The sequence below is a fragment of the Homalodisca vitripennis genome, chromosome 4 (assembly GCF_021130785.1).
Source record: "Homalodisca vitripennis isolate AUS2020 chromosome 4, UT_GWSS_2.1, whole genome shotgun sequence".
In the NCBI taxonomy this organism is placed as follows: domain Eukaryota; kingdom Metazoa; phylum Arthropoda; class Insecta; order Hemiptera; family Cicadellidae; genus Homalodisca; species Homalodisca vitripennis.
Genome location: NC_060210.1, coordinates 99,496,812 through 99,722,598, shown reverse-complemented (window position 1 = coordinate 99,722,598; position 225,787 = coordinate 99,496,812). Strand labels below are relative to the sequence as shown.

The window sequence follows — 225,787 nt, the reverse complement described above, 5'->3', positions numbered from 1 at the left end:
CACAAAGCAATGCACACAAAGTGTAATTTGGTTTTAGGCAGAAAACCACTGAGAGCTCAGCGGGTCTGTTTGCACTATCAGAAATATAATACTGATTCATAATAGATTGGTGTGTAATAGCTTAAATACATTATTTTTCAAAATTATATCTCGTAAGAGACCATACAAGTCTAATTGATATTCTCATACAATACATGTATGTGAGAATATGCATTGTAGTACAGGCCATAAATAAAACAATACTGCTGACAAAAAATTTAGAACAGACAATAAAGTGTCGTACTCGTTAACAGTTAGTGTTGTCAACAGTAACAAAATTATTTCTTTTCTCATTTTTAAAAACTTAATGTTCAAATTCATAATAATGATTTTATGCACACCGAAAAGATCTACTTGCATACCTTTCTCACTTAGCAGCAACTAGCTGAAATCTGAACTTACTTACAGTGTGTTTAGCAACCAAAGTTTTATCACTTTACACCAAAACACAATCATTATGTTGTAAAAACCTATAAATTTACATAAACAATACTGAGTTCTACATTTGTCAGCTGCAAGAAAATGGCACAGCTATACAGCAAAACATAAAAAAGGAAGAAAAAGAATACAAAATATTCATACATCGATAATTTTGAAGTTACTGAATATGGTGATACAGTTAGATGAACAGAATAATGTAGTACAGTATTAACATTATGGTAATAAATCTTCAACATATTCGGTGCTGGTAATTTATACCATATGGAAGTCAACACTATGGCACTCAATCTGTTAAATATTAAACATTTTACCATTGAACGCATCCCAATATTCATACGTTTTTGGATGAAAATTAATATCTTTTTAGGTGACTGGCAGTCTGTGGATGAATGTCTGACCCTCAGCCAACCTTTGTAAAGCAAGGTAAAGTCTTATTTTGCAAGAAGAATTAGGGCTAAGAAGCTCTCTCTAATACTTAAACAGGGGACCAACGGCTTATAGGCGACTTCCAAACCACCACCAATGGTCGGGCAGGTGGACTGCTTGCAAGCACAGGATCACTCAGCAGTCACCCGTCTAAGTAGCAACCATGCTCGACATTGCATGATTTGATTATCTCGTGATAACCACTGTATCCGCTACACTGCACCAATGTCAAATGTGGTCAGTTAATTCGAGGTTTGACAAAACCTTGTCACATTCTCTTAGGCTTCTTTGCAGCATAAATCAAGGGTTGCATTGTTACTTAGTACCAATAACCAAGGAAGAGGAGTGGGAGTCAGACTGCCACTTTCTGTCGTAATAATCCTGTTAAGTTAAAAGTCAACAATTCTAGTAAACAATCAGGAGCCAAGTTCTTTCTTTTGGACCACTACTTAAAAAGTCTGTCCATTTAGGCTGCCATTCCTTCTTACAGAGCTGTGATTGTCGCTTCCAGCTCTTCCAAAGTAGTGTCTGAAAACTATCAAGGAAATTCAGTGATTCCTCTTTAAGTTATAAAACTTGTAGCAAACAACTATTAATAACATGGAATTTTACTTTTTATACAGCAAAAATACACCTCGCTATTATAGCACCAGGTTTAAGTTGTGATGGTGCAGTTTTAGCAACAGGTTTACCCGTGGAAAGTTTCTGACTGTTGTGAGTGAGAGGATTTCCATGGCCCTCGACCAACACAACCATCGATTAACATTCATTGAGTAGGAACATGAAGTTATCTACCTTATTTCCTAGCACTCAAAGGATCTAAGAATAAACACTCAAAGGATTGTTCAACAAGCTTTTAATATCATGGTAACACATAGTACAGACATAATAATACAAGATTTCAGTATGACATTAAATACACAAACTATACACATAATCATGCTACAGTTGACTAGTCAATAGTTTATAACTACAGTCATATATCTTTCTTAAAACTATGAAATATGCTAACCTAGTAGATGTTCATGGCTTTCATCTTTATTTTGATACTTGATAACTACATCAATACATGAGTTGTTTGTGTTTAAAACTGTAGATGAAACAATTTGCCATGAAGAACTCTCATTTCTGCTTTTCTGCTTTATGCACTTAACAGAACTCTTGTGTTAAGAAACAAGGAGAAAACTCTGCTCATTTCATGAACCAATCTTATAAACAGTGAACTGCCAACTATCTGGAAAGATCAAATATATTCCATATTGACCAGATCTGATTGATTCCATATAACTACTTTGATCTCTATAAAATCAATAAAGAAAAAATATTCACAAAGAGTGTGAAAAACAACTCAAGAATATTTATTGAAATAATAAAAACTGGCATTCCACATTGTACTCTTTTATTTCACATATTCTCTTTTAATGTCAAATTTAGATTTCAACTACAAAATGATATTTTGAGGGACATGCTCAACTGCAATTAAAACTATGGGTTAATACATCATGGATCAGTACACAATTAAAATTATATGTTATTAATCTTTCCTAGTGCTTAAATGTTCCTGTGCCAGAAGGAACCAATCATATTGGTTGCTCATGTATTATAGAAGTGGTAAGAGTCAGATAAATTACTATCATACGCATTTGTGTGGAATGATATAAGTTGGATAAACAACAATAATGTCATATTGTATAACTCTAAAAAAATATTTTTCATGTTCCGACTTGTGATGTTTGATTTCTTCTCGCAAATTTGACATGCACAAAAATTACTAAAGCTGAAATTATCACTGTCCTGTCATGTCATTTCATCAAGATTACCAACCAATTCACATTAAAAGTCTACAATTCTTTTTTTATTTAAATTGTAATTTTTTTCTGATTTATATCATACACATGTAAAGCATAAACAATGCATAAAATTGACATGAGTGAACACAGTACACAAGAGGATAACTTACTTCAGCTGTCATGAATAAGGCTTGAATTGGGAAGGAAAGCTTTTTTATTGTGCATGCCATAGATATAACCGTCTATTCTGAGACATTAGTCACAAAACATTTTTAAATGTTGTACAACATACCTAAATTACTATAAAAATCTTATAAGTCTTGTAAGCTTGCATGTAAATGTAGTTTTATAGTAAATTTACCTAAGTTGTCTTCTGATGCACTTTATTTTTTGAAAAACAGCAATAAAGATTCATTGATAAGATATCAATATTTTTAGAAACCATTTTGAATATGATTACTCATACTTCATTATACACAATATTAAAGGACAAAGCTATACCCAGAAAGAAAAGTTTTACTGGACATGGCCAAATAATACACACTGATACTCAAGTAGATATCTAAATGGGCCAAGTATTGGTCAGAATCTAACAGCAATTTTGTCATTTTTCCTAATTTTGTGGGCAAGAATTCCCTACATTTTATGTGTATATAGTACAACGGGTCGATTAAAGCTATAGAATACCCAGTGAATAGTAACCTAAGGAGTATTATGGCTTAATACTGAAATATAGACATCCTAGGTATCTTAAAGGCTCATGATAAACCTTAAGATGCTCTAGGAGCTCAGAGTCCAACCTCAGCAGGTTTTAGAAATTCCCTGTTCAGTTATCCCACCTAATCAGGGGAAAACAATCGTTTGGAAGTCACAACACAAGAGGTATGACAGTCTCCTTGCACTCCCTGCAGAAGCAACATATATCTGACTCAAAAATACCTAGAGTGTGTTATAGTATTCAAATCGATAGAAACTTCAAGGTCAAGCTTAAATCATCATATGATTTTATATAAACATATGATATGGCATTGATGATCTTGAAGCTTCTACTGATCTGAAAACTACTTTAGTTAAGTGGGCAACATTCAGTCAATAATCTGATATCCAGTATACTGATTCCAAGAATAGCTAACTTGGCTCGGAACTGGGAAGCTTTTCCAGTAAAGATAAGTCTGGAGCCAAGCCGCAAAAGGATTCTGGCCCTACAAGTCATGAAATTAGCTCCAGCTCTCATGAACATGTACGCCACATTCATTTTCTACAATGCCCTCAAGCCCAGTGTGACTCTGTTACTAATACCCGTGGCTTAATAGTAGTAGACAGTTCCAGACCATCACGGACACAAAAGTGCAGGTGCTGAGAGACCTTAGTGCCTTCTCGCCGTCTTGATAGGATGTGTGTCTTAACCTCTTCAGTTTGCTTAATATATTTTTATCCAGGCACAAAGGTGTACTGCAAGCACTTCTACTTGAAAATGTGTGTAACTTTGTCATCTATGCTCGACATTGCATGATTTGATTATCTCGTGATAACCACTGTATCCGCTACACTGCACCAATGTCAAATGTGGTCAGTTAATTCGAGGTTTGACAAAACCTTGTCACATTCTCTTAGGCTTCTTTGCAGCATAAATCAAGGGTTGCATTGTTACTTAGTACCAATAACCAAGGAAGAGGAGTGGGAGTCAGACTGCCACTTTCTGTCGTAATAATCCTGTTAAGTTAAAAGTCAACAATTCTAGTAAACAATCAGGAGACAATAGACAATAGACAATGTACTTTATTTGCAACAATCATAGAGAATGGCATTAGCGTCAAAAATATAACATCACATTATAAGAACAAATTATAGTTTGTGTCAATATTATTACATGTTTATGTCAAAAGTTTCTCCAAGATAAAAATTCATTTATGGAATAGAATGGGTGTTCAACAGCCAGGTCTTAATGTTTTCTTTATGTTTTCTTGGGACTTGATGTCAAGCAGGCAGGCAGTTGAAACAACTTCGCTCCCATATAGGATGGGCTTTTCTTCAAATTGAGCAGAATGGTGTTGGGGAAGAGCGAAGTCTGCAGCATAGCGAGTGTTGTGTTGGTGTACGTCATGGCCACGGGTGAAGTTATTCTCATGGGCATAAGTTATTACACTGAGTATATAGAGTGATACTACAGTTAGAAATTGAAGTGATCAACAAAAGCAGCTCTACAACTGTCTCTAGACTGCAACCCAGCTAGTGTTCGATTGCACTTCTTTTGTAAGATTAGGGTTCTTTGTATATTTGACGAACTAGATATACCCCAAACTAAAATACCATACCGAAGATGTGTTTCAAAAGTGCATAATAAGCAGTTTTTGCCGTCTGCACATCACTAATTGTCTTTATTCTTCGGATTACATAAAGTCCAGAACTTAGCTTCCTGCAGAGACTGTCAACATGAGAGGTCCAATTAAGACTTGTGTCAATTATAACACCTAGATACTTGGCAGCTTCTACTCTATCTATGTTAGGTAGAGTTCCCGCTTCAAGCTTTCGTCTTCCCATTATTAAATGTTGCGATTTTTGTTTCATTTAGTACCAGGCTGTTCTGATGGCAGTACTGAGTGGCTACATTCAGTGCTATGTACGTTGACACTTTCAAGTGGCTCTGTTTCCTTGTTACTTAATAAAAGCACAGTATCATCCGCGTACATAATAGTGGTAGCAAATTCTTGCAGATACTTAGGCAGGTCATTTGTAAAAAGTACAAATAAAACAGGCCCCCAATACAGAGCCTTGAGGTACGCCTCTCGAGTTTTGTTAGCAGGCTAGATCTCACCGAACGAGTCATTACCATTGTCCGAATGAACCAGCTGAACCAGTTGTTGTCTATCAGTCAAATAGCTGTCAAACCAACTCGCTGAAATTCCAGAAATTCCAAGAGCTTTCAGTTTTTGTTAGGAGTTGTTTATGATCAAGGCTGTCAAATGCTTTACTAAAGTCTAATAAAACAGATGCACAGGTATTGCCATTTTCAAGTTGATCAATAATGTGTTCTATTAGACTAACTATAGCGGTTGATGTAGAACGTCCTTTGATAAAACCATGTTGCTGACTAGTTAGTAAATTATTTTCCAGGAGGTGAGTAATAAGACGAGTCAGGGCCACCTTTTCAAAAACTTTAGATATTGTTGATATCAGCGATATTGGTCGATAATTACTAGCATCAGAGGTGTAAACCCTGCTTGAAAAGGGGGAATAACCTTCGCCAATTTAAGCCTTGTTGGAAAACCTCCCTTCTGCGAATGATCGGTTTATCAGTAGAGTGTTATTGGGTCCGTCAGTTCCATTACACAAAATTTCAGCAGCTTCGAAGATACCAAGTCAATTCCATAAGAACATTTTGTTTTTTAAAGAAGATATGATCTTTATTACTTCGTCTGAAGTGGTAGGAAAGAGTGTTAAGGGTGGAACATTATTCTGAGCAGTTACAAGTAGGGGTGGTTTTGGATTAGCCTCTAGAGCCTTGTCTGCCGCTGTAACAAAACCTAGAATTTAGGTAATCAGCGATCTGGGTAGAGTCAGTAATTTTCCCTAATACCGGATCCATTAATTCCTTCGGACTATATGATATTTTTGTTTTCCTTTCATTATTTACTACTGCCCATAAGGCCTTTGACTTATTTTCTGCATGAAGAATTTTGTCTGTTATTTCTTTACGCCTTAACTCTTTAAGTCTTAAATCATAGGCTTTCTTTTTAGAGGCAGTGTCTTGCTTATGAATCAATTGACCAGTAGTGTTGTATACAATCTGTGCTTGTAAAAAAACTTTACGTAGTCTTTCAGCCTCAGCATCTGTTATTTTATTTCTCCTTTTTCCTTTTACTCTAGATTTTTTTAGTGGGCAAGCAGAATTTATTATCATTCCCCAAGGTGTTACTAAACAAATTGTAGGCTGTGTCTGCATCTATAGCAGTAATCAGATCTTCCCATGATTCTTGTTGTAGTTTTATTTTAATGTCCCTCATGTTCCTTTCAGAAAATTGTCGTTTTTCAGTTCATCTGGGCTGTTGGTTTTACCTGCTGGTGGTTGTAGCATACAGAGCTGTGCCGTATGGTCAGAGATTCCCCTCATCCAAAACTTCCACTGTTATTGTTTCATCTTCTACATTAGTACACACACAATCTATTGATGATTGTGAAAAAGGTGTTATGCGAGTGGATGGAAGAGAAATTCTGAAACATACCACAGCTTCTCATTATATCCTCCAACAGCATGTTGTCTCTGTTAACGTTTAGGCAGTCTATGTTGATGTCCCCCATAACAATTATCGGGACACCTCCATATCGGTACCACTTGTATGCATTGGGATATAATCTCAAGGGATTCCTCTAGGTTGCCTTGGTTTCTATAAAATACCTGCAATGTACAGGACACCGATCCTGAAGTTTTGATTCTTATAAGGGCCATTTCACAAACCATCTCTACACTCTTCACTTCAATAGAGATTGGATCAATTAGAGTTATTAGTGAGTTTTTGCAGAAAATACCCACACCTCCTTTTTTATGAAACTGCCGACAGAAATCAGCAATCAAAGTATAATCAGTCAGGTTAGTATTGTGCAGCTGGTCATTGCTCAGACCATGCTCAGTGAGGATTAGAATATCAGGCTCAAGTCGGTTGAAGAAGATGAGTTATTATGTCAATTTTGTTGCTGAGCCTGTCAACGTTTTGGTTGTAGAATTTTTAAGTGTTCCTTGTTCAATTGGGGATGGTAAAGCTGTTTTCATTTTGAGATTTGCTGAGGCCGGTCTTTTGTCTAAAACAATATTTGTGCTGTTCATCTTCTGCTCGTGGTGGGCTCCGCTGGCCTGATTCAGATGGAGATTGTTGGCTTATAGGAGGCCGGGAATTGAACGTGAATGAATTAGATTCAATGCAATCAGCATTCGGCAATTGATTGTTTGTCATGATCGAAATGTAGTAATCAATGTTTGTGGTGTAGAACTCTTCTATACTCTCATCTTTTTTAGTTCGTGATCTTGCATTCATCGGAGGCTTTATTACTGAGGCTTTAGCGACTCCGTGTGTGTCTAAAACGGACGTCACCTGTAAGGTGTTACCAATGTTCAGTCTGTGGATGCTTTAGCATTATTGTTACACATCTCAAATCCTTCTAAATTACCCATTGTTATGGTTTTTATATTTTTGAGCTTGGAGAGACACACTAAAGAGGTTCTTTCCCTTTTGCGTCCCGTCTAACTCCTGATTTCCTTTTGTTCCCTGAGGTAGACTTATTCAGGGTAGAATCTAGAGGATCATCTTTATGTTTGCATTGTTGAGTAGATTTAGATGCTATAAAGTTAGTAGGTAGGATTCTTCCAGACTCATTTAGATGAAGGTGAGTGTTGTCTAGAAGTGCTGACATTTGTTGCTCCAGTTGGTCTTGCCTCCTCTTAAGGATTTGCATCTCTGAGTTCACTGACAAGGATTGTGGTGCAGGTGGAGGGTGACTTCTATGGAGGTTTGGGTGGAGGTGTTTATTATTGCTTCCAGACTTTTAAACTTTTCTTCCATGGCATTATGGCTGTTTTTTAAGAGTCCGATTTCCAAGAGAACTGAGGGGAAGGTATTATTTGTTTGATAGTCAGGGGCCAATGTTTGAGTTCCCTGTAGTCCTGAGCCTCCTGTCAGTTTTTTCAGGTGTCTGTTGCTGCAGTGTCATAATTGTACTCTCTAATTCTTCAATCTTATTTTCATAGTCTTTAATAAGTTCGATCTGTTTCCCGTCATGGTCCTCAAAAATAGTTTGTGCTTCAAACCACATACAGTTTTTTCCTTGGTCAACTGTGCTTCGAGCTCGGATATCTTTTCTTGGAGCCTTTCCATATGTGCGACATACTTTCCTTCGCAGTTTTCTAACTCCTCTACTTTGGCTTCTAGACTATTCAGTTTGTCTTGGAGTCTACGATTTTCATTTTTTAAGTAGTTGTTTTCCTGGAGTTAAAGCGGATCCGATTTTGGCGGCTACTATCAAGCTTTCCTCGCTACACTCTGTGTGTCACATTCTGTCAGACTTTTTTCGAGTTCTTGGAGTGAGTTGCTTAAGGGGTTAAGTTCAGAGTTGCTGTTTATATGGGGTTTAGTTTTGAGGGAGGTCCTGTGAGACAGACTCCCGCCATTACTAGGGCTTCATTAAATTTTTTGTTTTTAAAATTGTTGGTTTTTTTGTTTCCCATGTATGTGCTTGTATTCTGTGTATAGGCATATGTCATTTTGTCTGATAATGGCGGTGGTGTCTTCCCCAAAAAATGTAACTGTGTATTTCATAGTTTTTGTTGTTTTCTGTAATTTCTTTTATTTGTGCTGGCCAGTAGGGTAACCTTTAATTTTGGCAAAGACTAAAGTGCCAACTTGATATAGAGAATTATTGTGTGTTGCCATCTTGATTTAGAGGTGGGGCAGATTGATTAAAATTCCAATAAATAAAGGTATTAAGGTCCTTCAGTAATTGGTGTGCTACTAGCAGTGAGCACATGTGCTGTTGTTGCGTCCACAACTTCAAGGCACTGCTTGATTCCAGTTCAAATACAGTTTTTTATGCCAGTATTGTTTGATTCCTATTTCAATTTGTAGAGTTTTAAATACAGTTTATTAAGCCTTTTTTAGCCTTAATTTATATAGATTGAAATACAGTTTTTTAGGCCAGGTTTGTCTGCTTCCTATTGTTAATTTTTAAACTTGAAATCATTAGCAACTACTCAATTCATCACCATGATACCAAGTTAAACCCTATCAATAAACTACTAAACATGTCCTGTCAAGTAATAATAATAATTATGCTATTAACTTTCACAAAAACTGTAGGATTAAAAGAAAAAATTAGATAATGTCAAAATGGAAAACTGTTTTTTATAACGAGGTTTGACAGATTCCTCGTGGTTAATGTTTTTAAAATGTCAAAATGGAAAAACTGTTTTTTATAACGAGGGTTTGACAGACTCCTCGTGGTTAATGTTTGTAAATGTCAAAATGGAAAAACTGTTTTTTTATAACGAGGTTTGACAGATTCCTCGTGGTTAATGGTTTTTAAATGTCAAAATGGAAAACTGTTTTTATAACGAGGTTTGACAGATTCCCTCGTGGTTAATGTTTTTTCATGCGTCAGGTTGTAAGAGAATCAAGGTCAGGTGGGAAGTCAGGTCTGTGATTGTTGTAGCTGTATAAGCTGCTGTCAGTAGGTCAGGTGTGGAATGTGACGCTGTCAGCACAGTCAGCACTGTTTCCAGTTGTCACCATATGGCTTGAGTTTATTCAGTGGTTTTAAGTAAAGTATTCTTGACTGTGTAAATACAATTTTTGACTTGTAGTGTTTATAAGCTTGTTATTATGGTTTCATTGGTGATAAAGTTCTTTTATTGAAAAAAAATGCTTGAGATTAGATTGCAGTTTAGTTCTTGTGTTACAGTTAGTTTCTTATAGTTATCTTGGATTCTTGAGTAGATTAATTTTCTTCAAAGTTTTATATGGTGAAAATGGACTTACAGTAGTTTCCAGGTAAATATCTGCACACGTGAGTAAATATTTGTTGTTGAAATACACACTTAAGTACACTTTTAACTGGGAGCCACTTCACCTTGACTGTAGTCAGTCAGCCATGTTGGTTTTCTCCAAGTTCTTTCTTTTGGACCACTACTTAAAAAGTCTGTCCATTTAGGCTGCCATTTCCTTCTTACAGAGCTGTGATTGTCGCTTCCAGCTCTTCCAAAGTAGTGTCTGAAAACTATCAAGGAAATTCAGTGATTCCTCTTTAAGTTATAAAACTTGTAGCAAACAACTATTAATAACATGGAATTTTTACTTTTTATACAGCAAAAATACACCTCGCTATTATAGCACCAGGTTTAAGTTGTGATGGTGCAGTTTTAGCAACAGGTTTACCCGTGGAAAGTTTCTGACTGTTGTGAGTGAGGAGGATTTCCATGGCCCTCGACCAACACAACCATCGATTAACATTCATTGAGTAGGAACATGAAGTTATCTACCTTATTTCCTAGCACTCAAAGGATCTAAGAATAAACACTCAAAAGGATTGTTCAACAAGCTTTTAATATCATGGTAACACAATAGTACAGACATTAATAATACAAGATTTCAGTATGACATTAAATACACAAACTATACACATAATCATGCTACAGTTGACTAGTCAATAGTTTATAACTACAGTCATATATCTTTCTTAAAACTATGAAATATGCTAACCTAGTAGATGTTCATGGCTTTCATCTTTATTTTGATACTTGATAACTACATCAATACATGAGTTGTTTGTGTTTAAAACTGTAGATGAAACAATTTGCCATGAAGAACTCTCATTTCTGCTTTTCTGCTTTATGCACTTAACAGAACTCTTGTGTTAAGAAAACAAGGAGAAAAACTCTGCTCATTTCATGAACCAATCTTATAAACAGTGAACTGCCAACTATCTGGAAAGATCAAATATATTCCATATTGACCAGATCTGATTGATTCCATATAACTACTTTGATCTCTATAAAATCAATAAAGAAAAAATATTCACAAAGAGTGTGAAAAACAACTCAAGAATATTTATTGAAATAATAAAAACTGGCATTCCACATTGTACTCTTTTATTTCACATATTCTCTTTTAATGTCAAATTTAGATTTCAACTACAAAATGATATTTTGAGGGACATGCTCAACTGCAATTAAAACTATGGGTTAATACATCATGGATCAGTACACAATTAAAATTATATGTTATTAATCTTTCCTAGTGCTTAAATGTTCCTGTGCCAGAAGGAACCAATCATATTGGTTGCTCATGTATTATAGAAGTGGTAAGAGTCAGATAAATTACTATCATACGCATTTGTGTGGAATGATATAAGTTGGATAAACAACAATAATGTCATATTGTATAACTCTAAAAAAATATTTTTCATGTTCCGACTTGTGATGTTTGATTTCTTCTCGCAAATTTGACATGCACAAAAATTACTAAAGCTGAAATTATCACTGTCCTGTCATGTCATTTCATCAAGATTACCAACCAATTCACATTAAAAGTCTACAATTCTTTTTTTATTTAAATTGTAATTTTTTTCTGATTTATATCATACACATGTAAAGCATAAACAATGCATAAAATTGACATGAGTGAACACAGTACACAAGAGGATAACTTACTTCAGCTGTCATGAATAAGGCTTGAATTGGGAAGGAAAGCTTTTTTATTGTGCATGCCATAGATATAACCGTCTATTCTGAGACATTAGTCACAAAACATTTTTAAATGTTGTACAATATACCTAAATTACTATAAAAATCTTATAAGTCTTGTAAGCTTGCATGTAAATGTAGTTTTATAGTAAATTTACCTAAGTTGTCTTCTGATGCACTTTATTTTTTGAAAAACAGCAATAAAGATTCATTGATAAGATATCAATATTTTTAGAAACCATTTTGAATATGATTACTCATACTTCATTATACACAATATTAAAGGACAAAGCTATACCCAGAAAGAAAAGTTTTACTGGACATGGCCAAATAATACACACTGATACTCAAGTAGATATCTAAATGGGCCAAGTATTGGTCAGAATCTAACAGCAATTTTGCCATTTTTCCTAATTTTGTGGGCAAGAATTCCCTACATTTTATGTGTATATAGTACAACGGGTCGATAAAGCTATAGAATACCCAGTGAATAGTAACCTAAGGAGTATTATGGCTTAATACTGAAATATAGACATCCTAGGTATCTTAAGGCTCATGATAAACCTTAAGATGCTCTAGGAGCTCAGAGTCCAACCTCAGCAGGTTTTAGAAATTCCCTGTTCAGTTATCCCACCTAATCAGGGGAAACAATCGTTTGGAAGTCACAAACAAGAGGTATGACAGTCTCCTTGCACTCCCTGCAGAAGCAACATATATCTGACTCAAAAATACCTAGAGTGTTATAGTATTCAAATCGATAGAAGCTTCAAGGTCAAGCTTAAATCATCATATGATTTTATATAAACATATGATATGGCATTGATGATCTTGAAGCTTCTACTGATCTGAAAACTACTTTAGTTAAGTGGGCAACATTCAGTCAATAATCTGATATCCAGTATACTGATTCCAAGAATAGCTAACTTGGCTCGGAACTGGGAAGCTTTTCCAGTAAAGATAAGTCTGGAGCCAAGCCGCAAAAGGATTCTGGCCCTACAAGTCATGAAATAGCTCCAGCTCTCATGAACATGTACGCCACATCATTTTCTACAATGCCCTCAAGCCCAGTGTGACTCTGTTACTAATACCCGTGGCTTAATAGTAGTAGACAGTTCCAGACCATCACGGACACAAAAGTGCAGGTGCTGAGAGACCTTAGTGCCTTCTCGCCGTCTTGATAGGATGTGTGTCTTAACCTCTTCAGTTTGCTTAATATATTTATCCAGGCACAAAGGTGTACTGCAAGCACTTCTACTTGAAAATGTGTGTAACTTTGTCATCTATGACAACCATCTTCCTATGAATTATCACTTCAAAGGTGTAAAAGAAGACATTTTTATCCCCTTCCTAGTTAAAGCTCAGCTTCTAGCCAGTTCAACGTAGGCACCTACAACTTTTCCTCAATGTCGACCATTAATGTACCATCAAAATGTACTCACAACAATCATCCCATTAACATTGTCTGTCCTAAACAATTCAGTCTCTATATGTTTATTGGGCTTTTTCCAGCATCTTGATCCACTACTTTGAATTTCTCAGAAGTGAAATGTGTCCACTGCTACCAAACTGACAACAGGGAAATCTTGGCTAGCCATGGAGGTTCACATGTCCATAATTTATTCACTGCCCATCTGTACCTCTAAAATGCAATTTTTATCCTTTTCGCTGTTTATATATAGTACTTCGGATCCATTCTACAACCATCCCATTTCTCATCATTTGTCTCAGTCAAATAGACATTCACCAGTTTAAAGGGTGATATACTCTTATCCATTTAGCTTACTGGGCAGTACATCTTAGGTTAAATTTTTTACTAAACCAACCAGTCCCACAAAATAACTTTATCACATATGTTGGTAATTTACTGAAAAATATTATATGATTACGCTTCACAGTATATTCTATTTAAGGGTCTTTTTCAGTCGCCTCAGCCCCACATCATGGAGTGGATTATAAAATGGCCAAATAAACAATGAAAAATTATAAGAAATCACCATAAAGGACATATATTTACAATCTATTACAAGATTTTAAAGTATTTTTATTAATAATTTGATTATTAATACCTACTGCTTATCTAAGAGAAACAGGTTGTCTTTAAAAGTATTATCAATAGTACTGTAATGTGCAGTTTTTTAATCTAAAATTATATCATAATTTAAAATAAAATAAACTATTATTTTCTGAAAAAAATGTATTAATGGTAGGTATGAAGCTCATTCTTAAAAAGTAAAACTATTACAAAATGAATATGTTATTGTGTAGTCATCAAATTAGATTGAAATAATTTTAATAGAAATGATAACTAGGCTTTAAGATTAATTACCAATTATTTATTGTATTGTGATATAGTCTGTAATACTTTCAAATGGAAAGTATTTCAAACATCTCATATATATTAAAGTATTTAGTTTCAGTTTGTCTAAAAGTCAAGTTTAATAAGGAGTTTTTTATTATTCATATCATGTTGGAAGAGGAAGTCCAAAAGCACTTAAGTGTAAACCTAAAAGACTTTTCACCTCTTATTTTTGATTGTAGAATTATGGGGAGGTGTCTCATTTTAAATATATTATTTATACATAACTGAATACTTTTTAGTTTTTTTAATTCATGTATACTTTTTTGAATATTTAATTGATACAGTTTAAAAACGTTTATTTTGTGGGCTGAGTATTACAGTTTTAATTTGGTTAGAAGCACAACCAAAGCTGTTAAACAAACTTAATACAGTTTTGATTCACGTAAAACCAATTGGTTTTTTTTTGCTGCTGGTAGGTTTGACTGCAATATGTCATGATATGTATATTTAAAAAAGTTTTGCTTATGGCATTAAAGACAAGGGACTGAAATTATTTCAATCTTCAAATAACAGGAAACAAACGGTCTAATTTGAATTAGAAAAAAGTAGAAACATCCATATTTTTATGAAAATAAAATTATTTACTACAAGGAAAAGGTCTGTACAGTTGGAAAAATTTAAATACTTATAGATATGTGATTAAAAATCATGTATTTAACTCGGTTGATACATTTTAAACCAGTGATAATGTTATATTTTATGGTTACATTTTAAATCTTAATTTAAAGTATTTGAATGTAAATAAATTAAATCTATTCTTTTTCCAACTCAGTTACAAATGATATTTTAAGTAATAAATCATTCCCCACAAGCAAGGTAAGATGATAGAAACATACAGACTGGCACTAACTGCATCTGATATTTCATTGGGTATATAGTAGCATAAGATATATTTATTAACATTTTTTAGTTTTTTCCATGTTATTATGAGTTATTTAGAACACGATCTTAAATTTGTTTATACTCCCACATTTACATATTAAAAAATTATACAATTTACAAAATAAAAACTGAAAAGCATCTTAAACATTAGATATTTTCCGAAACGGTACAATAAAAAATAAGGCATATAAGTGCATGAGGTTTGAAACTGTTGTTATGGGGATAAACAAAAGGTGTTTCACAACAGCAAGCTTTTAACTACTCTATTAAAGTAGCCTCTTTGGTCGTAATTGGCCGGAATGGACGAAGACCATGTTTTAACTTACTCTACGACTCATATGGACCTGTTGCAATGTGAATACTTTTGTTTTATTCCTGTACAGTCTTGAATTATTATTGTGGGGTGAGTTCATACATAGTTTTATGTATAAAGCATATAACATAATTGTTACCATTATTATTATTTACTACTGTAACAAACTTTAACATAAAATATGAAACAGGTAATATCTTATTTTTACTTTTAGTTCATAAAAATTTTGCGTTCAATAAACTGTAATATAAAGAGTTTTAGAGCACATCAGTTTACCCAGATAAATCAAATGGTCATGCTTCCAGTACTGAGTTGGCTGGAAAAGAGGGGGGTTACTGTTATTAACATTTTTGATGATTTTGTCACAGCCGACATTTAATGGAGAAATGTTAGGTACGCTCCTGATTGTTATGCCATTATAATTGTAATTGAGAATTTTAATTAGGAAACTTGATACTTTTATATTACCAGCAACAGCCCAGATCTTATCAGCCAGCTTGAAGGAGCATCTAAGTGTAACATTAAAGTTATTGATTTATACTAAATATAATTTAATCACTAAATAAACAAACACAAGGGCTAATAGAGTTAGCAATAGTTTATTCTATTCTAGCAATTCTGTAAATGCAAATTTTGTAATTTAGTTAATACTTCAAAAACTCTGATATCTCTGTTGTCAGCAATGTCCGACGCCGACTGCTGATTATAAAGCACTAAAGCCACATTTTCAGATAATTTCCAGTGCAGCTTTTAGGGAACCTTTTACAGTTTTCATAACAGTAATCAGTTTGAAAATTTAACCACTTATTGGTAGCGTTACAGGAAAAATACTTTTTTTATCACTTATTTATATACTCGTCCTTGGACAAGTCCAAGTACTAGTATAGAAAAACTGGCAATATGATTAAGAAATTACTGATAAAATTTATTAAGAGAGAATAAAAGCTTGTGTAATGGAGTGCTGTACCATTAAGTGTATTTATAAATTAATTATTGTTTAATCTCAATTTTCACAGTCTAAATAAAGACAATGCTTGACTGGATTGTAAATTTAATTTCTATAAAATACTAATTAAATTTGGTAATGACGTCAATAAAAACATCTACTAAAGCAGAAACGATGAAATAAAGCAGTCGGTAATTTACAATAATAGAATGAATGGTTAATAAAGAGAATGGATCAACCGCTCCTGTGACAAAACAAAGAATCTCCTAAATTGAAGTGAAATTACAATATTAGTTCTGGAGCATAATGAAAGCACTGACTGAGCAGGAGGGGGTATGACGTCATCTTCCGCGTAAATAGAGAGCAGAGTGCAATTGTCAGCTGATCGCAAGTCACACTTCAATGTTGTTGCTGGTCCAAGATATTGTCATATAGATATCAAGAAGCAGCAAATTCTTTCGTGCTGGTAGCCGAGGTGAGGTTCAACATATGGTTCTACCTCACCACAAATCAGCTGTTAATATAAGCAAAGTATTGCAAAGTATTACAAAATATAGGAAAATTTTGAGCATAGATCTTGAATTGTTCTGATATTTGCTTTCATACAAATAACATGTTTAGAACATTTGTGCACAAATCTGAGATTATAAATGTATTTATCAATAATTACTACAATAAATATGTAAATATTTTGTTTTGTGCAAATTTGTTTCCTTTTTTTGCTGAATGTCCTCTACTGAAATGGTATAGAGAATTTTGTTTGGTACAGCAGTATATTTCAAAATTGATTACAACAGGAACTTGCATTAATTAGAGGATGGGGGGATTGGTGGCTGTTAAGAAACTATTTGAGAGATTTTGAAAAAGTACAGATACACTGGTATAAGAGTATAATTTTTGAAATTATAAAAGTAAAGATCAAAAAGAAGTTGTCTTATTATAGTAAATAATATTGTGAATTTGTTTGAAGTGATAACAAATTGTGTCTATGTTTCTAAAATATTACACAAATTTATCTTCTACTTTGACATTTTGAGTTATTAATTTTATTTTATTAATTTACATGTAACTTAGTTTTTTGTCAACTAATTACAGAATTTTAAAATTCATTTTTCCAGTTCATTTGTCTGTTCCATATCTAAGAAGTAATTTTTTTCTTTTTAAGAAAAGTGTTCTATTTTTTTGTATAAATCAAATAAGTTATAAGTAATGAACATTAAGTTTATATGCTAAAGTCAAACATTTTAACCCTAAACCAACCCAGTAGATGACCTGTCATATCATTGAAGTAAGTGTTTATGTTAAGTTGTTTACATGGTATCTATTGGCTGATATTATCTAATAAACAGTTTTCTTACTTTCCTTTTCCCTCTTCTCCCTGAGATGTTTCTCACCTTCCATTTTACTATAAAGTGAACAATCAAATTAGTTTTGCCTTATATAAAATTAAAATAAGCAAAAATAGTTTACTTTTATGTTGTTTTTTGTATGTGAAATCTGCTTTATCTGACTTCACAGCTTACGTACAAAGAGGAGAAGAAGAGTGAAGGACAAAGAAAGGAGATAAATAAGTGACAATAAAACATGTAACGTGATCCTTCCTAGGCTTGTGATTTTTGACACAAAGTATATCTCCTTAGGTTGGCAATTTAAGATTTAATAATAACCCAGAATTAACCCCTTAATAGCTGTAGACCTGTTAACACCTATAGTAGCTTTGAGCTATTACCGCGGCTAAGTGGGAGAGTCGAGGCACAGACAGCACTTAGAGTTCGATATTAGATTGTGGATATCGTGAACTGAGTTCTCCAATTAATATTGGTCATAATTAATCACCTCACACTCTAAAAAAATAAATCATACAACCCTTCACGCATTCATACAAACGGAACATACACAGTGTTATTAAATTGTGGTTAGACCCAAACTAATATTGTAAAGCAAAACTGCTCTCTACATATAGTAGAAAATTTTGTAAGTAAAACCAGGCTGAGACACTTGTTACTTCAATCATCGTAGTGCTGACAATACCCATCAGAGAGCAGTCAATGCTTCACATGTGGGAAGAAATAAACAATAAACAGCCGTGTCTAAAAATGTTTTAATACGAGAGTAGCAGTGAGGGCACGACGTGTCTGAACTTGTCAATACAAGAGCAGTGCTGGAGATACTCGGCTCACTGTATTGCTCAGCAATTAAGGGATTAAAATTTTTTTTTAAACAGTTCTTTTATAAAACAACAATTTTAGGAAACGATTAGTTACAACATGATGTGGAACACCAACAAATTTGAACATCAATGTTCATTACTCCAAGGTCTATATTTGGACAACAGTTCCATTTAATATTTTTCAGAACTTCTACTAGTTAATTTTTACATCAAAACTACAGAAAAGATTTGTGACTAAATAAAAGTAAAAAGATTATAACAAAAGGACTCATTTATTTATGATGATACCATTATTGAATTTGAACTAAAATTAATCAATTTAAAATGAATTTGTCTTATAGGTCTATTCGATGAGAAATATGACGGTAATTTGACGAGAAATTTATTTTAATAAAATATTTATTTATTGTTTAGTTTTTTTAAGACCAGCCGATGATATACCACACATGATTATGTTGTCAAAATAATCATGCCAACAGTAAATCATTGATAGCAGTTGCTGATTATTGCTGACAAGGATGTTGTAAAAAACATTACTTTTGCATGATTTATTCTGTATGTTTTTAAGTATTTTACCATCAGGTTGGTCTGTAAGCTATCAACTACTACAATTTTCTTCTCTGAGTGATTATTTAGAAAAATATGTTTCCAATAACAAAAACATTTTCTTTCAAATTATAACTTGTCACTGAAATTATAAGAAACGTTCATAAAAAATTTTTTCTTGCTGAGTGTGTACAAAATGTTCTTTTTTGCAAGTAGAAATATTCAAGAAATACATGTTTTTTTATCTTTTGTAACGTTTACAATAAAATTAGCAATGAATACAAAACTCACACAGTAACACAATAAATACTTTAATACAAAACATAACAAAAATTCTGTATAAATTTATGTATTAATTTGGTACATAAAGGCTTGAGCAAATTGTAGATAAAAGACAAAATAACATTTGTCTTGAAATAAACAAACCAAAAACATATAACATAGAAAACTAAAAAAACCTTTGACTGATTTCTTACTAGTTTCCACAACTAATTTGCACAATTTACAGCATAATAATGCATACAAAATAGGCCAGTGAGAGTATGTCTTAACTAAACAATTTAATAAAGTGATAAGCTTCATAGAAACTACTAATATACAGAGAAAATGTAAGTCAAAATGTTTAACATTTTTTATTGAACTCATAAAATTAGAAAATATAGGCATTGATTTTTCCAAGCCTCTAAATAGTAGAAAATTGTGCAGATTTTTGTTTTGTGTGTAAATGTACAAAAATATATCGAAACCTATAATTTTATTGTTGGTTGCTACTGTCACAATTTATTACATTGATTTCAATATTTCTCTTACTAGCCCATTTTTGACAACTAGAAAAATTACATAAGTAATAAATATTATAAAGCAACACATTTGCAGTTACTACAATAAAATCCTAAAACATCTACAGGAAAATTATAACTAATACTTGATGACTAGAGATTCTGTTTTAATAATGTACCTTCAGTGATAGGGATGAGTTTCTTCTTACTCTGTTGATTTAAAATATTCTGGATCCTGTAAAAGATTTTAATATGATATATATTTTTATCAATATTACTTTTAAAATATTTCTTTAAGTATTTTAGCATTTTGTTAAGATTAAATATGTATTTATACATGTTTATAGGTATCTGATAACTATTGCATTGAATGAGCTAAAGGTTTTCTTAGACTTTACTTTGCATATCCCATTAAGAGGGTAATCTTTTAAAGTAACTGAAATAGTGAAACTCTCTATTTATGAACATAAATTGTATCAGAAACTAAAATTAGAAAATTTTTTCACTTTTCAAAACAGTAACAATAATTAATAAACAATTTATAACATCCACCAACTCACTAAACCTTGCTCCCTATGACTTTCTTCCTGTAAGTGAAATCTACGATGTAAGAAACAATATTTGAGTTAGTTGAGAAAGAAAAAGTAAAATCAAAGAATGTTACAGTACTAATCTGATCATTTTCTAACCAGACCTTGTTTATTGATTTACATATATTATAGACAATTATTAATGAATACTGACCGGTTTGAAGTGGTGAAACCTGCTGTGCTTGGTTAGTTCTTCCTTGCGGTGAAAGGACGTGGGACACTCAGGGCAGACAAAAGGCCGATCTGTCATGTGGACTCGTTCATGGCGAGACAGCTTGTCCTTACGGTTGAAGGCCAGGGAGCAAATGAGGCAGGCATAAGGCTTTTCCCCTGTATGTATGACAGCGTGACGCACCAGATCTCCTCGGGACGAGAACATCTTGTCACAGTGTTCACACGGATACGGCCGTCTTCCCGAGTGTACTCTTGCGTGTTTGTTCAAGTTTGTACTTCTAGTGAAAGTCTTGCTGCATACTGGACATTTGAATGGCCGAGCACCTAAGCAAAACAGTCATAGTACTAAAATGTTAGATCTTCTCTGCTTAACTACGAAATGTGTTAAATTAACAGTACATTTCTGGAAATTAGTCAATATAATCAATTATATCTTATGAGAAAAATGTTATTATTGATATTCATAATTATCTCTCTTTAATCCCACCCAACAATTCAAATATTGCCTCCACAATTGGAAAAATTCCTGGTAATGCTCCAAATTTTATCTTGCCAACACGGTTACAGCTTTGTTGGCCTCCTTTACGCCACCCTGATAAGTGCAGTTTAATCTTGGGAGGATAAAATAGACACAAAGAGATAACTCTTAAGGGATAAGAGTTTGTTAAAAACTCTTACACAATAAACAAGGAATGGACTGGCACATTGTAGTGCAGGATCCAACCGGTCTCTGCAAGTTTGGGGTATACATGGAAAACACGTGCCGCAAGCTGCTCCAGGAAGTAAAAATAAAACTTTTGAAGTCACTGTCTGGCCAGCAGAAAAATATTCATGATTAAAGATACAACGGATATTGACCTATCAACATTGCCTTCAGTCACGACAGACATTCTCACTTTCATTGGTAGCTCTCCATCTTTTATCAACTGCAGAATTGTTTACGGGTCTTGAAAATATTCAGTGATTACCCAACTCATCCACATCCTGCCTCGCTCTATATCCTCGCAGACTGTTTTTCCAAATTGTTTTATTAGATTTTAGTGTTACATTTAATTAACTTTTCAGACTATTAGTTGATCTAATATCTTTTTAAAATATCTTTTTATGTATATATATATATATATATATATATATATATACACACACACACACATATATATATATATATATATATATATATACAGGGTGATTCATGAAGTTCTCCCCCCACTTCTACAGCACATTGTACTAGTAAAAATAATGAAAAAATGTTATATAAACATAGGTCCGAAAACGCTTCGTTAGCGAGTTACAGCTAGCGAAAGATAACAGCTGAATTCCTGGGTAAAGAGTAAAATAAAGCCATACTGAACTTTTGGAAAGGTTAATTAAGTAAGAAATATCGTGGATGCTTATGTATTTTTACCTGATAAAGCTAATAAAATAGGTTTCAGAACTGTACCTAGCTGTAACTCGCTAACGAAGCGTTTTCGGACCTATGTTTATATAACATTTTTTCATTATTTTTACTAGTACAATGTGCTGTAGAAGTGGGGGGAGAACTTCATGAATCACCCTGTATATACATAATAATATATACATAATATATATAGTGTGTGTATATATATATATATATCAATAAACATTGAATCACAAAAAGTACTTGCTCCGCCGGGAGTCGAACTCGGATCTCTCACTTGCCGGGTGAATGTGCTACCATTACATCACAGAGCGCTTACTTTTTCCGATTCAATTATTTTGTATTTGGCCGTTTCTGTCACATATGCGTTTAACCCTTTTACTACCAGACAATTTTGTTACTACATGCGCCCAACCTGCCAGGCTGTTCATCATGGGCATGTACCCAAACTGCCAGGCCAATTTTGGACATTTTGCAATGTTTCACATAAAAATTCATAGCTTTGCTATTTATAGTCATTGAAAGCTAAATAATGCTTTGTTTTTTTCCTCAAGAAATGTAGTATTTAATACAATATCTAAATGTACAATTCAGGAACTTATAATATTTTTGAAACACAATATGTACTTACCTTTTATATAAAAAAATTTTTTTTTTTTAGTTTGACTTGAGATTATATTTTGTAAACTTCATTCAATATAAATTAAAGTGTTTTATTTTGAAGCTCAATACTATTTTAAGCAAATTAAAAAAGAAATTATGTAAATATCTTTAAAATTATAGTTTTTATGAGTGTTTTTATGACTTATTACAAACTCACAAAATTTAAAGGCAATCTGAAAAACCACACTGTAACAACTGCTTCACCAAGTTATTGTCTTATTCAACTATTCTAAACTGTTTTATTATTCTTTTCAACTTAAAAATAGTTCTTAGAATATTTTCTTAGGCTATTTACAATCATTCTTGTCATATTTACAAAAGAATCCATGTTAGCAAATTTAGCACGAGTGAAATGGGAAGCACTTAGTGTGCAATCCCTTCTTGCACTTTGTACACTGGTACGTAGACTTTTTCCTCTTACCACCCGCCTTTGTACTGGCAGCACTACACACACAGCAGTTTTTTTCTTTATTGTCTTCAATTTTTTCAAAAAACTTGCTTGAATCTGCATCACCACCACCTCGGTTGGTTGGAGTACCTCTCGGATTAGGGCCGAGTCTGGGTCCATGTCTGCTTTCCTGATCTTGTATCCACTCCCTGCCCATTTCCTCTACAACTGATGCTATAAAATCTAAATGGCTTAAAGGCTTTGTCGTGTTTACTTTATACAGTAAGTATGCATTGAGCATCATTCTACCAAACAAGTTGAGGGCTACTTTCTTCCAGAACTTCATATTTTTTCGGTCATCCTGGTACTGGTACAGCATCTGGTCTGCACCATCAACTCCTCCCATAAATGAGTTATATGCTCTTATAATGGAAGGCTTTGTAGAAATATGTACTTTGTTACCTCTTCTCTTGAATTTTGTTACGGACTCAGCTTTGCCACTGGTTGATAGTAGTAATACCTGCTTTTTTTGGCTCTTTTTTTCACGGTAACCCAGTAGAATCAGAGGATTTCTCCTCATGTACTTAGTTTCACCAACTGAAAATTTTGTCTTCATTTGTTCAGGAATGCCTTTTCGGTTGTGACGTAGTGTACCTGTTACATATGTACCTTTCTTGTATAAATATTTTGCCAGTTTAGTAGACGAAAAAAAGTTATCTATATAAATGTGGTAACCTTTTTCATAAAGATTAGCTTTTTTCATGAGAGTGTCTACAACTGAAAACCCCAAACCTCTCCTGGTTATCAAACTCTTGTATTCACCTTCAGCTCTCTGGTAAACAAATAAACTAACACAGTAGTGTGATGCTGCTTCGCACAGCATCCACAACTTCACACCCCAGCGATGGTGTTTCTTGGGCATGTATTGTAAAAGTTGTGAATGGGATTTTGTGCCAATCATACTCTCATCCACTGATATATTTTGACCAGGTGTGAAGTGAAGTTTTGAAACACGACTCATGTGATTGACTAAAGGTTTGAACCTAGTACAGGGATCATATCCATTTTCATTTGGTTTTGGCAGGTTTCTTGTGTCAACAAGGTGGAAAAATTGCAAAATTGCCTGAAAGCGGTTTCTGGTGAACATACGGGAGAACCAGGGAATGATTTGACTTTGAGAGGTCCACCAATAGGACTCAATACTAGGCATGTTTTTAATTCCCATATTTATCAAAACGATAATAAAGGCATATATTTCTGACGGAGTGACTAATCTCCAGACTTGTGCTCGGCTGTGCCTTTTTAGCTTGTCACGGTTAGCTTCAATAAATTCTCTGGCATACTTATTAGTGTACTGAACTATTATGTCAATTAGAGAAGCCGTGAAAAACAGTTTGAAATAAGAGCATGGGGGTGAGTCTTTTTCAGAGCAATGTTTTGGGCCTGGAAGTTCATGAAAACTAAAAATTTGGTCTGGTCTATGCAAATGATCATTAGCTTCCGTAACCTCAATCCATCCCATTTCATCCTCTGATTCACTAGAAGTGTTTATTTCTTCATTAGGGGGCATTTCTGACTCATTTAGGCCAATAGGATGAGCGGGTAGCCTAGGCCTAGATTGCATATGTTGCCTATTTCTAATTGGGACGTCATTGTCACTGCCATCAGAATCGGAATCAGAAATATACCGACTGAAATTATGGGTTAGCCCTAGTCCACGATTACCTGATGATGTTCCAGCTTCATTGGGATCGAAATCGGGGTCTACATCCGTATCATCAACATCAGAACTGCTGTCTGAAGAATGGCCGAGGTTGGAAATGTCACTGACAAAACTGTCACTCAAATAGTCTTCTTCAATAATATTTCTGATAGTTCCCTCACTTACGGGAGATCGAGACCTCTTCATATTCAATATATTATCACATTACACTCGTAAACAACAAATAAACCACATTAATTACTCTGATTCAAATGTATACAAACACGATAACCAAAGCTCACTCCGGTGACCATGCTGATGTTTGCACTCAGCGCTACTAGCGGCACAAATGCCAACTATACCAGCTGATGTAAATCATCTGTTAATAGAATATTACTTTACAACATGTGTTACGTATTCTGTGCTTCATTCTGAACACAGTAAACACAAATAAAAGACAATTATGTGAACTTCTATATTATTAATTAATTATTTTACGAACGTCCGGAAAAAAGGACGCTGGCAGTTTAGGCGTAGATTACCGACGTCCGGTTTTAAGGTCGTTGGCAGTTTAGGTATAGTTTTACAACGTCCTTAAAACAGGATGTTGGCAGTGAAAGGGTTAAATAAGCAAACTAACATATGATCGGAAGACCAAATACCTGTCAAACGACTTTTTATTTACATTAAATTGTATAATGGCAATAGCCTTATTTAATTTCAATAAACATTGAATCACAAATATATATATATATATATATATATATATATATATATATATATATATATATATATATTGGTTCACAATGCTAAAATCAAACTTTAGATAGCTGTAGACTTGCAATGTTAGTCTGCTTAGAGTGTTTCATAACGGCTGATCAATATCTCAGAAATTGGTTCTAGGAAACATCTAATATGTTTGAAAATGCTTTGCTCTCCATTGTATGTTTAAGTATGTGTTTTATAGAAAAACTTCTAATACATTTCCTGCTCAGGATTAAAATTTTGATAGATTTATATTGAGAGTATCATCAAAATCTGCTTAGTGGTGAAAAATAAAAATGTTAAGCTATGTCAATTTAAAAATGATGACAGTTTTCAAATTTTAACACCACACAATAAAAATTTAAAGTTTTTACTAATACATAATGAATAAATTAATGATGTAACATTTCATTGAAAGAGCATAATACCAACTTTTTTCCAAATCTGCTCAGGATCAAATGAGTTTAATGTAGATGGTAATAATAAAAATATTACGATTTCTTAAGTAATCTTATACAAGTTCTTTTAAACTACATACAGTGTACTTACAGCTACAGTTACTTTCCATTATTACAAAAAGTAAATCACGTCATAATTAATTTAAAAACTTTACTACTTTTTTTTGTTCTCTTAGGACATGAAGCTTATAAATTGCACGTAGTCCTGTAAGAACCTTTGCGTTGCTTCCGAAGTGACAGGATATTCAGGATGGGTAAGGTTAGGGAGTAGGGGCCGCCTCCTATCGAGATCCACGAGGAAGAATTAGGGAACTACATCTCAAAGTCATGTCTCCCAGGAAGAAGGGGAGGCCAGCTCTGAACCAGCCTCTCCAGTCAAAGCAGACAGGGGTGGCATACCCTTGTTGAGGTTAGCAAGAACCTCCGATAGTTAGGGAATAAACTACACCAAGTCATCTCCCACAGTAGACTAGACCTATCGAATTGCCCATGCACCCCAGAACCTCAACATTTGCGGTTAGTGATGTGCTGCTCCTGGACATCCATAAGATTGCCCAGATTTAAGTGACACATCGGTCTTTGCTGTGCCCAGTGATGGGTTTTACTGGAAGATATAAACCAGCCAGAAGTGATCCCTGCTGGGTGAACTTTACTACTTAGTAATATATAAAATTATTAAATTATAGTTACAATTTCTTTTTATACGTAGTGGAAATGTAACGTTTCCTTCCCTCCTTCAAGATAATATTTGCCTCGCCTCACTCAAATAGAATACGGAGATGTCATCTCATCAGCTCTGTCTCGCTTTACTTTATACACATTATACTGTTATTCAGTAAGTATTCTTTACAATGTTCTAAAAATTAAACAATTTAACACGTAATAGAATACTTTAAACTAAATATTATTTTTATTTATTATCATTTGTATAGGGGTTCATGTGCTCACGTGCCCCTATGGACGAGTTGCCACTAAGGCTATTTACAATATTTAGAGCAGTATAAGCATGAGACATTGAAAAGGGGATCTAAAAAGACGCACAGTAAACAGCAACAAAGTTGAAAGTGAGACTTTCATCATGAGTTAATATAAACATCTGTTTAAATAGAGTTTATAAGCTGTTCTAATAAAAATAAAACTCTTATATGAGTAGGTGTTATTTCAAAAATCTACTGTGTAATTAATTTGTTAGCAAAACTAAGGACAGTTGTTTTTTCTTGGATTATAGGATTAGAATCTGTAAAATTTAGGTCTGATTTCAACAATTCATAGACCAAGATCTATAATTTTTATGTAACAATCTCAATCGATAAAATTAAATTTTGACACTGATGCTAACCGATAAATTCTATGACAAGTAACATGTCAGTGGACAGTTTTACACTTCATGAATTTTGTCGTCAAGATGTCGACAAGCAACAGTGTAACAATGAATTACAAAGTATTGTATATTTTGACTTATGACTAAAAGATATAAGGTTCTGTCATATAATAACTCTCAGTAATGTTTTATACATGAAAGTAAAAGCTTGGAATCTCACCTATCAAATGGTATACAGATTATTTTGGTTTGAGACAGTTTGATCGTGCAATCTTAATTAACATGATGTACTTAATCAACTGGTAAAATTTGTCAGTTGCATCTTCTTTTCAACTAACGAATTTTGTCAGTTATGCTTTTAGAGTTAAATGTAATCTACGACACTAACCAGTGTGAATGATGGCGTGTTTCCTAAGATCAGATTTATAGGCAAATGCTTTACCGCAGCCAGGGCAATGATAAGGCTTTATCACATCATGAACAGCAAAGTGTTTGACCAGATCTGTACGTTCCAGATATGCTTCTCCACAAGTGAGACACATATGAGGCTTGTTTTTGGCGTGTATTCTCCAGTGAGCTTTCAAAAGAGTTTTTTCTTCAAATTCTTGATCACAGTAGTCACATGGGTAAGGAGGCTCCTATCAACATAAAGAGTAATTCAAATTGATTCAAGATGTTTATATGTTGTTAGGCATCAAACAATTATGCTAATAAACATTTCCCCAAAGCACAATTTTTAGTGGGAAACTTACACGGTAGTACACACATTTTTCAGAACCATTTTGTTTTTAGCATAATTTAACTTACACGAACTAGAGTAATGCCTACAAATTAAAAATGGAAGTTAAAAAACATTTTATTTAAATGGATTTATGTATGGTATATTTAAAATAAAGACATTCAGATAGCACAACTATGCATTTTCCACAATAAGTAAAAATAATTTAAGTTCTAAAATAGAACTGATGAGTAAAGTGTAACAAATTTTACATTTTAGAAAATTACAAAGTTAATTATTTATATTATAATTTATTTATGAACATATCAATTTATAATAATAACGTTCATGTAACATGATTGTACTAAAAAATTTAAGTTTTATAATTTTTAATTTTTAGAATCATAAAAATCCACCTTTATCACAATAAATAAACTATTTGGAAATTATTGTTTCCTGCTTCAATTATATTACAACGTACTTCTTTTGATGCAGGAAAAAATTTAAATTATAAATACAAATAAATCTAGGTGAGTATTCACATATTTTACTTGTAGACAAAGGAAACTGAACTGTGACATATCTCCAAACACGTCATCTCCCCCTTTCGGAGTTTATTTCTGGAAATGCTCCTATCCAGTCTTATCTATTGTTCATGAGCTAGGTAAATTCTCAAAGTCCTCAGGTTTAGGCCGTAATTGATTCCAGTAGATAAGTACTTAATTCACTGAATATATAAACACAATTTAACGTCTGTAAGGTGTACTTTAAAACAAAATTAGCCCTTTAGTTTTTAACTAGTTCCATGAAAGTATAAAATACATCGTACAAAAGTTCATATGGTTATACACAGTATTAATTTGAGAATTATTTTTTTCTGGTAACAAGCTCTGAAAAGGGGGTGGGAAAATATTTTTACGCTTCAAAAAGTCCAAAAAAATATTTAAATAGGTATGTATGGTGAAGATTTTACATTGATATCTCAATCCGTTTGGAATATATCCAGGCGTGTCAGGACTTAATTTACACCCAGCATAGTGCAACACTAATGAATTCTGTTGATCCTAGTAATTAACCCTTTCAGGGCCAGGACCAAATATGAGATATTGCAAGATTTTTTCACATCTCACATCCCCTTGTGACTAGTCAAAAGTGCCAGGCTAAAATTATTGGCGATTTTGCAGTCTCTTAGATTAAAATTTATAATTTTTCATAAAAATTAGAGAATGACCTAAAAGTTGCACAAAATTACTCGTATAGATATATACTATCGACAACAAAATATATAGATGTAGTTTTAAGTAATTTAAAATTTAAAAAATAATGTTTTAATAGATTACATAAAAAATTTTTATTTTATTTTTTGCAAATAACTAAAAAAGGAAAAATAATTTTACCGTGGAAAGCTATTTTATTATATTGTACATTTAGAAAGGAACAACCATACAACATTTTGTGTTATTTCTCTCATAAATAAATTTGTTGACACATTTTGTATAAATATGCATAATTGTACTTCGCAACATTTTATAAGTGTTAAAGCAACTGACTCTTACATTGCAAGAAACTTAAAATAAATATTCACATTGTGGATGTACCGGTAAACAGATGATTGTAGGATCCATAAACAGTTTCAATACAGTTAAAAAACAGTACTTACCAAGAAATATTTACACAATTTTATTTGAAATTTATTTACACTTTTTCTATTTACAAATGTGCTACTTACAATTTCACTCCCGTGAGATCGCAAATTGTCAGTCATTGTAACTACTACACACAATAGCTGAGCACTTAACAACTAAAACTACTCATATTTACAACCACAAAATAAAATAATGAAGAAGAATCCAGCATACAATAGTACGATTACACTAAAGCATAAAGAATTAACAACAAAAGATAGAGTCAGCTGATAATGTCATGTGACAAAATTACGAAATAAAAATGCATAGACCTCCAAAATAAAAATGATATTCATATTAATTATCTACAAATATACCAGGGAATAAAAAACCATAAAACTTTAATCATTTGACGTCGTATTTATTTAAGAAAATGACGAATATCAAGGAGACTATATATTGCCACCTGGCGCTTTTCGTGTATATCACCGACAGCAATATTTTGCCGCCTAGCACTTTTCAGACATGATCTATGGCAGCAATATATTGCCGCCTGGCCCGGAAAGGGTTAACCTCAGGTAGTTGTCTAGGTTTCCATTCACTTTGCTCAAAATTGATTTTTAAATTAGTGTTGTAAGAAACTAAGTATAGGAAAACCAGATTTTTTTAGTAAATGGCCAAAACATTCAATTCACAGTGGGCCAATACCATTCATTACCTGTCTGTGTATGAGTTGGTGTCGTTGCAAGTCGGCAATCGTGGCAAATGCTTTGTTGCATGCTGAACAGTGGCAGCTGTTGACTCCAGTTCCACCGTGGCTCCACTGATTGAGTGCTGGATCCACTGACTCTTCACTATTTAGAACAATAATACCATTCAACAGGTATTTAAATATTAAAATGTTAACTAGAGTGACACATTACACTTGGAACAATAAATGTCTTCAAGGTAGCACAAATAATTACTTTTAGAAGACCCATTATATTTGTAAGTTCTGCAGCCACATTACAGTTTGAATTAATGAAAGGGGAACAGTGAAAAGTTTCATTACTCTGTTCCTGGAAGATTCTTATTTTTTAACAGAGCTCTCTATGTTTGTAATCAGTTTGCTAGTATGGTCCACTCAGATTTATAATTTAACATTACTTATCAAATTTAGTGGACTTCATCCATCCACCACATGGAGGAGATACAAGACAGAAAACCAGTAACTAATAACGTCTTATTGTGAATTAATTCTGTGAAGAGATGTATGTTATACTGTCTTAGTGGGTTTGGAGTGACGTTATGGTGGTGTACTCGGTTTTATTAAGCCGAGTCTAAGATTTGTACTAATTGTGCTGAAGACACAAGAAGTACAAACAATTTGTTTGATCATTCTACAGATATTTAAAGTAGACAATTTGGATGTTAGGAGACCTAAATGCATGAACATGATATATGATAGTGACATGGTAGGTAGATATGGTGAAAACACTTTGAAAAACAATGGAGAAAGATTAATAGAACTGAGCAAATCACATCAAGTACAGTACACAAGTTTATGTAAACACAATCTAATAGATGTATACAATCGATAATTGATTATTTCATTTAGCATAGAAATACAAAAATAAGAAAATTGGACATGTGAGTACTTTTAGGGCCAGACTGGAAAACCAAACACCACAAGGTAAAAGTGATAATGTTAATAACATTCAGACATCAACAAAATAAGGACAAAATACTTGAAAATGTAAAATGTTATATACTTAAACAAGACTCTACAACTTTCCTCTATAAACTTACGTAAACACACTTCATAACCTAATAATAAAGAGCATTCATAAAGCGCCCAATAAGGTGCTAGGGCACACAAAATAGCCACAAAAACCCAAATGGTTATAACAAAAATAGAAAAAAGTACAATAAAAAAATTAATGAAAAGTGTGAAGAGATAGGCAGACTAATGGACATATGCATGAAAATCTCCAAACAAATCTTAGAAAAAAGGAGTTAGAGAAAAAAACTGTTACATTTACAAAAGCTTACAATTAAGATTTTTGCTTATGTAAACATAAGGACTCGCTGTAAACCTTTATTTAAGAAGTATGGTATTCTTACAGTACCTGCACTGTATATTTTACATTGGCTATTGCATACAAAAAGAAATTTACATGACACCTACAAATAGATCTGTTCATAACCATAGGACTAGAAACTCTAAATAACTTAGAATATCTAAATGTAGTCTTAAAATAACTTTAAATTGTTTTGCTGAAACAGGCATTAAACTCTACAACTCTCTTCCTTCTAATCTTTAATCTCTTTAAATTAATTGTTTCAAGAAATATGTTGAAAAGTTATTGAATAATATCAGCCCATATGACAACAGTGATTACTTTGCTGTAACTGGATACACTTGTTATTAGCCCTAGGCGAGGTATATCATAGTTGATTGTTTATGCTGAATTTGTTTCTGACACTGCTATACATTGTGAAGATGTTCTGGCGATAAAGAATTTGAATTTGAATAATGATGTGATTCTGGTACAAAGTGAGGTTATGTTTGCCGCTGAACGTGGTCAGTATCATGTGTTGAAAAACCAATGCCATATAGTTCAATTAATAATTTATGTTCACTACATATATTGTTTGCACTTTTTGTAAAATTTTATATGTGATGAATTGATAACATAATTGCAAATTAATTTCAATGACATCCAGTCAGTAAAAACACCATACTCACCAATTAGATAATATCCAGGATTAGAAGTTCTCATTTTCTTTATTTTTTTTTCTTTATTTGGAATTTCGTAGAGAAATACAAAGGCGTCAATATGTTATAAATTACTAAAAGTAACAGTAAACAATATGTCAACATAAATTTTAAAGTCATATGGATAACAGTACAGTGAAGTGTCCGTATCAGTTATTGGGTTTTAGAAACTCTGCTAGACTGTAGAAGGGTCGGTCTGTAAGCCATCTGCTCAGCTCCCTCCTCAAGTCTGCCCTTTAAGTCCTCTAATGTTGTCGGGAAGGTGATTATGAAGCTTGCAGCCAATGTAGAGTGGTTGTCTTTCATACAAGGTGAGTCTATGTTGAGGTGTCACGAAGAAGGATGCATGCCTGGTATTGTAGTTATTGTATTTTGTCATTACGTAGAGGTTCATGTTTGTCAGCATACATAATTGCCTCTTGTTTATATAGATTGACTACTGTCTTGATCTTGAGATCTTTGAAAGAGTTACGGCAGGTTTCCAATGGTTGTAGATCCGCAAGAATCCGTATGGCTCGTTTCTGTAAGATCAATACTCTTTCCATGTTGCCGTGAGAGGTTCCGCCCCAGACAATTAGTCCATACCTTATGTGTGGTTCACATAGGCCAAAAATATGCTGTTCTTGCAGTATTGATGTCGGCAACTTGTTTAAGTCTTCTCATAGCATAAAGGCCAGATGACAGTGTTTTGCATAAGTTATCTACATGAGGGGTCCACGTAAGTTTTCTGTCAATGGTCATTACCAAGCAGTTTCACCTTATCTTCAAGAACTTATGTTTTCGAGTCCCACTGTTTCAGCGTTGCTCTTCCAAAAAACAGATCTGCTTTGTTTTTGTTGTGTTTGCGACTAGGTCATTGTCTTTACAATATTTATAGGCCTTATGAAGGCTCTGAGCAGAGCGTTCTTTTAAGTTGGCAGTTGTGTCTCCACTTATTATCAGTGTGGTATCATCTGCAAACATTAAACATGTGCTCAAGTCACCAAGTTGTTGTGGCATGTCGTTGGTAAAAAGAATAAATAGGATTGGTCCTAAAACCGAGCCTTGTGGCACTCCCCGGGTTATTTCCTTTGGACTAGATTTCACAAACTGAACCTTGTTGTTTGCTGTGTATTTTATCTCAACCACTTGGCTACGTCCAGTTAAGTAGGATTGGAACCATGATTTAGCTGATCCTTTTTATACCAAGTGCATCAAGTTTTGAAAGAATGAGGTCGTGTCCCAAGGAGTCAAAGGCCTTGCTGAAGTCCAGTAGAAGTCCAGTAACTATCTTTCCATCTTCAAGTAGATCAATTACATTTTGTATAAGACTAGTTATTGCAGTTGTGGTAGATTTTCCTTTGACAAATCCATGCTGCTTGTCGGTTAACAGATTTGTTGTCTTGTAAGTGTTTTAATAATCTTGCAAGGACCACTTTCTCTATTAATTTAGAGAAATTTGAAAACCAATGATATTGGTCTGTAATTTGAGGGAATCTGTGGGAGCACCTTTCTTGTATTTGGGGTAGACCTTTGAGCATTTTAAAGTGCCAGGGAATAGTCCTTCTTTAAATTGATTTATTAATTATACTTGCTAATGGAGAAATCAATTCATAGGCGCAGACTTTGATTATTTTGGAGGGAATTTCAATCCAGTCCTGCTGACCATTTAGGTTTAAAAGAGGCAATTATTCTTTGTAGCTCTTCTGGGTTGGTAGGAGTTAGTTCAGAGAGGTATTATGTTGCACCCAGCGATGTTGTTATGTGTAAGTGGGGTTCTTGATATATTGTTTTTTTTCCAGCGCCTCATCAGCAGCACTAACGAAATATCCATTAAGTTGTTCTGCTATTTCAAGGGGCTTTCTTAGTACTTTTCCATCCACTCTTAGTTGAATTTGACCGTCTTCTTGTCCTTGCTTTTTTCCGCTCTTTATTTATAATGTTCCAGATTGCTTTTGATTTATTATGTGCTTTGTCAATGTATTCCTTTGATATCTGCTTTCTCAGTGATTTTAATTTAAGGTCATAAATTTTCTTTGTGGCTGCACAGGTTTCTTTGTCTTCTTCAGCTCCTGTTTGTTCATATCTTGAAAAGGCTTGCAAATAGTCTTGCTTTAGCATAAGCGCGTCTTTGTTTTCGTAGATTTTTTGTGTTTTTCTTCCTTCTTGGTCTTTTTTTCTTTTTTGGACAGGCTGTCTCTATATTAGCAGTCAATGATTGTAAGGAATTTGTTGTAGGCTTTCCTCAGAGTTTTCAGCATATGGACCTCGAGCCAGTGGTTTTTCTGATAGGAAGTATTTCAAGTGTAGCAAGTTTTCTTCATGGAAAAAACCCGTGTGATTTGACCTGGTTGAGTTGAGCTTGACCTAGAGGACTTGAAACTACATATTTGGGCCCTGTGGTCAGAAATTCCGGTTTGTATCACCTCAATTTTGAAATTTGTAATATACTGATTAGTACACACACAGTCAATGGATGTTGCAGTTGTGCCAGTCACTCTGGTAGGAGGTAGGTGAAGTCTTTCAATGTCAAATGAAGCAAGCATTTCATTTAATTTGGTTGTATGTTGTCAGATTTTAGAGTGTCCACGTTAATATCACCCATGATGATCAGGGGGTTTTTATGAGCTTTGGTTTCTTCTATGATTGCGGAGAGTCGGACCAGGACCTCATCCAAATTAGCCTTCGGTTGTCTATACAGTCCGAGCAGATACAGTGCACTGTCTGCTTGGCATATTTTGATCATTGAAGCCTCTAGATTTAGCTCCTTGCATTCCTTTAGTACCTCAATGGGAACTATGGATTTCACTAGGCAGTCTTCGAGTAGATTGCGACGCCACCCATTTTGTGGTCAGTTCTGCTGAAGTGAGAAAGAAGTGTATAATTAATTAGGTTAGTGATGGTAATTTCATTTTTCGTTTAGGCCATGTTCTGTCAAGATGATGATATCAGGCTCTGTAGATTGTATTAGGTGGTTTTATTGCGGTCAACTTTGCTTGCTAGTCCCCTTACGTTTCTGGTGTATAATTGTAAAATCAGCTAATTTGCTTTTATTTTGCTGTTTATAAGGTTGTTGTGGCCTAAAAAATTAGTTTGGTGATCTTCGGATGGTTGGGTTGCTTGATTTAAAATTTGTTTGAGCTTGGTTGGGGACGGTGGCTGTAAAGAGTGGTTGGGATTGGATGTCTTCAGGGCCACTTTATCTGAATCCTGTCTCAGTGTTTTCAAATGGGTGGTGAGAGCTGATTTAGCGTATCAGAAGAAGGGAGGGTTATTGGGGTCACGTTTTTAGTGGCTGTAGAATTTTTTTGAGTCATAATCTGACGATAATATTCAATATTCTTCGTAAAAAATTCATCTACACTTTGTTTTTTAGGCTTCACCTTTGCATACATTGGTGGTGTTTTTGTAAGTTGCGCTTTTGCCTTGTCTGGCTTACATAGTGGATGAATTTAAAGTGTGGTGAGGTTGTAGCCATTGGTTCCAGGTAGAGGTGATTGATCTCTCTGTTGCCGTGGTTGAACTATCTGTTATTTCACATTTCTCTCTGTACCTTTTTGCCTGCAGGTGATGTATGTATACATGTAGCTGATGATCGTTATAATACTTGCTCCTTTACAAAATTATAATCAAATCCAGAATTTTCAGATATCAACTGTACTGCATTATGTAATTTTCCAATAAGTACCTTACAAATTTTATCAAAATAAAATTTTATAAAAACACATTTGCTTTTTAGCACGAGGACCATCAACACACACGTACTCTCTCATTAACTCATTGAGTGGGGATGAGCCTGCATTAAAACACGTGCGTGCGTCAGCTCCTGAATTTTTAATCGCGTCTGACGGGTTCTAATAGTTTTTATGTTTTGAAAACTATACGTACGTGACAGTGTTGGATTACGTTACCATAGTATCGGAACCAATAAGTGCTGCCGGAACTGTAGAGAGAGAAAACCTAATTTAAGCAATCAATGTTCCGGTCTCCGCCTGGTCTTCGGTCAGGATCGAAGGTCAAGCGAGTGCCTCTACAATCTACTGATAAGAAAGGTTTGGAGCGCTCCTTATCTGATCCGTCCGCCTCACCTTCACCGATGCCTGGAGGTAAGCAGACCCCGACTACGGCCCACCAATCCATCGAGGCGTGCGTGGGGGAATGTTTTTCTCACGTCGGCGCCGTTGACACCCTTGTGACTAAACTGAAGGTTGTGGTCGAGGAAGCTGTCCAGACTGCGCTCTTGAAAGCCAATCAAGAGATCAGCAGACTCAGCGAGGAGCTGACAAAACTGAGGACGGACATGGTAAAGATGGAGGTGGCGCACGCGGAGCGGGTGGATGACTTGGAGCAGTACACCCGGCGGAGCAACGTCCGTGTCTACGGTGTACCCGAGGAACAGGGGGAGAACACCGACGCCCTGGTTGTGAAGCTCTGCCAGGAGAAGCTGGGGCTGGAGATGACTGAGGCGTCAATCAGCCGCTCCCACAGGGTTGGAAGACCTCAACCTCCATCGGCTGACGGCAGAACCAGGCCTCGGGCAATGTCCGCTTCGTGAGTCACTGGGACCGCCGAGCAGTCTACACCGCCAAGAAGAGACTGAAGGGGACCGGCGTGGTGGTGCGCGAGGACCTGACGGCGCGGCGCCAAGACGTGTACCGGCAGGCAGTCGAGGTCCTTGGGCTGCGCAGCTGCTGGACCAGCGACGGCCGAGTGATGTGGGTGGACAGCCGTGGACACAAGGGCAAGGCTACAAGGTTGCCGGACGTAAAATAATCTACTAACTTAAAGTAGCTTAAATTAGAAGTATTTCCTTTTTTTATTTAAAAACTCTTTATAATTTATTATTATTTTTGTTTTCTTATTATATAGGTAAAGTAAAGTAAAGTAAGACTTGATTTTTTTCCCTTTTTTATTATGTATGTATGTGTGTATGTATATATGTTAATTTGCGTGTTATTACTTTATATTGTGTTTTACATTGCACTCGGTTTTGAATAGCATAAAGAAAAAAAAACTTGTAATAAACCATTAATGATTTTAAATAGAAAACATTATCAACACTTCTACATGGGAAAATAACTTTTGTTTTTCTTTCTCATTTATGTTAGCCCAAATCTTCTTTATTTTATTAGTATATTTTTATTTCGACTAATTAATTATATAAATTTATAAACCTTTAGTTTTATACAGCATTTTATTATTGTATTGCATTGTTATTTATTTTATTATTGCACCCCTATTTTATTTTAATTTCGCACAAGGAGCCGTACAGCATGTAACTGTGGCTCAGTTAAAAATAGTTAGGAGCATTAGTGAGTGGATGAGTGTGTGTGTGTGAGTGTGTGTGGGTATGTCAGTGCCGCGGCCGCGGGCCGGGGCGGGCGTGTCGCGCCACCGTGGACTGTGGACCCAGGATAGCGGGTCCGCACAGCTGTCGCCTCGCCGACCGACTGGTCCCCCTACCCTCCCCGCCCCATCGCTCAGCTGATATCTTATCTAGCTCCTTAGCGCCTTACCTTAGACACTTGAAAGCCGCACATATTAATACTCAGTCGCTGAGGGGGCATATTGATGAGATCAGAGAAATATTTCGGCCTCAAAATTTTGATCTGATTGGCATTTTGGAAACGTGGCTCAAGCCGAGTATTCGCATAAGTGAGGTGGCCCTTCCCGGATATACTCTGCAGCGAAACGACAGACTGGGAAAGACAGGTGGAGGTGTTGCGGTTTATGTCCGGGAGGGCTTGAGATGTAAACAGCTTGCGTTATCTCCATCTGAGTACTCGGCCAGGCCCGAATTCATTTTCATTGAAATTGGCTTGTCTGGTTCGGATGTACTACTGGGAGTGTGTTATCACCCGCCCAGGACTGGTCATCTGGCAGACTTTGAAAATGCTCTCTTGCAACTTATGCATGGATATAGTCGAATATTGATCATGGGCGACTTCAATACTGATTTACTGAAAAACAATCACGACTATGACGGTATTCCAATACGCCTCATTAAAAATATCCTCTTTGCTGTCCTCCCTATTATTACTTTAATCTTCAACACGTCATTAAGAAGCTGTGTTTTCCCTTTTCAATGGAAGTCTGCCCTTGTCCTCCCCCTCAACAAGATCTCAGCTCCAGTGTCATGCTCGGATTACAGGCTGATAAGTATTCTACCTGCACTATCTAAAGGCCTTGAGAGAATTGTGCACTGTCAAATTACTGAATATCTGACTAACTATAACATATTAAGTGACTACCAATCTGGTTTTCGCACAAACCACAGTACTGAAACTGCATTGCTAAAGGTAACTGATGACATACGACTCGCCATGGACCATAGACAGGGCACAATTCTTACTCTCTTTGATTTTTCTAAAGCTTTCGACAGCGTAAACCACAAGTTACTGTTAGCTAAATAAAGGGTAGTAGGGTTTTCTGATCATGTTCTTAATTGGCTGAGATCATATCTGTTAAAAAGAAGGCAGTATGTCAGGGTTGCTGACATGACTTCGGACTGGGGGTGTGTTACTTGTGGGGTGCCTCAGGGTTCTATCCTGGGTCCCCTACTCTTTGTACTGTATGTAAATGACATTCACAGAGTTCTCAAATACTGCAGGTATCACATGTACGCTGATGACCTACAAATCTACTTGCACTTTGACTTTAACTCCATTAATGACTGCATCAACAGGATCAATGACGACATTAAAAATATTGTTTTATGGTGTGGAAACCATGGGCTTACACTAAACCATACAAAAACCAAACCAATACTTATATGCCACACACGTTTACGGAACTTTCTGGACCCGAACACTATTGAATCCTTAATTATTGACGGAACTACTCTACCATACTCCGAAACAGTGAAAAATCTTGGTTTGACATTTAACTCGAATTTGACTTGGACGGAAGCGGTGAGGGATATATGTAAAAGAGTCTTCGCATCTCACTGAAATGCTTACAAAGATTTCTACCTCAACGGATTAAACTACTGTTGACAAAATCACTAGTACTTCCACACTTCAATTACTGCAACTCTGTGATGAATGACATGACGGTAGCACTTAGTGAGAAGCTGCAAAGGACTGAAAACTACTGTTTACGTTACGTTTATGATGTGAGACGAGACCAACACATTACACCGTACTATATTCAGGGATATATTTTGAAATTAAAAGAACAACAATCAATCAAAATACTAAATTTAGTTCATTCAATTTTACAATCTGGATTTCCAAAATATTTTTCAAACTATTTCCAATTTATATCTCATGATAGTGTAAGAAGCACTCGCTCTGGTTCTCGTACCTTAAGAATGCCCCAACACAGGACTGTAGTATTTGATAGATCTTTTCAAGTGATGGGTTGTCGTCTGTGGAACTCCCTCCCCCCAGAAATCACTTCCATTGAGGGAGATCGGCGGTTTGTGGCGGCACTGAGACGTTTGTACCATGAATGGTTGGTCGGGGCGGGTCCGTCCTAGGGGTCTGTGGGTGTGGTGCTGGCATTGTGTGTGAGGTGTGAGTGAGATAAAACACCATATATATTATTTATTTCTAAAATATTCTTATTATATATTTATAAATTATTGTTATTAGGTATTAATTATAGTTTTTGGTTCTTATTAAAAATGGAAGTTGTAATATTATTTTGTGTTATGATTGTATAATTATATTTTTATTTATTTTTATTTAGAAGTATCATATTTATAATTTTTTAGTGTTTAGATTAATGTTTAATTTAATGTTTTTAGTAAGGTAGAATAGTGTTAATATTAATTTGGTTAATATTTGTTAATAATTATTGATCAGACAGGTTAAGTGTAAGAAAGGGCCATGAGGCCCTAACTTTGCCTGTTTATATAAACGAATTTTCATTTAATTTTCATTTCATTAACAAACCGGGCATGACAAAGGCTGAGAAATCCGCTACAACTACAAAGCCTAAAGATCGGAAGTTGTGAGCTCTTTCAGCCTCCAAATCAAACTAATACGTTTTCCTTTGATGTTAGTTAATATCACCAATAGATTTTAAATTTCTTTAGCGATCATCATAATTAAATAACTTGAATTGATTCCAGTATAAAGTTAACTTATCTTTTGCTTTATTAAGTATTTTAGAATTACATGTAATAATCAGCTGCTTGTGGTACACACTTACCGATCTTGCCGCAAACTATTTGAAATTTAAATTTGACCGATATTGATCTGTTACATGCTGATGAATTAGCGAGAAATGGCTTAAAGAAGCACTTTCTTGGTCTTGAAACGGTTTGTTGTACAAGCAAATCAACTGCTTACTAAGCTACTTGGAAATGGTTCAGAGATAAGCACTGTCATTAGTGGCAGAGTTTCTGTGGCTGATGCATTTGTAACTAAGAGTCCTTTATAACCCCCTTTTAATCTAATCTCCATAACTACTGTATAGAAATATAAACATCAGTTGGTGAAATATAGGTTAACATTTTTTATTGAGTTATTACATAATGCTCCCATTAAGGAGTAAAGACCTAACATGCAATCCGATTCAACTATTAACAAAGCAATAAAGGAAGTAAACCTATGATGCGATAGGTCCAAATCTGAGCCCTTTCAAACTGAGGAGACTGGCGTGGACCGTACAAGCTGTAAGAATAGGGCAGACATCAGCATCTCAGACTTTACATTCTTTGCCCACACATGTAGTCTATTTGAATTGTGACACCAAACAGTTTTGAAAAGTCAACTGCTATGAATTATTTATTTTGTTATACTTTTAAAGGTATTTGGTTCAAATTGTTTTGTTTGTGTTTGTTTCAAGACATGTTTTGGATTATGAAACTTCATTTTTATTGGAGTTCTAATCAGACATTCCACCTATTTGGATCAACCTGCCACAAAATTAGGCTAATTAGTCGCTGTATGTCTCCAAGTGAATAATATAATTATAATATTTCATTCTGTCAGTACATGAATTAGTGTCAGTAGGCTGTATTGCTGGTGAGTGGTGTAACTTGTAATTTTAAAGGGAGGGGTTACTGGAAATTTGTACGTGCAGACAAAAGAACATAACCGCAGTAAAATACCATTATTGAGGGTTATTTTAGGTATATTGGCTGATTAGAAGATGCCTGATTGCTATTGTGTGGACCAATACATTTTATCTTGAATTATATGTTTGGGACCCTCTTATTATGATGCTTCATGGGGGAAGAGGCTGTAACACCTGTACTTCTACATGAGAGGCTGTAACACCTGTACTTCTACATGAGAAGCTGTAACACCTATACTTCTCCATGAGAGGCTGTAACATCTATACTTCTCCATGAGATAAACTAATAAGGTTATATATAAAGAATCAAATTCGGTCTGTTAAAATTAATTTTCTGTCTAAGATATTTCCAGTATTATTGTGGAGTTTTTTTTGTGCTCCGATCAAGAAAATGTATCAACGAAAACCAATTTCGATCATAAAGCGTCTTCTTTCGGCTCTTTTCATTTACCTTTGATCTAACCAAATTCGATTACCTTATGTACAAACATTCACGACTATGAGGTGGTTTTTATAACAGCGTTTAATAGTATTTTCATTGCATTATATAATTCATTGATCATTGGTGCAATCTAAATTTAAAATTAGGCAATAACTTCTTCTGCAATCTGCATTACACTACTGATCAAGCACAATAATAATGTTCTAAATTTTAAATATAAACAAATGTTTCTGCCTCTTTGATGAACTTCAGCTGAAAGTATTAACAGTTGTTAAGTATCACTTCACTTTGTATTACGTGTCATAGTGCAGTCTGCCAGATTGAAGGTAAAACATTCCAAAATCAACAACAATTTATAAATAAAACCTTAATTAAATAATCAAAATTGGACAAAGTTCTAAATCTAAACCATTCTCGAATCCCCTTCAACACACACACACACACACACAAATTTTGTCAAAATCGGTCCAGTAGTTTAGGAGGAGTTCAGTGACATACACACGCACACAATAAATATATATATATATATATATATAAAGATTTAACAAAAGTACTTTAAAAAATTTGAATGCTGGGAAAGTAACAAATATATGATGTTGTACTGTAATTACCTTATGTCTGAGGCAGAGTCAGACCACTGATCCTCATCAGTGAACTGAGTGGAAGGGTACAGAACCATATCTGCATCCTGATCGTCTTGACACTCCGACTGCAGGCGAACACTACAGAGGTCCAGACTGAATGGTTCACTACCAAACATACCCTCCTCCACATCATTCATACCTTCTTCAACTTCAAAAGCTGCTTCTGGTTTTGGCGTTGCGTTGACTTCAGTATTAACTTGTTCTTCATTTTCTTCAGTTTTGTTAAGATTGTTTTCGTCCACTTCAACATTATCACTATCATTTAAATCACCTGTATTCTCATGTTTCTCTTCAGTCTCTTTGACTAGATCTGAAGGTTGTGTATGATAATCAAGATTATCTTTTAAAACTTCTGCTTGACATGATGTGTGTTTTATTTCGTTTATTTGATTTTCCTAAAATAAAATAAGCAAGTTAAAATAGTTAAAATTATTCAGAAATCGCAGCAGAGTAAGAGATTTAAACAGTTTTATATATTTGTAATGTAATTAATATTTTCAGGTACAGATCATTTGTATACATAGCATTTTTTACAACTAATTCAGGAGGGACACAGTTTTAATTCTTCTGTGTGTGTGTATAATAAAAGCATTTGTATAAATAAAAAACATCGGAGATGAGTAAAAAATTATGTTTCGTTTTATTTCTCTCTTTAGTAACCCGGCTCTGCTCATCAACCTTCCTTACACAAACTAATTCTCTTATGAAGAAACCTTAAAATCTGTTCATTTACATTTGTTGTTTCAAGTGTTATTGTAAGTTATTTGCTTGTTACAAAACTAGCAAGTAACGTTGATATTTGGCCAAAAAAGCTAGCAGAGAGGGATTTGAGCACTTTTGTAAACCGGAAATAACAAGTTAAAATAATGATAGGCCCTATGTGCAGTACATTGGGGTGTTTATAACCTAACCTCAGAACGTTCCTACAAAACTTGTCTTACATCTTCTGAATACTCCAAGAAATATATAATTTAAACGATTACAACAGAGGGTGTCTACTGCTATGGATTGATTTTTGGTGACATTCATAGCAATATTTTTGGGGAATATTTCACCTATTAAACTGGAAAATATGTGCATAAATTAAAGAAACCCTTTTTACAACAACATTACCTTACTCTGTGTGTGTGATTGTGCGCAAGCACGTGCAGTGTGGTATTCAGTAGCCCAAGCTATTTTAATACATACCATTAAGGAATTGTTGTACATTAGATTTATAAGTAAAGAATTCAAATATTTAAATCAAATTAAAATAAAACAAATTTCTTCTGAAATAACTGAATAATAACCCATACCTCGCATTCTCTCTCTCTTATGAAGCTCCTCAACATTGAATCGGCTTGTTCACATTGATTTTTAAAGTTAAGACTCCGTTCCACATTGAATAAACAGCTATGGCAAATTAAGGATGGCAATCCATCTTCTTTTTCTATCTAAAACAAACAATAAAATAAATTAGATTTAGTAAAACACATATTTATAGTTACAGCCATACGCCGAAATAGATTACACAATTTTTCTATTCAAAGGACATAATTTATTTCTTTAACTGTATAATTAGGTTTTTACAAGAGCACAGAGTGTAATCATCCTTACAATTACTTACAGGAATACATCTATAGCTATTTGATTCAAGTGGTCAATAGTCTCATAATCCAGTAACTTTGACCTCACATTATGAGAATTGTCCGAAACTAGGTATATTGATATTATATGTTTGCTTTATCAAGAAGCCTTCCTGACATCTGTACAGCCATTATGATGTTCCTGGCTTTCCCAGTTACGTGAACACTTTGGCAATGTGACCATTTAAGAAGATATAAACTCAAAAATATTTTAAGAGAGAAGAAGTATCTATGCATGAGAGCTTATCAAACACAAAAACATTTCAAAATACACATATAAACAGTTTTTAAATGATTAGAATAAAGTTCAAATAAGTATAAATTTACACAGTAATAAGCTGTTACGAGTAAATAGAACAGATGATCTTCAGTCCGCAAGCAGAAGTTCAGTGTCAAAAAAGTAGTCACAAAAATTATCAATTTATTTTATTCAGATTGAATACAAGCCAAGGCTGAAGTGAGCTGTGAATAAACAAGAGTGACCAGACGGACATGTGTAGCAATTGCAATGACATGCATTGGTCACTCGATTAGAATATATAGTGTAAATTTATCAAATGTGAGCTAATTACCAAAATATTGAAATACAATGGTGACTTTAATTAGCTATGCAAGAGTGATACACTTATATGAGGACAATAAAATATAGAATGTAGTAAAGAGAGCCGGTTTATATTCTAAATAATGACTTTAACGTACACAAAGCTACTTAGTTCTTGTACAATGGCCTGAGGTATAAAACGATATAATATAAATTAACAAAGCTCTTCAAATTAAATGAGTATGATCTCTATGCCATAATATATTGTTTTATTACAAGTGAAAACATTTGTTCTAAACAAGAAAACTAATTTGAACAACTAATATCAGTCACATGAATACTGTAAACAGTTAAAACTTAATGAGGGAAATATTAATAATAATAATTTTATTACAAAGTATTCACAATATATATTCTATTGCAATGGTCAACAAATTCTTAAATTTAATAGGCAGATCCCTCGAGACATTCACACATATTCAAACTTATAATTGTAGACACATTCATTCAAACACAGTCATACTGACTTCAGATCCAGCATTTCCAAATATCCCAACGATTCATCATGAATTCATCAACGGCAACGGAGTAATACACATTGAATACCAAAGTATTTAGACAGTTTTAAATTGATGTTGGTTTTTAGAGTTTGTTATATGAGGGTAGGCTGAAAAGTAGTAAATACATGCTTGTAGAACATTAATGAAAAGAAACAGCGAGCTCGGGTAAAATTAAAGTAAAGTACAATTCTTAAAGCTTCACAATCATTCATTTATTTTTCAACATAGTAATCATTAAGACTAACACATTTCTCCCAACATGTAAAAAGTTTTTTTTTATTCCGTCGCTGAAAAATTCTTCAGATTTCTCACAAATCTAGGATGCAATAGCTGCTTTTACCGCATCGTCTGAAGTGTAATGAGTACCCTTGAGATCTCTCTTGAGTTCAAACTTCAGCTTTCTCATTGCCTCTTCAGTTACAAACAAAGTGGGCAGACGAGCATTGTCATGTTGCAAGATTATTGGTTAGAGGCTGCCTCTAACATGATAAACTTGATGTCAGAGGTGTTTTAGAGTCTCTATGTATTGAGACAAATTTGCCGTCACACCTTGTTCCAGATAATCGGTCACATAAACTCAATGAGCATCCCAAAACACAGTTGAAAGGATTTTTTTGTGGATGGTTGTGTTTTGAACTTTTTTGTCGCAGGAGAACCCAAATGCCGATATTCAGTGCTTTGTCTTTTCTCTTCATAATGGTGCACCCATAACTTGTCCCCCGTCACGATATTAAAAAGAAAGTCGTCTCCTTTGTCATGGTAGCGCTGCAAAAGTTGCTGACAGCATTCCATTCGACGCTGTTTATTCTCATCTGTTAAACGATGTGGCACCCATCGTGCAAGATTTTCCGGTATCCTAATTGTTGAATAATGAAACCAACATGTTCCTTAGATAATCCAACATGGTTTACGATATGCTGTTGGGTGATTCTCTGATTACTTTGAATCAACTGTAATGCTTGTCGTCTGTGGCAGTGATCGGACGTCCACTGCATGTTCTATCAACAATTATGGCTTTTCCAAGCTCAAAACCACAAAATTTTATCACCCATCGATTGACAGTCAATCTATAAACAGCATCATCACCGTAAACACTCTTTAAACAACGATGGATTTCAGTAGGATTCATTTTTTTAGCAGTTAAAATTCAATAACAGCACGTTGTTTACATCTAATTGACATAGCATTTCAGTCCGTTTGCAATGTTACGCTGCTAACAATACAATGGATTGATACAAAGTTTTCAAACTGCACATGCGTGTAGAGGAGCAATGGTACTTACAAATGCCATCAGGCACGCTTCTATAGATCATTCCAATCACGATTTACAAGCATGTGTGCATTACTTTTCAGGCTACCCTCGTACCTTCAAGGAGTTTATTGATTTGTCCGACACCAATAGCCTACCACCATTAGTCCTACCAAGTACCTTTTTTCAGCTATACTTTGTCAGTCTTTGGACACAGAGATAATACTGATAATAATTCTGATACTTAGATAATATTGATATATGCAGTATTTTACTAATCTAGCACTTTATACTGTTTAATCTGCTGGATAATGTTTACATTAAAATCATGGATAATGTTTTCAGAATTATCAAATTCTTAAAATAGTATGTTTCATTTCCAAAATGAATTTTCAGTGATAGTGATTCATATATTGCACAATAGTTAATATGTTTTAGGGATTTAACCTAAATTTCAGATTAAATTCCAAAAACTCCATCAATCTGGGGGACCGAGGGGAATTGAAGCTTCTGGGTGGTAGGGATAATAAGCTAAGGAGGGGTAGGCATCCTCTTTTCCATCATATTTGCAACAGTTTCTACCTCCATTGTGATGTTTGGTTGTCGTTTTTCCTCTGTATTTTTGGTCTTGTTTGCCAATATGCATCTTAGTCCGGTCAATTTAGACATTGACCCTTGCAAAAATTCCCAGAAAGCTGAAAATTTGCATAGATGTTAGGGACACAATTGTTATGAAATTGTGAAAAGTCCCCATCGATCCTATGTCTGCAAATCTTTTTATTCAAGGTTAAATTTCACAAAAATAGGTTTTTTGAAGTTTTCAGTGAAACGATTAGTTTTATGAAAGAATATGTCAGACAAAAATTGTAGATCATGCAATTATCTACAAAAATGCTCCTTATGCTTTTTTTCGTAACAATAACCATTTTTGAGAAAAAAACAATTACAAACTTTTCTTACGCTGTATTGCCTATAATATATGAACACGTTTCCACGCCACCTATGAGGTAGTGCACCTAGCGCGAATTTTTTAATGTGGTTTCTCCGGTAGGCCTATTCCAAAGTCTATTCCAGTAAAATTTAATGAATGTTTGGTTATTCTTCTTCTTTTCAGTCGTTGCACTCTTGTCAGTGGGGTCGTTGTCGATCAGGTACAGCTCGAGTGACAAGTCCGGTTATATTTGATTGGAAACATATTTTACTCATCATCATCGTCATTAATTATTTCCTCTTCTTCCCCTCCATCTTCTTCTCTCTTTCTATTTTCTTCTTCTTCCTTATCTTCTTGAGTAGACATAAATTGTACTAACAGCGATACATCAGTTGTTTCGTCGTTCATGTAAAAACCTTCTTCTGTTGGAGATTCAACATTTGAACATGATTGGCCTTGACAAGTGGTGCATGCTACTGAACATAATAAGCCTACTTTTTTGCAGCCGTATCTTAAGTTACAAGCCTTTTTGCAGTTGCAAAAAACAGAATAAAGGAGGTTTTCTGGTGCAGGTGGAAGAAGCGTGTGGGTTGGTTCCAATGCATTATTGACATGCTTCCAAACCCATTGTTCTGGCTCTAGTTGATTACCAAGCCACACCTGAACCTAGTAATATACACTGTTGGTGAGCGGAAGCCGCGAGGAAAGGCAGGTTGGAGTAAGGCAGTCTAATTGCACACGTTTTTTTTTATTACGTGTTGGTTTTGCAAAAGATAAGTAACGTAATTTTTGGAGCTCCATATACAGACAGAAGAAAGTGAGTTTCTGGTGAAGAGTTGATATATTAGAAAGCTTGTGCACAAGTAATAAAACTTTCTTTTTCAAACAATTAAAAAATTGTTGTTTTACCCCTTCGAAACATTGCTAATGTATCACAGCCAGTCATAGCATGGTAAAACTGTATATGATTGAACCGATTGATCATATTCCCGAATAATTGCTGCCACAGTTGATAGGACCTTCATTGCTCTTCTTTGCCTTTAGGATTTTTTCACTCCAAGCTTGATTGATAATATCATGATAATTAACAAGAAAATATACAATGTTAATTGTCCTAATTTCTGAGTAATAATAACTCTATTACCATAATTTAATTTGAATCATAATTTAATTTTTCTGTTATCAACACTTTCTAATTCAAATATTTTCTAATTCTTCTAACGTAAACTGGCAGTCATCACTACTTTCAATATATGAAAATATTTCCCCCATGGCGAAATACAATGCTTCATCTTGAGGACGGCCGACTTTGCCGTCAGTTCTCGGCTTTCAAAATGATACAAAGCAATCATTATGGTACTTAGCTTCAACAGCAACTATATCGTGTTCAAACCTATGCGAGCAACAATAGTTTTCGCGGTGTCATCAGATCGAGACTGAGCTGCTTTCATAACTGAGTCTTTAAGTGAAAGAGTACTAACGTTACAAATTTTATGACAAGATTTCTGTGCTTGTTTCTTTTTGTATTCATCACTCAACTCGTCGCCGCAAAATAAACAACAATTTTTAAAAGAAAAATATGACTCACTTACATGTGCTCTAGTACGAGGAGGACTTTTTGAAAGGTACTAGCTGATTCCTCTTCATGTTGCCGTTTTGCTGCTGCAATTATACTCTTTCTATTGTATTGTTGGCGACACTGCACATGATTTGTCGCTGAATTTACATTCTTCAAGTAATAGTAAATCGATTCCCCCTTTGAATACTCGCGTTAAGTAATGTATACAGCACAAACTTTGGCAGAGAATAGACGGAACGGCCACTCGAACAATGGAATGACAGGCAGATGTTCAAAGGGCTCATGGTCCCTTAAAATTAGGGGATTACGGTTTTTTAATATGATATTCTCAGGATTATCTGTCAATATGAATGTATTAGTCACGCAGACTTATAGTTTTACTTATATTACAAGCGCAATGATATCATAGGTAGCTTAGTCGTGCTTATTACGGACAATACAGCGTAAGAAATGTTGTAATGGTTTTTTTTCTCAAAAATGGTTAGTGTTATGAAAAAAAGTACAAGGAGCATTTTTGTAGATAATTGCATGGTCTAAAATTTTTGTTTGACATATTATTTCATAAAACTAACCGTTTCGCTGAAAGATTCAAAAAAACCTATTTTTGTGAAATTTGACCTTGAATAAAAAATGTAGCAGACATGGGATCGATGGGGACTTTTCGCAATTTCATTACAATGGAGTCCCTAACATCTATGCAAATTTTCAGCTTTCTGGGAATTAATGCAAAGTTACCCCTATTTTTTGGCTAAATTGACCGGACTATCTTATTTCCAAATCTGTTATTAAATTATTTTTGCCGGTTTTGTAATTTGTTAGATTTTGCTGTGTTGTACATTTCAAAGTAAAGACATTGTTCTTTGAGTTTTGTCATCGCCATTACTCATTTTGTATTTAAGTTATGTTGTTTTTGTGTCATAACAATAGATTTTTTATGTAAGCTTCAAGAACAATAGATTTAACTTCTAAAAGTTAAGAGAATATTTTACAATTTGTGTAGTGGGTGCTCTATCAAGTTTCTTGATTATGTTAGAATGACATTCTGATATTGTTTTAGAATTTTAGTCCGACATGAAATTTCTCATTCCTTTTCTTTGCATGACAAATATGGTGGCCATTGTCCTCTAGCTAAAGATACAATGTTGTTTCGTTGTTTTCAACGTTTTTAATATTGTTAGGTAGATTCTTTAATATTTAGTGAACATTAATGATCAGCCTTTTGGGATTTTATATTTTACTGATCGGTACTATCTCAATGGATGTTTTCTTTGGTTGTCATTAAAGTGGGCTACGGCAGCACCGAAGGCTGCCTCGGTGTCTGCCGTAGCCCACACTGATGGCCGTAGGCATTACCGTTAGCTCGTTCAACTAGTAATGCTTTTTACAAGATTAAAAATCTCCAAAATTTAATTATTTTGGGTAGGGTACAATAGACGGATCCGGTTTTTTATATCGATGTTGACAAACGATATTACTTAATTATAACTTTCTATATAACTAACCAATACTGATTTTTTAACAATAATGAACTTGTATCAACTAAAAACACTTTTTCATATAGTAAACTATTTTATTTTATAGATAATAATAGACAGTCCCAAAACACCCATAATATGCATATTTCGTATTTCTGAAAAAACCAAGTCCGCTTATTGTACTCTACCCATTATTTTCTGTTGTATTATTTTAATTTAATGGGGTAGAGTAAGATAAGCGGGCCCAGTTTTTTTTAAAATATTATTTAGTACAATCATCGATACTTAATTTATTCATTTATCGAATGCGCGATTATAAATCATATCAACATATCTATTGCTATAATCACAATCATATTCTACATTTAAATAACTAATACAGCACACATAGCGATAATCTTATAAACAACAAATGAGCTCTAACGATTAAACAAACTATTAGAACTGGAAATAGGTAAAACTCATAAATAATAATGAAATGATAATAACATAAAAACCATTTATAACAGGAAATTCTAAATATATGTGTAATTATTTACATGTTTTCTCCTGTATAGCAATGATTAACCGTTTTCGAGAAGTTGTTTAAGCATCTTCTACAGAAAACTGTACTTTTCTGCACAATTACTCAGAGAGATGATTTGCAAGCAGGTCGGCTGATAGCCACTTTTTAAACTACATTTCACGAACCTCCACGAGCTTTCGACTGTCTGTTATTATCTGTAAAAGAAAATAAGTTTATTATATGAAAAAGTGTTTATAGCTGATACAAGGGGTAGATACTGATTGTTCAAAATCAGTATCGATTAGTTACCATCAAAAGTTATAATTGAGTAATATCATTTGTCAATATCGATATAAAAAACCGGGTCTGCTTATCGTATCCATCCCATTTAATATTTAAGCATTTTCCTTTAAAAAAAAAACAACAAATAATGTGAAGTGGTTAAAATAAAAAATTATAAATCTGATTTAAAATAGAACCTCAAAATTTGTTATCTAATATTAATTAGTGCATTATTTTATCCATTAGTATATAAGCCTTCAGGTTTTGATAAGTCTGGCCCAAGACCTGTTCTATGTACAAATATAGTTATTAATTGTGAACATAGGATAGGGAAAGAGGATATATCAGAAAATCTCTGATAAAAACATTTTGGAAGACATAAAAATCATTCTGTGATTTTCAATCGATGAGTTGATCTATTTTGTATAACAATATTTTAATTTACTACCAGAATGATTTGTCTGAAAACATGTAGGCTAGTCCTATATATGAATTAAAATTAAATATAAATTTCAAGATTGTTACAACCAATTCAGTAGCTAATATCAAGCTTAAAAAGCTTGGTAAAACATCAGCAAACATCTTCCATCTAGTTAATTTTTGCACACAAAATATAAATATGCCTATATGAATAGATTACATAATTGATGGTAAAGATTAGCCAAAATATGATTTGGCAAAGTTGGATTACCTACCTCTATTGAGAGAATGGATTTTATTTGACTTGGAAGCTCATATAAGCCTAGATGGTCACCTTCGCCAGAACCAAATATTGATAATAATATTCCTTTATTAGACAAACAAAAACGACAAATTTCTTTTAAATTTAAATTTCTAACATTAACGTTTTCTAAAGTTAACTTCAGTTTCATTCCAAGCTGTATTTCTCAACTCAAATAAACTTTGACTTTAAAAATAATTAGAATTTAAATGACAATAAGTCGACTGCTACGTCAGATTACAAGCTTGTCGTGTTTTGATTGAAGAATTATCGTATTAAAACTTTGTTAAATAGTACGTTAATGACAATATAAAATCTTGACACCCACAAAAATCGATCTTCGATAACCTAGGGTCAGCTAAACAGCAGAAGCTGGAATTCACTATTTATTTATTTACATTATTTCTTCTTCTTTACTTAGTATAGCATCTTAGAAAGATTGATATCATAGAGTATAGAATAAAATTTCAATAGTTTATACAAAGAGGTAAAATCAATATATAAATTAAGTACATTACAACTAAACCAAAAACAACGACTTTAAAAAATATTTCACAGTCACACGAGAAAGGACTGCAAGGAATCCAAATATTTTGTTTAAGAATAATGGTATTAGTACAGTGCCTCTCATAACAACTGATAATTACTCATTAACACGTTGGTCCCGGTTGATAATGTATTTCCATTATTTCCTATCTGTGTTATGTTATTTAAAATTTGGTACATTTTAGTTGTTTCCTAACACCACTACTAATTTCGTAAGCCAATCTCCACTCCATGTGTCCCGAATTTCAACCGAAAAAAGTAATTTTTTAATCTGATAAAGCTAAGTTCTTGAACCTTAGTGAAAAATGGCGCCACTTAATTTAGAAGATGGGTAGTATGTGAGCTCTGTTTCAACGTTTTATCTATATGAAGTCTGAAAGAGTTAATTGAACCTGATTCAAAGATTGTAACATCTCAGACTAGCACTGCGGCAAATCTCCGTCCTGTCTATACCAGTTATAAAAACTTGGGAAACGATAGACATATATGACTTGGAGGGTATTCTTGTAATGGGAATTTTAACTCACAATGGACCTAACAGATTTCAGGTTAAAATGAAAAGGCAACTAAAACTACTCAATTGACAATAACTAAACATGTTTTTAATGGAATCTTAACAATTATTTAGTCTTTATTTTAATAAACATTTGTTAATAAAGCAAATAAATAATATATATTACAAAATTACAAAACGATACTACACAAACTAAATATTATGCCATCCTAATGAGTGATTGGCTTCAATGACACTCAGACATATCCCACAGGAATTGCACCATTGTTAAACTCGGAGCATTTATAGAAATGAAGCTTCACGCAACAAAATTGCAAATCTATAGGTCAATTCGTTTTTTAGATATTGCGTGAATTGACAGACAGACAGACAGAAATGAAATTTTCCCGGCCCCTTGAGTTATATTATGCTAGGCAGTAATTTGTGCTTCACGTGATCTCGTGCTTATAGCCCATCAATTTTATTATACGTTTCTATATTGTTAGTGGTATGACGTTCAGATCATTTGACTTAAGTCAGTCGGTCTCATTCACTACCGTTCAACTGAACGGGTCAGTGAAGAGCTACTGAGCCTTCTCGATAGAGCGTGTTATAGGTCAATGCGGTAATCATGTGAATGACCGAACCGAACGAAATGAACGACTGATCGAAATGACCGGTTGAACTAAATAAACAATTTTAGTTTGATGTACCGAATGTCCCACAAAGACGTATAAACGTTTGATTTTATATTACTTTCTCATTTATGTATCGAAAAATTTTGAAACTCTACACAATTCATTAAATAGGTTTTAAAAATATTCTGTAACCATTTCAACTCTCTAAAAAATAATGAAACAAAATGATGGCATTTTGGAAAACTATACTTTAAAAGTAAGAAAAAACAATATTTTTGGTTTTGTAAGATTATTTATTGTCATTTCTAGAGAAATAAAGCATTTCAATCAGAAAATTAGAATATAGCCTATTAAAAACCCTACAATTACAGTCCACAATTATTGAAATCAAACTGTAATCCATCCACAGCGACACACTGATAACAGAGCTTGACAAATAAATCGTAAGCTCTTACAAAGAAATTCAGCGGTATCCGGAGAAGTTATTCTTCAATTGATTGTTTTAATTCCTCATTATTATTGAAGTTACGAGTATAAACTTGTTCCTTTAAGTAACCCCATAGAAAGAAATCATACACAGTTATCGGGGTGGCCAATCTAAAAAAAAATCAATTCCTCGACCAATCCAACAGCCATGAAGGTTGTAATTTAGTAATCGCTTGACAGGATTTGCGAAATGAAGAGGAGCACCATCTTGTTGGAAGATGGCTTGATTTATTTTTTGAACCGTAAAATGAGGCAAGACTTGCTCAGTTCAACCCAATTCCCAGTCATTGTACTATCTGAAATGTCGTAAGATAGCACAAAACTCCACTCTCCTGTCCGAATCATCTTCAAGAAGATTATGGATTAGGCGAATTTTATAAAATTTTATTTTGTTTTTCTTTATTATTCTCTGTACTGAACACTTTGCAACACCAGTTTCAAGTTCAACATTTCTTAGTGATTTCGGTTTACCTGGAGAGCAGAGTATTGATGCGCATACTAGTACTTCTCTTTCCTCATTTGATCCTCTAGAGTATTTTTTACGACACTTCCAGTTTCTAACAAAAGATTTTTCCACTTAGTTATTGTTGAATTGTTAGGTGGTTCAACTCCTGAGTAGGCAACCTGAAATTGTCTAATTGTTTCTGTAATTTTGCCAAAAAGCAATCTCCCCACGCACAACACTTCACTTTTTGTTCAACATTAAAAGCCATTTCTCGAACTTCAATATCAGTAAAGCTGTAATGGAAGAGGTTAGGTTATGTTTTTATAGCACAAGCAATTTTCTTCAATCGAACAGCTGTTTTCAACAATAAACGTTATTAATCAGCTGCTCTTTAAAACTGTAGATAAGCAGTAATCAAATCAGGTAATTCAAGAAATGAATGTTTATAGGAAGCAAAATAGTAAAATGTTCAACATGTCACCTAAAATATGTCAGTTAGTGTTCGAGTGAACGGATCCTAAAAAATACTGCGTTCTGGATCACTCGTTTACTTGACACCCGTTTGAATTTACAGGGTCATGACCGAACGTCACATTTATAAAATACATAATTTTGTTTCCACACTTATCAAGGAGCTTTAATTTTCACACAATATTTTTATAACCTACTTTATTAATTGTGTAGAATTTAAAATGTTCGGTGCATAAATGCACGTAATATAAAATCAAACGTTTAAACCTCTTCGTGGGACAGTCTGTATATAATTCGAACTATTTTTTCAATGGATATTTAAATGAACTTAATTGTAATATTAGAAGTTTTGAAGATTCTTTAAAGTAAACTAGATCTGAAACAAAAGACAATTCAGTTGGTGAAACGTTCGGGTGAACGGGTCCTTAAAACACTGCGTTCCGGATCACTCGTTAACCTGACTGACCCGTTTGAATTTAACGGGTCATTACCGAACGTCACACCTATAACACACTCAAGCGTTTTTCCACTATGGAGAGTGTGTTTAGGTATTTTACTGTGCCTATATTTAGCTGTATTTGCTTCTACTTTTCCTTTGTTGGTGACGTGTAATTTATACCAGCACTTGAATCGAAAATTGTAACTATAGCAAGAGACATATCATTACAAGCCTGGCCTTATGGGCAGTTACACACCACACTTCCCCCCTCACCAGCGGCATTTCCATGTCATATCGGCTGATTCTCTGTTTAAAGCCTCTAAAAATATCAACATAACTGCCAAAAGACATATAACAATAAGGTTAAACCATCTCTTAACCTCCACAAAACCCGACATCCTAATCCTGACGGAACATGGCTTAAAACAACCCGAAATTTTAAATACTAATATCCTAGAATGTTTACTAATTTCAGAATACAGTAGAACAAATTACCAAAAGGGGGTGTAGCTATCTATAAAAACAATAATTTTGGCTACTCTGTCGAACCAGCAGATGTTCCAAACTTCAGTGTGGAGCTCCATTGTGAAATAGCATCAGTACAAATCAAGCAAGGTCGCCAAAACCTTCATATTGTTAGCATATATGAAAATCAAGGACATCTGAACTTGTCACTGGATATAATTTCACAAACACCCGATAACATACCCACGTGGAATAGCCCTGTTATTCTTATAGGACACATAAATATAGACGTACTGTCACCAAACCGTGACCAAGTCAAATTAAATGAAACACTACTGGGCTATAATATGACTCGTATCATTTTACCCTCGACAAGACTAACTCCAACAACAAGAAGCTCAATTGACTGTGTTTGCCCCAATCTATAACCAGTTGAAATAACAGTAGACATCCTTCACACTGGTTTATCTGACCACACAGCACAACTTTGTAAAATATAACACTCTGCTCCAGCTCCCCAGATATGTGGGTATCTTACCGTAGACATTTTAACTATAGGAACATCACATATTTCAAAACTGTCCTCAAACAAGAATCCTGGGAAATTGTGCTCGCTCATGATAGTGCAGAAGATGCATACAAAATATTTAGCCAAACAGTTGCACTGGCAACTGATCTGACCTGCCCCATAGTGAAAACGGGAAATGAACGTATAAAGCCCAATAACATCTTTGGCCGTGAGACCTCACAGCTTAAGCAAGCATTCCTAGAGGCCCAGGATAGATACCTTCTAAATGGTTAAAAAAGACATGACGGATAAGAAAAATCTTATGATTTAAAATTAAAGACCCTTAGATGCCAAGCAACTGGAAATACTATATAATAAGCTAATGGCAAAAGTAAAGCACTATGAAGCATAATCAATAGTGAGCGGAAATCTACCAACAATACACAAGTAACAACGCAGCTGAATGTAGATGGAGCTAAAATTCAAGATCCTAATCTAATTGCTAACCACCTCACGTATTTTTTACTAATACTGCAAATGACCTCCTTGTAAAAACCCAACATCAAATGTCTCAACACCCTCCAGTAGATACTACCCATACACAACAAATACCGAATATGTTTCTTTATCCAACTAATGAACATGGAGTGTTAAAGGTGATAGATTATCATTCCCGTGCAAGTGCAGATGGGGAATGATAAAATGTTAAAAAGTTTGTTGAATAAAGTTTTTTGAATTGAAAAAAAGGTCTCTTAAGAACAAGACATAAACTGGCATTGACAATATCTCTACAAAGCTACTGAAGACATGTAAAGGAGAACTTACCACACTTGTCATCAATCAATCATTCAGAAATGGTATTTTCCCGACTGACCTCAAAATTTAAATAACATTTCCTAAATTAAAGAAGGAGACGATACTGTTCTCCTTCTCAGTAAAAAGCTCCCTGACATGCTCGAAGTCCGTTCATCAGTGGCATAAAATATGGCTATACAATACGGCTATAGTAATAGCCTGGTTGTAAATGAATATAAAACCCAACAACTGGTGTTTGGCAAGAAAAGAAACCAAGTAGGACGACTTCCAGATATAGAAGTAGGTACTTTGGGATTATACCGACCACACCAGTATGAAGAACACAAACATATAAATTTATAGAAACAAACATGATACAACGAAAAAACAACTGTTTAATTATAAAATTACAAACTTACAAGTGTTTCCAGGTATTGTGATCGGTATCGTTGTCGCTGTTATCTTATCTTTCTCGAGAATCCCGATTACGGCAGGCCGCGCGGCATCACATGATTTGCACGGTAGCCTACATAATTGCCTTTCCATTACAATTCAATTTATATTTCTGATCAGCCCCTCTAGAATTTGATATTTTACTGATAGGTACTATCTCGAGGGATATTTTTCTTTCGTCGACATCAGCGCGGGGCAGCACCGGAGGTGCTGCCGAAGCCCGCGCTGATGGCCGGAGGCACTCGCATTTTGGGTGGCGGAATGTGATCAAGAATAAAAACAAGTTTTGAATATTTTTTCAATAAAGAGTTTATTAATGTTTGTTTTTGTTGAATTTTTGTGTTTGGAGAAATGTAGAGGTAAAACACGGAAGTACAACAAAGCGACGCGACTCTGCAATCACGTTATCTACTAGACCGCTCGACTTTGACCTCTGTCTGAGGATGGGGAGGGGTTTGCGATAAGACAATTCCTGTTTTATATTGACGAAATATTGTTCTACGCTAATCTAGTAATCAGTAGAAGCAAAATGTCAAATAACGATTCATGTCTGGGTGTGGTCGGTATAATCCCAAAGTACCTAGAAGTATCCAAAGAGGCCAAGTATTTGGGAATAACTATTGATGAGCAAGTCACATGGATCCCTCATATTGACAACCTATGCCGTAAATTAAGTAGCAGACTCTATGTCATCAAGAGGATTGAGTCCATAAGTAGTACCAGAGTAGCAATAATTGCATATCATGCAATCTTTGAATCACACCTGCGGTACGGACTCGGAGTTTGGGGTAACTCATCAGCAACAAACTTGCAGCGTGTCCTTGTGCACAAGGAAAAAACTATTTGAGTGCTTACAGAACTCAACAACAGAGACAGCTGTCGTTAAAGAACTGAAGGTTCTAACAGTGATTTGCCTGTACATCTTAGAGTTGGCCACTTACGCTAGCACTCTACAGCTACAGAGACGTACCGATAGACACACACAAATCACTCGACAGGCCTCGAACTTTACTCCACCGACACATCATTTGACCATCTTTGAAGAGAAGATGCACACAGCATGAGAAGATGACTCACCACATGGTTACTGGATAGACCATTCTACACCATTAAAGAGTTCCTGAACTGTAGAAAATCCCCCATTGATCTCTAACAAGAAATGATATTGACTTTACCATTTTATTGTTACTATGTTTAATTTTGTTAACTACTTGACGCCAATTTTGTACTCTAAGTTCATGAATAAAGTCTTCTGATTTCTAAGGTGAAATGACAACATCTCGATCGTACAGGTTGCTTATATCCATCTTGCGTTCGATTATTCTGAATGTTTTTATTTTATTATTATTATTATTGCTCACATTCCGTCATAGTGTTAACATGTGTTAATTTAAATCGTGAAAGTAAGATACATGAGAAGTAACGATCACTGGATTGTTGAATTCAATCGATTATCCCATAAATAGTTATTCTTCCGTTACAGCTGGAAACACCACACCACAACCCAGGCTTGCATTGAAATGTCTCATAATATAACGTAAAATATACACGCACGCTCATTGAAGAAAATTTAACGAAAAATTATTGCATATAATAAGAACCAACGTTCATAATGAAAATACGCACAGTTTAAAACTAATTGAAATCCTGTTTTAGATCAAATAAATTATTACAAAGGTAATAATATTTAACATAGTCCAAGAAAAATATGAAGTAAACTTCATTTAATCAGCTGAACAGTTCATTACAAGAGGTATAAAACAGGCTTCACATCTCTGACATTGAACGACATGGTGTGATGACATTGTTTTGTAGGTTTTTATTGAAAATTGAGTTAATTTTAATGCTTAAATACACTTAATTTAATTACTGTAGAAAACATTGATATGACATAAAATCGCAAATAAGGCGTATTCTTAATAGTTCATTAACTGCTGATGTGAGTCAATCATAACCAAGGCATCATGACTAGCGGTACTTTCGGTGTTGTACCCTATAGCGTCCATAACTGAAGAAAAAGATTCGAATCACGTCTCCGGCCACAATATGTGAGTTGACCGGGGCATTAATCCTACAGTCGAGGATATTGGACAATTATTTTTTTTAATTTATTTTTTATTTTTGGACAATTATTTAATTTAATTTTTCAATAATAGTGTACTTAGAATGAGGTTTTGTGGGTAATTTCTGTGACGGACTTTGTAGTGTACGAATAATGAATAAATGAAAAGGAAAACAAAAAAAAAAAAAAAAAAAACAAAAAAACACACACACAGAGTTTCTTGGGCACTCAAGTATAACATACAACGAAAAAGTAGAAATATTTGCAAAAGGTGAGACAGAAAATTTGAGAAAATATTCAGAATATATAATTGTTAATGGATAATTATGTATCCTAATGCAAGATAAAAGTGATGAAATACAAAGTATACTTAATATCAAATCTGAGGTTGACTGGTTTAACATAATTATGTAGATTACAATCAGTCCACACCTAGATCAGTTGATATTTTATTAAAGAGCGACTACAAAATAAGGTATCCGTGGCTTTACAAAAATAGGAATTGCCTGCCTTCATGACGTAAGCTAGAAAACAGTTATTTACATCCTTATTGCCTTTGCCTTTGACTAATTAAGTTGATTGTTAGTTTCTTGTTAGGTTTGTTTTGTAAATATTTGTGTTGTTGAGACTTGAGTTGACCGGTTTAAGTAGTTTAGTAAGGTAGCTGTAGACCTGGCGTGTCTCAAATAAAAACACTATGAAATGAAAATAAATTAACATTTTAAACCTCAAATCAGGAGTTTGTCAGTAGAAGGTAAAAGTGGTCACTATGTTTAAACACTAGTAAAGCAAGCCCCATTGTAAACATCGTAAAAAATATAGGCCTATGCCTTGCATAAATAATGTATAATAATAAGGTCTATAAATGTTTTCACGAGACAAATAAACACTTTTTTGGTGAGTCCGAATTGTGTTTATGGCCAATAGTGAATTGTACATTTTACCCTCTGACTGGATCTTCAGTGAGTACCGTGACATCCATTTTTTTATGAATTTGCCTAATTTTAACCCAATTTGTTGTAAAACATGTTTCGTGTTATTTGGAAAACCAACAAACATATTTTATTGAACTACTTTACAGGAGAAGGGGGTTAATAGAACCTGCATAGAGACAAGGGATGTGGACTGTAGTTGTATAAGTAGGCTACTTTTACTAGTACTGTCATAATGAAAATGTAAAAAAATGGGGTAGGGTACGATAGACGGACCCGGTTTTTTTATCGAAATTGGCAAACGATATTACTTAATCATAACCATCGATATAATCAGTCGATAATGATTAACCCTAGAACTGTTAATCGACATAATTATGTCGGTTAATGGCCGCTTCTGTAGTGTTAACCATCAAAATTTTGTCGCTCAAAACATTCCCTCGTTATAAATTACTTTTTAAAATATACTCCGGTAACGTATCGATATAATTCATGCACCATTGGATTTGGGAAGAAAAATGCTAGGGAACAGATGAGTTTTATTCCTCATTGTATTATGGTTATGGACGTAGCAAGCTTGTCATTTTGAACGTAAAAGAAGTTTGTTGTGACCGCCATATTGCCGCTGCCGTTCTGTATCACTTTCGTGCCGAGCTGTGGATATTTGTAAGTTTTAATTGTTTTACGCGTGTTTTTAGTGTCGTATTTTAATTCGTAGTGTGTTGTTTGATGTCCGTAGTAGTGTAAACATATATATTTTAGAATAAATCAATTTCTATTTACTGAAATATGTTTGAGAAATTACCGGCTTTGTGTAGGCTATGGCAAAATGACTTGGCTAAAATTCATTTCACATAGTTTGTTATTGTTTTCACTTACTAAACGTTATTTATAGCACTCTTTTAGCTCTGAAGTAACTATTTATTTTTGGTAAATAGATAGTTTTCACAATAAAATATATATTTCCTGTAATTTTCTTTGGTTATATATAATACTATTTGGGTTATTCTATATTTTTTCAATATATTTTAGTTATATTTATAGTTTTTCTAACTACATAATATTTCCTATTACTTATAAACCATAAATTTATAAAATTTTGATATAGTACAAGCTTTAGAAACGATTTTATATTTTGCTGAATGACAATTTTTCGCAAAATTTTTGAATAATGGCAAAATGTAACTTTTTTTTTACTTTTCAAAAAATAATTTATGGTAATTATTTCATTAGTACTGTATATTCTATTTTATTCTAAGTAATAAAAATATGAAATATAGCATGTATTCATAGATAAATGTATTAGCAAAACTTGTTTTACCAAAATCTTACGTGTACAACCCGATTTTCAGAATTTATACGCATCGCTGCTTTTTGTTCTATAGCTTTATGATGCTTTTCATTAAATGTGTATAATGTTTATGTTTTTCTGAAACTAGATAAAATTTGACACAGAATGGCTATCTCACTTATAAATATTTCTCACTATAACTTCATTTGCTAGGTATGGTCCCCCCCAAATTTAAGAAATATTTTTCGAAAATTTTATATTTGATTAAAAAAATTGGGTACTTTGGGATTATACCGACCACACTAGTATGAAGAACACAAAAAATAGAAATTTATAGAAAACAAAACATGATTAGAACGAAAAAAACAACTCTTCAATTACAAAATTACAAACTTACAAGCATTTCCAGGTATTGTGATCGTTATTGTTGTCGCTGTTATCTTATCTTTCTCGAGAATCCTGATTACGGCACAGACCGCGCGGCATCACGTGATTTGCACGGTACATAATTGCCTTTCATTACAATTCAATTTATATTTCTGATTAGCCCCTCTAGAATTTGATATTTTACTGATAGGTACTATCTCGAGGGATGTTTTTCTTTCGTCGACATCAGCGCGGGGCAGCACCGAAGGTGCTGCCAAAGCCCGCGCTGATGGCCGGAGGCACTCGCATTTTGGGTGGCGGAATGTGATCAAGAATAAAAACAAGTTTTAGTGTTTTTTTAATAAAGAGTTTAGTTTGGTAAATGTTTGTTTTTGTTGAATTTTTGTGTTTGGAGAAATGTAGAGGGTAAAACACGGGAAGTACAACAAAGCGATGCACCAGCTGAACGGGCTCGGGCGGGCGAGACTCTGCAATCACGTTATCTACTAGACGCTCGACTTTGACCTCTGTCTGAGGATGGGGAGGGGTTTGCGATAAGACAATTCCTGTTTTATATTGACGAAATATTGTTCTACGCTAATCTAGTAATCAGTAGAAACGAAATGTGAAATAACGATTCATGTCTGGGTGTGGTCGGTATAATCCCAAAGTACCAAAATTGGTTTATTAGAAAATTTTTTATGGTTAATTTTACAATATAGTGCAATTCTACGTTTAATTCTGAACACAAAAATATATACTCTTATTTATATTGCTTTTATTTTATATTTTTTAATAATTTTTTTAAAAAAACCTTGCGCGAAGCTCCAAAACAGCCCGACACTACAGGATGAAATGACCGCCAGTTCTAGGGTTAATCATTTTTTAACTATTAATTTAAATAATCTATATCAACAGCTGTAAACACTCTAAAATAATACATGTAGGATAATATTTCAATTTTACATAAGTAATTCTGATTATTAAAAATGGCAGTCAATTTTAGAAAACTCATTTTGTGGCTTCAACATGTTGGACTCGTACCGAAAAACCCATTATGTGAAATTTGTAGGAAAGAAACAATTACTGTAACTGTGAGAGGAGTAAATATGGTTGTCTTCAGTTTTCCTAATTTTAATTAAAATTTGTTTGATCACTGTAAATATTAAATTCATATTTTAATTTAAAAAATGATTGTTATTGAGGACTATAGACTTTTGTATCAATTGATAGTGTAGGATTTGAGATGCGAATATTAGGCATCGATGACTATATTCTTCAATATAAAAAACCGGGTCCGCTTATCGTACCCTACCCAAAAAATGTAAGAACAGAAGAGGCCATGGAAAGTCTTTGTTGACTATACCAAGAGATCTCCAGATCTTGACACATTTCTTAAATTTGGCGTTTTGTACAAAATAGAAGTTGAAACAGTGAAAACATTTGGTCATAATGTAACAGATATAAAAAAGAGAAAAAGGGGGTCTTTTGGGCATTGATATTTGATGTCCTTTTTTCCATACGTGCAATTTGTACATTTTAATTGCAATAGAATTAGTACAAGTACATCCATATTTGGCATTTAGAGGAGTGTTCTGATCTCCCTCTTCCATTGTAAGCAGGAGGATGAAATTTGTAGTGTAGTTAGGACAACTTCTGTAAAGAAATTTAAGAACTTGTACCGACACTCCTTGTCATGTTGTTTAGCGACATTGAAACACATTTACAAAACATTTTGTCGAAATCATACAACTTTTATAAAAGGTTGTAAATTAGGGAGTCGGAGGTATATGTATATTTACTATTTGCCATAGCAAATATCTGCAAAGCGAAAAAAAAAAAAACAAACAAATTAGATAATAGAAAATGGACAACCTCAGAACTTTTGTTTACCAAATTGTTTGGAAATAGCGCAATATATTTATAACTTCAACCCCATTTAAGAAGGTAATATACATATTGTTGACAATCCAAATTACACTAGTTTTAGACTTAAAAATAACTCATGATGAATATGCAATAATGCTAATTGAAACACATTGTTTAATTTAAACTAATTATCAATGTAGGCAAAATATTTTAATCTTACACTTTACATACCTTTCAAGACACTTCTAAGACAGTTATAATTTTAATTAAAAATGTTGAAATAATATTAGATTTGTACTTACAGTAACTGAGATATAGTTATTCCCAAAGCACGGTAATACACACGGTTGATGTAATACTGACTGAGAACCATGAATGCTGAGGTAACTATCAGCTGCATATACAGGGTGGGTGTTCATTTGAAAACTTCAAACTCGTTTTAAAAGACTTATAGCCCAAGTATCAACATTCTGTAAATGGGAGTGTATATAGTACTAATAAAAAAAAATTATTTTCAAAATGGGGGTGCTCATCCCCATGTCCCCCCGTACCCAAAGTTTTGAAATGGTAACTAATATCTTGTGACACCTCAGATTGAAGCTCATAAAAAATTCTGTATTTTGGTAAAAAAAAATTGTAATCAGCCAAGCCGTTACTACTGCTAATAACAACAAAATTACTCACTGAATACTGTTGTAAATCCTTTGTAAACTTCAAATCAAATGTTCAAATTGGTAGCCATTGTTGTTCAAGCAAAAAAAAAACTTTTCTAAAAGTTTTTCTGGTTAAGCGTCTGTACTCAGCAGTGATCCTGATTGGATCACTTGGACACCAGTGAGATGTGGTGTCCCCACAAAATAAAGGTCTAAGGATGTTAAGTCTGGAGACCTTGCTGGCCACTCAATTGATCCTCTTCTACCGATCCAGTGATCCGGGTAGTGTGCATCTAGCCGTTGTCGCACAGGAAGAGCATAATGTGAAGGAGTTGCATCTTGTTGAAATAAAACTTATCCGCTTCTAAATGTAATTGGCCTACTTCATTTACCTTGTTTTCAAGTGTTTCCACAATAAGAGGGTCAACAGATAATCCAGTTTCAACAGCAAGTTTACGAATGGATGTATTAGGGTTTTCAACATTAAAAATCACTTCAATTTGAGATAATTCGTCACCAACTCTGTTACCAGACCTTTTCTTGTTATTAACTGAACCACTCAGTAGATTTTGTAACTAAATCTATAATGTACCTAGGTGACACATTCCTTCCAGGATGTAGTGTGTTGAATGCGTTAGCAGTTCTATTCATACACTTATTCTCGGATCCAAAGATAAAAATAATATCCACTCTTTCTTGAAGGCTGTAAACTACTTTCCTTGTGAAGCAAGACATACAACGCACATCACTGTCGCTAAACAAATGAAACTGCAATTCCCAAATGTTTGGTGTGTTGAAACATGACAGAGATAGCTGCTTACCAGATCAGTCTCCAATAATACTGTAGATAAGGAAGATAAAAAAATGATAAGATACTTGCTTGTCCTGTGTACTTTCAAATACTGATAGTGAAATTAGTAACTATGAAAATATTACACAAAATCTGTTGCTTTTTGGCAATATCATTGCCTTCTGTAAGTAATGGTGTTTGTTATTAGCAGTAGTACAGTATTTTGTTGAATAATAATTGTAATGTAAGAAATTACATTAATTACAATGTAATGTACTCCCATTTTGAAAAATCTTTTTTCTCCCAATTAGTACTATACACTACTGTTTACAGAATTTAGATACTTCGGCTATAAGTCTTTTAATGTGAGTTTGAAGTTTTCAAATGAACACACTGTATAACACTGACAAGATACTGTAACATACAACACAAATAAAAGAAGCATTAGTTTCACTGTCAATATTGAAAACACCTTTTTAGCATCTTCTAAAACCATACAGTACAGGAGTGCAAAGGAATAAGCTAAGAACGTATGTAAGCTAAATAATTGATTGTAATTTTGCCACAGTTATACATGATACCTTCTTTTATACTACATTGGTTATGAAATGTCTTAAGTTTTAGTTAAGACTACTTCAGTAGTTACAAATTTCAGTTACAAGTTTGATAGTAGCCACCCAAGTCTAGAACTTGTCATTTACAATTTTTAAAACCCCAAATGAGTTTTGTATGTTTTAAATACAGTAAAACTGGGACAAATCACCATTTTTATTTCAAAACATTCACAATCCAAATTTTTCTTCTGGTCCCTTGACATTTCTATGGAAAAATAACAATGTTTCTATAATTGACACTAATTGGACAATAATTGCACTGTTGGTAATATTTAGGGTAGGGTACGATAAACGGATCTGGATTGTAAAATCGAAATTGGCAAACGATATTACTTAATCATAACCATCGATATAATCAATCAATACTGATTAATTATTTTGAACCATTAACGTAAATAATCTACATCAACAGCTGTAAACACTTTAAAATAATACTCGTAATGTAATATATCAATTATTTATAAGTAATATTTTATTATTAAAAATGACAGTCAATTTTAGAAAACTACACGACATAGCTTTGAAAGATGATAAGACATGTTTTTTGTGACTTCAACATGTTGGACTCGTATCGAAAAACCCTTAAGTAAAATTTGTGGGAAAGAAACAACTGTAACTGTGAGAGGAACAAATATGATTGTCTTCAGTTTTCCTAATTTTGGTTATAATAATGTGTTGATCACTGTAAATATTAAATTCATATTTTAATTTAAAACATATGATTGTTATTGAGGACTATAGATACTTTTATATCGATTGATAGTGTAGGATTTGAGATGCGAATATTAGGTATCGATGATTACATTCTGCGATATAAAAAACCGGGTCCGCTTATCGTACCTTACCCAATATTTATAAAACAACTATACACCAATCAATAAACTTTATTATCTACCTTCATTTATATCTTTTGACTTTTTCTAGAAATAGTTGGTTATTAACTTTATTGAGGTTGATATTAAAATATTATAATATTATCAACTACCAATCTGATTTCAAAAATATTTTTATTGGATATTATAAACAATTTTAATAGTCATGTTTTTTGCAGAAAAATATTTTATTAGTGAAGGCCTACCTGTGTTGCCTGAATATTGGTTATTGATTATCTGAATACAGGAAGAATGGTCCATTCAAGTTTTTCCTTTTAAACTACAAAAATTATGCTTTTCATTCATCTCATTCATTTCATCCTGCAGTGCAAGGCGGGTTTACGACAGCAAAATATGCAAATAGTTGTCATCAATAATAAAAATTAAAAATTTAAACATTGAAAGGGTCGTTCTTATATTTGAATAGTTATTTATCTCATGTTTGAATGATCATTTTTCCCATTAGACAATAAAAAAAAAAACAGTGAAAATTATGTTTCAATAACATTGCAGTCATAGGTAGTCAATAATATTTCAATGCTTACCTAATAATGCAGCTTTATTACATTTTTAATTATATACATAAATAATATTAACATATAATTTATTATTATTATTAATTTTATTAACATTGATCAATAAAGTGTTGTATATGAAAATGTTGAGGACCCTTGGCCCAAACTTTTAGCCTAGACCAAGCTTTCTTTCCATGACATTTTCTACATCCTTGCTCAACTCTTTTGTTTTATATCATGACTTGTTGGGAGTATGAAGTCCCAGTTCTTAAAGGATTAATCAAGGTAAAGCTGACATGAAAGGTAATAAACAGAGAGGTATAGCATAACATAATTTAAAATGAGCAATATTTGAATGTGCTACCTAATAAACAAATAAATGTGCTACCTGTGCTAAAACTAATAAAAATATTAAAAAATATTAATCTCAGTTCTATTGATAATCAGTATATAAATTAATTATAGTTATATGAAATAACATGAAAAATACATCAAGTTTATCTTTAATTTTGCCAACAGATATGACAGAAAATGCTCCAACTACTACCATACGTGCTCTCCCAGATGAAATATTACATCACATTTTTTCAAACTTAGATGCAAGAGAACTTATAACAGTTGTAGTGGATGTTTGCACCAGATGGAAATATATTGTTGAAACGGATTTGTTATTTTGGAACAACCTCCAAGTAGTTATTGACTGTGACAGGTTCCTAGACTGGAGTTTTTTTGGACAACCATTCTTACACTATCACAAAGACCCAGTTGGTATCTATGTAGGTGAGAAAGATTTGACAAAAGTGTCTAAAGTTCGTTGCATAAAACTGGAGGGAGGCTCACGATCTGGTGGCATTCCATCACAGATGATTTTATATATTTTTAGAAAAATAAAGAATGTCTGCAGAGACATAATAAAAGTCGAGTGTTCCAATTGCTTTGGTGCAACATCAAAAGGTTTCATAAATCTTCTAAATGACAGCTACAATATAAGTGAATTAAAATTTGGAGTTACAGCTGTGTGGAGAATACCATATGAAGATATTTCAAAATTTCAAAGCCTAACTACCCTAATTACAAATGACTATGGATTCAAAAGGACAGATCTTTCATTGATAGCTAATGGTTGTGATAAACTTGAAAGTTTGTGGATATTGTTTTCTAGAGCAATAAAAAATGATGACATCATTTGCTTTTTGGAATCAAAGAAGGAAACCATAAAGGAACTAGGGATTGGGTTCAGTGTAACAGACATTACATTAGCTAAAATTAAAGAGTGTCAAAAGTTAAATGTATTATTTATCAGTGATGCAAGATGTATCTCTGTGGAAGGTGTAATATGTTTAACAGATTTACCTAATCTTAAGTACATTTCACTTCATAGATTAAAAATTTTTCCTGAACATTTAAAAGATTGGGTCTTATCATCAACTATACCCAAACAACTTACTCTACTTGATCTAAGTGACTACTATTTTGTAGAACCTCTCCAAATTCATCACATAATAACAAAGGTAGGTGTGCATACCTTTAAAATCTTTTAACACGTTCACGACGACTTGTACCCCATCGGGTACACACGATCTTTCACAACTGCCGTTGTGAACCCGATGGGGCTTTCGTAAAGTGCGTCGTACGCCCTATGGGGTAAAAGTTGCTATGCATTTCCTTATTGCGTTTTTATTGTTTGCCTATCTTTGTGGTTTGTTAAACTTTATTCTGTGCTTAAATAAGTACCTTAGACTATCATGTACCCCGTTAGGAGCACAGTTGCTTAATTTTTAAGGTAAATTAATTTTTTTGGGTACTCCTTGGGGTCCATGAATAAAAATTAAAAAAACTTAATTTTTATTATGAAATAATTGTTTATGTGCAAAATTTCAAAGCCTACATACCTTTCTCGGTATACTTAGACATTTGATGTAAATAAAACGATTACTGTCTTTTTCTATTATTAATGAAAAATTCAATGGCAAATAGAAAAGTCCGGCAAAAAGCCGTCTTCCTGAACGTGTTAATGCAATAATGTTTTTTTCATTAGTGTAATAATTCTAATTTATTGTTGTAATACATATTTAGTATGGTTTCTGCTTATGAATGTGATAACTGATTTTATTATGTAAAGGGCTTCTGTACTAGGTACATTATTATTGACCAATTTCAGTTATTTATACTTTGTTTTATGCTCACAATGTACTTTCAGAAGGAAATATCTGCTTTTTAAGTTACATTTTGTGACATAGTCCTGTTTTATTTTGATAGATACTAGTGACTTTCCCCCTATATAGCATGTTGTGATTTCTTGTCAATTTATACACAGTTTTATAGCTTGTTAGTGTGCCTTATTGTATTACTTATTATATTTTGTAATATGTTGTCAAAAGTAATGCTAAAAAATTGTTTTTACAATTTAAAAAAAATCAAGTTCTTAGAAGGCCAATAATTCTTAAAAGGCAAATATTAAAGATAATTAAATTAAACTGAAAAATGTTAAGGGATGTATAAAAAAAATTAAAAAAGAAATGAGAGGTGTAAAGTACTTGGAAGATAACTTGGGTCTAGAAGGTGCCTATTAGTCCTCAGAGGACTTCTATTTTATTTTATATATGGTAATCACCATTTTATAATCATTTTACAACAGTAAACAATGCTCTAAAAATAACAAAGACAAACACACACATATATATATATATATATATATATATATATATATATATATATATATATATATACTAGCAGTTTTGTAATAGTGCTTGCTGTGGTGTTAGACTACTTTTTTCTTAGAAGAAGATGCTTATAAATTTTTTGGAGTATATACGGATGGTGTTTCAGAGTATTAACACGTTTATGTATTATTCTTATTTTATACAAAGGCTACTGATCAAGTAAGGAATGTTTTGGAATTGAAATAAACCAAGAACAAGAAAAATGTTTTATTATATAGGCTTACATGTGGAAGAGGGACTAAAATACTATTTCTCTACATAATAACCACACAAATTTTTTTTCAGCAAGCTTTTAAATTCGTGTCATAGAATTCTACCACCTGTAATCTCAGCCACTCAGTTTACATGTACCTGGAGCTTCTCATCGTTGTCAAGAAGCTGTGTTGCTAACCAGGTTTTCATTTTTTGAAACAAATGAAAATCGTTTGGAGCAAGATTAGGACTATAGGGGGGATGAGGAAAAACTTCCTAGTTGAACGAGTTCAAAAGTTCTTCAATACGGTTTGCCGTGTGAGATTGGGCATTGCCATGTAAAAGCAAAATTTTAGATAACAATTTTCATTGGCAGTGGTTTTGGACACCTCTCCTAAGGTTTAGCAATGTTTGGCAGTACTATTCAGGGTTTATTGTTGCACCACTCTCGAGAAAATTATTAAGAACATCTTGCCTGACCCAAAACACTGTTTCCATAATCTTCCTTGCCAACAAAGTTTGCAGACATTTCCTTAGTTTTTAAGGGAAACTTGTGTGCCCCATTGCATGGACTTTTAATTTTGTCTCACAATTCACATGTTTACCTCATTCGTCTCCTACATCCAGTAGTGCATCCCCATGGTAGGCCTCCAAAAACGGCAAAACTGCCCCTATTCGTTGTTCTTTATGGTGATCTGTAAGCATTTTTGGCATCCATTTTGCACAAAATTTGGAAAGCGTAGCTTCTGTGGAGCAATTTCAAACCATTAAGTCTGTTTACTCCATATAGTTTGGAAACTCATTTATTTTGAAATGGCAGGTTTTCACTAATCTTTTCATCAACTTTGGCGACGAAATCGTTAGTCACAATGCTCTAACGTCCACTCTTCTCTTGATCATGAACGTTAGTTCTGCCATTTTTAAACTGAACACTGAACAGTCATTACGTTGTTACTTTACACTTCACACAGTTCCCGATAAATTTCTCTTACAAACAGTTTCAAATTTGCATATAAAAAGAAATAGGCAGTGAGATGTTTCCGTTGTCACGTCTGGACGCAGACTGAGGTGCCGAGCACGAGCACACCAATATATATATGCGATAGGTGCTCGCCTGGCGGCGTTATGTGGAAACGTTCCTGACTTTCTGAATAGCCTTCGTTTATAAGCAATGTATACTCCAAATTTCATCTAAACCTGTTCCCTAAATTTTGTGTGATTATCAAATATCTTCACAAACTTTTGCATTTATATTATCAATGGGGTATACACAGGATGTTTCAGAGCACTTATCAGATATGTTAGAATCTTTATATTGTTATAGTAAACTTATTTTTAACTTCACTTGGATTTGTAGTTTTTAGTATTCTGTTTGTATATAACTTTTTTTGCAAAAAATATTTCTCTTTAAAACCGTAAGACATACATAAACTGCATTTTGCATATGTTTAAATGTGGTGAGTCTATTCCAAGGCCTCCTCGCTCATCAGAGAACTTGGGGTAGGATGTAAGATCATCTACAATACACATGTGGAGTGAGAGTATAATCTTTTTGCAAGAGTTGTTGCTGTAATCAAGAAGAGACCATTTTTGCATGAGTAAGACTCCATGATCCATATTTATGCAGATTTTTATCAAGTTGAAGGATGACACTGAATATTTATACACATAATTTAGCTGTGGTTGGAAGGGTGAATTCAATGTGAGTGTTGATTTTACCCCCAGTTCACCATCCTCTAGTAATGTATAACATTGTTTTTTTTTAGCTTCATTGTCACAAAATTTCTTTTTGATATCCACAGACAAACATACAACTTCAGATTCCAGGGATCAAGTGTGTGACAGCATCATATTTCAGGCGTTTCAGTAAGAGGAAGGTAACTGGAACTAAACTCAACATTCACACGGAATGTTTGTTGTAAACTGCCAATCTTCATTTTCATTGTAGAGAATAAATTTCACCACTTTACCTGAAGCTGTCAATCTTGATCCTTAACTTCTGACTAATATAGTAAAACCCGCTCATTAACAATGATTTGAATTATAACAAATCTTAGCTAGTATACTGTTATGTTTCTAAATAATAAAACAAATTAATAGCAATAAAAGAGACGAGAATGAATTCCAAGTATTTGATTATTATCTAATAAAGTATTACTATTATCTTATGGATAAACATACTTGAAGTGAGTTGTAATTGAACATTTATTTATTTTAAAATATGAAAACTGCCACTAACTTGGTTTAATATTTGTGTCTTGTCACCTTGAAACCTAATAACTGGCTCAAGAAACCTCTTTGCGTGTGTTACCTTGACTAAAGTTGTACTATTTAAGTTATTTTTCACCCAAATTTAGAAATGATCGGGTTTTTTGATACTTGAGCCAAGAATTTTAACTCTAGAACGTTTATTGGTTACTTTCTTGTCAATCTGATAATTTACAAAGTGCATCATCTGGCCACTTACGTCCAATTGGTATTTGCTGGTTAGAATATGTATCAACAATCGTTATTACCAGTCCCTAACCTTTAAATGATATATTATCATTCATTTATTCATTCATTTATTATTAGATGAGTCTGTGAGTTTTAGTTAATGTATAGTGGGATTAAAAATTATTTATAGTTTCTGATTGGTTTCCAATCTGCATTCTTTTACAGCTGTTCTATTGTGAGTAGCTGAAACAATAGTTTTTTTTTTTTTTTTAGTCAGAATTCGATCCGTATGTAAATAATGTATTTCTTTTGTGTAATTTACTATGTTTAATAATAAAGCTTATTAGTAGTCATAGTAATAATTTATTTATTTGTACATGTGTACAGAGATGACATGGCCCTTTCTTACATTTAATCTAATAAAAAACCAACAACTGAACAATACTTACATAACCACCTATGTCTACGCAATCAACTAGTACACCTACTAGACCAGATTGCTTTAATAAAGTTCATAAAATGTCAATGCTGCTTGTATAATATACTTTTTGTAGCACTTACCCTTGGCTTTGCACAATTTTCTCAACAAAAATGAACTAACCAATAATAATAATAATAATGAACAAATGAATATCATAAACAACAAATAAATGAGTTTAAAAAGTAAGAGTAGAGATTCATTTATATTTAGACCATCTTGTTGTTTAGATGTAGGTGATATGAGATTTCGTCACTTCTTAAAGTTATTAGATTTAAATTAGGTGCTCGATTTTTTTCTAAATGATAAATTCCTTTTAGGTTGAAGTTATTTTCAAATGATTTTAGTTATGTTAAATTTCATGTAATAATGGGCTCTCAGAATATTTGAGAACAATATTAAGACAATGATTAGCCATTCTTAAAGAATGATTGTTTAGCCACTATAACCTTTGGGACAAAATTTACACGTATACATATAAATCCATATTTGTAATAGCCATGAAACTGTAATTCTATAGTACTGTACCTTGTCAATAGTTCCAAAATTCACTTTTGTAGAATTGTCACTGCATGTTTCACCCAGAAACTTGACATCCTGCAAGAATATGAAATCTACAAAGATTTTCAAAATGAAGACCCAAATTGTGCAATGTTGAAGAGCTTCAATTAAGTTCTTGTTATATTTTTAACCTGATCCAATTCAGTTCCCATTACATTTTTAATCTGATCCCGTCACAATAATAGTTTATTATCTACTGATAACACTCCACTCAATAAGAATCATGAAGTTGGGGAAGAGTGACATAACCTTCAGCCCTCAGTGTCTGCACTGCTGCTTTATGTCCATGCTTGTGCGTGTGTGGTATGCCTTTGTTGTTTCATAATATATTTATCGTGTATATGTTTTATTTATTGAATTGTATATTTTATTATATGTATTTAACTACATTCGTCTTCTGTGTTTTTACACATCTGACGATGGGACTTTTGTCCCAAAACATTTCTACAAAAGCGAATTTTAGAACTGTTGAAAAGGTAAAATACCATACATTTATCTATACCTACTGACATTGGACTGAGAAATCTATTACTGACAAAAACACCTACTTTCAGTGCTTGTATTCCACTATTCCTAGTAGTAGTTTAAGGAATTGTATGAAAAATCCTAACTTCCGGCTGGTAACTCGTTGCTCTTCAATAGACCTACATTGGTGCTAATATCTTCACTAAACATCAGTTTTAAAAATATGGGGACAATGGAAATATATACAAACACATACAAATTGTCCTGATTTAGTATTAATATTTACAATTCGGTTAATTCGCTAGAAGGATGTATGTCTACTTTACCACCCAGCTCGCTACCGTTTGTACCTTTAGTATTCGTTTTTCGAAGGGATCTGTAAACCTGATACAGTACAGTAAAAGTACATACATGTATTTTTTGAAGTCACAGGCTCACTCCTTTCCTCAAATTGTATTAATGGAGTGAATGGTTCATTGAATCATTTTAGTGCTCGTTCCCTCTGTATTAGCTCCTTCAGTTAATGTTAAATTTCATGGTATACCATCCCATAGTGAAAAAGGAAATCAATTTCAAGTAACCTATATATACACATTTGCAATTTTGTTCCTTAAATAAAAGTCCAGAATGGTTCATTATTAAGTAATTAATTTGAATTAGTCATTTCTGCAATCTACAATAAAAATAATATATAATACTATTTGTTATTAAAATTTTCATCACATTACGTAAGACAGCTCACATTTATTTATTCAAATATAAAGTACTGACACTGTAAGCTACATTGCATTGTGTGACTTGATCAGCTGTCAAAAATATTGCCTTTTGTAAAGTACATACATTTTTTTAAGCGTTAAAAGTTGCAATCATTTTAGAGTGCTGTCAAAGCGAAAAGTGAGTGAACACTGCTGTAGCGAAATTGTAAGTGAGCTATATCTGCCTATCAAGTCAGAATCGTTGTGTGGTCTAAGGTGTTACTCTTGGACGCGGGAGTTTACCTTGGTGTCACGGGTTCCATTCCTGCTCCTGGTGTCAGGGATTTTGGTGGTCTGGTGAATACTTATGATAGCCACTGATCTGTGTTAAGTGCAAGAGCCCACTTTAAATTAATGCTGATTGGTTGGTTTGGGTGGAAGTTGACGTGATCAGTGTATTCTTGTATAAGTGTACCCGACCCAAAACAACAGTTTTGCACGTTTTGTCTTTACTGAAAAAGAAACCACTTAATTTGTCTAATTTTACGTTTTGCAGGCCATTTATTATGTTTACGTCATAACCATAATAATAGCTTTTTAGAATTATAGAACTATTCAAACCATACCTAGCACGGAAATAATACCAGCAACTAAAGGGTTAAATTACTTTTAAGAGTATTTGTGGGTTGATGGTATTTTGGTATAAAAATATGTTTTATTCTTATATCTTAAGTAATGTATATACCAAATATGAGCAAAACCTGTCCACTAGGGTTTGAGTGATTGTCAATCAACTTAACAAACGGGATTTATAGTATTACTAGAGTTTGTTTCTTGTGTCTTAGCAACTGCAGATACGTGGAAAATTACTGGTTTGAGTTTCTTACTGAAAATTAAAAACTATAATTAGTTTATTCGAGAACCTCACTGCAGTAGACACCTTACGGCACAGAAAGGTAGAGAGAGTAGTTGGTATTACTCAGTATATACCAGCAGTGAGAGTATTATGTTATGAAGATGATATTTCAGTATCTTGTTATATAACCAATATTTTTTATATTTAGATCTAACTAAAACAAGAATGTAACAAAAGGGAAGAAATTATTGTTATGACTGTTAGAACTTATGGTTAGAGTTGCTGGTTCTATCCTAGAAAAATGATACACACACTTTATACATAAGTAAAGTTAATGACTTTTGTATGTTAGAAAGTGAGCTTGTAAACCATATTAAAAACAGTGTGCACCTTAACGTTTCTTATATATGGTTCTAGGGTATGTATCTGTAAATGCTTTTAAAAGATAATATTTTTCAAGAACAATAAAACACATGCAATTGTCAGTATAAGTTTAGTGTTGTCTCCTTCAAAGTAGTATCCTCCAGATTGCACAAACTTTTTCCAGCGCTTCTGCCATTTATAGTAACATTTCTATAACTCATCTTCTGTAATATCCTCCTAGACCCTCGTCACAGCTTTATTGACATCTGGTATTGTTTGAAAATGGTGTCCCTTGACCGCCATTGGGACTCTTGGATATAGAAAAAGTTGCATGAAGTGATATCTTGTGAATAAGGTGGCTGTGGTAGTACTGAAATTTGCTTGAGATTAAAAATTGCTGTATTGACAGAGCAGTATGGGATAGGGCATTATCATGAGCAGAATCCAATTACCAACAATGTTGGCATGTACACGGAAGAACTCTTTACAAAGTCTTTAGTCTTTATAACATTTCTTTGTAGTAATATTGGTTAATTGTTTGTCCAGGGAGTACCCACTCTTTATGAACAATTCCGTTGATATCAAAGAAGCACACAAGTTTCAATTTTGACTTTGACATGCTTTTTTTGGTCTGGATAGCCCTTTGAGCAAACTTTAGCGTTTTGTCTCTGTATCGTACTGAAAAAACCAACTTTCATCACTATTGATAACACGGCTCAACAATTCCGGATTGATTTCCATTTGCTCTAACAGATCAGCTGCCAGATTTTCCTTGTTTCTTGCTGTTGTGATGTGAGATGTTTGGGGACCATTTTCACAAATCTTTCTCATGCCAAGATCTTTAGTTATTACTAGACGAACTGTTTATCGATTGATATTCAGTTCTTCTGCAATCATTTTCACGGATAATCTTCGATCAGATTGTTCGGGTTCACAAACCCTGATCAAGTTGACATCCGTGCGTAAGTTGATGGTCGTCCACTGCGGTATTTATCTTCAACATTTGTTCTGCCTTCACTAAACATTTTATGCCAACAAAATAACTTCCTCTCCAAAATCCTTCTGAAGCTTACCGTAAGTTGTTGTTGCGTATTCATCCAATTTAACACACACATAAATGGCATACTGTTGCGCAATATTATGCAGTTCCATTTCTGTGACGAGGGACATAAACACGTGTTAACTTATTACAGCACAACTCACAATTGAGCAGTTTCATCAGTGTACCGCTTGGACTAGAAGCATCTTATAGATCAAGGTTAAAGATGTTGTACCTATGCAAGCCCGTAGGGTTACCACATCTTGCAAAGAAAATCCGTCTCATTACTTTATTGTCGGACCTCGTATACATAGCGTCACACACACACACACACATATATATTGTTAGCATCATTTGTTACTGTATAAGACTAATATAATTACAATTTATCAAATAAAATATGAGTCATGTGAGGAGTAGTAGGCACTACTTAGGCCCAAAAAACATTAGAATCAGAATCAGAATCAGAATCATTTTATTGTCGTCCAACAATTACAAAATTGTATTGACAAAGTCAAGTGTGATATTAAAAATAATCACTAAGTAGGCCTACAGAGCCTAAAATAAATAGGCTAAAAATAAATACAATCTATATCTACGTTAAAAGTTTAAAATTGTAAGTCACTAAAATTATCATTAAAAATCTCATCTACAGAATAAAACGTTTTTCTCTTGAGCCACTCTGCAACAACATTAAACCTTTAAACCAACAGAAATTGATCTAGTCACTTAATGGTAACTTATTGAATAGAGCCTAGCTCCGGTTATTGCATAGTTTCTGTTGAGTTTTACTTAACCTAGCATATTGTACATAATTGACATTTTTTAATTCTAGTGTTGTATCATATTGTTAAAGCTTCTAAAATTGAAAGAGTCAAGATTTTTCCTTAACAAAAACTAAACTGTAATATATATATACATGGAAGCGTAAGTATACCCAGTTCTTCTCAAAAATGGGCCTACAGGAACTGTATTTGTCGCTAATTCCTACTAACTAAAGCAATTTCCTAACACAGTTATCAGGCTCCACTAGAGTTGCCCCTTTTGCCACTTAAAACCCCATACAGTCTTGGTGTCCATTAAAAAACAGAGTGTATGCACAGCTATGACAAAACAACTTGTATACAATTTAAGTTTTTCTTTTATAAAAATATCACTCTTGCTAAAGCACTAATGACATAAATGGTTTGTAATGGATTCCCCATTTTAGTTTTTTTAGTGAGAAAATACCAATACATTTTACAAGTAAGACTTATTTTGCATCATTAACGTAAATTACTAAAGACAATTTCCCTCCAGACCATTATTATTAACAGTTTTTTATTAGCAGAAAGAACCAATTTCCTCGGGCTAGGACCTTAAAGAGCCCATATTCACATCAAGTCCCATAATGCTCTGTCTGATGTAATTCATCAGCAGAGAGACAAAACATGGACCTTTTCAACATCATAGCCACGGACAAATGACATCATTTAATTATGAGTCTGAGTAATGATAAAAGACAAGATCATCAGCCCATACAAAACAACCTGGATGCTCTGGACAAATTGACCAGCTGAGATCATTGCTCAAATAAGAACAAGAAGGGGCCCAATGCATTGTTCTCCAGACCATAACTTTAAGGACCTGAATTTTTGAAGAATGAGTATTCACCAAATAAGATCAATGAATCAAAGACAAAGCATTGTTTCTCTCAGACCATAATATTTATTTCAAATTTTTAAGACCATAACATCAGCAGGTACAATTTTCAAATGCCTTACTTCAAGTCCAATAACAATATTTTTCAGCTTATTTTCAAAGTTAAAAGACATATTATCATTTAACTTTAACAGTTGACATAATTTTTCCTAAACCCATACTGAGATGAAGAAATCAAATTATTGTACTCAAAATAATATTCCAATTGGTTTTTCACAATAGACCCCTATATCTCTTTGATATAAACTGGGTACTACAGGGCAATAGGCCGATAATTGTTTTGTTAAATAAAATTTTGTCACCCTTCTTATGCAAAGGTACCGTTATTGTGTTATTAAGCACTGTGGATATATTCCATCAGTAATCCCCAGTTTTATCAGCTGTGGTTTAAAGGATTAGATTATAACATCTAATATTTCCTTTAATACAAAGTTGGAAAGTCCATAGCCATCTTCTGATCTGGAATTACTTAACCTATACACAGAACTATATATACATCCTACTATTTACAACTGTCCACTTAAAACTACACAGGGGGGTTTAATACCTGACGATTTCAACATATCAACAGAACTTGCTACATCTAAAATATCACAGCTATTTTTTAACACATTAACAACATTAAAAAAAAAAAAGCTATTAAAATCATCAGCTGTTATTGGATTGGATTTTTTTCTTTGGCTTTGTTAGGCACACGACCTGTTTCAGCGCCAAAAACAGATTATTTTATTGCTCAAGTATTTTCTACCTCTCATGTAATTTTTATTCGTTTTACTTTTGTGATAGGTTCCTTAACATTTTTCTTTTAAATTTAATTAATTACATTTGCTATTTTCCAGAATATTATTCTCAAGTCTTATAAAAATCTAAATTATAGTTTACTAAAAGAAAAACACCATTTTTTGCTGTCTTGTCATTCAATGTACTTCTGTCCTCATAAAAATATCTTTGTTTCTTGTTCAGAAATATCAGTCTGATTATATATAAAATGCTTACATTCACATTTTCCAAATATTATGTTGTTTAATTTTATTATATCTATTTGTTCTATAATTGCTCTCATTATTTTCTTTTTATTACCCTATTGCATCATTTTGAAACTAATCACAATTCTTTTCTGATTTATTTTGTTAATCCGCTGTTTCAGTTACTTTTGTAATATAATTATTTAGAATAATCCATTTTCTCCTTCAGGATTGAGTTGAAACTATTTTGCATTTTGAATCCTTTTGATATGTCTAGAGCATTTCAAATTTTTGAACTCCCCTAGCATTTAACTCTTTTCTTCTCAGACTTTTTTAAATTCAGTATTTCAGAACGCCTTAGACTTGATTTGCTTCTACACTTGCAAATCTGTTACAGAAGTACGGAATATCTTCTATACTAACATATACAGTAATATAATTTAGTTTCATTTCTCTTCAGTATTCTATTGTTCATTTCAGCTCCAGTCTCTATCTTATGTAAGATTTGAGTGATTAAACAAAATGAATCATATTGTTTAAGTAATAAGAGTTAGACTTTTTTGGGTGTGAACTATGATTTGGAATTTGATTGTTATTTTATTTTGTTTAGTAACAGTTAGCTTCACATTCATAATGTTGATTTAGTCACATTAATGCTAAAGGTAAAATTATTCACAGATTGTAATAATATTTTGTACTCTTTCAGACATGTCCAGTCACATACAATAATAATGTTCGGGAAGCCATTGCTCATTCCTACAAAAAGCCAGTCAAGCCATGGATACATTGGATGTATAGAAATGTGTTTTCATGATTATTTTTAGTACCTGATGTATAATGACAAATTATGAGAAGGCAATACCTAGCAGAGGAGAGAAAAGTTGTGACAAAAGTTTGGTTTGTTAACATAACTACTTTTATTTTTTCCTTTTTTTACTAACCTTCCCTATAACGAGGATTAAAATTAATAAACTTAGATAAAGGTAATTGTATTAAATTTATTAAACTACAGTTTTACTTTTTATGAATTATTTGATTGATGTTCTTTCCTCTGCAGCACAGAATCTTATTATTTTGGGCATTGGGGTTTTATATATATATATATATATATATATATATATATATATATATATATATATATATATATATATTATCATATATGAGTAAAAATAACTAGCCAGATTATATAGATCATGATTACATTATTCAATATTTAATTACAACTAATTTTTGGTGAAAATTCACCATAAATTTGATGCACTAACTTAAGGAATAAATTCAAATCCTAACTGTTGTTCTTTACTTAAATAAGGCTTCACTTTATGATACAGATATTTCTAAAGCTATACACTAGTAAGTCTATAGAAGAAATTGCAATAAACTCACCAAATTTATGTATTTATTTTATTAATTGTGTTGATACAAATATATATTTATTAATTAAATAATGCTTTTTTATTCTGTTGTTTATATATGATGCCTTTCTTCTCCAATTATACTCATTTAACCCTATCAGTGCTAATGTCTAAATATAAGGACTTCAACAAAATGTGCATGGAGAGCCAGTGTCCAACTATACCGACATGTAACAAAATTCTAAAAAGTACTAAATGTTGTTCCAATGGACATAATATTGTTTTTTTATATATATATATATATATATATATATATATATATATATATATATATATATATATTATACTATGGTACTTGTAGAAGAATTGTCTACAGAGTGGCTGGTTCTTCATAAAAGGTCTGGAGTATAAACTTTACCTGGAAACAACAGGCTTGGCGATTGGACAATGGTTTTAGACAAATTTACAGACAAAAAAACAGCTTTGTAAGTAGCAAAGAAAGTATCCAGATAAGAGGGAAAAGGAAGAAGACCACCTCTGCTTGTATAACATGTCAGAAGGGATGGACTTCACCTAAATTGTTTATATTTCACAAGTATGGTTTTTTTAACCTAAGCTAGTTTTCAAACACTTGGTATAGGGATTAGGCTTATGTGACTTTTAAATTTAAGGACAGTTACAGATAGTTTTATTTAGTCTATGTCTAATACACTTCTTTTATAAAGTGCAACAGTTGTTAGTAAAATGTGCAAAAATCAAGATTCATTATTTAAAAAACGGTTCTGTATCGGTATTTCCGTGGATGACATAAACCATTACTCTGCTGGCTTGGGCGGCAATAGTAAGTTCTTGAAAGGCTTACATTTTATAAGAATACTATTTCTGAGAAGGTACAGATTAAATTTTAGTGTCTGCAGGTGAGCGAGAGTGAGGTAAAGAGCATTTTAAACAGTATCTCCACAGCAGCCTTTGGCTTTGAGAGAATTTCAATCAACATGGTCAGATCAGTTAGTCCTTTCTGTATCACTCATATTATTAACCCTTTGACTGGTAGGTTTTTTTTTTCTCAGTAAGAGTGCCCTAACATGTGTTTATTTTTAATTTTAGAAGATTTTGTTTTCTTTAGGTGATTTGGGTTTACTGTAGTAGAATAAAAAAAAAACAAACGTTTAACATTTTTTTTGTATTCATACAGTAATTTTAATTATGCTAAAAGTTATTATATTGACATAATATGAAAATAAGATAAAATTATTTTCTCAAACTTACTAAGGAACAGGTTAGGTACAAGTTATTAACTCTACAAGTCTCCTCGGAAATCTGTATGAAAGATGTGAAAACAGTCGAAAGTGAAAACTACTTGAAAGTGTTTATTTATTCTGCTAGATCATATTCATGTGAGATAATTCATTATGAAACATTATTGTGAAAACAGTTTAGCACCGTAGCACTTCCTGCACAGCTATCGGGAGTACTGCGGCAGCGCATAGGGCGCTCCCGAATTCGTTTCAGGATTACTAGTCAAAGGGCTTTAATCTCTCTTTCTCCTCTGGATGGAAAAAAAGCCTGGTCATCTCTACCCAAAAATAGTAATCCTATAAGTGTGTGTGAGCTTCCATTTTACCAGTTCTATCCAAGATATTGGAGAGGATTGTGACAAATCAGTTGGTTTCCTTCATAGAATACACCAATGTTTTGCCTGATAGTCAGTCTGGTTTCAGCACGACATCTGCTCTATTAATTAACCTTGACAGACCAACTATTTTCTGCCAGGGATAAGAATTTCTGTAGTACTCCAGCAGCTCTTGATTTTCACATACATTTGACTTAGTGAATTTTGTTATGTTTTTGGCTAAGCTTCATTACTACGTCTTTGATCATATTTCACCAAGGTGATTTCGCTCTTATCTGATTGACAGAACCCAGTCAGGTGTTCCTCAGGGTAACTGCTTGGGTCCTATTGTTTCTTCTGTAAACTGCGGATCTTAATCTTGACATATCATTTTGTTCCTTTTACTCCTACACTGATGACACTCAGCTTGTGTTGACATATCCTCCATTACTGTATGCCTTGGCAATGCAATGGATTGATGATATGGTGAGGGTCAAGCTCTGGGCTGATGATCACAGGCTTCAGTTAAATCCAAGAAAGTGTTCACTTGTTAATTTTTACCCCTCTTCAAATGCAGTCTTTTTTAGTAATGAACCTCTGGGGGTTTCTTTGGGAGGAGTTCCTGTAAAAAGATTTTGGACAAAGTGAAAATCCTTAGTGTGACTTTGGACAAACAGTTAATCTTCTTGAGTCAAGTTCAAAATATCAATCATCGTGTAATGAATAGGTCGAAGGTTTTGTTTGGATTTAGGGGGTTATTCTAGGAGGAAGTGAAACTAAAAATTGTCAGAGCTGTGGACTTTCCAGTTATTTTTTATGATCTTCCTGTCTTTGGGGGAAGATTGTCTCTTGGGAGCACGGTCTTGATTGATAGGTATCAGAACTCTGCTGCAAGATTTGTGTACAGCCTGAGAAAATTTATGTTCATCCAGTATTGCAGTGCGGCTAGGAGGCTTCAGGTAGCTTGCCTTGTTCACAAGGTTTTGCTGACAGGAAGACCAAGTTACCTCAGGGGGATGATTCAGACCCACGCTGAGATTAGGGTCTCTTGTACTCTGCAGAACGCCATGTTTGAGGTGCTCGGGTCAGGCTAGAGTAATGGAGGAAGTGATTTGTATACTTTGGCCCCCAGATATATAACAGTGTCCCTCAGTCTTAAGGCATGTGGATACACCTCGTTAAAAAACTTAGACTAACTGAGGAGCTAATATATTAGCTATTTTGCTTGTGTTAATTTCTTTATTACTCTGTGATGTATATAATACTCATTTATTACTGGTAAAGATTTCATACAGTCATATTGAAAACACAACATTGTACATTTCAATGTTAAGAGCATTGCAATCCTCCAGTTAATCCAGATCTTTAAAAGAAGTAATATATTAAATAAATAAAAATCAATTAAAACAAATTAATTAATTAATGAAAAACTAATTACAATACAGATAAAAGAATTTCCCAAGATCAACAATAATTATTTAATTCATGATTAATCCCAAAAACTCATTCACTTCATAAAATGAGTGTTCCAAAAGGAAAAACCCAATTTGTCTTTTGAAAATACCAAATGGCAGTGATCTTAATATATTTGGCAGTGCGTTCCACAATTTTGGTCCAAGAGATAATGTCACTAATGAATATTGTTTGGAAGTAAGTTTTTTGGTTACAATATTGTTTGCGCCCCTTGTGGGTGCTTTTATATGTTAGGTTGTTTGACATAGCCATATAAAGCAACAGTTTATACACAACTAAACAAGGAACTGTCATAATATGAAGTTCTTGAAATTTTTGTTTACATGAATCCTTATAGCCAATACCAGAAATATAATGTATTGCTTTTTTTTGTATTAATACAATTTTATTAGTGTTCTTTTTAAATGTATTTCCCTATATTTCAATACCATAAACCAACTGAGAGTAAAAAATGCATAATATACCATTTTAAGAGTTTTTTCATTGCAAAATTCAGACAGTTTTCTCATCATAAATATTGCTTTAGATAACTTTTAACAGGGAGTAGTTATATGGTAATTCCAATTTAAATTTTTGTCGATAATCAATCTGAAAAAATTTTGTAAAATCATACATTGGTATTACTAAGTTGTCAACTGCTATTTGAATTTCAAAGGAAGATTTTTTTATTTGAAATAAAATTTACAGCTGTTGGTTTATTTGCATTTACTGTTAAATAGTTTTCATTAAAGTATTGCACTATACAGGGTGTCAATTAAGTCTGGAACCTCTTTTTTAATTTTTGAACCACAATAGAAAGAAATACCAAAGTTCACACGTGCTTACTGGTGATAGTAACACACACATCTGCCCAATTACCGACCGGATAATCCCTTTGGGGGACGGTCCACAAGGAGTCAGACAAAATTTTTAAATAGCAGCATAGGTCAAGTTTGGTATCAAATTAAAGGTCTTACTTAGCAGAGTACAATGCCGCAAACCGGACTTCAAAAGTTGCATTCATTAAGTAGTTATAGCTATTTGAATTTTAAAACAATTGAACAATGTAAATTATTAAGTATTAGAAGTAAACACCAATTTTTAAGTACCTGTGATCAAAGTAAGTGTTCAAAATGTTCCCCTCCCATCATCTGACAATGTAGTAATCGAAGCCAGGAATCAATAATTATTACCAATAACACAACTACTGTTAAAATGTGAAAGTGGCAGATAGAGTCATACACAGCATCCACAGAAACTTAACGTTTGGGAAGGTATTACAGGAAATCAAATTATGGGCCCATTATTTATCAATGGTAATTTAAATGGTGACTCGTATCTAGCAATGCTCCAAAATGAGATAATTCCTGCACTACAAGCTGCTCTTGGTCGACAATTTCAAAGAATTTATTTCCAACAAGATGGCGTGCCACCACACTTTGCTCTCCTTGTTAGAGAATACCTAACTGGAAAACCTAATCTTAAGATACCTATAAAATTGTTAATATTTGCATCTATGACACCATTGTATTTCTCAAAGAAATTATAATAAAGATGATATGACTATGACTATGAATACTTGGATACAATATTCCTTCACAGATGGATTGGAAGACATGGTGCAGTAGAGTGGCCTGCTCGTTCCCCTGATTTATCTCCGCTGGATTTTTTTCTTTGGGGATACCTCAAAGATAAAGTTTATCGTACTAAGCCTCGAGATTTGGCGCACCTAAGAAATCTCATAGTCTAAGAAGCTCAAGATATTCCTCGTGACTACCTTCAAAAGGCAGTGGATGGCTTTTACAACCGCCTAGGACATTGCCAGACGATGGGAGGGGAACATTTTGAACACTTACTTTGATCACAGGCACTTAAAAATTGGTGTTTACTTGTAATACTTAATAATTTACATTGTTCAATTGTTTTAAAATTCAAATAGCTATAACTACTGAATGAATCCACCTTTTGAAGTCCGGTTTGCGGCATTGTACTCTGCTAAGTAAGACCTTTAATTTGATACCAAACTTTACCTATGCTGCTATTTAAGGATTTTGTCTGACTCCTTGTGGACCGTCCCCCAAAGGGATTATCTGGTTGGTAATTGGGCAGATGTATGCGTTACTATCACCAGTAAGCATGTGTGAACTTTGGTATTTTTTTATTTTGTTGTTTAAAAATTAAAAAAGAGGTTCCAGACCTAATTGACACCCTGTATTATTAATTTGTATGTTTGCTATGATTTCTAAATCCTCCAAAGTTTAGTGTTTTATATAGTATAGATGTGTCATCTGCATATAAAATTGTCTGGTTAGGATTACTTACATTTCCAATGTCATTAATATATATTAAAAATAGCAATGGACCAAGAACGGAACCCTGAGGCACACCCCACTGTCTGCTCTTTTAGATGTGACTTCAGCCTGATCATTTTTTATACTGACAAACTGTTTCCGACAGACTAAATAAGTTTTCAGTAAATCATGAGGTGTCCCTCTTATTCCATAATTTTCTAGTTTATCAAGCAAAATATTTATATTTACACAGTCAAAAGCTTTTTGTAAATCCAGAAACACACCCCAAATAAAATCACCATTTATTATTCCTTTCATTATTTTATTAAGAAATTTGATTATGGCTGACAAAGTGGATTTTCCCCTTGTGAATCCATGCTGATTTACAAAAAAGTATGCTCTCAGCTTCTAAAAAACCAATTAACCTATTACAAATATGTGTGTGCCTTGATTTTGAAAATGTATGACAAGTTATTTTGAAAACAACACTGTAATGCTGAAAATGGGGACGGCTCGATTACTCCACTGATCGTTGGCCCAACGACCCTCCTGGAAGAAATGTAATTTGTACATTTTACAAACATATAGAGGTTCGATTACTCCACTGGTTCGTTGGCCCAACGACCCTATTTGTTTCATTTATGTAAATTGTAAATAAAGGGTCGTTGGCCCCAACGAGCCTTATATTTTAATTTACTGGTATAGGTTCGTTGGGCCAACGATCAGTGTTGTAATTGGACCATGGATTAATATTAAGCAATAATATTTAAAGGAGGTCGTTGGGCCAACGAACCTAAGTGAAATGAATCGTACGATATTCAAAAGAGGGTCGATTACACCACCAGGCGTTGGCCCAACGACCCACGCCGCTACATTAGCTCATTTCAGCGGCCAGAGGGTCGATTAGTCCACTACTTCATTCTCCTTCTCCTTATAAGTCCCCTTGCAAGGCAATGTTTTACTTTTTTTGCACTCCAGTTAATATGTAGTTTTAGTGTTGTTCTCGAGATACTAATGTATGTAGAAAATATGTCATAACTGATAAAGTAACCACACATATATTAAATACTAAAAATCAAATATATACATATTAGTAGGAGTATGTACTATTATATTAGTATTAGTACCCACAAATGCTATTATAAGATGACATTTTGTTTTTATCACTACCCGTGTAATATTTTAAAAACAAGGTTGATATAAAGTATAAGTGGTTTCATATTTAACCAAATATTATATTATTAAATTTCGTTGATAGTAAAGTTATATTTTGCATGGTTAATAAGAAGCCGGTAAAATGTATTGAAATCCCGTAAACGTTGTTAGACGCATGTGTTTTACAAGTTTAGGAATAATTATAATAGTAATATCATATAACATCTTAACGCTATTTCAAACCCGATTATTTTTCATAATAAAATGTATCGAGAATGATTTTGCATCTTAAAAACCTATTATTGTAAGATTTTTTCAGGGTCCATAATCCTTAATATCATGTGAAAATTAATAATTGTTTAACAGTTATAACTACAATTAGAAGCGTTATTTACATATTTTATGGTGTTTGACATTTGACACAGGTTATTAACATATTATTACACAAGAATGAAATTTTAAACGAACGTTATGTATAGTTCGATAGATGAACCACTTTCACTTAAAGATATTTTGTAATAATTTTAATTTGCAATCTTAAATCTTTGGAATCAAAAAATTATAAAATACAAATAGCATAACAAGACACACAATGGAAAAATATAACACAAGATTTATACATAAAGAAGAAAATATAGTATTTGTCGATTACTACATTGCCTGTGACATAAAATAATTAAGGTTGACTGAGGTTTTGAGTAGAACGTTATGGTGTTAGCTGAATTATTCAATTTAAATAATTTCGATAAGATGGATATTCTTTTGAAATAATCTATAATGAATAACTTTTATAAACTATATCAGGACTCCTCCTTAATACAAACACTTATTCATTGATATAGAAAATAATTATGCAATAAATGTACACTATTTAACGATGTGTCATTGTTTGACCACAATAAATCGATACTGGAAGTATATGAGATATAATCTAAATAAAAATATATTTTAAATGATCAAGAATTAGTGCAGATTGTTTATACCAGTTTATTCATAAAAATATTTCTATGAAATATAAATATTTTATATTTTGCTTACGATACTTTTGATAAATTTTCTTTCATGCATACATAACAATCAGGTAATACAGGTTTATTTGTTAAGCCTGACCGTTATTTGGAAGCAACGAAATATATAATTTTATTTTAAACATAGGTCTGTAGTAAAAGAGAGTTGGATACAAGCAAAATATTAACATCAACTGTTATGTGTGTAAACTGTTGATGGTTTTTGAGATATCAAGCAAAGAGAATAACAACATAATAACAGGGTATAAGCAATTTAAAAAATATTACAGATTTTAAAAGAAAACAATTTTAAATTTAAGAACTATATTAGATTATTGGTTTTAATGTCATACACATTGTACATTTCTGACTACTACATTTTAAACTTGATTTAATATTAAATCTGCTCAAATCAACAGTTAGACCAGTGTTGTAGTTTAAAGTAATGAAATAGCTGATTTTATTTTAATGTACAAAAATTAAGTAATATATAGTTCTTTTAAAAGCGTTAATTCATAAACTGGTATCAACTGGTGAAAAGATTGCAATGCATATATAAAATTATAATACTAATCTTAGAAATGAAATGATAGACGTTAATTTTTATCGAATCCTTATTCTGCTCTTCCTCATGTGCCATTGGCCTTTACGAGGATCTTAACAAAGATTATAAGGGGAAGAGTCGATACAGTACAAGACCAACAGACTAGTTTAAAATCTTTCTTCAGTGTATCTTGCCATTTGAAAATAGGTGTCGGTTTTGTTTTGAATTTTTTTGGAAACTAAGGATTTTAGGGGCTGACGAAGCCAAACGTATTTTTTTGTAATTACAACATCTATCAACGGCAATCACTGATGTTAATCGTTATTCAAGACAATTATATGATTCAAAATATAGCAATGGAATGTTTTCAAACAATTGAAGTGGTTATGAAGTTCCAGGCTTTGTGCTTGAGATTTCCAAGGGAAAGAATTTTCAAAGCAGCCATAGTTTAGGTTATTGATCTAAAATTATTATTATGCCCTCGTTCCCGGAAGCCAGCTTATCCGTGTGGCCTTACACTTACTTCCTGGTCTCTGTGCTGTTGTCTTGTCTTCTAAATCAATCTGCTTTTCTTCGTTTGATTGACAGAACATGTTGTCATCACAATTTATTGGTGACTAGGGAAATAGTTTCCTCGATAAACGGCTCCGTGACCTCGTGCACAAACGTGATGGAAATATTAAAAAACATCAAGATTTTTGTTTTAATTTTGTGCCTTAAAAATAGTTATGTGTTTTAATTTGTAATCAAGTCCATTTACAAATTTTGCTTATAAAAATATTTTTTTCGTTTTCATAGTGGTTTCTCATAAGATAAATATATAAACTTGTTTCCTAACGCTCAGAAAAATCCCATGCATCATCGAACCAATGTCCCTTATGCAGAAATGAGGATTCTAGCAAAATTTCAAGTCAATAGGTAAGTTAATCCTCACAAACATTTATGCACCCATTCCCAATGCCATGCAGAGGAAGTTGTCCGAAAAACATTTATGATCTTGAACTACGCCCCTTATCTCCAAAGGGAAATAAATAATTAAATAAATATTTTAAATAATTAAAAAAGGGGATTAAATAATTATCGTCATTTATCCCAAGGAATCTCCATGTCAGTTTTTGTTAAAATCCATGGGTCCCTAAATCCTCTAGGATTGTCGTAAAGAAATGTAGAGTTGGCCCTAGAACTTTGTATCTGTAGTTCAACATTTGGACCATGTCAGTGTTGGTTAAAATCTAAGGATTTGAAATAAGAAATAGGTCTATGATGATATATGTGTATGTGACAATAGTTCCACATAGTTCGGTACCTCTCGTAACGAGGGTTGTTGTTATTATAAAGACAGTTTACTTTGTAATATTTTTAACAGTCTATCAGTTATACTCAATAAATACACATCTCGTTAACCTATATACAAGTTTTATTATTTAATAGGCATCAACCTAACCTTTTCCAGATCAGAAGGTTAAGTATTCAGATCAAATGATTTCTATTAAATAACAAAACTTGTATATAAATGGTAACAAGATGTGAATACAATTTATAGACTGTTCAAAATCTTACAATTTAAGCAAAAAAGTGTCTTAATAATATCAATCCTCGTTGGTAGGCACTGAACTATGTGAAAATAAGGCCACATGTATATTATTTTTTATATTACATATTTCCACTGTACTTTGCACCTGCAGCTCCGCTCTCCCCTTCACGTTTTACTACATTTCAAGAGCCCGACAACCATAAATATAATCAAAAACACACCAAGAGTAGTGGTGTTCTTAATAGATGTTTCTCTACATCTATTTAGGTGAAATTTCACATATAATATGAAAAATACTAATTTGTAATTTGTTTAAACAATGAACCCTAGATAAAGAATTTGATAAACATTGCCATTTATAGTCTGACAAACAAAATACCACATTGAACATATAAATGCATTCACTGTAGTTGTAATCCGAGGTCAAAACCCCCAGGCGTTCCACTATAAAGTCTGTTTGTGGAATGAAAGATTGACAAATCAAGTGCCTATTTTCCATTCAATTTTCGTTCCATGTTAAAAATAGAGCCTCGGATTAGCAGGCAGCATCCACTAGCGTGTCCTCTTACGTACAGGATGCTTGCATAATCAAGCAACATTAGATACCGTTAATAAAAATTATACAGAGTCGATAAAAAACCCTCAAAACTAGCCTAATGATTGATCGATCCTCCGATTTGAGTAAAGGTTTAGATAAGTAACCCCAAAAATAAATATAAAAGTAGGAAAGATTCAAGTTGTAGAGGCCGAGATGGGCGGTGTTATAGAGGAGTACAAGAATGATACATCTGTAGCATTTGCTCATGCGATCTCAAGCGATTTCCATCATTATCGACACATGTCGGCTGGCGTGGCTGTCGTATTTAGGAATAAATTTGGGAGACCTCAGCCAAAGGATTGTGTTTGGGAAAAATTGGCTTGTCAAGAAATAGATGATGGAGCTGTGGTATACAGTCTCGTGACCAAGTCTAGTTACTTTGGTAAGCCTGAACTGATAGACTACGGTGCTGCCTTCAACCAATTGACGCAAGACTTTACAACCAGGGGTCTAAAAACCCTCATTTGTTCGCCTATGGGATGTGTGAGGGACCTTATCTTGCCCGAACAATTTGCCACTAACATTGTTAATTTTCAAAACACCACAGGCGCATCTGTCTGCATTGTGTCCTGTGATCAACCAACAGCGAGAAGGTCACTCAGATGCGGACTCTCCCACCCTGAGTTCTTACAAAAACTGAAGGAAGCAATCAATAACTGCCAAAACAACACTCCAAGACCACAAGTAGAGTATCCAGAGCCTCAACCAGAAGACCCAGAACAATTTTTTCCAAATGTACAACCGGTTGAGCCATCTTTAAACTTTCAAAAAATTTATTGCACAAAACCCAAATAATTAATAAACTCAAAAATATAAAACTTTTCCATCAAAATATTCAACATTTACAGTCACGCAGAGAGCAATTAGAAGTTATCTTGACAGAATTAAATCCAGACATAATAGTTTTAACCGAACATAATATGAATAACATTGAGCTGGAACGATTTAATCTTCTAAATTATTTCCAAACTACAAATTATACACGCAGCACTACAACAGGAGGCGGCGTAGTTATTTTGGCCAAAGAGAGTTTAAAGATGAAACAACTGGTTTCCACAAAAATAGATGTACTGTGTCAAGATAAGTTGTTTGAATGCTGTAGTGCTAGATTTGAAACAGACAAGCTTAGCTTTTTATTGGTAGGAATATACAAAACCCCACAATTCGAAAATTCAGAGTTTTTAATTCGCCTGAATAACTTGTTTGAATTTTTAATATCTAAAGGAAAGTATGTCATCATCATGGGTGATTTCAATATTGACATCCTTAAAAATACAAATGAATCAAAAAATAATATATTTAATATTTCCCACATTAAAATGATACAAAAATTGAACAAATTAGGAATAAAAAATTATTATTTAAAGTGGTTTGAATCCTATTTCACAAACAGACAACAATTTGTAGAAATAGCCAAAGTAAACAACCAAATTTTGAAATATAAATCAAAACCAGAAATAACTAAGTATGGGGTACCCCAAGGGTCAATTTTAGGCTCATTACTATTTATCTGCTACATAAAATACATACCTAGGTGTCTTAGTCAAATTAACCAAACAAAAAACCAACTCTGCATTTACGCAGATGACTCCAATCTTATTATCTCTACAAAGACAGATACAGAACTAGAAATAAACTCTTTTATTCAACTATCAAAATTACAAGAATTCTTTTTTAATAACAATTTAATCTTAAACGTTCAAAAGACTAATTACATGTTGTTTACAACAAAACAAAATAGGAAAGATAGCCAAGTCCAAATTCATATTGATATTGAGGTCATATCCCAAGTTCCTAAAACCAAATTCCTAGGTATTTACATTGATAGCCATCTGAGTTGGGATCAGCATATTGACCATGTCTTAACTAAAATTAATTCTGGAATTTATGCTCTAAAAAGGTTGTCTAAGTTATGTAATCTAACTGTATTAAAAAGTGTATTTCATGCTCACGTTCAATCGCATGTATCTTACGGAATATGTGTGTATGGAGGTACATCCAACCAAAATCTCCATAAAATTTTAATTTGCCAAAAAAGAGCTGTAAGAGCAATGTTAAATTTACATAATGATGACTCGGTACGACAACATTTCATTGATTTAAAAATTTTAACAGTTCATAGCCTGTATATTTTAGAATGTATTATTTATGTCAAAATTAATTTAGGAAAATTTTTAACACACAATGATATTCACCATTACGACACACGTAATAAAAATAAAATAGTTTTGGATAATCATAATTTAGAATTGTTTAAGAAGAAAACCACATATAATGGTGTAAAGTTTTTAAATTTTATTCCAAAAGAAATTGGCGAAATAAATGATCAGAAAAAATTCAGGTTATTGCTAAAGAATTTCTTGCTTAAAAATGCTTTTTATACATTTGACGAATTTTATAGCCTAAGAAACAACATACATCTTAATTGAAATTTTAAAATGTTTTCGACAAGGTATTAAAGCATAGATTTAGACATTTAACTATAAGGTTTTAGATAAAAATTATATCTGGAACATACTTAGATATAGTCTGATGAATTGTGACACTATTTATTGTATTTCAATGTACAAAATATGAATAAAGATTATTTGAATTGAATAAGTAGTAGTAATAGTGTTATAGAAGCGATGCGACAATATGCTTTTCGAGGCCACATCACCCCCAACTCCGAACACAACACTAAAACTGTTGCCGTCTTCAATTTCACATAGAGGGTAACTACTAAGGTTTCATGTATATTCAATTTACCTAAGGTTTACGCTGATATTCTAAGTAATGTTTGATATGATAAAGGTTGAATTTAAAGTGACACAAGCCTGTTTTATGTATTTTTTGGCTCGGTTTCTGTAAAGTAATTTATACACATTCTTGTAATTTTTCTTCTTTTAGCTGCCCCTTAAAGCTGCCGTCCTCGGTGGCCGCCTAGTTTGCCTAATGGCCACGATTGATTCTCCTTCTGTACAGGTCCACTGCTTCACTGTCTAAGTCATACTGGACGATGATGATATAGAGTAAATGTAAATAATGTACACAAATTTGAAGGTTTTAAAAATTTCATAGAACACTTCTCGATAGTTGTTAAATAACCTTAAATACTAAAACACGAGCTATATGATTTGATAATATCTAAGTTGTGCAGTTCACACCTCGTCGAAACGATGCTTACCCAATTAAATTCTTACAATGTATCGGTTTTTATGTGGGGAACTATTTTAAACAACAGATCTTAAACCGGAACAATATTGTGACGGAGGGTAGCTTTCCACGGTTAGGCTGAAACAGTTGGTTATGACACCGGCCGTGTAAACCGAAGACTTAATCCGTTTACCATCTTTTATGATGTAAATTAACTGTAAAAGTAAACCACCGGGCTCAATGAAAACTGAATAAAATCATGTAAGTGACTGCAACTTCATGTTACGGTCGACAGTTATCACTATTCTCATCAGCCATCACAGCGTACAAAGCTACAATGAAGACGCCAAAGAAAACGTTTACTTCACATTAAAATTGTTAATAATTATAACAAGGTTTGTCACTGAGACATCAATTCAAGTTTGCATGTTTCAACTTTCTAGTAATACTGTACTTTCACAGTTGCATGTGAAATTTGAATTCTTTTTGCGACATCACTAATAACATTGTATTTCTAATACACCACAAATTACACTATTCTACTTATAAATAAGAGTCTAACAGCTGCATTACGTTTATAGATTACCTCATATAGAATACCCGGTATAAGATAATGTCATGCCTTCTCTCACATCCCATTAACAACCAACATTACTTCTTCAGAGGCTTCTATTTTAAATTTGGCAACATGTTCCCAATTAAACTTTAATGAATGATAGTTACCTTTAATATGTACTGTAAATGCTGTTTATATCCATCTGAAGAAATGTACCAGATACACGAAAATGTGTAAATGCTTCAGAACATTATACATTGGCTTTTTGAAGAGAATTGGCCAGTTCTTTTACTTGTACATGTATATGTACATGACAAAATATCGATACTAATTTAGTTTCAATAAAGATTAAATCACGCTTTTGCCGTTTATACAAATTTTACATAAACATATATATGTTTAGTCACGTCTATGATGTAGAAGAAATTAGAACTAAAAATATATTATGTTTATATTAACCAATGTAATTTTTTCTTTAGCACCAAAATAAAAATGCAAGTTACCTCATACTTGCATTTGATTAATATATAATTTATCAAAATATTTATACATAGTTTTATATATATATATATATATATATTTATATTGTCATCAAATGTATTCACGCTCATAATGAAGATAAAATTACTACAGTGCAGGAGGAGCGGCTGCCGTACCGCCTGCCCTTGTCCATAGTGGACTAATCGGTCAATGGAGTAATCGACCCTTTCCATTTGAAATGCAATGTTTTATTTCAGGGTCGTTGGGCCAACGACCCAGTGGACTAATCGAACCTCTATAAATTATAAAACAGGTCGTTGGCCCAACGAACAGTAGTGTAATCGAACCTGCATTCTACAATTTAACTTGTTACTGCAATAGGGTCGTTGGCCCAACGAACCATATACACTATTAGTATTTGTAAGTAAATTTTGGATCGTTGGGCCAACGAACCTTGATTTTAAATTTACTGTTTAAATTGAAAATACGGTTCGTTGGGCCAACGACCCATTTTAGTTATGTTTTACTTTATGAAACAAATCAGTCCGATCATACCACTAATCGTTGGGCTAACGACCCTCTTATTTAAAACTAAACTAATGTTTGGGTCGTTGGGTCAACGATCGGTGGAGTAATCGAACCAGACCCCTGAAAATTGCTTCAAATGAAGACGTTATATTTTTATCAATCTTTAATTAGTTTAAAACACTATGTGGAAGTTTTAAAAAATGACTACTTACAAAGTGAGTAATTTTTCACTGACCATATTTTACACTAACTAAAAACTTCATCAAAATAAAAATATTATGTAATTAATTATTTGCTTGTTTTACTATTTTGTTATGTTTGGTAAAATTATTTTAGGCGTTTCTGTTTACAGCAATTATTTATGAGGAAAACAAGAAGTAACCATTTCCATTAATAAATAATGAGTGTATGATAATTTTTGTGAAGAGCTAAAAATGGTTAATTATTGCTTAGCACTTCTTATATCTATCTACACGAGCTATACCTGGCATTTCTTGCCCATACTGTAGGGATAATGTCTAGGACTGAAAAGGCAAAAGAAATTATTTCATTAACATTTTGTTTCTTTTTCATACAAATTTGTTAAAACTATTAAAAGATTCCTTGATCCAAAATTGATTGTAATTTTTATTACTTTTCCCATGGTAATCAAATTCAAATAATCTATTGTTATTCATCACTTAAAATACTTTATAACAGAGTTTGCTGGTCACTTCACCTTTCTCCATTAATGAATACTTGCAGTGTAGCTCTCATTGACATAATAGTGTGTATTTGGTTTCAATGGTAGTAATTTTTATTTTCAAAGCTAAATTATATTTGCTGTAGGTACTATGTTATAAGCTTTATTTTCCTGAGCATAGTTTATATCGGTGTATGTGTCAGTGTTCGTGTCTGTACTTGTACCTTTTTATTAACAATGGTTTTTAACTTTTTTCTAAAGTATATTTCCTGTTCACAAAATTTCATTTAAATTTAGTAATACAAAAGACTCTAATAAACAAGTAAATCAATATTAACACTTATAATAAAATTGTTATACTACCTAAGTGCTCTATAGAAATTTTACATAAAGTATTATGAACAGTTTTATATGTGGTATATTATGGCTTATGTATAAATGTGTTAAGTGAGTGACAAATAACCGAAATAGTGCAACTTTCACAAAGGTAGTAAGTACTTGCACTCCGTAGTTACACGAGCCAGTTCTTAGCGCAACAATCAAAATTATATACCTAGGTGACAAGACACTATCAAATGTAGGCTGGTGGCAGTATTCATATAGTAAACGAAATAAAAGTGTATTAAAAAACCAACTTGTGTGGTGGTAGCCAATCCTTCCACTTACCTCTTATACCTATCCAACTTCCAGGCAATTTCTGTACAGAAAGTTACAAACAGTTTTGCCATAATAGGGAGGCGCGCCATCATGTTGAAAAATCAGAGCATTGTGTTCTATGATATCAAGATAGATTAATCTGTTAATAGTGTTTTCAACAAAGAAAAATGGACCAATAACATAGTTTTAGGATGAAGCAAACCAAATTTTTATTTTAAGAGAATCACATTGATGTTTTACAAAGGCATGACGATTCTGACTCCCAAAAAATGAATGTTATGACGATGCACCTTTCCAGATAAGTGAAAGGTGGCCTCATCATTTAAAAAAATGTGGTTTATAAAATTTTGATTCAGTTAATTTTTGTACAGAATATCAACAGCAACGTCACACCTCTTTAATTTGTCATCAGGCTTTAAAGCATGCAATATTTGACGTTTATAACCATTAAATTTAAGTATTTTCTTCAAAACTTTGTGATTTGTAGAAACTTAGGAACATTCAACTCATGACCACATTTCCACACAGTTTTCGAGTTTCTAGAAACTGTTTTGAATATTCTCAATGGTTTCATCTAGCTTTAGCCAACTTGTCCTCTTTTTGTCCAATAATCTTCCAGTTTCCTTAACTTTCCAGAATATAAGTACTGTATGTTGTTGTTAGAACCCTCACACGCATACTTATTTCTTTAGTTATCAGATCCACACTGTTAACCATTATTGTCGATTAGTCTGTGTGTACTGTGAGTGTTTAAAATATTTGCAGCAGATGATTTGCATGATGGTGAAAGGGAGGGTGAGATAGTTCATTGAGGGATGGATGGACCACGAACCAGTTACATGATGCCTATGGTGAATGATGACTCAGTTTGGAAAGGATGAGAAGAGAATACACTAGTTATAATGAAAATACTTTCAGATTAATCTCCATAAATTTCAAAAGCCATTTTATATAAGAGTACAAATTACCAACAACAAGATTATTACAAGTTGTCTTTCCAGTTGAGTTGCCTTCCCTAGCGGAATGTCTCTTTCTGGAAATCTTTATAAGCTGTTCAACAGTGGGTGGTAACACTATAAAAACATAGTCTGATTATAATCTTACATGAAACAATAAAATGATCTCAAAAAATATTGTAGCAACAAAAATATTAATAATTTATTTCTCATAAGATTTACAATTCCTTACAATTATTATGGAATCAATACCTCAAAACACTGCTTGCGATACAAAAAAAGTGTTGTTACAAACAGTTTAGGAAATGCTATGAACATTCCAGACAGAATATTTTATTTCTTTTACTAGGTCTAGAAATAACACAATTTTGAATTTTAAAAGTTTTAACAGCTGCCCTATTGGAACAAAATAACAAACTGGCTAACAAATTTGGCTGAGTGATATCTAAGATATAATTTTGTAGCTAGTTTCAACTTGGGGTTTTTGGGACAGTTATTGTTTCCACAAACTGTGTTATATAGCAAACACACACACACACACACACACACACACACACACACACACACACACACACACACACACAAAATACATAGTGGTTTTGGACATTGGGGGTCAAATTTGGTGAAGTTATGTAGAAACTTTCCTAAAGTACTACCATGAAAACAATTACGACAGGCTGATTTTGTACATAAAATCTATTTAAAATCTGAGTAAAGAATCAGGATATAAAAGTAATTTACCCTTTAAAAAGATTTATTGGGATGAAACGGTTTCTAAATTATTAAGGAATATACAATGCATATATGAAAATTAAATAAACATTCTAAATGAATATACAACCAAACTCAAATTACATTATTACATTCATTAGGTATTATAATTAATAACAATTATTAAATAAAATATCTATAAAATTTTTAATAAATAAAAATTATAAATAGCCCTCTAAGAAATTATTACAAATTAAGTGGTTTACATCTATCGTACTGATAAAAATATAAATTAACCTATTTTTAAAACAATCACAATTTAAATAACATACATATGAATAATATGTTTGTCTATCAACAATTACAAAAAAACAAGATGCATAGTAGCTCAGCTGTACATCCTTTGTGTGCCGATCCAAATATGTACATTCTCTCTCTTCCTATAAGCTGAAAAGATTCAAACATATATGTAATTAATATATGGTTCACAATTTATTGTATATATGTTAATTGTAAAAAAAATCCTAAAAATTTACAACACAAGTGGTTGGTTATTTTTAAACTCATATTTTCTTAAGAAAAGAGCACAAATCTGGCGACTAATAATTTTATATTACACTAGCTGTTACATAAAAAACAGGCTTCGTACAAATGTTCCTGCTGAATAACAGGGATGTTAAAAGGTACAACTTTTTTTAAATGCCAGAGAGCACCTATGTGATAAGTGATAGTCATTGGAAAATATTCCCATTCTAATTTTGGCACAACATTCCATGATTATTTTTTATTAAATAGCTTAAAATATTTCAGTAGCACAAACTATCCTGAGATTAAGAATCCTATATTTGGAGTCTGTTAAGCTTTCTTAGTGAGAGCACTTACAATGAAATATGATAATTTTGAAAAGGGCAAGCTTATTTAAGAAACACATTACTTCAGCATTTATGCAAAATTTCAACACAGTCTACATAAAAGTGACAGGAACATAACAGTCAAAATAATGAAATTTATAATATTTACAATGAAGTTAAATCTCTAATAGAAACATCTGCCTGCTTTTTTGGGCCATCCGGCTATACTACAGAGAAAATCTCGATGTTGTGAGTGTTGTAATTGCTGATTTTGTTTGGTGTTTGTTCTTACTTTTTATTGTAGTCAATATTGAAAACGAGTACAAGAAGATCACCAGTAAGCGAAGGGTAACCATGCAAGAACTGCAGACAAGGTGTTCACTCCACACATTTTGATGAGCACAAATGCTAATGGGAAGCAGCATTATTTATTTAACATTTATTTCAGTGTTTATTCACTAAAAAGTGAAATAGTGTATACTAATGTGTAGGCATGTGGAAATGTTTAGGACGCACACCCTTTTGGAAACATCACAACTTCTACAATTACAAAAGTAAATGCTTGCAATTTTGTGTGGTAGCTTATATATTAATGTTACAATAAAAGCGTAAAATAAAGGTAATGGTTTAATATTTTTTGTACAATACAAACATTTTATTTACATACAATTAAAAAGATGTATGTGTACTTATAAAATTGGTAGATATACATTTTTATAGTGGCGTACCCCAGGGATCGGTCCTTGGCCCTTTCTTATTTTTAGCAGTGATTAACGACTTGCCGTCTAATTTAACCTGTAATTCTGTAATCTTTGCCGATGACGCAACTCTTTTCTGTAGTAATCGCTGTTTGGATTATCTAAATATTCACATGTCTAACTGCCTTTCTGAATGTAACGATTGGTTTAAAAATAATGGTTTACTCTTAAATAACAGTAAAACAATCCATTATTTTTTGTTTAAGTAGTCATGAGTTAAGCTTTCTACAATTGAGTGGTCATGTAAAATTACTAGGCATATACCTTGATCCCAAGTAAGCTGGGGTGTGCACATTAGCCATGTTTGCATTAGGCTCTCTAGAGTAATTTACTTACTCCGTAAGCTCAAAAGATGTATCCCTAAACACTATTTACGGGTGGCCTATTTTGCATTCTTCAATAGTATTATAAGTTATGGTATTTTATTATGGGGTTATGGTCATGAAGTAAATAGAATTTTGCTCCTGCAAAAAAGGCACTCAGAATTATCACATTCTCTAATTATAGAGCCCACTGTAGACCCTTGTTCATTCAGGAAAGGATACTCACTGTTTTTAATCTGTTTATTTATTCATGTTTGGTGTGGTAATGTTAAATTAGGTATTGGTGCCATAACTCTAAGGTCACACTCACATGTTCATTTTACCAGACATAGAAATAATTGAGATTTACCTCTTGTTAGGCTAACTAAGTCCCAAGAGTTATTTTCATATATTGGTTTAAAAATGTTTAATCGATTACTGAATCGATATTTTACTAGTTACTAAATAATCCGTTTTACAGTATGAATGAATTCTTTACAACTGATATTGATATTAGCTTTTAGATTTTGACTGAGATTATTCTTGTTACATTCCTTGTTTTGTACTTGTTATTTATTGTTATACTATATTGATTGTTAAATTACATTTCTTATCATTATCAATTGTTCAATTATATTGAATAACTATAGGCTAGGCTAGTCATTGTTTCTATTAAATTATATGGCTATTGAAATATGCTTATGAAAGATCGATGCCTTGGTCTTAAAAAAGTAATATTGACGTCAACTATACAAAATGTACATTTTGTAATTTGTTGAACAAATTCTTGATTCTTGAAGATCATTTCATTAGCAAAAAAAATTATTTATGTTAAAACTAATAGGTGTATATTTTTATATGAGACACTACATTTTACTCAAATTACGGCTGCTAATTTTAGCACAGTGCCTGCTCTATAGCATAGCAGACAATACAGTTTTGTAGTCAATTGATTATAATAAATGTATAAACAGCTGTTGGATCAATGTATATCGCTAATTTAATGTATTAAAACAGTCTGTTTCTAAGTACCATGAACGCTTAAAAGGTCAAGTCCCCCCACAACGTCCCATTGAGTAGGCCGATGTGTTTACCCATAAAATAAATGATCTCTTTATATGTTTAATCGTAGTTTTATTTAGTTCATGTTGGTAGCTTTTACTACAACAAATCTTATATTGTGCCTTTCTAAATCTAATATCTCACCTTTCTTATTTTTATTCATGCTAATTATTAACTTAATGTACCTATTGTTAAAAATTTGTGTTAAAAACATAACTTACGTAGTGAATTCTTCAAAAACTATCCACTTCTCAACTCCACAATGTTTTTTGCCTAAAATCAACAAAGTCTTAACAATGTGTTATCAATGTATACAATAATATATTAGGTTATTTACGGATAAAACAGATTCATTATTAATTTGATTGTTCTATTTATTTAATGCTCAGTTGTCATCAACTACAGTGATAAGCATATTTTGTAGTAAACCATATAAAATCCATCTTTTCAATGGGTTGGAAAATACAGTGAAAGTAATCTTAGTGATAACAACAACCTATTCCCCTGGATTGATTTTTATGTCATAGATTTTAAAGGTAGTATGATCTTCAATACTATTTTTATACTGAGGGCAAAGCTTCTTCAGTTCTCAAAGATGTAGTACACTGGTACATACATTTTTTTTAAATACTACCAACCAAGATCAAGTATGTTTTGAGGTACATAGATTAACCCTTTGAATGCCACAAGGCAAAAAATTTAGTACAAAAGAAATGCACTAGCAACTATATTGCAAGTCATATGCGAAAAATGCCAGGGAATAATAAGAAGTATTACCGGGCTTCCGGAAAAAGAATATATTTTTTTTATTTTTCATACTATTTTTATGAAAGAGGTATCAAAATGTTTGTAAAAAATTGTATTACAATAAAATGTTACAAAACAAATGAAACAACATAAAATAATATTAGTTTTGGCATGTCAAAACCAAAAAATGTATAAAGCAATTTTTATTTTTTAGTTTTTATTTTTTTTTTGACAAATTAATAAGAAACAATTTTACCATGGGAAGAATTTTTTAAATATTCTTTATAACATTGTTAATGTGAAAAAAATAATGGTTGACTTTTTTATATAATTACTATAGTTACATAACAATGCTTGAAATTATGTACATAATGAAAAAATCATTTTTCAGTACCGGTAACACAACACTAAAACAAAAATAATTAATGCATTACTTACATTTATCCTTTGGTTCTAAAGTATATCTAATATATGGTCTTCATATTTTCCCAAAAAATATGTACACACACACACACACACACACACACACACACGCACGCGCACGCACGCACGCACAGGAGATATCAATTTAACAAAATCATTTTAGAGATCCTAACCTCAAAACGATGTATACACAACCATGTGACCGAACGTATTATTTTAGATATTACGCATACTATACGTAGCGAGTTGTTTACGCGCCAACGATGTTACGCGCCCGGTTGATCACCGCCAGCTGTTGTTGCTTCTATTATTCTGTGTTTTTTTATCTTCACTAATATAAAGTATTATGTGAACTATTATTTATCTATTGCAGGATAGTTAACAAATAAAACAATATTGGTCGTGAAAAGAATTCATGAAAAATAAAGCGTTAAAAATTACGATAACAGACGGCGACGACGGATCGTCGCCTGGCACTTTTCGTACAGTAAGTCGGCGACGATAGATCATCGCCGTGGCACTTTTCGCAAGGGTTTTTGGCGACGATGTATCGTCGCCGTGGCACGCAAAGGGTTAACAGTAGAGTAACAGAGGAGATCGAAATGGGGTGTTTACATTGAAAATCCTAGTTAAAGACTATCCAGTATATCTTATTTCCTATCCGCTTTTAACAAAATTTAATTATTGTCATGATGTCTACCTAAGTGGCTTGAAGAAATTCAATAACTTTTAGATAAAGAAATTTTCCAAATCTTATTGCCGATAAAATCAACAGTTTTTAAATAGTTAATTTAACATACATAATGTGAGTGTCAAAATACGGCCTCAAATACCATCAAAATACAATAGTAAATATAATAATTAGTCAAAAGCTAATAATGATAGGCCTGTACAATGCAGTATATTGGTGTGTTTGAAACTAACAACTCAAACCCAGAAAGTTCCAGAAGGTCTACAAAACTTATCTTGCATCTATACTTGAAGTAATATAAAATATGATGATTACAAGAGAGGATGCTACTTCTGAGGAGTGTCTTTTGGTGACTATTAATAACCTTAGAAAGAACAAAAAAAATCTGTGACCTTTTTGACAACCATTACAAAAAGCAACATCTTTGCAAAGCAATATTTTATTGCATATTTTACTAATTAAATTGGAAAATATATGCAAAGATTGATGAAACTTTTTTTACAACAACAATCTTACCTTACTGTATGTGTATGTAGTGTATCAGCTCAATAAATTTTAATAATATATAGCATTTTAATACTTGTAAAAATCAAGACAATTTTGACTAGTAAAATTAAGACAAATACGAACTGAATAAAAAATATTATTGGTAAAAAAATCATAATTTGTTAATTTTATAATCTATACACTTCTTTATACACAAAATACGACACGTTTTAGCAATCAATATACTGCTAATCAGCTGCAGTCCGTGAATATATGCAGCAGACTCGTGATGATGTGTGTTATTTAAATATTGACACTAATTACTGTGCAAATTTGCACTATGTATAAATAGATTTTAATTCACTTGACTTGAATTGCAACAAAAAAACATGTTGTGTTTCATCTACAAGCACTCTATCTCTAAAACATGCGTATAATAAAACTAAAATTAATTATTTTAAACTGTATTATGTAATAAAATATTTTTTATTGAATGCATGTTTTAGAGATCATATGAATGGAGTACGCTCATACCTTCACAATCCAGGGTATCTAGCGACGGGAAAAACCGGGAATAGTTGTGGAATTTTAACAATATGGATAAAATCATGGAAAAGTCAGGGAATTTCACGATAGAACCTGGAGAAATTGTCCAGTTATTTTTGCAGGGTGTTTGCCAGTCACAGAGATCCCGGTAAAGTTGCGGACTTTAATGAGGGTTTATGGAAATCGCCACACAAACACGGAATGTGACTTTGTCACTAAGTTCAGTAAGCCATATTTTGCTTCCATATCTGTGTTAATGTAGTAGATACATAGCCGTGAGTCTGCTGCATATGCTCATGGACGGCAGCTGATCGGCAAAGTTACCAAATTGCAAATATATGTTTATTTTTGAACTTGTGTATAGAAATTCGTAGATAGATATCCTAATTGACAAATTTCTAGTTTTGTAAATATTTTACTTGCAGTTCTAAGAGAAATAGTCAACCTCTCTTAGTGCTGCTTGTTCCCTCTTTGATTCTAGTACTGTGGAAGATAGGTTCTTAAAATACCGCAACAAGAAAAATGTAGTTGTAGTGTGCTCAAAAAACTACTCAGTTCTCTTGATGTCCTAAAATTGTGAAAATATTGTTACCCACATCTAACCCCCACAAAGGTCCTCTTATTTCTAAAATTTTAAAATTAGCCCAGTTATGTATCCCAAATTCAGTACCATAACAGTAAAGGAAGACACTACACAAAAAAGGTAGTACCTCACTTCATGCCTGAAAAATTCCTCGTCTTAATGTACACTAAAATCATCAATGGGGTCTAGAGGATCAATAAATTTCAATTAATGCCATAGTTGACACTTGTAAACACCTACACGATGAAATTATATAAAATTCTGAGAATATCATAAGTATATATTTTTTGACCATTTATAGATCCTAAACAAATATCACCATGTATTGTGTTGTCAAGTCAACAGCATTTTATAGCAATTTAATATTCCATAGCTATGGTGGGAAGGGTTAAATCAATGTGAATGTCGAGTTTCCTCTTATTGCACCGTCTGAAATCTGACACTGTCACAGTATTGACTCCTGGAATCTGGAGTTATGTACGTCTGAAGAAATTCAACAAAAATTTAGAGAGAAGCTCAAAATTATCTCTTTTGAGATCAGCGTCACTCAGACTACAAAATGGTAGCTCCACTGTGCTTACAGATTGTGTCTAAAACACTGTAGTGCACTCAATTCTGCACCTGATGAGACAACGAAAAGATCTCTTCACCTAGATTACAATATATTTGTAGTCTGGGTGTCTCTGATGTCGAAACAATGTAAAGAGTTAATTTTGGGTCAGATTTCAGACGCTGCACTAAGAGGAAGGTGAACTGAAGCTAAACTCAACATTTACAACTTCATATTAATATATTATTAATTTAAATACTAATACTTACGGTTTAGGCTTATTTGGCACTGGAGCAGAAACAGCACCAGAAGTTTTCTTTTTCGCATAGCGGAATTTTTTAACATATGCTTCAATCAGAAACTGAATCTTTATTGGATTTATTTCTCCAGATTTATTATGGCAGATCTGAAACCAAGACAAAATAGTTGTTACAGGATACTGAAAGATTACTTAATTAATCTTATTACAAGTGATCAAACCATACAGCATTCATAACTATTTGGTAAATCGAAAACTATAACATATGAAACAAAATTTAACATGTAATTTTCTTTATAGATGTGGTCATTGTATTCTTGAAATTTGGTCTTTTATTATTAAAACATATATATATATATATATATATCAATCAATATATCATATATATATATATATATATATATATATATATATATATATATATATATCAATCAATATATATATATATATATATATATATATATATATATATATATCAATCAATATATCATATATATATATATATATATTCCTTTTCCATTTTGAGTTGGAAAGGAATAGCTTCAAGATTTTGGTTTCCATCCAATAGAAGTGAGGTAGAGTACTACAGCTACATTGAATAATCAAATATAAGTTTCAACATAAGTAGTATTTACCTTCGGAACTGCTCTCCTTAGAATTTCTTTGTAATCTTCCTTGTTGATATGTTTCTTTGCATAATGTGGTTTTAAGACAAGTTTCACTTCTTCAACTACCCTTTCTTGTCGATTCAGCTTTTTTAGAAACTGCAAAATATTTAAAGTGTTACCAAACAAATGACAATAAATGCATTTCTTCACTATTACTATTTGCTGAGTTGAGTAAATTATTAACGAGATAGTTCAATTTCTAAGATGGTTGAGTTTTCAAATTATTAATAACAAACAATAGATTAATGGAGTGCAAAAAAACAAGTAGATTAGAAAATAAACTTCAATTAATTATCTTAATGACATTTGAAAACTTAATGATTTTTATCTATGCCGTTGCAGACACAATTTTACTGAAATTGTTTGAAAAATTAAAATAAAGTAGATTGTACAAGTCTTAAAATATTCTTCAGAATGATTTTAACTTAAGTCTATTTTGTCAAAATCAATTCACAGTACATGAACAGATTAGGTCCTACGCATATTAAATCAAATACCTCTTTAATCAGCATACAGTGATATATAACGAATAGAGTCAAAGGTAACTGATATAATTAAAAACATGCTACTAACTATTTAACACTAACAAATTTACTAACCTACGTCCTGAATTATCTTTTATTAGTAAGAACATTAGAAAAACAGATAATAATTATAAATCAATCTTTTATTTGCTCATGGAGTATTCCTGTTGGCATTGAAGATTACCAGTCATTCTAATTTTCAAAAAGGACGAAAGTTCCTTTCAATGAACTATCGGCCAATTTCTACCCTCTGTTTTCAGCAAAATTTTCAAAAAAGCTTGTCTTGAACAATTTTTTGATCATTACAAGGTTTGATGTCTCGAACAATTGGGTTCAGGAAAAGCAAGTCAACAATCGATGCCTTAACAAATCTCATTTACAATGTTGTCAAGGCGTAGAAAGGCGAGAGCAGGTGCTAAGCATATTCCTCAACCTCTCTACTCTAAAGCTTTTGATTGTGTGCAACATGTGACACTGTTGCATCAGCTATGGTCAAGTGGAATTCGGGGACTGCCGTACGATTGGATCTCGTCTTACTTGAAAGATAGAGAGCAGTGTGTGCAGATAATGAATGTCTTGTCAGGCAAAGTCAAAATGCCCAACGATGTTCCACAGGGATCAATATTAGGGTCAATCCTTTTTTAATTTACGTAAATAGATTGAACTCAGCGATCAAGAATGGAAAAATAATTCAATATGCTAACAATACAACTCTCTGCATTAGATAGAAAAAAAAAAAAAAAAACTTGAAGTGGAGTCATTCACTGAATTGAATTCATGCATGGAATATTTCTCCAGAATCAATTTGAAAATGAACAGTTCAAAATCAAACGTCATAAATTTTTGCCTTTGACAAGACCAAGAGCTTCGACTCACGGTTATGTTGTATGATTTCTTTCTTGAAGAAGCAATATCCATTAAGTTCTTTGGAACGTACCTTGATCAGGGGCTTAAGGTTGCCTCAGGAATTTATGTCCTGCACAATCTTGCAAAATATTGTTCGGCGGATGTATTAAAAATGGCCTATTTCGGTCTGATACAACCACATTTGACATACGGCTTGAGATTGTGAGGAAGCTGTTCCAAATACAGATTTGAAAGAGTTTTCAGATCTCAAAAGAAAGCCAGATCTGATTTCTTACAAAATTAAACCCCAGAGAGTCACGCAAAGATGCCTTTAAGGACCTTGGATTGCTGACCCTGCCCTATATACACCTCAAGTATGGCCCAAAGAAACCTTTGCAAAACCAAAACCCCTTCAGAGAGTGCCAACGGCCATATCATGTTGAATATACCGGTTCTCATCCGATCACAGAGTCAAAAGATCAATATTGCAAAAGAGGGCTATAAGAGCCATGGCTGAGCTAGGCTTCAGAGAAAGTTGTAGAGAAGTTTACAGGACCCTGAAGATTATGACAATAAAAGAAGAATCAGAAGGCGTTATTAACAGTACATAATTGATGTCAGCAAACATTACTATAATTTTTCTCATCCCTGTCAAGCTCTTGGCAGGGGAGAGGAAGGCGATTTATCAGAGACAAGGCGAGATCGGCAAGGATGCAGCAAGATCCGAAGAGCGCGCCCGAACCTTCCAGCAGTGGCAACACAGCTGGGAGCACGAAACCCAAGGACGATGGACTGCACATTGAGCAGCTTCAACCATGGGTCGAAAGGCGACATGGCGAGGTGGATTACTACCTCATGCAGTTCCTGACAGGTCACAGCTATTTCAAGTCGTACCTGAACCGGGATGGGCAAGACCGGTTCACCGGATTGCATCTACTGCCCGGGCGTTCCTTGACGACGCGGAACACACCTTCTTCCGCTGTCCGCGTTGGGAAAGGCCCCGCCTGAAGGCCACAAGAAAACTCGGTGGACACGGTCTGCGAAAAGATTATGGAGGATGAGGGGAACTGGGATTGTTTGTCAAAGTTCGTCCGGGTCATCCTCCTGGAAAAGAAATCCGATCTGGACCGCGAAGTGGCCCAGATCCCTTGACCAAGCGGCTAGATAAGGAGCGAGCCCTTCGGGCTTAAGCCAAATTTAGGCCTAGCCTGACGTAATGTGATAGAATCCTAAAGAGTAGAGGAGGTTTTTTAGTGGGTAAACCCGTTTTTGGCGGACTCCCACATTACAGGCTAGCCACCTATGCGTAATTGCATTTTTCCTGCCTCTCCCTAAAAAAAAGAAAAACATATATCAAGTAGAAGTCGTTTTGTATTCTGACAACTGATGACCAGAATAGACACATCAATGACTACTATACTAGACACAGCATACGTTACCACCTACCAGCTCATCATCTCTCTTAATATATAAAAAGATACCCCTCCTACATGGGCGTGAAGTTGCACAACCCTCTACCACAAGAATTGAGATGCCTCACTAAGAGAAGATTGTTATGGCTTGGCTGGTCAACAATCCTGTTTACACTCTCAAACGAGTTCATTGAAAGAAGACGAGAAACATTTCAACGTTATTAACTTAAATATTTTTATCTAACTTGATATTATCTTCAATACTAGATTTATTTTTAAATAAAGAATGTATATCTAGACATAAATTTTGTGGCCCCATTCCAACACGGTTTCAAAAATAAAAATACCAAAATGGTCATAAATATTTTAACTAGTAATTTGCTATACCTATACCAACAAATCAATTGATTTGTACTTGCTTGAGAGAATTCCAAATATTGGTTTAGAAAAATATTTCCTACAGCAACAAACCTTACCCTAGTGAGGTCCCTCCTATATAGTACAAAGCTTTGAACATTAATTTAAAACTATTTTAATTATTTCTGATAATTAATATTTTAACTCTGATCAATAATATTTTTAATTTGAAGAAATTGTGTATGTTTACACTTTAGACTCTATTAAGGACTCTGTTTTGTGCATTAATAACTCAAAGTATTTATTTTTGAAACACATTCTGTTATATAATCTTTACTGATTTCCTTGAATTCTCATGAATAAATGTTTGAATATCAACAATCTTTCGTGTGGGGTTGGACCACACAACCTTCTCTCATTAAGATGAAGATCGGTCTTATCTAAACCCAAGTAAATATAGCTTTTAAAAATTTGTTATTTGATTATAAATACATAATAAAAAAAAAATATTTCAATATCTACATTGTAGTGATGAACTTTAAGGGGGTTTATAGTTAATTTTAACTTTATTTTAAGTTTGCTCACCTCAATCACCTTATTCCTGTTTTAGAAACACATTACGACAAACTGGTTGTTTAACCCTCCAAGCGTCCCACGCCGGAATTCCGGCGAATTAAATAAGCGCGTGTAGCGTCCACACCGGAATTCCGGCGAATTAAACACGTGCGGAAAAGAACAACTCCTGAATGAGCTAGCCGTGTCTGGTAGGCCTGATCGATATATCGTTGGAAAGGCCGTAAATGCACGAGTATTTTGATACCCAATACGATAATTTTCTATAGGTATTTTGGCAACACTGACCCAAAACTTTCTTCCCTTTTGTTGTGTGCCAGCTGGTTAGTCTCGAGCGGGTCGCCTTTGTGTACGGTGCGTTAGTCTCGAGCGGGTCGCCTTTGTTTACGGTGCGTTACTGTGTTATTGTTTTGATGTTTATTTAGTGCAATGGCAGAAGATTTTTTTGGTAGATCAAGTGATTTGAGAGAATTGATTCACGAAAGAAGATGGGGACATTGATAGTGATTTAGAAGCTGAAGAATGGCCAGACAATGTATCACTACAAGACTACTCATCGGGCAGCGGCGAGGAATACGAACCGGACCTTGACAACATTTCTTCATCAGACTCAGGTGATTCAGACAACGGCAGTAGAACTAATACCAATAACAGAAATACATCAATACCATTACCACCTCCACAAACAACTGAATGGGTTAGGACTTACTCAACCGAACCAGAATGTAATGTTGGAAATAGGTTTCAGGTTAGACAGCCAGGAGTAAAGAATGTGCCACCACGAAATAGTAAACCAATTGAGTACTTTTACTTATTTTTTACCAATGCTGTATGGAACCACATAGTCAGACACACTAACTACTATGCCCAGAACAAAATTAAAACAAAGAGAGATTCTGGAACAATGCCAACGCATTCTAGATTTACAAGATGGGTTGATATAACTGTGTCAGACATAAAAAAGTTTTTCGCTTGTATTTTGAATATGGGTTTGATTAGACAGAAGAATCTACAAGCCTATTGGGACACTAGGGCCTCACAGACAATACCTTTTTTCCATAAAGTAATGTCATACAATAAATTCATGCTTATCAACTCTAACCTACATCTGACAATGGCGCCAACTCTCCGTCGTGGACAACCCAATTATGATCCCTGGGTGAAAATTAGATTTTTATTAGACCATCTAAATAAAAAATTCAAAGCCTACTTTACTGCTTATCAAAATGTTTGTATTGATGAATCCGTAGTGGGAATGAAAAACCGTTGTGTCTTCATACAATATATGCCCAATAAAAAACATGCCCGCTACGGAATAAAAAAATTTGAAGTATGTGATAGCAAAACCAGTTTCATTTTACATTTTGAGCTTTATAGCTGTAGTGATTTTTTAAAAGGAAACCCGGCATCTTTTACTGAAAAAGTTATATTGGAAATCATGCAAAAAGCAGGTTTGTTGGATAAGGGTCACCACTTATTCACAGATAATTTTTATACCAAAATCCCTCTTGCTGAGAAGCTTTTGAACCGTTCAACTTTTATCACTGGTACAATAAACAAAAGATCTAAATTTATTTGCAAACAAGGCATTGAACAGAAATTAAAAGCTAGAGAAAGTGTATATTTCAGAAAAGGTGAATTACTTTTTGTTGGATTTCGACAGACGTCTACCCGAAAACCGGTTTTTCTTATTACTACTGCAGGGCATGCTGAAGATAAAATTATCAGAAGCAAAAAAGGCCAAGAAGGTGTCAAACCAGTTGTTATACATAATTACAACCAAGCTATGGGAGGAGTAGACAACTCTGACAAGTCCATTTATCATTTATCTTGTACACGTCCTACCCAAAAGTACTGGTAGAAACTCTTTCTAAATTTTATCGACATGGCTCTATTCAATGCCTTTCTTTTGTATGCAAATAACAGTGACCAACCAATGGATAGAAGGAATTTTATTGTAGACATCATTGAGACACTGGCAGAAAATGATACTGTTCTACCAATACCACAACCAGGTCCAGGAGGTGATACTTCTCACAAGCTAACTCACTTACCCAACAAGAATGATCGGATTTGCGTTGTATGCAACAAGAAAAGCACATATTGGTGCCCAGAGTGCAACTGTGGCATCCACAAACATTGCTACCCTTATTTGGATCACTTTTGGAGGCCTTCTGCTAAAGGGAGGAAAAGAAAGAGGCAAGCCTCCCCCAGCTGCTCTTCGGACTAAGATTTTTCGAAGAAAAAAAGAGTGTATCAAGTTCGGTATATTGTAAATAGTGTTGTCAGTATATGGTTTTATGTAAATATTTAAACATCTTCTTTTTCTACATTATTTATTGAACATAATTGCTATTTTGGATTTTTTAATAACAATAAAAAAGTGATGTTTATCTAAGTGAAAAGTTGATAAAAATTTTTTTTCTTTTTTAATTTTTGATTTATAAGCTCTAAGTTTCAACACATATTTTTGGTGAGTAAATTATTTAATATTTCCTTACTAAGAATTTATTACTGATTACAATGGTATGCTATAGTGTATGATTATTTCCATATTTGTATTTTTTGCAAATTTTTATCTGAATGTCTGCAAAACGGCTAAATGATGCTGGACGTTCAAGGTGGTTTATACGGGACGCTGGGAGGGTTAAAGAGAGACGTAAAAATGCATGCAATTAAACGAGCTGAATATGAGCTACACCCGGATGTGCATCTATATATCCAGCGAAATGAACAAAAGTCAAAGATATCAATTTCAATAAACTAACAACTTTATGAAATCACAGTACACAGCCTGTTTATTAATAAAAAAAACAAAAAATTCTAAAAACAAGTGTACTTATTTAACAGAAAAAAGTTGTACACCTTTTCTGTATTTTTTATTAAAATACATGTATTAAAAGTTTTATTTTCATAATACATTTTTATATAAAATATAGGTTACACTTTTAGTTTATTTTTATTAATAGGAAATTTAAAATTCAATAAATTAAGATCACTACTCTATGCCATATAACTATTTATTTCTTAATCTTAATTATTGGTTTATATGATATATTTTTTTTTGTGTTTCACTTGACCTATCAACTATAGTTTAGATCATTTTTGGTCATCATTTCTTAATTACTCAGATAATCAGCAACTGCCTAAATTTATTCTTTAGAAACTAAATAAACTATAACAAGCAAATTATAACTTAAATTAAGTAATGGTTCCATCAAATAAACAATAAAAGCAAAACAAAATAACTGTATTATTGTGCATTTAGAAAATATCAAAACACATACATTCATAACATTTTTAAGTACTAACTGGTATCTGGATTTTTACAATTACTACACAATTATAGCTACAGAAGAAGAGAACATTATATTGGAATGTTAAATATTATGATTCAAAATTTCTATTCACCCTATTGATGATTATTTACAATTAACAATAAAATTCAGTATTCCTTCGTATAATAGGTTCAGATCAATAGTCTTGTTCTTACACAAGCGTTTATTTAATTTACATGCAAAGTCATAAAAGTACTGTGAGTATCATGTCTTTGAAATTGTGTCAGCAATCTTCTAAAAAATACAAAATACGGGCAATGAAAGTATACCAGATTATTTGTGATCAGGTTGGCATTATTGTACTAGCTTCAGTAAATTATTTATTAGCCAATATTTAGAAAATGAAGTTATGATAGCAAACAAATATTTTTATACCACTGAAAACAGAAAATATTGAAAACTGCAAATGTCAGAAAAAAAACTGATAATTTTAATGTTGAATCTTGAATATAGCTCCAGTTCACCTTCCTTTTATTGCAGCATCTGGTATCTGAAGCTGTCTCTGACTAGACTTCTTATATTTGGAGTCATGTTCGTCTGAAGAGATCCTTATAAATTCAGTGAAGAAGAAGCTCAAAACGAACCTTTACATTGTTTCGACATCAGAGATACCTATAAATAGATGAAGTGGCAGTCTTATCAGGTGCACAAGGTGTACTCAGTTGTGTACCTGATGAGAATGCCACTTCATCTATTTTTAAGTGGCTCTAATGTCGAAACAATGTAAAGTTTAGTTATGAGCTTCTTTGGATCTCTTGAGACGAACAAGACTCCAGATTCGAGCTAAATTCAACATTCAAACTTAAATCAGCCCTCCTTACCATAGCTACGTTATGAGATAAATTTTGCCTGTCTGTATGTGTCTCTAAACCTGTGCTACAATTGCAAACATATTGGACCTATTGCAATTATTATTATATACAATTTTCCTTGTAAATGGGCCAATCGATGTAGGGTATTCATATATATGCCTGACAGCAAACTTTTAGCCAAATGTAGTAACCAATTGTCAGGATTATTGAGATGAATGTTCCTTGAGGATAAAGGGGGTTATTATAAGTGTACTAGGGATATATTTTAAGCAAGAATCATAATCTTGTATACTCTTGTAATTCAGGGAAGCTCCACTATTTGTTCTATTGCTTCTCAGTATTCATTGCAAACTAGTATGTGGCATTTACAATTCTGTAGTTATCCCAGATGCTTTACTGTAAGCCTTTAAAATGTTTGAGATTACTGAATTGCCAGCTGTTTGTGAAATACAGTTAGTGATATGCTCACTAATCCTTTACTTGTTATTTAACAATTTTTATAGATACTAACAATGTAACCAGTACCAGTGAAATACAAGTCTCATTTACTCTAACAGTCACAAAGCAAGCAAATGGAGTATGAAATTAATTATTTCATTTTATGAAATAAAGTAGTGTTATGAATGTATGAATTCCAATAAAATTAAACAAGAAAGTTATAGAAATTATAAGAATACAATATTTCAAAATGATTTGTACCCAATGTTATCATGTGTTACTGTAAATATCTGTGTTTTGTTACACACGTTAAGAAATAATAGCCCTTGTATAAACATGAACTGTTTAAAGTCAAAATATAATTTATTATTTTGTTATAAATTCAAACTATAAAAAAATGTTACAAACTATAAATTATTAAAATTTGAGATTTTAGTTATTTCCAACACAATTTCTCCTAAAACTCGGATTCTTAGCTCTGTTCTCATCATAAAACTGTGTAACCCACTGCAGAACATTTTAATTATAATTACTAGACTGAGGCTCAGCAGAAACAAGATTTAAAAAAAGCATAATTCAGGAGAACTAGGTAATTCTACTAGATTTATTGCCTGCTTGAGGAGAAAAATACAATAGCTGTAAATCGTATTATACAGGAGCATAAGAAATATTGTGCGAAGATTCCCAGGGTACAAGGGATAAACTCAGAATCATAGTCTAAAACACCAAAAGCAGTATTACATGAAGACTCACCACCGTTGCCTATCTCCTCTCCTTCAAAGTCACTGGCCTGAGAACATCTTTACGTCACAATCACTTTAGCCTCACTACCACTCTCTAATAATAACCAATCAACCTCAAGCAAATGTAAATCATGCTCCTTAATTTTACCTATATCAGAAAAATCATGAAAAATCAATATTAAGTTGAATTATAACATTTTACTTGCATAGTTTTGCTACCAATTGGTAATTTGAAAACTGCCAGCCAAACACAAACTAGTGGTGAGAAATGTTACCAAACATAATACGATATTTATACTGTACTGATAACTAATAATAAAACATTTTAAGATCAACTTTAGATCTAAACCGATGCAATCTAAATTCCTAAAACTAAAGTTGAACAGAAAAGTTGGAGAAAAGTGGAAAACGCTCACTGCACATTATTGTGCTTTTGGTCCACTGCATGTATGGGCATGTTTATAACCCACAATGGGTTAACTTGCTTACAAAAAATTAAATAACATTGCACATTTTATACCAAACAATACTTTATTGTCAACATTAAATTAAAGATTCATTGAAAAGTTTAAACTTTACTGTTTAACCTACCCAAAAAAGGACTAATTATTTAAAAGAAAAATAATTCTGAAGTTATGATAGAAAATATTTAGGAACATAACACTTCATTTAATAAATTTATGTGCCTATGTTATGTTGGTCCTTAACACAACTCTATACCAAGAATGCAAACTGATATTTATTTTTACATGTTAGTTGATAGTTATTTTTTTAACATCAGTATAGAATAAATGTCTAATTCAAAACATAATTTTACACACACTTGCCTCAAACGACAGTAAAAAACGCCTCATTGATTTATACATAGAATATAGTAGAAATAAAATTCTTAGCACACAGTAAAAAACACAGCAGGATCCAGCACGTTACTGTCAGCATTTACAATAGAGGATAGACTCGATTTATTTATTAGGGGTGTCATAAACTATAAAAATAAATTATTCTATCCTATAAAATAAAAAAATAAAATAATGAATTTACTTATTAATAATGAAATAAAAACTGCCACACAATGAAACATACATGGTGCTAATAAATTGTGGTTAGACACAAGCCACATGACGTAATGTTTTGATGTAAACATGTTCTCTTCTAGCAAACAAGTGGCAAAATCCCGAGAAGCATTTACATCTAACGAACTTATAGAGGCAACGGATATATAGAATACCACTGATGTTTTAATTTAAGGATGAAATCCTCTTCATTGTGTAAAACTCCTAAAATCTGAAGAGATGATATTGATGATACAACCAAAATTACAGTTGAGTGGGGGAGACAGCCAAACCCTGTCAGAAAAACTGACCTCAACATTGACAACACAACTAATGATGACCAATTCCAAAAATTTTACAGCAGGAATCAGCCTAACCTGCACACAAAAACTGCCCACACCTCTGATGGAGGAAACAATAGTGACAAAGAAGAACATAACAATCAAAAGCCCTCCCCTCTACCCTAAAGTCAAGAGAACTGATAAAAGTTACGACTTTTGTAACAATAACATGGCCTTCTACATGGAACATATGAAAAAACACTACAGCTACTCACCCACTAACAATAGTACGACTGCCATGGCTGCTGCTCCACCAACCACACACCCTCCTGCGTCACTGCTCACCTCTGATGATACAACACAAAACCAGATTGCGAAGCCAACTAGTCCAGTAAAGAAGACAGAGGGGAAACAATGCATCTTTTAATATAGACCAACCTCTACATGAACAAATAAATCATAATTGGTTAGAATCCCGCCCAAAGGAACAGGAAACCCCATGACAACAACCAAAATGCTTTCAAACAAACTCACCATCCTTCATCGAAACATGCAAGAAATTTGTAATAAAATGAACAGACTGAACCACTTCTTAGAGCAAATTGACTAGACATTATCATCCTCAGTGAACATGGGCTAAAAAGGGAGCAAATGGAAAACACTAGGCTACCAAACTATTACCTTAAAACGCACTTCAGCCGAGAAAAACATAAAAAGGCAGGTGTTGCCATCTATGTTAAAACCAAATTTGGAAACATCTGTACAGCAAGTAAATGTAGGAAAATAATAAAGACTGATATGTGAGATGGCAATGATTAAAATATTCTCAAGGAAAACAGAAATATATCTTCTTGGTGTCTACAGAACCCCAGATGGGCAGCTTGAGGAAGCACTAAGTCTCCTTTCAGCAACAATTGAGGACACCAGAGCAAAGAACCATACAATTCTTGTAATAGGAGATATAAATGTTGATAGTTCAAAAATAGACAAGGATAACCAAATGCTAAATGACACCTTAAGCAGTCACAACATCAAAAGATTACCACTCCCTCCAACACGGGTCACTCCCACATCTGTTTCATCAATAGACTTCATCTGCACAAACCTAGTCAAGGAACAAATAACTTCAACTGTAATTCATGCTGGAATTTCTGACCACAATGCCCAACTATGTGAAATTAAATATAAATTAAAATCATCACCTCAGACGAGTCTAAGAAGCCACGATATTCACTCGTACAATACCCGCCATGCATCAAACTTTTTAACCTTCTTTCTGAAGAACTCAAGGCACTGCAAAGAAAAAGACTGAAGTCAGCCTTGACTCAAAGACTTACAGAACGGCCATTTCACTCACTACATGAGTTCTTAAACTGGAGGAGTGAAGAAGAAAATTGATATTAATAATTACTTGATTATAAAACCTACCAGTTAGAGGATTTAAACTTAAGAACTATTTATTTACCAGATTCTGTTAAATTTGAAACAGATTAAAAATTTCAATGTATTATGACATCATTCTGATCTCTAAGATTACGAATAAAGAATTTTGTCTATTGTCTCCGCATAGTTCCAAAGTTGTAAACCAGGCTGAGTCACTTATCAATCAGCACTTCAGTCATTGTAGTACTGAAAATAGCCATCAAAGAGCAATGCTCCATAGGCAGCAAGAAATAACGATAACCAGCCATGTCTAAAACCGTTTTAACACAAGAGGAGCGGAGAGGGCACGTCACGTTGAAACATGTAGTAACACTGGTGGCGCTCAGCTCGCTGTATTGCTCAGCAGTTAAGGGGTTATGTAATATTTACAAATTAACTGAAGAGCTTTATAAGAAAACTCTGTAAAAATGAGTTGATAAATTTTACAAATCCTGATACTCTCAGATAACCCTATAGATTTGATAACTTTATCTTATGAATTTAGATTATTTTTTATTGTAAAACTCAGTATTAACTGATTAATGTTCCAAACGCATAATTAAATTATCTGTAACCAACCAAAACCCCTCCAGATTTAAAAAAAATACATTATTACCAAATGTTTAACCTAAACATTTAAATGCAGACTACCACATTTAAAAAAAATACATATAACAGCAACAAACTTTCAAATACAACGGTTAAATGCTTTACTTTGAATTAGGCCTTCTAATTTATTTAGATTTAGCTTTATTCACATTTTTTCCATATTCTGCTGTGGTAAAATCTTTAATTAGATTCAGCCCTCCCCCCTCCAAAACCAGTCCTAGGTATGCCTCTGTTTCAAGATGAAATTTATCAGAACAGTTTTTGTCAATGTCATTCTTTGTGTAGATATTAGTTTAGTGTAACAACCATCTAGAGATTGAATGTATCATAATATTGACTAGTATATTTCATGCAAAAAGGTGAGCAAATAAATGCATGCATTTATATTGGAGTTTGAAAAGAGAATGAAAAAGAAGATATTTTTACATACTGTCTGTGAAGGATATATTTCCAGACATTTTTATACAAGGACTATTGGTTATTGAAATTAATGGAACCATTGCTTTACCTTATCCTTCACCTGCATTTCTACAGCAGAGCTGGGCAACTCATCCAGTATCTTCAGCTGATCTTCATCTAATTTTACTTTTACTTCTTCTTTTTTGTTACCTGCAACATTATTACTTATTATGGATAAAAACAGTAAATAAAAAATAAAGATATATATATATATATATATATATATATATATATATATATATATATATATATATATATACTTTATACACAAACGCGTTCAATTAAATTGAAACATTATCATAGTTTTGTAAATAATATTTAACTTGCAGTTCCTATTACCTATATAATTATATCTATGTGTCTTCTATGCCTACATGCAGAACGTCTGGTGCTGGACGGTAAACAAACACATGTTCAGTAATTTTTGTTAATTACGTAATTTGTGTAGTTGTATAAAAATGTCCTTTAAAAGTGTGTATATATATATATATGTTTAAATATAAAATGTTTTACCCTGGCTAAAGGTGGTTTGAAATTATTGGAAATTCCTACCTGCCACATAGGCTTTAATGATAACAAAATAAAACTGTTTAGCACATTACATTCTTAGTCACAAATAATACAGGAATTAGTATAGCATTTTTTTCGCCTCATCCTTAAAAGGAAGTTAAATGTTTCCTTGCATACTGAGGTAAGTTATAATAATTAAATAAAACCACATTTCTGCTATCTACTTTTTATGACTTTTTCATGGACAACTTCCAAAATGATTTACTGGTCATATACTGTCCCATTTCTTTTTGAATGGGACCACCTATGTATGGCTGGACCACTTTTCCAAATAAGAAAAGATGCATGAAAAATCTGTGCAATACTTTCTAAAAGATTGGTGGAAAACAATAGAAAAATTTAAATATAAACAGATTTTATTCCATTATCTCCTTCTTGCTTTTACGTCGTTTAACCTGTTGAGTCCCGGGTTATGGCAGCACAGGGGCATCTGCTGGCCCGGGTTTTTTTCTGGCACTTGGTTACTACTTTGCATTATAGTTATTTTTTGCATCTGCATAATCATATACTCATAAGTTTTATTTTTATGTTTATTTATTTCATATTATTGATATTTCTAAATTCAAATATACATATTTAAATTTATATATATATATATATATATATATATATATTTTGATTCCAAGTGTAAGTTTATTTTTTATAAATCAATAAGACTAGGATAAACAAACTAAATAAATAATATTAGAACAAAACTTTATTTACATGGTCCAGAGTATGGTTTAGGCCTAAAAGTTCCTATAAGTATGGTATTCCATCATACATGGGTGTACACACAGAGACACATTGCAGGGGATACACATGAAGTAAGTGTCTTGCCTTCTTTGTGGTCTTCTGGTCGTGTTGGCACAAACATGACATTTTCGCCTGGGCCTGTCTTTGTTTACAGTTGCTGGAATTGGCTCCAAGAAATGACATTGTGTCAGTCTAAGTGGTGTAATATTTGCTGAAGGTCGACCTCCTCTTTTGTCTTTTTTCATCTCACAATGTTTCTCAATGATTTCTCTCACTAATTCCTTACGGAATTCTGATAGTTGAGGAATTTTTCCTGTCATTTGATGCTGCAAAATGTATGCATTACGTATGGTTACATCTAACAAATGGAAAAACAGTTTTTTGTACCACTTCAATGACTTCCGAGCGGTTTCGTTGAACGACAACTGCATATCACCTGCATCAACTGCACCCATGTGCTGATTGTAATCCAGAACACTAACGGGTTTTACAATCTTTTGACCAGTATGGGGATCACGTTTACCAGTTTCTTTCATACCATGTTCATGCATTGTTGATAAAACCCTAACCTCCCGTTGATCTAGCCAACGTTCATATAACATAAATTGTGCATGATGTGAATCCGTTTCCCCTTTTTTCAATTTTTTTAGGCCTTCTTTTGGAACACCACGCCTTGTTGGCAAGCATGTTCCACACATATTTGTACTTTTACTAAATAGTTCTTCTGCTAATGAGGGTGAGACATACCAGTTATCAAGGTACAGTTTGTGTCCAAGATTGAAAAAAGATTCTGTAAGAGTCAACACTACCTGACCTGACATACCTACTTTATCACTGAGGTCTTCAAAATTTAGCTGAGTTTCAGAACCAATATATGGTAAAACATTTAGAACGTATCCTGTTTTGCAATCAGATATGATAAACAGTTTTATGCCAAATCTTGCTCTCTTACTAGGAATATACTGGCGAAAAAGTAGCCTACCTTTCCACAAGAAAATTGTTTCATCCAATGCAAGATTCTCATAAGGAGTGAAATTGTCAGTAAATGATTTGTTTATAGAACAGAGAATAGGGTTTATCTTATGTAATCTTCCTAAGGTTTTAGAGTTTGTAACAATACTGTTGTTGAAATGCAGCATTCTACACAGTATTAGAAACCTGTTTCGACTCATTGCCTGACCGAAGAATGGTGTTTGAATTACTGTATTGGTAGACCAGTACTCTTTTATTTTATTTTTTCTCACATGGGACATCAGGATACACAATGCTAAAAAGCATAACATTTCACTCTCATTGGTATTGTACCAATTATCAATTTCAGATCTAGAAACATTGGGCAGCTTAGAAACGACTTCATGAAAATAGAGATTAGTCTGCTCAACAATGTGTGATACTAATTCCATTGGAAACAACGACAAGAAAAAATCTAGGTTTGTAGATTCCTTACTTATTCCAGAATCAGCATTTATTCCAGATTTTGAGCTGTCAAATGGAAATATGTGCGGAATAAAGTTGGTATCATTCACCCAGGGATAGGTAATTGGAGGTAGCTTTCTACGTTTGAGGTTAGGCCTACATTCAGTTCCTTCATTACCAGTAAAGTCATTTCTGGGATTATAATTTTGAACTACCTCGTTTATTACCAAGTCAACACTATCCAAAGTAGGCTTATTTGGACGATTATTTGAATAAACAGTATCACCTGATGGTCCTGGTACTGGTTCATCGAGATAACCTAAATCGTGGTTGAAGTCTGCATCACGAACTAGTTCACTAAAAATAAAATCACCACTTCTTACACGACTGAAAATATCCACATCACTTTCGTCGTCACTATCAGATAGTTCACTAAACTCACTGCCCAATAATTCATTAATATATATATATATATATCGTATGGGGGACAAAGGCAGCTATTCATAAATAAATAAATTGAAAAATTACAATTATTAAAAAGTACGTAAGAACAAAGTTCTTGAGTCATGACTCAAGAATTCATTAATATCTTGATCAAACAACTCATGCTTACGCGAAGCCATAATTATTGTGTACAAACAACAGCAACCGGCTGAAACGCCTCGACGTTTAGAGTAAAAACAGGCTGCCAAGTATCGTAGCGCGAAACAAAATATACCTCACGAGAAAGCCAGTGTTCTCCCGAGTAACCCGGTAAATTGAACGTCATTTAATTTAGCGAATTGAGTTGAAGAAAACGCAAAAATAAAACGCTCTGCGCGCGGCTGCAACAGTACGGCAACGGGCCACGACTGCACACTTGCCTCAGTCGCAACTGTGCGGCTACGGGATCCAACAGGTTAATGCTTTTACATCATTTAATGAATAAGCTAAATTTGATTCTGGTCTACTTGACACATGCTGTAAGCATATTAATTCATGTATGAAAAAAACTAGAAATATGTAGATAGATTATGTATAGTTAAGCTAAGAGCTAATAACTAAGTCTTGTAAACTAATTCTTACCTTTTGATTTTGGTTTAACTCCTTTTTTAGTTGTCTTTGATGTATGTCTTCCGTGTCTTGGTTTAGCTGGAGATGAACCAAATAGAGAATCAAACTTGTTTCCAGATGAAGGTTTGGTTTTTGATGCTGGCTTTGAGGAGCTCCGTGGAGGAGTTGCAACTGGAGGTTCAAAGAGGTCATCACCTTCGCTAGATCCAGGAGAGTAAGGGGAGCTTGGATCTATATCCATGTCATCAGAGGGGTCCCCATTTTGCTGTACACGGCCACTCATCTTACTGTTGTTTAAAGTTAGTGACGGTGTGTATACAGGAGGGCCAGGCAATAAAGGTAAAGTGCCTAGTATAGGGACCTGCTTTAACAATGAACTACTAAATAATTGATGTTTTGCATTGCTTTTAGGAGTGAGGTGTTTGTTTGGTGTTGTTTTGAGAGGCTGACTTGTCTGTTTTGGTGTTTGATTTGTGTTTTTTACTTGTTGACTTATTACAACAGTTATAAGCTTTTCAGGTGATTTGTGTACTGTTACATCTAGTTTGTTTGCACCTGCTAACAATTTTTGTATAGGTTTCATTAAAGTATCTTCACTAATTTTGTTTGCTTCTGATATCCCTGTTGGTGGAGATACCTTTGGTGAAGTATCTGTATTATTTGGATCTGTTTTAGGCGTTGAATGTATTTTAGGTGGCTCAGGTGTCTTTTTGCCATCTTCTGGTTCATTCGGAGGAGTAGATGTTCTCAGTTCTACTAGTCTTGAGTGTTCATTGTCATCACTTTGCAAGTTGTCTAATTTGTCTTCTCGTGACGTGTTAAGTTGTTGTCCAGTTTCACTACTTCGTGGTTGTGGACTTGGTGACCTAGACTTTGTAGGATCAAAAGGATCATATGGAGTTGTTGGAGGAGAGGCAGGAGTGTTCAGATCTGGAGGAGGTTCAGGTGGTGTATTTGGACCTTTATGAAGAATTTCATCATCGTCATTTTCAATGTTTTCGTCTTGCATTTCTTCTTCAGTTTCTATTAAAGGATTAGATAAAATTCTTATTTGAGATGGTTTGGTTGATATGGAAAACTTTATATGTGGTTCTGGTGGAGTTTTTGGACCTGAACTATTCAGTAGAAAACTGGCTGAAAGAGGTGATTCAGGTTGAGATATTGAGTTTTTCTGACCATGGTCAATTGATGAAAGTGACAACATACTTTGAGTGATTCCACTATGACCTAGTCTATTTATTTCACCTTGAGCTTCAGAATGTTGTTTATCACCTTCATCACCGCTATCACTTAAAACTATAACTTCTTTGGGTGAAGGAGTTTGTTCTCTGAAAGGAGATAAATCCAAATCTATAATAGCCACTGGTTTAGCATTTCGAGTAACTTCATTTATTTTTGCTAAACGATTACTTTTACTCACTCCAGGTGATTTTTTGGAACTATTGGGTTTTTTCTTTTTAGCAGAATTATCAGTATCATCACGTTTACGTTTTGAACTTTCTCTTAATAGCGGGGTAGATGCAGGGATAAGTTCTGGATTTTTATTGGCATTCTTGAAATTTACACTCACAAGAATATTATCACCTGAAGTGAAAACTTCTTTTGATGGTGCGGGAGACTGGCCTCGTTTTTTCTTCCGACGATCATCCTTTTTCTTAGAGGGTTTTTTCTTTTCTTTTTTCTTTAATGCATCTTTATTAGTAACAATCACAGTTAAATTTTTTGGCGGATCCTTTTTCCGTGCGCTTCTTATTGAAGTGACATTCTGTTCTCTAGTCCAGGATCTAGACTTTGTGCGTGAAATTGTTCTGGACTTTCTTCTACCTCTAGATAATGATCGCGATACAGAAGACTTTGTCCATGAAGGGGTCCATGATTTACTATATGATACAGACCGATGCTTCCTTGAGTGTGGTGATCGTGATTGAGATTTTCTTCTAGTCCTGCTCAAACTCCTATGAGTAGTTCTAGGTTTGTCATTCTTATCAAACTTATCTGGAGTTTTTCTCCTTTCACGAGATCTGTTAGTGGCTTTATTTCTCGATCTACTCCTTTTTCTTGACCTTTCTCTAGAGCGTGATCTTCTTGATCTATCACGTGAACGTATTCTATCTCGAGATCTACTTTGTCTCCTTCTCCCCCTTGACCTGCTTCTTGATTTCCATGACCTGCTTCTTGTACGACTTCGATTCCTTGTTCTTAAAGGTGACCTATATCTAGGTGGCCTATAGGGCGACAAAGAAGAGCCTGATTTTGATGGTGATATATCTCGACCAAATTCATCTTTCTTAGGACGTTTTGGTTTTTCACTAATGAGTCGTCTAACATTATAACGTTCCAGCTCTTTGCGCTTTTCCTTACTACGTTTTTCTTTTTTAGATAATCCTTCATCCTTGTTCTCTCGATCCTTCTCTTTTTCATCTTTTTCTTTACCATCCCTATAATTTCTTTCTTTATTGCTTTTTGAGAGTTTTTTCCACGATATATTTTCATCTGCCTCTCCAGGTTTTAGTGTCTTTTCTTTTGGTTCTTTAGATTTCTCATTTTTATCTTTAGTTGTAGAACTTTTCTCTTTCTTCTTCTTTGTTTTTTTCTCAACTGGTTCCTTTTCCACTACAGTTGTCTTTGATTTAATGGTGTCAACATTTTCATCAGTTTTAACTTCGTTATCTGGAGTAAGTTTAAATTTTTTGTCTTTCTTAGGTACCTGTTTTGGTTTATCTTCAATAATCTCACCTTCCTCAAACTCTAAAGGCTCATTTCCTTTTCCGTCTTCAGTATGACTTATTTTACGGTATTTTTTCTTCCTCTTTCTTTTAGAGGATATCAAATCTTCATCATTTATGAGAATTTCATGATGTTCATTTCCATCCATTGGTAGTTCATCAAAATTTACATCTTCAGATTCTGATATTGTCTCAGTCTCAAGTCCTTCCAAACCAGGAAGTGTTGCTGGTTGAATATTATCTGAATTGTTCAATGTTCCAGCAGAAACTGCTGATGTAGCGCCTCCAACTAAGCTATTGTCATCATCTGAGTATAAGGACTTGCTCCCACTTTTTCTGTGTTGTACTTCTTCTAACACTTGTTCATTGAGCTTTTCTAAATCATTAGCATTATCTTGGCCATCATAAACACTCATTTCTTCATCAGTTATATCAACCAAACCATCAGATTTATCTCCACTGTCAAGAACTTTTTCACCATTCTCTTCAAGTTCAATGGGACTTTTAGCTAAGTCTATTCCATTATGTTCCTCGCTATCATCATGTGGAATGTTATTTTCCAGATTAGCTTCAGATTCAATAGCTAAATCTAAAACATCACCCTGAGTACTACATTCATCTTCTCCTGCTTCAGAAGAGCCTTTGGTTTTTACTACTTTAGATTTTAGAACTTTTTCTGAATCTTCTGTCATATTATGATCACCTTCACTCTCACCATCAGCATTTTGATCATCAGCTTCCACTCCATCTTCTTCATTTCCACTTTCATCTTGATCCTCTTCATCGTCATCACTCTTCACACTCTTCTTCTCTAACTCATCAGTTTGAATATCATTTGTAACTTCTGTAGCAGTTTCATCTTGGACATTTAAAGAATCTTTAGAATCTTCACTATGATTAGTGGCAATGTCAGTCAGTTTTATACTGCCTTCAGTTAAAACCTCTTTATTTGTCTCTTGAGGAATTGGAATATTCAAGGTGTCTTCTTTAATGTCAGATTTCGAAGACTCAGCCTCTGGTAAAGGAATATCATCAAAACGTTTATTATGTATAGTGTCTTCCTCAACTGATGGGGGGATTGGAATATCTAAGTTAGAGACTGGTACAGGCAATCCCCGATGAGCAAGGTTCATACTAGCTGCAGAATACATCGAGAAGTTTGGACACTCTTCATCACTATCTTCAGCTTCAGATGAATTGTGCGATGAAGGTCGAGGCAAAGGGCCAATGATAGGGGTACTCAAATATGTTGGTAGTTCTGGATTATAAGAGGGGGTTTCCATATTTGGACAGGAATTTGAAGAATAGTCTGCCACCAAGTCAGAGTTTTTTAGTGCCACTGGAACTTCTAAAATAAAAACAGAAACACACAATACAATAGTTTTATATAGTAAAAAGAATTGTACTAAATTCAATACTTCAAATCTTAAAACTATCGTCTTTACATTAACTATAAATAATTACTGTAAGTTAATGCAGTAGTTATGTTTTAGGGTTTCTACCTAGAACAATAACACACCCATCAAAATGTATGCTAGTAGTATGTTATAAAAATAATTGTATATTAAACTCCACACTGCCACTTTATATGGGAAAGTTGTTATTGTTATGTGCTCCTTCAATTAACCCTAGAAGTGGCAAGGAAACTCTGTAGTGGCACAGCAGTTTAGATCAAACCAATCTGTATTTAATCAACCACAAACAATGTTCCAAATGTAACATGTTGAACATAATTTTACTTATTAAAAAACAAGAAAATGGTTTAAAATTGGTTTTGCACATTATATGTTCACTGTATTGTATGATTTTTCAATCCTTAAAAAACTATATAAAAGTATTGCAGAAATTCCAATTTATACAACTTAGTGTAGAAAGAAAATATTAATACATATTTATTTACACGCACAAACACATGCATACGGACACATATACACACGCACGTGCACACACACATAATTTAACATGTTATGCAGATTTTTGAAATAAAATCCACGATTGTGATTTATACCTAAATTTGAGTGTATAGAGCTAAGAAAAGAATACAACTTTTTGAAATCTATTCAGAATTGTAAACCGACTTCAGATATATAGTAGATTACTTAAATATATATATATATATATATATATAAATATATTATGAAAATTTACAATGTGTACAAATTTATTTTGTGTTTTCGTTATAATATATACAAAGTTAACTTTTATATTGTTTATTTAATGTAAATAAGTTTCATAAATGTATTTATTTACTGATATTATCCAGAAATAATAACCTCAATAACTTAGAAATTGATTATTACACATAGTGAAAGCCTCTAGCATTAATAGATAAATGATTACTTAACAATCATTATTACATTGTTGCAAGACCAATTTCGACAGAGATTAAATCATCTTCAATAACAGATGCAAATAGGAAGACTTATTTTACATTTCAATCACTCGTTTTGGGATTGTTGAATGATTTAAAGTGTATCTGAAGTGGAGCTTTCATATTGACACTCGTATATTGTCATGTACCTATTTAGAGGTGAAAAATTATAATTTGTGTTCGTTAAATTTCATTAAGGCACCAAATATAATGTTAGTTTGAGAGTACATTCAGGATATTTGTGTGTTCTGTCTTAATTGTTGTAATAAATGAAATTGTTCTAAGGTGTAGAGTTTTCTGCTTTTGGGTGTGTGTTTAATTATTTCCAGGTCTTCTTTATAAATCTTGGTTTTAATTAATTCAATGTTTAGAAAAACTTGTAAGGCTGAGGATTTTTACTCGAAGATATTCTTCAATATTATAAAGAACAATTGCTTATGTATTGAACAAGTGTAGACTATCATACTTGATAGTATGTCTCATGTTTTATCTGATTTGGATTTGGTAATATATTAGTGTATACACTTTTTAAAATATATAGATCCATTTGTACTTATATTTTTAGTTGTTTAAATTACAAATAATGTTTAATTGTATTTGGACATTAAATCTAGCTTACATTAAATACACTACCTGGAGGTTTGGACAGAGGTGTATCCTCAGCAGAAGAATCATCTGAGTTAACAGCACAAGGATCGTACACATCACCTTGTGGTGGGTCATCGATTACAAGCCCACTGGGCTCATCATCGCTAGCATCATCATTTATATTCATTAGAATAGCTGGAGGTTCTGGAGGGGGCTCCATAGTCATCAAAAATGGAGGTTCTGGAGGTGGTTCCAATACTCCAAATGATTTTTCCTCTGTTTCATGTTCATTCACATTTGCCTCTTGTTCAATATCACTGTAAATATCTATTTCTTCTTCTTCCCTAGTAGGAGATGATTCAGGCGAGTTTGTTGATGGAAAGGCCATTTCTACTATCGGTAATCTCAATCGTAACGGAGGAGGTGGAGGGATATTGTCTGTTGGATATGAATGGATATTTGGTCTTCGAGGAGGAATATTCATACGGAACCGGATTGGAGCTACACCTCTAAGTGGTGCGGGCCCAACATTGTTTTCATATCTTGAATAACCTGCTCCACCTGAGCCAGATGACTGATAGCTGCTGCTCTCTGTAAATGACTGCTCTGAGCTACTTCTAGATGCACTTTGACTGTTTCCTGTTCCTCCTTTACTTGAATTGTCTGGTTTATATGTTCCCGAGTTTCCTCTTCCACCAGGGAACATAGGAGTCTCAACCACTGGTGCAACAGTATTCCTTACATCTATTTTTGTTTCTTTACATATTTCGGTTTTTGTTTTTTTAGGTAATATAACTTGAAGACTGCCATCAGATTTACTTTTGATTTCCATTTTCTTTGAATGCCAGAGTGTCTGACTATCAAGAATAGAATCTAAGAGATTTCCGTTAGATGGTGATGAAAGTGTTTCAAGTTTGAGTGGTTTTTTAATGGAATTTGAAGACAAGATGGTTGCAGCTTTCTTACGATTGATGAAATGATCATGGGGCCTTGCTACTCGGGCTCTTGATAATAATCCAACACCACCATCCACTGATTCTATTCCATCTTCTTCATCAGTTCTAAAAAAAAGGTGATAAAATTAAGTACAAACCTTGTAGATAATGTTTAAAGCTGGGACAGCCATTGTCACACAGTCTAAGTTGTTGGAATTTGGATCTGAGTTAGAGATAGCACAGGTTCCAATCCTGTCTGTGACCATACAGTTTTTATTAGTACCATCAATCAGTATCAATCAAGAGTCTCCTCTTTATTCTACTTGATAGGATTTACACAAAAGCCAATGACCCATGAGGACAGGTAGAATAAAGGTTAAAAGTGGATCAGGTCCTCTAATAAAAAACAATACATGAAGCAATAGTATTTATTTAGTTGATAATAGGAGGTATATTACCTAGGATTTCTAAACTTAACTTCTATAAGGCTTCTAATACAAAGAAATTAAAACTGAATTTCCATTTAACCTGTATTGGTATTTTTTATTTAAAAAAATGATTATATGTAATCTATTTTATACGCATAGTAAACAGATAAACAATGTAAGAGTAAGCCACACCACATGTTGTGTAACAGGTTTCGCTGAGGTTACATGCAAAAGTTAAAGTCTACAGCTCATTTTATTCTCCTGTGGACCGATAGACAGACAAACAATATTACAGAAGCGAAAGTTTAACATTCCTCTGACCGATAAAAATAAAAGAAAATGAGGCCACATACCATGGTTGAAAATATAATATAATAGAACTCATTCTTGTCTATGTAGAAATGAAGTTTCATGCAAAGTTTAAAGTCTACATAAGCAATCTTTCTTGATTTATCTTGCCACATGATTTAGTAGTGGATCAGGGGGGGGGCAAAGGGGGCAAGTCACGTTGAACAATAATTCTATAATTGCCTTTGAGGCACTAAAAAAGTTAATATTATTAATTTATGACTTAAAGCCAAAATTAGAGAACAATGCATGCATTATCATGGCTGAAACAACTAAGATCAAATATACCCACCACGAACTTGATCGCTCCACTCTATAGGAACACTACAACATAAAATTCTTCCTATTTATCTAACTTTTTTGCTCAGTGAAAGGACAATAATTTATGCAAATTTATCTTCTTTCTACCACCCCCTTTAACTGCTGCCTAGTTTACCTAATAACAACCGGGAAACTAGAAAACTAATGATTTATTTATAAAAGATTGGTAAAGTTTAGTAACTTTAACAAATTTTCATACTTCGTAAATATTTTTCTTGCAGTTAGTATTTTATACATATATGTTTGTGCATCTCTGCGAGACTGCTGTGTCTATTCACAGATGACTGCTGATCGGCAATATGAAAATTACCAGTCTTAATATTCTACTTATCACAACTCAGGGGTTTTTCCGTTCAAATACATTTTACAACTAATACAGATATGTGCCCATTTTATTTACAGATTAAAGGAATTTATTCTAGAATCCCATATTATGAACTACCAAATTAAAGTAAAAAGTAGGGAACATTACTTAGTCCCTAACATGTAGCTATTCCTGTGAATCTCTGCAAATTCCTATAAAATAGAATGGTATTCTTGGATTACTTTTCATATTACTGGACAGTCTCCAAAGATTTAAAACTGGCAGAAATTGGATTGGAGATAATTTTGTTTGAATAATTCTGAAGTTAAAAAAAGCTATTAGAATTCAAATTGCGAGAGTGGGCAATTGATTTTGAAAATTTGGAACTGGATTCCAGATTCTAAAATTCTGGATTTGCCCATTACTAGTAAACTACAAACCATTATGGAGTAGGCTAGATGTTTACTCCGATAAATGTGTGTTTACATTGTAATGATAATTATTATAAATAAACCAACCCAGAGAAATAGTCTAGTTGATCCCTGCGTCCAAAGATGTCAAGTGTAGGAATACCCGCTTGGTGTCGTTGATGGTTGATGGGAGCACTGACCAACTCTTGTCTATTCAGTGTTTCTGGTATCATCTGGTTGGTCATACGCGGCTTGCACATTCCAAGTTTGTTAGCTAGTCTTCCTTTTACGGTGCGAGGTGCTGACCTCACTGTGCGATTTTTACGTTTCTAAGAAAATAATTGATAAGTTTTAGTCCACATACATTTTATAAGAGTAACCTGTACACATTATATTATAGTTAAAAATATCTTAACCCTTTCTACTAGAATTTCTTCTTTTGTGAATTTGCATTTGTTTATATCCAACATGATATGCTTTAAATAAAATATTGTTATGGACCTCCTTGAATTACTTTATACGCTTTACTTATGCATTCTGATTAGGCATTTTACTGAGCACAAGTTGCTAGGTAAAAATTATTAAAAGTAAAAATTTATATTTTTAAAATGGCTGTAAACAAAAATTGTAAAATTTCCAAAAAGTCACATGTATAGTGGTATAATTTACATAAATATATGATTTTCTTAAATTTTACATCTTTTTTAATATATTTTTTATGGCATAGAAAAAGTATCGCCTTGTAAATAAGCTAATGCTTTATGTTTTAAACACACAAAATATATTTTAAAATATATACTTTATTAGCGTTTAAACAAAAATACTAGATTTAATTTCCCTGATTTTCAATGAGTATATGTAACAATTTTCACATTATCAGCTTATAATAAATAGTTATTTTGGAGAACTTTTAAAGTTAAATAAAAAATTGTATTTTAAAACTATTGTTATCCACCATCTCCTTAGCAAGCCAACATTCCCCAAGTTTATTTAGTTATAAACAAACAATTTATTTACAGAAAATAATACAAGAACAATAATTCAATACAGAATAAAAGTACTTAAAAAACTTCAGAAAAACTACTTTTTGAGATTGAAACAACTATCTACGACATACAATTGTATTTCAATAGTTTGATATAATGTGTAATGGACAATATTGACAATGACTGGCATGTAAAGGTATTAAATACTCTTTATTTGCCTTTTCTCTTTTAGAACTTAATTTATCATTTATTAATTTTATCCTTCTCCTTTTTTTTGACTACTTTAATTGTTTTAACTTTTTTCTTCCAATGCCTGTATTTAAAAATTAGTTTCCACTTGTATTTTTTTCTTCTTCCAGGTTTTTTAATTGATTCTTCGAAATATTTATCATATTTCCACCTTAAACCTCAATAGAAGTCAACATTTTATGGCAAATGTGGAGTTTTTGGATACCACCAAAAGATATTGCAGCATTATTCACTTTCTATTGGGGAAAAAATAAGGCTTTATTCAAATAAATTTTTTACAATAACATCTGAGAAAACCCGCTTTTTAAATTTGCATTTCATGTGAGAAAATAAGAGATGTATTTTGTATATTATATTTGTATAAGCGAAAATATTTTCCACAGCTCAGAAAATTTTTCCAAGTGTTTTCAAGTAATCCACATAGCACAACCTTATTTTTAGAATCTTATTTTCTTATACTTTTAAGCATGTTGTTGCATCATTACAAAGTAATGAATATTGTACTTTTGTTTTTTATATAATACTGTCTGAAATTTTGTTACATAGAATGCTTCTAATAACACATTAAATCTAAGTTTTTCTTGATCTGGCCGTTAAATAATCAAACTCGAGTTAAAAAAGCTGATACATACAAATTAAAGGCCTATTTATAAAAAAATAATTTTAACCCTCCAATTGTTAATTGACAAAATTTTGTCGGTCATTGCTGCTTCTGTAGTGTTAACCGACAAAAGTTTGTCGGTCAAACATTCCCTTGTATAATTACTTTTTACAATATACTCCGGCAACGTATCGATTTAATTCATGCACCATTGGATTCACGAAGAAAAATGCTAGGGGACAGATAAGTTTTATTCCTCTTTGTATTATGGTTATGACGTAGCAAGCTTGTTATTTTGAACGTAAAAGAAAACGCGACGCCGTTTGTTGTGACCGCCATTTTGCTGCGACCGTTCGGTATCACTTTCGTGTCGAGCTGTGGATATTTGTAAGTTTTAATAGTTTTATGCGTGTTTTAGTGTCGTATTTAATATGTAGTGTGTTGTTGGATGTCGTAGTAGTGTAAACATATATATTTTAGAATAAATCAATTTCTATTTACTGAAATATGTTTGAGAAATTATTGGCTCTGTGTAGGCTATGGCAAAATGACTTGGCTAAAATTCATTTCACATAGTTTGTTATTGTTTTCACTTACCAAATGTTATTTATAGCACTCTTTTAGCTCTGAAGTAACTATTTAGTTTTGGTAAATAGATAGTTTTCACAATAAAATATACATTTCCTGCAATTTCTTTGGTTATATATAATAACTGTTTGGGTTATTCTATAATTTTTCCATATATTTAGTTATATTTATAGTTTTCTAACTACATAATATTTCCTATTACTTATATTATAAACCATAAATTTATAAATTTTGTTATAGTACAAGCTTTAGAAACCATTTTATATTTTGCTGAATGAAAATTTTTCGCAAAATTATTAAATAATGGCAAAATGTAACTTTTTTTACTTTTCAAAAAATAATTTATGGAAATTATTTCATTAGTACTGTACATTCTATTTTATTCTAAGTAAGAAAATATGCAATATAACATGTATTCATAGATAAATGTATTAGCAAAACTTGTTTTACCAAAGTCTTACGTGTACACCCGATTTTCAGAATTTATACGCATCGCTGCTTTTTGTTCTATAGCTTTATGATGCTTTCACAAATGTGTAAAATGTTTATGTTTTTCTGAAACTAGATAAAATTTGACACAGAATGGCTATCTCACTTTTAAATATATCTCACTATAACTTCATTTGCTAGGTATGGTCCCCCCAAATTTAAGAAATATTTTTCGTAAATTTTATATTTGATTAAAAAAAGTGTTTATTAAAAAATGTTGTATGGTTAATTTTACTATATAGTGTAATATTATACGTTTAATCCTGAACACAAAAATGTATACTTTTATTTATATTGCTTTTATTTGATATTTTAAATATTTTTTTTTAAAAAACCTTGCGCGAAGCTCCAAAACAGCCTGACACTACAGGATGAAATGACCGCCAGTTCTAGGGTTAAAACAACTTCATTTCCAAAATGATGGCTTTCTAAAAACTTTAAACAAATATCTTAAAAATTACATGAAAAATAGAGTTATTACATTTTAATTAGACAATTTAATTACAAATCCAACAATATCAACTTTAAGAAATTTTTCTTAAATATATTAGCTGCTCTAATCAGCTGATTATAACATTACATTGTTGGATTGTAAATATGATATCCTTACTAATTGCAGGTTTTAGGTTTCTTTTGGTTAAAACACCATGAAAATAAAAACATGTATAAATTTCAAAAATATTTATATAGGACTTATCTTAAATTTTACATAAGTTTTTATATTAGAACAGAGTACAAAAATAATTTTGAAATAAAATAACAATTTTGGCTGCTGAACAGTGTCATTTCAATATTGTTCATTCTTTCCATTGCCATTTTGAGCAGAACGTTTCAGTACTCAATTTATTGTTGTAGCTCACATGCACCGTTGTCACATAATGACAGTTGATACTGTATAGTACTCGGATTTTAGAAGTAAATTATGAATATAACGACTATGTCAGCTGACAGACCAACATCATAGTTTATAATAATTCCAAAAACCTAGGAGAATGGTTACTCAAATATTTCAACTGTGTAGAATATTAAATATTCTCTAAGTACAGATAATCTATAATATACACATGTATATATATGTGTATATTATAAATATATACACACCTTCAAAGTTATTAAAATGCTTCTCATTCTAATCTTAAAATTCTTTGGCTTAATTGATAGAGCTTCCACAAAATAGTGGAAGATATAACAAATGGATTGCATTACTACTAATTTAATTAAACATAAGCCTAGTTACTAATTATATCCTGCATATCGATGACATTTACCTTTTTCCTCCTTTTACGTTTAAGTTTTACTTCAATCACACCATCATCTGTAACTATTTTCTTGATTCTAATTCCAGGCAGCCTTTTCCTAACTCTATTTCTTCTTGGCTTGGCCCTGCGTCTTACTGGGTTACCGTCCCCTTCCATTGACTCCACTCCAGAGGATGTAATCGCCTGAAGAAAAAACTATTGTTTTTTTGTTAAAATATAAGATTTTTAAGGAGTTTACATGCATTTAAAATAGATTCTATACATATTTTTTTATTCCATTATTCTAAAAACTAAAACATACAAACGTATATATTTTACAATTATCCAAAACCACATAAATCACCTTTAAAAACTAAATGTTTCATTCAACCAAACAGATGAAATTCCTTTAAAAAGTCTATATTTTTAATTGATAGTGCATCAGCCCTACTCAGTCACCAAAGACATCCTAAAGCACTTAGATGTAAAAAGTAACTGAATTTTCAGTCACTGTTATGGTTTTCTACAAATTTAGATTTATACAATCAAGATCAGTACAAAAACTGTTTAATAAATGTTGATTCAAAAACAAGTTAATGTGTGCAAGGTAGAAATTCACTGTTGCCCATCACATTACCGATTTCTTGCATGTCATAAAGTCATCCCTCACAACTTCATCTGTAAAGTTTATCATCACCATATCTTTGGGAGATATTCAAATTACCTGATGACCAAAAAGTTGACTGTTGACCCTGCGATTGCGTAGAGTGGTCCGAACTCTTTCAGAGTGTCGTGTACGTGGGACCATACGAGGCCTCGGCCTGTCACGAGACTGGCTCTCATTTCTCTCACTTGCCTGTTCTTCTGTGTGTATGCTATGATCAATACCAGTAGATCTACGCATCTATGAACGGAATAACAATTCAGCAAACACTAATAAACTTAAAAACACATGTAAAAACTTAAACCCTACCACAAATTAAAAACAAAATAACACTAAAACTTGTTTCTATTGTGAAAATTTTGTAACACAAGAAAGTTTACTTAATTTAGTCCACCATTCCTATATTGACAAACAACATGTAACAATTCGGATGATGTTAGATGTCATTATCCAATACTGGCACAAAAATGTTTAGAAAAATTGTAATAATTTAGCCTTAAAAATGGAAATACTGTTTCAGCGGAAAAATCTCCTACTCTGTGACGAACAAAGCATTGTGCCCTGTAACATTGTAAATAAGAGAGATAACAATGCTAGTATTCCATCACTGAGCGAGCCTAAATTACGGGATAACTCTCCTGCTCTGTAACATCACAGTAACAGTAACAGGGTGGCCAATCAAAACCATTTTTTTAATTTGCGAATTTTCCTGGGTTTTTTTTTGTAAAAAAATATCTGATTCTTTTTCAAACCAAATATAAACAAACTATAATACTTTTATGCTGAGTGCACAACAGCATAAAACAGGTTAATAACACCACGGGGGGGGGACAAGTTTTTGTTGCCCCCTCACCTTAGTTACTGTGCTTTGCATCAAATAATGTTTATGTGTGCCTTCATGTTTAACCTTGTACAGAATGCAGGGAACACCACTGAATCCTGGAATAACAATAATATACTTTCCTCTACTGAATAATGTTGCAGCATTATTTCTTAGATCAAATAAAACTACTTCAACTAGCATAAAGTTATTAATAGTTTGTTTCAGTTGTACAAAGTTTCCAATTTTTTTCTTAGCAGTCCATGTGTTAATAGACACTAAATGAGTCATAATATAAAATTCATATCAGTTTCACAGTTAAAAATACTTAGCTAAAGAAACTAATTCTGAATATTGGTTATAGACACTGACTGTTCCACGCTGAGGTGCACACTCCGGACAATACCATTCATCAATAGGGACATGGTCCAGGGGAGGGTTGAGACACTCCATGTGGTAGCCATGGTCACATGCATCACACAGCAACATGCGGTCTTCCCGGTCACTCAGACCACAAACCTGTAACAGCATCATAAAGTTAAACTTCTACTCTCATAAGGTAGTTGCTACTATAGTTTAAAAATAAGAAAATATTTTGGAAACCATACAAAAAATGTCCTATACAATAACATATCCAACTAAACCTTTCACATTAAGACCGGATATAAATGAATAATTTTATAACTAAGCTGAAGGCGACAAATTTGTTGTTTTCACACTGCAAAGCTTAAGACGTTATATACATTTGGTGCTCAACAATTTTGTAGGAGACTGAAGAGAAATGGGAGTCATCACATACATAACATACTATTCAATTTATCACAGTGCTTAGGTGAGTACTGTACTTTGGTGGTTGTTGTGCTTTCAAGTGAAGTTTTGGTTTTATGAAGAAATTAATCCGCTATAAAATAAAAACATTAATTTAATTTATGTTCTCTTGTTCCGTTTTAAAATGTCTTTTCATTGTTACAAATTTTTTAAACTGTTACCCGAAAGTTTTTTTAATGGTTGGTTATCATTTTGAAATAACATAAATTTTATACTGTATAAAACACAGTGAAGATACAATAAAATGAATTATTACATAACATTGATTTAACTATTTATTGTTTCACACTAAAATCTCATACAGAAAGACTCATACAAATTGTGTATGGGTAAAGGGACACAAACAGACACCAATACGCTTATGATAACTTCACTTACAACAAAACTCTGGTAAAAATTAAATTAGGGTGTTCCACAAGTATCAATATTAAGACTAGGATTTTCTTTATTCTTATGGCATTTTAACAATATTAATAAAAACCTGACATATATACCAAATGGCAAACTGTTTGAATTATAATAGCTCACATTTTGATCATTATAACAAACACAATAAAAAGAATTGAAATTCACACAGAGTTAGAAAATATTTTAAACTACCTAATAGAACATATTGATTTAATTTCAAATTTATAAAATCTAACTTTAAACGATTTAAGACAGTTCAAAAAAAAAGGAAAAAACAAGGGAATCATTGGTTAAATTTAACTCACAATGATCAAAAGCTAAATCAGCACACACTTCCTAGGACTATATACTGACCAACGTCTGAGTTGGAATAAGCACATTGAGAAACTAAAATTAACTACAGAAGTTCCACGCTTAAGAACATGTCTTTTTGTCATAACATACCAACATTAAAAAACATTTATTTAGCCTATATTCATTAACAGATTTTGTTTGAACTCTTTCTTTATCCTCTTACTGACCAGAGTGTCATATGTACAGTAGTCTCGATTATCCGACCTAAACCGGCCACGGCAAGGTCGGATAACACAGAAAATGATAAAAATGACGTTGAAATTGTGTAAAGGCCCGAGTAATACAAGTAATACAAGATTCGACCAATCCACAGACACTTATGACGAAGCATCTGATTCCGAGTCTGTCATTCCCACATACTGCCTGACCGCGGAATGACAGGTTTACCTTTGTTAAGTTCATTTTGAAACTTTATGGCTTTTTGTTGTAAGATTGGTTCTGATATCGGAATACCTTTATCTTTATATTGAGTAAACCACATATACAAAGCTTCGCTTATTTTTTCAAACTCACATTTTTTCATAGTCTTCCAATTTTCCAAAGCAGTTGTTGTGTCTCACTGAGAACACAATTTTTAAATACCATTGCAATTCTTCTTCCTATCTCCTACTGTTGTTTTACTCACGTTATAATCTTGCGCCACTTTTAATAAAGTTTCACCATTGTCTAATCTCTTTAAGACTTTGTTTTTTTTCCATTGATACAACCACCTTTTTACATTTTGAAGCCATTGCCACAACTATTAGACACGGCAAAATCAAAACACAACCAACAACCTAACAAAATGGCAGTAACAAAAGAGGGAAACGATGCAGAAGATGACCTCTCAGTGAAAGAGCTATGTAAGCAAAAATGAGGTTACCAACCTGTTCCCTGGTGCGCAAATATAAGGCGTTCCGTCGGGCAAAAGAAAGGGACTCTCTCGCACAACATTTGCGTAAAATTAGTTTACATGAAATATTCCCCCAGAAGATCGGGTAACCAAGACTCTACTGAATTAATTTTTAACTTAAACATACTTTTCAATTTCATACATTACAACTCATTGGTCCATCTGCGGCAAATTCACCAATCAGAGTTGAAGACTCATAGCACCCTGGGGGTGAATCTTCAAACTATTTCAGTACAGTGATTGCCAGCTTAGCTCTAACATACAGTTTTTCAAGTTATCAAATATTTCTGTATCTTTAACCTATTTCTAGGTAAGTTATCTTCTAGTATGTATTCATCATGTACTGTATCATAACAGTTTTATGAATGAAAATGTGTTTGTGCGACCAATGGGCCACCCTTTCATGCACTATATTATGGACTACTTGTATCCACTTTAAATTGTTCTTTTTTTCGATGGTTTTAGTGTCATGGACTTTTGTGAATTCAAATTGAAACTGCAGAGTAGGTATAACAATTCATTCAAGATATTTCTAAACGAGAGCGACCTTCAACATCTGCAATAAGTATTGATAAAGAGTTCTGTGACCTTCCCATCAAAAGAGTTGCCAGCCAACAATAAATCCACTTCTTCTTGAGTAAGACTATAATGGATCTATAATTGCTAACTCAAGCAGATGTTTGTATTTGAATTTAAATTATCAATGAAATTTTCGTTATATGTAACTCTGTCAATTCCCATAGTACCATATACGGCACAGGCCTATATTTTTAAAAATAAATGTCTGAAACATTTCTGAAATATGCTAATGTACTTAGGATAATGTCCTATTTTAAAAATACGAACAAACAGTTTAATTTTATTTTTGCCAGTGAAGATTTATAGTGGGGTCATGAAGACGTTTGGAGCAACTACAAAGAATAATTTAGACAATATTATATTTAAACAAAAAAAAAAAAAACCTTAAGAATAACTCTTAAAATAAAACATGACAATTCATTTTAAAAAGTTTTATAAATTTAAAAATATTAACACTATATACAGGCTATTTATTCTTGGTTCTATTTCAACTTCTAAAAATAACAACTATCACTTCCCTTCAACATAAATGTTGAGAAACTTATGTAACTTTTGTCTATTTTAAACTATTAAACATCAAGTTGTAAGCTTGACACTTCCATGTGCAACATTTGCATTTTAGAAATAAGGAATTTTGAAATTGAAAACTATGTTTAATTTCAGAAAGACAAAGATCCATTCTTTTTCTGTTCAATAACCTCATCTGCTAGCTCGCTGAAACTGGACACTAATTCCAAAATATCACAGGCTTACATTCACAATGCAGGCAACTGTAGAGAAAATTATTTGATTAAATGACAATAACATGAAGAAGAAAATCTCAGTACAAATATACACACCTCACAGAAAGTAGCATCTTCTGGAATCTCTATAGTTTCTGTCGGAACAGTGACTGGAATCTGACGGATAACTTTGCCTTCTAGTTGCTGACGGACCAGAATCAAAGTAAAGGGCTGGCGATCCACAGGACACGTATTTACATTCTGTAACAATTACTATGAATTAGACCATTGAAATATATTAATGATAAAATAATATACTATAAAGATCATATAAATAGATCATTACTTAACCCACCAAGCAATCACTTTATCATTCCTTAGCGTTACACCTGTTTTTGGGAATTTGAAAGAATTGATTTTAATTATGCAGCTACCACATTTACTATCTGTAATAGATATATTATACTAATTCATATTTATTTGTGAGATAAATTACAATGAGAATTACATTAAAGAATGATTTGTGTATTGTGGGCATCTTAAAACTATAAAAATTGTTACAAACTTTTCGAGTGTTGTTACAAGTGACAGTTTTGTATAAACATTGTTTTTTAATCCTAGATCTGTTGCATCGACATGTGACACATCGATGATGTTTTTCCATAATATTACCAATTTTCTGAATGCAACTTCTGTTAATTTCGCTACTAATTGAAAAAAGAGGTTTCATAACGCAAAATATTGAGATTTCACTCACCTGGATGCTATTACGTTTGTAGCTAATTGAATAAAATTTCACATTCAACTTTTACTACTATGCATTATTCATAGTATATTTACAAAGTTATTTATATCTCTATATTTCTTATGAAATTGGGCAACTTTTGTACTTTTGAATTTCTTTCATATATAATAATCCTAAAATAGTAACAAAAAGAAGAGTTGTTATGTTAAATTTAAAAACGAACTATTTATCTACTGTGAACAATAACTTAAGTTACATAGCCATAATCAACATTTCTTGAGAACAAACTAAGTATAACAATGTCAATTACAAAGTGCACATGAACTAAATCTAAACAAAATACAATTGTACATAACAAAACTTAGTTTAAACATGAACTTTACTAAAAAATGGATGAACATTTTTGTTCATAAAATTTGTTTATTTGTTTAGTAATTAACGAAAATTAATACAACATAGGCATTATATTTTACAAAATATACGATTAATTCAATAATTATTTTAAAATAACATTTTTGCTAAAGCACTGCAACTTAAAATTCTAATTTTAATTACATTAAAACTATATTTCTATCATTTTCCTCCAAAAACATCTATATGACGTTCAGTAATTTTCAAGGTTTCGAGAATATTGAATATAATTAAAAAAAAATAGTACTTAAAAAAAAGTTAAAACTTATTTTTTAAGCAAAAAATTACATTAAAAATATTAAACACATCTTATGTGAATCTTGGAAACGGCCATGGCACTAAAATAACTCTTTTTGAATTAATGTGCGACATTTTAAACATTACATAAGAGGCACTAACTACCTTGGCCCATTCCTGTATACAAGGTGCACAGAAATAGTGGTCACAAGCTTCGGGAGTCCCAATCTCCTGATCACTGAACTTTGCAAGACAAATGGGACACTTCTCAGATTGGCCATCAGAGTCGGACGAGGACTCGATCTCCAAACATTCCTGAAATAACAGAGCATCACAGGTACTGTAATATGTGGAAAAAAAGCACTGTTATTTTCAATTAAACTACATTAAGTAATAAAAATATTAATGTCTAGTGACAACAGTACAGTTAAGATATAGCTGTTACCTAAAGAGATATTTTACAATATTATTTATCCACGACTTAAACATAAAACATAAGGGAAATTTAATGAATTAGCATATTTAAATGGTTTAATCTCCTTTTTGATATTACGAGATTCTAAACTACATTTCTCTCAACCTCTCTTATGTAAAAATTACATGTTACACCCCACGCATCTGGAAATAGAGCAACCTTTTTTAACGACTTTAAGTTAACTCAGTACATCAATACACAGAATAAAAAACTATTTTTACAGCATAATTTACTCAAGGTGTCTGAGTAGTTAAGAATCTGACATAATTTAAGATAAAACAATTAAATTTAAACAACCCTGAGGGTAAAGTAACCAAAAATTTAATGTAAATAAATTTAGGATAAAAAGAATTTATGTGCTGGAAAAAAGGGAATTTAAAGGGGAAATATGGTTTAAATAAGACCCCATTTTACCTCTCTTTATCCTAAATTCATATTTTACAAACATGTTTTTGAGAAACCTCTTTGTACAATGTTATATAACTCACTGAGTAATATTGAATACTAAAAATGTTTAAATTACAAATATGTTATTCTGGGTTTTTAATATTTTATTTGCTTCATATAACTGATCTTGTCTCATTAACACCTTTAAATGATACATCACTTGACTTATGTGCAAACATTAGATATTTCCCACTGATTCATCATTGACTGATCCCCAGAAAAGTTGAGTTTGTAACAGCATAAAAAATAGATACTTATTTTTTATAAAATAAAATATTACAAAATTACTATGGCAAACTCCTATATATCTGGGCTTAATTTTGAAAACGTAAGTGTTTTATAATAAATTAATATACTGCCATACTGTACAATAAAAAAATACAAACCAGGCTAGTTTTTCTAGAAGCTGATTGAGTATTAGAGCCAATGTCCTCATCTGAAGAGCTCTCAGAGGAGTCAGTCAACAAATCTGAAATAAGACAATTATTTTACGATAAATGCAATTTTTAGTTCAAGAATGTGCAAAAATAAAAGCTAAACACAACTGACAGGAATTGCTATGTTATAGCATGGATAGCGCTCTGGTGAGAGGTCATAGGCGCATTCACCACTATTTCTTGGAACATATTGTCTTGACAACTGGACACGCTACAAATTCGTTAAATTCTTCAGTGTGCGTTCTGTCACTCAGAGTTTCGCACTTCTACAAGAAAGGAGATTGCACTATAGTTGGACAAGGCTACAGTAAGGAACTGCACAATATACAATTGTGATCGGTCAACTACATTAAAAAAGGCAAGATTCTTTTTAACATACGTAAAAGGACATGGGATCTGACCACTTGTGTGTTTTATTCTCGTTAGTTGTTCCTTGGCAACTCCCTTTTTAGGACTGGCTTTTGAGCTGAGACACGACATATACGTGTTTACCTGAAGGATGAAAAAACCATACCAGTGCCAAAAACTTTATTGATAAGGATTTTCTGTTGAAGCTAGCTTTTCTTACTAATTTGTTTGAATAACTGAATATATTGAACAAATCATTGCAAGGAAATAAAAAATATCTTGAAACTCTCAGACTAAATGGAAGGTTTTAAAAAGAACCTCGTTCTGTGGAAGGGCATCATGGCTAAGGAATATTACACAAGGTTGAAACAGTTTATTGAAGAAATATATTTTAATGTGGAAGACGTGTGTAATGACATGTTTTTGCAGTATATTTCTGAACTCAAAGGTATTTTGATGATTATCTCCCTATCAACGATGTTAACTCTATAAAGTAGATATCAAATCCATTTAATGAAGAAATACTCCCTTTGAACACTTTAAACATTAAAGAAAGTGAACACCAGATATTTCATTTCCAAACAGTTAGACTGGATTCAAATGAACTCCTTTGTAGAGTTGTAGTGTAACATCGAAAAGCAATACCCATAAATTGCCAGGAAAGCACTGCTTATGTTGATACTGTTTGGGACTTTCTACCATTGTGAGGCAGGCTTCTCAGCTGTGGCAGTCATCAAATCAAAATACAGATCAAACTTCAAAATGAAAAGAAAAAAATCATGTTACAATTTTAAATTTAAGTCTACATTTTGACGTATTAATAAAAGATAAACAAGTCCATTCTTCCCACTAGACTTTTAGCAAATATATCTAATTGGCTTGTATAAAACTTAAAACAAATATTATAAACGGTGAGTAGATATGATCAGTTAAATTTTAGGTAATTTGTATAAAGCAATTATTAAATTAATATTTAAAATGTAAAACGTTTTTATAGTTTACTTGCCTCTATTTATTTACTTGTTATACTCCAGATCTACCAACAAAATAGTAATAGTGTTCTTAAAAAAACTGCTTATAACAGATGCTACTGGTGAAATAAGAACAGAATCCGACGAAAAATAAGGAAGGATGGGTGGGGGAGTCGCACGACTCCTTATTGTGTTAGTTCTGTAGCTCCACCAAATACTAATTCAGTTATTTTCTAGCCGTACCTCGTATATTCATTCCAATCCACTAACTGAATGATAGATGCAATAAAAAATAGAATGCAGCAGTAATTATTGATCTTCCAGCCCTAAAGCAATTTTGAATACAACTATCAAATAACTTGTTTTGCTCTAAGTACGAGAATACTTGTAAATGAACAGTTTTCTTATCTATCTTAGAAAATAACTAAAGCAAGGCTATTGGTTGGTAATTAAAAACATCTTTAGAAGCACTGTTTTTGTAAATTGGTTTTATTTTCAAAGATTTTAATTGATGTGGAAAATAAGCAGTATATATGATAAATTTCAAATAGCTTAAATCTTTAATAAAAAATCTTTATGGCCTCCATTACTACTGTGATGGGCACCTCATCATATCCAATTTGAATTTGTGATTTATAAAAAAGGATTATTCTTTCAATCTCTAGCTCATTTATACGACTAACCTGAATTATTGTTTTACCATTACATTATTGATCACTATTGCTAATAAAATTAAATTGTGTAATACAACTGGCTTTTGCACTATTGGTAGCTATAATATCTGTTGCAGTATTTACAAAATGAGAATGAAATATTTCTGAGATATCTGTAGGGTCATTAGTTGTATTTATATCATTACTGAAAATAGTATTATTGATATTTTTGCGGTTGATATCCCCTACTCCTGAATTAATTATATTCCAGACTGTTTTATAGACATTGATGAATTATTTATTCTCTTTCAAAATACTTTATTTACTCTTTATGTAAGTTCTGTTGAATTCTTTTGTTTATTTTTTAATAATTCTCTTAACTGCAAATTTAAAATTTCCTGATAATATTTTGTTAGGTCTGTGATTTTAGAATTTTTGTTCTTTAATTTTATTAAGTAACCAAGTTCTTTTGCTACTTTTTTGCTTTTAATGTTTTAGGGAAAGCCTGTTCAAAGTAGTAATACAATATATACAAAAAACGATACTATTTTTATATTCCACAGGTGCTTTATATACTTCTTTTCATGATTCTTTTCTTAAAATATACAATGAAAACTGTTAATATATTTTCCAGTCTAAATTCCAGAGCACTCTCCTTTTTGGCTATTCATTGGTTTTCAATATTGAATTATCTATATATATAAAAATGAATGTTTGTATGTTTGTCCTTTATGGAATCGTGAACTATTGGACCGATCATGATGAAAATTTGTACGTATATGTATTTTTCCACGGAGAAGGTTTATAAGCTATGCCCATCCCTTTCCCGATTCAGGATTCCGCCCCAGTGGTTACAGAAATACCCATAAGAAATGCATTGCAGCAAACATATGTTAACGTCTTTTCAAATTTTTAATCAGCTGTTCTTTGTAAACATATATTACACTTATAGTTTTAAAGCATAGAGTAAGCTTAAGAGAAACGACAAATTTTGTTTAAACTGTTTTTGCAATCACTGCTAAACATAGACTTTACTATCCAGATAATACAATTCAAATTTGACGTAAAAATTCACCTTTAACTGCAATATTTATTTAATATAAACCATGCTCATGCTTGATCAGAAGAGTAATGCAGATATCATAATTACTATCTTACGTTGGCTACAAATATAAAGAATGTTATAAAATCAACCTTAGTTGTTTTTTTTGACAGAAGTATGGTTCTCAAAACTCCGTGTGTACATATTCTCTCGATCGAGACAACAAAGCAAGCTCAATCGTGGCATCGGAGATATAACTAATTTAATCTAAAATTTATTATAGTAAAAAAAAAAATTTACTAAGTAATATAAGGACTTCGGTTCTTAAGATTTGCGTGCGAAGCCGTGGGTAACAGCTAGATAGAGGCAGGAATATGGTACATACCTTCATAATACGCCCAAGAGGCTCACGATGGAACGACTATCAATTATCTCAGCAATGTTTAGAATGTGATAGAAAAAGAATAAGTGAATATAGTGTACTGTTTTCAACGGGAAATTGCGTGCGAAGCCGCGGGCAACTTTTGCAAAAAATTATTGAAATGCGCAGCAAAGCGCGCCGGGCCCGCTAGTTTATATATAAATGTTGATCATCATAATCTGAAAAGCAAATTACACCTTCTATTTGAAAATTAAATTGTTCAATATCTTTTACTAGAAATTATCTATTGCCATCTTAGAAATTTTGGTGACTTTAGTAAGAAAATAAACTACAATTATTTCATGTTATGACTTTTCAGGATGTCTTTCAATAAATTTAATTGTGTTGTAATCTTATTAAAGCCAATATTTATCTCATTTTTTTATTATAAGAATATTTTGTAAAAAATAAAAATGGAAAGGTAGTTGCAGAACTGATTGACAGAAGTGACTACTTATAACGGGCTGTGAATAAATATCTTGATTGGTATCATTTTCACTAAAAGCTTGTATTTTATGAAGTAATTGCTTCATTTTCATTGTCATTATACACTAAACTGAAATTATAATGACTGAAATAAGAAATTAAAATTCTGGAATAATATCTCGCTAAATATCTTGTACACACAGCAGCTATTGTTGTTACATGTCTCGTTGTATTTAAGTTTTTACCGTTTGACTTTGTTAAATTTAATTTATCTTTTAAAAAGTCAATTAATAGTCTTGACCCTTCTTCAATAAAATTTGTATTAAAATTTGTGTTTACGTAATTTATTTTTTAAGTGAATGAAGGTAAGGCCCATTGTAATTGAGTAAAGGTTGTAATTATAATCAACAGAAAGACTAATTTTCTTCCAGGATTAATACTACTTTGTTAGCTATAAAAGATTTAATTATTTTACTTTTAATCCTTTTTTAAATCTCGTCAAGACGAAACTAGTAATGAACTGGAATAGGAATTGATATTAACCGTGCTGAAATTCAATTTAGAATTTGAAGATCTTTAAATACTGTTATTAAATTATCCCGTAAGTTACTCAATTTTACATTGGATTTATTAATAAATAAATTAGTAGTTTGTAGATTTATTCAAACAAGTATTTACCATATATTTCAGTCTCTTTGCAACAACTGTTTGGTATTGGAAGTTTTTTAGTGTGTTAAATTCCATATAACTTCTAATAGCAGAGTATGTAGATTTTGTAAATTTTGACAGCTTTTAAATTAAAGCTTAACATTTATGCCTGTAATAATGTAAGTAAACTGAATGAACAGTAATATAAGAAAACAAATCATTGTTAAACAGTACTAAATTAAAAAGGGTTTCATTATTTTCCTTATATACAATATTGTATGTTATTGAGGTTTCTATTTCACTTTGAATCTCTCCTGACATTTTTCATTAACGTCAATTTTTGATGGTTTGACAGACATGTTTATATAACAGTTTGTTTACGTTTTGTTAAGGTTGTCATTCTACTTTGAAAGCATGTGCAAAACATACATCTATAGCCCGTCAAAAGAAGTAGTCACTTCAACAAGGAGCGACAGTAACATCTCACTAGCACACCTGGATAGCCACTGAACAGAGAAACAACCTGCTGAAATCAAAATGGCCACGATAGTCCCGCCCATAGCAGCTAGATAGGGAATAAGCGTGACGCTCCGTGACACGAAATGAAAGTTTTCCCCAGTGCAAAACATACATCCATAGCCTGCCAAAAGAAGTAGTCACTTCAAAAAAATGTATGGTAGTCTGATATAGGTGATTTATAAATAACAATTATTAAAAAACTCAAATTGTTTTTCTTCCAAGATACTGTCAAAGAGGTTTTTAGATAAAACCATCCGTTTCCCATTTGTACCCAACTCAGACAGGATCATTACAACTTCCCTAGACAGATTGCCCTTGTAGAAAAAGAATTTTATAAATTTAAAATTAACCACGAACATTGTATAGGGAAAATCTCCAGATGTTTATCTCGATCTAAATACCTACTTTTGGTATAATGTGATAAATCCATAAAAACTAAACTGAATTTGAATTTTTTACTTTCATATCCAAGTTTGAAGTTATACATGATTATATCAATTATGCTTATTGGTGTTTTTTATAAACAAAATGGATGTTGCTTTATGAATAGCCTGTATTTAATTTCTTCTGATTCATGTAACTACAAACATATAATATTTTTTCAGTGAATGAATATCACTACAAAAAAGTTAACACGAAGGAAAAGATGAGGATGGTTCTCTTTTTCAAACCTAGAATGTTTTTTTTTTGACAATTGTGTATGAAGAACGTAGTCAAACATATTAGAGTTGCCCTAAAGTTGTACAGCATTAGTATATAAATAAGGTTAATTGTTGATACATTCATTAAATATACTATGATATTTTAATTAAAAAAATGTCTTACCACCATGTTCATTATTGCTTTCTCCGGTCTCATAGTCACTCAGGATTTTCTGTAAAAAATGAAAAAATAATAATTATTTAAATCTACATACCAAGATCTTACAGAGTACTAAACTAAATAATACTGTTTGTCACAGGGAATACTTCTTTACAGTAAATAACAATTTAAATAACGTTATCTACTTCAATAAATCAATCAACTTTATTCAATAAAGGTACATGGTAAAATACAAATAGCATCAATATTTATTTAAATGTTGTAGAGAAATTATTTAAAATGCTATTCATACTCTTAGACTATTAAATCAGTAAATACATTTCACATTTTCTGCTTTATTAATACTTAATATACATACAATAAAAAAATATTTTATTTTCACCTAACATGTAACTGTAAAACATTAGTAACTTTTCAAAAAATTCTTCGATTGGATATGTACTCTTTTTATACAGGTTTTTAATTTCTGAAAATTATTGCTTTTTCTTAAATTACTAGGAGTTAATAGAAGAATTAAATTCCTGCATACAATGGCTTCTTTGTAAACAGCTATAACCTGTGAAAGGAAAAAGCACACTTATCACGGCTTCTGCTGTTATAATGATGAATTGAACCAAGAGTAGGTAGTTGGCTGTTGATTTGTTTTACATACATACTGGCCAAAAACGGTTAGGATCTTAAATTCTGATAAATGGTCCTTTGTGGAATCTAATCAATGTAAATGGAGTATAATTGTGATTATTTTTTTTGTACATCAAGTACTTCATTTAACATACTGGCACCATAGAAAACAAGTCCAAAAGTTATATGTGAGTGAATTAAGGAAATATAAATAAATCATCCTCCAAGTTTTTTTTTATTACATATTTTTGAAAGCTTATGTTATCAAAAGCCTATGTTAGGCCATTGAAAACCTGGCCCAATAACAGGGGTGTCACATCCATCTATTTTGTCAGTTTCATTTATTGCCTATAATCATTAAGAGCAATCAATCTTATGGGTAAAATTAACTTTTTTGACATAAGTACTACAACGTTGGCATCATTGGTACTAACAGAGTTTTCATGGATTGTCATGCCTCATACTGACATAAAGTAATGGACATATATATAATACAGCACATATTACAGTTTATGTAGTGTTATAACTGTTTAACATAATCATATTTTACAAAACAAATTATTTTATATCAGAAGTATTGCGAGTCCAATGTGGCATCATCAGAACTACTGTGTCGATGACAATCAAATGATGCCATTGTTGCACTAGTTAGCTTTACCAACAGGATAAACAGTTGCACTAACACTGCCACTGAAAAATCAGTGAAACATCTAGGAAACTGGTCGAAATTCAGCTGATTAGAAAAGATGATTTCCTCCTATATTTTATTGTAAATCCTTCATACGAGAGTCGGCAGAAAGTAAGTTACAGAATCATTTAATCACTGAATGGAAGAGGATAGCGGCACAATGTTAGTGGTGTTCTGTAGCTACATTCAAGGCACATCTGGAAGTATCAATGGATATCACTGTGTCACTGGGTGCTCTTAACTAGTATACAAAATCTTGACTGATAAACTCAAAACAAAGAGAATGGGTCCAGTTCTTAAGTTTATTATCTCGTACTATGAAGAAGTATTTATTAACAACAAAGTCACTGGTGATGGAACATGGGTTTCTTATGTCAATGTCAAACAAAAAGGATATCAATGAAATAGGGTTACACATCATCGCTTCGATCAATTATGTACATAGACAGCAACATTTTATTCAAAAGGTATTGAAAAACTGGTTACGATAAGTACTTAAATGTAAATAATAACATGTTGAAAACAGTTGTAAGAGTGGTTATTTCAATAATATACATATTCACATCAAAAAAATCAATAACAAAAAAGCCTATTAATTAGAGCTGAGCAATTATGTACAGATAACATCATCATAACCGATGTTGATCGATATAGGCTATAGATAAATTAAGCAAAGCCTTTACTGATAGAAAATACTCTGCCAAATATATGTCACAAAATAGAAATAACAAAAACAGTAATATTAATTATAAGGATATAGAACTGACAAGGGCTGTACAGCTGGCCAAAACCTCGTTCAATGTAAATATATTTCATGTAAATAATAGTAAGACTGAGTTCATCTACTTTTCAATTTGTAATGTTACTCAATTTGTAAATGAAACTGAGTCCGTAAAATTATTTGGCATGTGTCTAAATATTAAACTGTCATGGATAAAGTACATAATGTGCCTGTGTATGAAGCTTTCTAGAATTATATACTTGATGAGGAAACATAAAACTTGTGTGAGTAATAAAACATTGATTACCATCTATTATGACCTCATTCATTCTCTGCTACCCTATGGCATTAGGCCAATTACTATGGAAGTGCCAATTGTACCTCCACAGTATTAGTTCTACAAAAGAAAGTTATCAAAGTAATGGTTGGTTCGTCAGATCAAGAATAATGTAAAAATAGCTTTAAGACTTCAAGTATGACGGCTTTTACTGTCTAACAAAATGTATGTAAACAATGATTTTGATAACTTCAATACTGTTACATACTGAATGTCACATAATCATTTTCATATAGTGCTAGGAATAAACACAATATTGTACCTCCTTACAATAGGTTTAAGTAAATCATTGCGAAGCCACAAATATCAACAGTATATTTTTATAATAAATTATCTCTCTTTGTTAACCCTTTAACGCGTTATTTTTTTTTTCATGGTCATACTCCCTCCTGCGTTGATTTTTCTGGCGGTTCTTTAGAGATTTTGTGTTTTATAAATAATATAAGCAAATTACCCAAGTTTATAATTATTTTATTATACTTCTATGTTGTTAGTGTTTAAAATTAGCCATGAATTAAACAAAATTAACCTACTTTAGGTTAATTTCCCTAAAAGCTAGCTAACCTACAAACCATCCCCAACTCATGTTTATAAAACACAACAAATTGTTCCTGTCAAAACGGGATTTCCTTCTTCAAAACATTATAGTTAGCTTGTAAAACTAATAATAATAACTAAACAAAGGAACGTAAAACACACAAAAATATGTCAGTTGAACATAACCATCACACTAACAATGACTGTAAACAACAACAAACGTAAGCTGACAAACGATCGGCTGCACGGCAATGACGTCGTCTTGAATGCAGCTGATTTCTCAGATATTTTTTCTAAAGATCGATTTTTCGAGATATCGACTCAATTAATCGAAAGTTTGAATCTTCTCCTATCGATTGGTATACATTTTTCATTGAAAACATTCGATAGTCGTCTGTTACAGCTACAAAAATAACCGACTACTCCATGACATACTCAGTACGGCAAAACGCGATCTCAAGTAAAAGTGTCATGACGTACCTAGTACGGCAAAACGCGTTGAAGGGTTAAGCAACAAAGTATACTTGTTTTACAAAATCTACTTACTACTTGGTTTAAAAAGATATAGCCTTTTACTATAACACTAATTTTAATTTTAGTGACATGATATGTGAATCGCAAATAGAAAAACTCTTCTTTGCCCTCTTCGGTAAACCAAACTTCGGTAAACTGGGGTCACCTTTGTTAATTTAAACGCTTTAGGATATACAATTTGTTCTAGCATCATACTAAAAAGAAATGTCAATGGTTCAACTATTTTGTCAATAATTTCCTTCATAACTCTATTAGATAAACCATAACAATCTTCACTGCAAGACATACTTAAACTGTTAACATACTTAATAACATCAAGGGGTTTAATTTTATGCCACTTAAAAACTTTACGGTTAACAGTGGTTACATTTAAATTACTCACAACGTTCACAAAATAGTTATTAAAAGCATTGGAATCAATTAATATTTCTTGATTTCTTTTTTGACAGTTAGACATTGTTTTGATCAGGTTCCATGCTGCCTTACATTTATTACAGGAATTTGTAATATATTCTTCATTTGCAAGCATTTTAGTATAGGCAATTTTATTTTTATATGCTTTTTTGCATATTTCCACACTAATTATTTACGCATTTGTACATGATTTTAGTGAATTGTGCTCTGAGTCATTACCAAAATGGATACATCATTGGCTAAGAAAATTACTAGAAGGCCTATCAGTATCCTATATTTGGTAATGCCAGAGAATTTCCCCAGAACATTCTTCCAAGCTATGAAGATGTGCTTCGATGTTGCTTGAAGAACAGCTTGCTGGCAAGTAATCTTAACTACACTACGAAGTTAGTTTTTGAACTGTCAACAACACTGTTCTATAAAAAGTTATACTTATTTATTAGAAAGAGTCAATCCCTACTGTTACTCATGAGAAAATTACTCAGATGATGAAATACTACTATGATAAGAATCCCATGAAATCATAAAACCGAGATAACAGCAAACCAAACTTCATAGGGAAAATTAAGGCATTAAAAAGTAAAGCATCTCAACTGTTTGATGTCTCAGCGTGCAAGTGTGAAATGCATTTAGCTTGTTCCTGTAAAAAAACTCTAGATCTTGTGATTGTACAGTTAAAATTACTATTGAAATAGTACAATATTAGCGAAACCCAAATGTAAACGCTAAAAAGGCAATTTCCTAGACAAAAAGAAACTGAAATCGATGAAAATGAGGATGTTATCACATCTTTTCTAATAGTGAATTGACTGATGACACTTATAGTGAATCAATTATTGACGCTTAAAGTGAATCAACTGATGAAGCTTAGAGTGAAACAACTGATGATGCTTAACTGATGATGCTTAAGAGTGAATTAACTGATGACACTTAAGAGTGAACTGACTGATGATGATGCATACAAAGCTAGTATGCGTAAGCTATCAAAGAAAAAATTTCCTTTGAAGTTGAAAATTAAGTTACAAACTACTGCATTACAGTAAGACCTTTACGGTGTATCAGATCGGGCAGCTGATGGCATAGCGTTTTGGAAAATAGATATAAAATAAGAAAGGTGAAAAGCAGTTGTAGGAAAAAATTGTAAAAAGATCAACAGAAATTAGTTGAACTACACAAGGCATTTAATTTGAATTTTGAAGCTCAGTTATAAAACTGTGATTTCACGAATCTTTTTGTCAACTTTTGTGACCAGATCGCCAGTCACAATGCTCGGGCGTCCACTCTTCTATTGATCATGAATGTTTTTTCTACCATTTTTAATCTGAATGCACCACTTTACTGACAGAACTTTCAGTGAGTTACGTTGTTCCCGTACACTTCATACAGTTTCCAATGAATTTCTATTGGTTTAAAGTTTTACTTGCCAACAAAAAATGAATCACATACTGCACTTCACAACTGGAGGGATTTTCAATTGTAGCACACATTTCAAATTTGAATATAAAAGAAAACAGGCAGCTAGAGGATGTTCCTGTTGTTACGCCTGATGCTGACTGAGGTGAAGGGAACGAGTACACCAATGTATATGCAATTGGCATGCACCTTGCAGCTTCAGGTGGAAACGTCCTTACTTTCTGAATAGTCCTTGTACAATAACTCTTTCAATTCTTACACATTATCTTGGTCCTTTCCTGGTAAAACAGACAAAACTGTCAGTTCTTCAAGTTACAAACTTTTCTTTCAATAATTGAACGATTTCTGATTCTTCTGACAACAAAAGCTGTTCTTCTTAGTTTTTGTACTTTTAATAAGTTTTTCTACACTTATTTTTATTTTTGTTGTGAACATTTATATTTTTTTCTTTAGCGGTAACTCACCTATAAATTTGAGTGATTTATTTCAATATTCTACGGATGACTGAGGATCAATAAAAGAATTATCTTGGCTTTTACCACAAGGTAAAACATCATCTCCCTTGTTTATTTCAGAAATCTTATTCCTACATTTATCTCATATTTCCATACCACTGCATACTTCTAAACTTAAAGAGCACATACATTCTGTTTACAGTTATTAGAGATGTTGTACATTTTTGTGATTTTCTCCATTATAGGGCTCTTTATTTATTATGTATAGAATTCGACAACATCATTGCCACCAAATTATCGATCTTCTGTCACAATGTTATGTATCATGGGACTACAATTAGTGGAATAACCTAATCCCAACTCAAACAAATTATTTCTTTCACAATTCCTTTGAGAGAAAAACCAAAATTTTTGAGATTTAGGTTTTCAACAAGATTTCGAGGATATTTCTGGGGTTTCCCAATGCGTTAAATTCCCAATGTATTCTGGTTAGGTGGAATGGACATGGTAAAAGTTATATTCTTCCATTAAGATGTTTTTCATCACAACATTTTAATTTCATTATACCTACTTTTATTACAAATAAGCAGTATGAAATTAATGTGATAACACTGTAAATGTTTCTGGGTTTACCCACTAACATAAAAAACATGATATTTTTTAACTAGCATACAGGAGTAGCCTTATCCAACAGCAAAACTCTAGTAAATGATTGGGAAAAGAAAATTATATCTGAAAGCTGGAGAAAGGCCTGAGAACTTAGGTAATTGAAATTTTTTATCTCTCCTTACATAAAAGAATGGTCAGTCAAGGAGGATAGACCACTACTATTAGGGATATGGCCTTCTTACGAAATATCTGATGAAGATGGGTCTAAGCCAAACTGATGAATGCAGACTGTGCGGGGATGCAGAAGAATCATCCGTGACATCTGTGGCAGAGATTCATCATATTATAGAGCTTTGCCGGCACAATCTAATGCTTCTGCCCCGGAGGTGTGTATCCCAGTACCACTTTCAGTACCAAAGTTGGACAGGAACTCATTGTCCCAGTAATGCTTATACAGGCTAGTCTCTGAAGACTCTGTAGCCTCTTGGCTGCTGTAGTTTGTGCTATTTTCTACCACCACACAAGAACTGCATAGGTGACCTCTGGTTTCATAGTTCCAATATATCATTTTTGGTTTTAGTCTTCATTTATATCCCAAGTTTTTTTGCAATCACCAAGAACCTTGAGTGTTTGACAGTTAATATGTTCCTTGATAACATCAGCAAGGAGCATAACCAAGAAACTTGTGGACTATGTAGGAGGTCATCAACTTATACTTTTTTTTAAACCAAGACAAAGGAGTTCAACTGATGGGACGGGTTGCCCTTTGACCCCAAATTCAATAGAGTTCTTCCTTGGACCACAAGGTATTTAAAATCTTTAGACCTTTCTAAAAGAATTATTGCATAGACAGATGGACTGCCTTTTTGACCTCAAAATCAAAGTTTTTCTTTCCCTGGATTAAGTAATCCATGTACCAAGTATCAATTCTCTAGGACCTTTTTTTCTGTCTACACTTACAGAACAGACAGACAGATGGATACGGTTTCAATAAGAGCCTATCAGGCCTGTTGTATAAAACATATTGTTGTATAAAACAAAGCTTAATGTATCTATAACATAATATCAAAATAATGTAAGTGTACTTCTTACTTAACAGCATTTTCATTATACAGAATACCATCGGCCAATCACTAAGATATAGAATCATTTCCTATCTGCTTTAACGCGTAAACTATTCAACCGATTGCACTGAAATTTTACATGAACATTCTTAGGGTCCCTAGGATGAATATAGGCCTATTTTTATTTTGATAATCCCTCCCGGCTATTTTTAACGCCGTTTTAGATTTCAGTGATTAGATAAGTACTCATCTATCTTACAAGATGTCGCAAAACACAAGATGGTCAGAATTTGACACTTAAGACTCTCTTTGAAGCAGTCAGCAAGACCTACGCTACGATGAATGTTCGCTTAACTGTGCTTTTTATCTAATGTACTAACTCCAGCTCTAAGCATTCTAATGTATTATCAATATTTTTTAGTTTATAAAGAAATAAACGCGTAGTGTCACTGTTACTGTACTTTTAGCTGTACATTTTTATCAAATATTAAATATAAAAGACAATGTTACTATTTATGAAAGGAAATTAGAATGGCCATAAATATAAACTTTTTGGTGTATTTTCTTGATTGTGGTAACAAGACAAACTCAACATTGGTGTCGGAAATATAATTTACTCAAACCAGCAATGGTCATACAAGTGCAACACCGACTAAATTGCGTGCCAAAGAGCAGGTAACTGCTAGCAGTGCAGATATAAGAGACAATGTCCAACCTACATTTAAAGACTGTTATCAAACCTAAATTATTAGTTGTCTTTTGACAAAAGTAGGGTTCGCAGAGCTGTGTATGTATATATATATATATATATATATATATATATATATATATATATATATATATTTTCTTGATTAGAAAAGAGGCAAAACCAGCAATGGGACAAAAAATAATAACATTGAAGTAAATTACAATGACCATATAAGTATACATTTTGTAACATATTTTCTTGATTGTGGCAACAAGGGAAACTCAACACTGGTGTCAGGAATATAAGTCGCTTGAGCCAGAAGTGCGAAGCCACGGGTAACTGCTAGTAATCAATATCAAGGAGTAATGATATGAGTACTTAAAGACAATACAATTTTTATATCCTAATGGCAAAAATTTAACAGTGGTGCCCTCAAAGATCAATTGTCAGCCTATTACTAAAATCATGTAATAAGTATAAAATCTATATATGTTTTCCTTAGGATGAAAAATAATTAACTATTAATGAATTGTGCTTTTAAGGAAAGGGTGTCTGTGTGTATAATCCTGTAAGTAAATTTTAAAAATATTAATTGCATGTGACAGTACAAAAATTATCTAGATAACTTTTTTGTTTTTTTACGGGTTTGATGGCAGTATACTTGATTAAATTTTGGAAATGACACAAAGGAAATCACTGATTAAAAGTAAAAGCGAGTGGAAGAGCTGTATGTGTGAGATAGGTTTGACAAGAAGCACTGGAATTTCACCCCAACCTGTTGATCTTTGATATCTGACTAATGCAATAACATTAATTTATTACTTCTGGTCACTGGAGACAGAAAGAGAGACACACTTAAATTTCTATGGGTGATAGTATTCATCATTAAAAAAAAAACGTCATATAAACATAGGTCAAGATGTGTGGTTTAGCCGCTAGCCGTCACTTTGTATTTTTTATAAAAACATTACCTCTAAAACTAGTTAAGCTAAAGAAACCAAATTCGGCACATATGTATGGATAGATAAGAGAACATAAAAAAAAATAATTATATTATTTTCTGTAATATTAACAAAATGGTTGAACATTGTAAAGTTGAATTACAAAACAACCAGTACAGTTATAAAAGATTTACTAGAAACCAATAATTTGAGCGATTTTATTAGAATTATAACGGTATTTCAACAAAATCCGTCAATGCATAAGCATATATATATTATTTTGCTGCATATCCTCCACCCTTGAAATATTTTTTTTCTTATCGGATTCAGACTGTTTTCATTCCTTACTCATAAAAACTCATTGGACATTCTCTTCACTACTGAAGCACAAACACCTTCACTGCTTTGTTGTCCTCGTAACACTTGCCTTCATGCACCACTTCTAGAGATCCAAAAAGATGAAAGTCACAATGTGATAAGTCTGGGCTATAAGGTGCCAGTGTTTCTCATCCTAATGTAACCACATGTGGCCTGGTGTTTCCGTGTAGAAAAATGTCACTTCTGGCCAATGCTTCTTCCTTTACTTTACAATAATGTTGTGCATTGTGGTTCCATGCACAAATTTTCTCAATTTGATTTTTGACTGCCTCATTGTTGACCTCGGTTACACTCTTCGTCCTTCGGCGACAATCATGACTCTTGTTCGGAACCTTTATATGGCCTTCAGAAAATGATTTGTGTTAAGCAATCATACAGGTTCTCGACAGATAATTGTGCCCGTCATTTTCAATTTCAATTGGACTCACCCTTCCTTGGCCAAAAACTTTATTATAATCCATTACTCCACAGACATATGCACTTCCTGTTCACTCATGATTTGTTTTCATAGTAAAGGAATCTGGGAGATTAGCTCCAGTTCATTTTCCTTTTATTACAGCATCTAGTATCTGACGCTGTCTCAGATGTGACTCCTGGAATCTAAAGTCGTGTTCGTCTGATGAGATCCAAAGAGAGTTGGAGACGAAGAAGCTCAAAACGAAACTTTACATCAAACGATGTTGATGAAAATTGACATCAGAGACTCCTATAAATAGGTGAAGTGGCAGTCCCATTGTATCACCAGGTACACAATTGAGTGTACTACAACTACAATGTTTATTTTTATTTATTTATTTATACGCTTTATTGCAATGCATTTACAAGAAATAAAACCATATTTAACAATCATATAAATCGTAACATCTCAAACTAAAAATATAAACTTAAAAATAAAATAATTATGTGGTTTTAATATTTTGTGTCAATTAATGAAAACTAATAACATTAACTTACAAATACACTAAGAAACATATCACAAACTTTAACAACATTGTTTAAAAACATAATCAAAGACACTGAACACTTTGCATTGCAAATTACACTGCAACCAGCCGCCCCAACAGACAAGGTCTAATTACAGGAGGAGCTGTTGACTAAATTAAAAAAAAGAATAAATGCCAACCCTTCCATTTATAAAAAAGAGGTGACTATAGAATATATTATGCTCACCTTTCCAAAAAGATAAAAACAAAATATACAAGTTTAATAATGAAGAAGTAAAGAAATATTTCAATAAAAAAAAACTGAAATTGTGTATTGCAATATTGTAATTAAAGTAATTTAATACTATAAATTGTATTGTGAAAACATAAAAGACGAGTATAGTATTAACGATAAAAAAATCACTCAATTACCAATTCAAGAAAAAAGTTCGTTAAAGGTTTGTTTTGAGCTTCTTCATTGCCAACTTTCTTTGGATCTCTTCAGACGAACATGAAACAGCGTCAGATACCAGACTGTAATAAAAGGAAGGTGAACTGGAGCTCAACTAAAGTCAAACCTTCAACTTGAATCAACCCTTCCTATCATGGCTACGTTATGTATAGAATCTGAGAGTTGCAGTCGGTTCCTCACTCTCCTTAATATAGGCTATTTAGATAATCATACCGGTTTATATTTGATACACTCTCTACATAGACAAGAACAAGGGCTGTGATGGGAGTAGGGTAGCCCATTCATACGATATGGCTGGGCTTCATAGGAGCCTACCACTCAGTAGAATTGCACAAATTCTTTCTCTATTGCCTACGAGGGAAAGGAATTTAAAAATTAATGTTCTGTTTATTTGTCTGTCTGTCTACAGAAAATCTCAAGAATGAAATGAGTTATAGGCATTAAATTTCCATGCAAACTCTGTGAAGCCTTTACATGACATGTGGTGTGGCTTATTCTTATTTAGTACAATTCCACTTTTATCATGGTAGATTTCATCTTTCAATCTTTGATCATATTAGATTTAATGTCCTTGCTAGTTAACTAAAAACTTTACTGAAATAATGATAAATTTTGTTACAGATTGCATTTCAAAATGGAATCTAAAACACTCAATTAACCTTTTGGGGCCCATAAGTGAAATCAGTCTGATATCACTATTTAGGCCATTTCGGTCCAAAGTTGGATTCAGCCCAACATCTGTTGCAACGTGTATATCTAAAAAAAAATATTATAACTCATATTTGTTCTATGTAACGTCTGTAGATCTTGTGAAAGGGTTACCAGACACAAGTTATCTTCCTCTATAGTTTCGCTTTCGCCATTATTACGATGTGTAGTTGCAAACCTGTATAGTGTTTGTTCTGTTAGGTTAAATATTTGTTTTGAAATCGTTCGTTTATGAATAGATACAGGTTTATTATGATTATTTAGTTGTCAACAAATAAACATATGAAGTGAGTTTTCATTTTAAACTGAAATGGCATTAACAAGCCGAGGCAGTGGTGATGCAAATATTTTGCATGATAAGACATTGAGGATGCACTGTTTGATTTTGATAATGACAATGATATTGATCCTGATTTTGATATTTGCACTAAGGACAAAAGTATATATACAGGGTGCGGCAAAATAACCTCCCTATTTTCATTGCTTTATTGTGAGTAGAGGGAGGCACTCAGAATGGTGGGGATAGCCGCAATCGAAGCAGGAGAGGGGGAAATTTAAGTGACGCTCCGCCCGTAGGCACCAGTCGTCAGTCGCCATCATGGTGTGGACGAGTGCACAGAGTCCGTTTGCGGTCGAAGCGTTCATTCGTAACAATGAATCAGTTATCATGGCTCAACGCGAATTCCGAACGCGGTTTCAAATTCCTCCTCGTGATTCAGTACCGGACCGCAAGTCTATTGTGCTGTGGGTGAAAAACTTCAGAGAAACTGGTTCTGTTGTGAAAAAACGAGATGGAAGACCTCGTAGTGCTCGTACACCAGAAAACATTAATGCGGTTAGGCAATCAGTTTTGCAGTCTCCTCAACGATCAGCTCGCAAACATGCAGCCGCCCTTCGAATGTCCGACCGTAGTGTTCGTCGAATTCTACACATGGATCTTCATTTCCATCTTTACAAGATGGTTGTTGTTCAAGAGCTGTCTCAACGTGATTGGCAGAGTCGTATGGAAGCGTGTCAAATAATCTTGGATAGTCTCCCACCAGACGCTGTTGTTTTTTCAGTGACGAAGCGCATTTCCATCTGTCTGGAAGTGTGAATAAACAGAATTTTCGCTATTGGAGTGAAAACAACCCGAAGGAAATCCATGAGAGGCCTCTTCATAGTGAACGTGTGACTGTTTGGTGCGCGTTATCACGACGTGGAATCATTGGCCCTCATTTTTTTGAAGAGGATGGCAGTGTTGTTACTGTGAACTCAAACAGGTATGCCAACATGCTAGCAGAATTTTTTGAACCTGCCCTACAACAGAGGGCTTTCGAGAATGTGTGGTTCCAGCAGGACGGTGCCACAGCACATACTGCCCGAATAGCAATGAACATTTTGAGGCAAATGTTTCCTGGCCAGTTGATTTCTCCGGGAGGGGACATTGTGTGGGCAGCGCGATCACCCGATTTAACCCCATGTGACTTTTTTCTGTGGGGTTACTTAAAGGCCGAGGTGTTCAAACATCGCCCCAGAAACCTGCAAGATCTGAAGCAAGCTATACGGGAGGAAGTTCTACGCATACCTCAAGCCATGCTCGAGAGAGTCCACGACAGTTTCAGAATTCGCTTGCAACAATGTATTGATAACCACGGCCACCACTTATCTGATATTCTGTTTAAAAGAAAGTAGAAAAAACTTCCCATGTCATAGAATAAGTTAAAATGAATAAATTTGTTTTTTGGAAAAAACTGTGGTTTTTATTAGCATTTAAAAATAGGGAGGTTATTTTGCCGCACCCTGTAGTAAGTAAGAGTAATTTAGATGATAACATTAGTTATAGTGATGAGGCTAAATAACAATTTCCAGCACCAGACAGGTTAGGTGTGGAATATTACCTGATGTCCACGCAATCCTGGACTCTATCCTAACTTGTATTTTGACAAAAAAACTATAAAGAGTAGGCCTAAGCACAGCTGTGGGGTGATGTGTATATTTAGTAAATAGTGAAATAGATAAGCCACTGTCACAGTAATGACTTATTTATTTGAATTGTCTTTACTATCGTACTCATACAATATTCAGTATTGAAGTGAAAAAGAAGCCATGTAAATTATGTAGACCTAACTATGTTTCAAGTAGCCCAATTTGTTCAAAAGAGCATATCAACTGATCCCCTTCTACAGTTTACCAATTTAAGTAGTACTATACACTTACATAAGCTAAAATTTGGATAATTTACTAAATCAAATATGTCATGTATATAGATAGAACAGTATACATTTTTATTTTCAATTGACAGGTTTTCTACGTCATGGAATTTATGATATAGGTATATAGAACATGACTAATACTTATGATGAGTACTTCCTTACAGTTTTGACTCAGAAAAAATAAAGTACGTAAAAACCCTGAACAAAATGTAGTTTTGCTTTAATTTTAAAAAATCACAAAAAATAAATAATGAATAAAAATTTTGATTTGACATACTTTACTTTTTTTAATCAATGGTACAAGGTTCTTTCTTAAAAAAAAAAAAAAACAAAAAACCCGGTGGGAAACAAACGGGCCCCACAAAGTTAATGGGCCTATATTAACATACATTTAATTTTTATATATACATAAGCTAAATAAACTTTTAATTCAACTTAAATTTCAGATGGTTTGACTGATATCAGTTTTCATACTTTTATAATAAAATATTCATATACAAATATACTGAAATGTTTATATATTTTGGGGTTTGTATGGACTTTTCAGGTACAGTACAGCCACGATTATCTGAGCTGACGTAGTTTTAAGTGACCTTGGATAACCAAATCTTTAAATAATACAGACTTTGCTTGCTAAAACTGCGAGGTGTGTTTTAAAAATTATTAATTTAAATTTTACCGCTGCAGCACCAGTTAGCATTTATTCATGAGCGCTGTGCATTTACGTTTATGAATCATATATACTATTACTGTTTCTTATATGTATGCACAACTGCAGATTTTCAAGACTATACTTACCATGCTTAAAATAGATTAATAAGACACCAACTGTTTTAAATTGAAAAAGTTTTAACAGATCCTCAAACCTAGAGACAGGAACATGATTAAATGCCCTGGGATTAGCAAACTTTTCTACAAACAATAACTTTAACTTCCTGGTAACATTTGAGCAAGCCATTAATGAGACTCTGTCTCTTGATTTCTTAAAACCTGGAGCTGAGGTTGTTTATATTGAAACTAGCAGTTACCCGCGGCTTTGCATGTGTATGAGCACTTCTTGCTCAACTGCATTATAATTTTGACGCCAATCTTGGGTTTGCCTTGTTGCCATGATCATGGAGATATATAAAAAAGTGTATACTTATGGCCTATATTAAAAAAAGGTATACTTTGTAAAAAGGTATAAGTGTATACTTATGGCCTTAATAAAAACTCAAAATAGTTGTATCTTATAAAGTAAAACAAGACTGTTTTTATTTGTCTTTACAAATTTTCAACAAACACTATTTTGAAATATTATAGCAAATCGCACCATTATTTTGTTTAATTTTCCTTGTCTTTATCACAACCTGTCAGCTAAGTCTTGTTTCTCTCTAGTTTTATCAGTTGTAGAAATAATAATTCTTATATAAAAAAATACAAAATTACAGCTAGTAGCTGAACATCACATTTCTCTAATCATGTTTACAGGACAATTTTTGTTTGAAACGATGATTAGTATCAGCCATCAGCCACAAAAGGTTATGTTACCCTTTTCTGAACACTGTGTGTGTGTGTACGTGCATGCGTATACAGGGTGACTTTTTTAAACGGGTCATCTAACATCTGTTATTTTGGAATTTTCAATGGTTTAAAAGATATTTATAAATTTTTTAACGGGAAAGGACACTTTCATGTGAAAAGCGTTTCCGTTCGTTCAAAGTGTCTGAATATAAAATTACACTTTGTTTACTTAAAACTTGTTGTAACTACTACTTCCAACTAATCAATTATTTTTATTTTTAATACACATTTACAAATATAAAAATATAGAAAAACTTTCAGATTAATTTATTTTATTGCCTTTCTTTCTTGGTTCTCACAGACCCCGATCACCCGTTCTTATGACTATTTTCCGCCTAATTATTCTTGGGTTAAAATCTAAATTTGTGAATTTTATATTTATAAGAAATAACATCACTTGTCATTCTTAAATTAGATTGATACTTCTAAAATTTTAACTTACAGGAGTTCCATTCCTAAATCCTTGCTGAACAGCAATGATTTCTTCATTTTCACTGTTGGACGAGTCATTGTCACTGTCAACAACCTGAAACAGAATCAAAATTTATTTTATTAAATGGCTTAAACTAAGAAATTTGAATATAGCACATGGTCTTGTTTATGTTAAGAAATTCTTAATAAATTCATAAATAACATTATAAATATTTCATATCAATCAATCTCTTTATTGCCAAAAACACAGTTGATGTACAGACAAACATTACTATAAGACTTAATACTAAAGTTATACAATAATTAATAAATATTTATGGCATCCTCTTGTCAACTTTCCATAAAATCCAACCTAATTTAAATAGCTTTTAAAAATTAATAACATGAAGCCACACTAAGCAGCAGTTCAAGAACCCGGGATTAAAGCTCGATCAGGATTCAGAAATCTTTATTCCATGTAAAATATATATACAGTTACATAGTCAATATACATATAAACACATTAATCGAACTGATAAACACTGTAGAAACATAATAATAGACACAATACTACCCATAATAATAATCTATAATACTATTAAGACTACAAAATAATATACAGTGTTATCATAGGGCATTAATAATTTTACATGGTTGACACCTCATTAGCCGAAGCTGCATTGAGGTGCCTTCCTTACCATTTAAACAACAATAAAGATTGCAGAAGACAGATGCTCAAATATATTTTGTAGGTTTAAATTTGGATCTAAAACAGTTTTTAATCCTGACCATAGGAAACAACTTCATGAGCTAGTAAATGAACTTCAGGATCATTCAGAGAATGTGATAATCCTGAGGATTAAAAATTGACTTCATAAGTATAGGACCAAGATAGGAGCAGTCTAAGAAATAAACCAACTAGCTTCAAATGCTAGTTAATGATAAATTAAAATGATATAGTTTGGAACTAAACTCTGTCTAGTTAGACTTAATCTTCAGCCCTGACACTAGGTAGGACAAAGCTCAGATTAACATGATTTTGCAAAGAGATGCAACTTAGGAACAGTGCTGGAGCAGTTCAAGGTTATACTAGCCATTATCTAACTTTTCTGTCAATCTGTGTACAATTTTATAACGATTTCACTTTTGTAACTAAAGTATGGAAACTAGTTTAAACAGAATACTGGTATTACATGTCCTAATACATACTTTTAACTTACGGAAATATCACAAAATTGTTTCATTACAAAAGTTATATTAAATTAATTGTCCTATGTTCCTGACAAATATTATGTTGACACATAACGGAAACTGTAATTGATTTTATTTAAATGGCATTTCATGTTAAAATATTTATCAACATTTTACTACCACCAAAATAATTAATACTTTTAAAAAGTGAAAGAGTAAGTCAATAAATATAAATAGAAGAGTGTTTCATGTAACACCTTATTTTAAACGGTTTGAAAAAGAAATATTTTTACATTATAATTATGTATCTCTGTGTGCAAGCATTAATAAAACTGTATTTTCATATTGAAAATTAAAATATGTCCGATAGTAAATCTGTGAATCATATGGACACATTTTTAAATCTCTTGTAAAATCAAAAGACTTTTGTGCCATGTTTTGCAGAAATACTTTAATGTGACCAAAACATAATTAAATCAGGGGTTAAAAAGTTCTGTATTTTTTATACAAATAAAATAATAAAAATTTCGAATTCCTAATTTCCAATATATTTTTTATAAAATAAAATTTCTCTCCAGGCAAGCATATGCAAAAAAGATATTTTTGAAAATGTTCATGAAAAATAATATTTTGAATGGTACATCATGTGACACCTCATTGTAGTCATCTTCAAAAATTGTAATACAATTAAACCAATAATTGTCTAAATAGATCCTTATCACATTTCATTCCATTAAGAATTAGAAGGAGATGACTACATCATTTGTATGAATTTTACCTTTTAGGCTCAAATTAAAATCTCTAATCAGGCAACAATTGGACTAATTTTTGTTCACATAGTTTTGTGATAAAGCAACTTTCGAAAGTAATGGTGATGTCAACAGTTGCAATATGCTTAGGAGTCTCCCTAAGTGTTGCTAGCTTAGACATAAGATCATGATAACCCTGCCGCATTGAATGAAGAAGCTGGTGAAGAGCTGGCCCTTCCTTCTTCCAAGGTGACATGACTAAGATATAGTGCCGGCAATCCTTCCTTATGGATCTCAACAGGAGACAGCCCCTTCCCTAACCTCACCCATCCTGAATATCATGTCACTCTGGGAGCAAGTGCAAAGGTCCTTTTAGGACTAAGTGCAGTGAGGAGTTTCTCAATTTCTTGTCCTAAGAGAACAAAAAAAACCCATCTAAATTTATTGGCACCATTATTTTTTGCTTGCAAAGGTGTTGAAAATAACGGATTTTTGTAATACCTCAATTTTGTTGTAATAGAATTGAAAAAGTTAAATATTTTTGAAAACAAATTCCAACAAAATGTTTCCTTTCAATAGAACTTAAAAAGCCTATACCATACGTCACAGCTTTACATTTGAAAACGTTGGCAATGAAATTAGAGACCTAGTTTTAGCACAGACTATACATAAAATCGGAAGAAATCTATTTTAAATAGATCTATTTTCTTTGTTGAAGCTATAATCATTCTTCCATTGTATGTTTTGGACACTATGTGTCTCATCCTGTGTATACATATGTACAAATATAAATTTTAGTATTGTGGTGGTTCATGTTCTGGATTCATAATTACCGTAAATGCATAAAGTGTACTAGAAGACTATGTTATGAGAGTGATTTCAATCTATGTAATCTAAAAAGTCAAAACTCTCACTTGCAAAGTGTCAGGCTTGCAAATAGGATATGTACTGATGGAGAGATTCCATACGGGCCCTGGCCTGGCGATGCGCAGTGGTCTACTTGTCATTTGGAGGAGTGGGGGTAACGCTTCCTCAGTCTGTATCGCGGAGCTGTGTAGTGCGGACCTCGCGCTTGCTTGTTCAACACTCATCTTGCCTCTGTGATACTTGCACTGTTTTGCCGCCGTTACTGCTTATAGGATTTCCGTGTGATATTTCTGAAATGGCGAGTGTAAACTTCATGAAAAAAGTTGGAAGTGGTAAAGTATATCATAGCCAAGCTCGAGAAATCGTAGCAAACGTTTATGAATACATGAAAAATGAGAAAGAAAGTGGCGCCGCAATAAACATAAACAATGTTCTCGTCCGTGTAAAAGCTGCAACTGGCGTGCCATTGACAACTATAAAAAGAATAGTTTCTGAGAGGAAAAAAGTAATTCAAGACAATGCAGAATTCAGCACTCCGAAAAAGAATCGAAATCGTACAAAACCTAAAACCGATCTAGACAATTTCGATATAGGTGTTATTAGGAGGACTATAAATTAATTTCACCGAACTCATGGCAAAAGACCAACAATAAAATCTCTGCTATCTGTTCTGAAGAGTTCAATTAATTTTAAAGGTAGTTCTTTCTCTCTTCGATGCATTTTAAAGAAAATGAATTTTAGATGGAAGAAGACTACTAATGACAGAAAAGTATTGGTAGAAAAAATTTACATCCAAGAGAAAAGAGTACAGTACAGATCTGAGAACAGACCCATTATTTATATGGATGAAACTTATATCCATACGACTCATGCAACCCCTAAAGCCTGGACTGACGACAGCAATGAGGGATGTAAAGTACCAGTTAGCAAAGGAAAAAGATTAATTATAGTACATGCTGGAAACTAGAAAGGGTTTATAAAAAACGCGTTGATAACTTTTGAATCAGGCAAAAGAACCGACGATTACCATAACGAAATGAACTTTGCAAATTACGAGAAATGGTTGAAAAGTAAATTAATTCCCAATCTCCCTGAACATTCTGTTATTGTGATTGACAATGCCCCATACCACAATGTCGAAATTAACCAAGCGCCAACATCTAATTCCAGAAAAGGTGACATGATTAAATGGCTATCAGACAGAAATATAAATTTCCAAACAAGTAGCCTAAAACCGGAGCTGTACAGTTTGATTAATTTACACAAACCTAAATTTAAAATGTTCAAAATTGATGCAATTTTGGCTGAACACGGTCATTCAACTCTGCGTTTGCCTCCCTACCATCCCGAACTTAATTCTATAGAAATGATATGGAGTGTCATGAAACAGAGGGTGGCTAAACGTAATGTGTCTTTTTCAATGGAAATAATAAAGCAGCTTGTGGAAACAACATTTGAGGAAATAACTACTGAAGAATGGTTATCTCGTGTAAACCACGTCAAAAAAGTAGAGGAAGACTACATTAGGTTAGAGCCTCAAATTGACGAAATGACAGAACATATCGTCATTAATTTGCAAGATGATAGTGACAGTGACAGCAGCATGAGTGAGAGTGGCAGTGATGATGATAACGGTGACTTTAATCTAAGTGGGATCGAAGCTCTACCACAGTAACCAGTTTACAGCATTCAGTAAGTAAACAAAATTATTGTTCTTAAATCTTAAGTTTCAATTGTATGTTCAATTGTATACATTAACGTTTAAATTCAGATAGAAATATTTTAATTGTTACTAATTGGAAGTATGTTAACTATACTGCCAATGTTAAATTTGTCTAACATGTGTTTAAATAATCGTACGCAGCACGCAGATCCAGCTCACTGACAATAGTGACAGTGGCAAGCTTCGTGGCGCGGCGGCAGTCAGCCCCTCCCATCTTTTGACGGCTTCTCCCACTCCGTACCACACCACTCCCCTGTCGCGCTTCTCATGGCCCGTATGGGATCTCTCAATGTATACGCAATTACTCAACAATTATAGGATTGAGGTAAGATCTATATAAATGAAATATACGTGTTATAAACTCGCGTTTCAAAACAAATTTAATCAACTATATCTACACACTCTAAAGGATCGTAATAATAGCAAAAGTTAATGAATAACTACAATTTGTTTTATAAAGTATTTCCAATGTTGAAAGCGGGTAAAATATCTGGCACTGCGTGAAAATAAACTTTTAATAGTTAAAAATTACAATAATTTCACTTTTAGTAATCAAGGTAAGTGTTAATAATAAATGTGACATAAGTTTTTAATAATTATGTCAAATTAAGATGGCCTTAATGTGTAATGACTTCAAACACTTTTTAACTAGACATAGTTTTTAGGTTTTGGATAATATATAAGGCCTGTTCAAAAAGTAACAGTTTTAAAATAAAAGCTTGACAGATGAAAAGAAAAACTGTTATTATATAAATGACAAAACTACATTCTTAAACTATTTTTCAATGTAATTCTTGTTCAAATTGAAACACTTATTTTAGTGTGATACAAGTTTTTGGATTCCACCCAAAAGAAGAAAATCAATGAACTTTAAAGAAATTTGCCACCTGTTATTTTAACCACTGGTTAACACCAGGTCGGATTGATTTTGGAAGCGATGTGTTATGAGCCAGATCTTGATTGCTGGTGGAAGTCACTTGAAGCCAGATCTGAGCTGTATGGAGGAGGATGATCGAACATCTCTCACTCACATGTGGACAAGCGTTGTCGTGAAGTAGCAAAAGTTTTGAACTCAGTTTTCTCTTATTCTTGTTCCAAACCACGCCCATAGTTTTCGCAGTGTTTGACAATACCTTTCTTTATTGACTGAGCCACGTTCAAGGAAATCAACTAGAATCCCTTAATGTCCCAGAAAACAGTTTCCATGAATAATTTGGAGATATAATCTTGGCTTTTTGGGATGATGTGTTCGGATCCCTAGTTTTTGGAACCCAATCAGCACAAAATTTGTGTTAGTCAAGCTTCTCCAAAATAATTTTAAGAAGCTTAACTTCGTGAAATTAGGAGGAAATATTCTGAAAGTTCAGTGATTGAAAAACAGTGATTTTCACAAATTATTTCACTCATTTTTGTAAACAAGTCTTCAGTAACCAGGCTAGGCCAACCACTATGATCCTTTTCTGTCAACAAAAACCCAATCACTGATGCACTTCACTGCAATACACATTTCAACTAGTTGTAGTGAGATCAGTAGGAGAAACATATACTGCCTGCTACCACAGATTTAATAGCTCTAGCCCCACCATCTGCCGAGCTAGTCTGTTTGTTACTTTCTGAACAACCTTGTACATTATAACTTAGCATTACTGTAATCAATCTGTGTGAGCAATTAAATTTTCTTAAAGCAAAAGATAATTTTAGATCAAGATATTCTTATTCTAACCACTCTACATATCAGCTACTATAATTAAAACACAACTTTGTTATAATATTAGTTAATCTATACAATAACTTTACTATAATGGAAGCAAATCAAGTAAGTTTGGGGGATTCCTTTCTTTCCCCCAAACCAGTACATTAAGACTTTGAGGTTTGTCAACAAAACAACTGGCCAGAGCACCTGGGCCCAGTAGGGGATTTGTTCTAATCTCAGGATAAGAAATTCCCTTGAATTCCTGACTCAATGGCTCGGGACTAATAATAGTTCCGAGCTAAGATGATTTCGAGATTATATGATGTGGTATTGAGCTTGTTAAGCTCGTATTTAGTCTGCAAATCATTTCAGCTCCAAACTAACAATAGTAGCAATCCACAAACATTTGAGTTTGTGAACCACCTCTAAATATTTTAAAATTTCACAAAGATAAAATAATCATATATATTTTAAAAATATAGCAAATAACAATACAACCTAAATAATATTTAGATAGTAAAATAACAACATTAACAACAATTAAATAGAGATACATAGTACAAATACTTAGTGCTAGCAAGATTAATGTTGCAAAAATCTTCAACTGAATACAAACAATGCTGATGTAGTTTATTATATTGTGATCTTAAATCGTTTGAAAGAGACATTTAACTTTATTGGGCACAAGTTATACAACTTACCACTAATCATAAAGAAACTCTTTTAAATGTTTCTGGTAATAGGCTGATATTACAAATATTATTATTTATTTAACATGTAAAACTATTGACAATCTTTACGCTTACACATACAATAAAACTATTTCTAAGGTATTTTTCATCTTCTGTGGTTGAAAGGCAATAAATATTGTGAAGGAAATAAATAGTGTGTTGAACATTTGAGAATTATACTTTATTTTAAAATAACTTATACAATATATGAGCAAAACAAGAGATATTGTTTGAAAAATATTCGTGTTACACAAACCAACTAAGGTAAATCAACAATACTCGTACATACACTTTCACAAATTGTTTGGCACTACTTAATTAAGTATTGGTAGAATGACACCCTTAAGATTAGTCACTAGTTTCCAAGTGATAGAATAATAAAGTGTCATATTAAGTTGTTTCTGTTGCCTTCCACTTACTTTTTTTCAAGCACTTGTTTACCCTTGTACTCCAAAAAGATAAAACTGTAGGATATTAAAAAACAAACTGTAATCATGATATTGAACTGTTAATTTTGTTTTGTGTTACAACTAACTCTCGGATCACAGACAATATCTCCAAGGGACGAAATGGTGGTTTGAGGGAAATAAGGGAGGATGGAGGTTGCAGATGAAACAAAGTGAATTAAAATTTGACATAAGCAGCAAATTGACCTGTGAACTAATAAACTGTATTCAAAAACATTAGTATCAATGATACCATATAAAGTATAATTTTATTTCATTTGCATCACTTATACAGGATGTCTTAAGTCCCACTCCTCAATTAGTTTTGTATAGATAATGATGAGATTTATTTTGGAAAATATTAATGACTAACATAGAAGTTTCTAAATGTATTAAAAATTTCAACATGTCCCCAGAAATGGAGTAATTTCGGGATAAGTTAAAATTTTGTAATAGGAACTCCCCTATTGACTCCTTTCGAATATATTAAAACCAAAAAGGATAATAGTAAAAAGTACACTTCTCTAATATGTTCCTGTAAACTCATTTTATGTTACATTTAAAGTTAATTTAGGACAGATAAAACATTCATTCATGAGTATTTGGAAACCAAATCTAGATGTAAAACAACAAATTAATTGGGGGATGGGACTTTTAAGGTATTGTGTTCTCTTTGTTTGTACTGACCAATTTTTCACTATTTAATATTATATCTTACTCATTGCTATGAAACATTAATACCTCTAAAAATACTAAACTGACTTTCGTTCATAACTTAGCCGTAAAAGTATTGTAGTTATTTATTGTTTCTGATTTGAGTTTCGGTAACAACTGGCATTGATTTTTTTCGGCTCAGTATTGAGCAGAAAATTGCAGATTTTAAAACTGAATAATGCATTTAGTATTGTGATAACACTTGGTAATATGTTAGAGTCAATTTTATGACGCTTCCTATGAAATGTACCCTTGAACGCCATGGTAAAGTTATCTCACTGTATAATGGTATGAATTGATATTTTGTAAATGCATATAGAATAACAATATGTTGCATAATAATGTGATGTATATTGCCAAAGTAATTAATGGTTTATCATCCATGTTGGATAAATAAAAGAAATTATATAACTGTTAATACTAATAATCCAATGGTCAAACAAATTTTATCCATAAAATTAGTGCATTCAACAATTATATAGGATTCCAAAATAAATATGATTAGTAAAAAAAGTTTTGACGCCACAGTTGTTGTTATACTGTATTTATCACAGTATTGGAGAGGGTTTTAATACATGAAAATTAACAATTTACTGGCTAAAATGCTTAGGAGACACATCATAAAATAATAAAAGCTCTGTAGATTACTGAAACAGATATAGCTTTAAATCATTATATGCAACTAACATCGAGATTTTGCAATAAAAGGTTATCATTTACGAGAAAACATTGCTTTCAAATTGCTCTCAGTGAATTACCTTCACTGAACCCAAGTGTTTTAATGTTAATTTATAATGTAATAATACATTGCACTCCAAAAGAATATGGTCGTTTTTTCAAAGGCCTAATTTATTTTTGGGAAGGAGGTGGTTGCAGAGGGCAAGACATCACATTTCATGACTATGCTTGAAAAAAAGTTAAGTTCAAGTCCTTAAGGACTTGTTATCAGTTTTGTTAATATTCATACTGTTACAACTATTCTTTACACTACTTGTTATGGTCTGTCTTTGAAAATGGGGAGAAAAGCTAAATGGAAATACATTTTTCTTTTTTTATCACATTATTAAGAGGGTAAACTATATTAAGCCCTGTTGGAGCAAGTATATTTTTTTAATCAACCTTTACACAAATTAAAGTAGACTATTATTATTTATACAAATTTATTAAGTATTAAAAATCATTAAACCAATAACTCAATGTATACCACAATTTAGTTTACTTTTTTATGGGACACCTAAATAAAAAACTTAATCGAATCACAAAAGTAAAAGCTCTGTAGTGATTTTCACAATTACTGTGTTTAAGATTGAGTTAGAATATTGACAGAACAAGAATATTTTGAGCATTATTCCTCATTGAAATTTAACTAGGCCATTATCTAATTAACACAAACATTTTTAAGTATATACATGTATAAACAGGGTGATATATTTATGTTAAGCTGGCTAGTCATTTTCAGATTTGACTGATTAAAAAAAAATAAAAAAATGGTTTTGAAACTTCTTTTAATATTTTTAAATTACATGACACAAATGTACTTTTTACATGTACTTATGGTTTTTCAAAACCAAAGACCTGAGTATCAAACAGAAAATTTATTGTTGTTTAAACAGTGAGTTTGTAAAAAATTATATTATTCATCCATTTTAAAATACAATATTAAATACGATTAACCATTTATTTCAAAACTAGATTTAGATTATTATCAAGGGAATTAATAAAATATTAGGTTTATAAATTTTTATAAACAGACTTAACTTTAACTATCAACAGTAGTTAGGTGGCGTAAAATGTTAAGAGTACTCAACACCACTCTCGCAATATAGTAGTAGCTGAGCCCTGAAGCTGCTAATTCTTCACTTGGCAGGGTATAGTGTGTAGACAGAATAGTGATGGTAAACACAGTCAAGGCGATTGATGTAACTATAAGAACATATCCTATAAATATTATTTGTTTTGTTTACACATGTAAACTACTTAACCGATTGTACTGAAATTTTACAGATATTCTTACTGTTCCTGGAATGAATATAGGCCTATTCTTATTTCGAAATTCCCTCCGGGCTACACCCCACTGGTCTTTAAAGTAATGAAAATCTCATCTTGGTCTCAAGGTGTATAATATTATTTGAATGTACATATCGAATGTAATCAACTGTCTGTGTAAACATTGTATTATGACAGCACAACAATATGTTTATTTAATTTAACCACCCTTTTAGCTATAATATTTATGATTCATAATAAAACTTTAACCGACGCTAAACTCCTGTTCTCAGTTCTACAATAGGCTAAACTCGATGTAAGAGTTAGTTCCTCTACCTCTGATCCTCTGATCGTATAACCATGAACACTGTAACTGATCATATGCCTATTTATGTTTGAAAACTGTGTGTGAAGCCGCGGGTAACAGCTAGTACTAACTGAAGGATCAACCCAATAATACTGTTATCTACTTTAATCACTACTTGTGCTCATTAGATAAACTCTTTACTTGGCAGGATATAGTGAGTGAGACACATAGTGATGGTAGACAGTCAGGGTGTTTGATGTATCTAAAGGAATACATACTAAATCAAGAGTTTATAAGATTTCAGTTTTATAATTTGCTTAAAAGGCCAGTGATTTTGAAACGACTGAATAAAACTTAGTTTTCGAACAATTCTACTATACCAATACCAATAAATTCATAAATTTTGGTGACAGTGGTTAATTGATTTAGGTAATACAATTTTTTATTAGTAAAAACTATAACATAACAGGTTGCAGCTAAAGTAAGCAAAATAATGAGCAGCATAAACACGTATACGTAATTTGGCAGTGTTATTTTAAATATTTTTTGAAATTTATTTTCTCAAGCAAGAAGAACATGTTTTTTAATTTTTCACCCATCCTTACTTTTTGATTTTTACAATGCTTGCTTTTTACTATTCCTCAGACCTTGATGCACTTAATTAATAATAACAAGTAGTCATACATGAGACAGTAAAGCACGGCGCCCACTGCGACCGGCCCGGCCTTTTTGTGAAGTACACGCAATCAAATGGACACCCGCCAACTGCGACCGGCCCGGCCCAGCCCAGCCCGGACCAGTCGCAGTGGGTGGGTGTCCATTTGATCGTATGCATTTTGACAGAATATAAAAGGCCGGTCCGGGCTGGGCTGGTCGCAGTGGCACCGTGCTTAATTTAACGTATCATTTCGAAGGGAACGTCATACAAGGACCACGAAAAAGCCTTTTTGTTATGCAATGCCTAAGGTAGTAAGTTGTAAGTTATAAGATCAAATTGCAGGCACTTCAGAGATTGGTGATGGCAGAGTTCAGGTAGCAGTAATTGTGTTTCATTTCCTCCATATTAAAAGTTGTACAATTTAAACTGTTATTAGTATTTAATTTGTAACACTATTTGTTATCCTACATAGTTAATAACTATCTCTTACTTTTCCTTTTTGTTTGTGATTTGTTTTTATTATTTAAAATTGATTTATTATTTAAATTAAATGCTAATAACTATATAGTGGGTTGTGAGGAATTACCTATGTAACAAAATTTTAAAACCTAACATTCATTGTACTAGGTACTGATAAACAAGCTGCATCACACACATCTAGCATTGTAAATTAGTGGAAAATGAATTAATAAACTTTAACCCTTTCAGTGCCATAGCTAATTTTCTATGTAAATTGCCAGCCTGATTATTGTATATATCTGCGAGCTTTTTGGAAATGAATTTGACAGATTTTCATTGTTTTTACAATTAAATAAAGAATATAATTCATTTTGTTTCTGGTAAAATTAAATCCAAAATTAAAATAAACTTTCAAGTTTCATTCAAAATTGTTCATCTATATTTTATTGCATATGTTTAGGCCATGAAATTATAAACAAAATGTATGTATAAAATTATATTATTCCACAATAAACTAATGTTAAACAGATAGTCAAACTTTTAAGAACTTGGCAGCAATACTGCAAGCAAGAAAACAAACGAAAGCTCATTGCTATGGAAACATCCAAATATCAATATTGATATACACCAATAAATGTAAATATTGTACACTGCTTTATGATTTCATTTTACATCAAAGCACAATTATAGCACAAAATAAACAGTGCTACTAGCTAAACACATAATTCACATCTAATGAATTCACAGGCTGACAGACCACAACATCATAGTTAATGCAACATCATAGTTAATCAATTCAAAATCCTACAAGGAAGAAAACAAAACAAAAATGGACATTAATCAATACTTTGAAACATATCAAATTCAACTACATGGTTACTAGGATATTTCAACAATTAAATTAATGTACTATATTAAATGTTATCTAAAAATACATCATCAAATCAATCAAAGCCGGAAATTTACGAGGTTTTTACCATGTCTAATATGTCAATGCTAAGGCACTCAAAGGGTTAAATGTTTATTAATTCTTATATGATAATTTAACATTAAGATTATATGTTAAATATTATCGTAAATAATCTAACCTTATCTCTAAAGACTTAAGATTTTATTGTGCACTTAAAAAAATGAAATAGTTTTATTTTGTACATCAAACTGATATCATGAAACTTAAGCCTTTTATTTTGCAACAGATGAAAGTCTATTATGTAAAGAGAGACATATTAAATTACATTAACAAAACTTATTCAGATAATGACACAACTTGCAAGAATTCCACTTCACTTTTTCCCTTCATCTATGCTCCAGGCAATATACAGGATGTATTGGAACTTTTTTTGTACATCTTAAGACATTACCCAATGGGTATGGAGGAACCTAAATTCTTATTAAACAAGTAAAACATATTTAGTTATTGTCACTACATCTTTTTGTTCATTTTAATATTTAAATAACAATTATTGATGCTTTATTTTGAAAGTTAAAATTTTAAAGTCTAAGTCACCTTTATATAGTATTAACAGTTACCCGCATTTTTCCAGGTAATTTCATGTTGAAAAAAGGGACACCAATGGGCATATTTATGGCCATTGTAATTTCCCCGATCTTAGTATTTTGTTTGTGTGTTAGTTTATTTTGCACCACTTCCGCAATCAAGAATATATGTGAAGATATATACAGAGTGTAAATTATGTCCTGATACGCATGGGTATATTCCAAATGGATTAAGATACCAATGTGCAAACTTCACCATACTTATAAAAATACTTTTTTAGATTTTTTAGGAGGATAAAGAAATGTTCACTCCCTTTTCAGAGATGGTACAAGGGAGTAACTTTAAATTTTCAAATTGCAACCTCTATCTTCATACATGGAATTTTAACGGCGTATTAAAAAGAAACACCAATGACACAAAGAAAACATCTTTACAACGTTCTTAGACATTGACATTGCCTCTACAGATTATTATTTTTTGTGGTTATTTGCCAATAACTTTAACTGGATTTTTCACTGTCGATATGATCTGAAACGTACCTGAATTTTATATTCCTATTTTTTAATGCACTCTAAGTATATGATCTACTGTTAAAATCTGTTATTTTGCCAGTATATTATGTTATTATTTTTGCTATTAAAGTTTATTCTAAAATATATTGCGCATTCACTGTTGATATTTTAAGATCTAAAAAATTATTTTTATTAGATATAAAAAGCATTATTGATATATAATATTTATTTGACCATTATTGTTGCAGCTCTTCACTATTGCTTTAAGAATGATGTTTTTTTTACAAAAAGGTGAGTGCCAAAAGCTATTTTGAATCAAAATAGTTTAGATTTAATAAAAATTAATAAATTAATGAAAAAATCTGAACAAAATAGAATAAAATATCTAAACATAAGCTATTGAAAAATCTGTTTGTAACCTATATAAAATCTGTTAAATATAAATGTGTGATCAGTTTAGATTTAATGTAAACTCTATTGCGAATGTTGTCAAATCTGTTTGGAATCAATGTGAAATCTAATGGGAATACTGATAAATCTGTTTCAAATCAATATTAAATCTAGTTCGAAGTGTTAAATCTGTTTCCAATCAATAAAAAAATCTAACTGGAATGGCATATTCTTCGCTGATAAAAAATGCTGTTAAATTATTGTCTAATAAATGATGAATGAAAAAAGTTCATTATCCTTATTGTAATAAATTTTTGTAATACCATGAACGTCATTACAACTCTAAAAAGCATCTAGAGGATAAGAAAATGAAAGATAATGAATTCAATAATTAAAAAAATTGGTGAGAGAAAATAACATTTTTAACTAACATAATTTAAAAATAGAAAACCTTAGAGAATTAAAGAAATCTTTAAGATATGTTTTAGTTGTAAGATGGAGATAAAATATTACAGAGTTTAGAAAACAACTTAAAAATTAAATCAATTTGTAGAAAATGATAAGTCAATTGGAGTCGATATTATAAAAATAAAAATTATAGCAAAAATGACACAGTTCTGGAATAATAAACAATAAATTTGTTTCAAACTAATACAAATTCTGTTTCAATATTTAAAATTCTGTTGAAAATTAAAGAAAATCATGTTTAGAAACAAAATATGTTGAGAATGTTGTTAAATCTGTTTGGGTAAATTCTAATGGAAATAATATTAAATCTATTGAGAATGTTCTCAAATCTGTTTGGAATCAATGTAAACTATGTTGAGAATGTTGTCAAATTCTATACTGATAACAGTAGCATTTGAGTTCGAGATATGACGAAAGAATTTTATTAGATAATAATAAGTTGAAAGTGTCACAAACAGCTAATTTTTAAAGATGTACACTTTTTATAAATTTGATCTCAAAATTAAATAATATTAACTTGATTCATTAATGAATGCCAAATGATTCCGTATGGTCAGATTATATCACTTATGTTTCTTGATCTCAAAATTAAATAATATTAACTTGATTCATTAATGAATGCCAAATGATTCCGTATGGTCAGATTATATCACTTATGTTTCTTGATCTCAAAATTAAATAATATTAACTTGATTCATTAATGAATGCCAAATGATTCCGTATGGTCAGATTATATCACTTATGTTTCTTGATCTCAAAATTAAATAATATTAACTTGATTCATTAATGAATGCCAAATGATTCCGTATGGTCAGATTATATCACTTATGTTTCTTGATCTCAAAATTAAATAATATTAACTTGATTCATTAATGAATGCCAAATGATTCCGTATGGTCAGATTATATCACTTATGTTTCTTGATCTCAAAATTAAATAATATTAACTTGATTCATTAATGAATGCCAAATGATTCCGTATGGTCAGATTATATCACTTATGTTTCTTGATCTCAAAATTAAATAATATTAACTTGATTCATTAATGAATGCCAAATGATTCCGTATGGTCAGATTATATCACTTATGTTTCTTGATCTCAAAATTAAATAATATTAACTTGATTCATTAATGAATGCCAAATGATTCCGTATGGTCAGATTATATCACTTATGTTTCTTGATCTCAAAATTAAATAATATTAACTTGATTCATTAATGAATGCCAAATGATTCCGTATGGTCAGATTATATCACTTATGTTTCTTGATCTCAAAATTAAATAATATAAACCTGATTCACTGATAAATAGTGTTTCTATGAATATTTATAGTGGGCTATCTATAGACTCCTATATATTCTCAAAATATTGAATTTTTATCATCTAGATTCAATTATTAGTCCATTTTATTGGATCTTGAAAGTCCAAATTGAAGGCCATTCTGCACTGACATTGTTCCTGCATTATCTGCTTCCATACAGTTAGATTATGTCACTTATGTTTATTGCATGAAATAGGTAATAAGCAAAGTGGTATAACCTCATTCCTCAGCCTTACACACCTGTGTCATGATGATAATCATCAGGGTTTCCCAGTACAAACGATGTTAAAAGATTTGTATCAAAATTCATATCTTAAAATATTTCAACCTTGCTGTGGAGAGCCATTTTCAGCCAATAACCGTTAGAACAAAAATAACTCAGTAATATACTTCTGCAGGTGAGTGAAGGAGGTAGAGCTAAAAATGAGAGCTATAATGATAAGCAATGTTTTATATATGCTATATCCGACAGAACGTCAGATATACTGCTTAGTATAAAAAAAGAGTCCACTGAGTATGAAAAATCTGGATTTAAAATCATGCAGGAAAGGTCGATCTTTCTTCGTTATTACTAAGGTTATTGTGGCATTAACCTCCGTTTTTAAATACTAGTAAAAAGTAAACCAGTTAAAATACAAAAGTTTTGTTACATGCGTCTGAAAAATACAACTTTTTTTCTATTTTTGTACAGTCACCAAACAGATTCAAGCTCTTGTAATATTTTTGAGCAGTTTTTTAAATACTCTCTGCATAAAAAGTTTCCTCCTCTGTCACAGCATTTTGAAGCTCATTGACATCGTCAAATCAATAAGAATGGGATCTGGAACGGCAAATATACTAGGAGCCAAGTTCAGCTATAGAAGATGATGAAAAAACATCTTTTTTTAAATCTGGCCAAAAGTTCATTTGTTCCTCGAGCTTTGTGAAGGCGAGCGTTGCAATGCACAAACACAATACCACATGTCAGAAGGCTACAATGCTTTTTTTGGATCACTCTTCTTATTCTTTTCAAAGTGTTACAGTAGTTCAGAGGTACCTTCCATTATACTTCGTTCCATTATATCAATGGATAAGATGGCCTAAGCATCCCAAAAAACTGTATCCTCGACTATCCTCGCTGACAAAGTTTGATGGGCTTTCTTTGGCTTGTTTGGAGAAGTGGAATGTTCCCATTGTATTGCCTTGGAATCAGTTTTGTTTTGTATCAGAATTCAAGTAGGCAACCCAAGTCTCATCGCTAGTAACAATACTGCCTAAAACCTCTTCTTTTTCAAAGTCACACTGAGAAAGAAAGTTTATGGAAGAACTCATTCTTATTGTTTTGTGGTCAGTTTTGGTAAAAATGAGTACAAACGTTACGGCAGCCTAATTTTTCCATCACTGTATTATGTAAAAGGCTCCATGAAATTCAGGAGAATGATTGGAAAGTTGTCAGATTTTGAAGCGAAGGTTCTCATGAACTTTTTCATTCACTTTGTTTTGTTTAGGTGACTAAAAAGAGGAGGTTTACCAGTTATTCTAAAACAGCATCCCTTGACAAGACAGACTACACCTTCACTCATGTTTGGCACACTACTCACAATAAATCTTACTACTGAGTGATATAACAAATTTACTTTCCTTTAAATCAAAACCTTAAATCAAAACACCACACACTTCACACCTACATATTTTATATTATGGAACTCATGACAAATGCAAACGTACAATGTTTGGTCTTGCACAGTTAGAAGCGTGCTGAACCACTGTACACACTGATAAGCAGTGGTTACTTTCAGAATAAACCTTACACAAATATTTCCAAAATTAATTTCACTGGGGAGCCAGTCGCGAAAATATATAAAAAAAATGGATATTTTAAAAATCATATTTTTTAATTCTATGTTTCTTCCAGATTAAGAATATATATACCACTTTATAGTTATTATATTTCGTTATTGATTTAAAAAATTTTTAGTAAACCCTTACACTCAATTTTGAAGCTCGCTCTAAGACTGGCTTGCGTTGGGAGTGAAGCTAGGTCTACGCTACACCCAATACTTGGGTGATGGTGACTCAAAGGGTTTTGCAGCGGTTCTGAAGAGTAAGCCATATGGTGATAATGTTAGTATATGTAAGTTAGAATGTGTTGGACACGTACAGAAACGTATAGGCACCAGATTGCGGAAGTTGAAAGAAAATAATGCGTGAAATTGAGCGATGGTAAGTTATTGGCAGGAAAAGGAAGACTAACAGATGAAGAGATAGACCAGTTGCAAAGGTAATATGGCCTTGCCATTAGGAAAAATACAGAAAGCGTTGAGGCTATGCAAAAAGTGATATGGGCCACCTTTTACCATAAATTGTCTTCTGACGAGAAGCCTCAGCACCAGCTGTGTCCTAATGATAGCGAAATATGGTGTCAGTACAATAAGCAGAAACAAACAGTAGAAGCCTACAGCCACAAACACTCTTTGCCAGATGCTGTCATGGATTTGATCAAACCTGTTTTTAGAGATTTTTCATATCCAAATCTTTTGAAACGGTGCTTACATGGGAAAACTCAGAATCCGAACGAGAGTCTGACTGGTGTTATTTGGCACAGATTGCCAAAAAACTGTTTTTGTAGGACTAGATGTAATTAAATTAGGTGCAACTGATGCTGTCATGTGCTTCTATGAGGGATCCATAGCCAAAACTAATGTCCTCAAACTCCTGGTGTTTCAACCCGGAAAGTTTATGGTCGAAGGCCTACGGAACATTGCTAGCGAAAGGATAAAAAGAGCCAATATAGAAGTAAGAGAGGAAAACAAGAAGAAGAGAGTAAGAAGGAGGCATTTTAAGAAGAAACGAGAAAAGAGTGAAACTGCTGATTACTGTCCTGGTGGATTTTAGAAGTAGTGTTTAGATTTTTTTACTTTAAACTCAATTTCCCGAAACCTGTGTTTTTTTAAACTTAGGTACCATTATTTCAAAAACTATTCAACGTATCATCTTCAATTTTGTACATACCTTCTCCATTATATGGTGAGTAATGCCATGCATTTTTGTTAGATTTTAACCAATATAGGCTATAATAAAAAAAATATAACTTTTTCACCGGTCATTCATTTTTTAAGTAATGTTTAGTTTTGTTTTATAATTTGAAAAATTTATGCAATAACACTCAAATTGTATGAAATTATGCCTTAAGTAATAACAATCACCCACCAAAAATTTCAAGTCTGTATCTTTAATACTTTTCAGTTAAACGGTACCTATGTGCCGTTATGTTTCTCCATATAAATAGCATGGGAGGAGCCTTCGCGACTGGCTCCCCTTAACAGTTAATAACTCAGAAAACTCTAGAAATTTTATTTGATTCATGCTAGCAGAAGGACTAAACACAGCATAAAATTGGACGAATTGATGTCCATAACGAAGGACACGAAGAACGTTTTTAGACAAGAAAAGTGTTCTGCTTGTGGAATTCTTACATCCAGAGACTACGATAATTGCATAAGACTATTGGAAGCTGTTGGAAGTCATTCCTAGTTTTGTATAATGAATGTATAAATGTGAAAATCTGTGGAATAAACCATAATTTTACTACCTGCCTCAATTGGGGATGATATACCTGTACATAGTGATGCTCATATAAGTTTTCTATGTAAAAAATTATCTAAGGTTACATAACTTATCAGGAAACTAAAGTACAGAATCAGTAATGAAATCACAGCATATTATGCCTTTTTACATTCACAGCTAAGGTATGGCATAAAACTTTAGGGAAATAATACTAGTGCCAAAACCGCTTTCATTTGGCAAAAGAAAGTAATTAGAATTATTGCAAATTTTGGCAATAGAGTTTCTTGGGTCCTAATTTTTGTTAAATTTAGAATTATAACCCTTACATCCCTGTATATTTATTATATTTTACTTAGTATCAAAGAAAAATTAGACAGTTTTATTAAATAGACAAGAAATACACTCCTACTGTACTAGAAAAAAATATATGCTTGAACACATGAATGTTCGATTGGAGATAACCAAAGGGACTTATATCTATATGAGAATTAAACCTTTTAATCACTTCCTGAAAAAGCATGGCAAGTGTCTATTAGTAGATTTTAAAATGTTTAAGTAATCAGCTTGTTGAAAGCACATTTTATTCTTTAAATGACTACTTGGCCTGTGATATTAGTACTTTAATTTTTAATAATTAAGATTTTTATAATAGTTATATCTCCTGTTATTTATTTATTGTTGTTAAATTTACTTTCTTTTTATTTTTATTTGTCGCATTGTTATCTATTTATTGTTACTTTTTACTTGTTTTATTGTTATCTATTTATTTACTATTTAATGTATACTGTATATAATCTTTTATATATATTTAATGAGATGCTGCTAACACCATATTTACTTTTATTTTCTTTTTAATGAGCAATTTGTGGTGTTATTCACATTTACCATGTACATATAAAATTTGCTTTGACTTATTGTGTTTGTCTAATCATTACACTTGTTTTATGGGATTTTATAGGTGTGATAGGAGTAGGCCATTTAGTTATAAGAAAAAGTGACGTCCATTGCATTATCATAAGTGCTTAAAGACAGTAAAGATTTCTTTATTCTTGATTGGTCAGGGATCAAAGCTATTGACCATACCCCTATAAACAAAATTCAGATGGCATGGCGTCGGGTTGTAATAACATCCTCTTCCCATTCACTTTGTCCTGAGCCTCTCTTAAAACTTCCCTCGTGTGGTGTGGTGTCTCTGGGACGAGCACATTGTGCATTCTACCTCTCCCTCTTAAAATTATTAACTGAATCTGTCTCTTTCCAAGCTGTGGGGTGATTTTTGTCCCTCTCAACCCACATTTAACTGCAATAACGTCTTATGGGTTTTTATTTTCGCTTCACTTCTTCTCTACACTATCAAGCGACAGTTAAGTTTGCTGCCATGTGATAATGTCCAAGTTTTAGTTACTATTAATTAAGTGCTCAAACAGTGTGAAGACCCTGTGACAATTCTTTTGTGAGGAGGTGAACCAAACTCTTGTGACGTGCTGTTTGGCAGATGAAGACACCTTCCGTGAGCATGACAGTCATATACTACGAGTCGGATTAGTGTACATCCCAATAATTTTGATCCTTTGAACCGGATTGTTGTTGATAGTTTATAACAGTCTATAGTTGTAAAGATTATATCTTCAACTGTACTCACTCTAGAGACTCTCAAAGACGCAATGTCATCCGCCTTCCCTTCGAAACTCTTGAAACTTCTAAATCCATTGCTCAACATAGTTTTAACTTTCTTTAGTTTAGACCTCAAAACCCTCTGCTTCAACTAAATGTCAATACCTTATCTTAAATCACATGTTTGAGTGATTTCTATCCTAATTGGTCATCTCTTCACTATATAGTGCTCCATTATGGTGTGTTCAAGGTTATTACTAACACTCCTAAACTCTACACGATATCGGTTGCATGACTTAAACTATCCAAAACTCCCACAGGGACTTCTTGAAGATCACTGTAAGACTCCTGTCTTTTTACAGCAATTACATGACTCGCACCTTTCTATATTAAGCCTACACAGATTTTCTCAAAATTATTCATTCATTTACAACATTGACTTCTTCCTTAGCCTTATCGCCAAGATCTATGATACTTGTTGATTTCTCTCTCCCTGCATAATATACACCAAATGTTTTATGCAATTACTCTAGACCTTTGGTAGTGATTGGGATAAATCCCTTCCAACTGAAATTGCCCAAATAAGCAATTATTTTTGTCAGAACTTAAAATTGTGACTAGTATCTCTATCCCCCCCTTCTCTGCAGTTGGAATGTCCCTATGAGATATCAATACATGGATTCTCTGACACGTCCAACCCAACAGTGACTATGTGGCTGTAGTGTACTTGCAGTACAAAAACAGTGAAAGTGAAGTGTGTGTGAAGTTAAATCATATGAAAAGCTTGTGTTGCCATGTTGAGTAACTACTACGCTCAATAATTAAGTAAACATTTTACAATTGACTATGTCCCTGTGGTGTGACTACTGTAACCCTTTTATTGTTACAAACTTCCCCCTACCATTTCAAGGCTTACGTGGCAAATCGTGTAGCGCAAATACATAATTTTGTTACATCACTGTTTACATAATTCTGCTGCAATAATCTGCGTGGCCTCATTTCACCTTTACCCCTATTGACCTCTTGTCCTGTAACAAACTCAAGCAGACTTCTTGTGTTGTACTTCACTCAACTCCTTCCCTTGAATGGCATCTCTTGATCAAGTTTTCTTCTTGTACCATCCTCCAGTGTGTTCTGGAGGATGTACTGTCCTTTCTAAGCATTCTCATGTCTCAATGCTATTGCACCAGGACATCTCTTCTCTCTTTGGCCACTTGCCGAGTCACCTAGGTCATCCAAGGCAGTGGCAGTGTTTTAAAAAAATCGTTTCGGTTACCCAAGAGTAGGATTAATTTAAACCCCAATCTCTTAGGCCATGCCAAAGATACATTAGTCAACTATTAGCTATAAATCTCCTAGAGAAATTTAATAAATCCTGATAAATTTTAGCTCCTTATTAGTAGGTTGTAGTATCTATGTAAAGCTGCTATCAAAGTTTCCGAAGGTTGATACCTTCAGTCACACTGTTTCCAAATAACTTGCGGTCGGAAACTTTTATTTCCAAGCAACTATTTGAACAACATATTCAGCCAGTCTTTTTAATGACTTTTCCAATCTTGCAAATAGCTCCTAATTGGAAAAGCCACCCAGTAGAATATCATCTAAGTAAGCCACTGTCTTTGGTAGACAATTGATAATCTTAGACTCTTGATAATGTCGTCTCTGACAGCTTAAAATATAGATGTGCGTTCACGAATCCAAAAGAAAGCTGCCTTCATCTCAAATGACTTCTACTTGTAATTAAAATTAAAAGTTATTTAAGAACAATTTTTAATAACTTAAAACCTACAGTCCTCTAATTATAAAAGACAGAAATCATTTAACTGTGCTTCCTGTTTTCTATCTTATTGTTACAGAAAATCTGTTCTAAAACAAGTCTCTATGTAAGTGGTTCACAATGGACAAAAAATTCTTGATTCTAGCTGTATGCAGCACTTTAGAACTAGTGACACTAGCATCTAAGTACACCATCCTTAAAGTGAAAAACAGAAAAGACATTTTGCTGTAAAATAATGGCACTAATTCAATTTCAATTGTTTCCAAACATTTTTGAATTCATAATAAACAACAATACTATTAAAAAAAGATGTTAAGGTTTGTATAGAACTTTGAAATATGAATTCATTTTCAAAACTATTAACAACGGATTATACAATTCCACAGTCCAAATTGTTAATGACTGGGTTCCAATTGTAATAAAAAAGGAACTAGAGCTCCACTGTGGTTACTTGATGATACAAACATGTGTACGTTCAACAACATTCATGTGTAAGGTAAAAATGTTTCACTTACACTGCATCTAATTCCCACTAACTTTTACAATCCACTTGTTCTAGAGAAAGCAAATAAGTTAAAACTCGAAGTACTTTGTGTCCATTGACTATGATCAAAATTGAATCTCTATCTGACATATTGTTTGCTTTAAAGTAATGTCAACTTCATAACAAAAGAGGCTTGCTCCATTTATATTTATCTTATTCATTTGACCTGTACTTGGTATCTTGTAAAGATTACTAAAAGAAAATAAGGAGATAAAAAAAGAAAACATACTTTAGCAGAGAACTAAGAAAGCACATATTTTAGAAAGATTCATTAGAATATTCAAAATTACACCATTAGAATATCAATATTGTTTTTGCTGCTAACATGTTTTGAGAGAATATTAATTACTATAGTTGAGATTAACTACATAAATTACTGATATAATATTTCATTTCAAACGCAAATGGTTGCTTTCTTAAAACTTCATTGGTGAGACTGGTTAACTGAATCCATCTAAATCAAGTTTATACACTATCTCTAAATCAATTGACTAGAAATTATAGTAGTTAACATGTTTACTATTACTTATGCAATGTTACTGTACTCTAATCAAAGATATGCACGGTCATTATCTTGAAACCCTTCAGATATTAAATAAAACCTTAAGACCAAACATTGTTGTATACAATCTAACAATAACTGGGATATCTGAGATATTACCACTCCTTACCCAAAACTTAAATCACTGTCATCTTGAGCCGAGATATAAAACCCTATTACATACTAAAGCTATTTAAAATTCCTTAAAATGTCACTTTTGGTTTGTGTTGTACTCAGGATACACATTTTGCAAAAGTGCAAATGGCCACTATCCATTAAAAATGTTGGCAGTTATCTTGTTCACAAGCCCTCATTGTATAGTACAAATAAACACACACACTACAGATGTAAAGTTTCTAATTATAGTGTTCATGATTAGAGGAAATGCAAAAAAATCTCTGGAACTTCCATCATGAATGTGACTGCAATAGACAGAGTCTATGAAATTTACCTTAAGAAGAATCTATATCAATAGGAAACTAAATATTGATAACTTTTATATCAACAATATCCAAAGTAGTTGAAAAGGGTTAACCAATTAATAAGCTATCTCACAACAACAAACTCTCAGTACCCACCACAGTTTCCTTTGAAAGAGGTCAACCACTACAGCTCTTACAAGCTTAGTTGAGCACATATTGGATCAGATAGATGAATATTACAATGCATTTAACACCAAGGACCACTCTCTAATACTAAATTTAATGAACACAAGAATAATAACCAACACTAAAAACTGGTTCTTAAGTTATCTCTAGTAGAAAGAATAAAATTGATTGAACAGAATAATAATAGCATTACCTACATAGCAAGATCACTAACAAGGTTTTATGGACCTGTCTTAAGTCTTATTCTCTTAACTTTACTTAAAATTAACTAATTGTCTTTATGAATAAGGTCATGTGTGAAAGACATCATTCTTAGTTATTAAAGTATTTTAAAAAACTAAATCTTATTTTTAAATAGTCCTTCCGGGTCAGTCCGATTCTTCCGACTACCTACTTCTGTAGGTGAATTTCATAACAGTTGAAATATTATTAGTTTATTCTAATATGATTAAAAAGGACTCATCTTGAAAACCGTTCGATATACAAAGAAATTGTTCCAACAAAATGTTAAAAAATGTTATATTATTCCAGGAAATGTTTTATTTCTTTTCTAGCTTCATAAATAACAGAGTTGTGAATATTTTGTAACGTTTGAACAGCCGCTATAATGAAACGAAATGGCGTACCAAGCTGGGCAATGGACTTAATCGAGATACTTATATGACCTATTATTATACCAAGTTTGGACTTGTTAAAGCATTCCTATTACCAATTGTTGATGATAAAAACGTTGTTATGAGATTTACATGTAATCAATATCTAAAATAGTTCAGTAATGTTATAAACAATCAAGAACACATTTTGTTTTCTTCTAGGCTCATAAATAATGGAGTTGTAAGTTTTAAAAAGTTTAAACAGCCACAATATTGAAATAAGACGGTGTACCCATCTTATTTCTATAAATAAGAACCCAGCGGGTGTACCCAGCCCCGTTAATACACTTAGAATTCTTGCTAGTCCAATAATCTGCAAATATTAAGAGAAACACAACTTCGGCCAACAAAAACAATACACAGAAGGTTGCACCAAATTTATTCTTATATCTTCTTAGCAGAAAAACTGTCTACAACCTGACAAAAGACATTCTTGCACTAACCACTTGAAGATCAACCACTGGTAACAAACAATTGACTTCCGAGATGAATGGTTTAGTTGTTCTAGCTATATTTGGTACAGGATTATACTTTGGAAGAAATTCAAACTCGTAAGCGGCTTGGAACTAGACAAAAATACACGAATAACATAATCATCTTCAGACAAATGCATTACAATGGATTCTGCACTTGGTGCCTCAATTATCTTACAGATAACAAGCCCCGTTATTGTTTGATGTAGTGTTTATAGCACACACATGTTCAGCCAGGTATCCACCTAACGTAATCTGTTGGATACTATTTTGAACTATATAATGATAATCATCGAACTGTACAGTAACGATTAGAAGCTCTTTTAAATAAGTAGTTTTATCATTACATTTGTAGCTGCTGCTCCAGATCTCGCTTCTTTCTTAGAGTGGGTATTATTTTGTATTGTATTCACGTTTTAACAAATTCTTAGAGCATTAGTGATATTTCTTACAGCTTAAAACTTTTGACATTTAGAGGCACACTTAAATTAGCTTTCATTATCTGGCATAAACAACTTCTTCTTTCCAACTGGTTTTCTTCTTTGGAAAAATTTGTATTTTATTTTTTCACTGTATTTACTTTTTACCCGCCTTAAGTTTCCTTTTTTGCTCCATATATATATATATTTTTTTCTTGCACGTTTTTGGTTTTTGGTATGAAGAAAAAGTATTATTTGTATTACTGTTTAGTGCATCAAATAGATGTTATTGTGCAACGAATTGTACATTTGTACACAATTTCCTGAAAAGATAAACGTATGGTGTGGTATCTTCGGCAATAGTATGATCGACAACAATGTAACTTGTGAGCTTTTGAATATGCTTGAAGAAGTCATTGTTTCTAAAATAATTGAAGCTACTGAAGACTCAGAGGAAGATTTTGACTCTTGGTTCTAACCATATGCAACCCTGTCACATTATGTAAGAGGTGTACTCGCGTCTTTGGATTAAGAATTCCCTCATCGCTCGATTGGAGGTGCGTACATCATCTTGGTTTGCCAGCAATGGATATGGACCTGTCCAATGGCCAATGAGATCATCTGACCTTCTTTTTGTGGTGTCATCTGAAGACAGTAGTATACACAACCCCACCGTGCAATATAGAATAATTGGCCAAGGCACACAAATTACACCTGGCATTTTGTGAAATGTTCAAGAGGAATTTGAAAGTAAACTGTTTTACTGGAGGAAAGAAACAGGGCCTAGTATATGCAATACTTGTGAGTTTAATTTTAGTTTATTTTGAAAGTGTTGTGGTTTCATTAACCGTTTACTGTTTTATTAACTTCTTTAAACCAGAGTAAAATGCAAAATGTTTATTTTGATGGGATATATTTTACTACGAATTGCCTGAACTTCATGAGGCGAAAATTAAATTTTAGTTTTTCTTTAATTTCTAATAATGTTTACTTATTTCTTGTTATTGTATTTTACACGTAATTTTCGTTTGTGATGAATTGTTTAACGCTAATGACAATCACCACGAATTGGCAATAAATTATTTGGATCAATAGTATCCTTCAGTACAAATGAAAATATACATTCAATTTTCTAGCTGCTACGAAGCATTGAATGTAAGCTGTGAAATGCTTCTTGAGCATTGTGAAATTCTCAATCAATAGTTGTTGACTCCTAATTTATTGATTTGGCCCATTTTATTTTTGTGGAACTAAAAGTGTTCCTCTTCAGATATTTTTCAGTTCCTTTTTTTTTTGTAAAAGACTTGTTTTTCTTCAAACATATTTCATCAGTAGGGTGGATGGGAAGGTATGAATGAAGCTTGTTTTCCGTCATTTTGACTACGTCCTACCTTGGGAACTACAGGGTTTGTCCGGAAAGTAATAGGACTGATTTTCTTTCGCCGAGACTGTACTTTGGAGCGTGCGCGCAACGACTGGATTCGGTAGAGGGCGTTCCTAGCTAACGAACAAGCGGCTGGTCAGTTGTCTCCGAGCACCTGAAGAGTCAGAACAGGCATTTTCACGTGACGTGTTTCTGTGAGTGGTGCAAGCTGAAAATGCAGCGTTCGTTAGAGAAGAGGTACACGATTAGATTCAGTATGAAACTCGGTAAATCTGCGACAGACACATTTGATATAATCAAGCAGGCTTACCCAGATGTTGCTTTAGCAAAGAAGTGGTGTGTTTCGGTCGCACCAGGCCTTTTTGGAGGGCCGGGAAGAGGTCGCTGATGAAGACCGTGCTGGAAGACCTTCGACAAACACCGACAATGTGACTCGTGTGCGCAAAGTTTTGAACTCAGACCGTCGACTAAGTATTCGTTTAATTGCCCAGATGTTACATTTACCGAAATCTGTCGTTCATGAAATCGTGACGGAGCATTTGAACATGCGCGAAGTGTGTGCGAAGATGGTCCCAAAAGTGCTCACTGGCGACCAGAAATTGCGGCTCACACCGCCTTTCTTGTGAACAGCTACCTGACCAAGGCCAGCATCCCAACTCAACCACAGCCGCCCTACAGCCCAGATGTGGCCCCCCCAGACTTTTTTTGTTTTCTTGCCTGAAAAGGGAAGCATTTTGAGACGACAGAGGAGATCCAAGCAGCTTGTACCGCGGCTCTCAAGGCTATTCCGGAGAATGGCTTCTGTGACACCTTCAATGCTTGGAAATCGCGCTGGCAGCGCTGCATCGACGCAGAAGGAGCCTATCTTGAAAGTTTTTAAAGAATTGTAACGATTTGCTCAATACATTTTTTTTAATTGACTCAGTCCTATTACTTTCCGGACAAACCCTGTATACTTATAAACAAATTTCAAATATGTGCTTCTCAACCTGAAAAACCTCCAATTGCAGATTTTCATTCAAATCCTCATAAACGTAACCGGAGGACGAAGGATAACTTTTTTTGGCCACACTATCTAGAGATGACCACTAACTTTAAGGCGATCCTGTATGTGTTCTGTGAAGATATCACAAGAACATTATAACACAACATGTGCTTTACACACAGATATTATGTAATCATACCTTTTATCAGCCACAACTAAAGGAACATTGAATAAAAAGGATGATAAAAGTTTGCATATGTCTGTTACGAACTATACAAATGGCATTGGCTGTGGTAAACAAGAGGTTTTAAAACAATGTTGCAGAGTTTAACTGCTGCTTCCCAAAAGCTGTGTTGAAACAGCATAAAGAGTTAAAAGTCAAGAAAACACTACTAGTACTAACTATTAGAATTATTTTGTTACTTGATCAGTTTTATTACATGAATTAAAGAAATCTTTTTCAATACTACGAAGGTTTAATACATGTTTGAGCAGCTCTGTGAGTGAACATCGCTTGAAACATCCACTCTCAGGATTAAGAAGTTTATGTACCTACATTTCAAAATGTAACTATAAACTTACCAGTAAAACTACAATAATGGGAGTTGCATTAAAATGTAGTTTGTTTATTTCTGAATTTAGATGTATAAAGCAAATTATTTACGAACAGTAACTTGCTTTTCAACCCAAGCGTAACATAGATCTTAATCCAGGGCAGTTTTGTCTCTGCAGAATGGCAGGTTTACACGTTCAAAAGATCAGTTACCGGCTATGATAAATTAACAAATCCTGCTCAGTTAAATTAGTGTTAAAAATTATATGTTTTAATTAATGGTCTATAAAATTACATGATCAAGATAATTACTTTAAGAGTTCCATGACAATGATTTGATTGACTGATTGAATGCCAAATTTTTCAAATCACCCAGACAAGAATAAAAGTTAAGATGTTAATTTAATAACAAATTTTTCCATATAATTCTAAATTTCCAAGTTAAACATCGATCATAATTTTCCAAATTCTCAATTTTCAATGTTACAGTTTGGTTGAAAAACAACTAAAATAGGTACTTTTTTGTTGTTATCAACATAAAAACTTGAAGTTATTATTTATAAATAATTTGCTAATCTAAATGCAGAAATGAACAAGTTACATTTTAATGTAATTAGCATTTTCTAGCTAATTGGTTAGTTTGTGGTTAACCTTTAAACTGGGGTATTTCTAATTATTAATTTGAAAGTTAAGTAAGTTTAATGTCTGTCATTAAATTTATGTGCTAAAATTATTTTATTGATACACTACATGTTGCAAATGAATAGACTACATTTTATTTTTAATTACAAGAGATAAAAGCAGTATTGAATATCTTTTGATCATCTAGAACCAAATAAACATTAGTTATATAGCAGTTATTAAATTTCCCATTTTAAAATATTATATCAAAGTATGTAAAATGTATGCATTAGTAATAGAAAAATTGGACCAATATTTGCCTATCAACCTTGAACTATAATATGAAGTATGCTAACACATTGGTTACAATCTAGAACAAATATTTAATTAACTTTAAACATATAATTTTTTAATCTTTCACATGATTAGACTAAAATAAATCTAGAAAATACTCAACACTTACAGTACTATATTACTTGACAATAAATAAATTTGCCTTAGTTATTATATCATACTCTTATTTTTTGTCTTCTATATACACAACATGTAGCCTATATAATTTCTGAGGGCTATACACAGATTTACAAACAAATTAACAACACTTACACACATAATAATGGTTTTGCCAGATTAATACTACTTTTTTTGTTTTTATAGATCTGTTTACATTTATTAAAATTTTAAAATGTAATTGAATTTTAATTTTTCTTTGTTATACATTACAACAATAGAGCACCATGTTTCAAGAACTGAAGTATATACTCTTCTTCAGGTGTAAAAAAGATAAGGTTAAGCGTACTAAAAAGTGAAAAACTAATCAATCTAAGGCAATGAACTTGTCAAAGTCAAAGTTACAGCTGAAAATCCAGAGCTTTCACATTCTCTGGTGTGTTGTGCAGTGATATGTTTGGTGCTTTCGTGATCGTTCTGGACTTTCAAGTATAAACTTAATTTTTTTTATGTAGAACTTGTTTTGTTGATAAGTTTAACTTGAGCAATTAAGCACAGTACATTCATGAATTTTCATTTTTTTTTAAGCTAATGTCTTTCTTTTTCATACCTGAGAAAGAGAATAGATTACATACAGTCCTCTAACACATTTGTTCTACTTTTGTAACATATAATAATGACGAAGATTATCTTTCCAAATCATGCATCATCAATACTTAACTTTAAAAAAATAGCTTACATTATTAAAACTTACACTATAAGTTTAATGGAGTTTATCTTTCCTTTAACAATAAAATTAAACATATTACCTTACCAAACCTACTTATCAGCTTGACGATGCAAAACTTACAAGCTGTTTCCTAGAGCGCTTGGACGTCACTAATGAATTACCACTATCGGAGCTTTCTGAAGAACTTGCTGGATTTAGTGGTCTTTTTCGTCTTTGTCCAGTATTATTTTGAATATCCGATTCATCACTCATAGCTCACCTACTGAAAAATATTTTGTGTAAACTATGGAATCTTCCAAAAATGAGTACATTGTTTTCAAAGAATACAAGGAATGGAACTGTCAAATTTCATTGAAATATTTATACTGTCATCTAAAGTAGGTACAAGAACGAATAATATTATTTTATTACAGTATGTACAAAAAGTATGGAATCCTTACAATTAAATTTAAATTAAAACATGTAAGTGTTCATACTGACGATAAAAGAGTGCAAATTAATAGAAATGTGTTTAAATTAAATCCCCAAACATCAACATAAAACATATTTTTAAATCTTTATGCCAACCTTTAACTGTTGCAAGGGAACATGCTATGAGGGCTTGGTGAAAATCTTAGAAATAAGTGCATGATTAGTATATGCATGTAACTTGTTTTGTTCAGATGGAAATGACAATCATGGTGATATAAAATTGTTCATGATAAAAGCAGCAGCCATGTTAAGTTTCTAGACGTTTAATATTCAATAAACTATATCCTTCTGCCTTTTCGTTTCCAAAAAAAAATAAGTATCAATTTAAGAAAATAACAGATGAAAATATCTGTTAGAGAAGGGGTGTCCCTTAAAAAGTATTTTTTTCCATCAGTCACTTTTATATATTTATAAGAATATTTCTAAAGAAATCTCAACTGAAACAGTCATTTAACCCTCAGACTTTGCTGTGTTCTCTATAACATAAAATTGTCTGTAATATGTAGTCTATATGCAACAATGTTTCTGAAGGAACTGTGACACTATTAATTAACTCTTATACTGACACACAATGAATTACATTAATATGTTAACTTTAATTTTCCTATCTCAAATGTTTATAGCAGTTAAAATTGACAATTCTCTTTAACTAATGAAGTTTGAAATGATGAATGCGTGAAAATAAATAAGTACTGACTTGAGATTAGTCTGAAGAGTGTATATAACTTTGATGACCAACCACATAAACAAAACAACGCATTAAATTTATTAGTAGTAATCAGTATTAAATTTAAGTACTTTATATTTAGACTGCTATAAATTGATTGTGTTATAAATAGAAACTTGTAATAAATCTCTAAATTAATAATTTTAAATTCTATGCATAAATATAGTTTCTTATGTATAATGTATGCTTTATATAAATTATAACCCATTAGTATAAACAATTATTTGTATTTTTACCAATTCAGTAGCATTAACATTGAAACACTAAAATCTTAGTTTCTGAAATGAAAAATTTGTGAATTAATTAGAGATAAGTTCCTATTTATGACACAGTTTTGAACTATAGCTCCATATTTAAAGCTGAACGTAACAACGACAGCTAACTAGGGTTCCCTCTTAAGCAACAAGTTGAGCTGCTGCTCTTCATTTAATCTTTACTGCCAAAAGCGAAAATGCGCTTCATGTATCACCTCAAAAGTATGGCAGATCTAATGTGGCTTGACTCGCTGGTATACTAAGGGCTAAGGAGATGTGTACCATAAACTGGAACTTATAAGTCACACATTGATACACAGAATTGAAGTGTTATAATTGTCAAACATAATAATATAATGACTAAGCAGTTTCCATACTTTTGGTACACTCCAATAGTAATTAATAATTTATAGATATTTCTGATAAAAGTACTAAATCAATAGAATATCAACCATTTAAAATTAAACAATACTACAATAACTTACACTACAGGACATTTTAAGACTAAACACGCAGTACTGACGATGTACAACTGAGCTAAGCCATCATTAAAAAAACTGGTCTAGCTCATTCTTTAAGTTTTCATTTGCATTAGAGACAATGTTATTGATGCTGGATGTGTCTATCTGCATTCACACCACATTATTATAAGGAATTTGATGATTAAACACACCTTATAATCATGTAAAAATATAATTTTCCAATAACTACTTATAATTGAATTTAACCAATTAATGCCATTTATTTGAAAGTTAACAACTTTTACACTTCATATTTTGGAGCAATGCTCATGTATGATATGCAGAACAGTTCAATGTCCAGTACAGTAGACTCTTAGAAGTGAAAACACCTGCTTATTTGAAGGCCATCAATAAAAGTCTTTAAAATGTACCAAATTTTATTACACTGAACACTATTCAAAATTAATTTTACAGTACTTGTGTACTAAATTTAAATGAAAGGCAGTAAAACATTTTCTTTAACATTCTTTTTAAGTATGTAATAATTGGTTTTTATCAGTGCTGTACCACACTAGAAGCAAATATAACCTTAACTTACGATGCGGTAGATCTTATTCCTTTGGAGAAAAAACAACTTTTGATTTTCTTTTGTTTCTTGGCTTCAAAAGACACTTTTAATATTTTCTCTTGAAGCCTCTTTAAAACAAGAATATCACTAGCAAATACGTCATTTTATTCTGCCCACTCCACAGAAGTTGCTAAGGCATTCATTACAGCATTGGGTAAAACCCGATAAAATAAACCACTCTCATCTGCATTACCATAATAGACTTGATCAGGTGTTAGATCTAGTTCCTCAAAAATTTGCTTAAACTTTTCCTTGAATGGTTCAAATGCATCAATATCGTATGATAGTTTTTCGCCCATCGTATTTAACAACCGAATTCCATAACGCTTTTTAGATTTTTTTTAACCATCCATCAATTGCTTTAAAACAGTTTTTCTCCAATATTTTATTATAGAATAATTTTGACTTTTCTTTAAAAATCTCCCCTGAAATTGGTGTATGCCTGTTTCGTTCCTGAAGAAACCAAGTATATAGGCTATCCTCAACCTGAGGAAGGTAGGTCTTTTTCAATGTTTTCCTGGCTCTTTTCACATTGTAACGGCTTTTGAAAAATGTTATATTTTCATTGTTCTTTTGTGTGTCATGTATCATAGCGCGACCGATACCATATTCATTTGCGAGGTTAGCAAGCTTATCACCACTATCAAAAGTCTCTTTAAAACCCTGTTCTTCTGTAGCAGAGTTAAGGTTTTATGTTTTCGTTTACATTGAGACAGTTTCCACTTAGTGCCTTGAAGTATAAATTAAGCACTACAATACTAAGCGCAGTAGCAATAATACGATAACACTAGCACTGTTAACATGAACAGCGGGTAAAACTGACACACAAGACAACTGAGCGATCGTAGTTTGTTTGTTAACACAATTTTCAGCTACATGTATCAACTTGAATCCCCCACTCCACGCCTGTCCAAATAAGCCGGATTACTGGAGTGCCGAACTGGCTCAGTGCCGGATTGTAGAGGGTCTACTGTAGAGTGATTATGTTTAGCTTTTGGTCAAAGATCAGATCAGAAACATGGAAAAGAAGTTCTTTGAATAAAAAAACTTTTTCTAAAACAGAAATTATAAACAAAACAACATTTGAGTATAATTTTGTTATAACCAACAACGAAAGTTATTTGCAAGTCTCATTTTCCATTGCATTGCCATACTATGAAAACATAGACAAAGTGATTAAATTAGGCTAGGCAACATGTGAAATCTAATATGTCATAGTAAAAAAGTATAATTCATACAACCTAAATAACATAATTTATATAAATACAGTAGGTGTATAAACAAGGGTTATCTAAACAATTATATAGCAAATGAATTCACACAAATAAAAACTTAAAATTGATAATGACATAAATCAAAAACTGTATTCTTTTTAAAATTAATTAATTTTACTTCCCTTCATTAAATTATCTGGGACCTGATTTCCTGATCTCAGACCCTTTAAATTTTGAGGTAGAAGAGTAACTTTTACTTGTTACCTAAAAAAGTATTTCTTTCATTTCTGGAAACCTGACAATCTTTAATGTTCATTATCTAACTAAAATTAAGAAGCCAATGCAAAATAAAATTATAGTACATTATTAATTTTTAGGTATGTTTATTTATTATAAGAAACAATTTTTGTAGCAAACAATTTAACAAGACTGTTGACATATTTTGAACTGAAGTATGAATAAAAAATAATTTGTTTTTTGTTTCACATGTTTTCAGAAAGAATAAGAATGTATTTATAAAAAAATAGATTTAGATAAAATTAATCATGAATTGAACAAATATTCTAAGACAAAATGATTAATTTTTCAACTAATTTGCAAAAGAAAAGTTATGTGGCCTACCAAATCTCTCTTTGTTTACTGCTTAGTAATAGCACTATTTCAGTAAAAACTGGTAGGAAAGGTTATTTTCACATAACTTGAAACAAATATGAGCTAAATTTGTAAGTAAATCTTTATCAGTACTATCACAATTTCATAACCTGCCATATTTTTATTTATTTTATCCTCAAGATTTAACCTCTAAATGGCTTATTAAAAATTTTAAAAAATGATCAAAAAGTGGCTATTTTTTACATATTTTAATTGATTGGTCAATTGTAAATACAAATAAATTATTTTAAAGCTAACAATTAGCAAATAAACACCTTTCTGTCTGTTTTTTGTACACTACTTTTTTATACATTATTTAGACACATTCATTCATATTCGTTTGTGAACATCGGTTTTAATAGTATTTTATGGTATGGGAAACAAGGAGCTGCACAAACATAACTTTTACACGATTGTCGGCTCATGTTATGTATCGAGCACACCAATATTTCAATGTAAACCAATCAGCATAGAGCACACCATCTAGAAGCAGTACTAAGTAACGTACTATTATTTATTTTAAAATTTTCCCAATAGTCAAATTGCCACTTGTGAGATAAAAAAAAAAACGGGTAATTGTTGCACGACAGATTAACTTATTGGTGGCCCTTTTTTAGTCATAACTCAGCAATGAACTAATTCAGCAAAAGCCATTAAGGGATTAATATTATACTAAGCATAAAAAAATACTATAATAGGAGAGATACAACAATGTATATGGATTGGCATACGAGTAGCTTGCTTTGACACAGTAACTGGACTGAATGTGTCTCACATATTAACTGGTAAACAGTAAGAGATTAGATGGCAAAACCATCTTGGTATTACCAGGACTTCCTAAAGTGCTTTGCTCAGACAAAACAAAACCCGATAAATGATATGTTAATCATGGTTGTTGAAGTTTGTTGATTCTTGCAATAACTTGTTTTATGATTTTGTGTAATAAATTCTCAAAATAACTAGGGAGTGAATGTTTTATTTGCCTTACAATAACTTTACATGTAATTTAAACTGTGGGGATATTATAAAAATTCCAAACTTTAATTGGCCACCAAATTTGACAGAGTAACAGAGACCTTAGATTGCACAATTTTTCTTCTTTTTACAATACGTTTAATATGAGGTGTAACTTGCTAGGGGTTCCTATTTTAAAATTTTGACTTATCCCCAATTTAGACATCCCATTTTTGGAGTTGTAAAAAATGTGTATACTTTAAAAAATTTGCTTAGTTGGTCATAGAAACATCTCTCATAGTAACTCACTCCATCTCTATTCATAAGAAAGTTGATAGGAGGGGAGGGGACTTTTAAGACACCAGTATTGATACTTATTTTAAATATGAAGGCAATTAGATAGCTATTAGGGCTGGAGGATGTTTATCGAGCAATAGAAACATTTCATTTCATAAGATTTATTTAGTGATAAGACAATTTAAAACTGTAGTAAAATAAAATCAATAGGTAGCAGCACAAGTAAAAAAAATCATTATTGGACAACAAAGGAACTACAAAGCATATTCAGAAGTTAAATAGTTTAGAAAATAACTAGTAAAACAATGTTTTAAAGCCAATTTTATTTTTAATGAAAGAAACACTGTTTCGACCAATGTTAAAGGTATACCATAGAAACTTCCCACCAATAACGCTATCCACAACTCCAACGCATTTTATACGTTATCGCTGGATACCAAAGCACTTGCTTATCTAGTTCACTCTTCATATCCAGGAACAAGTGGTAGTCAAGTCCGGTCTGCACGTTGGATGATTGAACTGATCCCAAAAAAAACTGTCAAATAACCATTTGAGTGTCATAAGCAGTTCGGGGTGAGCATTGTCAAGAACCAATACAGTTTATTTACTGAGAATTCCCCTCAGTTAGTTTTGAATTACACATTGTAGTTTTCTTAGTCTCACAACATATTATTAATATATCTAGTCTAGTCTTCCAAAGTTAGTCTGTAGGTAGTTGTATCTGTATATGTTAATTGTAAGACAAGACAAGAGACAAGACAATTCTTTATTTTCACATTCATCAAGAAGGAAATGGCGTCAAATACATATTATCTTAAAAAAATTTTCCCAGGTTTGTTGTCATTAGCTGCCTAGGTCTTCACATTCTCTGCGAGTCGGCTCTCCAATTCAAGAATTCTTTTACTGAGTAAAAGGGTCTCTCTTGGAACCAGGAGTGCAGGCTTTTCTTCAACTTCCTTCCTTCCATTTTCTTCAGCTCATCAGGGAGATTATTGAAGAATTTTGCCCCAGCATAGGTTGGTTTTGTTTCAGAGAGAGTTAACTTGTGGATCGGCAAAGTAAAGTTATTGGCATGCCTAGTATTGTAAGAGTGAATGTCTTGGTGCTGTTGGACATTATGAGTTGTAGCTATCACAATACATTCTACAATATAAAGGCTGACTACTGTTGATAACCTCCACTCTTTGAATACCCCTCTACAGCTCTCTCCACATCCCAAGCCGGCCATGATTCTTAGAGCCTTTTTTTGAAGAATGAGGATTCGTTGGAGATTTCTTTCAGTTGAACCACCCCAAACCGCTAAGCCATATCTCATATGGCTTTCAAACAGAGCATGATAGGCTGTTATTGTGGCTTTTGTCGTGCTTATAGCTTTCGTCCTTTTTATGGCATAGATTGCTGAGCTAAGTTTAAGGCATAAGTTATTAATATGATTTAGCCATGAGAGTTTGTCATCAACAATGATTCCAAGATAATTAGTTGAGCTGACAGATTGAAGATTTGGTAGATCTGAAATGTCATCCTTCTTGTTCCCAAATGAAATTTGTTTCGTCTTTGATTCATTGAAAACCAGGTCATTGTTTCTACAATAGTCCATAGCAATGTTAACAGCAATTTATGAATTTATTTCTAGATTTTCCACTGAGCTATTGGCAGTTAATAGCATAGAATCGTCAGCATACATGACTAAATTACTGTATGAATGTAAAACGTTAGGAAAATCATTAGTAAATAATATAAAAAGTACAGGCCCCAACACAGATCCTTGCGGTACACCACGGTCCATTGACAGTCCCTCAGATCTAGAAATTGTAGTAATTCTTTTTATGGTCTGAGTCACTTCTACAACCTGGCGTCTTCCTTCAAGGTATGCTGAGAACCATGAAAGTGCTGTTCCTTGGATTCCTAGATGAAAAAGTTTTCTTATAATCAAGTCATGGCTTAGACAATCAAATGCCTTACTCAAGTCAAGTTGCACTCCCACTACATTATTTCCAGCCTCGATATTGTCCACAATGTGCTCCAAAAGATCTACTATTGCAGTCATGGTGGATCGTCCCTTAATAAAACCATGCTGTTCCTCTGTCAAAAGGTTGTTCAGTTGAAGATGCTTGAAAAGTCTAGAGAGTACAATTTTCTCAATAATTTTGGATTCAGTTGGAATTAAAGATATTGGCCTAAAATTTTCTATGTGGTGTTTACTGGATTTTTTGTGAAGAGGGATAACTTTGGAAATTTTCATACTTGAGGGGAAAGTACCATGCAGAAGAGACAGTTGTGTGATATGAAAAATCGGTACCGCTACTTCATTTTTACAAAATTTTAGAATTTTTGAGGATATTTCATTTAAGCCAAAAGAGGATTTTGTTTTTAGTGAGTCTATTACTTTACTTATTTCTTCAATTGATGTGGGTTCCATAGAGGTCAGTGGCATTCCAACAGGTGGGTTCTGAACAAATTGCATTGTTGGGTTGATGCACAGGTTCTGTTTGAGAGTTTCATCAGCAATAGTTGAGAAATAGTTGTTAAAATGGTTGGCTATATCTATAGGGTCGTCAATTTTGTCTCCGTTTTTAACTATGAAGTGAAATCCAGAAATTGTGTCCTTGTGCTGATGATTTCTCTCGCTGTTTATGATCTCCCAAACAGCCTTATTTTTGTTAGCAGTGTTGTCAATATGAGCAGCACTAGCCTCTTGTCTTAAGGTCCTTAGTTTTAAGTCGTAAGCCTTCTTTAGCTGCGTAGAAGTTTGTTTGTCCTCTTGGCTGCCAGAAAGACAATATCTCTCATTTGCTTTAAGAAAATCTTTCTTTAAGCGGAGAGCTTCTTCGTCATAGCATGGTCGAGCTTTTGGTTTTGCCACAACTCTGAATTTCTTGATTGGACAAGTGAGATCTAAAAAGTATGTTATTGTCTTCAAATATTGTCTGTAGGCCTCTTCCACACTATCTTGTTGAAGTACATTAGTCCAAGATTCCTCAGCCAAATATCGTTTGAGATTTGTTAAGTTCTCTGGACTTACATGTCGATGAGAGGAGGTAGTAGTTTTTTTTTATTCAACAGACAGAGGCAGATAACAAAGTTGTCCGAAATGGTCACTTATACCAGTATGGAGAATTTTCACTTGAGATTCATCAATTTCAGCATTTGTGCAGATAGCATCTATGGAGGACTGATGACCTTGAAATACTGTATTTGTATGTATCTGTATGACGTAGCCTATTGTACCAATATTTATTTAATGGCCAAATAACTGACTTATGACTTAACATTGCATTGATGGTTTCACCGCTAAGAAGAAATTCATCATTAATTTGTTTTTCATATTTCTTCAAGACCATCATCATTGACAACAGAGAGCCAACCACTTCAAGTCTCATCATGAACATTTGGTTTGATGTTCGTTAAATACTCTTTTAGCCCACTTTCTTAACATTCCATCACTCAGGTTAGGTTCACATCTTCATCATACAAATCATAAACTTTTAAACGGATAAATTTCAGTCAATTTTATATTCTTTGTGTTAAAAATTCGAATTACAGCACAAATTAAAGCAGTCAACAGGATCAGTAGTTGTCTTAAACATTTTAAACTAGCTTACCCACGACTTTAAATACAATTTTCTTGTTCAGTCTTTAGCTTTCTCAGTAAAAGACTCATTATGTAATGTTATATAGCTCTATGATGTTTATCAAATGTAAGTAGAGATATGTCATGAACATTGTTTAAACATTCATGGTGAAGATCACAGGTTATATGAAAATGCGAATGACTCTTATTTCAAGTTTTGCATGTATAGGAGCAGTTCTGGTTCCAATGAATTATATTTCTAAGATCACATTTGAGCTTGGATTATTGCCCTGATTGAGAAAAACTTTACATATCCAGGTACAGGAAACCTACTTTGTTCAAAAAGCATTTACTTCAAGCCCTTGTAATCTACTTCTGGTGTAAAATATTTTTATAGTTGTTTGCCTTGTTTCTCTAATGAAAATATATATATATATATATATATATATATATATATATATATATATATATACATAACACATGTCTGAGATGCCTACTGCAGTAATGATGTATGTATAGTATAAAGTATTACACCCATGTATGTATAGTATAAAGTATTACACCTACTAAATTCATCATTAATATTTTTACGGTATTACAATTAAGTTTGCCTTATTGCTCTGACAGAAAATATGGGGGGAGAAGCCTACTTAGGCCATAAAGCATTTTATAACTGTGTTTCAAAGTTTTTTATACATTTAATGGTATACAATTTTCACTTGTGCAATCTGTACTAAAAGTTAGATAACAACTTTGTCTTTGCTATCTATATTACACAAAAATTAAGCACTGTATACTTAATATTTTCTACAATTTACAGTTTAAAGTATATTTTTGTTAAAACTTCAAATTTTCTTATTTGGTTAAACTCTGTCCTCAACAATGATTACAGAAAGAGTTCAAATAAGAAATGTTATTACTTTCAAGAGTATAAACGTAAACAAATATTTCAGTCTCTTTGCAAACTTGACCTGTAAGTGTCAACAGCTGTTAATTAAATTGGGATTGTTTTAATAATAAAAAAAAATTATCCGACTTGATCTAGTAATTCTCAAATTTAGCGTTTAGCAACACATTACCAATTGGTTGCAATGTAAAGCAACCAAAATGGCATTACTTGAGAGCTAGTGAACCAGGAAGACTAGTGTGCATGAGTAGAATGCCAATCGCAGCACTGCAGTGGTACAATGACATGGTATTTACTTTCAAAATGTGCCTTGTACATCTGTTCAAATACAATTACAGTGCATTGAAATGGTGAGGAATAGGACCTACTTGACATTTGACCTTAAATGGCTTTATTCTGGGCCAGAGTTCTACTGACAATTCAGTTAACATAAATGTCAATTTTTGATTCTTTGAGATTATACTATATTTCCCTATCTAATTATTTCCTCACAAACATCCAACTAACTGATTTTGAAATTGTTTATGCATAGTCCATATTTATTTGTGTTACGATAATAGTTTTTTTGCCATATTATACAAGATAGCAAGAATGTGTTATTACGTAGCCTTTTTAAATTAAGTAAAAAATAAATTCAATTTCACATGTATTTAAAGTATCGCAATAGTAAGTTACAAAGTTTTAAATATAATGCCAATTAATAACAAAAATAACCTCAATCAATCAATCAATTTTTATCGCTTTCAAACAATTTTAAATTGCATTTGCAAACGTCAATAAATAAAGCTAATATCCTGCTATTTGCTACTCTAAGATTCATTTATTGCACACATACATACATTAAATTACATTCTCCCTCTCATTCATACATGGCTACAGTATCGGTACTAAGTTACGAAAAATTAGTGGTTCCAGCAGCGTAACATGAACTCATCTACAGAGTAAAACACTTCAGACACTAAAAGGTCCTTTAATCGAGCATTAAACAGGGTTGGGTTGTTGACATTTCTTATATTCTCAGTGAGATTATTAACTAATCTGACACCAGCTTGTGAAGAAATTTTTCAGATGCCAGTTTTCTATAATGTTGCATCCTGTAGCTGTCCCCACCTCTAGTATCATACCTGTGGACGTCTCTGCCCCGCACTAACTCACATCGGAATCGGCAATACAGAGCTACATCCAAGATATAGAGGCAGGGTAAAGTCAGAAAACCATGCTCCCTGAAAGCATCGTGGCACGACTCTCTTGGTTTCAATTTGCACATGATTCTAATGACTTTATTCTGAAGCCTGAAAACTCTGTTGAATCTGATCCTGACACATCCACCCCAAAGGCGTATGCTGTAGGTCAAATGGGGATATAAAAGGCCAAAAATATGCCATCCTTAGAACTTCAAAAGGCAAACCTGTGCCAAATTCCCCGGGGCAAAAACGCCTGAAGTAACTCTAGCACATACATGCTCAACATGATCGGTCCAAGTTAATCCTCTATCGAGATATATTCCTAAAAATAGAGTTGATTCCACTTCCTCTACAAGGGTGTCCTCTACCATGGCAATGGGTCGAATCTCGTTAATTTGTTGACAGAGACAAAAACTTATATAATTCATTTTTGTATTATTTGTTTTAAGATTTGTCAGAGAAATACTGAATACAAGAATTCAGTTCAACAAAAGTTTCTATTTCCAGAGCGTTATTTGATTTTGCTCTGACGCAGAGAGTCATGTCATCCGTGTATTGGACTATCTTTCCATTTTGAATTGATAGTCCAAGATCGTTCACATAAACTAACAACACTACAGGTCCAAGGATAGATCCCTGGAGACCCCCTGATTCAAAGGAACTCTCTGTGATTCAACATTGGAAATTTCTATAAACTGATATCTGTCAATGAGGTACGATTTCAACCACTTCAATGGCAGACCACGCACCCCATATGATTCCAGTTTTCGCAAAAGAGTAGCATGGTGAACACAATCAAAAGCCTTAGAAAGATCGAAAAATACACCAATTGTGTGCTCCCGACCCTCAAAACCCTCCACGACCGCATCCACAAGGCATGTGATTACATCAATTGTTGATATCTTTATTCAAAATCCAAATTGGCTTGAAGACAAAATGTCAAACCTATTGAGGAAATCCATTTGTCTGTCAAAAATAGTTTTTCAAATACTTTGCTTAAAACTGGCAGAATTGAAATGGGACGATAGTTGCTTGCGAGGCAAGGATTGTCCTTCTTTAAAATTGGAAACACTTTGGCTGTTTTTAGCTGAGCTGGTAACACTCCCATTTCAAAGGAGATGTTAACCAGTCTTGTCAGTGGGCAACGTTTGAGTATCCACACCACCATGCCATTGATGTCACATGATTTTTTTTGTGTTGAATCCCTGTATCACCCCGTCACCTTGTTCTCGCTAGCAGAAGAAAGCATCATGGATGATACTGATCTCCTTATATGTTCCAAATTAGACCTAATACCGCTCAAAGGCAGGTTCAGCACCGCGGTTGCAAACAAATTACTTAACTCCCTGGTCACTTCTTTAGGGGTCTTTAAAAGTTCATCCCAAATTTTTATTTTTATTTGATTTGAAAAATCTGGTTTTAATTTGAGTTAATTATGTCCCATGCTATTTTGGGTATGTTATCTGCTTTCTTTCAATGTCATGGGCTATAGCTGCTTTTATGACATTCCTGTAAATTCTGTTATAGCTTTTGAAAAAGGTTTTAAACTGCTCATTTTGAGACTCCCTATGGAGTAGTAAAACTTTAATTTTTATCTTAATTTGAGAATGCCCTGGGTAACCCATTGATTTTTTGAAATTTTATTTTTTCCTTAAACATTTTGAATGGGTAAGTGGTGTCAAGATGTGTGGTTATGTCATAACTGAATGCGTTGAGTGCCTCATTTGGGGATTTTAAATTGTTTAAGAAAGTCCAGGATTCCTTTGAAAGAGACTGACAGAGGTGAACAACATTTCTGGGATGTACAGACCGTTTCAGTTTTTAGTTTGGTGTTCGGATTCCGGCCTCACTCCAAGGATGGTACCCTCCTTCCGCAAAATGGTCAGAGATGGCGGTGTCTAATACAGAGAGCGTACCTGTTGAAATGTTTGTGATGACATTGTCAATGGCTGCGCTCATGTCTAATTAGTACACCTATAAAGTGTGAGTTAAAAGTATGGATACACTCTTTTTAGTTTTTGATGTCTAAAGATGGAGGAATGGAATTCATACACCTTTCTAGGAAATAGAAGTGATCTTTTTAGTCACTGTTACAACTTTCCATTTCCATTTCCCCAAAGTGGAATTGGGGGGGGGGAAGGACAACTCAAAATTTGTAAATGTAAAGACCCATTACGTGATCGCTCGTTTTAAAGGTCTTGATAAAATAAGAAGAACAGTATAAACTAGAACTTTCTATTTCAACCCAGTACAAAATGGCAGTTCATTGAAATAAATTAAAAACTAATTGTGTCAAAACATAAACATTCAGAAGGTTCAATAAACTTCAATAGACAACTACCTTTCCTTACAAACTCAAACCTGTTTCACAGTAATTACCTGCTGCAGGGCACGTCTAATCTTATCAGTTTTTTCATGTTCAGTTTCTGGGTGGAATTAACAGTTAGGACGTGTTTTTGTGATATTGAAATGGAGTATTTAAGTAAACAAGAAAGTATTATAATTCTGATGATGCGAGGCTACGGAGACCTGGTGAAATCTTATGATGAAGTAAGGAATTTATTTAATGACACTTATCCCATTAAAAACCCTGTATGTAAATCAGGAGTCCAAAAAACAATCCAACGTTTGGAGAACAGGCAGCGTTAAAGACCACCCCAAACCTGGACAACCAAAATTGACTACAAACGAAACATTGTTACTTGACGCTTTACAGTCTGTTGTAGAAAATTCTAATGCTACAACAAGAAATGTTTCTCAAACATTAGGTATATGTAACAAATTATGTGTCATTAGTTTGTAAAGTTTTAAAAGTGGTTATAAAGCATACAAAATTCATTTGGTTCAAGAGCTAAGTAGGGACGATTTTGATTGTGGAGTAGAATTTTGTGAAATAATGATGCGGAACATTGATAATAATACAATTAGATTAAACAACATTGCTTTTTCAGATGAAGCAACTTTCATATTAAAACGGTAACGTTAACAGACACAATGCTCATTATTGGGCTGATGTTAACCCTCATTGGATGAGAGAGCAACATACAGACCTTTCAAATGAGATGTCACTTAATGGGTCTTTACATTTAAACATTTTTAGCTCCTCCCCCCTCCAAATCCCATTGGGGAAATGGGCCAAGTTGCAACAGTGACTAAAAATTAATATCTATTTTCTAAAAAGTTGTCCTGAGTTCCATCCCTCAATCTTTATCCATCAAAAGCTAAACTGAATGTATCCATACTTTTAACTCACACTGTATAGTAAAAATAAATCCTTAAATGCGCTGATCATCGCTAATCTCAAGAATGGCTGTACCAATAGGACTACTTTTTTTAATATTCGTTGAAGTTGGGAAAGATTTTAATGAAGAGAAAGATTTTTAAAATTCAAGGAAATAAACGAGATTTCTATCACAAAACACTTATCCTAACAATTTTTTTATAATGTATGAACTCAGTAAGATTTTCCACTTTTCTCCTTATATTTTTAATACCAACCTAACTATAGCACTGGAAATATCTGAGACCAGAATTAGATTACTAATGTAGAGAGTAGGTTTCTGAGACCTATATATGTACATGGAAATATAATTCATTTGAACCAGAAATGCCCTTAAATATACAAATTCTAAAATATAATACCATTTTAGCTTAAACTCTGAAGTAACCTTGAACACTGAAACAATATGTATCTGATATATGTCCATTTACATTTGAAAAATATCATACGTTCTATCACATTATATTATAAGTGCTTTCAACAATAATATTATAGACTATTTTGAAAATGTTACGTAAAACAATGGGTAACTATTAATTTCTTATAAAATCTCCAAAAAATATTCTGCAGAAAATTAGATAAATGTATTATAGACTATTTTTCAGTAATATATTTGTCATATTTTGTATATTCTTAATTTGTTATAAAAATTAACCCATTGCAGGCAGCAAATAAACTTCAGTAATTGACACCTGGCGGCCAGAATTACTCAGTTTACTAGAGACACTTATTTATACAGGTAGGTCCAGAAAGTAAGTTCCATTTGGGAATACAATTAAAGTGTGTACAGATACAGAAAAAATATTTATTGCACAAAATTCTACAACTCTTTTAACTACTTTTCCACATAACCGCTGAAATTTTCTCAAAGCGTGGCACAAGTTTTTGTATACCTGCTTCATAGAAGTTTGCCGCCTGTATCTTCAACCAGTTGGAAACATTTTCTGTTAGCTCTTCGTCATTGTTGAAGTGTTGACCACCAAGGAACGACTTGAGATTTAAGAAGAGATGAAAGTCACTAGGAGCGAGGTCAGGGTTGTACAGAGGATGGTCAAACATGTCCCAGCCAAACCCTTGTGGGAGGTGTTTCGTCACATTTGCAGTGTGTGGTCGTGCGTTGTTGTGAAGAAAAACAACACCTTTGGACAGCAATCCTATGCACTTATTCTGTATTGCACAGTGCAATTTCTTAAGTGTCTCGCAATAAACATCTGCTCTGATTGTTTGACCACGCGGTAAGAAATCAATGAATATAGCCTATGACAAGATCCAGGAAAACCGAATGTTTACAATTAGTGCTCTCGCGGTAGAATTTCCTCAAATCCCACCACCACTAATTCATGAAATTGTTACTGAAATCAAGTTTATAAAATATATACAATGTAGGCTATAATCGGACCTATATACAATATAGGTTAAGATACCTATCCAGTCTCAGAACACTGTGCACATCAGTTTTCAGGTGTCAAGATTTGTTTCGCCTTAACCTGTGCTGGGGATGAAGTGTGCCTCCATCCCATTAATTGCCACTTACTTTCAGGGGTGTTGTAAGAAACCCAAGTTTCATCTCCTGTGACTATCTGTCTCAGAAATTCTTCGCAGCCTTCATCATAACGGGTCAAAAACTGAAGTGCACTACCTATTTGTTTTGTTTAGTGTTGCTCAGTAAGAATCTTTGGTACCCAACATGAGCAAAGTTTACGAAATTTTAGTTTTTTGGTAACAATTTCATGAATTAGTGATCGTGAGATTTGAGGAAATTCTATAGCGAGAGCACTAACTGTAAACTTTCGGTTTTCCTGGATCTTGTCATCAATCGCATGAACCTGTTCTTCTGTAACCAAAGATGGACGTCCACTTTGTTCTTCATCGTGCACTTCATTCACTACGTCCTTCATTGAACTGTCGGACCCATCTTCTCACCATTGAATTACTCATAGCATTTTGTCCGTAAACTTCGCAAATTTGCAGATAAATTTCAATTGGTTTCACTTTCCTAGCATTCAGAAAACGAATTACAGATCTGATTTATCATGCGGTGGGATTTTCAATCAACACCGACATTGTAAACAAGCACATCAAAGCGTACGTGGCTGACAGCAATATCACAATGGCGCACGTTTCTTCTCCTTGATACAGAGCGTCTACCACGAATGTGCGGAATTGCGGTCGCAGCGCTACAGGGGCGATAAATTGAAAAGGAACTTACTTTCTGAACCTACCTTGTAGTACTAATTGTTCATCCGACAGGAATTATTTACAGTGACAGATGGTGCGGCAACAACAGTCAGTCCACGGCTCATACACAGTTTACTTGTGTCCACCAATATTTGGTGTAGTAAAACATACCCCTAGCAAACAACTTTTAAGCGTTGTTTATACAATTTTTAGATAAATTGAACTCATAAATAGGAAAACAAAAACTTTACTCTCAATTAATTGAAGATCTGAAGTAAACAAAACACACACCGATCACCATTTAGAAATAAAACTAATACAAGAGAACATCTAAGCTTATTCTACCAGATATTTATTGTACTACTGCGAAAATAACAAAACACCAAATGTCAAGAAGTACAACGGTTATTAATAAACGAATTATTACTAAATGATTATTTCACCTTAAATCTGCTTACCACCTAGCTATTCTTACCACTACCAGTTGAGGGGTTTTAAAAATGATTATAATTCTTCGTTAACATTATAAAACAATGATCAGTAGCTCTTTAACAGTACTAGAAGACTGGCTCAGATTAAACCTGGTTTAGTATAAAGGAGCAGTAAAGCAATGTATAGATGCACTGCATAATTTGTAAACCTTCCTTTCATAAAGGTTGAGTTTGTTTCCTCAACTTTTCGCTTCTTCATGTATTATAAGAGGTGTTGCTAGAAAATATCTGGATTAGTATTGGCGAAGCCTTACAATAAGGCTGAATGACTTCCTCTCCCGCCACTCCTCATGTTTCGTCTGGCTCCCGTACTTATTCCACCTATAGCTGATCATTTTCTGTAACCCTGTTCATGACTTCCATAGCTTTTTTTACTGCTTCAACAGTCTCCAATCTGACTTTGTTTTAGGGAGCAAAAAAGCCACAGGGGGCTAAGTCGGGTGAGTGGAGTGGATGATCTAAAATGGGGATGTTGTGTTTGAACAAAAAATTTTCACTGACAAAGCATAGTGAGCTGGAGCATTGTTTTGATAGAGGATCCATGACCTGTTTTTTTCCATAAATCATTCAGTTTTTTTTCTCCGTAAATGCTCAAGTGGGATGAACAAGACACTAATGTAGAAATTTTGACTAATTATCAATAATGTAATCAACAAGGTTACCAATCTATTCAATGTTATCATCAGATATATTTGATGACGACGGTCTGCCAATGCGTGTTGTCACTCGTGTCTATTTATAAATCATTTAAACCATTCAAACACTTGAGTTTATGATAAATAGTCATCCCATACACTTCTAAAATTAGAAATATTTCACTTGCAGATTTTCTAAGTTTAAAAAGAAATTTGATGTTCACACACTGTTCTTTCTGGATACTTAACATTTTTTTCTGACAAAGAGACAAAAGGTTTACTGTTTTTAACTTGCGCTATGAGCAGAATAAGTATGGGAGACAGACAAAACACAAGGAGAGGAGGGAGGGGGAGTCACGTGACCAGCCGTACGTTATTACGTTTGTTCTGTGGCTCCACCAGTACTAATCCAGTTATTTTCTAGCCACACTTTGTATTTTTTATTTTCCCCCTTTGGGGCGGCCTACTGCCATGCACTTAAGCCTCAAGGGCTTTTTGCACACCCCGGAAACACACCATGAGGCCCACTAGTCTACAACTTCAGCAGTTCAACAAACCGCCGAAAACAACCTAACAAGTCCTCCTGGGAAAATTCACCACCCCTGTCCAAACTACCAAAGATGGCATACCGCTCTCTTGCTATTGCAGGGCAATCAAAGAGCAGGTGCTCAGCAGTCTCCTCCTGCTCATTACACCTTCCACAGAGCGGATCCTCCTGAAGGAGCCAAATTCATAACAATGGAAATACTTCCACATGTTTTTTATCTTAAGCTTTTGTGCACGATAGGGTCTTTTAAGAAATGGCACTGCTCGTTATTCGAATTTCTTTGTTACGTTTCCCTAGCAATAACATAAAAAATACAAAACAAAATGTTTAGTGCCAGCTGGGAAGATGAAAGAAATCATTAGTGGCCAGTTGTACTGGACATCCAACTTCAGGGCTGGGGACAAAGTAAATCAGTAATATGTCTGAGCTGACAAAGGAATCAAAATCAAATTACCCTGAGTGTTATTGTTTTTAGGTTAGCTTTAAATTTATTAAATCAACAGAGAAAATGTGAGTTAAAAAGTAAAATTTATAAATAATACGTTTTGACAACAAAAGTTTATTTTTCAGAAGACATCTTTTAATTAGTTCCAATAGTTTAAAAATTTGTATTTGGTCTACTACGTAGCAGTAGTCACCTTTATTTTAGTTCATCTGAGCCAGATACAGGGTCTCATTGTCGTTTCTTGTTTTCATGGAACCTTGTGTTGTCGAATTTCTGTACTTAGGCATAACGAACTGATCTATAAGGTGTATAACATTTCACTAAAACGCTAAAATACTCCACAAAACACTGCAAATGACTTAACTCTCACATGTTACTAGCATCAAAGATTTGTTATCCAAATAAAACAAAAACATCACCTCAATAGCAGATAACAGTTGTAGATTATGAAATCTAAAACCGGATTAGCCAACATAACTTTAATGTAACAAGTTTCAAAACGTACAACATATGAACATGACTTATTAAATCCATCTACATCAGACATGTTACAAGGCATTACATTTTCATGTCAACATTCATGTTATTAATATTTTCTGATGGATTTAGGCTATATAAATTATATATTGACATGCTCAGAAAGAAATACAGATTCAATTTTCACAGTAATAATATTTAAAAATGTAAACTTTTTTGGCTGTTTCACGATTTATTGATCATGTTTTAGACGAAAACTGTTTCACAATGCTATATATTATTGTTTGTGTCTTTGCCAAAAACTGTTTTACAATAATATATCATAGTTGCACATTAAATTTCATGTAATGTAATTATTTCATTGAATTAGTGTGTCTATGTATACCGATTTGTAGAGAATTAAATTTCTAAGCTATCTAGAGCTGATTTCATGAAGGAATTAATATGGAGACCTTGCCTCAGAATTTATCTCTGTTAGATTTCTACCCCATAATCTTCAGGGCGGTAGAAACGGCCCTTTATCAAATTTTGGACTAAGGAAGCTCCCTGATGGTAAAAAAAGAATCCCTCGAGATAGTACCTAAATTCAAGCTCAGATCATGTGAGCGCTTGATAATTTTTAATATTTATAATACATACATACGTATTTACCTACTTATACAGCCAAATGGTAGTCAGGGACAAGGTGGTCTCCTTTTTGCAAACATCACTTCTTTTTGGGAGGTAGAAAACGAGAACAGATCATTGTAATGACATGTAATTTTTACAGTTAGTTAAATAAGTCTGTTCTTTTTAATAGTGTACTTTTTTAGAACCCTGGTAAGAAACACTATTCTAAAAAAATTGCCTCCAGATAATACCAAAGTAACCCCGGTATGTTGTAAATGACCAAATAAATCAGACTTTTTTGCTAAAATTTGCAAATTTAGTATCTAGGATTTTTGTATAGTCAACAAAAATTTCCTTTAAGCCTAACCCTAATATTCATTTACATTGTTGGGAGCAACAAAAGGCACTTCGCCTACGTACTAATAATAATTTAAGATTATTTTTGTTACTATGAGTCATATATTAGGCCACATTAAAATGTCTATCTGAACAAATATTTGGGTACATGTGGTACATAACCATTTAATATTAATTAACTTAAGTTATTACTTGTTTTATTAGGATTTAGTTTTATTAAAACTTCCACACTTAAAACAACTGCACAATATGTTTTTATTTTAAAAACGTTTTTACATAGTAAAAAAAATGCTATGAATTTTATTTTTGTATGTGATTTTATCCTTTTTCTAGATATGAATATTTTTATTAATAATTGATTATCACTCTGCCTTCTTAAGATATTGCGATTTTAGTAAACCATTTTTTCCGTCACTAAAAAAACTTTAAGAATTACCCAAAACTATTTTTTTAAGCCACATACATTAAGATAGCTACGATTTATATTTTTTAGAAACCAGCACAGTTTTCTTCATAATATTGTAAATTTTCCTTATATTTAAACTAGAAATGATGAAGACACAATTTTTTTATTGAAAGTACAAGCTTGCCCGGGGTTCTTGGAATATGTAAAAAAACACTCATTTTGCCTAAACGTTAACTGCCTATAAAAAAAATTACTGAGGCAGGAAAGTAAAATTTGGTATATTTCCTTCTAAATAGAAGGATTAAAAATGTAAACTTTTTCAAAATCTGAAGTGGTGGATTATTTGATGTGGAATGACCCAAAAATTATATGTTAAGAAAGCTCTGTATATTGGTTAGTGTATTATGTTTTTATTATTGTCATTTAAGTTATAGAGAAACTCTGGGAAAATCATTCTACATATAAACTTTTAAAAGGCCAATAGGGCAATTAACCATGAAAGTGGCTTAAAAATAATAGTTTCAAAACAATTCTCAAAATATTACAGTAAAATATCGAATTCCAGAGGATCTGAATACGAATTCCTCTGGCCACCATCAATGTGCACTGCGGCAGGACTGTCCTATCCTGCACTGCTGATGAATGAATACCATCCCTCAATAAAGTAGTAACTATTAGGTAACATTAAAAAATCCAGAGGGTCAAATCAAATCGAATTAAATTTTTTTTATTGAGACGACAATATTTACATTGTATGGCAAACGTAATGGGTTTTTTTAATTTCTAACATTCATACAACAATACATACTCACACATACAATTTTACAGTTACGCCTCTTTCATCCATCACCAATGCTACCCACTTAGTACAGCGCAGTCACTCTTCTAATTGGGCGGTCTCCCAGTCGAATGCCAAAAACTCACATGCATTATAGAAAAGGCGTTTAAGGTGAGTCTTTAACGCCTTGGGCGTTGGAGCACCTTTAATTGAATTGGGCAGTCTGTTGAGGAAATGAACACCCGCCTGCGAGGGCAGGTGTTCATAAGCCAATGTTCTGTGTCTCCCAGTTCGGTAGTTAGCTATACCACGTGTCTCATACATGTGTATGTCTCGGCCTCTGGTTAAGGCACATTTACTCATTGAAAAAACAAAGTTGTTTCCAAAATGTAGAGGCACGGCAGAGTCAACAGCTGCAATTTCTTGAAAGCTTCCCTGCACAACTCACTAAATTTAATTTTGGCGATTATTCTAAATGCTTTTTTTTAGTCTGAATGCTCTTTGAAACTGTGTTTGCGCAAGCTCCACCAAAGGACCATACCATAAGCCAGATGGGGGTAAATCAGTCCATAATACACCGTAATCAGTACCTGACTCAGGCAGTATTTGGCTAAAGATCTCAGAACAAAACTTCCAGAGCAGACTTTGGCGCAAACATAGTCAATATGCTCATTCCAAGTCAGCCCTCAATCAAGGTGCATTCCTAGGAATTTCGAAGAGCTGACTTCTTCCAGTGTGGAGTCATCTAACAGTGCGCAAGGCAAAATTCAAAACGTTGGTTTTTTAAGAGTTTCTTGTAAGATTGAGGCTGTGAAAATATGGGACACAGTTGTTGATGTCAACAAAAGCCTGTTGTTCCAACTCTTCACTTGATATTGCATTGAAAAAGAGTCGTATCGTCAGAAAACTTCACTAATTTTCCATGAAGATGCGATGATTTTAGATCGTTGATGTAAAGCAGGAAAAGCACATGACTGAGGATGGATCCCTGAGGGACTCCGTAACTCAGCTCTATTTGTTTGGACGACTAACTAGATATCTGGTCAACTTGGGATCTGTGAGTTAGGAGCGAGCTAAGCCATTTAAGAGACACGTCTCGAATACCATGAGAGTCAAGTTTGTCAAGCAGTGTACCGTGGTCAATGCAGTTGAATGCTTTGGACAGGTCTAAGAACACACTCATTGAGTGGTTACGACATTCAATCCCCTCTATTTGCCTTTCCTGAATCCAAATTGTTCACTTGAGAGCTGATTGCATTTGTCCAAAAACCAAAGCATTCTTATAAGAAAAAGCTTTTCAAAAATTTTGCTCAGCACTGGCTGGTAGTTAGTGATTGAAGTTGGGTCGTCCTTCTTGAAAATTGGGACAACTTTAGCAATTTTCAGGAGAGGGGAACACTCCTGTTTGGAATGAATAGTTTACCAATTGAGTTAAAGTTCTCACTAAATGCTTGCAGCATTTGTTTATGAGCCACAGGGACATTAGATTGAGGTCATTCGATTTTGTGGAGGATGAGGATAATAAAAAATATGTCTTCATTACCACTAGGAGACCTGTAAATTCCGATCACGAGTAATTTTGATTGTGTTATTTGAAGTCTGATCCCGACTGCTTCAAAATCTTTTTTGGTTATTGTTGGATTGGAAAAAGTGTAGATAATAAATTTTGTTTAAGAAAAATAGCAACTCCTCCTCCTCTGGAGTGGTTTCGACAAAACGCGGAAGCCAATTCGTTATTTGGGATTTTGCACAGTGCGATTTTCTCCATGTTGAAACCACTTTCAGTTACTGTAAGCAGATCAGTTTTCAGATCCTCGCACATAAGTTGGATTTGGTCCAGTTTGTTGGTTGCAAATTGAGAGTTTTGGTTAAGCAGTCTGAATTCAGTTTGTTTTTGAATGTTTGTTTTGAGGGTCTGATCAAACATGCCTCCGATCCTCAATGTTGATGTCAAGATTTTTAAGATCCTTCAATTTTGTCTCAATGTAATTTACATGTCAAAACCATATGTATGAAGATTCAAAAGCAAACTGTCACTTGCAATGAATTTGTTTTCTTTCAAGATAGCGTAAGCAATTCTTATAGATTTCTTATAGAACATAATTTATGATATATTGTGATAGTAGATCAAAACAAGAACTACCTTAACAATTTTTTTTTATCTGAGAGCACTAAGGTGACTTTTATTTTAACTTTGCTTCAACTAGAGTAACTACTCTGCTAAGATAAACCAATTCCTATTCATACGTTGTTCATATGACTAAATCGAGCAACCGTTTATTAATTACACTTAATCTACGATAACAATGTATTTGATGTATTTCTACTTAAATTGCAAAACAAATAGTTATTGTATATGAAACTTAATAAGATTAATTATGTAAAATGATAATAAATATAACTTATTTAAACTTGATTTAAAAAACTCAAGATTTATTATCATTCCATTCTTTAATGATCTTATTTTTTATACACTTGGGTGCTTTGTTGATAAAAAAAGCCTAATTTTCAGTTATTATTTTAAACTGAAATGGGAAAAAATATTTTTTTCTCACAATTACCCATTGTTCCATAAATACTTAAAGTACAATTTAGTATCTGTTAAGAAAATGAAATGCCAACATTTTTATGAACCAATCTAAATACCCGATGTAAGATAAATCATGTGCTAAAGACGGGAAATACTGTTGCTCGTCAATATCTATTACAAAATAACGTGCTGAGTTAATACATTCCAGTAATCTGTACCGTGGTAGCTTGTTAGTATGCAAAAATTGAATTAATTCACTACAAAATAACATAAAATGGTTACTTCAAATTTGACTATACAACACAATTACTTGGTACTACGAAGTCCTTATCTACTATTTGCTATAGGGCTATAGGCTACATACGTAGGTATTATAAATATAAAAAGTTAAAAATAACCTTAAAAGGCGGTCACATGACCTGACCTTGAATTTGGGTACTATTTCGAGGGATGTTTGTCTTTTTCCGCCAGAAGTGCGTGGTGGCGGCTAAGGCTCCACTGAAGCCCACACTTTGGCCATGGGCAATTCAGATCGGTATTTTCCCACTCTCAGATTACGTTCCAGATCGTCCAACTTCTTCCAACGCCAGATCACGATTTAGTATGTGATCTAAGATCGGGAAGACCGATCGGTACTATTAGTAACGTATTTACGATAACCTAATCTAAATCTACTTATATCTCATAATAGCATTGCATAGTTGAATATTTTCATTCCTAGCCTCATTGCTTGCATGGAATTATAATGGTTACCAAATAACCCAAAACTGAAATATCGTTACATGAGAAGATGGAATTATTCAGCACAGTTGATACTGAAACAGTAACCTGGTAACACATTCTTGAAGCTTTTTTCTTATTGGAAATTAGATATTAATTTAAAACAAACTCTCCAATAATAAAAACCTATAACTTATTATTGGAGAGTTTGTTTTAAATTAAAACCTGGTAATAGGTTATCACTGAATTACCTGTTACTGACACTAATACTGCAGATCTGTAATGGCAGCAAGTGCAGTGGTTATACACCTGCTATATTGGTATTTACACGTTTATCCTTGTTTCACTATCCCAAATAGTAAAAAGTGAGCAAATGTTCGACTGTTTTGTTTGTTATATTTTATAAATACACATGACCTAGATTGTTTTGTTTGTTTTAATTCATTAATACTTTTTATACTGTATTTGAAATTATACAGTATAAAAAGCGGCCACCAACACAGTTGGATTATGATTATCGATTTTAAATATCGATATTATCGAATACGACATTTGACCCATAGATATTCATAAATAATCATTGCCAACTTTCTTTATTTAGACTACTGATATCACTACCAGCTGTTGTTATTTCGTTTATGTAGGAGAGGGATAGTGACTAGAACAATGGCAATGAATATGCAGATATTGGCTCAAAATGTTTTTATAAACAATGAGCAACGTTCTAAATGGTTACAAGATAATGACCTTGCTATTTTAAATCCGAATTGTACAGCTTTTTATTGACGAGATGAAAACTAGAAATAAAGGTGGAAATCAAAGTGTTTCGCTGAAATAAAAGTAAGAACAAACACAACATATCTAAAGACGATCTTGAGCAGACTTTTTTTGAACATTATAAATTTGATATTATGAATATAATAAAAACTCTTATACTATTTTAGTAGAAATCAAACAAATTAAATTACTCTTTTATTAATGAATGTACTTTTTACAAAGTCAGTACCTGCAGAAATACCTACATTTAGATTGGCTAAAGTAATCATAAGGACTACACTGCTCAAACAACGTTTAAATAAAGTTTAGTTATATTTTATGTAATTTGAAACAAATACATTTATTTTACATATAAAAGTATAGCTTCACTATAATAAGATTTAAAAAGTCAGTTCAGTTTGACAGTATCACTCAAAATTTGTTCAAAGTAAAATAGTGTTTGGAAATAAATTCAACATTAAAACCATGTGTTTCGTTATTAACTAATGGCGGCAAGAACAGTGATGTGTCTTCTTTGTTTCACACGCGGTCTCTCGTTTATCCTTTAAAATACATAAAAAGTAAGCAAATGTTATGTTTTGTTAATTACTGTATATTAATCATATATTATGTTTTAATTTGTATAATATTTATACATTAATTTCTAAGATAGAAAACTAGCAAAACCATACTGTTCTTTGAAATATCTATTACGTTATTTGTTCCGACATTTTGCTTTTGAATAGTTATGAATATCAATGATTCAAATCATTCGATAATCATAATCCGATTGTGTTTGTAGCCGCTTATTACACTGCAGCCATTTGAAATAAAACATATACTAATGAAAATACAAGGTAACTTTGTTTAAATAGTTGTAGGGAGGATTCTTTATTCATGAGTATCGGATGATTCGATATTAACGATCAATCGCGTATTGTATGTTTACCCCATTGCGGATCGTATTGTTTTGGCGTGCGGGCACGAATTAATTTATGGTCAGCGGCCGCACGAACAGTAATGGTGCGCCACATCGTATCGCTCGCTATTGTATCATAATCCGAAAATTCAGCTGTGAAGGTATTCGTTCAGATGGAACATGCCTGCTGAGGTATCCGTGACGTAGGAACGATAACACGCGAGCAAGGTTCCAGGGTGGCAGGGATGATGTCTGAATCATAGTCTAAATGAAGCGGTTCGGGCGAATCGATTACAACATCCGGGCCATTGTCTAGACTAAACCCGCCAACATGTACGTCTGCGTCGTTTAGTTCTGTATCACTAACCTCAAAAGTATTAAAATAACAACTGAGGAAAACACCCAATCAGAAGCACTAAAAAGCAGAGAGTAAACTCATATGAATGATTTTTCAACTTCGACATACAACTGCGATCTGTAGGATATTTATATAACTTTTGAAAACTCTAAACGTAGACCGTTGTTAAAAACTCTTAGTTGACAATTGAAGACGATCGCCCAATCTATCAGACATTAATAGAACTATTTGGAGGGAAACTTAAGTTCCCAACAGACCGCTTTTGCGACCTAAGCTCGTTATCGTGCCGTTAGGCCCGGCTGCTGCCCAGCTCGTCAGTGATTCGCAATGGGTTAATATACTGTAGCCAATAAAAATATCTTGTATTTGGTCACTGTTACTAAAACAATTTCTGGAGAAAAAACTAGGCTACCTACATTCAACAATATAATCGGCTTGTATAACAGTAGGCCTATTATTAGCACACTACCATACTTTGCCAGTTTTACATTTTGCAGTAGGCAAAAAGAACTAGGCCTACCATTCAATAAGGTTAACATTTATCTGATCTAGGATTAAGAAGTTTTAATATCATTAGCCTACCTAGCCTAGGTAGAATCTTGATGAGGATGAATATAATTCCAAATACAAATAGCCTAGCCTATTATGGTTAAAGGCAGTAGAGTATTTGGATATGATCTTACCTTACAAATCCCTTATTATCAACCCTACTACTATAATATAGGTCTAGCACAAAACTCACAATTATCTTAACAATTAAATTATCCAAAAATTTACTTCTAAATAATGTTTTACCCCCAAAGCTTACCTATCTAATGACTTAAGGATTATAACTCAGCCGACTCTATCTAATGGTAGGTCGATTCCACAGCAAAGTTTTTCTACAAATTCACAAAATGAAACACTGCACCGTCTAAAAAAATGCGAAAATAAAACATACTATACACGCACATCTTAGTAACATTAATTCTTCTTCAAGAGCTTGTAAAATAAACAGCAAAACTGATTTTTACCCCTCACAACCAACAAACATGGAGAACCAGCGATTGGGATTGAGGACGACAGAACAACATTCTTCTTTTCTTCTTTTTCTTCTCTCTTATATTCAGCCAACAGCAAAATGACTCACAGTTAGACCAATAGCATTTTCATCTGAAATTGATAACAAAAATGTAGGACTGTATTAGAAAAGTTGTATAAGAGAATTTCAATCTTTATTATGATGTTTCTGCATCTGTGTCACTTCTATCTGTCAATAGATATTCAAAGCAGTCTTTCATCACATTAAATCATACTCATGGATCATTAATAGCGTTTGATACAATTTTTATCAATATCTTCATAGTAGTTTCCTGCAATTGCTAGTTAGGGGATTTAATGCGATCATCATGGTAAAAACCGTGTTTTAAAAATTCCATCAATAACTTCCAGAAGTCTTCTTATTACCATGTGAAATCGTTAGTTGTGGCTTCGTAGGCATCTTTCGTACTTAGGAGCAACAACAGAACATTTTGTTACTTTTCTTTATAACAAAATGTAAAACCAACAATTTGTTAAAATGTATGCTATTTATGTACCGTTAATAACAACGGTATGTCTACTCCAACACCGCATCAGAAAACAAAAAAGTACTTCATAGAAAGAGCAAATATTTTCAAGACATTTTGAGAGTTGTCTTGGAAAGAGAAAGAAATAGTTGTTTGTTCAAATGTTACACTATCTAGGCACCTAAAGTAAGCATCGCCTTTTCGGCGGTCAGGGACAGTATTGTATGGACTTAAACATGTAGGTGTATTGAAGCCTGTCTGAAAAAATAGTTTTCCTGAACACCTTAGGTCTTGGAGAATAAACAGCTCTCAGTTGGATAAAAAAACAGTAGCAGTCGTGGGACTGCCGATAGAAGTGAAAACGGAACTATTAAGTTGAGAGTAATTAACAATACGTTATAGTAGCAGTACATCTGTAATTGTAATTGCTTCAAGAGTGATTGGAAGCGCCTCTACGGAGTGTCGTGTACTGCAATTTTATATAATAATTTATTTCCTAGCTACTTATTAATTACTCATTTTTAATACTAATATATGGTATTCTTGTTATTGCTAAATTACATAGTTTATTAGCTGTTAATATTAGTTCTCATTGCTTTTATATATTTATTATATTTTATTTATTCCTGTTATTGCACTTTTATATAGTTTATTATTGTTGGTATTTA

General features: G+C 32.8%; 4 protein-coding genes across 11 annotated transcripts; 1 reads left to right on the top strand and 3 right to left on the bottom strand.

The window, feature by feature from the left end:
* Nucleotides 1–19,428: 19,428 nt before the first annotated feature.
* On the bottom strand, nt 19,429–52,409 carry LOC124359830 (zinc finger protein 271-like). The gene is made up of 7 exons (XM_046812900.1): nt 52,013–52,409; nt 43,866–44,003; nt 42,538–42,965; nt 30,439–30,574; nt 27,766–28,015; nt 20,662–21,005; nt 19,429–20,152 (listed from the first exon to the last, which is right to left on the bottom strand). The coding sequence occupies exons 1-7, from the start codon at nt 52,187–52,189 to the stop codon at nt 20,123–20,125; spliced, it is 1,503 nt and encodes a 500-aa protein (XP_046668856.1). The 5' UTR covers nt 52,190–52,409; the 3' UTR covers nt 19,429–20,122.
* Nucleotides 52,410–60,380: 7,971 nt separating this feature from the next.
* LOC124359829 lies at nt 60,381–81,243 on the top strand. Of its 4 annotated transcripts, none has more exons than XM_046812895.1 (3): nt 60,381–60,736; nt 68,261–69,252; nt 80,922–81,243. In XM_046812895.1, exons 1-3 carry the CDS (start codon nt 60,682–60,684, stop codon nt 81,027–81,029), a joined length of 1,155 nt encoding a protein of 384 aa, XP_046668851.1. In that variant the 5' UTR covers nt 60,381–60,681; the 3' UTR covers nt 81,030–81,243. The 4 variants fall into 4 exon arrangements, with proteins under 4 accessions (XP_046668851.1, XP_046668853.1, XP_046668852.1 ...); XM_046812897.1 differs by having other exon boundaries at nt 60,382–60,593; XM_046812896.1 differs by having other exon boundaries at nt 60,382–60,801.
* An 18,523-nt stretch (nt 81,244–99,766) lies between these two features.
* LOC124359827 lies at nt 99,767–224,642 on the bottom strand. 5 transcript variants are annotated; one of them, XM_046812888.1, is made up of 18 exons: nt 224,381–224,642; nt 196,888–197,029; nt 166,189–166,272; nt 150,489–150,537; nt 144,585–144,667; nt 143,442–143,591; nt 142,001–142,144; nt 138,473–138,619; nt 137,341–137,520; nt 136,647–136,832; nt 132,574–132,794; nt 129,765–130,780; nt 124,047–128,108; nt 120,310–120,410; nt 107,362–107,490; nt 106,737–106,873; nt 102,663–102,714; nt 99,767–99,915 (listed from the first exon to the last, which is right to left on the bottom strand). In XM_046812888.1, the coding sequence occupies exons 2-17, from the start codon at nt 197,017–197,019 to the stop codon at nt 102,693–102,695; spliced, it is 6,843 nt and encodes a 2,280-aa protein (XP_046668844.1). In that variant the 5' UTR covers nt 197,020–197,029; nt 224,381–224,642; the 3' UTR covers nt 99,767–99,915; nt 102,663–102,692. The 5 variants fall into 5 exon arrangements, with proteins under 5 accessions (XP_046668844.1, XP_046668848.1, XP_046668847.1 ...); XM_046812892.1 differs by having other exon boundaries at nt 120,322–120,410; XM_046812891.1 differs by having other exon boundaries at nt 136,647–136,820.
* On the bottom strand, nt 121,446–124,040 carry LOC124359828 (piggyBac transposable element-derived protein 4-like). The gene is made up of 2 exons (XM_046812894.1): nt 123,571–124,040; nt 121,446–123,444 (listed from the first exon to the last, which is right to left on the bottom strand). The coding sequence occupies exons 1-2, from the start codon at nt 123,602–123,604 to the stop codon at nt 121,559–121,561; spliced, it is 1,920 nt and encodes a 639-aa protein (XP_046668850.1). The 5' UTR covers nt 123,605–124,040; the 3' UTR covers nt 121,446–121,558.
* Nucleotides 224,643–225,787: the final 1,145 nt, after the last annotated feature.

Bases quoted from the DNA above. Each gene is read 5' to 3' on its own strand.
- LOC124359830 (XM_046812900.1), bottom strand. From the start codon at position 52,189: ATGAAACTGAAGTTAACTTTAGAAAACGTTAATGTTAGAAATTTAAAT. The intron at 42,966-43,865 runs GTATGGGTTATT...ATTTTATTTTAG, and splicing joins TAAGAGAGAGAGAATGCGAG to GAAAATCAAATAAACGAAAT. The intron at 20,153-20,661 runs GTCAGTATTCAT...AATCTTTTACAG, and splicing joins GGTTTCACCACTTCAAACCG to GATCCAGAATATTTTAAATC.
- LOC124359829 (XM_046812895.1), top strand. From the start codon at position 60,682: ATGTATAATAATAAGGTCTATAAATGTTTTCACGAGACAAATAAACAC. The intron at 60,737-68,260 runs GTGAGTCCGAAT...TTTTGCCAACAG, and splicing joins GACAAATAAACACTTTTTTG to ATATGACAGAAAATGCTCCA. The intron at 69,253-80,921 runs GTAGGTGTGCAT...GTACTCTTTCAG, and splicing joins TTCATCACATAATAACAAAG to ACATGTCCAGTCACATACAA.
- LOC124359828 (XM_046812894.1), bottom strand. From the start codon at position 123,604: ATGGCTTCGCGTAAGCATGAGTTGTTTGATCAAG. The intron at 123,445-123,570 runs ATATTAATGAAT...ATATATATATAT, and splicing joins GCATGAGTTGTTTGATCAAG to ATATTAATGAATTATTGGGC.
- LOC124359827 (XM_046812888.1), bottom strand. From the start codon at position 197,019: ATGAGTGATGAATCGGATATTCAAAATAATACTGGACAAAGACGAAAA. The intron at 138,620-142,000 runs GTGTGTATATTT...ATGCTGTTACAG, and splicing joins AAGATGCTACTTTCTGTGAG to GTTTGTGGTCTGAGTGACCG. The intron at 136,833-137,340 runs GTAATTTGAATA...AAAAAACAATAG, and splicing joins GTCAACTTTTTGGTCATCAG to TTTTTTCTTCAGGCGATTAC.